Genomic DNA, 288,358 nt, shown 5'->3' on the forward strand with positions numbered 1-288,358 from the left:
GTATATAATTATAGTAGTACAGTACAATAGGCCATTGCTGTATCTTGCAGCTCCGTGTCAGACTCAGTTCTAGACAGTATCCTGATCATCAGTGCTCAATATCTGCTGCATTGTTGTGTGACCAGTATATACTATATATATATATACTATATATATTATATATAGTAGTACAGTGCAGCATTTTGGGGACCACCAGTATAGTAGTACAGTACAGTAGGCCATTGCTGTATCTTGCAGCTCCATGTCACTTCAAGTATCCATATCTGTGCTGCATTGTTTGTGAGCAGTATAGTAGTACAGTGCAGCATTTTGGGGACCACCAGTATATATATAGTAGTATAGTACAGTAGGCCATTGCTGTATCTTGCAGCTCCTTGTCACTTCAAGTATCCATATCTGTGCTGCATTGTTTGTGAGCAGTATAGTAGTACAGTGCAGCATTTTGGGGACCACCAGTATATATATATAGTAGTACAGTACAGTAGTCCATTGCTGTATCTTGCAGCTCCGTGTCCCTTCAAGTATCCATATCTGTGCTGCATTGTTTGTGAGCAGTATAGTAGTACAGTGCAGCATTTTGGGGACCATCAGCATATATATAGTAGTACAGTCCAGTAGGCCATTGCTGTATCTTGCAGCTCCATGTCACTTCAAGTATCCATATCTGTGCTGCATTGTTTGTAAGCAGTATAGTAGTACAGTGCAGCATTTTGGTGACCAACAGTATATAGTTGTACAGTACAGTAGTCCGTTGCTGTATCTTGCAGCTCCGTGTCATTGCAAGTATCCATATCTGTGCTGCATTGTTGTAAGCAGTATATAGTAGTACAGTACAGTAGGCCATTGCTATTGATATAATAATATTACTGGCATATAATTCTACACATTAAAAAATGGAGAAAAAAATGTGGAGGATAAACTAGGGAAAGATCAAGATCCTCTTCCACCTAGTGCTGAAGCTGCTGCCACTAGTCATGGCAGAGACGATTCAATGCGATCAACGTCGTCTGCCAAGTCCGATGCCCAATGTCACAGTAGAGAGCATGTAAAATCCAAAAAGCAAAAGTTCAGTAAAATGATGACCCAAAAATCTAAATTAAAAGTGTCTGAGGAGAAGCGTAAACTTGTGAATGTGCCATTTACGACACGGAGTGGCAAGGAACAGCTGAGGCCCTGGCCTGTGTTCATGGCAAGTGGTTCAGCTTCACATGAGGATGGAAGCACTCATCGTCCCACTAGAAAAATGAAAAGAGTTAAGCTGGCAAAAACCCAGCAAAGAACTGTGCGTTCTTCTAAATCACAAATCCCCAAGGAGAGCCCAATTGTGTCGGTTGCGATGCCTGACCTTCCCAACACTGGAAGGAGCACCCACAGTCCAGTTCCTGATAGTCAAATTGAAGATGTCACTGTTGAAGTACACCAGGATGAGGATGTGGGTTTTGCTGGCGCTGAGGAGGAAATTGACAAGGAGGATTCTGATGGTGAGGTGGTTTGTTTAAGTCAGGTACCCGGGGAGACACCTGTTGTCCGTGGGATGAATAAGGTCATTGACATGCCTTGTCAAAATGCCCCAAAAAATCACCTCTTTGGTGTGGAATTATTTCAACAGAAATGCAGACAACAGGTGTCAAGCCGTGTGTTGCCTTTGTCAAGCTGTAATAAGTAGGGGTAAGGACGTTAATCACCTAGGAACATCCTCCCTTATACGTCACCTGGAGCGCATTCATCAGAAGTCATTGACAAGTTCAAAAACTTTGGGTGACAGTGGAAGCAGTCCACCGACCACTAAATCCTTTCCTCTTGTACCCAAGCTCCTGCAAACCACACCACCAACTCCCTCAGTGTTAATTTCCTCCTTAGACAGGAAAGCCAATAGTCCTGCAGGCCATATCACTGACAAGTCTGACGAGTCCTCTCCTGAGTGGGATGTAGACAGACGTCAGAAAAAGAGTCGCCAGTGTCCTAAAAAATGCAGTTGTACCCAATGTCCACTTAACCACGGACATGAGGACAAGTGGAGCAGGGCAGACTTAGGACTATATGACTGTGACAGCACACTGGGTAGATTTATTGCCTCCCGCAGCAACAACAGCAGTGACGGCACCAGTAGCAGCATCTCGCAAACGCTAACTCGTTCCTAGGCATCCTTTGTATCACCGCTTTCCATAAGAGGCATACAGCTGACAACTTCTTACGGAAACTGAGGAACATCATCGCAGATTGGCTTACCCCAATTGGTTCTCCTGGGGATTTGTGACAACGGACAACGCCACCAATATTGTGCGTGCATTACATGTGGGCAAATTCTAGCACGTCCCATGTTTTGCACATACAATTAATTTGGTGGTGCAGAATTTTTTTTAAAAACAACAGGGGCGTGCAAGAGATGCTGTCGGTGGTCCGAAGAATTGCGGGCCACTTTCGGCATTCAGCCACCGCGTGCCGAAGACTGGAGCACCAGCAAACACTCCTGAACCTACCCCGCCATCAGCTGAAGCAAGAGGTGGTAACGTGGTGGAATTCAACCCTCTATATGCTTCAGAGAATGGAGGAGCAGCAAAAGGCCATTCAAGCCTATACCTCTGCCTACGATATAGGCAAAGGAGGGGGAATGCACCTGACACAAGCGCAGTGGAGAATGATTTCAACGTTGTGCAAGGTTCTGCAACCCTTTGAACTTGCCACACGTGAAGTCAGTTCAGACACTGCCAGCCTGAGTCAGGTCATTCCCCTCATCAGGCTTTTGCAGAAGCAGCTGGAGAGATTGAAGGAGGAGCTAAAACGGAGCGATTCCGCTAGGCATGTGGGACTTGTGGATGGAGCCCTTCATTCGCTTAACCAGGATTCATGGGTGGTCAATCTGTTGAAATCAGAGCACTACATTTTGGCCACCGTGCTCGATTCTAGGTTTAAAGCCTACATTGTATCTCTCTTTCTGGCTGACACAAGTCTGCACATGTTTAAAGACCTGCTGGTGAGATACTTGTCAAGTCAAGTGGAACTTGACCCGCCAACAGCTCCTCCTTAATTTTATCCCGCCACTGGAGCTGCCAGGAAAAGGATCAGATTTCCAAAACCACCCACTGGCGGTGATGCAGGGCAGTCTGGAGCGAAAACTGACATCTGGTCCGGACTGAAGGACCTGCCAACAATTACTGACATGTCGTCTACTGTCACTGCATATGATTCTGTCACCATTGAAAGAATGGTGGAGGATTATATGAGTGACAGCATCCAAGTAGGCACGTCAGACAGTCCGTACGTATACTTGCAGGAAAAAGAGGCAATTTGGAGGCCCTTGCACAAACTGGCTTTATTTTACCTAAGTTGCCCCCCCTCCAGTGTGTACTCCGAAAGAATGTTTAGTGCAGCCGGTCACCTTGTCAGTGATTGGCGTACGAGGTTTCTTCCAGAAAATGTGGAGAAGATGATGTTCATCAAAATTAATTATAATCAATTCCTCTGTGGAGACATTCACCAACAATTGCCTCCAGAAAGTACACAGGGACCTGAGATGGTGGATTCCAGTGGGGACGAATTAATACTCTGTGAGGAGGGGGATGTACACAGTGAAAGGGGTGAGGAATTGGAGGATGATGATGAGGTCGACATCTTGCCTCTGTAGAGCCAGATTGAGCAAGGAGAGATTGATTGCTTCTTTTTTTGGTGGGGGCCCAAACCAACCAGTCATTTCAGCCACAGTCGTGTGGCAGACCCTGTCGCTGAAATGATGGGTTTGTTAAAGTGTGCATGTCCTGTTTATACAACATAAGGGTGGGTGGGAAGGCCCAAGGACAATTCCATCTTGCACCTCTTTTTTATTTATTTTCTTTGCATCATGTGATGTTTGGGGTCAATTTTTATAAGTGCCATCCTGTCTGCCACTGCAGTGCCACTCCTAGATGGGCCAGGTGTTTGTGCCGCCCACTTGGGTCGCTTAGCTTAGTCATCCAGCTACCTCGGTGCAAATTTTAGGACTAAAAATAATATTGTGAGGTGTGAGGTGTTCAGAATAGACTGGAAATGAGTGGAAATTATGGTTATTGAGGTTAATAATACTATAGGATCAAAATTACCCCCAAATTCTATGATTTAAGCTGTTTTTGAGGGGTTTTTGAAAAAAAACACCTGAATCCAAAACACACCCGAATCCAACCAAAAATTTTCAGGGTGGTTTTGCCAAAACGCGTCCGTATCCAAAACATGGCTGCGGAACCGAATCCAAAACCAATAACACAAAACCCGAAAAATTTCCGGTGCACATCTCTAATATTAAGATTCAGCTTACGCAGGCTGGCCGGTGCCTGAAACCATTGAGAATTGCAACCAATGGTGCGCTGGTGGACCAAGACTGCATCCTCAGACTCAGCACTTGGATCTTGCAAATGCAAAATCTCCTACAGATGCCTCCTGTTGAATTTGAGTTTTAATGCTTGGAATTGCACAGCCACTTCCTTATGGCTGTGCAATTCAATACATTCATGAATAGGGCCCAATGTACTTTCCAATATGTAAAACCTAACATTTGCTAAGTGTGAGTAAACATTTTGATCTGCCAGATAATCATCCCTCTTATTTCCTATGTTTGTACGAGGGGTGTGCCAGTGACATGCGGTGTGGGGAGGCAGAGTCTTTCCTGTCATACTAACGTATAAGCCTATGTTTTGACTAATTAAAATATAACAAAAATACAAAAAATATATTAGAAATATCTTCTTTGCATTATTCTAATCATTTTTATAGTCATAACTCTGGAGTAAAAAGTCTATGACACGTGAGGCAGTGCCTCACCTGCCTGCCTTTTCCGCACATCCCTAATCAAAACTCAGCAAATTTCCAGCTGTATATACTGCTGTACCTGTGTATAATGCCCAGATGTACCCTTTGGCTCATATATTGTGTGGAAATTTGGCTCTGGTACTAGCCAGTGCCTCCTGAGCCATTTACCTCACTACATGTCCCTGGGGTGCGCAATATGTTTTTGAATGCACAAAAAGTACTATATTATGTTTACAAACAAAGTGAACGTTACATTTTTTCAAATTATTCACCAGAGGAGTCTATGAAACGTTGCATATGCTCAAACCACTTGGTGAAGCAATTGGATCAATCCGAGGTAGGTATGTCTACATGCCGGATGAAGGTCTCCACTCAGTTTCTGGTGATTTAAAATGAATCCCATGCATCTCGCACTTGATTTGTGGGAACACAAAGAAGTCGCAGGGGGCCAGGTCTGCACTGTACGGTGGATGACCAAGCTCCTGTACGTGTTTATGGGCTAGAAATTCCAACACTTTTCAGGACTTGTGGGCAGCTGCATTGTCGTTATGCAGAGGGGTACCACAAGTGCGAGTTTTTGAACAGTGCCTGGAAATGGCGGCAATCATTTACAAGGCAAAACTAGCTTGGTTTTGCCTTGTAAATGATTGCTGCTTTCAAAATATGGGCATTCTCGCCCAAAGTCCCGCATTTCCGGCAACTCGGAACCTATTACATTTACCCCATAGTCCCTGGTGAACCAAAGGTGACTTATCTGCTACCGATGGCTTCAGCACAGTCTTCTGGGTCCTGGTGGTCATGTGACCATCACTTCTAGATAAGACCTCTGATCCTTTGGCATTTCTATAAGTATTTCTCCCCTACCCCTAAACTCATATTCCTCAAGTACCTAACCCTAACCTCCCTTCTGTAGGATATTCATAACCATCCCCCACAGCCTAAAGCTAGGTACACACTATTCAATTATTGGGCTGATTTGCCAATAATTGGAAGAACAACCAAAGTTACTGTATAGTGTGTACAAACGATCATGTCAGCATTTTGCCAATAATTCGGGAAAATATTGCCCACACATACGAACGATCGACTTTATGATCTATGGGCCCAGACCAAAAATATCTGCCACAATCTTCCGATATCTAGCAGTGTGTGTGCATTCTCAATAATCTGCGTAAATTTCCTATGTTTTCCTCTCACTACATCATCCTACTTGTGGGCGGACATATGCGTAGGCAGTGTGATGTGGCAGAAAATTGGTAACTGGAAAAAAACAATCTTTAAGTGTGTAGCTCAGATGTTGATGCCTACAATTTCCTGAAAAATCGTCCGATTGTCGGGCAGACCAAAAAAAATCTGCCAGTGTGTACCTAGATTTACCCTAATGTCGATATTCTGCCAATGTTGACATTTTACCTCTCAGACCGACAGACATTTTGTCTTGCAGTCTGATATCAAGCAGATATTATTGGCATACACTGTGACATATATCACAGTGTATATGGCCATGATATCTGGTTCCCTTCACATGTGAAGGAATGGTGGAAAATGTCCGACAATCACAGCAGCACATTCATTGACTGTTACAGCAGACTTGAAACTTCAAAAGCATGTATCAGATGGATATACTGGAGGATACTGCATATCCTACTGATCAATATTTTGAGATTGGCAGCACTAATACACAGTACAATTATTTGGGCAATACACTGATATTTGGTAGATCGGCCAGATAATTGTATAGAATATGGGCAGCATTACATGCTAGCAAAGATCATGGCCTTGGCCCAAACCTATCTGTATCACAGTCACACAAAAATAGCTGCCTGAGGAGTTCCTTATCCTCATGGTACAATGGGGGTCATTCCGAGTTGTTCGCTCGTTATTTTTTTGTCGCAACGGAGTGAATAGTCGCAAATGCGCATGCGCAATGTCCGCAGTGCGACTGCGCCAAGTAAATTTGCTATGCAGTTAGGAATTTTACTCACGGCATTACGAGGTTTTTTCTTCGTTCTGGTGATCGTAATGTGATTGACAGGAAGTGGGTGTTTCTGGGCGGAAACAGGCCGTTTTATGGGTGTGTGCAAACAAACGCTACCGTTTCTGGGAAAAACGCGAGAGTGGCTGGAGAAACGGAGGAGTGTCTGGGCGAACGCTGGGTGTGTTTGTGACGTCAGACCAGGAACGACAAGCACTGAACTGATCGCAGATGCCGAGTAAGTCTGGAGCTACTCAGAAACTGCTAAGAAGTGTCTATTCGCAATTCTGCTAATATTTCGTTCGCAATTTTAATATGCTAAGATTCACTCCCAGTAGGCGGCGGCTTAGCGTGTGCAATGCTGCTAAAAGCAGCTTGCGAGCGAACAACTCGGAATGACCCCCAATGTTGCTTCTATATGCCCAGAACAAATAAATAAATTGAACAAAGTACCTTATCATTTTTTTATCATAGATTTCAAGGGATGGTGTTAGTCTAGAATGCTATAATCCTGACTGGCAGCAGTGACACTGAGATTCTAGTCATACAATTAATTCAACATTACAAATAAATAGTTAACTGAAGATGAGTTACCCCCTAATGATAATAAGAAATGTACCTCAACAGCACATCATTGTTAGCTTATTCCTTTTACCTTCTGCTGGAAATAGATGGAGCATATACTAAAGCTGTATTACTATACCTACCTGTACATTGGGCAATTCAGTCAACATGTGATATAGGGTGTAGTATGGTTTGCCGGCGGTCGGGGTCCCGGCGACCAGCATACCGGCGTCGGAATCCCAACCGCCGGCATACTGACAGCTGGGCGAGCGCAAATGAGCCCCTTGTGGGCTTCGCTGCGCTCGCCACACTGTGGGCACTGTGGCGTGCTACGCATGCCACGCTATCTATCCTCCCTCCAGGGGGGTCGTGGACACCCAAGAGGGAGAAAAGATGTCGGGATGCTGGCGGTCGGGATTCCGGCGCCGGTATGGTGGTCGCCGGGAGCCCGGCCGCCTGCAACCTGAAGACCACCCATCTGATGTTGGAACATTTAGTACTGGTTTTATCATCTTTGTTGCATGGTATATAATAACTTTGTGCTTTATTTCTTTTAATAACTTATTTAGGTATTTGTTACAATTTTCTTTGTGCCACAGTGGGGTGATAATGTGTCGTCATGCTTAGAGCGCTATGTGGTTGCACGGGAGTGCCAGCCACAACATAGAGATTCTTCTTTCTGTTAGTCATGTTGTGCTGTAGCTGTCTGTGTACAGGTCATAAGATTAACCGACAGACTGATTCAGTCATACAGTAGCTAGATTACACTTAATCATACTAGATCACTATGTTACACGTCAGCAATTACTGTACAAAATCTTCATTCACAAAAGTCCTTATAAGACATCTTGGAAAGTTCCTGGAAATTCCCCAACATATCAGTGTACATACATTAAGGCAGATATTGAGCATGTTGTTAATGGAAATTACTAGTTACAGTGCATCCGGAAAGTATTCACAGCACTTCACTTTTTCCACATTTTGTTATGTTACAGCCTTACTCCAAAATGGAATAAATTACTTTTTTCCCTCAAAATTCTACACACAACACCCCATAAAGACAATGTGAAAAAAGTTTTTTTTAGATTTTTGCAAATGTATTAAAAATAAAAAACTAACAAATGTACATACTGTAAGTATTCACAGCCTTTGCTCAATACGTTGTTGATACGCCTTTGGCAGCAATTACAGCCTCAAGTCTTTTCGAATATGATGCCGCAAGCTTGGCACACCTATCTTTGGGCAGTTTCGCCCATTCCTCTGCAGCACCTCTCAAGCTCCATCAGGTTGGATAGGAAGAGTCGGTGTACAGCCATTTTCAGATGTCTCCAGAGATGTTCAATCGGATTCAAGTCTGGGCTCTGGCTGGGCCACTCAAGGACATTCACAGATTTGTCCTGTAGTCACCCCTTTCATATATTGGCTGTGTGCTTATGGTCGTTGTCCTGCTGAAAGATGAACCGTCGTCCCAGTCTGAGGTCAAGAGCGCTCTGGAGAAGATTTTCATCCAGGATGTCTCTGTACATTGCTGCATTCATCTTTCCCTCTATCCTGACTAGTCTCCCAGTTCCTGCCGCTGAAAAACATCCCCACAGCATGATGCTGCCACCACCATGCTTCACTGCTGGGATGGTACTGGCCTGGTGATGAGCCACTGGCGTATTTATAATGGGTGCAGTGTGTGCTTAGCACACGGGCCCCCGGGGATCTAGGGGGGCCCACACCACATACCCTGCACCCATTAATTTAAATACTTACCCTCCGGAGTCCCGCAGTACAACAGCTCCACTGCTGAAATCACTGGGAAAATGGCACAGCGCCATTTTCCCCGTAATTCACGCATGCACAGTAGGAAAATCACTGGGAAAATGGCTGCAGTGCCATTTATCTCGGAGATCTGTGCATGCACTGTAGACTCTCGGACAGCGCTAGGGTCTCCTAGGGACCCTAGTGCCCAGAGTCTACACAACGCTGTTGGCTAGAGAGGAGGGGGCCCAGACGGAGCCTGCACATGGGCCTCCTCCTCTCTAGAAATGCCCCTGTGATGAGCGGTGCCTGTTTTCCTCCATACATGACTCCTGCCATTCACGCCAAAGAGTTAAATTTTTGTCTCAGCAGACCAGAGTATTTTGAGTCCTTCAGGTGCATTTTGGCAAACTCCAGGCGGGCTGCCATCGGCTTTTTACTAACGAGTGGCTTCCGTCTGGCCACTCTACCATACAGGTCTGATTGGTGGATTGCGACAGAGATGGTTGTCCTTCTGAAGGGTTCTCCTCTCGCCACAGAGGAATGCTGTAGCTCTGAAAGAGTGACCATCGGGTTCTTGGTCACCTCCCTGACTAGGGCCCTTCTCCCCCGATCTGTCAGTTTAGACGGCCGGCCAGCCCTAGGAAGAGTCCTGGTGGTTCCGAACCTCTTCCATTTACGGATGATGAAGGCCACTGTGCTCATTGGGACCTTCAAAGCAGCAGATATTTTTCTGTACCCTTCCTCAGATTTGTGCCTCAAGACAATCCTGTCTCGGAGGTCTACAAACAATTCCTCTGACTTCATGCTTGGTTTGTGCTCAGACATGCACTGTCAAGTGTGGGACCTTATATAGACAGGTGTGTGCCTTTCCAAATCATGTCCAATCAAATGAATTTACCACAGGTGGACTCCAATAAAGCTGCAGGAATATCTCAAGGATGATCAGTGGAAACAGGATTCACCTGAGCTCAATTTTGAGCTTCATGGCAAAGGCTGTGAATACTTATGTTCATGTGATTTCTTAGTTTTTTATTTTTAATAAATTTGCAAAAAAATCTCAAAATAACTTTTTTCACTTTGTCATTATGGGGTATTGTGTGTAGAATTTTGAGGGAAAACTGAATTTATTCCAATTTGGAATAAGGCTGTAACATAACAAAATGTTGAAAAAGTGAAGCTCTGTGAATACTTTCCAGATGCACGGCATTATAATCTGTTACTAATTGATTAATGTTTAAGGCAGATAATTGCTCTTTTTGCTTTCAGATACACAATTCATTATTGCAAGGAAGAGAGTTTGGAAAAGATCCAATATGTAGACAGCATTGTACAAAAACAAGGAATCTACACTGTCTATATTTAGATAGACAGTCAAAAGGTTGACAGTATCAAAAGGTTGATAGGTAAAAGGCTGACACACAAATAGTTGACACAAGTATTTTTTAATTGTTTTTATTTAATATCCACATGGACTGTGATTGTGAATAGTAGCCTGTGGTGAGCAACAGGACACATTACACTAATTGTGGTCACATGAGATGAAATATACAAAATGACACCACAAAACGTAAAAAACTTGTGTCAAGTTTTTTGTGTCAACCATTTCCATGTCGACCTTTTATCGCTCTCCTTTTGTACCTGTTGACATATTGCATGTTGACCATATGGGGTCAACTTATTGACTGTCTAGCCAATATGTGTAGATCTGTTGTACCACACCCCAATAACAGGGTATGACATTTGTACATAAGACATTACATGAGTTATTTTGACCTGTATGTAGGATTACATAAATAAAAGTGTTATGAGTCACCACTGTGGCTCATTCCTGTAAGTATTCTGGCTGTCTCCTAGCAACTAGGATGCTGGCTGCTATGTGCAGCAGCACACCTGTTTGGAATGCCTCGTTACCTGACTCTAGCCTGATGACTCCTGTAATTGGTCTGCCTCCTTTTTATTAGGGATTCTGGTCAGTTCCTCCCTGTCAGTGATATAATTTGGTTTGTCATGTGGTCACTGTATGCTGTGCATCTCCCTGTTCCTGTACCTTAGCCTCTGTCCTAGTCCTGCATCCTAATACCCTGCCTCAGTCCTCAGTGTGCTGTTCCTGCCAGTCCTGCTCCTGTACCCTGCTGTATTCTGCCTTGCACCTGTGTCCTGTCTTTATCCAAGCTCTGTGTCCTAGCTTTGCCCTCCAGCTTACCTCCTGTGTCACCTTCAGCCCGTGTCTTGTTCCAGCAAGTTCCTGTGGATTCACCCTGCCAGTCCAAGTTATACCTTGTCATGGTTCCATGCACATCCAGCCTGTGTGTCTGCGGTTATCTATTGCAGAAAAACATATCCAATGACGTTGTACCTTTAACAGCAAGTCTGCAGCTACCTGTTTCCAGTACATCCAGATCTGTTCTCGAGTCACAGCTTCACCACTCTGCTATATTATGTTATCTCAGGCTGTGGCCTTGACATTCTGTATATCCACAATGACGTAGTCAATCCTATATCCTTCTATGACCCTATTGCAGTACCTACTGGTGGGGAACTTTTTTTTTTCACAAAATGGGTGGGCCGTGATTGAGAATCTTGCATGTCGTGCAAGGTGTATGCGCACTTGGAGCAACTGTCCCAGTGTGAGTACATCTGCGCGAGGTGTGTGCGTACGGTTGCCCTGAAAGCCCAGTCAACTGATCTAGAGCAAACCGTTACATGACTTAGGGATATTCACAATCTCGAGCAAAGCTTAGATAGAACGGTGGAGGAGTTGCAGGGGAGGACACCAGTGGAGGAGGTCGAGGACAATCAGGCAGCTAGCAGGGTCACGGTTAGAAGGAAGAAGTAGAGGGGGAGACAGGACTTCTCCGACCTGCCATACCCCAATAAATTCACCTGATTGGATTAAGATTCTGGGGATGGCAGTGAGGAAATGATGGAGCTGGAGGATACTATTCCCTCTAGCAACTGGAGGAGTGGTTCCTCCGGCACAAAGGGGAAAAGAGAAAGTGAGGCAGCTAATCAGATTGTGGTGGTAGGGGATTCTATGATCAGGAAGACAGACAGGGCAATCTGCTACTGGGACCATGATCGCCGTACAGTCTGTTGTCTCCCGGGTGCTCGGGTATGGCACATTGCGGACCGGACAGAAAGTTTGTTTGGAGGGGCCGGGAAAGACCAGACAGTCTTGGTGTACGTTGGCACCAACGACAAAGTTAGTGGTAGGTGGGAAGTCTTTAAGAAAGATTATAGGGACCTAGGAAAGAAACTAAAGACAAGGACATCTAAGGTAATATTCTCCGAAAAATCTAGGGAGGCAGTGGGAGATATGGAGGTAAATGTGTGGCTTAGAAACTGGTGTAGGAAAGAGAGTTTTCTTGGAACACTGGGCGGACTTCTCAGTCAGGCGCCATATTTTTTGTCATGATGGTTTACAATGGTTTGCACGTGAATGAGGAGGGGGCAGCGGTGCTGGGGGGAAGGATGGTTAGGAGGTTGGAGGAGATTTTAAACTAGGTGACTGGGGGGGGGGAGGTATATGAAAGAATTAGTGGGACAACTAGAGAGCGAAGAAAAGAGGGATGTATGAAGTATAATGGAGATGCAGAGGGGGGAAGAAGAAAATAGTCAGCGATGGTTATTTAAAGAAAACTCAAGTTTCTAAGGAAACGTTATCTACAACAAAACTTGCGGATCAGGGAATTACTAAACTTAAGTGTATGATTGCAAATGCAAGAAGCCTAACAGGTAAAATGGGGGAATTAGGAATGATTGCACAAAATGACCAATATGATATAATAGGCATTACAGAGACATGGGGGTAAATTTACTAAGCTCCCGATTTTGACCGAGATGATATTTTTTCTTCAAAGTGTCATCTCTGGAATTTACTAAACTCAAATCACGGCAGTGATGAGGGCATTCGTATTTTTTTGGAAGTCCTAGAAAAAAATACGAATGAATACACCATCGGTCAAACGCGGCTGTTTAGGTATGGAACACGGTCATTTACTAAACATTCGTATTTGAAATCTCTACCGTGAAAATGCATGTGCGGCCGTGAAAAAATACTAATCGTACAATAAGCCTAAAAAAAAATAGACCTGCTTTTGAGAAGCGTGTTTACATGTGTTTACATGTTTACATTACTCACACCTGATTTTTTGGACCTTTAAAAGGGGCCCCAACACATTTTTCACCACTCTCAATCTGAAATGGCTGCTACTGTGTGTAGTACTGCTGTCTTGTTTGCTGGGGGATACCTGACACTGCTCCATGAGGCTACAATAAACCCAGGCCAGGAAAAACTACAGGGTAAGTAGGTTGTACATGTTCCGCGTAGGCTGGCCATGGCTTGTTGTTTTCGTGTGCGTTTAAACAATAACACATTTGCTGATGACCAGGTTATACAGATGCTCCGACTAAATGTAAATAACATTTTCCGTTGTATGACCTTGTCAAACTGAACCTAGACCCTGAGACAGCACGCTCTCGCTCTGTCTCAGGCCTGCTCAAACTCCTGGCTGTGTTGCACTTTATGGCTAATGGCAGCTTCCAGCCTGTGACTGGCAATGTAATTAGTATCTCACAGGCCACCTTTTATAAATATTTAATTCAGGTGAGTTAAAACATACATACACGTCTATGTCTAATTCGTGCTTCTGTAATGTAATAGAACACAGTATTGTATTGATTACAGGTCATGACACTCACCTTTAATTTTGGATTGTCTACTCAGGTTTTGGGTGTCTTGGATGACTACATACATGCCTCTACCTGCTTCCCTACCCAGGAGTCGCAGTGTCATGCAGTCAGGGTAGCTTTATCTGATCTTGCGGCCATGGCCAATGTTCTGGGTGTCATAGATTAGCCACACGTTGAGCTGAGGACACCTAGGGGCAGCCAATATATTTCTAACAATACACATCTGGTCCTAGACACTAATGTACAGGTTGTTTCTGTAGCTAATTAAACAAAACACATATTCCGTGTGAGCAATTTATTTCCTACAACAAAGGCATTTTTGCCACAACAACTCAACATAATATTATAATATTAAAAAAAATTAGCTGCAGGCCACATTATTTTTTTCTTTGTTGTGTGCTGGGTGCCGAGGATTGTGCTGGCTCGTTGCTCCTGGTTCTACTGGAGCGTCTAACTGGGGATTGAACTGGGGTCTGGTTTGGTGTTGTTGTCCCCGAGCTAGAGCTGACTTGGTGTGATGCCAAAACATTAAGGCTTTGGCTGAGTATATTGAGGCTGGCAGTGAGTTGCGTATTAGCTGCATTGTGGCTTGCTATTATTCGGGACATGTTTTCATTAATAATTTGGTTGTGTTGGATGACCTGAATTAGGAATTGTTGTTGGCGCTGTTGCTCATCCATGATGCGTACGAGATTTGCTTGCATTTGGCAGTTGTCTGCCCTCATCTGTTCCATTGAATTGGCTATTCTTCCCACTTGAACAATAAGTCTGCCAGAGTTTCGAGCCAGTCTAGGCAGATGATGGGGCAGACTTGCCAGGTATTGCATTTGTTTGTTAAGGCACGCATAGTTCAGTTCCTGTTGTTTGGCCCACCCGCTCCAAAACTCAGTGTCCATTTGTGTCTGGGCTGGTGTTGTGCTCAATTGTGGCCTGTGGGATGTTTGGGGTATGTCCTGCGGCGTGGTTGTCTGGGTATCATCTATGGGTTGCAGGTGAAGAGTGTATGTATCCTGCTGGTCACTTTCCTGCTGGACATCCTCGGCCATGATGGCTGGTTCTGTATGGGGTTGAAGACAGCCAGTATTTAGTAATGTTTTAGCATTGGTCTTACTCTAGCTTTACGTCAACATGCATTTCTTCTTAATATTCATGTTTTAATTGATCAATAGATTGTGGCATAAACTTGACTATGTTGTTCATCTGTTTGTATAAATATGTTGCTTCTAGCCTTCACGACTCAGTTGATGTTTTTTTTTTTAAATTGTTGGACTCTGAGCCACAATTAATGTGCAACCACGAAGAACTCGAACAAATACAAATTACTACATTTACATATTGGGAATGTACCTTCCTTTGGAACAACACACACAATACAATAAATGTGTTTACCAATACACTCATACATTGTTCAAGGCAGTCAGTGGTCTGGCAAAAACATAACCAAATATAGTGTCCTAAAATGTACACATTAACAATGGTAGAAAAAGTATTACGGTGCACTATGTTTAGAAGTGGTGTTGTTGGCCATGTAAAACAATTGGATGAGACTTAACATTTATGTTGTTTTTTTACTCCAAAAATGATGTGTCAAAAATGTGTTGATATGGCCAACATCACATCTGACAATTATCCATCTAAAAATACCTTAACATCATCTGATTGTTGTTGTTGATTATTGCAAGGATGACTGGTCATTAGTTTAATTATATTTTCTATGTACTAACAGTGGGGCAGATGTCTAAACATGGAGAAGGCATAAGGAAGTGAAAAAGCAGTGATATGTGCAAGGTGATAAAGGCACAAGGCAAACAGATCCAATATGTACATTAACAGTTGTGTTTATTTTGTACTGCTGCCTTTATCACCTTGCACATATCAGTTTTTTTTCAAATCCTTATGCCTTCTCGAGGTTAATAAATCGACAACACTGTTTGTTTACATATTTACATGTAATTGTTATGTTTACTCACCAGACAACTGAGGGGATTGTGGATCCTCACTTTGGGGGCTGGCCAATAGAACTAGTGGTGGCACGGCCGACACTGCGGAGATGCGCCGTTGGGGTGGTGATGCTGGTGCTGGAGCCTCAAGACGGTGTCTCTTGGGTGGCCTCGTTGCCACAGTAACCGAGCCCTGTGATGGGCGCCTTAGTGTAGGTGGATTTGCCGAAGAAGAACCTGTGTGATAAGATGATCATTAACATTTTGTGTTTCTATGTGTTTGCAGAATATGTGTATACAGTTAAATCTTACCGGCATTGCCACCATCTGCATCTCTTGGCAGTGTTGGCTGTGGCCTGGCTGTGCTGCTTCTCTGGCGTACTGTAGAAATATGAAGAATGTACTTATGAACATACTATTTTGGTGATATTTTTTTCCAAATTCCTTATTGTGATGTTAACATATGTGGTACCTGATGAGAATTAAACTAAACGATGCTTATGCTTTTCTGCCTGATGTCATTGGGTGCGTATTCTATAAATTTGCATAAATTATGCCAAAAATACAATACACAAAGGCGCATAATGCAAACAATTATACTAATTAAAAACAAAACGTCGTAGCTTGACACAACCACAATATTGCACGCTAAGGTCTCAATTTTGCTAAATAATAATAAAACACTAGACAAAAATATCTTGTAAAAATTGGAAACATCGCAACCAAATATGCATTCAAAAACACATCAAGCACACAAAGGGCAACCCATAACAACACACAATAATCATAAATGATATGAAATGTATTTACAAACAACCTTTGTTTCAAAAATAAAAATTTTAAAGTATGAAAACACACCTACAAACATTTACTTTTGACTTACAACACCAGAAAAACTCCAAGGCAACCAGTAAGATTTTTATTTAAAAAAAACAAAAACATCAGGCCTGGCAAACCTGTGGCTCTCCAGATGTAGTGAAACTACACATCCCAGCATGCCCTGCCACAGTTTTAGCATTCCCTAATAGCAAAACTGTGGCAAGGCATGATGGGACTTGTAGTTTCACAACAGCTGGAGAGCCACAGGTTGGCCAGGCCTGCACTACATCACCAACACATTAGAAGAATGAACAAACTGACAACCACAATTAGCTAGAAGACATTTCAGACAACTAAGGACAAAGCACACATGCTTAAATTGTTTATAAAAAAACAAAAATAACTCACCATCCTGCCATGGCCGATCCGAATCCCGGACATGAGTGGCACCAACCACTTCTTGCGGAATGAGTGCACGCACAGGCTCCTCCCAATCTCGGTAAGATGCACGGAAGGGGTGTCCACCCCCGGTTTGGCGGGCCGATTTAGCCTCCTTGGCCATCTTCGCCTTGACACGGCGCTTGATGTCGTAAAAACGCTTACGGCACGTGTCCTCGGTCCGCCTCACCACACCCTCACTATTCACAGCCGCAATGACCTTCCCCCACAGAACACTCTTCCTGCGTGACGACACTTTTGCAGCATCATGGCCAAACAACTGCCGATGATGCCTCATCAGCTCCCGCACCTAAGCCATATTTTCTGCATAGCTAAATTTGACATTGCGGCCAGTCTTTGTAGTGGTGCGTGGCTGCGGAGCCACAACACCATCACTATCACTGGAGGCCGCAGCAGCAGCCACCCCCTCCTCCTCACTTACCTCCTCCACTTCACTAACCTCCTCCCTCTCACTCACCTCCTCCACCTCACTCACCTCCTCTCTCTCACTCACCTCCCCCACCTCACTCACCTCTGACTGGGACATAATCAGGACAAACAACAAATAACACTGAAAAAAACCCAGTAAACACACTCCTCCACTACCACTACACACCAAACACACACACACACACACACACACACACACACACACACACACACACACACACACACTCACTCACAAACAATGACAATAGACGTTAAATAAAAAACAATGACAAAAGAGTAAACAAACTTTTAAATAACTACACAACAAGTATGACAAGACTACTTACACACACAGTACAGCACTCAACAATCGCAAATAACCTCCTCAAATCCTCCACAAACTCCAAACAACTCTCCAACTCCTAACACTCCTTCCTCTCACCTCTCCACTAGCTAAACCCATGAGGTGCTGACGGTTTGGGGCGTTTTTATAGTAATGTGCACAGACACTCCTCCATCACGAATCAAACCAATCACGGACGAGTGACAAAAACGAAACTTAGGAAAAAAACGCATCCGTGAACGGACAAACACTGCCGTAACCAAAATGTGACGCAGTCGTAAAAAAACCTCATAACACGGCCGCAAAACCACAAAAGCGGCCGCATTCTACCTTACAAAACTACGAATGACATCGACATCGGAAAACACGGAAAAAAAAATACGACAGCTTAGTAAATTAGTCGTAATAAATTCAAAAAGTTCCACAATTACACATTCGATGTCATTCGTGATGATTCTCCCTCCAAATTGGTACAAGTACGAATTTTAGTAAATATACCCCATGGTAGGATGATTCCTACGACTGGGCAGCAAACATGGTGGGGTACACCCTCTTCAGGAGAGATAGGACTAATAAAAAGGGAGGGGGTGTTTGTCTTTATATTAAGCCATTCTTAAAACTTTTTAAAGGAGGTAATTTACAAGGGGACTGGAGATAACGTGGAGTCATTATTGGTTGAGATTTCGAGTGGGGGTAAAGATACAAAAAAGCTTTTAATAGGGACATGCTATAAACCACCAGATATTAGTGTGTCTGATGAATTACAACTCTTGCAGCAAATCGAAAAAGCTGCAGGAAAGGGGGACGTCATTATCGTTGGGGACTTTAATTACCCGGACATAAACTGGAACACTGAAACAGTAAACACAGCTAGGGGTAACAGGTTCTTAAACATGCTGAAAGATCATCATTTGTCCCAGGTAATCGAGGAACCAACTAGGCATAGGACTATACTGGACTAATAATGATGAGATAATATCAAATACTAAAGTAGGGGAGACTTAAGGAAATAGCGATCATAATATAATCACATTCAATATCAGCTTCCAAAAACAACACTTTAAGGGTCTAGCTAAGACTTTTAACTTTAGAAAAGCTAATTTTAACTTGCTGAAACAAGCAATGAAGAACATAAATTGGGAAATTGTATTTCATGGTAAGAATACGGCTGAAATGTGGGATGTTTTTAAAACTGTGCTCAATAAGTACACTCATTTGTTTATTCCCATGGTCAACAAAAACAGGAGTAGTAAATTCAAACTGATGTAGCTTAATAAAAAGGTCATGGAAGAAATGGATAAAAAGAGGCATGCTTTCAAAGCATTTAAGTCTTATGGTGCCCATACACTTGTGAGATAATCAGTACAAGCCTTCAAATTCGACTGGATCTGTGAGAGAAATCATGGGATTGTATGCACATTTTAGGTACCTTTCGACGCGATGCACGGGCACGCCGGTCGAAACTCGTGTCTCAAGATAGTATGTGCTGCACTTAATATTTCTCGAATTGTGGCATGATTGCATGCTGTTTTTTACCACTTTCGATGTATCACACCGCGATGTACGATATGTGAAGACAGGAGCCGACTTCCTGGCCACTCCTCTTCCCCTCACTGTGCACATGACTGGAGAGGAGGCTGCAAGCATGCTGCTGAGCTCCCAAACACCAGACAAGGTAGGCAGGCTATACCACTGGCCACCAATGATTATTCCTTTATACCAACACTGCCCACGTTTATGCTGCTCTACCCACGTTTATATAGGCTAAGGAGTCCCTGGTGGTGATGGCCGAGTTCGAGGAGGGAAGTCTGGATGTGGAGGAGGCCAAAGGGGTAAGTTTCTTTTTAAATGGTTTTTACCTACTATATTCCTCCTGCCATGCCACAGCTCCTTCCCCATTGAAGAAGGCATTATATTTTTCCCTGACCTCTTTTGCCCTTGCAGTGCCGCGTACAGTTGCTGCAGGTGGTCCCACCGAGCAAATTGGTGCTGTCACCACTGACTGGTTGGGATCTTCCAGTCCTGCTGACAGCAAAGGCATTTGCCTTGTGGCCTTGCGACGGAGCATGTTGTGTAGTATACAGCATGCTGTTACTACGCAGTCAATTTTGTCCAGCCTCATGTTAATGGGTTTGTGGAAGATCCTGAACCGGTTGCTGAGAATGCCAAATGCATTCTCAACAACCCTGCGGGCCCTAGAGAGGCAGTAGTTAAAAATGCGCCTATCGTGGTTCAGGACTCTTTGCGGGTAGGGCTTCATTATGCGTTCATGCAGTGCGAAGGCCTCATCTGCCACGAACATAGATCCCAGGCCATTCTTTATTTGCTCCACAGGCGCCAGATGAATGGAGTTGGTGGTGAGCCTATAATAGAAGCGCATATTTTTCAATGATCCACCATCCGAGCAATGACCATTTTTCCCAACATCCAGGAAAATAAACTCATAGATTGCATTGATCACCGCCATGAGAACAATGCTAAAGTAGCCTTTATAATTGAAGTAGTCCAACCCGCTGTTGGTGGGTTTGGTGATGCACACATGTTTCCTGTCTATTGCACCACCACAGTTTGGGTAATTCCAGCGCCTGTCAAAGTCCTCTGCAATAGCTTGTGATTCTGCCATGCTTGTAGGGAACTGTAAAAGAAAAGAAAATAGTTTGACTATCCACTAAATAGGTTTCTCTTTACCCTACAGACACCTGAAGAAGACCTCAGCCGTACCCTTGCCCTCATCAACACCTCCCCAGAGGAACCAACCTGTCCACAGCGACCGACTGGCAAGAGGAAGCTATGGAAAACAAAATTTGTAGAAGACCCTCTACTAGTGGAGGCCCGTTCACAGCTGCTACGTAAACCGGATGAGTTTGATGACTTTGCATCATATGTGAGCAAAACTATGCAGAAGGTTTCTGCGCAGCAGCAAGTAGAGTGCCATCGCCTCGTGTCGCAGGTTTTGTACCAAACACTCAGAGGGCAACTGACACCAGAGTGGAACGTTCATGGGCCAGAACCTCAAGCACCTGCTCCTCATCTCCCATTGACCTTCAGTTCACCACCATCCACCTACCTTACATCTACTACTCCCCATCCCAGCTACCATTCCAGTTATCCGCAACCGTAGGCCTAATCCAACTACCCTTCCTCCACTTTCCATCCTCCTCAAACCCCTCCTCATCAAACCAGCCACTCTCCCTGTTTTCATCAACCCCCACCCCCATCCACCCACCCTTCACCCACTTTCCAATTTCCTCCTCAAACCAGCTACCCTTCCCAAGGCAGCCACACATCCACCGTCTCCTCCACAATTTTGACTTCCTTGATGTCACAGGGGGGACAAGAGGAGGAGGAGGAGGAGGAGGAGACAAGTCACTTTCAAATGTAGGGTGATTCTCAATTACTGGTGCCCTTGTTATACCTACCAACAGATGTGGTGCAGTCTGATACTACGGTGAGTGTCAACGCTTTCAGGCGGACAATGCACACATGCTGCTAGGGACAGGTTGATGGTATCGAGGCCCATCTTCCTGTCCCTAGCTGCATGTGTGCATTGTGCCCCTGGCTGCGGTGCCACTCAACACCGCAGTATCAGAATGCACCACATCTGTTGGTATATATAACATTCCTGCTGCCCTGGTATATACTGCGATAGATCTAGTGCACTATGATATACGGCGTTTTAGTGGCGCCACTTTCCGGTGGACAATGCACACATGCAGCTTGGGTCCGGTTCATGGTGCCGGGGAGCCTGAAGCCGGGCCTACCTGCATGTGTGCATTGTGCCCCTGAAAGCGCTGCCGCTCAAAAAACACTGTATATCATACTGTACCGTATATCATACTGCACTTATATATTGCAACAGATGTGGTGCATTTTGATACTACGGCATTGAGTGGTACCTGCAGCCAGGTGCACAATGCACACATGCAGCTAGGGACAGGAAGATGGGTGCATCATGAAAACTTCATACTATTTGCTGATGTTTAGTCATTTTGGCCACATATACAATTATGTCTTGTGGCCAAAAAAAAAGCACATATTTTTGGAAATATGGAAAAAAAAAGCACATATTTTTTCAAAGCAATTTCATGTGCTTCATCATGAAAACTTTATACTGTTTGAAAAAGTTCAGCCATGTTGGCTGCATATTTAAAAAAAGTTATAGGCATTTTTTTTTACGTTTCTCAAATGGAAATGCTGACCTTGATATATATAGCAACAGATGTGGTGCATTGTGATACTACGGCATTAAGTGGCACCGCTACCAGGGGCACAATGCACACATGCAACTTGGTTCAGGTTGATGGAACCGGGGTGCCATCTTCCTACCTCAAGCTGCATGTGTGCATTGTGCCCCTGGCTGCGGTGTCACTCAATGGTGTAGTATCAAAATGCACCACATTTGTTGCTATATATAGCATTTTTGTTACGTCATAAATGTAATGATGCAGCTGTGCTGCATCATGAAAAGTTTATACTGTTTGAAAAAGTTCAACCATGTTGGCTGCATATACAATTATGTCTTGAAATAAAAAGCACATATTTTTTTCTACGCAATTTGTTTGCAAAATAAAACATTTTGTTACACGACAAGCAATGTGTGGTGTAATTTTCTTACCTTGCAGTTCTTGTACTGAAGCACTTTGATAATAGCCTTGCAGGTTTCAGGTATGATGTGACCCAAAGCCTGCGAAGAAATACGGATCCCATACTTCAGGTCCTCAAACGACTGTCCAGTAGCAAGGAACCGCAGGGTAGCCACGAGCCTCTCCTTAGCAGGGATAGGAACCTGCCATTTGGTATCCTGCTTCTGTATGAGCCCCCCTGTCACCAGCAGAGGCGTAACTAGGGTAGGGAGAGTGGGGCACGTGCCCTGGGCGCCTTGGCAGGCCCAGCAGAGGGGGGCGGCGGCGGCGGCCAGGGCTTCATGCCCCACTCACCCCCGCCATGCTGCAATGTGAGGGGAGGAGAGCGCAGCGTCTCTCCTGCCCAGTGGCGTTTCTTGCGGCGGGCGCGCCGCGCAACCGCACGGGGCGCCCGCCGCGGCATTTCCTGAGCACTTTCAAACCCCCCTCCCCTCTCCTCCTGAGTGCCCAGCTCGGGGGGCGGGATTTCGCGGAATGATGCATTTGCGTCGTGACGTCACGACGCAATCGCATCATTCCGCGAAACCCCGCACCCGAGCTTGGCACTTGGGAGGAGGGAGAAGGGGGAGCCAAGACGGCCAGCGCTGCGCAGCCAAGGGAGAGGCGGCTGAAGAGCGGGAAGAACCGCTTCAAATGTAAGTCAGCCCCTCTCCCTCTCTCTCTCTCCCTCCCCCCCACCACCACCTGCCGTACTGTGTAAAATGGGGACACTTGTCTGCCGGAATGTGTAAAATAGGGACACTTGTCTGCCGGAATGTGTAAAATGGGGACACCTGTCTGCTGGAATGTGTAAAATGGGGACACTTGCCTGCCGGAATGTGTAAAATGTGAACACTTGCCTGCCGTACTGTGTAAAATGGGGGCACGTGCCTGCCGCAATGTGTAAAATGGGGACACTTTCCTGCCGCAATGTGTAAAATGGGGACACTTTCCTGCCGCAATGTGTAAAATGGGGACACTTTCCTGCCGCAATGTGTAAAATGTGAACACTTGCCTGCCGTACTGTGTAAAATGGGGGCACGTGCCTGCCGCAATGTGTAAAATGGGGACACTTTCCTGCCGCAATGTGTAAAAGGGGGACACTTTCCTGCCGCAATGTGTAAAATGGGGACACTTTCCTGCCGCAATGTGTAAAATGGGGACACTTTCCTGCCGTACTGTGTAAAATGGAGGCACGTGCCTGCCGCAATGTGTAAAATGGGGACACTTTCCTGCCGCAATGTGTAAAATGGGGGCACGTGCCTGCAGCAATGTGTAAAATGGGGACACTTTCCTACCGTGCTGTGTAAAATGGGGACACTTGCCTACCGTGCTGTGTAAAATGGGGACACTTGCGTGCCGTGCTGTGTAAAATGGGGTCGCGTGCCTGCTGTAATGTGTAAAATGAGGATTTTTTTTATCGTGTGGTGGCCGTGATGATGAGATCAGATGAGGCCACACCCATCTTAGCAAAGCCATGCCCATTTTAACGAGGTCACGCCCCCTTGCCATACTTTTCTTTATATCTATGGGGGGGGGGGGCGCATTTTTAAATCTCGCACTGGGAGCCAAATTGGCTAGAAACGGCCCTGCTCCTGCCCCTCAATGTCCTCACTGCCGCTGCCGCGCGGCGCTGCCAGCAGCACTGCATGTGTCCAGTCTCCGGTGGCGTTAGCCAATCAGAGCTTGCGGACCGGCTCCTGATTGGCTGCCAGTCCACGAGCTCTGATTGGCTAACGAACCGGCACCACATAGCCGCTGCCGGAGACCTAGAGCGCTGAGGGGCAGGAGAAGCGCTGCACTCTCCTCCCCTCACATAGAAGAGGGAAGGAAGCAGTGAATGACGGGGGGGAGTCTTATATCTGGCACTGTGGGGCATGTATCTGGCACTGTGAAGCATGTAACTGGCACTGTGGGGCATTATATCAGGCACTGTGTGCGGCATGTATGACACTGTGGGGCATGTAACTGGCACTGTGGGGCATGTAACTGGCACTGTGGGGCATGTAACTGGCACTGTGGGGGCATTTATGTATCTGGCACTGTGGGGGCATTTCTGGCACTGTGGGGTCATTTATCTATCTGGGACTGTGGGGGCATATCTGGCACTGTGGGGGGCATTAATGTATCTGGCGCTGTGGGGGGCATTTATGTATCTGGCACTGTGAGGGGCATTTATGTATCTGGCACTGCTGGGGGGCATGTCATGTGCATTTGGCACTGCTGGGGGGCATGTCATGTGCATCTGGCACGGCTGGGGGGCATATCATGTGTAGCTGGCTCGGCTGGGGGGCATATCATGTAGTGTTCCCGTGTCTCAGTGCAATGCCTGGCACAAAGTGTCTAACGTGCTCTGCCTGGCGCAAAGTATCTAACGTGCTCTGCCTGGCGCAAAGTGTCTAATGTGCTCTGCCTGGCGCAAAGTGTCTAACGTGCTCTGCCTGGCGCAAAGAGTCTAACGTGCTCTGCCTGGCGCAAAGTGTCTAACGTGCTCTGCCTGGCGCAAAGTGTCTAACGTGCTCTGCCTGGCGCAAAGTGTCTAACGTGATCTGGCTGGCGCAAAGTTCTAACGTGCTCTGCCTGGCGCAAAGTGTCTAACGTGCTCTGCCTGGCGCAAAGTGTCTAACGTGCTCTGCCTGGCGCAAAGTGTCTAATGTGCTCTACCTGTCGCAGTGTGTATAGGAGGTTCTACCAGGTGCGCTGTGGGGGGCATTTATGTATCTGGCACTGTGGGGGGCATTTATGTATCTGGCACTGCTGGGGGGCATGTCATGTGCATTTGGCACTGCTGGGGGGCATGTCATGTGCATCTGGCACGGCTGGGGGGCATATCATGTGTAGCTGGCTCGGCTGGGGGGCATATCATGTAGTGTTCCCATGTCTCAGTGCAATGCCTGGCACAAAGTGTCTAACGTGCTCTGCCTGGCGCAAAGTATCTAACGTGCTCTGCCTGGCGCAAAGTGTCTAACGTGCTCTGCCTGGCGCAAAGTGTCTAATGTGCTCTGCCTGGCGCAAAGTGTCTAACGTGCTATGCCTGGCGCAAAGAGTCTAACGTGCTCTGCCTGGCGCAAAGTGTCTAACGTGCTCTGCCTGGCGCAAAGTGTCTAACGTGCTCTGGCTGGCGCAAAGTTCTAACGTGCTCTGCCTGGCGCAAAGTGTCTAACGTGCTCTGCCTGGCGCAAAGTGTCTAACGTGCTCTGCCTGGCGCAAAGTGTCTAACGTGCTCTGCCTGGCGCAAAGTGTCTAACGTGCTCTGCCTGGCGCAAAGTGTCTAACGTGCTCTGCCTGGCGCAAAGTGTCTAATGTGCTCTGCCTGGCGCAAAGTGTCTAACGTGCTCTGCCTGGCGCAAAGAGTCTAACGTGATCTGCCTGGCGCAAAGTGTCTAACGTGCTCTGCCTGGCGCAAAGTGTCTAACGTGCTCTGGCTGGCGCAAAGTTCTAACGTGCTCTGCCTGGCGCAAAGTGTCTAACGTGCTCTGCCTGGCGCAAAGTGTCTAACGTGCTCTGCCTGGCGCAAAGTGTCTAACGTGCTCTGCCTGGCGCAAAGTGTCTAACGTGCTCTGCCTGGCGCAAAGTGTCTAACGTGCTCTGCCTGGCGCAAAGTGCCTAATGTGCTCTACCTGTCGCAGTGTGTATAGGAGGTTCTACCAGGTGCGCTCAGGGGGGCATTTATGTATCTGGCACTGTGGGGGGCATTTATGTATCTGGTACTGCTGGGGGGGCATGTCATGTGCATTTGGCACTGCTGGGGGGCATGTCATGTGCATCTGGCACGGCTGGGGGGCATATCATGTGTAGCTGGCTCGGCTGGGGGGCATATCATGTAGTGTTCCCATGTCTCAGTGCAATGCCTGGCGCAAAGTATCTAACGTGCTCTGCCTGGCGCAAAGTGTCTAATGTGCTCTACCTGTCGCAGTGTGTATAGGAGGTTCTACCTGGTGCAATGTGTATTAGCTGCACTACTGTGTGGTGTAATGCGAATTGCCACTATTATGTGACCATGCCCCTTCCCCACGAAGCAACACCCCTAAAATTTTGATGCGTGCCGAAGGCGCGCAAGGTCCATGTTTTAGAACGGAGCACCAAGCATTACGGTATGTACATAATTTTGCCCTTCTAACTTAAAAATGTGCCCTCCCCGTGATCAGCACCCTGCCCTAAAAAAATCCTAGAGTGAACACTATCATGTGTAGCTGGCACTGCTGGGGGGCATGTCATGTCTATCTGGCACTGCAGCGGGGCATGTCATGTCTATCTGGCACTGCTGGGGGGCATGTCATGTGCATGTGGCACTGCTGGGGGGCATGTCATGTGCATCTGGCACTGCTGGGGGGCATGTCATGTGCATTTGGCACTGCTGGGGGGCATGTCATGTGCATTTGGCACTGCTGGGGGGCATGTCATGTGCATCTGGCACTGCTGGGGGGCATGTCATGTGCATCTGGCACTGCTGGGGGGCATGTCATGTGCATCTGGCACTGCTGGGGGGCATGTCATGTGCATCTGGCACTGCACTACTGTAGACATTATGTGTAGCTGGCACTATACTGGAGACATTGTGTGTAAGGAACACTACTGTAGCTGTTATGTTTAATGCTGCTAATTGTGTGCGTAGAGGGGGTGTGAAAAAATATTTATTTATAGTTTGATAATATGAAGTTGCGCACTTTCCAGAGGCCACGCCCACTTTTTCAGGAGCGCGCGCGCCGAAGGCACGCACATAGGAGTATGGGAGGGGGCATTTTGAAATTTTCTCGCTCAGGGTGCTAGCAGGCCTGGAGCCAGCCCTGGTGCACAGACTATAAAATGGCTGCTTGTTAATATATCCCCCAGATAGACCAGCCCTCTATTTAAATTTTTCTTAATCTGGTAGATAAATCTGGTGTGCTTTTGGTCAGCATGCGATGCGCTCGAATTCGAACATCCGATACCACCCGATTTCCGGTCGTAAAGGGCATGAGATAAATCTCAGGATTGTATGTGCATCGAATGCACTATCGATGCGATTTGTCTGAAGGTGAGTGTCATGGGAAATCGGGGCCGATATCGCGTCGAAGGCAATCACACAAGTGTATGGGCACCATTACAGGAAGGCAGAAGCATTCCAGTTCTTCAAGGAATGTAACAGAAAATGCAAAAAAGAAATCAGAGCAGCTACAATAGAAAACGAAAAACAAATCGCAAAGGAGAGTAAAACAAACCCCAAGAAGTTCTTTAAGTATATAAATGGTAAAAGGATTAAAAAAAAAAAAAAAAAAAAAAGGGGGGAGAATATTGGGCCATTAAAGGGCGAGTTGAATGTCTTGATTAATGAAGGTAGGGAAAAAGCAGATTTATTGAATAAATTCTTTTCATCAGTATTCATGAGAGAGGACAGGTTGACGAGAGTAGAACACAACATAAGCTATAATAACGAACCCTTGCTAAGTACTTGGTTAAACAAGGAAGTAGTCCGGGAGAGACTAAGTAAAATTAAGATAAATCAATCTCCTTGGCCGGATAGACTTCACCCCAGGGTTCTTATGGAACTTAACGCAGAACTAATGAGACACCTATATTTGATTTTCAGCGAGTCAATTACATCAGGAATGATATAGAAGGACTGGCATATAGCAGAGGTAGTCCCAATATTTTAAAAGGGTATTAAAACTCACCCAGGTAACTATAGACCAGTAAGTTTGGCATCTATATTGGGGAAAATGCTGGAAGGTATAGTATACTAGAGTACTTGTATACCTCCAAGGTTATTACTAGGAATCAGCATGGTTTTGTGAAGGACAGGTTATGTCAAACTAACTTAATAAGCTTCTACAAAAAAGTGAGCGATAATATTGATCAGGGTATAGCGGTCAGGATTCTGTAACTTTGCCTGTCCCCGGAGGGGCACTAGTGGGTTAGTGTCGGAGTGATAGAGGAAACGGGGAGACTGACGAAAATTTCCACACATGTGCGCTTGATATTTATTATCACACAGGGATAACGGATGACAGGAACAATGAATAATAACTTAATCCAATAAATGAATATTTCAAAAGTCACTGGTAACAAATGAGCAATGAAGATGAACTTGTAACTTGATATAAATGATAAGGCAATAATGAAATCAGATGCAGCAAACGAAACTCCGATATATAACAAATAGCAATCAAAGCACACAGTCTCTGTAGAAGCACACGTCTTTAAGCCAAGCAAGGCCCTAGCAGGAGACAGTTCTAACACAGCAAGTTGTTAAGTGCTGAATGCAATGCACAATGCTAGATGCTAGTAATCAGGTGCACAGGCTGAGTAATGGAAGAACACCTGAAGAAAGTCTCTTACTGCAAGTTGTTGTGGCAAACTGTGGCTGGAGTTCATAGCAAACTGAAGACTGAAGAATGACAACAAGGAAACCACTGGAAACAGGAACACAGGAACCAGGAGAACTTGTACACTGAATGTGACTCGTAGGAAAGCTGGAATGGATGCTGGTACTTGTAGTTCCACAGGAACACTGGAACAGGGAAACAACTTGGAAATGCCAGAAATAGGAGATAGCTGGAAATAGGGGATTGCAGATTGGAACTGGAAACGGAACTGGAATGGAACTGCTGGAACCTGTAGTTCCACAGGTCCAATACACTGGCGAATCTCTGCAGACAGAGGACTGAAGACAGGAGACGCCTGTTCAAAGGATGTGACGCTTTGTCCACGGCGATGAGACTGAGCCAGGAACTGGAGTTTATACCCCTTGGTCTGTGATGATTGGATGTTGCATATCTGTGAGAACACACCCCGCTGGATTGGGTGTTCAGATCAGCTGTGAGTTAGCTGAAGCTAATGATTCATCAGAAGAGTAATTCTGCAATGCTCTGCTGATTGCTGGCTGGGCTCAGTAGTGCACCGGGGGTAAATGCTGTTAACTAGAAGCACTGTGTTCTCCAGGCTGCAGTAGACTGAAAACTGGAACTGGAACTGAACCATACCTACCTACTCTCCCGGAAGCTGCAGGAGGCTCCCGTTTTTTGGGGTAGCCCCCCGCACCCCTGGAAGAAAGGGCAGGTCTCCCGCATCCTGCTCGCACCCTAGTGATGCAAGCAGGATGGAGAGATAACCTTCGCGGGTCCGTCGGGTGGAGAAGGGGTTAAAATGACGCAAATCGCATCATTTTAGCCCCGCCCCCTTCCCGCGGACCCACGAATCGCGGCATTTCCCAATGCGGGTGGCAGGGCTTAGGGATGTCACATTCCGCCCCCGCCCCCCGAAGACACCTGCAGCGTCTCCTCTCCGGGCTTCTCCCGGAGAGGAGACTAACAATGTAGGTAAGTATGAACTGAACTGAACTGCTGGAACCTGTAGTTCCACAGTAAGTGATGCGATGGAGAATGCAGATTCCTGACAATAGCAGTGGATGTGATCTTTTTGGACTTTGCTAAGTACTTTGACAAAGTCCCACATAAGAGACTAATTTTCAAATTAAGAGAGCTTGGGGTAGGAAACACTGTACTTGGGTGAGTAATTGGCTGTACAACAGGGAACAGTGAGTGGGGATTAATGGAATGTTCTCTGAATGGGCCTCAGTGCTCAGTGGAATACCGCAGGGTTTAGTTCTCAGGCCATTGCTGTTTAACATATTCATTCATGACCTAGGAGTGGGCCTAGAAAGCACAGTGTCAATTTACGCAGATGATACTAAACTATGTAGAGTAGTTAATTCAGACAAGGATGTTGAGTCTCTAAAGAATGATTTATCTAGACTTGAGGTCTGGGCAGACAAATGGAGAATGAGGTTCAATATAGACAAATGTAAAGTTATGCACTTTGGGACTAAGAACAATCGGGCAGCCTATAAACTAAATGGGGAAAATGTAGGGATAACAGTAGTTGAAAAAGATTTGGGGGTGCTTATCAATAATAGACTTAGTAGTACGCAATGTCAAAATGCAGCAACAAAAAGCAAATAAGGTGTTAGCATGCATAAAACAGGGAATGGAGACAATGGATGAGAGTATAATCCTTCCACTGTATAAATCATTGGTGCGGCCACACCTGGAATATTGTGTACAGTTCTGGGCACCTCACTGTAAAAAAAATATCTTGGAACTCGAAAGGGTTTGCACTGTGCATACATCAGAGTCACACTGTGCATACAGTATATCAGAACCGCACTGTGAATGCATCAGAGACGCACTGTGCATGCATCAGAGTCGCACTGTGCATACATCAGAGACGCACTGTGCATATATCAAAACCGCACTGTGCATGCATCAGAGCCGCACTGTGAATGCATCAGAGTCGCACTGTGCATACATCAGAGACGCACTGTGCATGCATCAGAGTCGCACTGTGCATACATCAGAGACGCACTGTGCATATATCAGAACCGCACTGTGCATGCATCAGAGCCGCACTGTGCATGCATCAGAGCCGCACTGTGCATGCATCAGAGTTGCACTGTGCATGCATCAGAACCGCACTGTGCACGCATCAGAGCCGCACTGTACATGCATCAGAGCCGCACTGTGCATACATCAGAGGCGCACTGTGCATACATCAGAGTCGCACTGTGCATGCATCAGAGTCGCACTTTGCATGCATCAGAACCGCACTGTGCATACATCAGAACCGCACTGTGCATACATTAGAACCGCACTGTGCATGCATCAGAGTCGCACTGTGTATGCCTCAGAATTGCACTGTGCATGCATCAGAACTGCACTGTGCATGCATCAGAGTTGCATGTGCATGCATCAGCATTGCACTGTGCATTCATCAGAGTTGCATGTGCATGTATCAGACTCGCACTGTGCATACATCAGAACAGCACTGTGCATGCATCATAGTTGCACTGTGTATGCATCAGTCGCACTGTGCATTCATCAGATTCGTACTGTGCATGCATCAGAGTAGCACTGTGCATGCATCATAGTCGCACTGTGCATACATCAGAACCACACTGTGCATACTTAAGAACTGCACTGTGCATGCATCAGAGTCGCAATGTGCATGCATCAGAGTTGCACTGTGCATTCATCAGAGTCGCACTGTGCATGTATCAGACTCGCACTGTGCATACATCAGAACAGCACTATGCATGTATCAGAGTCGCACTGTGCATTCATCAGATTCGCACTGTGCATACATCAGAGTCACACTGTGCATGCATCAGAGTCACACTGTGCATGCATCAGAGTCACAACTGTTTACCAAGTTTCATTACCGTTAGGGTCCGCAGTGAGGATTTGGATGCACATTTATTGACAGTCAGTGAGTGTCTGTTGTGAGTTAAACACAAGTGGTTTGGGGGCGTGTTTTAGCTGGCGACTGTGACTACCAGGGCCGGCTCCAGGCACGTTCCACTGGAGCGGCCGAACAGGGCGCCAGCTATTTAAGGGCGGCTGCCCATTTCCAACATGGTGCCGGCCATCAGCCAATCAGGGCTCATGGCCCGGCAGCAGCGGCTCCTGATTGGCTGCCGGGCCGCGAGCTCTGATTGGCTCGAGGACCGGCGCCATATTTCAGATGACCGGCGCCGGAGAGCAGCCGCAGCTCCGCAGACATCGCGGTGGGTCACGCACGGGTGAGTCTGGTCCGGGGGTTGAGGGCGATATGGGTGTCCTTTGTCCCTGCTGCCGTAGCTCGATCCCCTGCTGCCTGCATGTAGCTGAGGTCCCGGGAGCAAAGCTCCCATACCTCAGCATTCTGAACACTGCGCACCGACCGTTCCTCTCCGCACTTGGATACAGTTATCTGGCACTGGGGGCATTTCTGTATCTGGCAGCACTGTACGGGCAATTTTGTATCTGGCAGCACTGTGGGGGCATTTTTGTATCTAGCAGCACTGTAGGGGCATTTTTGTATCTGGCAGCACTGTGGGGGCATTTTTGTATCTGGCAGCACTTTGGGGGCATAGCTGCACTGTGGGGGCATGTATGTATCTGGCACTGTGGGGGCATATCTGCACTGTGGGGACATGTGTGTATCTGGCACTGTGGGGGCATGTATGTATCTGGCACTGTGGGGGCATATCAGCACTGTGGGGGCATTTATGTATCTGCACTGTGGGGGCATGTATGTATCTGGCACTGTGGGGGCATATCTGCACTGTGTGGGCATGTATGTATATGGCACTGTGGGGGCATGTATGTATCTGGCACTGTGGGGGCATATCAGCACTGTGGGGGCATGTATCTGGCATTGTGGGGGCATTTATGTATCTGACACTGTGGGGGCATATCTGCACTGTGGGGGCATTTATGTATTTGGCACTGTGGGGGCATACCTGCACTGTGGGGGCATTTTTGTATCTGGCACTGTGGGGGTATTTATGTATCTGGCACTGTGGGGGCATATCTGCACTGTGGGGGCATTTATGTATTTGGCACTGTGGGGGCATACCTGCACTGTGGGGGCATTTTTGTATCTGGCACTGTGGGGGCATGTATGTATCTGGCACTGTGGGGGCATATCTGCACTGTGGGGACATGTGTGTATCTGGCATTGTGGGGGCATGTATGTATCTGGCACTGTGGGGGCATATCAGCACTGTGGGGGCATTTATGTATCTGCACTGTGGGGGCATGTATGTATCTGGCACTGTGGGGGCATATCTGCACTGTGTGGGCATGTATGTATATGGCACTGTGGGGGCATGTATGTATCTGGCACTGTGGGGGCATATCAGCACTGTGGGGGCATGTATCTGGCATTGTGGGGGCATTTATGTATCTGACACTGTGGGGGCATATCTGCACTGTGGGGGCATTTATGTATTTGGCACTGTGGGGGCATACCTGCACTGTGGGGGCATTTTTGTATCTGGCACTGTGGGGGTATTTATGTATCTGGCACTGTGGGGGCATATCTGCACTGTGGGGGCATTTATGTATCTGGAACTGTGGGGACATATCTGGCACTGTGTGGCCATTTAAGTATCTGGCACTGCTGGGGGGCATGTCATGTGTATCTGGCACTGCTGGGGGTCATGTCATGTGTAGCTGGCACTGCATATCATGTCTATCTGGCACTGCACATTATGTGTATCTGGCACTATACTGGAGACATTATGTGTAAGAAACACTACTGTGGCTGTTATGTGTAAGGCTGCTAATTGTGTGCGTAGAGGGGGTGTGAAAATATATTTATTTATAGTTTGGTGATATGAAGTTACGAGGCCACGCCCACTTTTCCAGAGACCACACCCACTTTTCCAGGAGTGCGCGCGCAAGGAGAGGGGGGGGGGGGGCGCTTTCACATTTTCTCGCTCAGGGTGCTAGTAGGCCTGGAGCCGGCCCTGGTGACTACATACGCAGATGTAAAGGTTCTGGTGGCTTACTTGTGATGAACATTCTGAACAACATTCTGAGCAACCATAGGGTTGCCCAGAAGATTGATGTTGTGATCGATGTGCATCCGATAGTGCCAGAGGCGGAACTTGCAGTGGTGCAGCTGGTGCATTGCACCGAGGCCCACTGCTATGATGGGGCCCACAGCCATTGGCACAGTAATGAGTTAGACTGAGTAATTGCTATGCTGCTGCAGCAGCGCCACTGCACAGTAGGCAGTGACAAAGAGCATGTGAGTCCGGTCTGGCTGGAGATAGAGTGGCAGGGGTGCCCTCCACTCATCTCTCCCTGCTTGTCCTCTCTGCCTGCAGTTACTGCTGCCGCTGAGGGGAATGCGCGCAGTCTGCTGTTGCCACTAGGGATGACAAGGGTCTCTGGCATTGAAACTTATCCATAATACCTGTCCCGCTCCCCTCATAATTCGGCCCACGGCCCTGTCCCCTTCCCCTCTACTCTGCTCAGTGCTCTATCCCTGCCAGAAAATCAGGCCTGTCCCATTCCCCTCAGCCCACCCCTTCCCCCTCTGCTGTCTCCCGGCCAGAGGACCAGGCGTGCCCCTCTTTCCACTGTATAGTGTCAATCTGTTGAGAGGACCTCATCATGGTACAGTGGGGGGAGGTAAAGGGATGTGTTAGAGTTATTGTAGGGAATGCAGTGCAGTGCAGTTATATAGTGCAGTGTACAGTATAAAGGGGATGTAGTGTGGCGTGTAGGGAGATGTAATGCAGGGATGTAGGGAGACATATAAGGGGGATGTAGTGTGGCTTACAGGGGGATGTAGGGTAGGTATGTAGTGCAGCATGTAGGAGGGATGTAGTATTGTGATGTAGTGCAGTGTATAGGGGGATGTAGTGTACTGATTTAGTGCAGCATATAGGGGATGTAGTGACTTAGTGCAGCGTATATGGGGATGTAGTGTATGATGTACTGTGGCGTGTTGGGGATGTACTATAGTGTAGAGATGTAGTGCTGCGTGTAGGGGGTGTAGTGTAGTGATACAGTGTGGCATATAGGGGGATGTAGTGATGTAGTGCAGGGTATAGGGGATGTAAGGTAGTACAGCAAATAATGGCAATTTAGTGGTGTGATGTGATGTTGTGTAGTGGGGAACATGCTGCGGTGGGGGGGGGGGCTATGTCAGGGAGACACTGGAGGCATTTGGGGTCACTCAAGGAAGCATGTGGGGAAAACACTGCTGTTGATTGGGCACAGGCACTGATAGCAATTTGCTACTTACTGCCTTGTATTCCTCTAGTGTGTGTGTGTGTGTGTGTGGGGGGAGGTGGGGGGGGGGGGGGGGGGGGTTGGCTACATATTTTTGCACCTGGGCCCACCATTCACTGCTCTAACCAATATGATGCCCTAGGCTAGATTTTGGCTGGTGCCCCCTAGCACCGCCGCTAGTTCTGCAGGGGATGCCTGGCATGAGTCAGCTGGCAGCTCTGCTAACGTCGGGCGCCTTTTGTTTATGAAAATGCATCTTATTTGCATTACTATGTGGCTAGGATGCACAAGCAGCTTCTGCTGATTAAAATGATATGCAGCATGCCTATATTCTGTGTGCGACTGTGGCTGTATCTGCATACAAAATGCTACATTACAGTGATTTCCAGGAATACATGCAACATAGAATTTTGTATGCAGATACAGCCGCAGTCACACACAGAATATAGGCATGCCGCATATCATTTTAATCAGCAGAAGCTGCTGGTGCCCCTAAGCATACCAAATGCCCTAGGCATTTGCCTAGTTTGCCTATGCCTAAGACCGACTCTGGCTGAGTGCATTTACCGGCAATGTAATGATGTGCTTAGGACGGTCTTAACAGCATAGTAGGCACTGAGCATGGCAATTACTGTGGCCCATACACACCCATTCACAGGAACCAATAAAATAAAAATCATAACATCCCCTCCTGCAATCCCACACGGGCCCTCATTCCGAGTTGTTCGCTCGCTAGCTGCTTTTAGCAGCATTGCACACGCTAGGCCGCCACCCTCTGGGAGTGTATCTTACCTTAGCAGAATAGTGAACGAAAGATTAGCAGAATTGCTACTAAATAATTATTTGCCGTTTCTGAGTAGCTCCAGACCTACTCCTAGATAGCGATCAGCTCAGTCCATTTAGTTCCTGGTTTGACGTCACAAACGCCCTGCGTTCGGCCAGCCACTCCCCCGTTTCTCCAGACACTCCCGCGTTTTTCCCTGACACGCCTGCATTTTTTAGCACACTCCCAGAAAACGCTCAGTCACCACCCAGAAACGCCCCTTTCCTGTCAATCATTCACCGATCAGCGGTGCGACTGAAAATCGTCGTTCGAACAAATAGTAGCAAATCTACTAAGTTTTGTGTTAAATAACTTAGCGCATGCGTTCTGCGTACTATGCGCATGCGCAGTTACCAACATATCGCAGCATAGTGAAAATAGGCAACGAGCGAACAACTCGGAATGACCACCACTGTCTCTCCACATGCTTCCATTCAGTGACTGGCTGATTGGTGGATATCTGCAGCCATTCACCAATCAGCATGCTGACAACCATTTACTGTCTGGATGCAGGCTGGGAGGTAGGTAGAGAGAGGAAAGTCAGATGATTTAGAAAGAAGGAATAATGTCACTGTATAGGTCATTGGTACGGCCCCATCTGGAATACTGTGTCCAGTTCTGGAGACCATATCTACAGAAGGCTATAAATACATTAGAGAGCGTACAAAAAAGGACAACTAAAATGGTGCATAGCCTACCTGAAATCACAAAACTTACCTGGAAAGACTAAAAGAGCTTAACAAATACACTGTAGTGTGGAGCAGAGAAGGGAAGGGGGATGGGGGGGAGGGGGAGGGAGGCGTGATAGAAAATTTCCGATATACTAAGGGTTTTCACTAAGTACAGCAGTGAAACATTCCTCAAAGGAGGTGAAGTATTAGTAACTAGAGATGTGTGTCAGCCCTGTTCTCTGAGAACCGGACCCGCAAATCTCTAATTAGAACTCGAAGACATACACTGAAAATGGAGGGAGGCAGGTGCAGGGGAAAATTAAGGAAAATTTACTTCACAGAAAGGGTAGTGGATAAGTGGAATAGCCTTCCATCAGGTGCATGTTTCTTTTGATTTGTTTCAACATTTTACCTAGTGTTATCTTGGCTGCTTTCAACCACGGCTATTAGGAGGGTACTCTATTAGGTTGGAGGACCATCAGGGCAGCCATGAGTGGATTTCATCGGTATACACTATGGAGAGGGACTGGGTGCTGCCCAGCAGTTTGGGAAGTGTTGGGCATGCCACCAGTGCATGAAGGGCCCACTGGGGGAATGCAGTGGTAAAGGCCCATGCTTAATGGGTGTTGCCAGTGTAACCCTTTCCTCCCCACTATTTCCTTGCAGTGAGGGGGTTAATATCAGTGACTACTAAGGCGTGCCTCCACCCAAGCACTTATGTAATTTAGGCTTGCTTGGGAAAGCCAATGAAGAGCATGTATTAATACCCTTCCCCTAGGTTGCACTTTGACCTGTACCTTCACAACTGTCTGTTCTTCCTTGTGTTTCAGATTCACTCCAACGGTCATCAACTGGATTCTCAATTAACCCTATTGGTAAGTATTTATGGCAAATAAAACACAACCACTTCTCTCACTTATAACTTTGCAATTATATTGTAATAAATCTTTATCTCAGCTTATCTCTTTATATCATAGAATATCCTTTATACTCTATACTATACATTTCCAACTGCATGCATTACAAAAAAAAATACTCTTTGAAATAACACCTATAGGTGTTTGAGTGACCCGGGTACTCTTAGGGTGATAGTGCACTATAGGGCCCATAAACCTATGAAAACATCAGCATTTAGTACAGACTATGTAACATCATTACTAAACCATAACCTTCAATTCTCCCTTTAGCTAGTGACAGGCCTCTTGGCTCAGTCTGGAAAATTATTGCAACAGTTACTATCCTATATAATGTTACAAATGTTTCTCTGTGGTCTGCTGAGTAGAAGGTACTTCTTAACTTATATGTATCAAACACTAACAATCGGCTTTTTCCCTTCACAGTAGATGTGTATTTTACATGGTACTCCTTGGGATGTTAGTATATCTGATCCCTGGCGGCTGTACCTCCTTAACCAACTGTATTCCTGTGTATTTGCGTAACACAGGGGTCCTCTATGTTCCTGCAGAGTTTAAGTGTTTAAGCTGTCCCTTAGGCGATATCCGGGTTAGAAGCAATATATGAAATATAATCACAGTCTTGGGGTACTTGAAGTAGTTTGGCTCATAGCAGTAGAGTCTTTTATATGCTGACTACCAGTCTCTTCACCTTGTACTTATGGAACAGGTGAATTGTTCAGCAACTATTTATAAAATGCAGACTAATTTGGACTATCCCTTTACTATTGACTCTGCTTTTATTTGCTGTCTTTATAAAAATGCTGCGCTTAATGTCTTGGTCTCCGCTCTTACTGTTTCCTAAGCAGAACGACACCCTTTGTATACCTAGCAGGTCCTATCCTTCAAAAATGAATCCTCAGGGCTGCTTAATGTTCAGATTCGCCTGCACCAGTGCTAATTTGATGCTGTGAAACACTGGTAACTGACACTGCTAGAAATATTTATGCAGCGCTACTATAGTCCTTGGGCACAGTTCCACAGGTACATATACATAGCCCTCTAGCACTTTCCAGCTTTCTTAATTTCTTATGATGGAGCAGGAACCGATACTGTACAATCCACACTGGACTAATGATGCAATAAAATTTGATTCCTCTGTACTATAGTCAGCTCCTCTATATCTGTTGTCTAGCGCTAGTATAATCAGTCCCAGTCCTGTCATAGACTAGAGCGATAGTACTGCTGGTGTACAGTGTACAATGAATATCTGCTTAAATACACTTACACCTCCGCCCATTGATGCTGCAGTAAGGGGCTCTACCTACTCCTCCTCTCCCATTTGCATAGGCTGCTTCTTCACTGCTTATAGGTGCCTCACTCTGTGGCTCGGCCTGGGGTTAGGGTGTGTGTGGCTGTTGCTAGGCTGCTACTGGCGTCTATGTTGTTATAGCGCTGGCCACCTCCGCTTCCCCTCCCGCTGCTTCTGCCGCTCAGAGGACTCTAAGATGGCTCTCCGCCGGGTCACACCACCTTCCCCTGCCTGCCTGGAAGACTCTGCGGGGGCAGCGTGCAGCGGCACAATACCTCAGTGTGATCTCCTCTCCTCCCAATGCCTGGAAGGATAGCTGGCAGGTACCGTGCAGACTCCGGGCTCCCGACCACATCTTCTCTGGGCTGCGTCACACTCTCACCGCGCTCCCCCTTGTAAAGTTCTGCCGGTTCTCCCTAGTGGCTGTCACTTGTCTCCTCTCACCGCTCCCGGGGCTGGCTGTGTTCAGCAGTTCCCAGCTGCATCCAGTCTCCTGCATCACCAGCACCAACTGACTTTTGTGCACCTGCTCTCCTCCTCGTGCGGTCTCTGCCATTTGACCGTTATAGCAGCGTGAGGGTCAGTTTCTGGAACAATCTCTCCAGCTGTCCCATAAGTAGTATCAGCCCTGTACACCATGTAATCATTACCAGCCACATACATAGTTAAATATATATATAATGGAAAATACATGAATTCATTTATATACACCATTACCTAGTATAATTCAATGGGTCATAGTAACTTGTCATACCGCTAAATAAACTCCCATGGTCTTCCTATGTTAGGGCGCTACACCAGTTTCCATGAGGTGAGATCAGTCCACACAGAGGCTTGGACATTAGACACTATGGGCGGTATTCAAATGATATATCATGCCCAATCTCCTTTCTAAAGTGATCCCCGTTATCGCGCATATTGTGCCCATAGTAATCAGGTTTTAGCTGCGGAAATGGTTGGGTGCCCTCGCTACCCCAGGAGTTGCAAGCTAAAATGATTATACCACTCCCATCAGCAGAAACAGAACGAGTGTGGAAGGGGGTGAAAAAAATTGAATACCGCCCTATGTATCTGACCCTCTAATAGAGTAACAATGTATAATTTCAGTGCACTGTTTGAAACTTGACATTAGAGGTAGAGGTAACACCAGGCACTGGGGCCCATTGGGGGTTTCCCCTGTACCCCGGTGGGCCCCAGTGCCTGAGGGCTCACCCCCTCCTCTAGGGATCAAGTTCTAGACTGTACAGTTGAGTAAAATTGTACATATATTACATTATACTGTACATGACTATGGTGCTTTTTCTACAGTGCATTAATCTGGAAAATACATCATGCATGGAATACTGTATATTTATAAGGAAGCCAGACCATACACTCTCTAATGGATAGCCAAGTTTCTGTGGTGGTTGACCATTCCTGTAAGCATGGGCCCGACCACTGCATTCCCCTGGTGTGTCCTTCATACCGCAGTCCGACACTAGATAAGGCCCTCAGACCGTAGGGCCCCACAGGGATTTCCCCTCTGTACCCCTGTGGGCCAATCCAACCATGCCCCAGCGTGACAAAAAATGGTGGTGTGATCACTGATACATGACAGTTCCCACAAGACACACCCTAGAACATGAGGGTATTTCCCTTATTGAGTCCTTATCTCATCCTCCCCAATGTTGGGAGACATGCCTTATGTATGCTACAATACCTGCTGTGTTTTCAGTTATTCATTGTGGTCTGCGAGTAATTAAGCTTTCAGCATTACTGTCCATTCAAATATACTTATATTCTGTAAAAGTCTCTACTTATATTTATTTAATTGCTTTTCCTATAACATACATAGGTGTTTAACTCTCGGTGTGTACTGCTATTTATTTTTATCTTTGTTGTATGTATCATATAAGGTTGTTTTAATGATATGTTTAGGTATTTCTATTTTCTTTGATGGTGTAATAGTGTGATGATGTGTGGTAATTTGTGTGGTAATTCTTAGAATGCTCACTGGTTGTTTACGGCAGTGCCAGGCACAAATAGAGATTTTTCTTTCTGAGTCATGTTACGATGTAGCTATGGCTTTGTCACAGAGTTAACTGATATATTGATCGCAAACGTGATATATTTCTTCTTCAAATCTCAGTCCTAACGAGATTACAACTACTGTACATTTACCTCACACTCTATTTACTGTACAAATTCTTGCCTCAAAAAGTCCCTATAAAATATTTGTAGAAAGCTTCTGGAAACTCCACATAATGTGAATAGATTAAGGTAGATATAGAACATGTTAGTAATGGAAATGGACTACTAGCTGATTAATATGTAAGAGATTATTTGCTTTAGGAATTTTAAAACAACCCATGACTGCAAGTAAGTGGGTCTTAGAGAGCTCATACTCATACAGTATGTAACCAGTATTATACCGTAAAAGAGACGTCCATTACATGGTTTTCAGCAGTTATGGAGAGCAATAATTAAATAAAATACTTAATAATACATATCCCATTAATATGAAATTTCAGCAAAGTACATTTATTTAATGTGAGAATTAATTATTGTTTTTAAATAATCACTGGAGAGGTGGACAGGTAGTGGGAAAGAAATAACCAAGATAATTTTCTGTTTCACATTCAGCTTTATTTGCACTATTTACATAGTAACATATTTTCTGAGGTTGAAAAAAGACAATTTGGCCATTGAGTTCAACCTGTTAGTGATCTCCTATACTGTAATATTTTAAGACTATAACTGTGGTGAATGTTTAGCCGTTATGTCAGTTCCTTTTTTTTATTGTTATTTTATTTTATTACTATAGGGCATGATTTCTCCACCATAACCCTGTATATCCTTATCTATTAGGAATATATCTAGCCCATTCTAAAAAGTAATGATCGAGTCCGCCATTACTGCTCTCTCAGGCAGGGAATTCCAAATACATATTGTCCTTACTGTGAAGAAACTTTTCCATCTCTGTGTGCAATATTTCCTCTCCTCTAACCTAAGCGGGTGTCCGCATGTCCTTTGTGTTGATCTTACCAAAAACAAATTCCCCGCTAGCTCTGTGTATTGACCCCTTATATATTTGTAAATGTTAATCATGTCCCCTATTAATCTCAATTTTTCCAGTGTAAACATGCCTAGCCTATCAAGCCTTTCCTCGTATTCTAGCATCTCCATCCTCTTAATCAATTTGGTCGCTCGTCTCTGAACCTTTTCTTGTTCCATGATATCCTTTTTGTAGTATGGTGCCCATAATTGTGCACAGTATTCGAGATGTGGCCTCACTAGTGATTTATATAATGGGAGTATAACACTCTCATCCCTTACATCAATTCCCTGCTTTATGCATGCTAATACATTGTTTGCCTTTTTTGCTGCATTCCTACTTTGGGTACTACTGCTAAGTTTGTTATCTACAGTATGTGAACAGCTAAATCTTTTTCCAGTGCAGAATCCCCTAGGTTCTCCACATTTAGTATGGTGGTAGTATTTTTGTTCTTGCTGCCAAAGTGCATTACCTTACATTTGTCTATATTGAACCGCATTCTCCATTTTGCTGCCCATGTTTCCAATCTAAATAAGTCGTTCTGTAGAGACTTAGCATCCCGTTCCGAATTTATTCATATAAATAAATTATTTTAAAGCAGATGAAAAACCAAAATTATAAGAACAACATATTTATTAATAAAATAATCCACTATTCTACTTATATAGAGCCATCACACATTTATATACTAATAAGAATATCTGTACAGATGGTGAATTAAGGAGCTTAATAGAATGAATTGGAAATCCAAAGCTAGGAAGGCTATAACTGTATATAAGATTATAATATGAATAAATAATATGAACGCAAACAGAACCGTTCAATTAGCCCAGAAAGCAGAAGATGATCATACAGCTATGCTAAAGCTAGCCGCCCACCTCTGTGTAGTAACAATTCACAGATTTACTAGCGGTCACACATGCTCTGGTAAGAAGGCGACAGGATAAAATCTCACCAAAATTTGTAGGAATGTAGTCTGCTTCCAGATGGCATTCAGACTGTAAACTCACAGTTTAGTTGCCGCTGACATTCTGAGCAACCGATGTTTCCGATGTGTGTCTGATGCTGCGCCTTTGGGTACATGCGTTCTGAGAAGATGGCGGTGTGCCTCTCATTACAAAAGATGGTTCCTGTATATTTTGGCGCTATCCCCGATTATCCCTCCCCCCGCCCTCTCCTGTGCAGAGTGTGCTTACCACGGGATCCCCGCGGAGACTTCTACTTTTGTGGTCAGGTGTACTATATCTTTACATTTAGTGAGGTGTAGCCGTGGTGTAAAGGACAGAATCTGATTTCTGAATAGTAAAAAAAAGACCAAACACTGAGCAACATCAACAAACAGGTAATTTCAACTTTCAACTTGACATTTGTTTTGTACTGTCTGGACATGGCTACTAATAACAGATGCACAGACAAAATTCTTAAAGCTAAGGGCCTAGGGGGTCATTCAGACCTGATCGCTCGCTAGCGTTTTTTGCAGTGCTGCGATCAGGTCAATGCACAGGTGCATCGCACGGGTACAATGCAGATCGTTGCTGGAAGAAGGCGTTTGTGGGTGGCAACTGACCGATTTCAGGGAGTGATTGGAAAAACGCAGGCGTGTCCAAACGTTTTCAGGGTGGGTGTCCGATGTCAATTCCGGCCCCGGACAGCTGAAGTGATCTCAGCGGCTGAGTAAGTCCTGGGCAACTCAGAAACTGCACAAAGTTATTTTGTACCGCTCGGCTGCACATGCGATTGCACACTTGCACAGCTAAAATACACTCCCCGGTGGGCGGCAACTATGTTAAGGAAGGACTGCAAAAACCAGCTAGCGAGCAATCAGGTCTGAATGACCCCCCTAGTTCAGAAAGGATTGCAAATTCTACTAATTAGCGGAATTTGCAATCCTTTTGTTAGCATGCTGGTTGCCGCTCATCGCAGGGCAAGGCCGCCCAGCATGTTGACCAACATCTCCCGCCCTTCAACAAGAAGAAATTGTGAATGCATTGCAATTTCTGCCTCTTAACATAAATTAATGATGCCTCCTGCCAGCGCAGCTTAGCTGCGCCCGCAGTAGGCCCGCCGCCATGTTTCCTATCGCGGCAGCTGCGTGTGCTGTCATGCAGCTGCTGCGATCATGCCCCCACCACGCCCCTATTCATGCCACACCTCCCCGTTTTCCGCCTTCTGTCCTCTAAACTCTCCGTCTCTGCACTGAAAATGGAGCGTTGCCGCCCCCCCTCCAACCGCCTCTGCTTAATTGACAGGCAAAGGCAATTGCATTTTCTGCGGCCCTCCCCCGCTGAAAATTCGGGCACATGCGCAAGACAGGTGCTGCGCAGGATGGGTGCTGGGCATGCACCTACATCTTTTTATAATTTCTTGCAGTTGGATCGCACACTGCGATCCACCCTGAATCAGCTTCATGTGTGCAAATGCTAGGAGCTTCGGAGACAAAATTCCAGAGCTAAATGTGATACTGACAAGGGATAACCTAGATATTGTGGCAATTACAGAGTCATGGGGCAATGAGAATCATGACTGGTACATAGCTATGTCAGGATACAATTTATTTAGGAAGGATAGAATGGGACGAATCGGAGGCAGCAATGTATGTGAAAAAAAGCATAAATGCTACTTTAATGCTAAATATTAAAGACAAAACTGAGGCCCTTTGGGTCACCATAGAAACCGGGGTGAAGGGCATTATTCGCTTTGGGGTGTTCTATAGACCACCAGGCCAGGGCCAGGATTTGGATAGGAACCTACTGTTGGACATCACTAAAATGGCTTTAAAAAGAGAAGTCATAATCATGGGGGAGTTTAATTTACTTGATGTAAATTGGGAGGGGTCTTTTGCAAGTTCAGCTGCAAGTGGCAAATTTCTAAATTCCTTACAGGGAGCATAACTCAAGCAATTGGTGAGGGAGACCACTCGCACTCCATTTAATTCACACAAATGGTGACAGGATATCAGACATACGGTATATGTGGGTGAGCACCTGGGATCCAGTGATCATCAAGCAGTATAGATTAGTATAAAGACAGGATCCAACTCCTGTCACACAAAAACAAAGGTGTTGGATTTTAGAAATGCTGACTTTGCGAAAATGGAGAGATGGCGGAAAAAAATGAAAATTGCAATACTAAGGGCATACTTATCTACTTTATGGCTGCTCCCGCCAGGAGGGAGCAGCCAGGTCACACAAGAGGGGGCGTGGAGGAGGCGGTACAGGGGTCTGGTGACATGTTTGCATCGTAGCCTCACCCCTGCTCTGTAATGTCCACATTATTGGCATTGCAGAGAGGGGGGTGGGGCTACGATGACGCGATCTTGCGCGATTGCGTCATCGCCCCGACCCTTTTTTCTATGCAACAGGATGAAAGTGGTGGGGGGCGTGGGGTGCAGCGGGAGGAGTGCAGGGTGCAGCGGGGGGGGGATTGGGGTGGGGGTGGTGAGCAGAATGTGGGAGACTTGCCCCCATCCCCAGGGGGCCGGAAGTGCAATGCCGCTGACTAAAGTCCCCTTGGAAAGGGGATGCGGCCAGTTACGCCCTCAGGGCAACTCCACTGTGTGTCAGGCACACCTCGCACACAGGTAGTTATGGCCCTGGGAAGGGGCCACAGTTAATTTGCAAGGATGTTCATAGATGCTGTCCAATCTATTGAGGAAAATTTTACCAATGCATTATCCCAAGTATCTTTGCTTGGACAAGTTCTCTTTAATATCTTTGTTGGTGACATTGCAAATGGTATTGAGGGGAAAGAATGCTTTTTTGCAGATGATACAAAGATATGCAACAGGGTAGACCAGCCAGGAGGGGTAAAATAAATGATTGATGACCTAGATAGGCTTGATAAATGTTCAAGAATGTGGCAACTACAGTTTAATGCTAAAAAACGCTAAATTATGCACTTGGTTCTCAAAAACCCGAAGGCTAAATATAGTACCAAGGGTACTACAATGGAAACTACTGAGGAGGAAAGAGATTTAGGAGTGGCTATTTTAAGTGACTTAAAGGCAGGTAAGCAATGTAACAAAGCAATGAGAAAGGCAAGTCAGATGCTTGAGAGCAATCATTAGCAGGAAAAAAGAAGCAATAATGCCACTGTATAGGTCATTGGTACGGCCTCATCTGAAAAACTGTGTCCAGTTCTGGAGACCATATCTCCAGAAGGAAATAAATACATTAGAGAGTGGGGGCATGGTCACGGCAGCAAGGGAGTAGGACATGAGTTCCTGGAGCTCCCCAGACCGTCATCCTCTGTGCACATCCTGCCTAGCTTCCAGAGCTGCAATTGGGCCACATACCTCTGGAGTATCCCTGTGGAGGTGGACAGAGTGTTGCGGTGCTGCTGTGCCCCCAATGTCTGGAGATATCACCGCCGCTGCTGGGATGTGGCCTGTACACGCCGGAGGCCTCCGGAGCACAGTGGCACTTCCGGTTGTGCTCTCGGCGGCAGCCTGACTCCACTCACAGCAGCAGGACCCAGCGATCTCTTCCCCGCCCTCACGCCTGCATTTCTCCAGCCCGAGGCTTCTGCTACATACAGAAGGTTTGCTTCTGGGGTGCGCCCGGACCTCATTGACCCTCCGGCGTTGCTGCGGTCAGCTGCCCGGCTCCCTCCTCTGCTGAGTTCCTGACTCCTCTCCTGTGTGCCATGTCTTTCAGTCCAGTGGGATCCTGTGTTCTCGGAGCACCCTTGTGACTGCTGGGAGTGATCTGGGGAAGAAGGGCCTGTGTGCCCGGCGGCCATCTTATTAACAGCCTGTGCCTATACAAGCTGGCTGTGTCTACACTGCGGGTACATACCCTAATCCTGAGCTGGGCTGTACAATGAGTAAAAGTCTACTCTCCTACTGTTTATGCTCTATGGCTAGTTTTTATTGCTGTTTATTGTTCCTGGTCTAACAGACTGTATCCTGATAACTACCCTGTAGTGCTGCACCTTCTATTTGGATTACTTGTATTGCTGGTTCTGGCCCTCCCTCTGGAATTCCTTATTGCGGGCAGTGAAAAGCGCCTCTCTGACAAAATAGAGAAAGTACAATGTGATCTCTCCCTGTTGCAGCAAGATATGCAGCGCATACATGAACGTGTTGGGGAGGTTGAAACCCGTGTCTCTACATTGGAGGATGCCAGTGGTCCCCTGAAATAAACCGTCTCTTCTCTGTCTCAGCAGGTTTCCTCCATCCAAACTAAGCTACTTGACATGGAGGGATTAGGGTTGTGGCAGTTCTTCAACTCTCCTCGAGAGTCAGCCGCCTGGCTTGATCGCTATGCACCGGGTGGCAGTCAAATGGCCCCGGACTGAATGTCTGAATGTTTGTATTGTTTTATCGATATTCTGCTCTGGATTTCTATAATTTGTTCTGGGGAGCCCCCATGCTTTGGTGGTATCTGTGTCCTTGTTTTATTGTTCTTTTTTGCTATACGCTGACTTTGCTGCTTATAGTGGTAACTTAGCATATATTTTGGGAAATTGGTTAGTTTAAGGAATTAAGTATGTCACTCTACGAGAAGGTAAACGGGTGGGGGGAAGTTGGGGGTTTGGGTTTTTTTTTTTGCTGCTGCTGTTTATAAGCTGACTCTCTGACCATTCGATTTCTGTGTTCATATGTTCTGAACTGTACTGAAATGTCTGTGCATATCTTCTGATGTTTCTCTCTCTATCTTTTAGATATGGTTATCCTTTGGATGTATTTATTAAGCCCTCTGTGATTTATGTCTGAGTTTAAACTTCTTCCGTGGAATGTCCGGGGTCTTAATGACAGAGTGAAGCGCTCCTTGGTTCTTAAAATGCTTAGGAAATATGACCTGGACATTGCATGCCTTAGTGAGACTCATTTGGAGGGTAACAGACTATTGTCGCTTCGTAGACCGTGGATTGGGTGAGCATATCATGCATCGTAATCCTTTTCCAGGAGAGTGTCTGTTTTGGTAAAAAAATCGGTACAATTTGAGTTGGTATATTTGCAGATGGATCCTCATGGTAGATTTGTATTTATTAACTGCAAACTGTACTCGCAACCAACTTTTCTCTTGGCTTTCTATGTCCCTCCCCCTTTTTCATATGACGTGTTACAAAAAGCTGCCAGCTTTGTGGCCTATTCCCCCTGTACACCTGTTCTTTGCTTGGGCAATTTCTCTATCGTCCTAAGTGGATGCTGGGGTTCCTGAAAGGACCATGGGGAATAGCGGCTCCGCAGGAGACAGGGCACAAAAAAGTAAAGCTTTACTAGGTCAGGTGGTGTGCACTGGCTCCTCCCCCTATGACCCTCCTCCAGACTCCAGTTAGATTTTGTGCCCGAACGAGAAGGGTGCAATCTAGGTGGCTCTCCTAAAGAGCTGCTTAGAGAAAGTTTAGTTTAGGTTTTTTTTTTCTTTACAGTGAGTCCTGCTGGCAACAGGATCACTGCAACGTGGGACTTAGGGGGAAAGTAGTAAACTCACCTGCATGCAGAGTGGATTTGCTGCTTGGCTACTGGACACCATTAGCTCCAGAGGGATCGAACACAGGCCCAGCCGTGGAGTCCGGTCCCGGAGCCGCGCCGCCGACCCCCTTGCAGATGCTGAAGCGTGAAGAGGTCCGGAAACCGGCGGCTGAAGACTCCTCAGTCTTCATAAGGTAGCGCACAGCACTGCAGCTGTGCGCCATTTTCCTCTCAGCACACTTCACTGGGCAGTCACTGAGGGTGCAGAGCGCTGGGGGGGGGCGCTCTGAGAGGCAAATATAAACCTTATACAAGGCTAAAAATACCTCACATATAGCCCATAGGGGCTATATGGAGATATTTAACCCCTGCCTGACTGGAAAAATAGCGGGAGAAGAACCCGCCGAAAAAGGGGCGGGGCCTATCTCCTCAGCACACGGCGCCATTTTCTGTCACAGCTCCGCTGGTCAGAACGGCTCCCAGGTCTCTCCCCTGCACTGCACTACAGAAACAGGGTAAAACAGAGAGGGGGGGCACATTAATGGCTATATATATATATATATTAAAGCAGCTATAAGGGAGCACTTAATATAAGGATATCCCTTGTATATATAGCGCTTTGTGGTGTGTGCTGGCAGACTCTCCCTCTGTCTCCCCAAAAGGGCTAGTGGGTCCTGTCTTCATTAGAGCATTCCCTGTGAGTTTGCGGTGTGTGTCGGTACGTGGTGTCAACATGTATGAGGACGATATTGGTGTGGAGGCGGAGCAATTGCCAAATATGCAGATGTCACCCCCCAGGGGGTCGACACCAGAATGGATGCCTTTATTTGTGGAATTACGTGATGGTTTATCTTCCCTTAAACAGTCAGTTGAGGACATGAGGCGGCCGGACAATCAATTAATGCCTGTCCAGGCGCCTCAAACACCGTCAGGGGCTGTAAAACGCCCTTTGCCTCAGTCGGTCGACACAGACCCAGACACGGGCACTGATTCCAGTGACGACGGTAGAAATTCAAACGTATTTTCCAGTAGGGCCACACGTTATATGATTTTGGCAATGAAGGAGACGTTACATTTAGCTGATACTACAGATACCGTAAAACAGGGTATTATGTATGGTGTGAAAAAACTACAAACAGTTTTTCCTGAATCAGAAGAATTAAATGACGTGTGTGATGAAGCGTGGGTTGCTCCTGATAAAAAGTTGATAATTTCAAAAAAGTTATTGGCATTATACCCTTTCCCGCCAGAGGTTAGGGCGCGCTGGGAAACACCCCCTAAGGTGGACAAGGCGATCACACGCTTATCCAAACAAGTGGCGTTACCCTCTCCTGAGACGGCCGCACTTAAGGATCCATCAGATAGAAAGATGGAAGTTATTCAAAAGAATATATACACACATGCAGGTGTTATACTACGACCAGCTATAGCAACTGCCTGGATGTGCAGTGCTGGAGTAGTTTGGTCAGAATCCCTGATTGAAAATATTGATACCCTAGATAGGGACAATGTTTTACTGTCGTTAGAACAAATAAAGGATGCATTTATCTATATGCGTGATGCACAGAGGGATATTTGCACACTGGCATCTCGGGTGAGTGCTATGTCCATTTCAGCCAGAAGAGCCTTATGGACACGACAGTGGACAGGCGATGCGGATTCAAAACGTCACATGGAGGTTTTGCCGTATAAAGGGGAGGAGTTATTTGGAGTTGGTCTATCAGACTTGGTGGCCACGGCTACTGCCGGGAAATCCACTTTTTTACCTCAAGTCACTCCCCAACAGAGAAAGGCACCGACCTTTCAACCGCAGCCTTTTCGCTCCTACAAAAATAAGAGAGCAAAGGGCTTGTCGTACCTGCCACGAGGCAGAGGAAGAGGGAAGAGACACCAACAGGCAGCTCCTTCCCAGGAACAGAAGCCCTCCCCGGCTCCTGCAAAAACCTCAGCATGACGCTGGGGCCTCTCAAGCGGACTCGGGGACAGTGGGGGGCCGTCTCAAAAATTACAGCGCGCAGTGGGCTCACTCGCAGGTAGACCCCTGGATCCTGCAGATAATATCTCAGGGGTACAGGTTGGAATTAGAGACGGATCCTCCTCATCGTTTCCTGAAGTCTGCCTTACCAACCGTCTCTTCCGAAAGGGAGAGGGTGTTGGAAGTCATTCACAAGCTGTACGCTCAGCAGGTGATAGTCAAAGTACCCCTATTACAACAAGGAAAGGGGTATTATTCCACTCTATTTGTGGTACCGAAGCCGGATGGCTCGGTAAGGCCTATTCTAAATCTGAAGTCCTTGAACCTCTACATAAAAAAGTTCAAGTTCAAGATGGAGTCACTCAGAGCAGTGATAGCGAACCTGGAAGAAGGGGACTTTATGGTATCCTTGGACATCAAGGATGCGTATCTACACGTTCCGATTTACCCCGCACACCAGGGGTACCTCAGGTTCATTGTTCAAAACTGTCACTATCAGTTTCAGACGCTGCCGTTCGGATTGTCCACGGCGCCTCGGGTCTTTACCAAGGTAATGGCCGAGATGATGATTCTTCTTCGAAGAAAAGGCGTATTAGTTATCCCATACTTGGACGATCTCCTAATAAGGGCAAGGTCCAGAGAACAGCTGGAGACAGCTTTAGCACTATCTCAAGAGGTGCTAAGACAACACGGGTGGATTCTGAATATTCCAAAATCCCATTTAATCCCGACAACTCGTCTGCTGTTCCTAGGAATGATTCTGGACACGGTTCAGAAAAAGGTTTTCCTTCCAGAGGAAAAAGCCAAGGAGTTATCCGATCTGGTCAGGAACCTCCTAAAACCAGGAAAAGTGTCAGTACATCAATGCACAAGAGTCCTGGGAAAAATGGTGGCTTCTTACGAAGCAATTCCATTCGGCAGATTCCATGCAAGAATATTCCAAAGGGATCTGTTGGACAAATGGTCAGGGTCGCATCTGCAGATGCACCTGCGAATAACCCTGTCACCAAAGACAAGGGTGTCACTTCTGTGGTGGTTGCAGAAGGCTCACCTATTAGAAGGCCGCAGATTCGGCATTCAGGATTGGATCCTGGTGACCACGGACGCCAGCCTGAGAGGCTGGGGAGCAGTCACACAAGGAAGAAACTTCCAGGGAGTATGGACGAGTCTGGAAAAGTCTCTTCACATAAACATTCTGGAACTAAGAGCAATCTACAATGCTCTAAGCCAGGCGGAACTTCTCCTGCAAGGAAAGCCGGTGTTGATTCAGTCGGACAACATCACGGCGGTCGCCCATGTAAACAGGCAGGGCGGCACAAGAAGCAGGAGTGCAATGGCAGAAGCTGCCAAGATTCTTCGCTGGGCGGAGAATCACGTGATAGCACTGTCAGCAGTGTTCATCCCGGGCGTGGACAACTGGGAAGCAGACTTCCTCAGCAGACACGATCTTCATCCGGGAGAGTGGGGTCTACATCCAGAAGTCTTCAACATGTTAATAGACCGTTGGGAAAGACCAATTGTAGACATGATGGCGTCTCGCCTCAACAAGAAACTGGACAAATATTGCGCCAGGTCAAGAGATCCACAGGCAATAGCTGTGGACGCACTGGTAACTCCTTGGGTGTACCAGTCAGTGTATGTGTTTCCTCCTCTGCCGCTCATACCAAAGGTATTGAAGATCATACGGCAAAGAAGAGTAAGAACAATACTAGTGGTTCCGGATTGGCCGAGAAGGACTTGGTATCCGGAACTTCAAGAGATGCTCACGGACGAACCGTGGCCTCTACCTCTGAGAAGGGACCTGCTACAGCAGGGTCCCTGTCTTTTTCAAGACTTACCGCGGCTGCGTTTGACGGCATGGCGGTTGAACGCCAGATCCTAAAAGGGAAAGGCATTCCAGAAGAAGTCATTCCTACCTTGATTAAGGCACGGAAGGAAGTCACCGTGAAACATTATCACCGCATTTGGCGAAAATATGTAGCGTGGTGCGAGGATCGGAGGGTTCCGACGGAGGAATTCCAACTGGGTCGTTTCCTACATTTCCTGCAATCAGGATTATCTATGGGTCTCAAATTGGGATCCATTAAGGTTCAAATTTCGGCCCTGTCAATATTCTTCCAAAAAGAATTGGCCTCTGTCCCTGAGGTCCAGACTTTTGTCAAGGGAGTACTGCATATACAGCCTCCTGTGGTGCCTCCGGTGGCACCGTGGGATCTAAATGTAGTTTTAGATTTCCTCAAATCCCATTGGTTTGAACCATTGAAAAAGGTGGATTTGAAATATCTCACATTGAAAGTGACTATGTTACTAGCCCTGGCCTCTGCCAGGAGAGTATCTGAATTGGCGGCTTTATCTTATAAAAGTCCTTATCTAATCTTCCATTCGGATAGGGCAGAACTGCGGACTCGTCCGCATTTTCTCCCTAAAGTGGTATCAGCATTTCATCTGAACCAACCTATTGTGGTGCCTGCGGCCACTAGCGACTTGGAGGACTCCAAGTTGTTGGACGTTGTCAGAGCCTTAAAAATATACATTGCAAGGACGGCTGGAGTCAGAAAATCTGACTCGCTGTTTATATTGTATGCACCCAACAAGTTGGGCGCACCTGCTTCTAAGCAGTCGATTGCTCGTTGGATTTGTAACACAATTCAACTTGCACATTCTGTGGCAGGCCTGCCACAGCCTAAAACTGTAAAAGCCCACTCCACAAGGAAGGTGGGCTCATCTTGGGCGGCTGCCCGAGGGGTCTCGGCATTACAACTCTGCCGAGCAGCTACGTGGTCGGGGGAGAACACGTTTGTAAAATTTTACAAATTTGATACCCTGGCAAAGGAGGACCTGGAGTTCTCTCATTCGGTGCTGCAGAGTCATCCGCACTCTCCCGCCCGTTTGGGAGCTTTGGTATAATCCCCATGGTCCTTTCAGGAACCCCAGCATCCACTTAGGACGATAGAGAAAATAAGAATTTACTTACCGATAATTCTATTTCTCGGAGTCCGTAGTGGATGCTGGGCGCCCATCCCAAGTGCGGATTATCTGCAATACTTGTACATAGTTATTGTTAACTAATTCGGGTTATTGTTAAGGAGCCATCTTTAAGAGGCCCTTTCTGTTGTCATACTGTTAACTGGGTTTAGATCACAAGTTGTACGGTGTGATTGGTGTGGCTGGTATGAGTCTTACCCGGGATTCAAAATGCCTCCCTTATTGTGTATGCTCGTCCGGGCACAGTACCTAACTGGAGTCTGGAGGAGGGTCATAGGGGGAGGAGCCAGTGCACACCACCTGACCTAGTAAAGCTTTACTTTTTTGTGCCCTGTCTCCTGCGGAGCCGCTATTCCCCATGGTCCTTTCAGGAACCCCAGCATCCACTACGGACTCCGAGAAATAGAATTATCGGTAAGTAAATTCTTATTTTTCATAACCTTCTAGATTTTTCACTGGATAAATGGAGATCGTCCACCACCCCAGTTGCTAATACTGGCCCCTCAAAGTTCGCTGGGTATATTGATAGTTTATAAAGATGTATTGTGGTTGCGCTATCAACGGCAACCTGTGCAGGGATGGTTAGTCCCTAATTAGGTAAGTATCCAGAAATAATAAAGGTGTACTGGCGCCGGTTGAATCTCAAAAAATGAGCAGAATATTTTAGTAGAAATTAATTTCATGCATTTATTACACATACAATAAAAAATAAAAATAAAAAATAAAAAGTGGACTAAAAAGGCCTTCAGACAAGATAATAAATATGGATTGAATTTAGTCTCTTAATAAATAAATTGTGACCACTTATTTACCAATGATACAAGTGGCACTTGCTTCTGACTAGGGCTTATTTCTCCATATAGTCCTCAGTAAATTTTTAATATAGATATTACCCGTTCACATAGGAGCAGTCCCCAAGGGTCTCAAGTTGCAATCAGAGATCCAATGGCATCAGGGGTAGGTCCTGGGTTTCCAAAGGAGCATGGCTTGTGAGGATCTTGTGGGAGCAAGTAAGTCCAATAATTGCCAGATTTGTTTGGAATAGGTCGTGAATGCAGTGCCGGTGGTCATAAGACAAAATTAAGGCTCAACGCGTTTCGCTGGTCTTATTGTCTGCCAGCTTCCTCAGGAGCATATGACACATGGTGCCCAAATCCACTTTATATACCCTCTCAATTAGGAATAAATGAAAACACCTGTCACAGGTAATTGCTATGTTTCAAAATTCTACATTAAATAATAAAACAATTGTATAGCAGGAGGCTGTCACACTGGTACACAAGGTGACTCATAGTAACCATTGTAACCATGCTAACCTATACGTGGGTGAACTTGAGGATTCGCTAGTGTGGGGGAGCGGCTGGGAGGCGAGCCTGGTCTTCTATGGCCGTTACATTGACGACCTGTTTATAATTTGGGATGGGGATGTATCCTCTATTTCTTCCTTTGTATCTTAACTCTAACACGTTTAATTTATCCTTCACACACACTCATAGCAGGGAACGGATAGACTTCCTGGATGTGACCCTCGAGATCATTGATAACCAGATTGTGACTTCAAATTATTTAAAACCTGTTAAAACACATTCCTACCTACATTATGAGAGTGCACATTATGCACCCTGGAAATATAATATACCCAAAGGGCAACTCATGCGCAATTGTTCTAATTTAGAAACATTTACCATTCAGGCTAATTATTCAATGAATGCCCTGAGACAACGTAAATATCCGGACAGACTCCTCAAGGAAGCCTTTGATGAAGTCTATCATATGGATAGAACCAGTTTACTAAAAGAGAAATCAACACGCAGAAACAACCAAAGAGAAAGGGAAACTAATGATAGACAATTAGCTTTTGTCTGTAAGTACAATAATTGTGCAAATGAGATAAAAGCTATAGGGGTATATGCAATTACCGGCGAATCGCGGCAATTTTTCACCCGTTTTTTAATTCGACACAATTCGACCGTCGAATTCCGGCAAGTGGGTGCCGAAATTCACCATATTCAATAAAAAATGGATTCGACAGTGCCGCTGTCAAAAAACGGCCGATTTGACGGATTTTGATATGATTTTTAAAAAACAGGAAAAAACGGTAAAAAACCCGGAAAATTTTTTTTGTGGGGTCTCCCCTCCCAAGCATAACCAGCCTCGGGCTCTTCGAGCTGGTCCTGGTTCTAAAAATCCGGGGGGGGGAAACGGACAGGGGATCCCCCGTATTTTTAATACCAGCACCGGGCTCTGCGCCTGGTGCTGGTGCAAAAAATTCAGGGGACAAAAAGAGTAGGGGTCCCCCGTATTTTTTACACCAGCATCGGGCTCCACTAGCTGGACAGATAATGCCACAGCCGGGGGTCACTTTTATACAGTGCCCTGCGGCCGTGGCATTAAATATCCAACTAGTCACCTCTGGCCGGGGTACCCTGGGGGAGTGGGGACCCCTTCAATCAAGGGGTCCCCCCCAGCCACCCAAGGGCCAGGGGTGAAGCCCGAGGCTGTCCCCCCCATCCAAGGGCTGCGGATGGGGGGCTGATAGCCTTGAGAAAATTGAAAGAATATTGTTTTTTCCAGTAGTACTACAAGTCCCATCAAGCCTCCTCCGCGAGCTGGTACTTGGAGAACCACAAGTACCAGCATGCGGGAGAAAAATGGGCCCGCTGGTACCTGTAGTTCTAGTGGAAAGAAATACCCAAATAAAAACAGGACACGCACACCGTGAGAGTAAAACTTTATTTCACACATGTCGACACACACATACTTACCTATGTTCACACGCCGCCATCTGTCCACTTGTCCAAGTAGAATCCACGTGTACCTGTGAATAAAATTATACTCACCTCAATCCAGAGTCCGGATCTTTAAAAATAATCCTCGTACTTGGCAAAACAACAAAACGAACACCCGGACCAAACGGACTGAAAGGGGTCCCATGTTTACACATGGGACCCCTTTCCCCGAATGCAGAGACCTCCGAGTGACAGCTTTGGAGCCCGATGCTGGTGTAAAAAATACGGGGGACCCCTACTCTTTTTGTCCCCCGTATTTTTTGCACCAGCACCAGGCGCAGAGCCCGGTGCTGGTTTTAAAAATACTGGAGATCGCCTGTCCATTTCCCCCCCGGATTTTTAGAACCAGGACCGGCTCGAAGAGCCCAACGCTGGTTATGCTTTGGAGGGGAGACCCCACGCAATTTTTGTTCACATTTTTACCATTCCATTTTAAAAAATTTTTTTTAAAAAAATATATAAATACTTGTGCCTCCAAAATAGACAAACCAAGTACCTAATCCCTTCTAATATAAATAGATATGCTATTACCAATAAAAAAAACACTAAAAAAAACATGTTTTTAAATTTTTTTATTAGATTCCGCCTTCAAAGTGTGGCGGATTGAAATTGATGAATTTACTGTCTAAAAGCACTGTCGAATTTCCAAACTTCAATTGAATATACTTTTGTCGAACTGCCGCATTTGTACCATTGCAGAAATGTCGAATTTGACAAATGTCGAATTTCAAAAAGTCGAATTTGGAAAGTCCATTTTTTTGGCGAAAAGTACTGAATTGCATTGTCGATTTTTTTTTTTGGGCGAAAAAGTCCAGTTTTTCGACAATTTCGGGTATTCGACCGCAATTGCATATGCCCCATAATCTCTAAAAACTATAGAGTATTGAAACAGGATAAAGTTATAAAGCAAAATACTACCCCCTAAACTATGTGTTGTTTATAAGAAGAATCGATCTTTGAAATCAATATTAGCTCCCAGCCACCTGGGTACAAAAGATACCAGAGAGACTAACAAAACCGATAGGCTGCCATCGATGTGGCAAATCCAGGTGTATAACATGTACTCACATGTCAAAAAAGACAACCACTCTGAATCTTCTGGGTAATGAAGACCCCTATGTACTGGGTTCTTTTATGAATTGTGACTCAAGATTTATCATATATTTATTGTCCTGTGGATGTGGTCTAAATTATGTGGGTAGAACCACTAGGGCCATCCACGTGCGTTTTATGGAACATCGTAGGAACATTTTAAAAAGGAACAATTTACATAGTGTCTCACGGCACTTTAATCAAGTCCATGATGGTGACCCCAAAAGTCTACCACTAGTATGTATTGAACACATTGTACCTACACCAAGATTCAACAAGTTGTGCTGCATAGAAATATACTGGATGTTTAAATTTAATTCTTTACACCCAGATGGACTGAATGAGAATTTAGAACTTAATACTATTCCTTAGGCTAAATATTAGACCTTAGGGTGTCCCTATCATAACGGCTATTTCTTTCCTATAAGTAATATCCTGCTACCCCCAACATTCTCTATAAATAATATCCTTTCTAAAATATGCTCTGATCTCTTCACACTACCTATGTTTGAGCTAAAAACAAAATATTTATGCAACAATGATTAGGGTTTATGTTATTTGCCTAAAAATCTATGCTAGTATTAAATTTAGAACTAACTCACTAAATGTATAGTTTAGTTTTTTCATACTAAATGCATGAGATTATAGGATTAGAAACATCTACTGATATTGTGATGCTATTTATCATTACTGCTGTTAGTATATATACCTCTTGTTTACTTGTGATTTTGTTTCCATATGCTATATTGGGGTTTTATGAACAAGGATCCATATTTTTATGATGATAGGTTTATAATAAGTATTTTATACAAAATCTGTCAGCTCAACGGCACTTTTGGTTGTCAATATATCTAAGTATTTTGTTTTTCTATGTGCATAACCCCCTCACTTTAAAGATTCCGATACTATGTATTTATGGTAATATGTGTAACATAGTCCTAGTCAGAGTATACAATGAGTAACATTCACGGCAGGTGTCTATTGATGTATTTGTACTATGTTTGCCCATGAGTATAACCCTTTCGTTCCAAACATCTTCATACTATGTATCACTGGCAACGTGTGGAACGCAACTCCAGTTACAGTGAAACGCATAGTCCGCTGTTGACATCCGTACTGTGTGAGTCATCGCCAGACTCCGATCACATGGGTCAACACAACCACGTGACCGGAACAATACCTAATATGGGTTCCTTCCGGTCTGAAACGGAGGACACTTCACATGTCAGTATTCCTATTGGGGGAAACCTGGTCACGTGGTTTGAATAGCTCACGTGACCAGGAAATAACTTACAGTATCCCCTAAGACTTTTATAAATTTATATTAAATAAATACTCATTTTTTTAAATGGTTACTATAAGTCACCTTGTGTACCAGTGTGATAGCCTCCTGCTATACAATTGTTTTATTATTTAAAGTAGAATTTTGAAACATAGCAATTACCTGTGACAGGTGTTTTCATTTATTCCTAATTGAGAGGGTATATAAAGTGGATTCGGGCACCATGTGTCATATGCTCCTGAGGAAGCTGGCAGACACTAAGACCAGCGAAACGCGTTGAGCCTTAATTTTGTCTTATGACCACCGGCACTGCATTCACGACCTATTCCCAACAAATCTGGCAATTATTGGACTTACTTGCTCCCACAAGATCCTCACAAGCCATGCTCTTTTGGAAACCCAGGACCTACCCTTGATGCCATTGGATCTCTGATTGCAACTTGAGACCCTTGGGGACTGCTCCTATGTGAACGGGTAATATCCATATTCAAAATTTACTGAGGACTATATGGAGAAATAAGCCCTACTCAGAAGCAAGTGCCACTTGTATCATTGGTAAATAAGTGGTCGCAATTTATTTATTGAGAGACTAAATTCAATCCATATTTATTATCTTGTCTGAAGGCCTTTTTAGTCCACTTTTTTATTTTTATTTTTTTATTGTATGTGTAATAAATGCATGAAATTAATTTCTACTAAAATATTCTGCTCATTTTTTGAGATTCAACCGGCGCCAGTACACCTTTATTATTTCTGGATATTGACAGTTTAGGCTGGGTAGATGCATGGAGACACCGTAACCCGCTATTACAACAGTTCTCTCTAGAACGCGTGGCTCTTTTTCCAGGATCGTCCTGGACTTAGTTTCCCCTTCCCTTCTTCCTAGGATTACTGATGTCCATTATGAGGCTAGATGAGTCTCTGATCATTCACCTCTATTGTTATCCCTCAGTGTTGAATGCCAAAGGGATCACTCCTATTGGAAACTAGATCCATCCTGGTTGGCTCAGATTGGGGTAAATACTGACTTAGTGGTGATGTGGGACGGGAGGGGTATTTTGCCAATAATGTTGCTTCTGCCCATGTGGCAGTTGTCTGGAACTCATTTAAGGCCTTCATGCGAGGTACGTTTATTAGAAGAATTGCAGCCATTAAATCTTCCAGGCGGCGTACTGAGAAAGATTTGGAGTCTGATTTTCGAGATCCGCTGGCTGTTGGCTCAGTCGGCTTGGTTAGCCCACTTAGCAGATAAAAACTGCCTTATGTTCCTCACAAATTCTATATATATATATGCAGGCCGACAGGTCTGATAGTTTGTTAGCCCGCCAAGTTCATTATGACCATCCTGGGACCACTGTTACACAAAAGATTGACCCTGCTGGTGCCATAGTTACTACAACACCTGCCATGCACAACTTTTTTTTATCTTTCTATAAAGAGGTGTATCGCTCTAGACTAATGTGCTCTGACACTGAGTTGACCCATTATCTGGCGACGATTCCTCTTCCCAGGTTGTCAGCTGAAGCGCATGCCCTTCTAGACGCCCCTATTACTATTGAGGAGGCTTCCGCAGCCATTGGAGCCTTTCCCAATGGTAAGGCACTGGGCAGTAACGGACTCCCCATTGACCGATACAAACAATATATAGATGTCTTTGCCCCAAGACTTCATGCTTTATACTTGGAGATGTTTGCAACCAACAGGCTTCCTGCTGCTACGGCTGAGGCCATTATTATTGTGCTCCCGAAGCCCTAACTACCCAGACTCTTACAGGCCTATTTCCCTCAATCCCACTGACGCCAAAATCCTGCCAAATGTTTTGGCTGTCAGACTTAATACTGTCATATCTACCATAGTACATCCAGCTCAATCTGACTTTATGCCAGGCATGTCTACCTCCATTAATTTAAGACTAATGTATACCCTACTTCAGTCCCCACATGTATACCCCTTTGATTTGGTACTGGTATCCTTAGATGCGGCCAAGGCCTTTGATAGTGTGGAGTGGTCATATCTTTGGGAGGTCATGAGAGGCATGGCTTTTGGCCCTAATTACATTCAATGGACCCAACAGCCTAGTGCCAGGGTCTCGGTGAATGGGTTTGTATCCCTTCCTCTTACGTTATCTCGAGGCACCAGACAGGGGTGTCCACTTTCCCTTACATTATTTGCGCTGGCTATTGAGCCGCTTGCCTGTATTCTTCGGTCTCATCAAGATATACAGGGTTTAAGCATTGGTGACAGATCTGACAAGGTTGTCCTTTATGCAGACAACCTCCTTTTGTTTTTGCATGACTATGCATGGTCTGTGCCTCTGGTTTTGCAAATTATTGATGGTTTTGGTAAGTATTCGGGTCTCTGCAGAAACTGGTCCAAGTCCTACATTATGCCCGTGGTGAGTCCTCCCCCCACTGTTCCAAAAGTTTTGTTACCATTGTGCTGGACTACTCAATTTAAGTACTTAGGTATCCAAGTCACGAATGACCCCTCCGAGTTTCTCCCATTGAATTTAGAACCACTGTTACAACATATTATTCATAGGTCTGAAATTTGGTGTAACGGTAACCGGCAGGGTCAATCTGGTTAAAATGATATTGCTACCTAAAATTTTGTACATTCTTTTACAGTCTCCAGTGTATATATTTCCCTCTTTTTTCAGGAAGCTGCTCTTTAGTCTGGGCTAATAAGAGGCCTAGGATTCAATTGAATATCCTTACTAGAACCAGGCTGGATGGGGGTTTGGCACTCCCCAATTTTCAGCTGTATTACTATGCTGCTCAAATATCGCATATGAGGTTGTTTGAGGAGATGGATAGCTCCTCTCTACATTCTGTGTTTATTCACTGCTATTACCCTCATTTCTCATTTCACTCTGCCGCAGGTTCTATTAAGTGGGAATGTGTCTTCTTACTCTCCCCCTATTGTCTTCCAATCTGCAAAAATTTGGCGGGCACTTAGAAAGTTGGCTGGGTTTGAGGACTTAAACCCGGATACCCCCGTTTGGCATTCACATTGGCTACCGGAATTATATTCTTTTGAAGGTGGGGTGACGTGGACCCCTAGCAATGTGGTGTCCCTGTCCCAGGTATACTGTAATAGGGTACTGAAATCATTCCAACAGCTTAAAGATGAATTTGCCTTGCCCAATTCTTATTTCTATAGATACCTCCAGCTTAGACATGCACTGCACTCACAGTTTGGAGACTCCCCGCCCTTGATAAATGTGTTTCCTACCAAAACCTTTATTCTTAGTCTTGGATGTCGTAAGACTGTCTCCCTAGCTTATTCCTACCTCCTTGATCAGTTTCACATTGATCCTCTCGCCCATCTCCGTGTGAACTGGGAGACTGATCTTGATAGTTTGGACGACGAAGACTGGGATCTTGCTAGGGAATACCCACGTATGGTTACGAAATCTCTTAGATTTCAGCAGATCTAGTTTTATATACTTCACCGTATCTATATGACCCCTGTGAGACTGAGCAGGATTGGAGATGGTCATTCTGCAAAGTGCCCTAAATGTGGTGCTGCCCAGGGTACCTTTCTGCATTTGCTGTGGGACTGCAGTACTTTGCAGATATTCTGGACGGGGGGTCAAGTTGATCCTGGAGGACACGGGTATTCCTTTAATATTATTAACTCCGAAATTATGTGTTCTTGGAGTGGATACTTCTAGTTCTCTCTCCAAATGGGAGGGTTTGTATGTTCATAATATGTGTGCATTAGCGAAAGTGTGTATTGCTAGGGATGGATGGCGCAAAAAGGTCCCACATTATCCGCCTTTATAGCACTTGTTAAAGACACTGTTTTTAAGGAACAATGGGGCAGATGTACTAAAGTGCGCTATATGCTTTTTGTACATAGCGCACGCTAACTCCCGCTGTAACCGCATCCCCAGGATGTATGATGCGGCTCCTTAAGGAAAGCAGGTAGCGCACATAGCAGTTTCGTCTGCGGCGCTGCGCCTATCTACAGGTGTTGTGTCCCCGATGTATTAAAGTTGGGGCAGTGTCTTACCGTTCGGTAAGCTCCCTCTGTCCTTTCGTGTGGTCGGGGCTGGCGATGCCGTTCTGCAAGGTGGTCGTTATGTGTTTTTTTTGTTCATCAAACTAACTTTATTGCTCGTCGCCACACACCTCAACAGCGGCATCTGACATCACCCCCACACATCTCCCCGCATCTCCTCAATGCCCGGCGCCGCACGGCATCCTCACAGCTTAACCACGCATGCGCCGGATCACTGCACAGGGCTCACTGGGTGCTGGGATGACGGCGCATGCGCACACACATTGCGAACGGTGCTGAAAAGCAAAACAGTGATTCGCCGAGGGACCTAGATAGCGCATCGCTAAGAGGGCAGGGGCTGGGGGATCATACATTCCGGTGATATGTGCTGACAGATCCCGGCGAAAAACAGGAGAAGAGAGACAGCGTCAATAAGGAACGTAAAGTAAATGATAATACATCTGCCCCAATATGTTTATATGCAAAACAATGCCAGTTCTAGATTTGGGAGAATATAGTCCTCTTGGCTTGAATCTCCTTACTCAGCACCAGATGTTTCTGCAGTATCTATGTGAAGATATGCTCAGTTCAGAATGTATAGTCTTGGTCTTTCTGTTTATACTTTATATAAATATTGATTATTAGGGTTTACGTCAGCAAGTTGGGATCTTCGGATCACCTTAGGGTAGTTACAAGTTTAAAAATGTACAAAAAATTACACTTTGTGGCACCACCAGACCTGTCTCATTGACAGGGGCTGCGCCTTTAGCTCACATCAAGGCACACCCCTGTCAAATCATTGGACAGCGGCAGGGGGTGGGCTGGGACGGATGGGCAGAGAGTCAGATGCCCCTATCCTGATTGGCCGCATGTCCCCGCTGCTCACAGCCGCTTCTACCGTTTCAAGATCCGACAAGTGGGAGCCTCTGTGTGCTGCGCTGTCTCCCCCCTTTACCCCCGCATACTCCGCTGCGCTCCCGCCCCCCCTCCTGCTCCCTTTGCTCCCGTGTTCCCCGCCTCGTCCCCCTCGCACTCTTAGTGTTCCCTGTGCTCAACGGCCTGCCTCCTCTCCTGGCCCCATGCTGACTGCTGAGCTCCCGCCCCACCTCCCCCCGCACCCGCGGCCTGCAGTGTACAGACTGAGGGAGCGCCGGATCAGGAACCTGCAGTGCAGTCACAGTGTACAAACTGAGGGAGCGCCGGGTCAGGAGCCTGCATACCGGAAGAAGAAATCATGTAAGTGGCTGCCTATGCACTACACTACATTACACTACACTACATTACATTACACTACAGTGCACTTTACTTCACTACAGTACACTAGATTACACTACAGTACACTATACTACACCACATTACACTACAGTACACTGCATTACACTACAGAACACTACAGTACACCGTAAGGGTAGAGGGGGGGATGTAAAGTGCTCTACCTGCCGTAATGTGTAAAAAAAGGGGACGCAGTCTGCCTTAACGTGTAAAAAGGGGACGCTGTCTGCCGTAACGTGTAAAAAAGGGGACGCTGTCTCTGCCGTAACATGTAAAAAAGGGTACGCTGTCTGCCGTAACGTGTAAAAAAAGGGGGCGCTGTCTGCTGTAATGTGTAAAAAGGGGATGCTGTCTGCCGTAATGTGTAAAAAGGGGGACGCTGTCTGCCGTAATGTGTAATAAGGGGACGCTGTCTGCTGTAATGTGTAAAAAAGGGGACGCTGTCTGCCGTAAAGTGTAAAAAGGGAACGCTGTCTGCCGTTATGTTTATAAAAGGGGACGCTGTCTGCCATAATATGAAAAAAGAGATCTCTACCTGCCGTAATGTGTAAAAGGGAGCTCTGCCTGGCGTAATTTGTGTAAGTGGTGCTACTGTGCTGCGTAATTTGACTAATGGAAGCCCTGGACAACAAAATTGCATTCATGTCCTCCTCCCACTCCCTTCCCAGTCCCAAACACTAATTTTTTTTATTTTTTTTATAAAAATGTACAATATATCACAAGTATGATGAGCAGGCAGGCAGCGTGCATTGGCGGCATCGGACTGAGATGCAAATTAGTGGCAGAGGGCTGGGTCAGTTGATGGTGGGCGAGTTTGTAAGCCATTGGCGGTGGCAGCAGGCATCGGCGCAGGGGCAGTAGCGGGCATTGGCTCAGCGGCGTTAGGCGTCATCAGCAGGATTCGGCAGACATTATGGCTGTAGTGCCTCACCAGCCACTGACTTCACCGCACGCCACTGCATTACGGGCTTATATATATTGTTAGGCAGTGATTTTTGCACTGCTGTGATCAGATTGTTTCCGCCTACAGTTGGAGTGTATTTTTGGTGTGCAAGTATGCGAACGCATGTGTAGCAGAGCTGCAGAAATTGATTTTGTACAGTCTCTGCGCTGCCCAGGACTTGCTCACCCTCTGCGATCACATCAGTCTGTCCGGGACCGGAATTGACGTCAGGAACCCTCCCTGCAAACGCTTGGACATGCCTGCATTTTTTCAAACACTCCCAGAAAACGGTTTTCCGGTCAATCTCCTTGCGATCACCGGTGCGTTCGAAGATTTTACACCAACCCGTCGCAGACTGGCGATCTTCATTGTTGCGGTCCGTCGCGCCTGTGCATTGCAGTGCATCTGCATGCGCAGTTCAGATCTGATTGCAGGCTGTGAGAAAACGCAGCCTAGCGATCAGGTCTGAATCATCCCCTATTTCTCCAGTTTCTCCAGGCATTTGTCCGATATGTGTGGCCCTAGCCTTAGGTTTAGGGTAGGTAAAAGGTTAGTGGGCTGAATGAGGGGCTGTTGGGATTATGATGGATGCGATGCCACTGTTGGTATACTGACAGCCGGCATCCCGTCCATCAGCCATTCATACTGAACCCTCTTCCACACCCTGGTAATATCGTACTGCTTTAAAAACTGCATTTTTAAAATAGATTTATGGAGAATTCGGGTCAGCACGGATGGTGTAATGGTTAGCATTACTGCCTCACTGCACTGAGGTCATGGGTTTGATTCCCACCATGGCCTGTGTGGAGTTTGTATATTCTCCCCGTACTTGCGTGGGTTTCCTCCGGACACTCCGGTTTTCTCCCACAATCCAAAAATATACTGGTAGGCTCTAAAAAAAAAAAAACCTAGCTTGAATGTGTATGTGTACATGTGGTAGGGAATATAGGGGTTCATTCCGACCCGAGCGCTCGCTGCAGTTTCTCACAGCTAAACGATCGGGTCGGAACTGCACATGCACCGATGCCGCTGGACGGCGGCGTTAAGCCGCAGTTTAGTGGGAGCGGTCCAGCCAACGCAGCCGCTGTGCGATGCTTTTGCACTTTTGTGGGGGGGGGGGGGGGGCGGCACTGACATGCGGGGCGTCCCTCCGCATGTCAGTGTGAAAGATCGTAGCTGTGCTAAATTTAGCACAGCTACGATCAACTCGGAATGACCCCCATGGATTGTAATCTCCACCGGGTCAGGGACTGATGTGAATGGTCAAATATTGTCTATAAAGCGCTGCGGAATATGTTTCCACTACAGTATATAAATAACTGGAAATAAATAAGAATTGAAAGCCTGTTTAATAATTCCATTTTTCCGGTGTTGTGACATATGTAGTGAGTCACTGTTGGTACAAATGAGTAATCATTTATTTTATTTCTGTATTTTTAAAATGCTAAAATGTACTGTATGTGTCATTTTTAACCTACTGTATACATCCTTATTACCTTCATTATTTAGATATATGTTTGCAACAGCGCTGGTATTTTCCTATTAACTGAGCTTACCAAAGTTATCATCAGGGGTGTAGCCAGAAATGTATGGGCCCCATAAGAACATTTTGAAGGGCCCCGTCCCAGTGCTTCTAGAGAGACACCTCTCTGCAGCAGTTGTTTATTTTATGCCTCATAATAGTTTCTTAGTTAATTTTCTGACCCATAGTAGTGCTTAGTAAATGTTATGACTCATAGTAGTGCCCTAGTTTATTTATGAACCATAGTAGGTCCCTTGTTCACATTATGTCACATTGTAGGGCTGACGGTACACATTATGTAACACAGTACCTCCATGTTACAATATGACATACAGGCCCTCATTCCGAGTTGTTCGCTCGGTAATTTTCTTCGCATTGCAGCGATTTTCCGCTAATTGCGCATGCGCAATGTTCGCACTGCGACTGCACCAAGTAAATTGGGTATTTTACTCACGGCATTACGAGGTTTTTTCTTCGTTCTGGTGATCGTAATGTGATTGACAGGAAGTGGGTGTTTCTGAGCGGAAACTGGCCGTTTTATGGGAGTGTGTGAAAAAACACTACCGTTTCTAGGAAAAATGCGGGAGTGGCTGGAGAAACGGGGGAGTGTCTGGGCGAACGCTGGGTGTGTTTGTGACGTCAAACCAGGAACGAAACTGACTGAACTGATCACAGTGGCAGAGTAAGTTCCAAGCTACTCAGAAACTGCTAAGAAATTTCTATTCGCAATTTAGAGAATCTTTCGTTTGCAATTTTGATAAGCTAAGATTCACTCCCAGAGGGCGGCGGTTTAGCGTGTGCAATGCTGCTAAAAGCAGCTAGCGAGCGAACAACTCGGAATGAGGGCCACAGTGTGTTCAGTTCATATTATGCCACACTATATTATTATTTAGTAACAGTTTCTTCTATAGCACAGCATATTCCGCTGCGCTTTACAATTGGAACAACAGTAATAGAACAAAACTGGGTAATAGCAGACAGGCTAGGGACGAAACTGTGATTTTCGTCACCCGGTGCAAGGCAGTAATTTAGCGCGCCACCCCCCACCAAAAATAAAGACTAAAATAATTACATTATCAATTTTTTTTTAAAAAAGGGGATAATATTCCCCTATGTGCCTCAAATGCCCTATGCATCACATGCACCTTCAGCAGCATGTTCAAATACATGCTCCTCTGTGTGTGTCCCCTTACATTGTACTATATCACTGCACTATATCATAACACTTCATCACTGTACTACATTCCCTATCCACTGCACTTCATCACTATTATTTATTGATATTTATTACCAGTTACTTAAATAGCGCACACATATTCCGCAACGCTTTTTAGAGAATATTTGCCCATTCACACCAGTCCCTGCCCTAGTGGATTTTACAATCTATATTCCCTATCACATGTACACGCAGACACATTCACACTAGGGACAATTTCTTTGTAGGAAGCCAATTAACCTACCAGTAGGGATGCCAATCCCGGGATCGAGATCGGCGGGATCCTGGGATTTGGGCCCAAAAATGCCGGGATTTGAATCCCGGGATTGGAGCCTCCAATCCCAGGATTCAAGGGATTACAGTGCGCGTGTGCGGGAGGGTTGGAAGCGGCGCGGGAGGGCGGGTGGGTGTAAGTAATAACACTTACTATCAGGCGGCCGCGGCAGCCACGGACACGCTGAACGTGGCGGCATTTCAAATGAAGCGCCGGCCGCCAGCCAATCAGAGCTGGCGGACCGCCAGCCAATCAGGGAAGCTACCGCAGCAGCGGCAGCCAATCAGGAGTGACTGCTGCGGCAGATTCCCTGATTAACTGCCGGTCCGCCAGCTCTGGTTGACTGGTGGCCGGCGCTTCATTTGAAATGCCGCCGTGTTCAGTGTGACCGTGGCTGCCGCGGCCGCCTAATCGTAAGTGTTATTAGTTACACCCACCCTCCCTCCCTCCCCGCTACCAACCCTCCCGCACCACTACCTATACCCACCCTCCCCCACCGCTACCTACCCCCATAGGTGTGCGCAGACACTGACAGGCGGGTGCCGCTCCGGACTCCCCCCTTCCTCCACGGCACGGCATTATAGTGTTCTCTCACCTCCCCTGTCCTGGACATAGACTGCTTACCTGGGTCGCCCAGGTGAGCAGTCTATATCCAGGACAGGAGAGGTGAGAGAACACTATAATGCCGTGGAGGAGGGGGGGGGGGAGTCCGGAGCGGCACCCGCCTGTCAGTGTCTGCGCACACCTATGCCTACCCCCTCCCTACCTCCCGCACCGCTACCTACACCCTCCCTCCAGCGCTGCTCCCTACATCTTTCTCTGGTCCCTACTGCAATCCCGGGATCGAAAAAACGGCCCGGGATTGACCTCCCTACCTACCAGTATATTTTTGGATTGTGGGAGGAAACCAGAGTACCCGGAGGAAACCCACGCAAGTATGGGGAGAATATACAAACTCCACACAGTTAAGGGCCATGGCGGGAATCGAACCCATGACCTTAGTGCTGTGGGGCAGTAATGCTAACCATTACACCATCCGTACTGCCCACTATACTACATGCCCTACACGCTGAACTACATCACTACACTACATGCCCTATATGCTACACTACATCACTATACTACATCCCCTTATATACACCACATCAGTGCACTACATGCCCCTATACACTGCACTACATACCCTATATGCTACACTACATCACTACACTACATCCCCTAGGGTGGAATGTAATAACGTGTGGCGGAGTATTCCGCCACACTTTGCCTTCATACTGATTGCATATGTGCTAACATATGCGATCAGTAAAGCACAGCTCTCCCCGATAAGGGCTGTCCTTTGCAATGCTGAATGCTGCTGTGCTGGTGGAGGAAGAAGGATGCCGGCTGTTTACCTGCACTCCGGGGGAAGGAGGGACAGAGATGCCGCTCCTCCCCCGCTGCTGTCAGCACAGGCTGCACAAATCAGCACAGCCTGGGGCCGGGAGAGGAGATCCGTGTACGGTGCTGCTGCGGCATTGACTGGATGCCGCTGCCGCCCTCATCCAGCCCCGTCGGGCAGGCTGCGGCTGGGACAGGACATCTCGGATGCCACTGCTGCCCTCCTCCTCCGGCCCTGTCAGGCAGGCACCGCATTTTCCCTTTAGTACATCCAGCACCTTATATGCTACACATCACTACACTACATGACCCTATACACTGTGTGACAACATAGCCTGCGCATTGTGTCGCACAGTGGTAAAATACACACGATTACTTTCCTAGACCTGGTCCTACCTATTGACTCCACCAATTGCCAATATGTTATTAGTTATATGCTAGGCAGTATTGTATTGTAATGTGTTGTGTTATTATATTGTATAGTTATATGTTTTATGTTATATTTGGAACATGTATTTTATTTGATTATACTGTGTTCAATGTGTGTCATTATTAACAGGAATAAGTCTATTCCAGAGTGTTATTTAACATGGTAAGCAATTCATTGTAATGTAAGTTTCCTAGCTGTACAATCAGATGTGATTAGGATGAGTAGGTTCAGTAGTAAACAGGTTATGTATGAGTCTGCAGGTAATCTGATCCTATACACCCCATTGTGTACTGTGTGTGTATATGTACAATAAAGGGCAGTTGCCACTTTACTAAACTGTTTTCCTGAGTGATCAGAGAATCCTTATTCTCACAAATGGTGGCAGCAGTGGAATGACTCAGTCCCGGCTTACCCTGGGTAAGGTTGCGAGAGGTGTCGGCGGAGTACACCTAAGAGCCTTGTAAACAGTTTGGCACACAGTATCCAGGTATCTTGCAAAAAAGTTGTTGCGAGAAATGTCATGGTACGTTTGGAAAGTCAGCAGTATGGAGGCAGTAACAGAGGTGTACAAAAACATCAACAAGAGATGGCTGCATATGGTCTGTTGAGCGCGCGGTATTAAGGTGACCGTAACGGATGTAAAGGAATCCTTAATTGCGAAATTGGTTCTATGGGATCGAGAACAACCAGATAATGAGGAGGAGGACTCTGAGGATTTGGACGACGAGGAACAAGTGATGGAGTGGTTGAGACCTTCAGCTGGGACATTTGATGCCAGTAACTGCAGTGAAAGCGGAGGATCAGAGGTGGGATCCCGAGGGTTAGCACAACCCCATCTGAAAGCCCTTGGAGAAGGGAAGGTTGGAGACAAGTTTGAAAGGACACCGGAGGTATTACAGGCCCATCTAGAAGCACTGGGAGATGCCGCAACACCCTATGATCGGATGCAGGTAATAAAGGAGATGTTGGGATTACCAGACAACAGTCCTACAGTTCGAATTATTGCACCAGTAGCCACCGTTCTACAGACTGCCCTGTCCCATCAGGATGTACCCCTTAGAAGCAGTCAGCGCCGCCACCTGGCGTCTGAAGTGTCATACAGAGGAGATTCACAAAGCCAGCAACTGGGTCAGAGGATGGAGAGCTCGAGCAGTCAGCTGATGGAATCCTCACTGAGATGGCATGAACAGACCAGGGAGCAGGTCGTGTTGGACCACGACAGGAGGCAGTTATCTCCAGACCGAAGACAGTGGTGTCTGGATCATACAGCGCAGGTAAGTGCAGTGAATGCTACCCTGCACTACCCTATACAAGAAATATCTGAGGAAGGGCTGAGTTGCAGCATTCCTTTGAAAATGACTAACCAGTCAGCTAAGGAGCCTATGGTGGGAGGGCTTGATAACCCACACACAGAGGACAAGACACAGAGTGAGGCTCTGCTTGATATAACTACAGACCAAGCAGAGATGCTGCTACCCAGCTTTCCCTTTTCAGAAGTGGAAAATGAAGAAATGGTGAAGGCATGCCAGTACCAAGAAGAGGTCAGTGTCAAGGGAACCAAGACGTCCGCAAGGTTTGAAGACTTACAGATGCAGGTGAGATCTAGTCTGCCAGTAACACTCAAACCAGCTGCTCAGTGTGATATGCTGGGGGAGGTTGTTGTCGACCAATTGGATGCCCAAAGACACTGCCTGAAACTGCTTCTCATCCCAGTGGGACAAGCAGCAGGGCCGGAACACAAACCGTTGGATTTCGACGAGTTGACCGAGGCTAAAAATGATAATGGAGACTCCGACATCCAGGTGGATGCCAGGAGGCACCGCCTGCTGCAGCTTCTCTCTGCCACAAGTGAAGCAGCCACCCAGGATAGGACCAACAATTTCCCCACAGGGATTGATAAAATGGAATTTCCTGCCATCTACAGTGAGGCTGTTGTCATGGAAGATGTGCCCATGTTCTCAAGAATTTCAGAATCCCCAGGTTTGGAGGCCACTTGGCAGTTGCCCACTTGGTGGGTGTGGGAGGAGGAGGCAAGACACTTTCCAGATGCACCAGAGGTGATGGAAGTGGGGTTCCCAGGGAATATATTGTTGGGGAGGGAGAGTAAGGACCCCAGAGATCAGATTTTGTTTATGGAGGAAAACTGTGACTATCTGAACTATGAGGTTACCCAGTTGGGTATAGGGGAATTATCAAGTCCACAGGTGCAGTTATAGGACTTACTGAATTATACTGTTGCACCAGCTGTTAGCCCAACCCAGCGGCTGTCTCCAAAGGGGACTTTGATTAATGTATTTGAATGGCACACCGGGGGAAAATACAAGGACCTTGGATTGCTGATTATGTTTCCACCGGACCCTGGTAAGACTTTATTGATTTATGTACTGTGGGTCACGCACCCGTCAGAATGGGGAAAGAAATCCCCACGCAAGTTTCTTGATAATTGCCAAAGACTGTGGACATGGGACACTGGTGGACTCCCTACAAACTGTAAAATGCTATTCACAAACCACCAGGCCCTAAGGAGAATCCAGACAGTTATTGTTATGACGGGGCCCAGACTGTCTGATGTAGGAGAGTGCCACTGCTCTCCACCAGCTTAAGCTACCCCAACACACAGGGCTAGAAAGTAGGGGGAGGTAATGTGACGACACAGCCTGCGCATTGTGTCGCACAGTGGTAAAATACACACGATTACTTTCCTAGCCCTGGTCCTACCTATTGACTCCACCAATTGCCAATATGTTATTAGTTATATGCTAGGCAGTATTGTATTGTGTTGTGCTATTATATTGTACAGTTATATTTTATATGTTATATTTGGAACATGTATTTTATTTGGTTATACTGTGTTCAATGTGTGTCATTAACAGGAATAAATCTATTCCAGAGTTTTATTTAACATAGTAAACAATTAATTGTAATGTAAGTTTCCTAGCTGTACAATCAGATGTGATTAGGATGAGTAGGTTCAGCAGTAAACAGGTTATGTATAAGCCTGCAGGTAATTTGATCCTATACACCCCATTGTGTACAGGAGACCAGGCACCTCGTCTCCACTCCTCTGTGACCTCCTGACTGACCAGCTTGTGTGATGAATAGACAGGGGAGGGAATAACAAGAGGAGTGAGCTCTTCTGGTGAGAGAGAGATCTACACAGAAGGTGAGAGAGTAGATGTACCTCTGGAGTGCAGACACTGACTAGGCATTGCGGTGCTGTCAGTGGCGAAAATCCGTGGCGCAGGATGCTCTGTGAGCTTGTATCCTAGACCAGGGGACACATAACCATGGCCAGTGTGTATCAGCAGGAGATCTCAGGCATCTGTAATCCTAAACTACTGTGGGGACTTTGTAAGTAAGATACCATCCTGGCTTGCAATTGTTAATGTTATTGTGTACTGTGTGTGTATATTTACAATAAAGAGCAGTTGCCACATTACTAAACTGTTTACCTGAGTGATCAGAGAATCCGTATCCTCACTGCATTACATACCTTATATGATACACTACATCACTACACTACATCCCCTTATATGCTACACCACATTAGTGCACTACATGCCTCTATATACTGTAATACATTACTACACTAAATACCCTATATGATACACTACATCACTACACTACATCCCCTTATATTCTACACCACATCAGTGCACTACATGCCCCTATTTACTGCAATACATCACTACACTACATACTCTATATGGTACACTACATCACTACACTACATTCCCTTATATGTTACACCACATCAATGCATGCCCCTATATACTGCAATACATTACTACAATACATACATCACTACACTACATCCCCCTATAAGCTTCTCCAAATCCCCCCATCTGGGAGGCAAAGCAGAGGTTGATACTGCTAACTGGGAGCACAGTGCCGATAATAAAGTCTGTCTTTAAACTCACCACAAAGCTGCTGTAGTGATACTCAGTGAAAATTGGAGGTTGTCCAGGCTCTAAGTTTCCACTGTCAAGTGGATAGCTAGCAAAGTCATTCTTTGATTTCTGTAACAACCCCCCTACCTAGTTATGGCCCTGGACAGGCATAGAGGTAGGAAAGCCCTGATCACAAGATTACAATCTACAAGGAACTACAGTTCCTCCACTTCATATTGTTCCACATTACAATACCCCAGCTACCCAACTACAGTGTTTCCCATTATGCAACATTATAATGCCCTACAGTTAATATTATACAACATTACAGTGAAGAGGTCAAGGGGCACAGGGCCTGTGATATGGCAGTTAGGAGCTGATTGATGCTTTTTATCTTTCCATTGTATCACTCTCCAAGCGATGATGCATCTAGCCCTGACTGAGTCTCATAGCAGCTGCACTCCCACCACCTATGGTAGCTATGCCCTTGTTTATCCCCCTCTCAGGGGATCCTCCTCTAAGTGATAAAAAATATTGGAATGTTTGGCATTAAAGTGGGCTTTTATTGTCAAGTTTCATGATTACTGAAGGGTAGAGATTCCTGCTTCAGTTATACAAGGCTTGTATCGAGAAGGAAAAGTGGTGTTAACTCAGTGCCGTAACTAGCCATTTTAGCGCTGTGTGCAAGAAACGACAGTGGCACCCCCCCCCCCATGTAAGACAGGGGCAGTGCGCGCCGCAGGCACGTGAAAAATTTATAGGGGCGTGGCTTCACAGGGAAGGGGCGTGGCCACAAAATAACAGCAATTCATACTACGGTGCACAGTAGTCTACATTATTCAAATTACGCTGCACAGTAGCGCCACTACACCAGGTAGAGCCCCTTTTATACATTACAGCAGACAGCGTCCCCCTTTTTACACATTACGGCAGCCAGTCCCCCTCTTTACACATTGCGGCAGCAAGGCCCCCTCTTTACACATTGCGGCAGCCAAGCCCCCTTTTTACACATTGCGGCAGCCAGACCCCCTTTTTATACATTGCGGCAGCCAGACCCCCTTTTTATACATTGCGGCAGCCAGGACCCCTTTTTACACATTGCGGCAGACGGTGTCCCCCTGAGAGAGAGAGAGAGAGAGAGAGAGAGAGAAAGAGAGAGAGAGAGAAAGAGAAAGAGAGAGAGAGAGAGAGAGAGAGACATACTTACCTTCTCCCCGCTGACAGGCTCCTCGTGCAGCTCCCTCTCGGTACAGGCTGTGTGAGGTGAGAAGGAGGAGGAGGGAGGGGGAGCAGGGAGCCGCAGCAGCGCTATTTCATTGGTAGTAAGCGCCGCTGCAGCATCCCCCTCTCCTTCTGTATTGGCTGCCTGGCGCTGCTATGGATGCTGGGATGGAGGAACCGCATCCCAGCATCCATAGCAGCGCCGGGTAGCCAATACAGAAGGAGAGGGGGATGCTGCAGTGGCGCTTACTACCAATCAAATAGCGCTGCTGCGGCTCCCTGCTCCCCCTCCCTCCTCCTCCTTCTCTCCGCTGCTCGGCGCTGGTCTCTTCCCCTCCACAGCGCGGCGCACACAGAGGCGGCATGTAATGAGTCAATTTGACTCATTACATGCCGCTGGCCGTTGCGCCCCCAGGGCAACTGCGCTGTGTGCCAAGCCCCCTTGGCACACACGTAGTTACGGCCCTGTGTTAACTGTTAACTCATATTGTGTAACGTGCTGTTGCTCTGGGGACTATGGGCATTGCCTTTCCATTAGCCTCCTGTTGGTTACTATAATTGCGTCGGAATGTACTAGGGACTGACAGGCGGCTGGCTGAGAAGCGCTGTTGGCGGGGAGAGGTGTAGAAAGTGCAGGTGTCATGGCCATTTTCAGAGGGGCTGAATGACTTTGCCTGCTTTTCCTGCGACGGGGAAAATGGCGCCGGACTACCTGCACATGCAGCACATGCAGGGGGTCTACCTTTATTTCATTATTCCTGCAGTGTGATCTCAATTGAATTGCGATTGCATCGCAGGGCAGTGCTTCACATGCTGGGCGTCCTTGCCCTGTGCTGTTGTAGTGCCCAGGGCGAGGGCTAATGACCTGGATGGGGTTTGGCAAATAGTCACTTGTGAAGTTACCTTTCTTGGATTGTTCACGTCACCGGTGGGTGAAAAGGAATGTAATTTCACTTCAGGGACAGGAGGACATAGAAGTTGGCTTCATGACTTTTATTTTCCGCACGCAAGAAATAGTTACAGTTAGGTAAAACATACATTACCATTTACACATAGTCAATATCACCGTTTGTGAAGCCATAAGAGAAATGAATTTCAAAGAGCATACATGTACATCAACAAATAAATTCAAACATACCAAAAAAAAAATATATTTTCAAATACTTGCATCTTTTCAAGTAAAGAACTGTACTCCTACACCTCTCAAGGTCTCTATCAATAGGTGCACTGCATCCTTCACATTCACAGTATAACACTAAGCGCTATTCAGACACACTTTACGTAATAACGTGCCCAAAGACCTTCCAATGCAACTATCGCATACCCGTGTAATTAAAAGTGTCCCAAAAGAAATCCTTCTCAAAGTACATTGACCTATGCACTGGGTTTTTGGTCCGTTTGAAAGGGCTGTAATTTATATGCACCTACATTAGAGGTGCTGTCGGGGCTTAAGTGGCTGCGTCACCAATGAGTCCGTGGAGTGAAGTGGCTTTGGCGGGAATGTCTCACTATTTTAGAAGTGTTGTATGTCTTCACTTGGACAGGTCAGACAGGTGTGAAGGTTATTGCCTGTTAACTTTGGGATTACAGGAAGTGTCTCCACCTTTGCATAGTCTTTTCCACTGTAAATTCGGCAGAATAACTGTGTTGTGAATGTGATAGCCTTCAATCACATTTGCAAGGAAATCCTGTATATTTCTAACAAGGAAACATTTCCAGACAGAATCACTAGATGGCGCTGCCCCCTAACTTTTCCCTCTGAACACTGCAACGACCAAAGTTTATACAGGTTGAGTATCCCATATCCAAATATTCCGAAATATGGAATACGGAATATTACGAAATACAGAATTTTTTGAGTGAGATAGTGAAACCTTTGTTTTCTGATGGTTCAATGTACACAAACTTTATTTAATACAAAAAAATATTAAACAACTTTCAGGCTGTGTGTATTACCCCTTTCAGACAGAAAATGAAATTACCGGGTGAAACAGTTCCATCTGGTAATTTCATGATACACACAGTTCCTTTTTCCGCGTGAAATGGTCAATCCGTATTGTAATTCTCAGGACTTCGACCCTGGAATTTACCAGGGTCGGAGACACGGGAATTATGACACGGGTTGACCCTTTCACACAGACAAAATACCCGTGTTGCCGGGACTTTTAGACTTTCCTGTCTGAAAAGGGTATTAAAGGTGTATATGAAACATAAATTAATTGTGTATATGTATACAAACTTTGTTTAATGCACAAAGTTTAAAAAAATATTGTATAAAATGACCTTCAGGCTGTGTGTATAAGATGTATATGAGACATAAATGCATTCTGTGCTCAGACTTGAGTCCTATCACCATGATATCTCATTATGGCAGAGGTTCCCAAACTGTGTGCCGTGGCTCCCTGGGGTGCCTCGGGACACTTGCAGGGGTGCCCTGAGTTGGTGGTCCCGGACCAATTCAAATTATTCATGGTCAATATAATAGGCAAAACCAGTGCTGGTGGCTGCCAGTCATAAAATATGTGGCCAAACAGAAGCAAATCTTGTCCCTCACCGCACAACTGACCCTAAGGATGACCTATAAACGCAATCTACTTAATGTAATATTTCTTTCTAAAATTCTCAATAAGAAATTTTTGGCCTAGGGGTGCCGTGAATTTTTTTTTTTATATTCTAGCGTGCCGTGACTCAAAAAAGTTTGGAAACCACTGCATTATGGTATGCACATATTCCAAAACAACGAAAAATCCGATATCCAAAATACTTCTGGTCCCAAGCATTTTGGATATAGGATACTCAACCTGTAATTGTAGCAGAATATAGTCACACTTCCCTGAGTACTGTTCACTTACCAAAGCCAACAAAGTTCTCAGTCTTGGGATAATACTTCTCGAGAGTGGCTAGAATATGTTCCGTGTCAGTCTAGCAGCAAGGACTTATATACAGTCTCTGTTCTGGTCCGGTCCGTTGAGCACCTGGCAACTTCTCAACTACCCCAAAAGTAAATGTAATACTTTATTAGGCAAAGCAGCAGAAGTGATATTCAGAGAGTGTCTGTGCCTCTTTACCATAAGGTTTGTTTCTGTGTTGAGCAGGTGTAAGGTGTGGTGCAGTAATAGAAGACCAGCTGGCTTACGTACAGAGAACCTCTCTGCAGGCTGGATACCCTGGGTCCCGGCATCCTTGATCCTACAGGGACCCTCCTCTGGTCAAGGGTGATAGTTGTCAGGCTTTTAGCCACTCCAGGATGCAGGTGTGGTGTGGACTCCGGTGCCTGTTGCCGCTGAGGGTAGGGAATCTAGTCCCACCTCTGGTCTGGTCTCTTCCTTGGTGCGCACTTTCCCCGCTGGCGGCCATCACTGGACCTCCACAAGTTCCAACCGCTGGTAGTGCAGCATTGTCGCGCAAGTCTCTCACTCTCCCCAGTAACTGCCCCGCCGCGCACACGCTCCTCACTCCACTACTCTCCTCTCTGATGTCAGACGCCACTACTCCACTGTCCAATCACAAGAGCCCTTGTAGGAGACATAACATCCCATTCCACCGTCCTCAAGCCCTTGCAGCACATATTAACACTTTGGGTGTGGGTTTTCAGAGGACAGTCTCCAGGATGCCACACTGGGCAGGCCCCTGCATGCGATTATGTGAGTCGCAGTTTTGTGTTTGTAGATAAGTGGTATGATTGTGTTGTGTGAATGAGATCAGGAAAGGGTCTAGGAAACTAAATACAATACATAGTTACATAAAGGTAATTACCAAAAATAATAATAATAATACGTTTATTTATATAGCGCTCTTTCTCCAACTGGACTGTCACTCAACAATGATGTGCGGTGAGGTGAGGCAAAGCCTTTCCTGTCATACTAATGTAAATGCCAGAGTTTTAACTATATAAAGTATATGAAAAATACAAAGAATTTATTATAAATATCTTCTTTGTATTATTCTAAGCATTTTTGTAGTCAAAACTCTGAAGTAAAAAGTCTATGGCAGGTGATACAGTGCCCCTCTGTCTATCTTTGCTGCACATCTCTGTTCAAATCGCATCAGATTTCCAGCAATATATACTGCTGTACCTGTGTATAATGCCCACATGTACCCTTGGGCTCATATATTGTGTGTCAACCTGGCTCTGGTACTAGCCAGTGCCTCCTGAGCCATTTACCTCACCGCACGTCCCTGGGACTCAAGGCACTTTACAGACATAAAAATCAATGCACATAGGGGCAAATTCAGTATGAATCGCAAGTAGCGATTCGTATGGAATTCTTGCTGAGGGTCTGCGGGCGCATGCGCAGCAGGCCCTACTGCGCATGCGCCCACAATTTCTGCGGGGGGCCGCAGAAAATACGATCGCCTCTGCCTGTCAATTAGGCAGAGCGGGGTGGGAGGGAGATGGCAACACTCCATTTTCTGGGTGGAAATGGAGCGCTGCAGGGGCATGCCAGCCCAAAGGGTGGGCTGGTACGTGCGGCCGCAGCAGCTGCATGGGGGTGCGGCCGCAGCAGCTGCATGACGTCACATGCAGCCGCTGCAACAACAAAAATGGCGCTGGGACTCCTGCGGCAGCAGTTAAGCTGCACCGGCAGGAGTCATCCTTAATTTCTGCTAACAAGCAGAAATTGCGTGCTGTTCACAATTTCTGCTTGAAGCGGGGGGAGGTGTCGGTCAGCATGCTGGGCGGCCCCCAGCAAGCGTGCTAATGGTTAGCAAATTCTGCTTATTAGCAGATTTTGCTAACCTTACTGAATTGTCCCCATAATACAGAAGATTTAAGTAATACAGAAATAGATAAGCCACACAGACATAAAAAAAGAAAACCTAGAGCACACAGTAAGCATAATGCAGGGTTGGTGTAGGCATATTGGGTAATAACTTCCATGGGTTGTGTATTCCACCCTCAGATAAAGCAGCCGTCTTGGACGCACTGTGTTGGATTACTTTGGGAGGAATCGTCTACCCCTAAAAGAGATGACCCAATTGGGGTTATTGCAGCATACTAATGCTAGGAGTAGGGTCCCAACAAAACTGTCAGGTCCATGTATTTTTCGGGTTCACTACGGTATTTCGGCGGTCGGGCTCCCGGCGACCCGCATACTGGCGCCGGGAGCCCGACCGCCGGCTTACCGACAGTGTGGCGAGCGCAAATGAGCCCCTTGCGGGCTCGCTGCTCTCGCCACACTATTTTATTCTCCCTCCAGGGGGGTCGTGGACCCCCACGAGGGAGAATAAGTATCTGTATGCCGGCTGTCGGGATCCCGGCGCCGGTATACTGTGCACCGGGATCCCAACAGCCGGCATACTGAAGACCACCCGTATTTTTCATCCCAGTCACAACCATACCAGATGCCGCAGCCATGATGAGCGCACTAAGAAGGTTACACTGTGGAAGGTGAACCATACAAGAGCCCAATCAGGGCCAGCTACAGGCCCTGAGCGAGAAAATGTCAAAGCGCCCCCCCCCCCCCCCCCCTTTACCTGGAAGAGTGGGTGTGGCTTCATAACTTTCATTGCAGGAAACCTGCTAATCAATGGTACTTCAATACACACCATGGTTTTGCCTTGTAAGTGATTGCTCCTTTAAAAAATGTCAGAGTTTGGTTGGCATCCCGCATGGCCACCGAATCAGGGGTCATTGCATCCTGACCCAAGTGGCAACAAAAATCAAATTTGCTTTTGTACTAGATAAACCCCAAATTAAATATGAATACACTGGAACCCTGGACTGTAGCTACGATGATCTGCATGTTAGACACAGGGGCGCAGAGAGGGGATGCCGAGGTGTTGCCGAGGTTTACATTGTTCCTTTTTGCAGCATTGCTGAGGGGGACAGCACCATGCATAGTATTTTTTCTAGGGTGTGTGGCCACACCTTCTGTATTTGGTCACAGCCCTGGTTAGTAGCAAGATCTTACTGAACATGAACTAATTATGTTACATCTAGTTACTGGAGCATAATTAGCTTTATTAATGTCACAGAATAGTCTGAAATGTTGATATTTCTGATTAACTAAACCTCAATTTTTACAGGTTGCTACAGTAAAGCTAAAAGTAGGAAGTGTTTGTGTAATATAAATAAGCTTGTAGCAAGGGGAAGTGTTGAAACCTGGAGAGAGCTACTGGGATATGCTGTTGTGTACTATTACTTTGCCATACCATCATCAATATTACACACATACAACAAAGTCAGACTGCCCTGCCAGAGAGCCAGATATTCCCCCCAGTGGGTACCCATGACTCCAAGCACCTCCATCTACAGAGGGAAGGCGGGGCTTATTGAGCTGCCATAGTCCACAATGGTAGCCCTAATAACAACAAGGATGCAAGATGGAGGTCCCCAAACAATGGGTAATTAATGTTTGGCTATTTTTTTAAACTCTCAATCACTCTACAGCACTTGGAGTGAAGAGGTGGAGCATTCAGTTTTGGGGGTACTGACAGACCACTGTGCACTTCTGCTTCTCTCTCTATCCATGTTTGCTGCAGCCCTTGTTAAGACAGGATGTCACAGAGAGGCAGAGGTATGCAGTGCCTTTTTAACCTGTAGCCGGCTCCTAGGCTTTCAGGCATTTCAGGCCGCCTCTGGCACTTTAATCTCTCCCCTACAGCTGATGTTTGGAAAGCAAAGCTTATGCAATGGTTTACACCTATTCTTTTCTCTTATGAAATAGAGCTAGTGCACTGCACCCCCCCCTCCCCCCGTCACACACACATACCTGTACACATTGGGGTATATTTACTAAGGTCCCGATTTTGACCGAGATGCCGTTTTTTCTTCAAAGTGTCATCTCGGTCATTTACTAAACTCAAATCACGGCAGTGATGAGGGCATTCGTATTTTTTTGGAAGTCCAAGAAAAAAAATACGAATGAATACACCATCGGTCAAATACGCCAGCAAATTAGTAGAACTCGGTCATTTACTAAAAAGTGCAAATCTCAAAATAGCCAAACACTGCTGTGAAAAATTACAAATCGCAAAAAAGTGCTAAAAAAAAACAGACCTGCTTTTTTGAGCCGTGATTGGATAGGCATGCACGGATCCATGAGATCCGTGCATGTATATCAGTGGGAAGGGGTGGGAAAGTGTTAATTTTTCAAAAAAAAATTGCGTGGGGTCCCCCCTCCTAAGCATAACCAGCCTCGGGCTCTTTGAGCCGACCCTGGTTGCAGAAATATGGGGAAAAAATGGACAGGGGTTCCCCCATATTTAAGCAACCAGCATCGGGCTCTGCGCCTGGTCCTGGTTCCAAAAATACGGGGGACAAAAAGTGTAGGGGTCCCCCGTATTTTTTAAACCAGCACCGGGCTCCACTAGCTGGCAGATAATGCCACAGCCGGGGGTCACTTTTATACAGTGCCCTGCGGCCGTGGCATCAAATATCCAACTAGTCACCCCTGGCCGGGGTACCCTGGGGGAGTGGGGACCCCTTCAATCAAGGGGTCCCCCCCCAGCCACCCAAGGGCCAGGGGTGAAGCCCGAGGCTGTGCCCCCCATCCAATGGGCTGCGGATGGGGGCTGATAGCCTTTGTTTGAAGTTATGAATATTGTTTTTAGTAGCAGTACTACAAGGCCCAGCAAGCCTCCCCCGCAAGCTGGTACTTGGAGAACCACAAGTACCAGCCTGCGGCGGAAAAACGGGCCCGCTGGTACCTGTAGTACTACTACTAAAAAAATACCCCAATAAAGACAGAAGACACACACTGTGAACGTATAACTTTAATACATACATACATACCAACATACATACATACTTACCTTATGTTCACACGAGGGTCGGTCCTCTTCTCCAGTAGAATCCATGGGGTACCTGTTGAAAAAATTATACTCACAAAATCCAGTGTAGATCGGTCCTCTTCTGCAAGCCATCCATTTGTAATCCACGTACTTGAGAAAAAAAAAAATGGAGTCCCGACCTCGAACTGAAAGGGGCCCCATGTTTTCACATGGGACCCCTTTCCCCGAATGCCTGGAACCCCCTCTGACTTAAGTCCAAGAGGGTTCCATCAGCCAATCAGGGAGCGCCACGTTGTGGCACCCTCCTGATCGGCTGTGTGCTCCTGTACTGACTGACAGGCGGCACACGGCAGTGTTACAATGTAGCGCCTATGCGCTACATTGTAACCAATGGTGGGAACTTTTTGATCAGCGGTTGACCGAAAGTGACCTCACCGCTGACCACAAAGTTTAAATGGATTGCTTGCAGAAGAGGACCGATCTACACTGGATTTTGTGAGTATAATTTTTTCAACAGGTACCCCATGGATTCTACTGGAGAAGAGGACCGACCCTCGTGTGAACATAAGGTAAGTATGTATGTATGTTGGTATGTATGTATGTATTAAAGTTATACGTTCACGGTGTGTGTCTTCTGTCTTTATTGGGGTATTTTTTTAGTAGTAGTACTACAGGTACCAGTGGGCCCGTTTTTCCGCCGCAGGCTGGTACTTGTGGTTCTCCAAGTACCAGCTTGCGGGGGAGGCTTGCTGGGCCTTGTAGTACTGCTACTAAAAACAATATTCATAACTTCAAACAAAGGCTATCAGCCCCCCATCCGCAGCCCATTGGATGGGGGGGACAGCCTCGGGCTTCACCCCTGGCCCTTGGGTGGCTGGGGGGGGACCCCTTGATTGAAGGGGACCCCACTCCCCCAGGGTACCCCAGCCAGGGGTGACTAGTTGGATATTTGATGCCACGGCCGCAGGGCACTGTATAAAAGTGACCCCCGGCTGTGGCATTATCTGTCCAGCTAGTGGAGCCCGGTGCTGGTTTCAAAAATACGGGGGACCCCTACGCTTTTTGTCCCCCGTATTTTTGGAACCAGGACCAGGCACAGAGCCCGATGCTGGTTGCTTAAATATGGGGGAACCCCTGTCCATTTTTTCCCCATATTTCTGCAACCAGGGTCGGCTCAAAGAGCCCGAGGCTGGTTATGCTTAGGAGGGGGGACCCCACGCAATTTTTTTTTGAAAAATTAACACTTTCCCACCCCTTCCCACTGATATACATGCACGGATCTCATGGATCCGTGCATGCCTATCCAATCACGGCTCAAAAAAGCAGGTCTGTTTTTTTTTAGCACTTTTTTGCAATTTGTAATTTTTCACGGCAGTGTTTGGCTATTTTGAGATTTGCACTTTTTAGTAAATGACCGAGTTCTACTAATTTGCTGGCGTATTTGACCGATGGTGTATTCATTCGTATTTTTTTTCTTGGACTTCCAAAAAAATACGAATGCCCTCATCACTGCCGTGATTTGAGTTTAGTAGATGACCGAGATGACACTTTGAAGAAAAAACGGCATCTCGGTCAAAATCGGGACCTTAGTAAATATACCCCTATGAGTGTGCCAGAGTGCAAAGTGCCTTTAACCAAATGAGCGCAGGTAGTAGTGCCTCAGCTAAAAAAAACTAATGGGCCCTAGTCCTTCCACATCCCCTAGGCTTCAGCCTAGTCAGCCTTATGAATGATATAGCCTTGGGGTGGGTGCTGGCTGTCAGTGTCCACCATGGGAGATTTCTACATTGAGAGCAGAAGCCACAGAATTAGCACTGTAGGGAGACTGGAGCAGGCTGTAAGAGCTGCTATCAGCTGGAGGAGAGGAGGACTTTAAACTTATAAAAACAGGTCAAAATAAGGGTAAAGGGAAAATAAAAAAAGTCTAATGCAACATAGTATAATAATTAAAAAGAGGGGCAAAACCAAACAGTCGTAAACAATTTAGAAAGTTCAACTAGGAGATGTAAAATGTAGTGGACCAGTGACCTATTTACCCAGCGTAGCGGTGAAGACCAATGAACCAAATCAAATGAAGAGCATTTGGGGTGCCTAGTATAGGAAGGGGAGTAGAGAGTGAAATTAAAGGAAAAGGGGAGAGAGGGATGAGGGTTAAGCGAGCCGGGGGATGGGGTGCCTGGTAAAGAACTGATGCATAGCTTGATGACATAGTAGAGTCACCTGATGAAAAGAATACCAGAGAGACCAAACAGAACGAAACTTGTCCACTGTATTGTTTTTGAGACTAGTCATATACTACATTTTTGCCACAAACCAAATCCTGTACAGAAGAGCCTGGAGAACTGGAGTCTGATAACTTCCAGTTATGGGCCAGTTGATATTTAGCAGCACGAGATATGAAGGATCAGTTTATTAATGTGTTCAGATACCTGGCTGACTGGGGCACATAACAGTACATTTTGATGAGATAAGGGAGAAGAGCTGTTATGGAAGATTTGAGGGAGTGGACCATGTTCCAGAATGGGATAATTTTTGGGCAAGGCCACCAAATGTAAAAAAACATACTCGTTTGGCTGCAATGTCTCCAACACAGGTCAGAAGTGGTAGAATAAATCTGGTGGAGATGCTCTGGGACCAGGTACAATCTAGTAAAGACTTTCAATAAGTTTTCATAAGGGACATAGGCCTGATTCAGAGAAGTGTGTTAATGCAGCTGCAAGTGCGATTTTCTGTGAATCGCGTAGAAATGAAAAAGATGCCCACTGGAGCTATCGCAACTCATTCACAATTAAATACACATACGCATCCTGTACGCAAGTCCAAGGAACATCGGGCTTAAGGGTAGACCTATGGTTACGCACACTGGACCGGCAGTAGTCATGCAGGTGCAATGTTTTTGTACGTTAGGGTTTGCAGCTAACATCAGATACACGCTCCAAAAATGGCCATGACACATCTGCGTTTTTACAACCACTTCCCGCTAATACATGTTAACAACCCCATATAGTCACTTCCTGTCAATCACTTTGCAAAGAAATCCTCATTGTGTGTGGGTTTGCAGTGGAAATTGATGCATGCACAATGCAAACGCAGCACATGTGCAGTCTGCCATCATCGCTCAGTTCCGTGAACATCGGCTTTTGTGCACTTCTCTTAATCAGACCCAGTATTTCACAACTTTCCTTGATTAGTGCTTGATGCCGGTTTGATGCAATACCTTCTCCACCTTACCATCAGTGCATGCTCAGCTGCAGGGGTGTATCTAGGGGTCTGAGCGCCCCTGGCAAAGTAAGGGGCAGGCGCCCCCACCCCACCCCCTACACACATTTGAAATAATGTGTGAGTACTGGAAATGCGGCATGGTCTTGTGGGGAAGGGCATGTACACAATAGTACTTCCAATCAGAGGTGTCACAAGGGAGGTGTGGGGGGTGTGGCCCGCACCCAGGTATCACCTCCAAGGGGGTGACACCAAAAACAGCCACACTCCCACCTGCACCTGCCCTAATAATCACTTATGCCTGCACCCCCGCACAGAATAGGCCCCTCCTCCCAATATAGAAGATTCCCCCATCCCTCTGAGACAGATCTTCCCCTATCAGCAAGTACAGCTCACACACAGAACCTTCTCCTGGTATACGGTGTCCGCTACATTGGTAGGTTAGGAATCACGGCGGACAGTGTCAATGGGAGCCGGGAAGAGATGGTAAACGCACATTGTGACTGCATAGTGTGTATTATGTGTAATTAGTCAGCAAGTGCTGGCCAGGGCAGGTTCTATATTAAATATCTGTGCAGTGTCTGACTAGGCATGTGGGGGTGCGCAACATCAGGGTGTGCTTGTGCACACATGCCACCCACCGTGTGCATACCTATGCCCCCTCCCCCATAGCAGAGCAATTAGCCCCCCCTCCCCATGTGTCTCTGCCTCATGCCCTACCCCCTAATAGCAGTGTTATCAGCTGCTCCTACACCCCCATGTCTCCCCCCAATAACAGTGTCATATTCCCCTGTGCCCCCACTTTCCATAGTTCTCCCCCTCATAGCAGGGTCATTACTCCCTTCCCCCTACTCCCCATAGGTCTCCCACATAGCAGTGTCATTACCCCTCTTCCCCCACTCCCCATAGGTCTCCCACTCCCACATAGCAGTGTCATTACCTCCCTTCCCCCACTCCCCATAGGTCTCCCACTCCCACATAGCAGTGTCATTACCTCCCTTCCCCCACTCCCCATAGGTCTCCCACTCCCACATAGCAGTGTCATTACCCCCTTCCCCATAGGTCTCCCACTCCCACATAGCAGTGTCATTACCCCCTTCCCCATAGGTCTCCCACTCCCACATAGCAGTGTCATTACCCCCTTCCCCATAGGTCTCCCACTCCCACATAGCAGTGTCATTACCCCCTTCCCCATAGGTCTCCCACTCCCACATAGCAGTGTCATTACCTCCCTTCCCCCACTCCCCATAGGTCTCCCACTCCCACATAGCAGTGTCATTACCCCCTTCCCCATAGGTCTCCCACTCCCACATAGCAGTGTCATTACCTCCCTTCCCCATAGGTCTCCCACTCCCACATAGCAGTGTCATTACCCCCTTCCCCATAGGTCTCCCACTCCCGCATAGCAGTGTCATTACCTCCCTTCCCCCACTCCCCATAGGTCTCCCACTCCCACATAGCAGTGTCATTACCCCCTTCCCCATAGGTCTCCCACTCCCACATAGCAGTGTCATTACCCCCTTCCCCATAGGTCTCCCACTCCCACATAGCAGTGTCATTACCCCACTCCCCATAGGTCTCCCACTCCCACATAGCAGTGTCATTACCTCCCTTCCCCCACTCCCCATAGGTCTCCCCCCACCCATAGCAGTGTCATTACCCCCTTCCCCATAGGTCTCCCACTCCCACATAGCAGTGTCATTACCCCCCTTCCCCCACTCCTCATAGGTCTCCCCCCATAGCAGTGTTATTAGCCACCTTCCTCTCCCCATAAGTCCCAGGTTACTCCATCCATATCTCACCTTTGTGAGTGCTGGGGCAGGGTTCTGGCTCCGCAGGCTCAGTGCCTGGCTTCCTCTGCAGCTGCCATCTGTGCTCAGCCACAGGGCATGCAGAAAGTGAAAGTAAAATCGCTTCCTACCTGTGTGAGCAGAGATCCGGCTCTGTGTGCTGCTGCTGCTGCTGCAGCAGCCTCCATTCTAAAGGGTCCCATACAGTAGAACGATAATGCCCTATTTCACCCCAATTCGGGCATTCGGGACGATATATTGGGTGAAATCAGGAATTTTCGTCGTGCTTTACACCTGATCCGATCTGATGCGCGTTCCCGTGAGCATCGGATTGGATCACCCTAGATCCGACATATCACGAGTGCTGCATTCGTGATTTGTCAGATCCCGCAGGAATGGCTGGGATAGTAAAAGATACATCGTATACAAAAGGACCGCATACAATGTATCTTTTACTATCCTGCCGCCTGGGAGGTTGAAGGGAAATCCTAGACGAAATTACGGACCGTCATGTCGTATAAGTGTATGGGGCCCTTAACTCTCCTCTCTCCTCCTGGCTGGCTGCAGAGCTGGCCATAGCCTTGGGAACTGATGCCCCTGGGCATTCCAGATGCCCTAGACATTTGCCTAAAATGCCTATTGGCTAGGGCCAGCTCTGGGTGAGAGTGTGTTACTGCCGGTGTCCGTCAGCACGGCACTGCACTAGTGATCAGACTAGCAGCCCTTGCTGCCGGGAGCTCCCAGCAACAAGGGCTGCTGGGAGTTGTAGTTTATTTTGAGTCTGATTACAAGTGCGGTACTGCCGGACACTAGTCTGATCACTAGTGCAGGGCGATGCTGACGGACACCGGCTCTGTGCCGGCAGTAACAGACTTTCACCAGGTACAGTCTGACAGTACTACTCTTCTACCCTTTGTCCGCGGGTGGCACCTCCAGGCGGCGCCCCCTCCTTGCCTGGTGCCCCTGGCGAGTGCCATAATGGCCAATGGGTAGATACACCCCTGCTCAGCTGCTCTCAGTAACCGTGGTCCATAGCCATTTATCCTCCTGAGAGAAGTTCCAATATGAAAACGTCTACTAACAGACAAGACTATGGAGTCCAAGGCTGCACACAAGGGAGGAACTTTAGTCAACGGACACCCACCACTGACAGCCTGGCCAGACAGTGAGATATCCTTAGATACTGTAGGAAGACTGCTGTTAAGTTATTGTCTAGATTTACTGACCAGTCAACCCACTCATTAGATCTATGATACAGAGGCTCTCTGGGTATGCATACTAATTCAGGCAGACTGTTATTACTGTGAGTACATTGTTTGGGATGCAGGAATTGTTGTTTGGGAATCACCCCATTCTAATTGTAATTCTAATCTCACAAATTGGATCATGTCGCAGAGTCTGAGTGCCTCTGTAGACGCGTAGTTGAGCTGATCTCCCGGGGATGCAGAGAGCACTCCAGTAGCAAGTAAGAACACAACTGCTAATTTATGCAATCCCAGCAAATACCGTCTGAACGGCCATGACACGCCTGCGTTTACCCGACCACTTCCCATTACCACCCTTCAAGCACTGTCGTCCTTTCATTCACTCTGGACTAATTCCTCGGTGTGAGCACAATCGCATTTGACTCACTGCGCATGCGTACTGTGGCTCAGATGCATGTGCAATAAGGAAACTTCACCCGATTTGCGTACAATGACCCTCATTCCGAGTTGTTCGCTTTCTGCTATTTTTAGCAGAATTGCTAATAGGCTAAAATCCGGCAGTTCTGAGCATGCGTATGCTATTTTACTCACGGGCGAACAAAGCTTTTCAATCGCTCTGCTGATTGTAGTGTGATTGACAGGAAGTGGGTGTTTCTGGGCGGAAACTGGCCATTTTCAGGGAGTGTGCTAAAAAACGCAGGCGTGCCAGGTAAAAACGCAGGAGTGGTTGGAGAAACGGGGGAGTGGCTGGCCAGACGCTGGGCGTGTTTGTGACGTCAAACCAGGAACTAAACGGACTGAGGTGAACGCAATCTAGAAGTAGGTCTGGAGCTACTCAGAAACTGCAAGGAAATACTTAATAGCAGAATTGCTAATCTTTCGTTAGCAATTCGGCTATGCTAAGATACACTCCCAGAGGGCGGCGGCTTTGCGTTTGCATTTCTGCTAAAAGTAGCTAGCGAGCGAACAACTCGGAATGAGGGCCTATAATGTGTGTAATAAATGTGATATTTTGTTTTTACCACATTTATTCATTTACCATTCTTTATTCATATCACACTTATTTGTTTGTTATTGCACTCCAATAGTACATTTATTTTTATGTACCTTAAGGTGTGTTCACACGGTGAGATTGTGATACTGGCTCAGTGAAATTTTGGCTGTCAATTTTGACTATACTTTTATACTAGATAGTCAAAATTGACTTGCCTGCACAGTCTGTCTAGGCTTGTGATACCGACCTTGCGGGACTGCGCATCGGTATCGCATCGGGATCGCAAGGCGACTTTCCCCTTGCGATCTGCACTAACTTTCCTTGCGATTTTGACTATAAAGTCACAACTGCAAGCAAATATCTCACCGTGTGAACACACCTTTAGTTCTCATGTTTTAAAATGTTTTATGATATTAATTAAATATATTAAAATATATAAATACATAATTAAATAAATGACAAATAAAAAAGCATAGGTGGGTCCTAACTAGCACTGTCTAGTATGGGGTCTTTCCAGATTTTTCATTAGCAGCACTAGCCATTACCAGCCGAAGCTGGTGGCACTATAGCAGGGATAACACGAGTCGTGGGGTCCCCCCACTAAGTTGGAGTAGGCTGAAATCCATAGGGAATGTTGGGCACACAAATACATATGTATCCCCTTTAGGGGCAACCAGCACTAGGCTAATTATTAATCCCACACCCACCGCTCCTTGGGCAGGTTATAACGTGGTAATAAATAGATTCATATTGTTTACTGGAGCACTACAGGTCCCACCAAACCCTGCCATGACCAATTTAAATGACTGTAAGGGCATGCAGGTGTTTGGAGAATCATACCCCCCAACATTGCTGCATTTGTAGTCATGACCTCTGCACGGCGTAGCCTCAGAGAAAGGGGGCATGACTTTGCAGGGATGCCGCGATCGCAAACCGTGCCCCCCGATTTCGTCATTGAGGGGGCATGCCCAGTTCTCTGTGAGCTGCTGGCATGCCCCCTGTCCCTCTGATTCACATTAACAGATGCTGTGCGCATGCCCTTTGTTCTGCATCTGGGTCACTTAATGCTGCCGTAGGCAGATTGTGATGTCACTCAGGTGCTAAAAGGGAGGGGTAATTCTGTGTAAGAAAAAAAACTATTTGTGTTCCCTAATGCACACTGAGTGAAAAATAATACTACATAAGAATCAGATAATACGGAGATCTTAGTTGCGTATATCTGCAGATATAGGGTTAAGCCCCCAGGCCGATCGGCAAGGCGTCTCCATCACTGGGGGTCCCTAATACTAGGTATGGGCCCAGGGTGCAGGACCCCATCACGTCGGCACAGGTCGGCTACCCCAGGTCAGCACAAAGGTGAAAATTAATAAGGGTTAATAAGAAGCACATAAGTGGTATGTAAGTGAAGTGTGATTAAAATACAAAAATATATACAAAGTGATAGGGAAAATCATGTGTTAATAAAGTGTTAGGGTGTGCCGTCCTGAAGCCGCCCAGTCATACTGACATAGGGGCCACCGCACCACACACCCACCCCATAAATAATTACAAATATGTCTGGGTCTGAATGCCCAGTGTAATATCCCCTTGAAGAAGTCCTACAGGATTAACAAAAGGACGAAAAGCATTGGACACTAATTGGACTCCTCCACAGACTTTCAGATAAGCTTCTGTTTTTCATTTTTATTGTACGAGTCCAAGCTATGTGTGTTTTGTATGTCAATTAAAATTTTATAAAAAGACAATATTACACTATTGGCTCTTTCCCGTATGGAAGTATCTATCCTTTAGTTTTAAGGTATGGAATCATCCTGCAGAACCTAAGATGCGGTCATAAAGACCCCGGCTATATACGAAGTACCCAGATTCAGAGGGTATTATTATATATATTTTCTCTCTCACAAGGATGTGGGCACATGAGTTTTATTAAATACTCACTATTGCACGTGGTGTTATAAGTATTGCAATATTGAACTATCAGGGATATTGTTCTTCTTTTATACTCCATACATCGGATGAGTCTGGAGCACGGTGAAAGGAGAGACAGGAGTAAGAAGCCCCTGCTACACATTTGAATTTATTTTCTATCTGGTACGCATATAAATGCTTATTGAGTTATTGGCACTGTTGGCACAAAAGGTGCTGGGTCCTACCACTTCTATATATACACTGCTCAAAAAAATAAAGGGAACACTAAAATAACACATCCTAGATCTGAATGAATGAAATATTCTTATTAAATACTTTGTTCTTTACATAGTTGAATGTGCTGACAACAAAATCACACAAAAATTATCAATGGAAATCAAATTTATTAACCCATGGAGGTCTGGATTTGGAGTCACCCTCAAAATTAAAGTGGAAAAACACACTACAGGCTGATCCAACTTTGATGTAATGTCCTTAAAACAAGTCAAAATGAGGCTCAGTAGTGTGTGTGGCCTCCAAGTGCCTGTATGACCTCCCTACAACCCACACAAGTGACTCAGGTAGTGCAGCTCATCCAGGATGGCACATCAATGCGAGCTGTGGCAAGAAGGTTTGCTATGTCTGTCAGCGTAGTGTCCAGAGCATGGAGGCACTACCAGGAGACAGGCCAGTACATCAGGAGACATAAAGGAGGCCGTAGGAGGGCAACAACCCAGCAGCACCTCCACCTTTGTGCAAGGAGGAACAGGAGGAGCACTGCCAGAACCCTGCAAAATGACCTCCAGCAAGCCACAAATGTGCATGTGTCTACTCAAACGATCAGAAACAGACTCCAGGAGGGTGGTTTGAGGGCTCGACGTCCACAGGTAGGGGTTGTGCTTACAGCCCAACACCGTGCAGGACGTTTGCTATTTGCCAGAGAACACCAAGATTGGCAAATTCGCCACTGGCACCCTGTGCTCTTCACAGATGAAAGCAGGTTCTCACTGAGCACATGTGACAGACATGACAGAGTCTGGAGACGCCAAGGAGAACGTTCTGCTGCCTGCAACATCCTTCAGCATGACCGGTTTGGCAGTGGGTCAGTAATGGTGTGGGGTGGCATTTCTTTAGGGGGCCGCACAGCCCTCCATGTGCTCTCCAGAGGTAGCCTGACTGCCATTAGGTACCGAGATGAGATCCTCAGACCCCTTGTGAGACCATATGCTGGTGCGGTTGGCCCTGGGTTCCTCCTAATGCAAGACAATGCTAGACCTAATGTGGCTGGAGTGTGTCAGCAGTTCCTGCAAGACGAAGGCATTGATGCTGTGGACTGGCCCGCCCGTTCCCCAGACCTGAATCCAATTGAGCACATCTGGGACATCATGTCTCGCTCCATCCACCAACGCCACGTTGCACCACTGACTGTCCAGGAGTTGGCGGATGCTTTAGTCCAGGTCTGGGAGGAGATCCCTCAGGAGACCATCCGCCACCTCATCAGGAGCATGCCCAGGCATTGTAGGGAGGTCATACAGGCACGTGGAGGCCACACACACTACTGAGCCTCATTTTGACTTGTTTTAAGGACATAACATCAAAGTTGGATCAGCCTGTAGTGTGTATTTCCACTTTAATTTTGAGGGTGACTCCAAATCCAGACCTCCATGGGTTAATAAATTTGATTTCCATTGATAATTTTTGTGTGATTTTGTTGTCAGTACATTCAACTATGTAAAGAACAAAGAATTTAATAAGAATATTTCATTCATTCAGATCTAGGATGTGTTATTTTAGTGTTCCCTTTATTTTTTTGAGCAGTGTATATATATATATATATATATATATATGTATATATATATATTTATAAAATCACTTGGTCCACACTCATGTTTTAAGTAGAGATGAGCGGGTTCGGTTCGTTGAGATCCGAACCCCCCGAACTTCACCTATTTTACACTGTTCCGAGGAAGTCTCGGATCTTCCCGCCTTGCTCGGTTAACCCGAGCGCGCCCGAATGTCATCATCCCGCTGTCGTATTCTCGCGAGATTCGTATTGCATATAAAGAGCCGCGCGTCGCCGCCATTTTCACTCGTGCATTGGAGATGATAGCAAGAGGACGTGGCTGCGTTCTCTCAGTTTCTGTGTGCAGTGTGCTGCAAATATCTGTGCTCAGTGTGCTGCAAATATCTGTGCTTAGTGTGCTGCAAATATCTACGTTCTCTGCCTGAAAATGCTCCATATCTGTGCTGCATTGTAGTCTATTGTAGTAGGACAGTGTACCACCAGTATATATATATATATATATATATATATATATAGCAGTACGGTACAGTAGTCCATTGCTCTACCTCTGTGTCGTCAAGTATACTATCCATCCATATCTGTGCTGCATTGTAGTTGTGCGCAGTATATAGTAGGAGTACAGTGCAGAATTTTGCTGACCACCAGTATATATATATATATATATATATATTTATCTCTGCATCATGTGCTGTTTGGGGACTATTTTTTTAAGTGCCATCCTGTCTGACACTGCAGTGCCACTCCTAGATGGGCCAGGTGTTTGTGTCGGCCACTTGGGTCACTTAGCTTAGCCATCCAGCGACCTTGGTGCACCTCTTTTTTTCTTTGCATCATGTGCTGTTTGGGGACTATTTTTTTGAAGTGCCATCCTGTCTGACACTGCAGTGCCACTCCTAGATGGGCCAGGTGTTTGTGTCGGCCACTTGGGTCACTTAGCTTAGCCATCCAGCGACCTTGGTGCACCTCTTTTTTTCTTTGCATCATGTGCTGTTTGGGGACTATTTTTTGAAGTTCCATCCTGTCTGACACTGCAGTGCCACTCCTAGATGGGCCAGGTGTTTGTGTCGGCCACTTGGGTGGCTTAGCTTAGCCATCCAGCGATCTTGGTGCACCTCTTTTTTTCTTTGCATCATGTGCTGTTTGGGGACTATTTTTTTAAGTGCCATCTTGTCTGACACTGCAGTGCCACTCCTAGATGGGCCAGGTGTTTGTGTCGGCCACTTGGGTCGCTTAGCTTAGTCATCCAGCGACCTCGGTGCAAATTTTATGACTAAAAATAATATTGTGAGGTGTTCAGAATAGACTGGAAATGAGTGGAAATTATGGTTATTGAGGTTAATAATACTATGGGAGCAAAATGACCCCCAAATTCTATGATTTAAGCTGTTTTTGAGGGGGTTTTGAAAAAAAAACACCCGAATCCAAAACACACCCGAATCCGACAACAAATTTTCAGGGAGGTTTTGCCAAAACACGTCCGAATCCAAAACTCTGCCGCGGAACCGAATCCAAAACCAAAACACAAAACCCGAAAAATGTCCGGTGCACGTCACTAGTTTTAAGATTCACTTGCTGGGGTACCATACGATGAGGAAAATCCAAATTAGTCACCATGCCGATGTAATTGTAACAAATGGGAGCACTCACCAGTCTTCACATCACATGCGAGTATTTCATCAGACCATCACAGAAAGAGAAATCACATCAACATTTCAGTCCTGGTGTGGACCTTTGTCAAGATTTTGGACACAAATACTATTTATACCACATTTGTGCTTAACTTGAGAGCTCGCTGTTATTCAGTTAGTTTAATAACACATGAAAAGAGGGTGGTTGCTATCCTTTCCACTCCTTCTTTATAGGAGGAATCTATTGCATTTACAGTAACTTGAATTTTTTTTTTATATGATTCAGGCCATTCTGGTAGAATACGCATACAGACTATTGCCATAGTAACTTAAAGTACTCATAATTAGTATACATTATTGAGATTTAATAAATATCCTTTTTCCTAAACACTGAGTGTTATTCAATTATTATTTCCTATAAGGAAGTGCACAGGGAGCAGCCAATGTAAAGTGGACTGTTGTAGTGCAGCCATGACCCCAGCAGCACATCCTCTCAAGGATATCCACTGTTACTTAGAGAGCACAGTATCACACCTTTCACTCTCAGTTAAATAACATATATCAATATACTGCCGAACCCAGGATTCAAATCCATAAACTGTTGCATTCCAGTCAAACACCTTACTCATTGAGCTATTTGATCCTGCATAAAAACTGAGACTTGTAACTATATGAAGCTACAATTGAGCATATCTGTGTAGTGTGCAGCCATACATCCAATCACTTTCAGTCACACACTACATAGATCTGCTCAGCTGCAATGCTGATCATTTTTTTCATAAAGTACCAGGTAAACTTCAAATAGTTAGAACTCTCTAGATTACAATTCTCTAGCTTTCGTTGCAAGGCCACAGGGCCGGATTGTCCATCTTGCACTTCTGGCTTATGTTAGAAGGTCCAATGGTCTGGTGGGCCGATCAGGTTCCACAGAGAGACAAAAATGCCACGTGCATCGCAGCTGCCAGTTCTCTGATTTGCCCCCCCTCCTGAAACGCGTGTTTCTAGAAAAATTACGAACCCCTGCGCACCCCCTGTGATGTGCGAACTCGCAATGTGCGGGCATGCGCCAAAATGCTAGGGCTTAATAGTAGTCCCAGTCCGTCCCTGCAAGGACAGATGGCTCAATGCAAAGAGTGTCTGACTACAATACCACAGGCTATGGGTTCGAATACTGGGTAGAGTGACCAAATTATCCCTTTTTTAATATTGGGTATATCAACATCTTCAAATGTAATAAAGGACAGTATGACTGAATAACAAAGAGCTCTTAAATTAAGTTCATGAATGTTGTACAGGTATTAGCGACAGAAGGGGTGGGGGTAGGAGACAGGGGCGGTCAGGAGGTGCTAGACTTAAAAATGAAAGGGGGGGAGCTGCAAGTGAAAGTAATTAAAACAGATAATTGACAAGTGCCACCAACAGCGCCACCTACCCTGCAGTGCTATGTGCAGTGGCACACTCCGCATACATCTAGTTATGGCCCTGCTAATAGATCATATCTCTTTGAGCAGGCTTCTTATATTTAGAGTTTTTCCCTTCTGCCAGTTATACCCCTTTTACACTCGCACTCCCGGGTCACTCCCGGGATGCTTCCCGGGATGCGTCCCAGGATGCCTTCCCGGGACTGACCCCTTTCACACTGCACTAAGACCTGGGATCGACCCGGGACAGCCCCATTTACACTGATCCCGGGATATCCCTGCAAATGCATATGCATGTCATTAGAAATGGCCTTTTCTGGCTCACATAGATGAGGTCACACTAGTCAACAAAGGGAGGGGTGGTGCCTGCTCACACCATTGCTGCAGTCATGGCCGACGGAGTACCAGTGTGTATGCCTGAGCTCATGATTCTTTCTGCTTTGCAGATGTTTCATACAGCCACTGACAGCATGATGCAGCTTGTCACACTGTGCAGTATACTGCACATATATTTTATGAGGAGGAGGAGGGCGCAATTTATGCTGGATAGGGCTGCTAGTCGCCGCCAATATTTGCGCAGGAGGAGAGCCCTCATATCATCAAGGATGAGTACCATCCTGAGCGTGAGTATGGGCCCTAACCGCTCATTTTGGTCCAGAGATCGCCGGCACGGAGAAGCCTTTATGAGGAACGTGGAAGCTTACCAGGATGAGGAGTGGATGGCTAACTTCCGTGTGTCTCGTGCAACCTTTAACTACATCCTGGAATTACTTACCCCAGCACTTGACATGCAGACCACCAGGCTTAGGAGACCCATTGAGGCACGCAGGAGATTAGCTATTGCATTGTGGTGGTATGCTACCCCAGGAGAGTACCGCTCAGTCTCATGCTTGTTCGGTGTTGCGATCTCCACCTGCTGTGTCATAGTCCACCAGGTGACTAAAGCAATTGTATCTACCTTATACAAGCGCTTCATATCTCTACCACAAGGACAGCGCTTACAGGATACCATCAAAGGATTTGTGAAGAGAGGCTATCCGCAGTGTGGAGGAGCGATTGATGGGACACACATCCCCATTATTGCCCCACGTGACAACCATGCTGACTATTTTAATAGGAAGGGCTGGCACTCCATCATATTACAGGCTGTCGTGGACCACAAATATTGGTAAGTGTTTATTTTTGGGGTGGTGGGATGAGTTGCATGTGTGAGTTTTACATTCTAACTTTTTTACATTTTACTGTTCTTTAGTTTCCTAGATGTGTTTATTGGCTGGCCAGGCCGATCTCATGACTCCCGAGTTCTTGCCAATTCTGACCTGTACAACATCGTAGAGGAGAACCAGGGAGGCTGGCTGTACCCCAAAGAGTGTCCAAAGATTGTGAATGGGGTGGAGATCCCTGTCCACATCATCGGGGATGCTGCATACCCTTTACGCCCCTGGATTATGAAAGGCTACACCCAACAGGTCCAGTTAACCCCAGAGCAACAAACCTATACTCACACCCTGAGTTCAGCAAGGATGGTGGTTGAGAACGCCTTTGGCAGGTTAAAAGGAAGATGGCGTTGTTTGATGAAGCGCAATGATGTGGACCTAAAGAATATGCCTAATGTAGTAGCTGTGTGCTGTATACTGCACAACATCTGTGAACTGAAAAATGAGCTATTCCTTCCTGAGTGGACTGTGCAGGACCCTGAGGTTATAAACCCACATGTGGAAGGTGCTTTGTTTGGGACTGCCTCAAACTCCGCTGCAGAACAAATACGCCACACTATTACGTCCAACCTTGCAGCACTGGTACAATAGTGTTTAAGAATCAGCACAACATGTTTGGTGAATTACGTTTTTTTTATTTTGTATTCCACCTTTGATCTTTGGTTTCAATATTTATGATTTTCCAAAAAAACCACATTGCCACAAACTTTGTATATATGCAGAAACAATGTAGAAAACACTGAAAACATGGTCTACTGTTACGCACAAATGGGAATGTTATGCATAGATTTGCAAACAAGTTTTGATTGGCATAAATAAAATAAAAAACACTGGTAGGCTTGTAGATACAACACCATAAACCACAGTGTCCCTGCAGTATATTATTACTGTGTAAAAAATAAATAAAAAGTGCTTTAATGTAGACACTATACAAAACAGAACATAGAAAAAAAATTAAAGAAGGCACAAACAGTTGTGCATAAACAATGACCACACTGTGGTTATTTAACAACAAATAACAACAATAAGAAATTCACTGTGTTTCACGGCAAATTGCGCAATACAGTAAACTCTGTGCTTTGCGCACTAGATGGTGCAGTATTTGGGGCATAGTATGGGCCAGGATTAAATGATGAAAAACCCTGCTCAGGGTATTGTGAGTTGTGGTGTTGGATTGGTGCTCTTGAGGTATTGGTCATACGCTCATAGACCGCCATGTTCATTTGGTGCAATTCCCTGTGGCGTTCATACTGCTCTCTACTCATGCGTTCCTGCATTGTCATGACTTGGGAAAGAAATGCATCATGCATTTGGCGTTCTGCCTCTAGAAACCTGTCGAGCCTTGCATCCTCCTGTGCGGACATTGTAGCGTCCATCTCTCGGAGTTGGTCGACAAGCACATTTGACATGGCTTTAGCCACTTGCTCCGCTCTGTTCAGTTTCTTCCTTCTAGGCGGTACGGTGTAAACTGTGAAGAGAAGAAATACAAAATGAGCGTATATAAAAATAGCAGCGTTAGCAAACATGTGTTTGTGGCATTAATCCACCTACACACTAGCTACTCTGCAACATTGAACTATTTATTAAAATGCAAAGCCCCCCTGGGTGGGGGCAGAAATTGCAAAGCGTGCCACTGTGCCAGCAGCGTGCTGAGCGCAGTGATCCTGCAAGGGGCTCATTTGCGCTCGCCAAGCTGCTGCCACACTGGCCACTCATACTACACACATAACCGGATGATTGACAATTGTGGATTTGTGCTATGAGTGTTATTTTCTAAACATGTACTTACTGTTTTTCTGTAAAGTTGGGGTGACGGTACTTTGTACAGTCCCACTGTCACTGGTCTGAGCTTCCACGACGTCTTCAATGGTTGCAGTTATGCTGTCATCATTTCTGGATGTGTTTATGGATGGCTGGGAGGATGTGTCGCTGTCCTCAGGTGTGTCGTCAATTAACAACGGGGATGACGGACAGACGTCACTGCTTGTCTGTGTCTCTTCTGGAGTGCCTTCTGTAGCAGTGTACTGTGAACTGGAAGACAGACTCACCGGACTGCATATAGCTGTGTTTCCAAAGATATTGGCACAGATGTCATAGTACTGCCAGTCGATACGGCCAACACCGCTCTTTTTCCTGTTGTTGTCATGCACCTTCAGAAACTGCTTTTTAAGAGTTTTCAATTTGTTTAACACTTGCTGCTGTGTGCGGATGATTCCCCTGGCTTCCAGCATCTTGGAGATGTTTTTATAAATGACTGCATCTTTAACTGTGCCTGTGATCTGCCTAACTATTTCCTCCTCTCCCCTAATGCTCAGCAACTCTCTAACCTCCTGGTCTGTCCAGGTCGCCATGCTGCCTTCCTCACACGCATCAAGGACGCTCCCCAGGGCTCTGAAAGATGACATCATCTTTTCTGAGCCCATGAAAGCTCCAATCGGAGGCCTTTTAACAGTCCCGGGTAGTGAATCCCCGGACGGGCCCTTTCACACTACCCAGCTTCCCGGGACGGTCCCGGGACCAACCCTGGTCGAGACCAGGGTTGAAATCCCGGGATGCTCGACCCGGGAAATTGTCCCTGTACCCTTTCACACTGACAAAAATCCCGGGATGATGCGCGTTCACGTGCAATATCCCGGGATTTTCATGCGAGTGTAAAAGGGGTATTATTGTGCTGGACTGCAGCATTCATTGCCCAGGAACACTGCTCTATGTATACTGGTTACCTCACTGGTTTTCCTAAAAGTCAGTGCAAACACCCCTCATATGGTGCTCACTGGTATTCATGCCTGTACCTATTGCTTAGAGGAGTCGGGGTCCCCCCAACAAACTTAATTTACTTTACACCATCATGTACCACACATATAGTCTACACTACCTGGAACAATTGAAGCTGCCACTAATACTGCATTACTTAGCTCTGGTAAATTACTCACAACGATTGACTTCTATAGCAGTACTGAGACTCTGGTACCACCTTCTGCCTGATGTGTACTACAGGTCTCTTTCTGTATTAACAAAACTCTCCTCCACAGTCGTCTTATTTATGCTACAATATTACATTATAGTTGTCGATTTCTTTGCTGCCCACTCCGTAGGGGAAGCCAGCTCGGCATGACACAGAGCTCACTTCATTACTACCCCATCCCTTGCTGTACAATGCCGTGATTTCCGGAAATGTAAAGCGGGGACGGGGCCATGATAATACATTAGCGGGACTGTCCTGCTGTATTCGGGACAGCTGGGAGGTATGCTATATTTACTAATGACTATGCCACTGGTTCCCAAACTGGGTGCCATGGCACCCTGAGGGATGCCTCGGATTGGTGGTCCAGGACGACCTCAAATTAATTATGGTCAATGTAATAAGCAAAACCAGTGCTTGTGGCTTCCAATCACAAAATATATTGACAAACAGAAACTAATCCCATCACCTCACGACTGAACTTAAGGGTGACATATAAACACAATTTATTTAATATTGTTTTCTTCATTACTCAATAAGAAACTTTAGACCTACTGTAGGGATGCATTGGAAAAATAAATAATATTCTGATGCTCTAGGGCGCTTTGAGTGAAAAAAGGTTTGGGAACCACTGTACTATGTTACAATACTCCCAACTACTGGTTCAAGTTCATAACACACTCTGAAGTCTCTAGGAATGGCTAATTTATTTTGTGTACATTCTTACAATCCCTTATTTTCACTATATTCTCTCGTAGACATTCAACTTGTGCATAACCAAATAGTACTCAAATCCCAAATCCATTTAATAAAGAGTTTTATTAACGGCATATATCGTTTAGTGTCGCAGTGATACATTACTTACCTCTCCAGTGAGGTCCAGTGCTACCCCCCTCCTTGGCTTCATCATCCGTTCTATTGCTGGCGGGAGGTAGTCAATAGACCGCCTGTCAGGATCCCGGCGGTCAGAATACCAATGCCAGAATCCCGACACCAGCTGAAATACCTGCGGTCAGAATTCTGACCACCGGCTGGTTACCCCTCTTGGGTGGTGGTCTACGCCACCACCCGGAGGGGAATAGAAACCTGTGGCGACCAAAGTTCGCCACTGGGCCCGAACCGTGGCGGGCATAGAGATCCCACGAGGGGACACACTGCGCTTGCTGCCGGAATCCCGGCTGTCAGGCTCCCGACGTCAGACTCCTGACCAATGGGATCTTGTACTGACCCCTTTCTGGCAGCCTACCATTGCCTGTGATGGCTACTGTTTCATGCGCATGCATGACAGCTAGAGATGAGCGGGTTCGGTTCTCCGAGAACCAAACCCCCCCGAACTCCACGTGTCAAACACGGGTCCGAGCGAGGCTCGGTTGTTCCCGCCTGACTTGGAAAACCCGAACGAGGCAAAACGTCATCATCCCGCTGTCGGATTCTCGCGAGATTTGTATTCCATATAATGAGCCGCGCGTCGCCGCCATTTGCACTCATGCATTCTAGAGGGTACAGAGAGAACGTGGCTACGTTCTCTCAGTGTCAATTCTCAGGATCAGTGCTTATTGCTGCTCAGTAATACTAGTACAGTGTCTCTCTTGTGCTGCATCTTGCTGCTGTAGGGTGCTTTGGTAGTAGTGTCCTGTGACTGCATCGGCCATCATCATTCCAGTCACAGTGGTATCTGGGGGGTGACAATTCCAGAGAGCTTTTGTGCTGCTCAGTAATACTAGTACAGTGTCTCTCTTGTGCTGCATCTTGCTGCTGTGGGGTACTCTGGTAGTAGTGTCCTATGATTGCATCGGTCATCATCATTCCAGTCACAGTGGTATCTGGGGGGTGGCAATTCCAGAGTGCTTTTGTGCTGCTCAGTAATACAAGTACAGTGTCTTGTGCTGCATCTTGCTGCTGTAAGGTGCTCTGGTAGTAGTGTCCTGTGACTGCATCGGTCATCATCATTCCAGTCACAGTGGTATCTGGGGGGTGACAATTCCAGAGTACTTTTGTGCTGCTCACTAATACTAGTACAGTGTCTTGTGCTGCATCGTGCTGCTCAAGTCAGTTCTCCGTAGTATCATCAGTGCTCAGTATCATCAGTGTCAGGTCATTCCCCTCATCAGGCTTTTGCAGAAGCAGCTGGAGAGATTGAAGGAGGGGCTACAACGGAGCGATTCCGCTAGGCATGTGGGACTTGTGGATGGAGCCCTTCATTCGCTTAACCAGGATTCATGGGTGGTCAATCTGTTGAAATCAGAGCACTACATTTTGGCCACCGTGCTCAATCCTAGGTTTAAAGCCTACGTTGTATCTCTCTTTCCGGCAGACACAAGTCTGCAGATGTTCAAAGACCTGCTGGTGAGACAATTGTCAAGTCAAGAGGAACGTGACCCACCAACAGCTCCTTCTTCATTTTCTACCGCCACTAGAGCTGCCAGGAAAAGGATAAAATTTCAGGGCAGTCAGGAGCAAGTACTGACATCTGGTCTGGACTGTAGGACCTGCCAACGATTACTGACATGTCGTCTACTGTCACTGCAAATGATTCTGTCACCATTGAAAGAATGGTGGAGGATTATATGAGTGACAGCATCCAAGTAGGCACGTCAGACAGTCCGTACGTATACTGGCAGGAAAGAGAGGCAATTTGGAGGCCCTTGCACAAACAAACTGGCTTTATTTTACCTAAGTTGCCCCCCCCCCCCTCCAGTGTGTTCTCTGAAAGAGTGTTTAGTTCAGCCGGTCACCTTCTCAGCGATCGGTGTAGGAGGTTACTTCCACTAAATGTGGAGAAGATGATGTTCATCAAAATAAATTATAAATTCCTCCGTGGAGACATTTACCAGCAATTGCCTCCAGAAAGTACACAGGGTGAGGTATCGGATGATGAGGAGGAGGTGGACATCTTGCCTCTGTAGAGCCAGTTTGTACAAGGAGAGATTGATTGCTTCTTTTTTGGTGGGGGCCCAAACCAACCAATCATTTCAGCCACAGTCGTGTGGCAGACCCTGTCACTGAAATGATGGGTTTGTTAAAGTGTGCATGTCCTGTTTATACAACATAAGGGAGGGTGGGAGGGCCCAAGGACAATTCCATCTTGCACCTCTATTTTTATTTATTATTTGCATCATGTGCTGTTTGGGGACTATTTTTTTAAGTGCCATCCTGTCTGACACTGCAGTGCCACTCCTAGATGGGCCAGGTGTTTATGCCGCCCACTTGGGTCGCTTAGCTTAGTCATCCAGCGACCTTGGTGCTAATTTTAGGACTAAAAATAATATTGTGAGATGTGAAGTGTTCAGAATAGACTGGAAATGAGTGGAAATTATTGTTATTGAGGTTAATAATACTATAGGATCCAAATTACCCCCAAATTCTATTTATTTTAGCTGTTTTTGAGTTTAAAAAAAAACCCACCTGAATCGAAAACTCATCCGAATCCGTAAAAAATCCGAAAGGGTGGTTTTGCCAAAACGCGTCCAAATCCAAAACATGACCGCGGACCCGAATCCAAAACCAAAAACACAAAACACGAAAAATGCCCGCTGCACATCTCTAGTGACAGGTAGTCTGCTCATGTGCAGCAGGGACCGGGAAATATTACCTGTAAGGCTTCACTGAAGCTGGAAAGGATCTCACTGGGTTTCGATTGCTAGCAATGGGGATTGTGTCACTCCTGCCATCTATAGATGGTATAAGCGGTAGAAGGGCAACAGCTAAGCTTACTGCTGTTTGTCTAAACTGAAAAAAGGACCTACTTTTTTGAATCATGGCACCCTAGAGCAAAAGATTTTTTTTATGGCACCCCTAGGCCAAAAGTTTCTTATTTAGAAATTTAAAAACAAATATCAAATTAAGTAAATTGTGTTCATATGTCATCCCTAGGGTCAGTTATGTGGTGAGGGACAAGATTTGCTTCTGTTTGTCCACATATTTTATCAGGGGCGGATCCAGTAGTAAATGAAAGGGGGGGGCACCATGATAGGGTAATAGTTTTATCACATGCACCTAAGGCACGCGTGCTCCCAGATAAGGGGTGTGGTATCACAGCAGGGCATGGCCTCACAGAATACGCCATCAGGTAATGATTGGCAGTAGGAACGCATCCTGGTTTATTGCCAATGTTTCACCCTGATGAAAAGGCTGATTGGGCCTTGAAATGTTGGTCACCTGTTACATTAGTTATGGGAGCTTGGAAGGCACCCCAGCACAATATAATTATTAAAGTTTTTAGTTGGTGGTGGCAGGTGCAGCATACCTTGTTTTGAGACTATGACTGCAGGACACGAACTGCCCTTCTTTGATTAGCAGAAGCAGGGCCATCTTAACATCAGTGTAGGCCCCTGGGCACAGCAATACACTGGTCCCCCTACCCATCCTCCAGCGGTAGGGGTGGGGGTGCTGTCAGCGGTAGCTTTGATGTCCCGTGGGCAGTAGGGGGTGTTCTATCTTCCGCTCAGCATGTAGGACCTGGAGCAATAATTTCTGCTAATTACTCCTTTACTACACAGATGGGGCTAAACTGTAGAAGGGTGCATTGGGCTGAATGAAGTGGCCCTGGTACATGAATTCCAGGGTGGTAGGGTTTTATTAATACGTAGGGGAGGAGAGGATAGTGGAGTGGGCTTAATATTTATAATTTTCCTTTGGGAGGGCAGCTTGCTTGACTGCAGATATCTCAAATTCTTGAAAATATATTTCTTAGCTTTGAATGAGATAACAAATTAGAGAGTCCCACCTTTCAGGAGGTTCTAGGGACTTGGGGATCAGAGTTCAGGAGCCAGAGCAATTCACCAACGAAAATCTAAAACTGCATATTAGATGTGTGGCGCTGGAGCAGGGACCAGCTGCTTGAAGGCTGATATCTATGGTTCTGGGCATAGTAGAGACAAGCTGCCAGTGTCTACCAAAAGGGGAGAGTCTCAGCTTTTGGGGTATATTCTCAGAGAAACTCTAAGTCAGACAGAACCTGAGATATCTGGCTGGGAAGAGCAATTAACAGGCTTGGATGGGGACCACTGGTTTCAAGTCGGATATCTCCGGTTCCCCAGGGCCAGTTTTAAAATATCTGGTACTCCTGGAAAGAGGGGACCCTCAGCTATCAGACTAGTGCCCTTATACTCCTATGGCCCTTGGACAAGAGCCCATTGAGCCCATATGAATAGACGGCCCTGAGCAGAAGCAGCCAGCTGGATCGCCAACAAGCAGCATAAGACATCTGCAGGACAGCCCTGTCACAATCACACAGGCGGCCTTCTCAAAGCTGAGGCTGAGTTTGATTGCATCTAGTATGGTGGTAAAGGAAGTGGAGGAGGAAGCGCTGGGAACTGTGTGGTGCATCTGCGACGTCATAAGTAACAGTCTTACTCGATGCTGGCATTTGAACCCCGCTCCTGGGCTGGACTCTGGCTGGCTGGCAGTGGGGGAGGTAGGTTGCGGTGTGAGCAGGGAGGAGGCTGGAGCTGCACGGACTTGCTGTTAGAGCTGCGGCGGGTCCTAGTGCCTGCCGGCTCTTTTATCAAATCTAACTCAAATAGGGCAGCGAGCTGTAGGTGGTGTGGGCGCAGCCTCAGAGTGACAGGAGCCTCTCACACACAGTGACTGGTACAGCTATGGTGCAGGTAGTTACGGTCCAGCTATGTTGCAGATAGCTACGGTCCAGCTATGTTGCAGGTAGTTACAGCCTGCTGGCCAGGATTCCTGTGCCCTGTGTCGGCCTTTTCTGGTGGGGTGCGAGGGCCACATGGTACCTGCTGTGCAGTGTCCAGTTCTGGATACTGGGGAGTGCAGTGCAGGTGAGTCTCTCTCCTGGGTAAGAGTGGATTGGTTTTATTATATATATATATATATATATATATATATATATATATATATATACCAATCGCAATGCAAAGAGGCACTCCTGGACTTCCAAATAGGTGAAACAAATGCAGTGATTTAATTAAATGTTTCGGGGAACTGCCCCCCGTCATCAGGACACACACATGATGACGGGAGGCAGTTCCCCCGAAACGTTGAATTAAATCACCGCATTTGTTTCACCTATTTGGAAGTCCAGGAGTGCCTCTTTGCATTGCGATTGGTATCTAGGGATCTGAATGACCCATAGGAGAGCACCTTGGCCAGGTATTCATAAGCTATCCAGGGAGTGCCGGCTGTTGGAATATGTTATATATATATATATATATATATATATATATACTCTCCAACAAGAGAGTCACTCCTGGACTACAATCTTAGTGAAAAATCAAGGTGCTTTATTCTTCAACGTTTCGGGGTACTGCCCCCCGTCATCAGGACACACATAACACTCAGTGCTAAACAAACAGTGCTTAAATACTAACATACATGTACTTACTGGTCCCCAGGTCGTTTTTGCCGCCTCCCATCGTGTGTCACGGCGTTTTCCGTCCCACTTCCGGTCCCGACTGTGACGTCACGCCGGAAGTGACGTTCGCCGGCCCACATCGACGGAGCTGTTTAGGTTTCCATAGCGATGCGGCTATGAGCGTCACATCGCTATGTAACCTGAGAAATAGATAAGTATCATTACCAACAAAATAATCATAAATAAACAATAAATAAATAATACATTTTGGTGAACATGCATATAAAAATAATTAATTATAGGGTGAAATAAAATAATGTGTGGCTCTTTGTCGCCATCTAGTGATCAAAAACATTATAACAAGATGGATAAATGCACTTATCCAAACAGGTGCACTGAGTCCAGTGTGTAAAGTGCTTAGTGCTAATTAAAAAAAACCCAATCAGGAATTTTTGTGCTGGTGTTAAATAAATTGATTAGTATGGAATGTCAAACTCTTCCTTTAACAAGTAAATGGTAAATAAATCCCTATTGGGTAAACGCAGAATACCATAATGTTGTAGGCCGTATCACTATGTCCCTAATATGGGGGGTAATTCCAAGTTGATCGTAGCAGGATTTTTGATAGCAACTGGGAAAAACCATGTGCACTGCAGGGGAGGCAGATATAACATGTGCAGAGAGAGATAGATTTGGGTGGGTTATTTTGTTTCTGTGCAAGGTAAATACTGGCTGCTTTATTTTTACACTGCAAATTAGATTGCAGATTGAACACACCCCACCCAAATCTAACTCTTTCTGCACATGTTATATCTGCCTCCCCTGCAGTGCACATGGTTTTGCTCAGTTGCTATCAAAAATCCTGCTGCGATCAACTTGGAATTACCCCCATGGTTTCTATCCCCCTAGTAAACTCATATTGACAATAATGTAAGCTATAAAAAACAACTAAAATTGATCGACTCATTTAAGCCATTTGGGCTAACAGTGTTTAAACGATATATCCATTTACATTCTAGCTGCAATAGTTGCCTGTCTCTGTCACCCCCTCTTGGATCTGGGGGGACCTGATCTATTATCCTATATCTCAACGTGGCCATTGAGTGTTTAGACACAAGAAAGTGTCGTGCCACCGCTTGGTCGCTTTTTCCTTCATTAATGGCAGCTCTTATGGCCCCTCTGTGTTGGGCCATCCTTTCTTTAAACTGTCTTTTTGTTTTTCCGACGTAATGCAAACCGCACGGACAGGTAAGTAAATAAATTACGTATCGCGATGAACATGATAGCGGATATCTAATATCCAACATCTTACCGGTATGGGGGTGTGCAAATTTGTGACCCGCTATCATATAGCTGCAGGTTACACAGCCTGAACATTTGTAACAACCTCCCTTTTTTGTTAAGAAATGTGTTTTAGGGAGTTGGATACCAGTAATATCTGTTTTGACAAGCAGATCTCTTAAATTTGGGCCCCTAGTATAACTCGCTATCATGGAGACTTTCACGCACCTTAAAGACACTTCGACACTTTTGCGCACTTTAGACACTTTTTCTACCATGCCTGATGAAATTGTACTCGCCAGCATTGATGTGGTAGGGCTTTATACCTGCATACCACACGGTGCAGGCATTGAGGCAGTATGCAAATTAATTACGGGTAATTGTCATTATACAGGTCCTAATGTAAGTTTTATGATCGAGCTTTTAAGATTCATTTTGACTCATAATTATTTTATGTATGATGGAAAATTTTATATATTTAAACATCAGGCTGCGCAATGGGATCATGCGCAGCCCCGGTATATGCTAACGCATACATGTATTTCGTTGAACAAGAGCTCTTCTTTGCAGAGTCCAACATAACACAACAGATTTTTCATTATAGTCGGTATGTAGACGATATTTTAGTGTTATGGATAGGCACAGAAGAGGCTCTTGATGAGTTGATTAGAGTACACAATGAATCTCAATGCCCAGCGAAGTTGACTCTCACTATGAGCAAAAATGAGATCAACTTTTTGGACGTTAATATAGCATGCATAGATCATAAGTTGCACACTAAACTGTTTTCCAAACCCACAGACCGCAACACATTGCTTAAATATGACAGTTTTCATCCCCGTTCAACGATTAGGGGATTACCATACTCCCAGTTCATCCGAGTATGTAGAATCAACAGTAACGTCATAGAGAGAGATAAACAACTTGACATCATGGTTAATAAATTTGTGGAAAGGGGGTACCCCATTCGTGATTAACTAATGGCAAGGCGCAAGGCGTGTGAAATAGAAAGATCTGTTTTATTACAAAATAAAGATGACACGATCAACCCTCAACAAAAAGATATGTTACCATGGGTAAACCAGTTTGATGCCAAAAGCAGTTATACCACCAAACGGGCTAAAACCTTATGGCCAATAATAACGAATGACCCACAGTTATCAGTCTTAAAAAACACCAAACTGGTCCCCAGTTATACTAGGGGCCCAAATTTAAGAGATCTGCTTGTCAAAACGGATATTACTGGTATCCAACTCCCTAAAACACATTTCTTAACAAAAAAGGGAGGTTGTTACAAATGTTCAGGCTGTGTAACCTGCAGCTATATGATAGCGGGTCACAAATTTGCACACCCCCATACCGGTAAGATGTTGGATATTGGATATCCGCTATCATGTTCATCGCGATACGTAATTAATTTACTTACCTGTCCGTGCGGTTTGCATTACGTCGGAAAAACAAAAAGACAGTTTAAAGAAAGGATGGCCCAACACAGAGGGGCCATAAGAGCTGCCATTAATGAAGGAAAAAGCGACCAAGCGGTGGCACGACACTTTCTTGTGTCTAAACACTCAATGGCCACGTTGAGATATAGGATAATAGATCAGGTCCCCCCAGATCCAAGAGGGGGTGACAGAGACAGGCAACTATTGCAGCTAGAATGTAAATGGATATATCGTTTAAACACTGTTAGCCCAAATGGCTTAAATGAGTCGATCAATTTAGTTGTTTTTTATAGCTTACGTTATTGTCAATATGAGTTTACTAGGGGGATAGAAACCATATTAGGGACATAGTGATACGGCCTACAACATTATGGTATTCTGCGTTTACCCAATAGGGATTTATTTACCATTTACTTGTTAAAGGAAGAGTTTGACATGCCATACTAATCAATTTATTTAACACCAGCACAAAAATTCCTGATTGGGTTTTTTTTAATTAGCACTAAGCACTTTACACACTGGACTCAGTGCACCTGTTTGGATAAGTGCATTTATCCATCTTGTTATAATGTTTTTGATCACTAGATGGCGACAAAGAGCCACACATTATTTTATTTCACCCTATAGTTAATTATTTTTATATGCATGTTCACCAAAATGTATTTGTTTATTTATGATTATTTTGTTGGTAATGATACTTATCTATTTCTCAGGTTACATAGCGATGTGACGCTCATAGCCGCATTGCTATGGAAACCTAAACAGCTCCGTCGATGTGGGCCGGCGAACGTCACTTCCGGCGTGACGTCACAGTCGGGACCGGAAGTGGGACGGAAAACGCCGTGACACACGATGGGAGGCGGCAAAAACGACCTGGGGACCAGTAAGTACATGTATGTTAGTATTTAAGCACTGTTTGTTTAGCACTGAGTGTTATGTGTGTCCTGATGACGGGGGGCAGTACCCCGAAACGTTGAAGAATAAAGCACCTTGATTTTTCACTAAGATTGTAGTCCAGGAGTGACTCTGTTGTTGGAGAGTATGTCTGAGGATGGCAAGCCTCTGGAGTGCACCCTGGCAAGTTATTGAAGTATCCTGTGGAGTGCCGGCTGTTCGAGTTGGGTATATATATATATATATATATATATATATATATATATATAACATACAGTATCTCCACTATGTGGAAAAGATAGCACTCTCCAGATTGGAATATCAAAAAAAAAATCAAAAAAGTTCACATTTATTGTAAAGTCTATCTCACAGTTTCCAGGAAGTGTCCAACGTTTCGGTCCACACCAGGACCTTTTTCAAGGTATACAGCAACAGAATCAACGGGTACAGCAGTGCAGCATGAGTCAAAGTAAGGTAGGAAACTGGAGCACCGGATAGAAGCCTCACAGGCCCCTATTATATACCTAAAAATGCGCCAATTCCGCTGGAGACGGAGTGGAACGCATGGTGGAACGCAAGCGTCACTTCCGGTAATACCGGAAGTGAGCCGCGCGGCACCAACGAGTAATGTGGGCATGAAGTAAACATCAAGTAGCACACATGAAAGTGACGTGGGGCACCATTGAAGAGCATAGTGTTCATACTAAAGTAGAACACAGGAGATTAAGCAATGCAGATGGCGCCATTTACGCCGGAGCCGGAGTGGAACGCATAATGGAACGCAGGCTTCACTTCCGGTAATGCCGGAAGTGAGCTGCGCAGCACTACTGAGCAATGTGTGCATAAAGTAAAACATCACGTAGCATACATAAGTGACGTGGGGCACCATTGAGAAGCATGGTGTACATACTAAATTTAGGACAAAGGGGCTTACACATTACCAGATGGCGCCATTTACGCCGGAGCCGGGGTGGAACGCATAATGGAACGCGGACGTCACTTCCGGTAATACCGGAAGTGGGCCACGCAGCGCTACTAGGCAATGGAGATGAGTTTCAGTGGCGCGCCTATATCATGTGGGGCAGCAGTGTGGCCGGTAACCATGGAGATCCATCTGCATTTGCCCCTTACTAGTGGGTGTCACAGGAGGATAAACATAAAAACAAATGGGAAAATATAAAATGGTATATAAACAGACCTGTGAGATCACTGTAAAGAAAACATACGTGTAAATCACCATAACAGAAAAGTACAGAAATAGTGATAAACTAATCACACTGGTAGAAAATATGTGTATCTAAAAGGGTAGGGGTACAAGGATTGGGGTCATCAACAATATACATATAGAGATTCAGAATTATTTCAAAAAAATTGACAACGGGTTGTTTTCATTCATGCCCCTTGGGGCAATAGTGTCCAGTCTGTAGATCCATGAACTTTCTCTTTTTCTGAGCAGCAGGGTGCGATCACCCCCTCGAGGTGGTGGGGGGATCCAGTCAATTAGCTTCGATCTGAGGTCCGACACCTGATGCCGGGATGTCATAAAGTGCCGGGCTACTGGCAGTGTAGCTGTCCCCGATGTGATTGCTTGGTGGATAGATGTTCTGTGGTTGGCCATCCTGTCACGGAATCGCCTGGAGGTCATCCCGACATAGTAAAGTCCACATGGGCAGGTTAAAATATAGATGAGATGGTCCATCATACAGTGCAGTCTATATTTGATCGCTATCGGTCGTCCAGAGTGGGGATGTGGAAAAAATGGTCCTGTCAGCATACCTCTGTGAGCAGGGGGAAAGCTGGAGCTGCACGGACTTGCTGTTAGAGCTGCGGCGGGTCCTAGTGCCTGCCGGCTCTTTTATCAAATCTAACTCAAATAGGGCAGCGAGCTGTAGGTGGTGTGGGCGCAGCCTCAGAGTGACAGGAGCCTCTCACACACAGTGACTGGTACAGCTATGGTGCAGGTAGTTACGTTCCAGCTATGTTGCAGGTAGTTACGGTCCAGCTATGTTGCAGGTAGTTACGGCCCGCTGGCCAGGATTCCTGTGCCCTGTGCCGGCCTTTTCTGGTGGGGTGCGAGGGCCACATGGTACCTGCTGTGCGGTGTCCAGTTCTGGATACTGGGGAGTGCAGGTGAGTCTCTCTCCTGGGTAAGAGTGGATTGGTTATATATATATATATATATATATATATATATAATAAAATACAAATTCCCAAGTGCGCTAGGATGGAATGTATTTACACACTTCTTCAGGCGATACATTCCATCCTAGCGCACTTGGGAATTTGTATTTTATTCTGTATGTTTTGAGGTCTTCCAACAAAGATCTCTCTCGAAGTGCTGCTCCCAGGTTGGCGCGAGATAAAGATACTATTGTGTTTTGTATATATATATATATATATATATATATATATAATTTATACGGCAGTACCACTGGACTGGATTTATATGGCAGTATCACTGGACTTATATGCCAGTACCACTGTAATTATACGGCAGTATCACTGGAATTATACGGCAGTACCACTGGACTGGATTTATACGGCAGTATTACTGGACTTATACGCCAGTACCACTGAAATTATACGGCCGTATCACTGGAATTATATGGCAGTACCACTGAACATTTACAGCAGTATCACTGGACTGGCTTTATATGCCAGTACCACTGGATTTATACGTCAGTACCACTGGACATATACAGCAGTATCATTGGATTTATATGGCAGTACCACTGGACATATACAGCAGTATCACTGGACAAATACGGCAGTATCACTGGAATTATACGGCAGTACAGCTGGACATATACGACAGTATCACTGGACATACACGGCAGTATCACTGGACTGGATTTATACACCAGTACCAGTGGACATATACGACAGTACCACTGGAAATATACGGCAGTATCACTGGAATTATATGACAGTACCACTGGACATATACGGCAGTATCACTGGAATTATATGGCAGTACCACTGGACATATACGGCAGTATCAGTGGACTGGATTTAGATGCCAGTACTGCTGGAATTATACGCCAGTACCACTGGAATTATACAGCACTATCACTGGAATTATACGTCAGTACCACTGGAATTATACGGCAGTACCACTGGTCATATATGGCAGTATCACTGGACTGGATTTATATGCCAGTACCGCTCGAATTATACGCCAGTACCACTGGAATTATACGGCAGTACCACTTGAATTATACGGCAGTACCACTGGACATATATGGTAGTATCACTGTACTGGATTTATATGGTAGTACCACTGGAATTATATGGCAGTACCACTGGACATATACGGCAGTATCACTGGACATATACGGCAGTATCGCTGAAATTATATGGCAGTATCGCTGGACTGGATTTATACGCCAGTACCACTGGACATATACGGCAGTATCACTGTACTGGATTTATACGCCAGTACCACTGGAATTATACGGCAGTATCACTGGAGTTATACGGCAGTACCACTGGACATATACGGCAGTGTCACTGGACTGGATTTATACGACAGTTCTACTGGATTTATACGGCAGTACCACTGGACATATACGGCAGTACCACTGGACATATACGGCAGTATCACTGGACTGGATTTATACGCCAGTACCACTGGAATTATACGCCAGTACCACTGGAATTATACGGCAGTACCACTGGAATTATACGGCAGTACCACTGGAATTATACGGCAGTAGCACTGGAATGGATTTATACGCCAGTACCACTGGAATTATACGGCAGTACCATTGGAATTATACGGCATTACCACTGGACTGGATTTATACGCCAGTACTGCTGGAATTATACACCAGTACCACTGGAATTATACGGCAGTATCACTGGAATTATACGGCAGTACCACTGGAATTATACGCCAGTACCACTGGAATTATACGGCAGTACCACTGGAATTATACGGCAGTATCACTGGACATATATGGCAGTATCACTGGATTGGATTTATATGGGCCCCAAGAATCAGAGGGACCTCAAGAATATGCCACTTAGTGCCTGGCAGGGATGTGAGCTGTCTTGTCCAAATAGGGCAGCGAGCTGTAGGTGGTGTGGGCGCAGCCTCAGAGTGACAGGAGCCTCTCACACACAGTGACTGGTACAGCTGTGGTGCAGGTAGTTACGGTCCAGCTATGTTGCAGGTAGTTACAGCCCACTGGCCAGGATTCCTGTGCCCTGTGCCGGCCTTTTCTGGTGGGGTGCGAGGGCCACATGGTACCTGCTGTGCGGTGTCCAGTTCTGGATACTGGGGAGTGCAGTGCAGGTGGTTTTATATATATATATATATATATATATATATATATATATACAGTCCAAGTCAGTCGGCACTCAAATAGATGGACGATGGCTCCAGGTGCACTTCCAGTAGTGATAAACAGCATTCCAAATAAAGGCACTCAGGAGACTTTGTAAATGGATAATTAACAGCTTGTATTGGCAAAGATCGTCAAACGTTTTTCGCGGTCTCAGCCCCTTCCTCAGGACCACACCAACATGTAACATAAAACACTAGCCCCACTTATATACCCCACAGGTAATCATACTCACCTGAACCAGATACAAACAGCATGCTCTCAACGCGCGCTGCGGCGTTCATCGCTACTTCCGGCGGGCGGAGTCGATCACCATAGGAACGACTATGTGTTCCACCTGGCTCCACTTCCGCGTTCCACCCGGACACGTCATCACTTCCGCACACACAGGGGAGACACCACAGTCCACTGTACACAGGTAGAACCTATTACTCAAACACCATCTAACACAATAATGAAATAAATCTCCAGCGTCGCCCAACCATAGACAGAGTCAACAGCAGCACACAGGGGTAACCCCGGACGCAATCAGAGGTTGCATTCCACACAGCCCCACTAATGTGCTACCTGATAAACACTGGCTAACACTGAGTCAGAGCTTGGTATCATCAACATGAAAACATTACATAAAAACATCTAATATTAACGAAAACATACCATCAAGAGATAGAAAGCGCATACAATAGTACATATTCTGGAAGAATAACAGTTTATAGCATATTATAACATATTCCAATTAATTTTTTCATTCAGACCATTCGGAAAAATAGTTCATAGTCTCATAATTCATCTGGACTCCTTAATAAGTAACATTTTGGCTCTATCCCCACTCCTCGTAGGTAGAGGGACATGATCAATCATAAAATGTCTGAACGATGACAGTGGATGATTACATTCTTTAAAGTGTTTTGCCACAGGTTGATTAATATCGCGACCTAATAAAGTCAAATGTATGGCAGATCTATGTGCTGCCATCCTCTCGCTAAATTTACGTGTGGTCTGACCTACATAGAATAATCCACAAGGGCAGACCACAACGTAAACTACAAAGTAGGAGTTACAAGATAATACAAAACGTATGTCATAGGACCTGTCAACATGAGGATGTCGGAAAGATTTACAAGGGATCATGGGACTGCATGTAGTGCACTGAGTGCACTTATAGCACCCCGGGTCCTTAAAATAGATATTACTCGGTTTAGGCATATTTCTACCTGTAATATCTGTCCTCACAAGCCTATCACATAAATTGCGCCCCCTACGGAAAGCAGTCACTGGTTTCACCTCACTGAAACAATGTAAATCTGAATCAGATTTCACTATAGGCCATAAGGCCCTAGTCGCTCTTTTGACTATAGGACTGGCAGTCGTGAAATCTGACACCCACGGCAGTATTTTATCATTCCTTCTCACAGATGGTTGTAGAAGTACATCTCTAGACAGATTTAAAACCTCCTCCTTTTGCTTTCTAAGAGTACTCAAGTCATAGCCTCTATCAACAAACTTTTCAATTAAACCATCTAAAAGTGGTGGTAATTTTACTGGATCACTGGTGATGCTAGCATACCGCATCATCTGTGATTGCAGAAGTCCTTCTTTAAGGCCTCCAGATGATGGCTAGAAGCCATAAGTAAGGTATTTCTGTCTGTTGATTTATGATGGACTGTCGTCTCAAATACGCCATTCAAAAAAGAGATATATTAACATCCAAAAAAACTGCATTAATCGGGTCACACTTGTAGGTGAACTTTATAGGGGAGTCCAAGGCATTGATCTCCTCCATGAGTTTCACAAATCTATCCTCGCCTCCTGTCCAAAGTAAAAAAATGTTGTCTATATATCTGGTATACCAGAATATATAGCCACTGGCATGTACATTATGCAAAAACATGCGCTCTTCCTGTTGAAACATAAATATATTTGCATACGAGGGGGCCACGGAAGAACCCATGGCACACCCTCGTAGCTGAAGAAAAAACTGACCATCGAACAGGAAATAATTCCTGTTCAAGGTAAGTTCCAATAGGTGAAGAAACAAGTCATGGTCAAAAGTTGAACACAAAAGAAATTGCAACAAGAAATCTCTCACAGCTGTCATACCTCCTGTGTGCGGTATAGACGTTTATAAGCTGGACACGTCCAAACAACACATCAAGGTGTCAGCCGGGACATTTTTCAGATCCTTCAATTGGTTCAAAAAAGAAGTCGTGTCTTTAAGAAACGACCTCTTATTAGATAACAAAGGCTGGACAATGCAATCAAGTAACTGTGATACAGGCTGAAAAAGTGAATTACGAGCCGAGATGATGGGGTGACACGGGGGACACAGGGGATTCTTATGCAATTTCGGCAAGGTATATAATACCGGTGTTACCGGATGTGTAACCATAAGTGCATCATACACTTTATTAGGAATCAGTCCATTATCCACGGCTGATTTCAAAATGCCTTGAAGTTCTCTCTGATATTTACCTGTAGGGTCACCATCTAATTTTTTATATACCACTGTATCTCCCAGTTGTGACACAATCTCAGCACGATATACATCTAAATCTTGAATCACAATTGCCCAGCCTTTATCGGCCGGGCGAATTATAATATCTTCGTACGAGGACAGGTTTTGTAATGCCTTTGTTTCTGCTCTAGATAAATTATATCTAATCTTTCCTGGAGCAGCAACAAATCTCTGGACAGAAGTATCCAATAACCTGTTAAATGTTTTAAGAGATGCATTACCCGATACTGGGTCAAACCTAGACCTCGAAGCAGATTTAATAAATGAATCAAACACAGAAGACATAACATTAGATTGTTGTCTATCTTGGAAATATTCTTTTTATCTAAGCTTTCTGGCAAAATTATAGATAGATAGATAGATAGATAGATAGATAGATAGATAGATAGATAGATAGATAGATAGATAGATAGATAGATAGATTAGATAGATAATATATATAAGGGGGCCGCAGAGATATCACTGTACCGGGCCCCAAGATTTCTGTTGGCGGCCCTGATGAAGAGGCATTGGATCCCACTGTCTAATGCTTGCTGACACAAACTGTTGAATTAAATTGCTGTTTCTCAATCATTTGTATTATATTGTGGGGACATACTGTAACCTGTTAATGTGTGTCACCAAAATATTATACAAAGGATTAAGAAAACAGCAATTTAATGTAATAGTTTGTGTCAGCAATCATTAGACAGTGTGATCTAATGCATCTTCATGTAAAGCGAGTATAAAGAAAGGGAATGATCTATAATAATAAATATATACCCTATTCAACTAAAGGCCTCAAATGCAAACTGCAGACTTTAGTTATTTGCCACAGAATATCTATATTCAGGGTAGGACTGGCGCAGCCGGGATTGCCCCCAGTGGGCCGCAGTATCTGAGGGACCCACCCCACTCCTTAGGGAGAGTGGGCCAACCACAACTGGATTAAAGGGGGCCCCCCTCTGAGTATGTTTCCCCTTGCTGATCGGATTGCTGGAGTTATCAGCACTGCAGCCATTGTGTCACACTTAGTATGTTGCTGTGGCGGGCTGGCTAGACAGCTGCTGAGCATAGACACCTGTGCAGGCTGCAGGGAAGGAGGAGATGGGGCTACAATTGTGACATGCTGCGGTATCCTTGGCAAAAGTGCCGGATTACCAGTGGGCAGCCAGGGTAATCACATAGCAGGTCCCTGTACATTGCCCAAATTGGATTGATGGCAAACCCCCTTTCCCCACCCCATAACCCATAGATGGATTGCCAATGCGCATTCCCTTTGCGGAAGTACATATAAGTGGAGAGCCTGCAGACTGGAGCTCATCCCTCTCTCATTTGGCAGCCTCCGGATTGTCCAATGTTGCTGCTTGCATTTGCAGCTGCCTGAGAGGAACTCTCCAGCGTCTGGGTGCAGCAGGTATTTTTAGTATAAAGCATGGTAACTGCTCCCTATGGTATCAGCACTACTGCCGCTGTGTGTTAGACTTGAAACTATGATGTATTGCAAGCTGCAGTATAATTTTGCTAAAAGAGCTATAAAAATTGTCTTTTAGGGGAGGGCTAAATTATAGCATAATGAGAGGTGAGAGTTAGTGGTCTGTGGTGCTGGAGAGTTGGAAAGTGGTTTTGGAGTGGTTAATCTATTGTTGAGTGCTGTATTGTGTCTGTAAGTAGTCTTGTGATTCTTGCGTAGTTTTTTTCTAGTTTGTCAACTTTTTTCTAAAGTCTATTGTCATTGCGTATGTGTGTGTGTGTGTGTGTGTGTGTGTGTGTGTGTGTGTGTGTGTGTGTGTGTGTGTTTGTTTGGCGTGTAGTGGTAGTGGAGGAGTGTGTTTTGTGTTTTTGTATTTCTCAGTGTTAATTGTTTTTGTCTGTTATATGTCCCAGTCAGAGGTGAGTGAGGTGGAGGGGGTGAGTGAGGTGGAGGGGGTGAGTGAGAGGGAGGAGGTTAGTGAGGAGGAGGAGGGTGTGGTTGCTGCTGCGGCCTCTTGTGATAGTGACAGTGGTGGTGCTGCAGCTCCGCAGCCACACACCACTACAAAGACGGGCCGCAATGTTAAATTCAGTTATGCTGAGAATGTGGCTTTGGTGCGTGAGCTGATGCGCCATCATCGCCAACTGTTTGGTCGTGATGCAGCCAAGGTCCCATCTCGTCGGAAAAGTGTACTGTGGGGGAAAGTGGTTGCGGCAGTAAACAGCGAGGGTGTGGTGAAGCGGACCGAAGACACGTGTCGCAAGAGGTTATACGACATCAAGCTCCGTGTCAAGGCAAAGATAGCCAATGAGGCAAAGTCAGCGAGACAAACCGGGGGAGGCCATTCCTTTATTGCAACCTATCGGGAGTGGGAGGAGCCTAATACCTCCAGAAGTGGTCGGGGTGACTTATGTCCATGATTCGGATCGTCCTAGGCAGGATGGTGAGTTTATATTTGTCTTTGTATTTTGCCTTACATATGTGCTTTTATCCTTTCAAAAACAACACATCTTCTATTTAGTGTTTTGCAGACTGGTTTTTACCTGATGGTTGTGTGGTTAGTAATTGATATTGTTGTACCTAGCCATATAGTTTAAAACATTTTTAGGTGTATTTTGGAAGTGTGAATAACATTACTGCCTTTGATTGTTTATGTACAATATTAAAGTGTAGTTAGTGTCTGCTTTTTGGTGTGTTTTATGGGGCCCAGGCCCTTTATCGTAGCATAGTAAATGTGTTTGTTACAGTGAAATCTATCTTTTGCATTTTGGTGTAATTTTTGGGGAGTACTTTTGTTTCTTTCGGCGATTTGTTGTTAAAATTTTTTTGTGGTGCTATGAATTTAGGTACACATGTGTTTTTTGAAAAGTGGAATTTGTTATAGCTTTTAAGGACAATGTGTTTATTATATTTACTAACTTTGGTCCAAAGATGTTGATTGTCCAGCTGCTTATGTTTTTTAGTTAGATTGTTTGTGTAGGCCATTCCATATTTGTGTAATGTATGTGGCATTTGTAATGTATTGTGTTAGTGTAAATTAATATTATGTGTTAATATTCCATGGTTATATATTGAGCTGTTTGGCAGTGACAACTAAGCACCTGGGCCTATGTTTCTGGCTTTTGTGTACTGTAATTTTATTGGACTATCCGCACACAATATAGACAGCATGAGATGTAGCAGAGTTACAGTGGGGCAAAAAAGTATTTGGACAGCCACCGATTGTGCAAGTTGACCCACTTAAAAAGATAAAGAGAGGTCTGTAATTTCCATCATAGGTACACTTACAGACCTCTCTCATCTTTTTAAGTGGGTCAACTTGCACAATTGGTGTCTGTCCAAATACTTTTTTGCCCCACTGTAGTTTTATAAATTGTTTTTTGGGTCTGGTGATTTAAAAAATGTAGGTGTGTTTTTAAATAATTATTGGAACAATATTACGTTAACAAACAAATGCAATATTTTTTCACAGTGCGCAAAAAAAACACCACGGGCAGGACTCCAACCACACAGTCACAAGATGCGGATGCTGGTGATGCAGGTACAGTATACTTTGTGTCACATATTATGAGTCCAAAAGTAAAAACAATACATTAATGTTGTATTTTATCCATAGGAACAGCCACATCGCGACACATTATGCAAAGGCGACATCCCCAGGGGTCTGCCACTTGAAAAGGCAGGCCTCACAAGAGTCAACGTCCTGATGTCCCTACTACACAATCCGTATCTCAGCCACAACGCCGCATCTCAAATGTGTCGTCACTGCCACCATACAACATTTTGGCCAGTCCGCCAGCACAGGACCCACAATCCCCTCAGCTGCCTGGTGAGTAGAAACATAATAACATTACAAAAAATATTTACACAGTGACTTTTACACCAAATTATCTTATATCAAGACTACACACTAATCCTTGTGCAGATCAACACCTGCAACCACATGGCTTGCAAATATTAGGGGTTAACACCTGCTCTAAAAAAAAAAAAAAAAAAAAATTATATATATATATATATATATATATATATATATATCAAGCAAATCAGGGCACTCGTGGTGTATATCTCCAAAAGAACAACTCTCTAAGCAGATAGATTTGCAACATTTCGGGCTTTAATTGCCCATCGTCAGGCAGAAGGCAGTTTGTCTCTTCTGCCTGACGACGGGCAATTAAAGCCCGAGATGTTGCAAATCTATCTGCTTACAGAGTTGTTCTTTTGGAGATATACACCACGAGTGCCCTGATTTGCTTGCTGTTTAAATCCCCTTCTGTGTGCACCGTGGGAGTTGGTGTCAGTTTAGAGTGCCAGCCAATCGCAATATATATATATATATAATTCCAAATTAGGGGAGCACTCACCAGTCTTCAAGTAGAAAAAAGTTTATTCAAACCATCAGCAGCAAATAGTTTATGTCATAAACTATTTGCTGCTGATGGTTTGAATAAACTTTTTTCTACTTGAAAACTGGTGAGTGCTCCCCTAATTTGGAATTGTATTGGAGTGGAAATTTTCTCCCTCATTGGATGTCACCCCAGCACTGTTTATATTCAAACGAGAGTGTGGACCCTCTATCTTTACATATATATATATATATATAGTTTGCAAAGTTCGGTGGCACCCCGTCGTCAGGGACAGTACATCACACACAGACAATTCAAATACAACACTTATATAACAAGACAATCCTAACTACAATTGATTGATCATACTCACCTGTCCCACGCCGCTGACCGCCCGCTGCCCACTACCAACATAGTGGGAGCTTCTGGATGACGTAATCAAACGGCGCCGGACAGGCTAACAAAACGATACAATAGAAATAGCTTGAGTATGTATATTAATACATTTCCTCAATATAATAACAAAAGAAAAAAGTGATCACCAACACCAGACTATAAACTTAGAGTTAAAAAACAAGGGGGGATCAGTAGTGGTCCAGGACTTGAGTGAATATGTCCTTGAATGTAATAGGCAATTAGCTGATGATCATACATATGAGTTATTGTCTAAGGATCCCACTTTGGGATATAAGCGTGAACTAGATGCAATTTTACAACAAGCGGTCAGCAAGGGGGATATTCCAGTGGAGGTATCTAAAGCACTTATGGTTGAATCTCCACGGGTACCACTATTTTACACAGTCCCGAAAATACATAAATCACTGAAACAACCACCCGGCCGACCTATAGTTTCCGCAATAGAATCATTATTGCATCCGGTGTCCGCTTACTTAGACGCATATTTGAATCCATGTGTACAGGGTATACCCTCTCATTTGAAGGATACCACTTCTTTATTATCACAATTGCAACAATTGGGCCCATTATCTGATACACTGGTTATGTGTAGTGCGGATGTCACCAGCCTCTACACCTGCATCCCTCACGAAGCAGGTGTAGAGGCAGTAAGATCACTAATAACCAATAATGCATTATATACAGGTCCACCAGTGGAATTTTTTATACAACTGTTGTATTTGATCTTGACTAGGAATTACTTTACATTCAATGGTAAATATTATCACCAAAAAATGGGCTGTGCGATGGGGTCCCCGGTGGCCCCGTCGAATGCTAATTCATTTATGTATCAGACCGAGAAATGTCTAATTTACGATAATGAGCAAGTGTTCCAACATGTGGCATACTACAGGAGATTTATAGATGACTTGTTGCTCTTTTGGGGTGATTCAATAGAGAGCCTTGAAACACTGTTTGATGTACACAATAGATCAGATAGTTGTGTAAAATTCACCTACCAACTCAGTCAAAACTCTATTCATTTTTTGGACGTCAATATTGAGCGTCAGAATCATATCATCAAAACTTCCCTTTATGTAAAGCCGACAGATAGGAACTCATTACTGGCACATGATAGTTTTCACCCCCTCCCACTAAGGAAGGGGTTACCTTATTCCCAGTTCCTTAGAGCCCGGAGGATCACTTCGGACCCAGAGGAAACTGAAGTAGCTATTGACACAATGATGAATAAATTTATGGATAGGGGTTACCCTAAAAAGGACTTACTCAAAGCCAAGAAGAAGGTGTTGGATATCCCTAGGGAAGTAGCGTTAAAAGGCAAATCCTTTAACACCAAGTCCCTACAGTCTAAATCTGCTGTCACCATTCCATGGGTTAATAAGTATACGGTTAACACTGACTTTACCAACAAAAAAGTTAAAAAAACTATGGCCGATAGTCTCTACGGACACAGATTTACCAGCCTTAAATAATAGCCGCATACTCCCTAGTTATACTAGGGGTAGCAACTTGGCAGACAGAATAGTTAAATTGGTTGTTTTTCCTTTAACTAAGGCAGAGCAGACGCACTTTTTGAGACCCAAATTGGGTTGCTATCGTTGCTTAGGTTGCTCCACGTGTAACACACTTATGACAGGACCTTCGTTCCATCATCCCTCCACGGGCAGACAATTCAGGATCAATCATCGCCTCACCTGCACTACTACACATGTCATATATATGCTAAAGTGTCCTTGCGGACTAGCATATATAGGCAAAACTCAAAGGCAATTCCGGGATCGGATGGCCGGACATCGCAGTGCGATTAAACAGGCATTGGAAAAGGGTATTAGTGACCAGCCGGTGGCTCGCCACTGGCTGACAGCTCGACATAGTCAGACAAGCATTAGAGCTATATTGATTGATCATGTCCCTACCTCTGATAGAGGGGGTAATAGGGGGAGAACCCTTTTACAGTTAGAGACCAAATGGATATTTAAGCTAAATACTATAGCACCAGGTGGGTTGAACGAAAATTTAGGCATACAATGTATGTTTTGATATTGGATATTCATTACTGAATATGTGCATTAAGATCCGTTTTTTCTGAATTTACATGTGACATGTTTTTTAACTCTAAGTTTATAGTCTGGTGTTGGTGATCACTTTTTTCTTTTGTTATTATATTGAGGAAATGTATTAATATACATACTCAAGCTATTTCTATTGTATTGTTTTGTTAGACTACATCACCATGACCACCAACGTCATGACGTCGGTCCGCCTGTCCGGCGCCGTTTGATTACGTCATCCAGAAGCTCCCACTATGTTGGTAGTGGGCAGAGGGCGGTCAGCGGCGTGCGACAGGTGAGTATGATCAATCAATTGTAGTTAGGATTGTCTTGTTATATAAGTGTTGTATTTGAATTGTCTGTGTGTGATGTACTGTCCCTGACGACGGGGTATGTCCCCGAAACGCCGTTGGAACAATAAAATTATGTCATTTTAAAACGCATTGAAAGTCTGCTGGAGTGCCGCCGAACTTTGCAAACTACATGGGGTTAGTGCAACTAACCTACGGAGGTCACCGCAGCAAGTAATCGTCATATCCCTTTAGTGGAGTGCCGGGTAACAGCTGCTTTCTCTCTCTCTCTATATCATATATATATATATATATATATATATATATGTGTGTGTGTGTGTACACCTGACCCATACAGTAGTATAGTTTGTTTAAAGTAAGCCTCCGAAGCATAATTTAAACCTTACCCAGATTAGCATCCTTTGCCAACGGTGAGTGTATACATCTTTACATGTAATGTGTAGATCTGGTATTCCATTCATATATGTATCCCAACCAAGGCAAATCTTGGTTTTTGCTTCTAATAGAAATATCCGTGTTCTGTGTTTGTACAGTTAGCGGTGTCTTTGTATTCCTGTTTGTTTTGTGTTTGCCAACTAAAACAAAATACTTTACAATCCAACACATCTGCGTGGCTTTTGAGTATTGTTGCACACGTTAAAATAACATTTGAAAGACATAATATCATGCATGTTCATGCCAAAACTATAAAGAAACCAAACTGCAAATATAAGTGTACCGTTAATAAAATGTAGTACCATTAAACCACATACAGATGCTGACAGCATGCCCCAGGATACCCAGCAGGACACAGACATGGAGGAAACATTTATCCTACAACTCCAGCCAATAGACCCAACCCAACCTACCACGCCACCTGTGAGTACGCCTCCACCACAAAGTTCACCTGCACCACAAATGAGCCCAACTACACCACAGGCTCAAACACAGGATCAGGCATTTTGGGACAGTTGGGCAACACAACAGGGACAAAATCTGGAGGGTCTGCACAGACAAAGCCAATTTCTTGCAAGTCTGCCCCATCACCTTCCAAGAATAAGTAGGAATAGCAGCCGACTAAATGTTCAAGTCAGCCGAATGGCTAATACTATGGAACAAATGCGTGCTGACAACATACTAATGATTAATCGTTTTCAACGAATCATGGATGAGCAACACCGTCAACAACAAAACTTCATACATATTATTCAAAATAACCAAATGATTACAGAAAGCCTAAGCCGCATAATAGAAAATAACACTGCAGCAACCACCCAACTGAACGCAACCCTGACTAACCTGAGTCAGAACATCACTTTGCTACAAACGTAACAACCAAGCACAAGCTCAGGAACCACAATGCCAAGCATGACCCCAGTTACCTCCCCAGTAAGGAGATCAAGCCGAACACGCACAAACGCGCCTTGCCAACCCTCTGCAGGCTCCAAAGTTCACCCAAAAAAATAATTTTCTCCTCTGCAGATGCTAAATGTTTATGTGTCCAAAACACTGTCAGTTGGAGTGTATGATGTACACTGAAATTGTGCTTTGTACCAAAGTTTTAACACGCTTTGCGTGAATTGGTTGAAGTCTGAATCACTGTCACTGTTACAGGAACATTCAGTCAGTTATTACACAAATGTAACAAAACACTTTTTTCATCATGAGTAACCTGATTTGTTAAAGACTCATATAGAGAATACATGTATAAATATTAGGTATGTTTCTATTTATACAATGTGGAACAGACATATGTCTGACATTAGTCTATTGCCATTATGTGGTGGACAGTATCACTCAAATATGCAGGCAAAATGATAATGAAAAACAAAATACAAAACACAATAATACCAAACAAATATCTTTGATATGTGAGGAAGGCTTAGTTTATATATATTATATATATATATATATATATATATATATATTATATACACACACACACACACACACACACTAGGTGATTCATCACACCCTACGGGCGCTCTTCCCACTGTCAAAAGGTGCTGCGCCCCGTTAACCCCTGCATGGTTTTCTGCCGTTTATACTCACAATGGCCACAGGTAGCAGGGCCGCTTATACACACAATACCCACAGGTGGCAGAGCCGCTTATACACACAATGGTCACAGGTAGCAGAGCCGCTTATACACACACAATGGCCACAGGTAGCAGAGCCGCTTATACACACACACACAATACCCACAGGTAGCAGAGCCGCTTATACACACACACACACAATACCCACAGGTAGCAGAGCCGCTTATAAACAATACCCACAGGTAGCAGAGCCACTTATACACACACACACACACACACACACACACACACACACACACACACACACACACATACCCACAGGTAGCAGAGCTTCTTATAAACACAATGGCCACAGGTAGCAGCGCCGCCTATACACACACAATGCCCACAGGTAGCAGCGCTACTTATACACACAATGGCCACAGGTAGCAGAGCCGCTTATCCACACAAATGGGCACAGGTAGCAGATCCGCTTATATACACAATGACCACAGGTAGCAGTGCCGCTTATACACACAATACCCACAGGCAGCAGAGCCGCTTATACACACAATACCCACAGGCAGCAGAGCCGCTTATACACACAATGGCCACAGGTAGCAGAGCCGCTTATACACACAATGACCACAGGTAGCAGTGCCGCTTATACACACACACACAATACCCACAGGTAGCAGAGCCGCTTATACACACACACACACAATACCCACAGATAGCAGAGTCGCTTATACACACACAATACCCACAGGTAGCAGAGCCGCTTATACACACACACACACACACACACACACACACACACAGGTAGCAGAGCCGCTTATACACGCACACACAATACCCACAGATAGCAGAGCCGCTTATACACACAATGGTCACAGGTAGCAGAGCCGCTTATACACACACACAATGGCCACAGGTAACAGAGCCGCTTATACACACAATGGCCACAGGTAGCAGAGCCGCTTATACACACACACACACACACAATACCCACAGGTAGCAGAGCCGCTTATACACAATACCCACAGGTAGCAGAGCCGCTTATACACACACAATACCCACAGGTAGCAGAGCCACTTATACACACACACACACACACACACACACACACGCACGCACACACACACACACAATACCCACAGGTAGCAGAGCTTCTTATAAACACAATGGCCACAGGTAGCAGCGCCGCCTATACACACAATGCCCACAGGTAGCAGCGCTACTTATACACACAATGACCACAGGTAGCAGTGCCACTTATACACACAATGGCCACAGGTAGCAGAGCCGCTAGGGTGCCGTGGTTGGGGGGGCGGTGCAGGGGTGCAGCTGGCGGGGGAGGGGCAGGTGCGGTGGCGTGGGAGGGGCGTGTGCTGGGGTGCCGTAGTTGGGGGGAGGTGGTGCCGTTGGTTGGGGAGGGTGCGGGTGTGCTGCGGACGGGGGAGGGGCAGGTGCGGGGGGTGCCACGGGTGGGGGTGGGGCAGATGCACGGTCAGGACAGAATTAGAGGCTGCTACACTACAGTGAGCTGATGGGATGGTGGTCACTGTGTAAGACAAACAATGATTCTGCAACTCTAATACTGCTGAGTATACAGTGCACTGACAGCTCTCCTATCTTGTAACCCCATCATCCGAGGTCACCCATTCCAGCACTCACTGAACTACTCCCAGTCCCAGCAGCACTTACACTCTGATCTCTCCCTGCTGCTGCTACACGGAGTCTCCTGTGTGTAACAAATCACCCATGGACGGCTGCAGCAGGTCTCCAGTACAGGCTCTCATCCCAGGCAGCAGGAACAGGGCTTCCAAGATGTCACTACTTGCTGCACACAGCATTCAGAATACTGAGCCGGCATGTACACAGGAGGAGGGGGGCTGTTACTGCTGTCGGGTGGGGGTGATAATGCTGCACTGTGTGAAGGAGGAGAGGGTAATCTGTCTCCGGGACTGCTGGCGCCCCCTCTGTCCCAGCGCCCAGAGCATGCACCCTGCTTCCCCCGCCTTTTTCTTACACCACTGAGCGAGAGTTATCCTGCTAGGGGAGGGGGAGAGATGGAGGCTGAGAGGCACATCTCATACAGAGAGTGATCCTGATAGGGGAGGGGGAGAGAGATGGAAGCTGAGACGCACATCCTGGACAGAGAAGCCATGCAGGTGGCTTGTCAGAGCGGGTGCTAGCTGCGGCCCTGCGGAGTCACTTTGCTGCCTATGGGAGAATGGGCAGCAGCCAATATCAGCAGCAGTGGGCGATATGAGTGGCCCGGTCCCTCACTCTCCCCTTTGATGGCGCCCTGCCCAGATCTGTGTCTCTGACTCTGCCCAGCGTTACATGCCAGGCACAGAGTCACAGATCTGGGCTATTATATATATATATATATATATATATATATATATATATATATATACACACACACACACACACACACATACGTATACACATATACATATACATACACACACATATACAGACACACACATATAGATATATAACTAACACAATAGATATTGAGATACACATATATAGTGCATGAACTATAATATATATATATATATATATATATATATATATATATATATATATAGAGAGAGAGAGAGAGAGAGAGAGAGAGAGAGAGAGAGAGAGAGAGAGAGAGATTTATATAGAAAAGGCATTTGTGAGGCGGAAGGAACAAATAACTACAAGAACAACACAAACACATATACTTACCGCTAAAATGGTGCAGGATCAGTTCTTGCCTTACCTGCCTCACTACATCTGTACTCAAAGTGTCGCCAGATGTTTCTAACTCCCCTATTTGCTTACTGTTTTCTTTATCATCCTCCTCATCCTCAACATGTGGCAGATGTTGACGCAAACAAGTTATGAAGAAAACAGCAGCAGAACACAATCCTAGTCACCTTTAAGGGACTATACAACAATAGCCCAGCAGACTTATCAAGACACCGAAACCTAGATTTCAGTACACCAAAACATCTTTCTATCACATTCCGCTTGGACTTATGTGCATGATTGTAATTGTGCTCAGCAGGGGACGGGACAATGGAGTCAGAAGCCAAGAAAAACAGCCATATCCCCCGTCACCTGAAAAACATATATAGGCTAGATTGTAAAGTATGTATTCGTTCACACATTGATGCCATAATGTTCATTTTGTTTAAAAAAAAATTACACACATATGTAGTTACATACTTAGCAGCCATCCATCGGGCATTTGTCGGCCTCAAATTTATCAAATAGGGATGACTTACTGAGGATGAAGGAGTTATGGCAGCTGCCAGGGTAACCCGCAACAACACTCATATTTTTAAGGCTTGCATCACAAACCACCTGGACAATAGTGGAGTGGTCCAGATGTCTATTAGTATAAATATACTGTCTGCCTCTAGGTGGTCTCAGCTCAACGTGTGTGCATCCTATGGCACTGAGCACATTGGGCATGCCAGCAAGCCCATAGAATGCTACCCTGACTGCATGCCACTGAGACTCCTGGGTAGGGAAGCAGATAGAGGCATCTATGTGGGGTTGCAATGCATCCAACACCTGGGTGTACATTTGAAAAAATAAGGTATGTGACATGAGCCCTAATAACAACCACACTGTATAACGTAACATTACAGATAAAATACTTTGACATAGAGGAGTATGTATGGTATACCTCACCTGATTTAAGTACTTTGAAAAGGTGGCCTGTGAGATTCCAGTGACATCACCACACACAGCCTGAAAAGCTACCAGTAGCCATAAAGTACAACACAGCCAGGATTTTGTGCAGGCCTGAGATAGAGCAAGAGCGTGCTGTCTCAGGGTCTAGGTCCAGTTTGACAAAGTCATACAGACAGAAAATGTTGTTTCTATGGAGCCGGAACATCTGTAGGACCTGGTCATCGGTCAATGCATTTAAGTTTAAACGCCCCCTAAAAAAACAAGGCCTGCACAGCCTCCACCGAACCTGCTCAACCTGCTGACCATGTTCAGTTTCCTGGCCCTGGTTTCTTCCAGACTGATGGAGCAGTCTCAGGAATCCCACAGCACACAAAAAATCACTGCTACACAGGCCAGCAGCCATTTCAGAGTGAGAGATTGGAATAATGTGCTTAGGCCCCTTTTAAAGGCTCAAAAATGCAGGTGTGATTAATGGTGAAGTTGAAACACATGTAAACACCCTTTTCAAAAGCAGGTCTATTTTCCCCCCACCATTTTTCATGATTCGCATTTATTCACAGTCGCAGTTGCCCTTTCACGGTGGAGATTGCAAATACGAATGTTTGGTAATTACCGTGTTGTATACCTAAACAGCTGTGTTTGACCGATGGTGTATTCAATCGTATTTGTGAACTCTGCCGTCAAAAAAAATACGATTCCTAGCATCTCTGCCGAGGTTTGTGTTTAGTATATTCCCGAGATGACTGTTTAAAAAAAAAAAAAACTTGGTCAAAATTGTGACCTTAGTAAATATACCCCCATGTATTTAGTCGCCAACGTATACTGTGGGGGCGTAGCTATGATGACTCGGGTGTACAATACCCCCAACTCCGCCCCTTTGCATCATCATGGCCCCACCTCCTCTACCCTTACCAAGCCATGCCCCCGCACTGCCCCCAGTAATGCTGGCAACCATGCCCTGCATGCACATTCTTGACTATACACAAAGGGCCTGATTCAGAGGTGGATGCAGTTGCATTACTGAGTTTTTACATGCAGCGGACGGACCTGCATTAATAAGGAAGTTTCTGCAGGGATTTGTAGAGACATTCACTGACGGTGTCTCTGAACCACCATTTGTCTACAGAGATGCAGCATTAGTTAAACATCGGTTGCACCATTGGACCTCTGAGCAACCCTTGTAAGCTGATGGAGCCTGTGTATAAATTCACAGGTGCAGGATCAGACATGCTCCTAAAGTGGTAACGAAGCGATTGCATTTTTTAAGCCACCCACATTACCCTTGTTACTGTCACTACCTATCACTCACTTTGCGAATACATCCTCTCTGTGTCTGCCATCACTAACCACTCGCAATATAAATCATTCAACTGCGCAAACATTGGCACGGCATACACATCTGAATCAGCATCCAATAATGTAAGTGAAGCACGTATCCATCCAAAGTACAGTATCATTATTACAAAAACATTTTTCTCTAACATCCTAGTGGATACTGGGGTTCTGTACTTTAGTAACATGGGTATAGATCGGGCCCACTGGAGCCTAGCACTTTAAAACCTTTAGTGTGTGCATGTGACTTAGGGGCAGATTTATTAAGCCTGGTGAAGTGATAAAGTGGAAGGTGATAAAGTACCAACCAATCAGCTCCTAACTTCCACGTTACAGGCTGGGTTTGAAAAATGACAGTTAGGAGGTGATTGGCTGGTGCTTTATCACCGTCCACTTTATCACTTCACCAGGCTTAATAAATCTGCCCCTGTGTTTAGAAAATGTTCCCAAGGAGCCAGGTGCATTTCTCTGGAGCTACAGAGAGTTTCCTTTATTTTTTTATTTTAGTTAGTTATTTTCAGGTAGCCCTGGTTGGCAACCAGGCTACCTGCTTCGTGGGACTTAGAAGGGGGACCGACCCAAACTCCTTAGGGTTAATGGTTCATAATCCCAGCTGACAGGACACTGAGCTCCTGAGGTGCTGATCACACATCGTTAGTTTGTGTGCCCACGCTGGCAGCTTGCCGCCACCCTCTAACAGATGCCGAAGTTCAAGGTGCGGTAAGTGTTACACTGGGGCTCCGGTTAGCAGGTCCCCAGTGCAGTTGGTGGCAGGTCGCACGGCGGTCATGGGCCACGAGCTGCGGTGCCCGCCGCGGACATAACTGTCTCTCCTCAGCAGTGCTCACTGTCAGGAAAGGCTTTGTGTGCACTGACAGATTTTTACTATGTATAACGGAGCCAGTATAAATAATTCATATCACATGGACCACGCACCATTGCAAAGGGCAGGGCTTCCCGGAGCCGGACCAGAGGCGGGAAGGCGCCATTTCCTGCTGCTGTGGATCAAGGCTGCATGTACGCGGTTACAGATTTCTGTCCTGGTACCAGGGGGTCATAGCAAGGGGGAGCTCTCCAGCGGCAGCACAGCTGCACTTATATTAGATATATACTTACATTCACACATTGGGGCTGTCTTTGTGTGCTGGTCTCCGTTTCCTCACCGTCACTCCAGGGGCTTTTTAGGGTCTGTGTGGATGTGTTTTCGGTGAGCTGCGCTGTACTTTCACTTGTGTCTGTGGACATGGTTATGTGTGCTGCTTGTAACTCTACCCCTTCATCAGCGGGATCCCTCATGTGTGAACAATGCTCCTTATCTCCACAGGGGCACAGATCACAGGCACCTGACTGGTTAGACAGGTTTAAATGCATGATTCAGAATGTCAATTCAGAATTAGCTGCAGCTAAAAAGGAGAGACAGGTGTTGAAGCAGTTTATTGATTCTATGGCCAAAGCAGCAGATACCAGAAAGGCTTCTCAGCCCCCTCTGTTGGTTTCACATAAATCCTCACTGCCACAGGTGCTGCAGTCTGATTCTGAGTCTGATCAGACTGATGTAGATGATGATGATATGGATGAGGACAGCTCTCTGTCCCCAGCGGTGGAGACCCTAATTTTTGTTGTTAGAGAGGTTCTTCACATCCCAGATCAGGAGTCAGAACCGGATGAGGAGTTGTACTTTAATGTTAGACCAAAGACCTCAGCAACTTTTCCTGTGTCTAAAGAATTAAACTCCCTGGCCAGGGAAGCATGGTTAAACCTGGATAAGACATTTAAAATTTCTCTGAGGTTTTTAACAACCTTTCTTCTCCCTGCTGAGGATAGGAAGGTCTGGGAAAAACCCCGTCAGTTGATACGTCTTTGTCCAGACTGTCTAAGAAAATGGTACTGCCATTACCAGGGACTATATCCCTAAAAGAACCAGCTGACCGTAAAATTGAGACCACTCTCAAGGCATTTTATATGGAGGCAGGTGTGGCACAGTGCCCCACAGTAGTTTGTGGGTGGATTTCCACGGCAATGGTAAAGTGGTCTGATTCTGTTATTGATGGTTTAGACTCTCTGCCCCGGGACGAGGTCATTACTCTGCTACAACACATATAGGATGCTGCTAATTTTATCAGAGAGGCTACAAATGAATTATGTAAGATAAATGGCCGCACTACTGCTATGGCTGTTTCGGCATGCAGAGCTTTATGGTTACATCAATGGTCAGCGGATGCTGATTCTAAAAAGGGTGTAGAAAGTCTTCCCTTTACAGGTGATGTCTTGTTTGAGGACAAATAAAATAAATGAATCTCACAGACAACGGCGGGTAAGTCTACCTATCTGCCATCGGCTGCGCCACCTGGTAGATGTTCTTACACAGGACCCTCCTTGCAGTCCTTTTGTGTGGCGAGGTTCAGAGGCAGGGGCCTCTGCAGCTGCTGCCTCCCTGGACCAGGCCACCGGATCCCATGCTGCTAAGCCTTCCACGTGATGGTTGACCCCAGCAGTAAGGCGATTTTCAGGTAGGTGCTCGCCTTCAACACTTTGCCCAGGTGTGGGCAAAGTCCTGCCGGGATCCTTGGGTGAGGTATCTCATTTCCCAAGGATACCAGCAGGAATTTCAAGCACTTCCTTCTCACAGATTTTTCAAATTGGGCTTACCAGTTTTGCCTGCAGCCAAAGTTACTTTGCAAGAGGCCATTCAAACACTTTTGCAGACGGGGTGGTGGTTCCTCTACCTCCTCCGTTACACAACAGGGACTTTAACTCCAGTCTTTTTGACATTCCAAAACCAGACGGTTCGGTGCGACCCATCTTAAACCTGAAGTCTCTAAACCCGTATCTGCGGGTGTTTAAATTCAAGATGGAATCCCTATGGGCAGTGGTGTCCGGTCTGGAAGAGAGGGAATTCCTGGTATCCCTAGATGTCAAGGATGCTTACCTACACATTCCAATGTGGCCCCCTCATCAGGCTTTCCTCAGGTTCGCCATCTTGGATGACCATTTCCAGTTTCAGATCTTGCCCTTTGGCCTGTGCACAGATCCGAGGGTCATCACCAAAGTCACGGTGGAGATCATGCTGCAACTGCGCAGGATGGGAGTCAACATAGTCCCCTACTTGGATGATATCCTGATAAAGGCTATGTCCAGGGAGCGTCTATTGCACAGCATCGATCTGACGACTCACTTGCTTACGGATCATGGGTGGATCCTAAACTTCCAGAAATCTCACCAGGAACCGACCCAACATCTTCAGTTCGTGGGAATAATACTGTATACAGTGTCTCAAAAGGTGTTTCTCCCGATGGACAAGGCCTTGGCTATCCAGGCTATGGTCCGCTCAGTGCTCCGTCCTCGCAAGGTTTCAATTCATCTTTGCATACGCTTGCTGGACAGGATGGTTGCGGCTTATGAGGCAATCCAATATGGCAGGCCATTTCAGCTGGATCTGCTGGACAAATGGTCGGGGTCTCACCTTCACATGCATCAGGAAGTGACCTTATCTCCGAAAGCCCAGATTTCTCTATTATGGCAGCTGCAAGTTCCTCACCTGATCGAAGACAGGAATTTCAATATCCACTCATGGATTCTTCTCACAACGGATGCCAGCCTCCGGGGTTAGGGGCCCAGTTCCAGGGGATATGGTCAGTTCAGGAATCGGCTCTACCGATAAACATCCTGGAACTCAGGGCAATTTACAATGCTCTTCTGCAAGCTTCCCATCTCCTAAGGGATCGGCCGATCCAGGTTCAATCGGACAACGCCACGGTGATGGCGTACATAAACCAACAAGGGGGAACAAGAAGCAGAGTGGTGATGCGAGAAGTGTCAAAAATCCTCCTCTGGGCGAAGGCCAACGCAAGGGCCATTTGAGCCATATTCATTTCAGGAGTGGACAACTTGGAAGCGGACTTCCTCAGTAGACACGACCTCCATCCGGGGGAATGGGGCCACATCCCCAGGTGTTTCAACTGCTAATTCACCAGTGGGGCTATCCGCAAATAGATCTGATGGCTTCTCGTGTCAGCAAGAAGCTATGCCGTTACTGTTCCAGAATGAGGGATCCGCAGGCTGTAGCAGTGGATGCGCTGACAACACCATGGACGTACCAGTTTGTGTACCTGTTCCCTCCTCTGCCGCTAATCCCAAGGGTTCTAAAAAGACTAAGAAGGGAAAGCATTCAAGCAATTCTAATTGCCCCGGATTGGCCTCAACAGGCGTGGTACTCGGACCTTCTAACCATGGCTTTGGAGGATCCCTCGCCTCTAACGCTCTAAAAGGATCTTCTTCAACAAGGTCCGTTCGTCTATCCAGACTTACAGCGGCTACGTTTCACAGCTTGTAATCAACCCATTGTGGTTCTGGTGTTGTCTGACGATTCCAGAGTCCTTAGATGTGGTGAGGGCTCTGAAGATTTATGTTAAAAGGATGGTTCGTCATCGAAAATCTGATTCGCCGTTTGTCCTTTATGATGCCATAAAGATTGGTCATCCGGCTTCCAAGCAATCCATTGCTCGTTAGCTCAGGTTGACCATTCAACAGGCCTATACTTCAAGGGCTCTGCCTTTGCTGATGTCTATTGAGGCCCACTTGACGAGGTCTGTGGGCTCTTCCTGGGCAGCTGCCCGGGGTGTCTCGGCCTTACAGTTGTGCCGAGCTGCTACTTGGTCTGGTTCTAACACTTTTGTGAAATTTTATCGGTTCAACACCTTGGCTAAGGAGGACCTTCAGTTTGGTCAGGTGGTGTTACAGGGGTCTCAGCACTCTCCCATCCATTTGGGAGCTTTGGGACTTCCTCATGGTACTAAAGTACAAGAGCCCAGTATACACTAGGACGTTAGCAAAAATAGGAATTTGATACCTACCAGTAACTCCTTTTCTCGTAGTCCATCAGTTCCACCTCCTCCAGCTCACCTAACCCGATGTTAGCCTAGCGGCGCTGGAAGATGCTGGGTGCCCGCTGAGTGTTACCGGCAGGCACCCGGCTCTCTCTCCACAGCGGGAAGCCGGTGGCAGGAGATCACTACTGAGCTCCGGCTTCCGGCTCGAAGGACTGCAGAGGTCAGACTCGGGAGTGGGGCTCGGTGAGTATTGTGGTTTTTTTTTATCCTGTGTGTAGTGACGCATCTACTGGGGGGCTTTACTACTGGGGGCTTTACTACTGTGGGCAAACTACTGGGGGCATTACTACTGGGAGGCTTTACTACTGGAGGCAAACTACAAGGGGGCAAGCTACTGGGGGCATTACTAATGGGGGCTAACTACTGGGTCAAACTACAGGAGGGCATTTCTACTGGGGGTATAATTACAGGGGCATTACTACTGGGGGCATAACTACAGGTGCATTGCTACTTGGGGGCAAACTACAGTGGGGCTAAACTACTGGGAGCATAACTACAGGGGTTAAACTACTGGGGGCATTACTACTTGGGGGCATTACTACTTGGGGCATTACTACAGGAGGGCATTATTACTGGGGGTATAACTACAGGGGTATTACTACTTGGGGTCAAACTACAGGAGGGCTAAACTACTGGGGGCATAACTACAGGGGTTAAACTACTGGGGGCATTACTACTGGGGGCTAAACTACAAGGGGGCATAACTACAGGGGCTACACTACTGGGGGCATAACTACAGGGGCTGAACTACAAGGGGGCAAACTACAGGCGGTCATTCCGACTGGGGGCATTACTACTGGGTACTAAACTACAAGTGGGCAAACTACTGGGGTCATTACTAACGGGCAAATTACATGGGGCTAAACTACAGGGGCTTAACAACTGGGGACTAAACTACTGTGGTCATAACTGTAGGGGCATTACCACTGGGGGCATCACTACTGGGGCTAAACTACATAGGGCTAAACGACTGGGGGCAAAACTACACAGGGGCATTACCATTAAGGGCATTACTGCTGGGGTCACTACTAATGAGGGCATTGTAAAGGGGGCACTTCATAAGGGGCATCACTCCTGGGGACATAAGGGGCACTACTATTGCGGGCATTGCATAAGGGGAACCACTACTAGGGGCTCTATATAAGGGGCACTACCACTGTGGGCACTACCAGTACAGTGGACATTGCATAAGGAGCACTACTACTGTGGGCATTGTATAAGGGGCGCTACTGCTCTGGGCATTATGTGTATTACGGGGTGCTACTACTGTGGGCATTATTACTATTGTGTGACCACGCCCCTTTCTTTTTGTGACCACACCTTTTTTTTTGCGATGTGCGCAATAACTTTATTACATGGGCGCCTTGAGGAGGGGGTGTGAGTTCCACCACCTCTCTAGAACCACTTTAAGCACTGCCGGTAGGTATCAAATTCCTATTATTACTGTCACATACATACTGTAAAACATTAATAATCCACTTGGCTGGGGAAAAATATATAAAGACCTGTACAGTATAATATATATTAAAAGACAAAAAAAATCATTGTCATTGATTAACCACTATGGAGTAAATAACATTGTATGCTTCATTAGTAGTCAAGCAAGCTTGTAAATTAGTGAAGACTGCAATACAACTTCTTCCTGCAAATAAAATTTAGAACATTAATAGCAGTTGTTAAATGTCAGTCTCCATCCTCTTAATGATGGTATAGTCACAGTCAGTGCAATAAACAGCTAGATCAATGAATCAGCAAGCAAATGTAACAATGTTGCTCAGTTCGGGATGTAGTTATGTGACAGGCTGGGCTGAGGGACGGTGCAATCTGCCCCCCAGACAGGTACATTTCTATAACTGTGGGGCTGCTGATACTCTGAGTCCCAGCATACATAGGCTTGATGCTTCAAGCTATTACAGTGGGATCCGGTCTCTAGGTCGACAGTAACTAGGTCGACACTATCTAGGTCGTCCACTATTTTTCTCTTTTTTTGAACCTTTTCATACTTAGCGATCCACGTGGACTTCAATTGGGAACGGTAACCTGTGCCAAGCACAGTGGTAGCGGAGCGAGGCACCTTGCCCGATGCATGGTGAGCGAAGTGAGCCATGTGAGGGGACACGGTGACTTACTGGGGTTCCCGGTGACTGTACGAAGAAAACAACACAATTTTTTAAAAAAAACCTCATGTCGAACTTTTGAACTGTTGACCTAGAACATGTCGACCTCGAGACACTGTCGAACTAGAATCCCTGTCGACCTAGTTACTATCTGCCTTCCATACCACACCCATTACAGTGATGGTGTCAAGGTCCCACCATATCGTAGGCTCTGCCTCCAGTTTCCTACAGTAGCTGTGCTCCCAGCAGCGTCATGATGTCCATTCACTGGGGAGGAGCCGGGAGCAGACAGCGGTGTGAGTAACACAAAGATGAAGAGGAGAAGAACAGATGAATGGAATCAGACAATTCATAGAAATAGTAATAAGAGGAAGAAAAGCTGAAGGAAGACGAAGTCCTGCAGTAAGTAGAAAAGGGGGGAGGAGAGAGCAGCAGGGTTGTAATTTAAGTTAAAGTCCAGCTGCACTAAATACAGTTCACATTTTTTCTCTTACATCCTAGAGGATGCTCGGGTCCACATTAGTACCATGGCGGTATAGACGGGTCCACTAGGAGCAATTGGCACTTTAAGAGTTTAATAGTGTGGGCTGGCTCCTCACTCTATGCCCCTCCTGCCAGACTCAGTTTAGAAAATGTGCCTCAGAGGAGCCGGTCACAGCTAGGGGAGCTCTACAGATCTTCTTTGGGTTTTTTTTTTCTAAGAGTGTTAGGCATAGGGAGGCTGCTGGCAACAGCCTCCCTGTTTCGTGGGACTTAGGGGGGGAGTAGTATCCAACCCAGAGAGGTTAATGGCCACTATCTCCGTTGACAGGACACTGAGCTCTTGAGAGTGATGATCTGTCGAAGTCGAAAATATTATACCCACATCCAACATGTGCAAACACCACACAGAGTGGCCTCTGCGTGTGTGCTTGTACTGCCATGCGTGCGCATACCCACACGCCGCGTACATTGGCTCGCGAAGCCCTGCGTATTAGCGCGTGGTATGAGTAAATACGGTAGCATACGCATTTGCATAGAAAGGCCACAAAGACATATCTGATATTTTATCCACATAGTGCATAATTTACACACAGTCTACACACACCACAATAATAAGAATTTACTTACCGATAATTCTATTTCTCGTAGTCCGTAGTGGATGCTGGGAACTCCGTAAGGACCATGGGGAATAGCGGCTCCGCAGGAGACTGGGCACAAAAAGAAAAGCTTTAGGACTACCTGGTGTGCACTGGCTCCTCCCCCTATGACCCTCCTCCAAGCCTCAGTTAGGATACTGTGCCCGGACGAGCGTACACAATAAGGAAGGATTTTGAATCCCGGGTAAGACTCATACCAGCCACACCAATCACACCGTACAACCTGTGATATGAACTCAGTTAACAGCATGATAACAGAGGAGCCTCTGGATAGATGGCTCACAACAACAATAACCCGATTTGTTAACAATAACTATGTACAAGTATTGCAGATAATCCGCACTTGGGATGGGCGCCCAGCATCCACTACGGACTACGAGAAATAGAATTATCGGTAAGTAAATTCTTATTTTCTCTGACGTCCTAGTGGATGCTGGGAACTCCGTAAGGACCATGGGGATTATACCAAAGCTCCCAAACGGGCGGGAGAGTGCGGATGACTCTGCAGCACTGAGTGAGAAAACTCCAGGTCCTCCTCAGCCAGAGTGTCAAATTTGTAAAATTTTACAAAAGTATTTGACCCTGACCAAGTAGCAGCTCGGCAGAGTTGTAAAGCCGAGACCCCTCGGGCAGCCGCCCAAGATGAGCCCACCTTCCTTGTGGAGTGGGCTTTTACAGATTTTGGCTGTGGCAGGCCTGCCACAGAATGCGCAAGCTGAATTGTACTACAAATCCAGCGAGCAATAGTCTGCTTAGAAGCAGGAGCACCCAGCTTGTTGGGTGCGTACAGGATAAATAGCGAGTCAGATTTTCTGACTCCAGCCGTCCTGGAAACATATATTTTCAGGGCCCTGACAACGTCCAGCAACTTGGAGTCCTCCAAGTCCTTAGTAGCCGCAGGTACCACAATAGGCTGGTTCAGATGAAACGCTGAAACCACCTTTGGGAGAAATTGAGGACGAGTCCTCAATTCTGCCCTGTCCGTATGAAAAATCAGGTAAGGGCTTTTACAGGATAAAGCCGCCAATTCGGACACACGCCTGGCTGAAGCCAGGGCCAACAACATGACCACTTTCCATGTGAGATATTTTAATTCCACAGTGTTGAGTGGTTCAAACCAATGTGATTTTAGGAAATCCAAAACAACATTCAGATCCCAGGGTGCCACTGGAGGCACAAAAGGAGGCTGTATATGTAGCACTCCATTAACAAACGTCTGGACTTCAGGCACTGAAGCCAGTTCTCTCTGAAAGAAAATCGACAGGGCCGAAATCTGGACCTTAATGGATCCTAATTTTAGGCCCATAGACACTCCTGCTTGCAGGAAATGCAGGAATCGACCCAGTTGAAATTCCTCCGTCGGGGCCTTTTTGGCCTCGCACCACGCAACATATTTCCGCCAGATGCGGTGATAATGCTTTGCGGTTACATCCTTTCTGGCTTTTATCAAAGTAGGGATGACTTCGTCTGGAATGCCTTTTTCCTTTAGGATCCGGCGTTCAACCGCCATGCCGTCAAACGCAGCCGCGGTAAGTCTTGGAACAGACAGGGTCCCTGCTGGAGCAGGTCCCTTCTCAGAGGTAGAAGCCACGGGTCCTCTGTGAGCATCTCTTGAAGTTCCGGGTACCAAGTCCTTCTTGGCCAATCCGGAGCCACGAGAATAGTTCTTACTCCTCCCCGCCGTATAATTCTCAGCACCTTGGGTATGAGAGGCAGAGGAGGGAACACATACACCGACTGGAACACCCACGGTGTTACCAGAGCGTCCACAGCTATTGCTTGAGGGTCCCTTGACCTGGCGCAATACCTGTCCAGTTTTTTGTTGAGGCGGGACGCCATCATGTCCACCTTTGGTTTTTCCCAACGGTTTATCATCATGTGGAAGACTTCTGGGTGAAGTCCCCACTCTCCCGGGTGGAGGTCGTGCCTGCTGAGGAAGTCTGCTTCCCAGTTGTCCACTCCCGGAATGAACACTGCCGACAGTGCTATCACATGGTTTTCCGCCCAGCGAAGAATCCTTGCAGCTTCTGCCATTGCCCTCCTGCTTCTTGTGCCGCCCTGTCTGTTTACGTGGGCGACTGCCGTGATGTTGTCCGACTGGATCAGCACCGGCTGACCTTGAAGCAGAGGTCTTGCTTGGCTTAGAGCATTGTAAATGGCTCTTAACTCCAGGATATTTATGTGAAGTGATGTCTCCAGGCTTGACCACAAGCCCTGGAAGTTTTTTCCCTGTGTGACTGCTCCCCAGCCTCGCAGGCTGGCATCCGTGGTCACCAGAACCCAGTCCTGAATGCCGAATCTGCGGCCCTCTAGAAGATGAGCACTCTGCAACCACCACAGGAGAGACACCCTTGTCCTTGGGGACAGGGTTATTCGCTGATGCATCTGAAGATGCGATCCGGACCATTTGTCCAGCAGGTCCCACTGGAATGTTCTTGCGTGGAATCTGCCGAATGGGATTGCTTCGTAGGAAGCTACCATTTTTCCCAGGACCCTTGTGCATTGGTGCACTGATACTTGGCCTGGTTTTAGGAGGTTTCTGACTAGCTCGGATAACTCTCTGGCTTTCTCTTCCGGGAGAAACACCTTTTTCTGGACTGTGTCCAGAATCATCCCTAGGAATAGAAGACGTGTCGTCGGGATCAGCTGCGATTTTGGGATATTGAGAATCCAACCGTGCTGCCGCAGCACTCCTTGAGATAGTGCTACTCCGACTACCAACTGTTCCTTGGATCTTGCCCTTATCAGGAGATCGTCCAAGTAAGGGATAATTAAAACTCCCTTCCTTCGAAGGAGTATCATCATTTCGGCCATTACTTTGGTAAAGACCCGGGGCACCGTGGACAATCCAAACGGCAGCGTCTGAAACTGATAGTGGCAGTTCTGTACCACAAACCTGAGGTACCCTTGGTGAGAAGGGTAAATTGGGACATGGAGGTAAGCATCCTTGATGTCCAGAGACACCATATAATCCCCTTCTTCCAGGTTCGCGATCACCGCTCTGAGTGACTCCATCTTGAATTTGAACCTCTGTATGTAAGTGTTCAAAGATTTTAGATTTAGAATAGGTCTCACCGAGCCATCCGGCTTCGGTACCACAAACAGCGTGGAATAATACCCCTTTCCCTGTTGCAGGAGGGGTACCTTGATTATCACCTGCTGTGAATACAGCTTGTGAATGGCTTCCAATACCGCCTCCCTGTCGGAGGGAGACGTCGGTAAGGCAGACTTTAGGAAACGGCGAGGGGGAGATGCCTTGAATTCCAATTTGTACCCCTGAGATACCACTTGAAGGATCCAGGGATCCACTTGTGAGTGAGCCCACTGCGCGCTGAAATTCTTGAGACGGGCCCCCACCATGCCTGAGTCCGCTTGTAGAGCCCCAGCGTCATGCTGAGGACTTGGCAGAAGCGGTAGAGGGCTTCTGTTCCTGGGAACTGGCTGTTTGCTGCAGCCTTTTTCCTCTCCCTCTGCCACGGGGCAGAAATGAGGAGCCTTTCGCCCGCTTGCCCTTATGGGGCCGAAAGGACTGCGCCTGATAATACGGCGTCTTTTTATGTTGAGAGGCTACCTGGGGTAAAAATGTGGATTTCCCAGCAGTTGCCGTGGATACCAGGTCCGATAGACCTACCCCAAATAACTCCTCCCCTTTATAAGGCAATACTTCCATATGCCTTTTGGAATCAGCATCACCTGACCACTGCCGCGTCCATAACCCTCTTCTGGCAGATATGGACAGCGCACTTACTCTTGATGCCAGTCGGCAAATATCCCTCTGTGCATCACGCATATATAAAAACGCATCTTTTAAATGCTCTATAGTCAGTAATATAGTGTCCCTATCCAGGGTATCAATATTTTCAGTCAGGGAATCCGACCAAGCCACCCCAGCACTGCACATCCAGGCTGAGGCGATTGCTGGTCGCAGTATAACACCCGTGTGAGTGTATATACATTTTAGGATATTCTCCTGCTTTCTGTCAGCAGGTTCCTTAAGGGCGGCCGTATCCGGAGACGGTAGTGCCACCTGTTTTGACAAGCGTGTGAGCGCTTTATCCACCCTAGGAGGTGTTTCCCAACGTGCCCTATCCTCTGGCGGGAAGGGGTATGATGCCAATAACTTTTTAGGAATTATCAGTCTTTTATCGGGAGAAACCCACGCTTCATCACACACTTCATTTAATTCCTCAGATGCAGGAAAAACTACAGGTAGTTTTTTCTCACCAAACATAATACCCTTTTTTAGTGGTACTTGTACTATCAGAAATGTGTAAAACATTTTTCATTGCCTCAATCATGTAACGTGTGGCCCTACTGGAAGTCACATTCGTCTCTTCATCGTCGACACTGGAGTCAGTATCTGTGTCGGCGTCTGTATCTACCATCTGAGGTAGCGGGCGTTATAGAGCCCCTGATGGTCTTTGAGACGCCTGGACAGGCACCAGCTGAGTAGCCGGCTGTCTCATGTCATCAACCGTCTTTTGTAAAGAGCTGACACTTTCACGTAAATCCTTCCATAAGCTCATCCACTCAGGTGTCGACTCCCTAGGGGGTGACATCACCAGTACAGGCAATTGCTCCGCCTCCACATCATTTTCCTCTTCATACATGTCGACACAGTCGTACCGACACACAGCACACACACAGGGAATGCTCTGATAGAGGACAGGACCCCACTAGCCCTTTGGGGAGACAGAGGGAGAGTATGCCAGCACACACCAGAGCGCTATATATATGTTGGGATAACACCAAACAGAGTGTTTTTCCCTTTATAGCTGCTGTGTATATTATACTGCGCCTAATTAGTGCCCCCCCCCTCTTGTTTTACCCTTTTCTGTAGTGCAGGACTGCAGGGGAGAGTCAGGGAGACGTCCTTCCAGCGGAGCTGTGAGGGAAAATGGCGCCAGTGTGCTGAGGAGATAGGCTCCGCCCCCTTCTCGGCGGACTTTTCTCCCGCTTTTTTTCGGAATCTGGCAGGGGTTAATATATACATCCATATAGCCCTGGGGGTTATATGTGATGTAATTTAGCCAGCCAAGGTGTTTATATTGCTGCTCAGGGCGCCCCCCCCCCAGCGCCCTGCACCCATCAGTGACCGGAGCGTGTGGTGCATGAGGAGCAATGGCGCACAGCTGCAGTGCTGTGCGCTACCTTGGTGAAGACTGATGTCTTCTGCCGCCGGTTTTCCGGACCTCTTCTTGCTTCTGGCTCTGTAAGGGGGCCGGCGGCGCGGCTCTGGGACCGGACTCCGAGGCTGGGCCTGTGTTCGGTCCCTCTGGAGCTAATGGTGTCCAGTAGCCTAAGAAGCCCAAGCTGGCTGCAAGCAGGCAGGTTCGCTTCTTCTCCCCTTAGTCCCTCGATGCAGTGAGCCTGTTGCCAGCAGGTCTCACTGAAAATAAAAAACCTAAAACTAACTTTTCCTAAGAAGCTCAGGAGAGCCTCCTAGATTGCACCCAGCTCGGTCGGGCACAAAAATCTAACTGAGGCTTGGAGGAGGGTCATAGGGGGAGGAGCCAGTGCACACCAGGTAGTCCTAAAGCTTTTCTTTTTGTGCCCAGTCTCCTGCGGAGCCGCTATTCCCCATGGTCCTTACGGAGTTCCCAGCATCCACTAGGACGTCAGAGAAAACAAGTTACATTTACTTCAGAAATAGAACAATAGAGATATTCAACTTTACAGGATGTGAGGGGACAGAATTAGGTTAGGACATAGTGTTTGGTATCCAGATGTACAGTATTTCAAGGGCTACATTCCGATCACAGTTTGTAGATTATAGCATGCTCCTGCGCATAGATATGCTCAGGAATACAATAATCATGTCTCACTGTAATTACCGTACTCCTGATATTCGGCGGGAACCCAGTGGAGGACATCTGCAAGTACACCTGGACCAAGCATCGCCCACCTATTCAAACCAACCTATGACCCCTCACGTACTGTAAATGACCAGCCCTTTGACCTATGAAAGAAGAGCTTACAGTTTCCTTTGTATTATGTTTTGGACTATTGTATAAAAGCAGGGCCTCCTGGCTAGTCTCAGTCTATTCTCTGAAGGTCATCTTGCTAAGACTGACTGAGGACCGGATCCGGGAGGCACAGGCGAACAAACGTATGTACTTTTGGTTGTAGCTCTTCTCTTGTAATATTGTTGTATTTCTATGTGTATCCCCTTTTTAGTAAATATTTGTTGCTGCATTGGACCACAACATAACATATTCAACTGGTGTCGCATTCCATTCTTGTTTGAGTATAGAAGTGTATTCAGCCACACGTGTCGCTGTACAGTGCGCATAGCGTGTCGGCATGCATACGCTACGTGCATTCACGTCGTAGGGGTATTGTCAGCATTCAGCGGCTGCAGCGGCCCGAATCATTGTATTATAAGGTATAGCATTTCCCTGTAAGTTAAACGGATTTAACAGTTGGCGGCTCATCCGGTTCACCACAAACTCATGACTAGCAGGGCCTAACAGACTTTGGTCTACCAACAAAGGGTGGAGATGCGTCTTAAGTAGTTTCGTATTGTGTTTAAAACTGTCCAATGTTGTTAGACCACGTCTGTCCTGTATAGTCTTAGAGGTGCTGGTGCGAACCGAGGGAAAACAGGGAAAAGCCATTTACTTTCTTTTGTGTGTAATTTTTTTTGCGCAAAAACGCACACAAAGCGTACTGATAGTTTGCATACATTCTCACATATTGTTGCCATAGGTTGTAATAGTCATTATAGATGTGTATAAAATCGGATACATTTATTTGTTATATATTTGATATATATTTTGTTAAGGGAGTAATTATAAAAACACAAAACGCAGTTCCAGCCTAAACGTTTAGGTAAGCACTGAAAGGAGGATTACCCTTGTGGGCGACTTCCGGCGGGTGTAAGGGACAAAAGTGTATTGTGTAAGTGAGCAGTAGGATTATTGCTTACATTGATAGTTATAAGTGTGGTATATTGAGATGCGAACGCACGGTGTACACGGGGTACAGTAGAAAAAGTATGTGAGGTAAATTTATGGGAACACATGGTGAAGGAACTCGCACGGTTGCGTAAGCACGCAAGGTTGCGTGAAGTAGCGAGCGCAAGTGAAACCACACAATAGAGATAAAATTTAAAGGTGGGATAGAAGAGACTTATACAATAGCAAGTAACTATCCGATTTTAAAGCAGATTACTGTAATATTTTGTTTAAAGTGTACTACCTCTGGGACAAGCTATCAATCAAAGGGAGTGATATTTTTCTGTACAGAAAACCTTGTGTATTAGTGTGAGTTGAAAGTAAGTGTGAATGCATTGAACTCCATGACCAATTCGGGTACCCATAGAAGACGCTGAGTTGGCAGACGCTTGGTGGCATGAAGGCTAGCGACCTTACGTTATAGAGAAATACGCAAGTAGTGAGGAAACTTGTGGATGAGTGTGATAGAGTATAGATTGTGAAGTACTGAAGTTAAGGTTTTGATGTTACGCTCCGGTTGTGGAGCGCAGCTAGTAGAATTTGACTCCTGTGATCGTAGGGCATATAGATAACAAGTATCTATAGGGCGTGCGGTTGGACCGCACGTCTGTGTGTGCAATACGTGGCACAACGTGATACCATTTGCGTTCTTTTGCACAAATTGCGTCATCATAAGCGCTTCGTAGAGCATATGCAAACGTGATTTGTGTAAGGTAGAAGGAATTTTTCGCTGACTCTCTCTCAGGAAAATATTCCAACAGACTTTTAACCTCCACTGAACAGGTGTTGTATTGATTCTGTTAATGCTTCTATAATTTCAGTGCTGATGGGTCTGGTAGGGATCCTCAACTGGGTACGCGGGGGTCACTATTGGAGTGAACCGTGGTACTGCCAGCGGGGAAGGAGTTGGTGAGAGAACTCAGAGGACTTTCACTGTTTGCTCGTATTGTGCATTTGGGGACTGTGTAAAGAAGGCCCACAATGGGAGCCAAGTGTACAAGCGAGAAACGTTCAACGGCCAGGGTTCAGGCTGACGAGCTGAGACCAAGGGGGTCCGCTCAGTTGATAATGTGTGGAAAGTATGGTCCACACGCAGAGGCTTTTTGTGATGAATGGGTGCGAATGACAGTGGATGATAAGAGATCATTTCCTAGGGTTGGTAGTTTTGATCCAGAGGTGCTACAGACTGTTAGGAATAGAATATGTCTGATCAAATCCAAGAAACAAAGGATCAGACATAACGACTGTTTAAACATATGGCAACAAGAGGGAGAGATGCAAAGGGAACTTGCTCGCACAGGGATTTCCAGACCAAACAGGAATGCGAATGCGATGGCACCACCACTGCCATATATCGATGGGAAGAAGATAGCTACAACCAATGGTATATCGGGAAATGATAGGAACACACAAACCAATTGTACTAATCATAACCCATGCAAGTTGTATCCTGTTCTAAATGTTCCCAAAGGTTGTAGTTGGGTGGAAGACGATGAGCCCAGTGTAATTTCAGCCCTCTCCCTGGCAGTCACCATACAGGAAACGCAGGTGGGCACGGCCCAACCAATAAGAGTCGTGGCAATGCCCTCCACTGGAGGAGCGGGTGAGATCGTATCCACAGGTAAGTACGGGACTGTTCATTATGCAGAGACAGTAGCCCCCCGCACAGACACAAACAAAGGTGAAGTGGTTGAGTTAAACCCAGTTCGGGTAATAGCAGTCCCCAATGGGAGAACTGATAACCAGGGAGTAACCACCATCAGAAACATTGCAATGCATTGTCCATGGTCCCGGTCTGAACTGAGGTCCATTATTGTCAGCGTCCGGAGTCTTACCGGTACGCTGGGGCCACAGGGCTGGCTTCCTTGGCGATGTGCGGGCAGCGGCGGAGGTGGGCTGCTGCGCCGGATCCATGGGCAGCAGTAGAGGCGGTGAGGGGGTCCGCTCGTGGCAGCGGGACGCCGCTACAGTGGGTCGCTCTTGCTGAACCGTTGCTAGGAGACCAGGGGCAGTGAGAAATGTGGCTTTGCAAAAAGGTCTGCATTACTGGGTGCCGCCATGTTGGAGACCAAGTTTTGAGCATAGTTCCTGTTTCCTGTTTCTTCCAGCCAATCCAGGGGAAGCTCTCCCTATAAAAGGGGGCTGGTTTAGGACAGGGATGCCAGTGCTTCAAGTTACAACCCTGTTGTAGGTGCTTGAGCCTGTGCTCCCAGGATTCCTGCTATATTCTGGTTCCTCCTGATCCTGCTTGGTCGGTTCTCTGTTGCTGCTGCAGCCCTGCCGTTTCTACCCTGCTACTGCCTGTGGAAGCGCCCCTGGAAAACCCGGTCCAGTAAGACTCTTTGGGCACAGTCGGCCCCGGGTCTTCTGCCTCGTCTTTCAAGCCACACTCCACAGATCTCCTTTACCAGCCACGCCTTTATACCACCGACCACCGCCTGCAGATTATTACCTTCAGCCTCGTTTTCCAAACCACAGTCCACAGTCCTTGTCTCCAGCCACGTCTTCAACCATCTTCCACAGATCCACAGTTCATCATCTACAGTCTCGTCTTTCAAATCACAGTCCACAGTTATTTGCCTCCAGCCACATCTTAACCATCGTGCTCCAGCCTCGGTTCTCTACCTCAGCCCTGTACATAATAAATACTTTCCATTGACTCACAAACCCTGCCTATGTTCTTCATTGCTCCGTGTCCCATGTGAAGGAACTATATCCAGCCCCCTCATCTGGTTCATTCACAGCCTGCTACCTCCTCGGGCAAATCTCAGCTGCCGGATCCTCAAATTCTGCTAGACGTGACAATTATGTCAGAATTCCCCGATACCAGGAAAGATCTAGTAGGATGCCAGATATTTATTAAAGAACTGGGCAATGCCCATGAGCCCATGAACAAGGATTGGCAGATAGTGTTACGAGTGAGTCTACCCTTAAATATTGACATCCCTAAATTTATAACAGACTGCAAGCTAGATGCAAATGTTAGGCAAATTAACATACAACTAGGAGTGTATTTCCCCACCGTTGTCAAGTGGAACAAAATTTTCTCCATAAGACAGAAAAAAAGTGAGGCGGCATCCGAATATTTCCATAGAGCATTACAGGAAATGGCTAGATACACTGGGATAGGAGATATAAATAAAAATGCCAACCACAGGGAGGTAGCTGTCTCTGTACTAATGGACGGGCTCAAAGAGGCTCTGAGAACCAGAGTACAAACCTCTTTGCCAAATTGGAGGGGGATTACGGTAGATGCCCTGAGAGAGTCCTCTATCGATCACGACCGTAATATCCTCAAGCACAAGGAGTCGTAAGGGGATAGGTTGATGCTGGTAAGTATACAGGCTCTTGAAGGGATGTCTGACCAACCAAAATCCCAGACCCCTGAAGACTGGAGAAGGTCAACATGTTTTAATTGTAAAAAGGAGGGACACATAGCCAGAGAATGTAGGAATGGAGATGAGCCACGTTACCAAACACATAGATGGGATTAAGGAACATATAGGAGAGATTACGAGCCACATAGAGGGGAAACACGGAAGTACCCACCAAGGAGGGACTGGCAGGCCTCCGAAAACTCACAGCTATCCCCCTCACATACAGTAGCTGCCAATGCTCTGCGGGAGGGCCCAAAACCACAATAGGGGTCAGGTCATACCTGTAGTCTGCAGCCAGTGAAATTGATAGCTGGTCTTGAAGGTGAACCTGAGGTCAAGGTCAATGTAGCTGGCATACCACAACCTGTTCTTGTAGATACAGGGGCGGCCAGATCAGTGCTAAACTTCACAACAGGTGTAATGACCACGGGTAAAACAATTTCGGCAATGGGAGTAACGGGAAAGGTGCAGCAGTATCCTTTGAGTAGACCTGCAGAGATTTCGATAGGGCCCTCGCATACCAAACATTCTTTCCTGTTGGCTGCATCGGCTCCGACTAATCTACTTGGCAGAGATTTGTTGTGTAAAATGCGGTGTGTCATATATTGTCCCCCTGAGGTTGTGTTCTTAGATATCCCTGAGAACCATGCACAGGAAGTACAAGATATATTAGACACCCCTCAAAGGCTAATGTTACACTCTACCGTTATAGACACATGTCCATCACAGGTAGAGGAAATGATCTCACAAATACCGGGTTCCCTTTGGACCAAAGATGGACAGGACACTGGATTGATGGCGAATGTAGCCTCAGTAGTAGTGCAAGTAAAAGATGGCAGGATAGCTCCAAAAATCCCCCAGTACCCTCTGAAACCAGAGGTGAAATTAGGAGTATACCCTGTCATAGAACGGCTGCTACAGCAGGGCATCCTAGTCAGGACGTCCAGCACAGCCAACAGTCCCATCTTCCCTGTGAAAGAGAGTGGGGGTGGGGTTACAGGCTAGTGCAGGATCTAAGGGGGATAAACAAGATAGTCGAGAGCCAATTCCCCGTAGTGCCCAATCCAGCAGTCATCCTCATGCAGATACCCTCCACCTCTAAATTCTTCACTGTCATTGACCTCTGTTCTGCTTTATTTTCTGTCCCTCTTCACCCTGACAGTCAGTACCTTTTCGCTTTCACCTACAGGGGAGTACAGTACACCTGGACCCGTCTCTCCCAAGGTTTCATTGACATCCCAAGTATTTTCTCCCAGGCCCTACATGACTGTTTGCAATCCTTTCAACCTGAGAATGGGTCGGTGCTGATACAATGTGTTGATGACTTGTTGTTATGCTCTGACTCATTCGAGTCGTCCCTGGCAGACACTAAACAACTTCTGTTTCATCTCTCCCAGACAGGACACAAGGTTTCTAAGGATAAGTTGCAGTTTTGCCGGACTAAGGTTAAATACTTAGGACACTGCTTGAAGCAAGGACTCAGACACCTGACCACAGACAGAATATAGGCCATCCGTGACATGACTCTGCCGCAAACTCAGCAACAAATTCACACTTTTCTAGGAGTGTGCGGGTATTGTCGGAACTGGATTCTGGGGGTTCTCTAATCTGGCACTACCACTGCATGAAATGGTCTCTTCGAACAAACCAGAATGGGTCTCTCATACAGAAGAGACCGAACTGGCGTTTGAGATACTAAAAGAGTGTTTGTCACAAGCACCAGCATTGGGGATGCCAGATTACGAGAAGCCCTTTGAGTTGTACGGTACCGAAAGCGCTGGGTGCACGGCAGGAGTCTTAACGCAGAAACATGGTGATGCCAGCAGACCGGTAGCCTACTACAGTACACAATTGGACACTGTAGCATGGTCTCTCACCACTTGCCTATGAAGTGTTGCAGCCATAGCTTTGCTGGTAAGTAAAAGTGAAGACGTAGTGTTAGGACACGACCTGACAATCCATACACCTCACGCAGTATCAGCCTTGCTAAACTCCGTCCAAACCAGACACGTCTCATCCGCTCGGTTTACAAAGTGGGAACTATCACTTATGGCCCCTGTAAACATCACCATAGAGAGGTGCAGCACATTAAATCCTGCAACTGGCCGAGTGTGCCTTGTCATGCACAAAGGGTGGAGGATGAGAATGATGGTGAAGGAGTATTTAGTGCAGACACTGATAAGCATGATTGTATGGAATACCTTAACCAGACTTTCACTGCGAGACCTGACATCAGTGACAACACACTGGAAGGTGTATGCTTTACCTTCTACACTGACGGTAGTTGCCACAGACAGACGGACTCGGGAGACCTGTGCACCGGATACGCAGTTGTAGATGACGAAGGTATCATAGAAGCTGAACACCTTGGTCCACCTCACTCAGCACAAGTTGCTGAGCTGGTAGCACTGACCAGAGCATGTGAGTTGGCAAAGGGTAAGTCAGCTAATATATACACGGTCTCTAGATACGCCTTTGGAGTGGTGCATGATTTCGGTGCCCTGTGGCACCTCAGAAATTTAATGACGGCAGCTGGCACACCTGTAGCGCATGCGTCACACATTAAGAGGCTTCTGACAGCCATACAGGACCCTGAAAGAGTGGCTGTTATGAAGTGTAAAGCACACACTTACAACCAAGACCCAATCTCACTTGGTAACAGCCAAGTGGACGAAGTTTCAAAATCAGCAGCAAGCACTACCACACAAATTAACACCACACAACTGATGACATTCAACACAGTAAACATGCAACAATTAATCGAAATGCAAAATTTCAGTCTAGAAGGCGAAAGGATATGGTCAGGAGTCTGGAGAGATGGACAAGGCAAGCCAGTGGCCCCAGGGCATATCTACCGAGCCTAGCTGAAGCGGCACATGGTCTGACTCATCTGGGCAAGGAGGGTATGTGCAAATTGGTAAGAGCCTACTGGAGTGCACCAGGGTTCTCTTCTCAGGCGAGCAAGAAAGCAATGATGTCTTTCTTGCTTGAGGAAGAATATTGGTAAGACAATACCGACAGAGCCATCCCATAATCCTCCTACAGACGGACCTTTCCAGGTAATACAAATCGACTTCATACAGCTACCACCCTGTCGGAATTTAAAGTATGTTTTGGTATGTACAGATGACTTTTCAAACTGGGTAGAGGCATTCCCTGCCGCCACAAATACTGCCGTATTCACTGCTAAGAAAATTGTACGAGAATTTGTGTGTAGATATGGTATCCCTAAAATTATTGATAGTGATAGGGGTACCCATTTTACAGGTGAAGTCTTTCAGGTCATATGCAAGCTTATGGGTATTAATAGTATGCTACATACTCCCTACCGGCCACAGGCCAGTGCGAAGGTGGAGAGAATGAATAGCACTATTAAGAACAAGCTGAGCAAAGTGATAGCTGAAACTGGACTGTTGTGGCCAGAAGCACTGCCACTAGTTTTGTACAGCATCAGAACCACTCCCAGGTCACCGCTTAACCTATAACCCTTTGCAATTCTTTTTGGACGACAGCCCCATGTAATGATAGACCCCCAGGATGATCTGAAGTGCAACAATGAAATGACTGTGCAATATTTGGTTAGGATGAGCCAGCAACTGAGAAACCAGCAAAGGAATCTGAAACTGGCGATTCCTGACCTACCAAACAGTAATTGTCATGACATTGAACCTGGGGACTATGTGATGATTAGAAATTTTCTAAGCTCAGGTTGCCTCACAGACAGGTGGGAAGGACGGTATCAAGTTTTGTTGACCAGCACGACAGCACTGAAGGTTGCCGAGAGAGAGACTTGGGTCCACTAATCCCACTGCAAGAAGGTCGCTGACCCGGAGAAAACTCGCGAGAAAGAGAAAGGTGAAGAGAACCTCATATCACTACAGAATCTATTTCGGGAAAGCTGAGAGTCAGGACTATTGAACGGCACCTGAGCGTGGTGAACAGCAAAATCAATGACGGTTGTCATAATTTTTTTTCTCCCCAATCACCCCCCCCCCCCCCCCCCCCCCCACTGCATTTTTCTTTTTTCTCCCTTCCTATTTTTCTCCTTACCGAAATGGATACACATCAAGAGACTGTGTTCCGGCTTTTTCTTGTGATTTTATTTTTGATCAGGTCAATTTGTTTTTGTGAGGACTCCCGAGAAGTCGAGCAGGTACCTGGAGTGAGTTCTGATGGAGAGGATGAATTCGTAGGACCCCAGGATCAGTCCATCACTTTGGTCAAAGCTGGTATAAGTAAGAGATCTGGTAGTCACGGAGCTCGGAGGCAATGTGAAGGGTTGTTGTCTGATGAATACTGCATATGTAAGTACTGCGATAACATAGTCGTGGATGGGTGCATCCAGATATGTCAGTCAAACAATAATATCAATATTGGCGGGCATCCTTTGAGTGATTACCACTCATTAGTGGGTACGATCTTAAACCAAATGGAATGCTGGGTGTGCTCACAAGTACCTCAAGGACAGAGTAAATTGGGATTAGTGCCATACCCCTTAACAGTGAATGAGGTACTTGAATTACATGGGGGGAGACCGGTGGACAAGAAATTCAATACATCTAGCCCCCTAGCTTCAAGCTCCACCAGTACCACGTAGATAGGTCACTGCTGTGTTTTAACGTATCCAATTTCCGGAAACCAGGAAATTGGGAAGTGACGTGGAACAATCAGACAATGACCTTCTCACATAGGGCTGATAAAGAACCCATCAACTCTGAACTTGTACGTAGGATAACCACAAGTGGGAAGTACTTCCAATACACGTGGGATCAAAACCATGTGGGCTGGAAAAGTGACAGACGGATATTGTGCTCACATCATCCAGCCAGATACTTGTATCAAACAGATGGAAGAGCTGGGGACCGGTTTCTTCGTGAGAATAATTTGTGATATGATCTTGATGCATTTTGTCCCCTATGTTCTTCCAGATGACGCCTATTTCATATGTGGAAGGAAAGTGTACAAGTGGCTTACTCCGAGCTCTGAAGGGTTGTGTTACATAGGCAGAGTACTACCAGAGGTCATGACCATCGCACATAATAAAATGAAAGATATTCACCACAGCGCTCCGCCTCCTTATACTCACACCCACTATGAACACATTTTCAAGAGACACCTCATAGATAGGCAAGAGCTCGCAGCCTCCAATTTGATCCATGAATCTACCGGGATTCAAATTCTTCTTGCATTAGATATCACCCATACTTCCAGAGGAATTATAAATTATAGGTACATCCATGCGCTAGTTAACTTGATAGATAATATCACTGAGATGTATGATGACACCTTCAGGTATACGGGTAGGGAACTACAGGCCTACAAGGAGGAACTGGTCCAGCACAGGATGGTCCTAAATTATGTCACGGCCGTGACAGGTGGGTATTGTGTTACTTTGGTGACCCAATATGGTGTGAAGTGCTGCACGTATATTACCAACAGTACTGAGTACCCAACGGAGATCATCGATCAAAAGATGGACAAGATCTTGCAGTTGAAGTGGGAGTTCAGAAGGAAACACAATCTCACTTTAGCGGCTGTGGGTAATGAATTGACCGGCTGGGCCTCATGGTTGAACCCACTCAAATGGTTTTCTGGGTTAGGAGAGTGGGCACAAAGTGTGATCGCAAGTGTGGGAAAGTTTCTCCTCTGTATCCTGGGTGTTGTCATAATTATCAGTCTGATATTTAGATGTGTTCGGATTTTGCCGCGGCGAAGAAGACATAACACAAATTTGATGAGTCTAAGGAGCGGGTGCTTTGTTAATGCGGCAGATTTGATATATGACCCAACCATAGAAACAGTGTTGTGATAAGGAAAGTAAATGAATTCCATGGCCTGTTTCTTTCACCATCTTTTTGTTTTCCCCTCTACCCAGAGATCTACAACCGGAAATGACATCAGTGTACCCTAATTTATTGAATGTATCTTTATATGTCTTACCCTCATCTCTGCAATCTTCAGTTAATAAAACACATAGCCAGTTAACGTTATCCACACATGATGGCATACACATACATCTCCCCACATGTATCATCAAATAAATGTGCTCCCCATTCATTATTATAAGAAGCCGAACAAGGTGAGGGCTAATGGTCCTTGCCTAGAAAGAGCTCGGTAATGTTTGCGTGCCCATGTACAGACCCTTAATACGGGATGAGAAGGATTAAATGTATACTTCGCAGTACCTTGAAGCTTACTTAGAACTTATACGGCACGATGATATATCCCCCTCAAACATTTACTCATACATACATGCTTTTTCCTATCCCAATAGGCTATATATATATTTCCCACCTACAACCCTTCCTCCTGTTACTCGAATTTTGTACATATTGTATATGAAATATTTTCAGTATTATTAATAATGTGTGGCAGTTATTGTTTACTGCCAAATGGTGGACTGTCGAAGTCGAAAATATTATACCCACGTCCAACACATGCAAACACCACACAGAGTGGCCTCTGTGCGTGTGCTTGTTCTGCCGTGCATGCGCATACCCGCACGCTGCGTACATTGGCTTGCGAAGCCCTGCGTATAAGAGCGTGGTATGCATAAATACGGTAGCATACTCATTCGCATAGAAAGGCCACAAAGACATATCTGGTATTTTATCCACATAGTGTATAATTTACACACAGTCTACACACACCACACCAGCAAGTTACATTTACTTCAGAAATAAAACAATAGAGATATTCAACTTTACAGGATGTGAGGGGACAGAATTAGGTTAGGACATAGTGTTTGGTATCCAGATGTACAGTATTTCAAGGGCTACATTCCGATCACAGTTTGCAGATTATAGCATGCTCCTGCACATAGATATGCACAGGAATACAATAGTCATATCTCACTGTAATTACAGTACACCTGCAAGTACACCTGTACCAAGCATTGCCCACCTATTCAAACCAACCTATGACCCCTCACGTACTGTAAATGACCAGCCCTTTGACCTATGAAAGAAGAGCTTACAGTTTCCTTTGTATTATGTTTTGGACTATTGTATAAAAGCAGGGCCTCCTGGCCAGTCTCAGTCTATTTTCTGAAGGTCATCTTGCTAAGACTGACTGAGGACCGGATCCTGGAGGTGTAGGCGAACAAACATATGTACTATTGGTTGTAGCTCTTCTCTTGTAATATTGTTGTATTTCTGTGTGTATCCCCATTTTAGTAAATATTTGTTGCTGCGTTGGACCACAACATAACATATTCAACTGGTGTTGCATTCCATTCTTCTTTGGGTATAGAAGTGTATTCAGCCACACGTGTCGCTGTACAGTGCGCATAGCATGTCGGCGTGCATACGCTACGTGGATTCACATCATAGGGGTATTGTCAGCATTCAGCGGCCGCATCGGCCCAAATCATTGTATTATAAGGTATTGCATTTCCCTGTAAGTTAAATGGATTTAACAGATCGTTAGCAGCCCAAGGCGACCGCTCACTCCCGCAGCATGCCGCCACCCCCTAACACAGCCAGAATATTCTGGTGGTGAGTGTGATGGCAGCAACAGGGTGGGAGCACAGTACTGACACTGTGCTCCAGAGGCTTAGCGGTACACAGTGCGGTGCTAGGAGGGGCGTTCTGGGCCAGCGCAAATACCCTAAACTGGTCACTCACGCTATCAGGGACCTCGGTAACGCTGCTAGCAGCATACCTCCGGCCAGTATAAAGATTTCAAAGTGTGGGAAGACCCGCCATGTTCGGGGGGGGGGGGGGGGCGGAGCTTCTCAGAGTGGACCCAGCAGCTCACTAGCACCATTTTCTCCCTGCAGATCCATAGACAGACGCTGACAGGGAGCGCTGTCCCTCCGCACAACTCCAACTATCCTGTGCGGTACCAGGGGGTTGTAGAAGGGGGGAGGTGGTAGTTTACTGTGTAGTCTATTAAGGGTGCAAAGTCAGCGCCAGGTATTTAATTTATAACTGCCTGTGTGTGTGCTGGCTCAAAACTCTGTGTTCCTTTGAAGGTGCTTGGGGAAACTGTGTCTGACATTTTCCTGTGTGTGTGTGTGGGTGTATGCGAGTTTCTCACAAAGCCATGTCCAGGGACTCTGTGTCTTATGCTGCAGAGAAAGTATCTTTTCCAGAGGAATCCATTCCATGTACTCAGGAATGTAATTCAATGTTTCAAGCTCCTGAATCTGAGCCCCAATGGCTGGCTTCCATTAAGGGAATGATATCTCAGATTTCTACTAGAGTAGCCCATACTGAGGATGAAACTCAGGTTTTAAAGAAATCTATGGATGTTTGGTCAGGTTCTGTCCCTATTACTTTGAAACCCCCTGGCATATACCCAAAAACACGTGCACTTTCCCAGATTATGCAAGCCGACACGGATACTGACTCTGACACGGCGGACGGTGATGGGGATGTGCTGAGGGAGGTGGAATCCCTTGCAAAGGGAGTGCAGCTCATTATTGAGGCCATTAGGGATGCGTTACACATTACTGACACACCACCTGAGCAGGTTGAGGAGGCTTACTTCACAGACAATTAGGAAAGCTTCGCTAACCTTCCCTGCGTCTAAGGAATTAAACGCATTATTTGAAAAGTCCTGGGAAACCCCGGAGAAAAAATTACAGATCCCAAAAAGGGTTCTGGTTGCTTTTCCCTTCCCTGAGGAGGATAGAAAAAAATGGGAAACCCACCCATAGTTGACGCATCTGTCTCCAGACTGTCAAAGAAGGTGGTTTTACCTGTCCCTGGATCTACCGCATTAAAAGAACAGGCTGATCGTAAGATTGACACTACGCTCAAATCCATATACACTGCTTCAGGAGTGGCTTTAAGGCCCACTATTGCCTGTGCATGGATTTCTAAAGCCATAGCAAATTGATCAGGCACATTACTAGAGGACTTAGATACGATGGATAGAAGTGACATTGAATTGTTTTTACGTAACATACAGGATTCGGCAGGTTTCATGGTGGAGTCCATGAAGGACCTGGGTACTCTGAATGCAAGGATATCTTCCATGGCTGTCTCAGCACGCAGGGGACTCTGGTTACGCCAATGGTCTGCAGATGCAGAATCCAGGAGAAGTGTGGAGAACCTGCCCTTCACAGGTCAGGCTCTATTTGGAGAAGCGTTTGATTCGTGGATTTCCATGGCAACCGCAGGTAAGTCGACCTTTCTTCCCTCAGATGCTCCTTCTACAAAGAAACCCTTTTCTTCATCACCATCGCAGTCCTTTTGGACCACAAAGACAAAGAAGTCCAATCCCCCTACTACCTTCTTTAGAGGTAGTCGGGCAAAATACAAAAAGCCTGCACCTACAGGTTCCCAGGACCAGAAGCCTGCTTCTGGCTCCTCAAAATCCTCAGCATGACGGTGGACCGCACAGCCTGGAGAACAGGCTGGTGGGTGCGAGACTCAGACGTTTCAGCCACGTCTGGGTGTCGCCCAGCCTGGATCCCTGGTTACAGGATATTGTGTCCCAGGGGTGCAGGCTGGAGTTTCAAGAACTCCCACCTCCCTGATTCTTCAAATCAGGCTTGCCAGCTTTACTGATGGAAAGGGCTATCCTACAGGAAGCCATCCAAAAATTGGAAAAGTCAGAGGTCATTGTTCAAGTTCCACCTCATCTGCAACACATGGGTTACTATTCAAACCTTTTCTTGGTACCAATACCGGATGGTTCGGTCAGACCGATTTTGAAATTGAAATCGTTAAACCCTTATCTAAAGGAGTTCAAATTCAAAATGGAGTCTCTGAGAGCAGTAATCTCAGGTCTGTAGGAGGGAGAGTTTCTGGTATCTCTGGATATCAAGGATGCGTACCTCCACATTCCGATTTGGCCATCGCATCAGGCTTATCTCAGATTTGCACTGTTAGACAGTCGCTGTCAGTTCCGGGCACTGCCATTCGGTCTCTCCACGGCACCACGGGTGTTCACCAAGGTCATGGCAGAGATGGTGGTTCTCCTCCGCAGACAGGGAGTGAACATAATTTCATATCTGGACGATCTGCTGATAAAGGCATCATCCAGGGAGACGTTGTTACAGTCCATTGCTGTCACGACTCATCTGCTCAGGGAACATGGTTGGATTCTGAACCTTCCAAAGTCACATTTGGAGCCAACAAGGAGATTGTCTTTCCTGGGGATGATCCTCGACATGGACATGCAGAGGGTGTTTCTGCCGGTGAAGAAAGCGTTGGTGATACAATCAATGGTCCGGGATGTCTTGAAGCTTACCCGGGTATTGGTTCATCAGTGCATTCGCCTTCTGGGGAAGATAGTTGCCTCCTACGAGGCTCTACAGTACGGAAGATTTCATGCTCGGTCATTCCAACTGGATCTCCTAGACAAGTGCTCGGGATCTCACCTACACATGCACCAGAGGATACATCTGCGGCCAAAAGCAAGGATTTCACTACTCTGGTGGCTGCAAATGCCTCACCTTCTGAAGGGCCGCAGGTTCAGGCTTCAGAACTGGATCCTTCTAACCATGGATGCAAGTCTCCGAGGTTGGGGTTCAGTCACCCAATGGGAAACCTTCCAAAGAAGGTGGTCAAGTCAGGAATCCCTACTTCCAATAAACATCCTGGAACTAAGAGCCGTGTACAATGGTCTTCTATAAGCAGCACACCTTCTGCAAGATCAGGCCATTCAAGTGCAATAGGACAATGTAACGACGGTGGCCTACCTAAACTGATAGGGCAGAATGAAGAGCAGAGCTGCAATGTCAGAGGTGACTAGAATCCTCCTCTGGGCAGAAAGGCATGCGGTGGCACTGTCAGCAATCTTCATTCCGGGAGTGGACAACTGGGAAGCGGACTTCCTCAGCAGGCACAATCTCCATCCAGGAGAGTGGGGCCTTCATCCGGAGGTGTTTGCACAGGTAACAAGTCTTAGGGGTGTAACTAAAATAGATATGATGGCCTCCCATCTCAACAAGAAGCTTCAAAGGTACTGTTCCAGGTTGAGATACCCACAACTAGTGGCAGTGGACGCCCTGGTAACTCCGTGGGTGATCAAGTCAGTGTACACATTCCCTCCACTTCCACTCATCCCAAGGATTCTCAAACTAATAAAAAGAACAAGAGTTCAGGCGATCCTCATTGCTCCGGACTGGCCAAGGAGACCTTGGTACGTGGATCTTCTAGAGTTATTGCTGGAAGATCCGAGGCCTCTTCTTCTTCGAGATGATCTTACGCAACAGGGGCCGTTCGCTTATCAAGACTTACCGCGACTACGTTTGACGGCATGGAGGTTGAACGCCAGATCTTAGCGCGGAAGAGAATTCCGAAAAAGGTAATTCCTACCCTTATTCAGGCTAGGAAGGGAGTAACGTCTAAACATTACCATCGAATTTGGAAAAAGTATGTGTCTTGGTGTTAATCCAAGAAGTTTCCTACAGTGGAGTTTCAGCTTGGACAGTTTCTCCTCTTCCTGCAAGCAGGTGTGGATATGGGCCTACGTTTAGGATCCCTAAAGGTCCAGATTTCGGCTTCATCCATTTTCTTCCAGAAACAATTGGCTGCCCTCCCTGAGGTTAAGACTTTTTTGAAAGGGGTTCTGCACATCCAGCCTCCCTTTGTGGCGCTGATGGCACCCTGGGATCTTAACGTGGTGTTGCATTTCCTGCAATCGGATTGGTTTGAGCCTTTACAGGAGGCTGAGGTCAAGTTTCTCACGTGGAAGGCTGTCACTTTGTTGGCCTTAGCTTCTGCTCAACGTGTGTCGGAATTGGGGGCTTTGTCCTGTAAAAGCCCCTACTTAATCTTCCATTAAGCAGCAGTTCCTTCCAAAGGTTGTGTTGGCTTTTTATATCAACCAACCTATTGTGGTGCCAGTAGCTACTGACTCCTCAATTACATACATGGATGTTGTGAGGGCTTTGCAGATCTATCTGAAGAGGACGGCTCGTCACAGAAAATCGGACTCTCCGTTTGTCCTGTATGATCCAGTAGGTAATTAAAATCCAACATAGTGTATTAGCATGATATAAGGATTTTAATTACCTACCGGTAAATCCTTTTCTCGTAGTCCATAGAGGATGCTGGGGTCCACATTAGTGCCATGGGGTAAAGACGAGTCCTTTCGGAGCCACTGGCACTTTAAGAGTTTCATAGTATGGGCTGGCTCCTCCCTCTATGCCCCTCCTACAAAACTCAGTCTAGAAACTGTGCAGGAGGAAACGGACATACTTCGAGAGAAGGAAATACACAGATAGTGGTGAGATTCACACCAGCTCAGAGATAACACAAAGGAAAGCCAAGCTAACCAAACTTGGAACAATGCAGCAACGGCTGAAACAACAATACTGAACCAAGTAACAATGCAGGAATACGAAGCACTGGGCGGGCACCTATGGACTATGAGAAAAGGATTTACCGGTAGGTAATTAAAATCCTATTTTCTCTTACGTCCTAGAGGATGCAGGGGTCCACATTACTACCATGGGGATGTACCAAAGCTCCCAGAATGGGAGGGAGAGTGCTGATGTTCTTGTTGAACATATTGACCAAACTTTAGGTCCTCAGAGGCCAAAGTATCAAACTTGTAGAACTTAGCAAACGTCTTCGACCCAGATCAAGTAGCTGCTTGGCAAAGCTGTAAAGCCGAGACACAATAGGTTGGTTGATAGGAAAAGCAGACACAACCTTAGGAAGAAACTGCTGACGCGTTCTGAGCTCAGCCCTATCTTCATGGAAAATCAAATAGGGGCTCTTGCAAGACAAACCCCCCAATTCAGACACACGTCTAGCAGATGCCAATGCCAACAGTGTGACCGCCTTCCAAGTAAGAAACTTGACGTCCACCTCCTGCAAAGGTTCAAACCAATCCAATTGCAGGAATTGCAGCACCACATTAAGATCCCAAGGTGCTGTAGGAGGCACAAAGGGCAGTTGGATGTGCAGAACCCCTTTCAAGAAAGTCTGGACCTCAGGGACGGCAGCAAATTGTCTCTGGAAGAAAATGGACAAGGCCATAATCTGTACTTTAATGGAGCCCAAACGTAGGCCCACATCCACACCAGCCTGCAGAAAGAGGAGAAACCGTCCTTGTTGAAACTCCACCTTTGGATACTTCTTGGATTCACACCAAGACACATACTTTTTCCAAATTCAATGGTAATGTTTAGATGTTACTCCCTTCCTAGCCTGAATTAGGGTAGGAATTACCTTTTTCGGAATTCCTTTCCGAGCTAAGATCTGGCGTTCAACCTCCATGCCATCAAACGTAGTCGCGGTAAGTCTTGATAAGCGAATGGCCCTTGTTGAAGAAGGTCCTCACGAAGAGGAAGAGGCCTTGGAGATTCCTCCAGAAGTAACTCCAGAAGATCTGCATACCAAGCCCTCCTTGGCCAGTCCGGAGCAATGAGGATCGCCTGAACTCTTGTTCTTTTTATAAGCTTGAGAATTCTTGGGATGAGTGGAAATGGACAGAACACATACCCTGACTTGAACACCCAAGGAGTTACCAGGGCGTTCACCGCTACTGCCTGTGGGTCTCTTGACCTGGAGCAGTACCTGCGAAGATTCTTGTTGAGGCGAGAGGACATCATGTCTATCTGAGGTACACCCCAATGGCTTGTCACCTCTGCAAACACCTCCGGATGGAGGCCCCATTCTCCTGGATGGAGATCGTGTCTGCTGAGGAAGTCCACTTCCCAGTTGTCCACTCTCGTAATGAAAATTGCTGATAGCGCCACTGAGTGCTTTTCTGCCCAGATGAGGATTCTTGTTACCTCTGTCATTGCCGCTCTGCTCTTCGTTTCGCCCTGTCGGTTTATGTAGGACACTGCCATCACATTGTCCGACTGAACCTGAATGGCCTGATCTTGCAGAAGATGTGCCGCTTGTAGGAGGCCGTTGTATATGGCCCTTAGCTCCATAATGTTTATCGGAAGGATGGATTCCAGACTTGACCACTTTCCTTGGAAAGTTTTCCCTTGGGTGACTGCTCCCCAACCTCTGAGGCTTGCATCCATGGTTAGAAGGATCCAATTCTGAATCCCGAACCTGCGGCCCTTGAGTAGGTGAGAAGTTTGCAGCTACCAGAGGAGTAAAATTCTGGCTTTCGTCGGCAGGCGTATCCGCTGGTGCATGTGAAGGTGTGATCCCGACCACATGTCTAGGAGATCCAGCTGGAAGAACCGCGCATGGAATCTTCCGTACTGAAGAGCCTCGTAGGAGGCTACCATCTTCCCCAGAAGGCAAATGCACTGATGAACCAATATCCGGGTTGGCTTCAGGACATTCCGTACCATTGATTGGATCACCAACGCTTTCTCCACCGGTAGAAATACTCTCTGCACTTCCGTGTCGAGTATCATCCCCAGGAAGGGCAGTCTCCTTGTCAGTTCCAAATGTGACTTTAGGAGGTTCAGGATCCACCCATGATTCTGGAGTCGTCAAGTTGAGAGAGCAATACTCTGCAACAACCTCTCCCTGGAAGACGCTTTTATCAGGAGATCGTCCAGATATGGATTATGTTCACTCCTTGCTTGCGGAGGAGTAACATCATCTCTGCCATGACCTTGGTGAACACCCTCGGTGCTGTGGAGAGGCCAAACGGCAGCGTTTGGAACTGATAGTGACAATCCAGCAACGCAAATCTGAGATAAGCCTGGTGAGGTGGCCAGATTGGAAAGTGAAGGTACGCATCCTTGATATCCAGGGATACTATAGTATCTCCCCTTTCTCCAGACCTGAAATCACCGCTATCAGAGATTCCATCTTGAATTTGAATTCCCTTAAGTAGGGGGTTCAATGACTTAAGGTTTAATATCTGCCTTTTCAAACCATCTGGTTTCGGCACCACAAACAGGTTGGAATAATAACCCCTGTGGTGTAGGTGAGGTGGAACTGGGACAATAACATCTGTTTTGACCAATTTTTGAATGGCTTCCTGTAGGATAGCACTTTCTGTCAGCGAAATGGGTAAGCCTGATTTGAAGAATCTGTGAGGTGGGAGTTCCTGAAACTCAAGTTTGTAGCCCTGGGTAACAATGTCTGTCACCCAGGGGCCTAGGCCTGATGATGCCCAGATGTGACTGAAATTTTTTAATCTCGCCCCCACCTGCCCGATCTCCAGGCTGGGAGGTCCACCGTCATGCTGAAGATTTTGAGGAAACAGAACCTAGGTTTTGTTCCTGAGAACCTGTTGGTGCAGGTTTTTGGGATTTTCCCCGACCACCCCTAAAGAAGGTGAAAGGGGATTTGGATTTTTTAAATTTTTGCGCTCTGAAAGGACTGCAGCGTAGAAGTAGGATAAGATTTCCTAGTCGGTGGAGCTGCTGAGGGGAGAAAGGTTGACTTACCCGCAGTTGCCGTGGAAATCCACGCATCCAATGCATCCCCAAACAGAGCCTGACTTGTGAAGGGTAGGTTCTCCACGCTTTTCTTGGCTTCTGCGTCTGCAGTCCATTGGCGTAGCCAGAGTCCTCTGCGTGCTGATACCGCCATGGAAGTAGTTCTGGCATTCAGCATTCCAAGGTCTTTCATGGCCTCAACCATGAATACAGCAGAATCCTGTATGTGATGCAAAAAAAAATCTATGTCATAGCTATCCATAGCATCTAAGTCCTCTATTAATGTGCCTGACCAGTTTACTATGGCTTTAGAAATCCACGCACAAGAAATAGTGGGCTTTAAAGCCACGCCTGTGGCAGTGTGTATAGATTTGAGCTTAGTCTCAATCTTGCGGTCAGCCGGCTCCTTGAGGGCGATTGAACCAGGGACAGGTAAAACCACCTTTTTAGACAACCTAGATACAGAAGCGTCTACTATAGGTGGAGTTTCCCTTTTCTTTCTATCCTCCTCAGGGAAAGGGAAGGCAATGACAATCCTTTTAGGGATCTGGAATTTTTTCTCTGGGTTTTTTCAGGATTTTTCAAATAAAGAGTTCAGCTCTTTAGAAGCAGGGAAGGTGAGAGAGGGTTTTTTTTTATTTTCTGTAAAATAAGATTCCTCTTCCGGCTCAGGTACCTTCTCAGTAATATGCAAAACATCCCTAATGGCTTCAATCATCATCTGCACCCCCCCCCCCCCCCCTCCCCCCCTCTGCATATCTCCCTCACCATCCCCTGTGTCAGAGTCGGTATCAGTGTCAACTTGCATTATTTGGGCAAGTGTACATTTTTTAGGGCATGTAGGTGTGGTGTGGGAGGGAGTAGGAGCTGAATGCTGTAATCCCTCTAACGACTTTCTCAAAAACTGTCTCTTTCTCGTTATGTGACATGCTTGATGAAATCTGTGATATCATTCCTCTTAAAGAGTCCACCCATGGGGGTTCGGATTCAACAGGTTGGGAAAGCACATTGCAGTCCTGAATAGACTCTTCAGGAGAAGATACACACTCTGCAGCACATGATACAGAGCCCTTAGACATGGTATTGTGAATAAATACACACACACACACACAGGAAAATGTCAGCCACACAGCGCCCCAGTAGGCAGTTAATACAGTAAAAGCCCAGCGCTGACTGAGTAACCTTAATAGGTTAATCATCTCTAATTTCACTCTACTCCCTGTCTATAACACCCTGGTACAGAAGAGGTATGCTGGAGTTATGTGGAGGGCAACGCTCCCTGTCAGTGTTTCTTTCTGATGATCTGCAGGGAGAAAATGGCGCTGGTTAGTGCTGGATCCGCTCTGAGGAGAAGCCCCATCCCCTGTAATGGCGCGTCTTCCCGCACTTAGTTGTTTATACTGGCCTGAGGTAATTTGCTGTTAACAGTGGGATTAGCCCCTGTTAACATTATGTGACCAGTGTAGGGTGATTGCGCTGGTCCAGGGCGCCCCTCACAGCGCCGTACACGTGCCGCTGAACCTTCCGGAGCACAGCCTGCCAGAGCTGCGCTCCCACCCTTGTGCCGCTGTTCACGCCAGCGACCTGCTTCCTGGGCCGACGGCACTGTACTCACCACTTTTCTTTCTTCTGGCTCTGTTAGGGGGTGGCGGCCATGCTGCGGGAGTGAGCAGTCACCTCGTGGGCTTGCGATCAGCACCCTCAGGAGCTCAGTGTCCTGTCAGCAGAGATAGAGAACCATTAACTTCTAGAGTTGGTTCCTACTCCTCCGTAAGTCCCACGAAGCAGGGAGGCTGTTGCCAGCAGCCTGCCTGTACCTAACTAACTCAGAAAAATAATAAAAACAGAGAAACTCCTAAGAGCTCCCCTAGCTGTGACCAGTTCCTCCGGGCACATTTTCTAAACTGAGTCTAGTAGGAGGGGTATAGAGGGAGGAGCCAGCCCACACTATTAAACTCTTAAAGTGCCAGTGGTTCCCAAGGGACCCGTCTATACCCCATGGTACTAATGTGGACCCCAGCATCCTCTAGGACGTAAGAGAAAATACAAGTTTTAATATTTATCAGACTAGTACAGTGTAAAATGTGCCCATGGTGATATTCTGGATTGTGTTTTAATCATTACATGGGCCAGTATTTACTAAAAATCCGAGTTTGTCCGATTTGTGTTTTTTTTTCTAAGTCCCAATCCGGGAATTCACTAAGCACCAATCTCGGCAGTGTTTGGACTATTCGTAATGGTTTGAATGACATCGTTCAGAAATACGAATGAATAGACCATCGGTCAAACGCGGCTGTTATTTCATAGAATACGGGAATTCTATTCATTCGTATTTGGGTGTTAGTTTCTGAGTGCTCAAGTGCGGGTCTGTTTTTTTTCGATTCGTTAAAAAAAGCAGCAAAAAATTAGACTTGCTTTTTCCAGTCGAGTTTGGATAACCATGCACGGATCAGTGAGATCTGTGCATGGTTATCTATGGGAAAGGGTCTGTTTAGTGTAAAATCTGAAAAAAAAATGCGTGGGGTCCCCTCTCCTAAGCATAACCAGCCTCGGGCTCTTTGAGCCGGTCCTGGTTGAAAAAATATGGGGGGGAAAAATGACAGGGGTTCCCCCATATTTAATCAACCAGCACCGGGCTCTTCGCCTGGTCCTGGTTCCAAAAATACGGGGGACAAAAAGCGTAGGGGTCCCCCGTATTTTTGAAACCAGCACCGGGCTCCACTAGCCAGGTACATAATGCCACAGCCGGGGGACACTTTTATACTGGTCCCTGCGGCCCTGGCATTACATACCCAACTAGTCACCCCTGGCTGGGGTACCCTGGAGGAGTGGGAACCCCTTAAATCCCCCCCCCTCCAGCCATCCAAGGGCCACGGGTGAAGCCCGAGGCTGTCCTCCCCATCCAAGGGCGGCAGGTGGGGGGCTGATAGCCTTGTGAAAAAATGTGAATATTGTTTTTAGTAGCAGTACTACAAGTCAATGGTGGGAACTTTGCGGTCAGCGGTTGATCGAAAGTAACCTCACCGCTGACCGCAAAGTTCCCACCATTGGCTACAATAGAGCGCATTGGCGCTACATTGTATCACTGCCGTGTGTTGCCTGACAGACACTACAGGAGCACACAGCCAATCAGGAGGGTGCCACGACGTGGCGCTCCCTGATTGGCAGAAGGGACCCTCTTTGACAGGAGCCAGGGGGGGTCCTGGCAGTCGGAGAAAGGGGTCCCATGTGTAAACATGGGATCCCTTTCAGTGCGTGGTCGGGTTTCCGTTTTATTATTTTGCCAAGTACGTGGATTATACAAAGGTCTGATTCTACACTGGATTATGTGAGTATAATTTTTTTCACAGGTACCCCGAGGATTCTACATGGAGAAGAGGACCGAGCCTCGTGGGAACATAGGTAAGTATGTGTGTATGGAGGTGTGCATGTATGTAATAAACTTATACTGTCACGGTGTGTGTGTCCTGTTTTTTTGGGGGTATTTTTTTAGTAGTAGTACTACAGGTACCAGCGGGCCCGGTTTTCCACTGTATGCTGGTACTTGTGGTTCTCCAAGTACCAGCTTGCAGGGAGGCTTGCTGGGACTTGTAGTACTGCTACTAAAAACAATATTCAAATTTTTTCACAAGGCTATCAGCCCCCCATCCGCCGCCCTTGGATGGGGGGGACAGCCTCGGGCTTTACCCCTGGCCCTTGGGTGGCTGGAGGGGGGGGACCCCTTGATTTATGGGGTTCCCACTCCTCCAGGGTACCCCGGCCAGGGGTGACTAGTTGGGTATGTAATGCCAGGGCCGCAGGTACACAATGAAGCCCTGCACGGATCTCACAGATCCGGCCGGGATTCCTTGTGTTTTGTCAGGCAGTGTTTTACTCATCACTCCCGTAAAACACTGCCTGATATTACGAATCACATCGACATCGGAAAAAACAATTGTGCAAAACTCGGCAGCTTAGTGAATGATCGTATCAGGATTCAAAAAGTTGCAGTAAAATGCACCCGATAACATTCGAGTTCAAACACCCTTCAAAACGGCCAAAACACGAATCTTTGTAAATATACCCCATGGTATCTTTTGCCTTTAAGGACATTTAACTAGTGAGCAGAGGAGGAACCACTGTCAGTGGTCAGATGCATAGAGTGATTGCTTCTAAGGGGTCTGTTACAGAGTAATTTCCTTATATCCATTTTAGAGACATATATTATATTTGACTATTATACAAAGAATTAAACTGGTAACATTGGTTTCTTCAGCCAGGCCTAATTAACATATCTATACAAGTGGCCTTGGCCTAGTTAGCATTTGAACAGGCAAGCCCAGCCACATGGCTTACTACTAGACAATAGTTTCCATACTTCCTGTAGAAGACACACCCACAGGTTGAATGTATTACATGAACAGCTGAGAAAACATAGCTCAGTCTCTCAGAATCAACCTAGCCTCCCAGAAGCATGGATTGCTCGTCACCAGGACCGATCTCCTTACTATTGTACACACACGGCTTAATAGCATAGAATAGTTAGCTTGGAAATACATATGACTTTAAGGTTAATGGTGCTTGTGCAATTATGTGATATTGTTATGTGTTTGTAATAATACTCTGTGAAATCTGTAATGATAATTGGAACATTAGACAACCTGTAGTATAGCATTTCTGGTATACATTTGTGGATGGTGATTTATAACAGATTGTAGTGGTTTTATATAGTGTATCTTGCTGAAATATAGAAGTCGACACATACTTCCTTTTGTTACTGTGGTCATGTGCTTGTAGCAATGGCATGCTGGTATTTGTGGTTACTTGCTGATCTGGTCTTGTGATGATTCCTATAACATGGACAGCATGCAATGTTGGTCTTGGAAGGCTGGAATACGTTAGCATAAAGGAGGATGTGTTTGTCTCAAAGGTACTGACCGGAATTGGTATATAATTACTGGCTACATTATATAGCATAGCCAGCATACAATATGTTCTGGTTATGGAGATACTGTGTTGGCTTGGAATTGTGAAATGCAATTAGATGGCTTGGAATTGTGAAATCAGTACATAAGTATTATGTTGTAGTTTATACATTCTGGAACAGTGGCGGAACTAGCGAGCGGTGGGCCCATGTTCGTCCAGATGTCCCCCCCCCCATCCAAGTCCACCCCCTCACCCCTGGAGAGGATCTGCTGAGTGGGACCTGCTCAGGGCCAGGGAAATGGATACCTAGCAACAGTGCCGTAATTAGACATTTTAGCACTGTGTGCAAGAAATAGCATTGGAGCCCCCCTCTATGTAAAACAGGGGCAGTGCGCGCCGTAGGCGCGCGTGGAAAATAGGGGCATGGCTTCATGGGGAAGGGGTGTGGCCACAAAATAATACCAATTCATATAGAGGTGCACAGTAGTCTCCATTATTCAAATTACGCCACACGGTAGCACCACTACTGTCACTTCTAGCAAAGTTTGAGGATCCGGCAGCTGAGACTTGCCCGAGGAGGTAGATGGCTGTAGATAACAATCTGCAGGTTGTGGTCGGTGGTACAAAGACGTGGCTGGTGAAATAGATCTGTGGAGTGTGGCTTGAAAGACGAGGCAGAAGACCCGGGGCCGACTGTGCCCAAAGAGTCTTACTGGACCGGGTTTTTCAGGAGCGCTTCCACAGGCAGTAGCAGGTTAGGAACAGCAGGACTGCAGCAGCAATAGGGAACCGACCAAGCAGGAGCAGGAGTAACCAGAATACGACTAGAATCCTGGGAGCACAGGCTAAAGCACCTACAACAGGGTTGTAACTTGAAGCACTGGCGTCCCTGTCCTAAACCAGCCCCCTTTTATAGGGAGAGCTTCCCCTGGATTGGCTGGAAGAAACAGGAACTCTGCTTAAAACTTGGTCTCCAACATGGCGGCGCCCAGTAATGCAGATCTTTCTGCAAAGCCACATTGCTCACTGCCTCTGGTCTCCTAGCAACGGCTCAGCAAGAGCGACCCGCTGTAGCGGCGTCCCGCCGCCACAAGCGGACCCCCTCACCGCCACCACTGCTGCCCACGGACCCGGCGCAGCAGTACACCTCTGTCGCTGTCCGCACACCACCAGAGAAGCCAGCCCCGCGGCCCCAGCGTACCGGTATGTATCCGGACGCTGACAACTACACCAGGTAGAGCCTCTTTTACACCTTACGGCAGACAGATTCCCCTTTTTACACATTACGGCAGACAGCGTCAACCTTTTACACATTACGGCAAACAGCGTCCCCTTTTTGCACATAACGGCAGACAGCGTCCCCTTTTTGCACATTACGGCAGACAGCGTCCCCTTTATACACATTATGGCAGACAGTGTCCCCTTTTTACACATTACGGCAGACAGCGTCCCCCTTTTTACACATAACGGCAAACAGCGTCCACTTTTTTACACATTACGGCAAACAGCGTCCCCTTTTTTACACATTACGGCAGACAGCGTCCATTTTTTACACATTACGGCAAACCGCGTCCCCTTTTTTACACATTACGGCAAACAGCATCCCCCTTTTTACACATTAAGGCAGACAGAACAGATAGATAGATAGATAGATAGATAGATAGATAGAATAGATATACTTACTGTTTCCGCTGGCTCAGGCTCCTCGTGCAGCTTCTGGCAGATCCCGGGCTGGGGAAAAGAAGGAGGAGGGAGGGGACTCGGGAGCCACAGCAGCGCTATGTAATTGGTGGAGGCGCTGCTGCTTTCCCTCTCCTTCACCATAGGCTGCCCTCCGCCGCTGTGAATGCTGGGAAGCGCATCCCAGCATTCACAGCAGCAGGGGGCAACCTATGGTGAAGGAGAGGGAAAGCAGTAGCGCCTCCACCAATTACATAGCGCTGCTGCGGCTCCCTTCTTCTCCCCCCCCCCCACCCTGTAGCATGTGCGCTCCTCTCCTTGGCGGTGGCGGCAGGAGGCATGTAATGAGTCAAACTGCCGCTCTGGCTTTGGACCTCTTGACAGTGGTGGGCCCCAGTGCAAGGCACTGCTTGTACTGGTGGTAGTTCCACCACTGTTCTGGTAGTGGAGTCTTTCGGAGATATGTAGTTTATAAAACGGCTTCTGCTATTTGACTTTATGGCCTAGCAAAGAATGCCATGTGTTTGAACCTGCAAACCTAAAATGGCTGCTGGCGCGCGCACACACACACACCAATCCCCATAGATGTTTCTTCCAGAGATTTTTCTAATATCTATCAATAACTCTAGGGTTTCATTTTATGGAATCTGTGATTTAGCCGAGTGCTTTGAGTAATATCTCCCCAGTAATAAATATAAATGTGTTTGTGTGTGTGTGTATATATATATATATATATATATATATATATAATTTCATTCATTTCTCACACTTCTTTCATACTATTTCTTTCTTATATAGTTTGAACTTGTGAAAATATTCTATGATGACTTGCATTGTATTTGACCAATACTGTTTACTGTTTACTGATAAAAGTGAATTCTATGAGTAGCAATTGTTTGTTGAAAATTGAAATACATCCTTCTGGTTTACATTCTGTATGACTGGCGTGCATTATTCCGTGAAAAGAATATTCCTAATGATTTAAAGATATTTGTGTCTAGATGCAGCCTAGACATGTTATTAAAAAGTACACAATTAGTGATTAATGATTATTATAAATCACTAAAAGGTTAAAATTATACATTTGTTTCAAAGAAATGAAATATAGTAATATAATACAAACAATAGGGACAGACATAGAAAAGGAGGGGGGGGGATAGAAGAGAATAAATACACCGCTTATTAGGGTCTATTTAAAAAAAAAATGTCTGTAGTAGGGATGAGTGGTTCGGATTCCTTGGAATCTGAGACCACCTGAACTTCCAGTATCTAACTCAATCCAAGCTGCGGCTCAGTTTTCCCGCCAGACTCTGATTCCAAATCAAGGCAAAAGGTCATCATCACATCATTGGACTCTCGCAGATTTTGGATTCTATATAAGGAACCTGTGGTGGTGACTCTGCGCCATTTCACTCTGTTCTTAGGCATGCCTCTGTTTGTTGCACTGTACTCTTCTGATTCAAGTGGCTGTGCTGTGTCCAGACTGTGTCAAGACTCCATGCAAGTGGCTGGGTGTAGTATGTTATGCCGGCGCTTCGGATCCCGATGTTCAGTATACCGGTGCCGGGATCCCGACCACCGGCATGCAGGCAGTGGGGTGAGCGCAAAAGAGCCCCTTGCAGGTGGTGCGCTACACACGCCCCGTCATTTATTTTCCCTCCAGGGGTGTCGTGGACTGAATAGGGGGTGTATGTCACATAGTACACAGACCATCATACACAGCTTCCCCCTCTGGTTAATCCTTTGCACATGCTCTGCATAATGCAGGAGCGTCCGCAGACTTAGTGCCCTTTCTGTTAGACATTGTACACAAATGTAACACAGAGCGGTTTAGTGCAATGAAGCCAGACGGAGTATAATACCTGCGATAATAAATCCGATAATATGTGACTGAGTCCCAAGTACACAACACCTGCGAATAAATCCGGTATTATGTGACTGAATACACAGTAGAATACACTGAATAGGTAAGTACTGTGACGCTCAATATAAACGACCCTGACGCAACTAGGCCCTCATTCTGAGTTGATCGCTTTCTAGCTACATTTTGCAGCCATGCAAAAGTATAGTTACCGCCCACGGGGGAGTGTATTTTCACTTTGCAAGTGTGCGATCGCATGTGCAGCCGAGCGGGACGAAAAAGATTTTTGCAGTTTCTGAGTAGGTCTGAACTTACTCAGCCCTTGCGATCACTTCAGCCTGTCCAGTCCCGGAATTGACGTCAGACACCCGCCATGCAAACGCCTAGACACGCCTGCATTTTCCCTACCACTCCCAGAAAATGGTCAGTTGACACCCATAAACGCCCTCTTTCTGTCAATCTCCTTGTGAACGGCTGTGTGAATGGAATCGTCGCTAGAAGCATTGCACAGCAACAATGCTGTTTGTACCCGTACGACGTGCGTGCGCATTGCGGTGCATACGCATGCGCAGTAGTAACCTGATCGCTGCGCTGTGAAAATCGTCAGCGTGCGATCAACTCGGAATGAGGCCCCTAGTCCCTTAGGGTACAGAATATAGTGATAGATCTCTGGGAAACACTGAAAGTGAAACCTCACAGTAGATACAGGCACACAGTCACATTAGTAGTGCAGATAATTATTATATTAAAATAAAACTGCACTGAACTAATTAATATATAACACAGCACAATCCTAGACCGGAGGTATATATCAGAATACCCATACAATATATTCTGTAATTGGTACACTTTTTCTTAACTAACGCTGTCTGTATAAAGACATGTAGAATACTCAAGTGTTTGTAAAGTCACAGCACTGTATACAGGCAGCTTTACAAGGGAGAACTTGCCCTGCAGTCCCGGAGACCAGCTGCAGCTATACCTAAGATGGCGCCCAGCGTCTCAGTCAGGGAGTGAGGGAGAGTGTGAGGAAGTTCCATGGCAGGAAAATCTGCAGTAGATGTAACCCTGGCCCGGGAAGTGTCACCATGACATACAACACTGACAGCCCAGAAATTTTCTGTCAGAGAAAGCTTTTTCACGGCTGCCCAGTGCAGCCGTCCTGTTATGGTGACCTGCTACTGCAGCACAAACTGAAAAACTGAGCTCACAGTGCCCAGAGGCGGGGTTATAGAGGAGGCCCCAATGCATCCTGGGACAGCCTAAAGCTTTAGCCTGTTGGTGCCTATGGATCAAGATCCACTCTACACCCGATGTTTTCCCTGTGGAACACAGTGTACCCTGCTGCAGAAATTATAATTATGAAGAAAAAAAAATATTTTTTGCTTGTGCTGTACCCCAGTGCACTATACAATTTTATTTTTTTCATAATACTGTGACAGTGGCGGTCAGATGGCAGTATATTATTTCTTACTCATACACGTATTGTGAGACGCTGTTGGTGAAGCTAAACTGCAGTGTTTACTAATATATATTTCTGACTTATTTGTGCAACACTGTAACTGCCGATGCGTGATATAAAAAATAATACATATTTTTGACTCATTTGTGCGACACTGTAACCGCAATGTGTGATATAAAAAATAATATATGTATTTTTATTTAAATTTATATTTTGTGCTGTGTTATCCCAGTATACATCGAGGGACTGCAGCTGCTCTGTCCATCTAGGGGTGTTCTGTCAGTCCACACAAAATAAAAGAAATTTTTTTTTAAAGATATTTTTTGCTGTATCCTCCCAGTATACATCCAGGCGTGCTCCATCCATTTCGGGGTGCTGTGTCCATAGCTCATATTCTTATGTTATAACGTATTGTCCTATTTTCATAATTCTTCTTATCATCACAATGTGATTCATTCAAATTAATATTATTAATAATTATAAATGAACTAAATTTTAATTAAATTAATATAACTAATCTCTCCACACTTGAATAGTGAACCTTCTGCATGTTGAATATATCTTTGAGGAACAGAAGAACTGAATACTAATTTGAAAATAATTCTTAATGGATGACTAGCGAACTTTCTCCATGTCAAAGATATTTTTGAGGAACAGAAGAACTTGATCCTAATTTTAACATATAAGAGCATTTAAAAATGTATTGTTAACTAACAAGTATTTGCTGCCCAATGCTGTCTCTTAGCTTAGTCATCCAGCTACCTCGGTGCAACCTTTTGGCCTAAACTGGATAAAAACAATATTGTCTACAGCTGTGAGGTGTTCAGACTAGACTGGAAATGAGTGGAAATGAAGCTTATTGAAGTTAATAATACTGTAGGAACAAAAACACTCCCAGATTCTGTTATTTTACCTGTTTTTTGTGGTTGTTGTTTTAAAAAAAATCCAGGTCCAAAACCAAAACCTGCAAGGGCAAAACAATACAGATCCAAAACACGAAGGAGATTCAGATCCAAAATCAAAACACAAAACCCAAAAAATGTCCTGGCGCACACACCTAGTTTGTATACAAGGGAAATACTGGCTGCTTTTGCATGTAGCCCACAAATACTGGGCAGCATTATACTTACACTTTAATTTAGATTTGAATTTGACATTGACATTTCAAATCTAAATCTTTCTGCACATTTTACATCTGACCCACCCAGGAGCATCAGACCATTTATGTGCTGGGGGGGCAAGATAGAGCCTCATTTGGTGCCCCCTGGGGGCGGAGCCATCGGGGAGGAGGAGGCAGTACTATGGGGACAAAATGGAGGCAGCACCATGGTGGGGAGGAGGTGGGAAGAGAGAGGGAGAGTGTCAGAGATAGAAGGAGGGAGAAAGAGAGAGAGAGGGAGACTAAAAGCCTAACTCAGACCTGATCGTAGATGTGCTAAATGTAGCACATCTACGATCAGCTTCCCTGACTTGCAGGGGGAAGCCCAGCACAAGGTTAGTCCGCCCCGCATGTCAGGCCCAACCCCCCCCCCCCCCCGCGCAGCAGCGATGCTTTTGTACTTTAGGAGTAGCTCCCTGCCAGTGGCAGCTCTTGCAACGGGCAAGTAGGCTTTTTGCCCTGGGAGCTGTTGTCCTAAGGGCACCGCTGTCATGGCAAGAGCTGCTACTGCCAGTGCGGTGCATCTGACGTCATCGCGCACCACGCGGCATTATGGGAGCAGACGCTAGCTGTCATAATTGACCTCTGTCACAACTGAGGGCCTGAGCTGACGGGAGGCAGCCTCAGTTGTAGGGGCTGAGATGTACCGGAACCTGGGAGGTTGTATCAGACCCCTGGACATGTAAGTAACATGAATAATAACTGCCCGAAGGCGTGACCACGACAACTTGGATAAAAGTCAATGATGTTTATTATGACAACTCCGCAACACAGCAGCAGTAAAAGAAAACGTAAAAAGTCAGCAAAGAATAAATACAGTTCCTGGGTACTACAGGATGGCAGGAGCCACAGGGCACTGGTAGTGTGAGATAGTTCTTATGATCTTCTAGATGGAAAGTCCTTACCAGGCCCGACTGTAGCAATGGAGATAACCCAGGATTGTGCCAGCTGGTGTTCCAGGAAAAGCTGGGTTGCTGAAGATAAAACAGCTGCTGTGGATACTGGCTGGAACCAGACTGTTGTTAGCACGGAGTGGATACTGGCTGGAACCAGTTAAATAATAAATGAACTTGGGAGCGATGAAATATGAACTGAAATGTAGAACTTGAGAGCGGAGAAATAATAATACCGGTGGAGAGTGGTAAAGTGTAGAAAGGACACCGGCCCTTTAAGGGAAGCTGTACTCTGCTGGAAGCTGAGCTGGAAGCAGGTAATGTTGTAGCTGGAAACAGATGAATCCACAATGGATTGGAGAGTCAGGCTACACCGCAGGTGGAATGCTGGTGCGGGTCTCTATGGTGGAAGTCTTGAGACAGGAGCTGGAACCTGGAAGACAATCACAGGAGAGAGACAAACAGGAACTAGGTTTGACAACCAAAGCACTGACGCCTTCCTTGCTCAGGCACAGTGTATTTATACCTGCAGCAAGGAAGGGATTGGCTAGGCAATTATGCAGATTATCAATACTGAGAACAGATTGGTGGAAATGATCAGCTGACAGAATCCAAGATGGCTGCGCCCATGCAGACACTTGGAGGGAAGTTTGGTTTGTAATCCATGTGGTAATGAAAACAGTAATGGCGGCGCCGGCCACCGGAGACAGGAGGCGCCAGGCTGACAGATGCACATCCAACCACGCGGACACAGCGGAGGCCGCGGCTGACGTAATCGCCACTCAGACACTCTGCATGCAGAAGTTCAGGGACGGCGGCGGAGGCCGCGGGAGACGCCATGCCAGGTGTAATATGGCGTTTACTGTGACAGCGTCCCAGAGTGACAGGAGAGGATACAGGAATGTACACATCAGGATAACAGATGGGATCCGGTCCTGGAGCGCTGAGCCAGCCTTAGGAGGCATCTGATGGGTAAGAAATGGCGTCCAGATACCCGGATCGTGACAGCACCCCCCCCTTTAGGAGTGGCCCCAGGACACTTCTTTGGCTTTTGAGGAAACTTGGAATGGAATCTCCGGACCAAGGCAGGAGCATGGACATCAGAAGCATTTGTCCATGAACGTTCCTCAGGACCATAACCCTTCCAGTCAATAAGATATTGTAGTTGACCGTAACGGTGACGTGAGTCCAGGATCTTGGCCACTTCATACTCAACGCCTCGTTGAGTTTGGACTTTCGGAGTTGTAGGAAGTGAGGAATGAAACCGATTCAAGATCAGCGGTTTCTACAGGGAAACATGGAATGTCCTGGGTATTTTTAAGAAGGGAGGCAACTGGAGTCTGTAAGCAACAGGATTGATGACTTGTTCAATCTTGAAAGGACCGATATAGCGAGGTGCAAACTTCATACTGGGAACTCTTAACCTCAAATTCTTCGTGGATAACCATACCCGATCACCCACCTTGAGAGCAGGAACTGCTCGACGCTTCTTATCCGCAAACTTCTTGTACCTGAACGATGCCTTGAGCAGAGCTGATCGTACGCTCTTCCAGATATTGGCAAACTGATGCAAGGTGATATCCACTGCGGGAACAGAAGTTGCTGGAAGCGGTTGGAACTCAGGGACTTTAGGGTGGAATCCAAAGTTAGTGAAGAATGGTGTTGAAGCAGATGAAGAATGATACTGGTTGTTATGACAGAACTCGGCCCAGGGAAGTAATTGAACCCAGTCATCTTGAGAGGAGGACACATAGATGCGGAGGAAGGCCTCCAAGTCCTGATTCACCCTCTCGGTTTGACCATTGGTCTGAGGATGGTAAGCCGTGGAAAACTTTAGCTTGACTTGGAGGACTTGACATAAACTTCGCCAGAATTTGGCTGTGAATTGAACTCCTCGATCTGAGATAATTTCTTCAGGAAGACCGTGGAGTCGGAAGATCTCTTGTATGAATACTTGAGCCAACTTGGAAGCTGACGGAAGACCGGTGAGAGGAATGAAGTGTGCCATCTTGGTGAACCGGTCAACTACCACCCAGATGGTATTGAACTTGTTGCACATGGGTAAGTCTGTAATGAAATCCATCGACAAGTGGGTCCATGGTCGACGGGGAACGGATAGTGGAACCAGTTGCCCCGCAGGCGACTGGCGGGATACTTTATGTTGGGCACACTTTGGGCAAGATGCAATAAACTCCAAGACGTCCTTTTTCAGAGTTGGCCACCAATAGGACCTAGAGATAAACTTCAGGGTTTTTTGGATACCTGTATGTCCGGCAAAACGGGAAGCATGGGCCCAATGCATGAGCTTCTTCCTTAGCATCGGCTTCACAAAACTCTTCCCTGATGGGGGCGTAGAGTCCATCCCTACCGTGGAGAATGCCAACGGATTTATAATAGGATGCTTGTCTGAAGACTCTGACTCATTTTCTTGCTCCCATGAGCGGGAAAGGGCATCGGCCTTGCGATTCTGAGAGCCCGGACAGAACTGGAGTTTAAAGTCGAACCTGGAAAAGAAAAGTGCCCATCTGGCCTGACGAGGGTTGAGACATTGTGCGCCCTTCAGGTATAAAAGGTTCTTGTGGTCTGTAAGTATGGTGATTGAATGAGAAGCTCCCTCCAACAGATACCTCCACTCTTCTAGAGCGAGCTTGATGGCTAGCAACTCCTGGTCGCCAATGGCATAGTTGCGCTCAGCTGGGGAGAACTTCCGGGAGAAGAAACTGCAAGGGTGTAAATGGCCATCTTTAGCCCTCTGAGATAACACCGCTCCTACTCCAACGGAGGAGGCATCCACCTCTAAGATGAAAGGAGAGTCGATGTCAGGCTGTTTCAGAACAGGCGCAGAGATGAACCTTTGTTTTAAAAGATGAAATGCTTGCATGGCTTCTTCAGACCACTTGGACGGGTTAGCACCCTTCTTAGTGAAAGCAGTAATAGGCGCCACAATGGTGGAAAAGTCTCGTATAAACTTTCGGTAATAGTTGGCGAACCCTAAGAACCTCTGGACCCCTTTGAGGGTTAAGGGTACCGGCCAATTTTGGATTGCTTGTAGTTTCTCAGGATCCATCTCTAGTCCGGAACCGGACACAATGTACCCTAGAAACGGAATGGACTTGACTTCAAAGACGCATTTTTCTAATTTGCAATAGAGATGATTGACACGGAGACGGGACAGAACCTCTTTAACCCAAAAACGATGTTCCTCTAAATCGTTGGCAAAAATGAGGATATCGTCTAGATAGACCACGACATGACGGTATAGAATGTCTCTGAAGATCTCATTGACAAAATGCTGGAAGACAGCTGGAGCATTGCTCAATCCGAAGGGCATGACGAGGTACTCATAATGTCCGTCACGGGTGTTAAAGGCGGTCTTCCACTCGTCACCCTCACGGATCCGGATGAGATTGTATGCACCTCGCAAGTCCAGCTTTGTAAAGATGGTAGCTCCGCTAACTCTGTCAAAGAGCTCAGTAATCAGGGGTAAAGGATAACGGTTCTTGATGGTAATGTCGTTCAAACCTCTGTAGTCGATGCACGGCCGCAGACCACCATCTTTCTTTTTTACAAAAAAGAAGCCTGCGCCGGCTGGAGAAGAAGAAGGTCGAATGAACCCCTTTGCTAGGTTCTCTTTAATATATTCCTCCATAGAATGCGTCTCAGGCAGAGACAACGGATAAGTTCGGCCTCGAGGTGGAACCTTCCCTGGAACGAGATCAATCAGACAGTCCCATTCTCTATGAGGAGGAAGGATATCAGCAGAAGCTTTACTGAACACATCCGTGAAATCTTGATATGGAGGAGGTGGAACATCAGACGACCTGGGGGAGGAAGAACAGACAGGCAATACTTTAAACAAACATGTCTCAGCACAGGAGGTACCCCATGCCAGGATTTGCGTAGTCGTCCAATCAATTGTAGGATTGTGAAGACGGAGCCATGGAAGGCCCAGGACCACAGGATGTGTGGCTCTTGGAATCACTAAAAAAGAAATAAGTTCGGAATGAAGAACTCCCACTCTCAGACGAACTGGTAGAGTCCTTAAAGAAATAACTGCATCAAAAATTTTGCTGCCATCCACGGCAGTTAAAGAAATGGACGAAGGAAGTCTCTCGGTGGGTAGGGACCACCGTTTAACATAGGCTTCGGTAATAAAGTTCCCAGCTGCTCCGGAATCAAGGAGGGCAATGACGTTCCGATAACATTGAGCAACTTGAAGCGAGACTGGGAGATTACAATCTTGAGGAGATGGAGAGGAGATCATTACTCCTAGCCGGCCCTCTCCTTGGCGAGCTAGGATTTGGAGTTTCCCGGACGTTTGGGACAGGCATTAATGGTGTGAGACGGAGCTGCACAATAGAGACAGAGAAACTCGGAGAGACGTCTTCGGCGCTCAGCAGGAGTTAAACGGGAACGGCCAAGTTGCATGGGCTCATCTTTAGATGGTGACAGTTGACGAGGAGGAGGAGCAGAAGATTTTGGAGCAGATGATCTTCCACGCTCAGTTGCTCTCTCTCTGAAACGTAAATCAACTTTCGTGCAGAGTGAGATTAGCTCATCTAACTTAGAAGGTAAGTCTCTGGTAGCTAACTCATCTTTAATACGCTCAGATAAGCCATGCCAGAATGCAGCATACAGGGCCTCGTCGTTCCATGCCAGTTCGGATGCCAGGACCTGGAACTGTATCAGATATTGTCCTACAGTACGTGACCCCTGGCGTAAACGGAGAATCTCGGATGAAGCTGAGGTTACCCGGCCTGGCTCGTCGAAGATGCGCCTGAATGTTGACACGAAGGCAGTGTAGGAAGATAGCAGGGTGTCGGACCTCTCCCATAACGGTGATGCCCAATCAAGGGCTGAGCCACTGAGAAGAGAAATAATGTAGGCAATTTTTGTACGGTCACTGGGAAAATTGCCAGGTTGTAGCTCAAACTGAATCTCACACTGGTTGAGAAATCCCCTGCAGAATCTTGGAGATCCGTCAAATTTTGCTGGCGTTGGAAGATGAAGACGTGGAGCAGAAATGGGTAAGGTGGGTGGAGTTATAGCTGGAGTCACTGTGGTTGACGCACCAGACGCGCCTGATCCACGGAGAGTTGTCTGAATCCCATCCAGCCGAGTAGAGAGATCCTGGAGACAGCGGATGATGTGGCCCTGTGCAGCCTCCTGATGTTCTAGTCGGGCTGCCAGTTCTTGCATCGGCCTGGCCGCTTGATCCTGGTCTCCGGCTGGATTCATTAGGTCAGTGCTTACTGTCACAACTGAGGGCCTGAGCTGACGGGAGGCAGCCTCAGTTGTAGGGGCTGAGATGTACCGGAACCTGGGAGGTTGTATCAGACCCCTGGACATGTAAGTAACATGAATAATAACTGCCCGAAGGCGTGACCACGACAACTTGGATAAAAGTCAATGATGTTTATTATGACAACTCCGCAACACAGCAGCAGTAAAAGAAAACGTAAAAAGTCAGCAAAGAATAAATACAGTTCCTGGGTACTACAGGATGGCAGGAGCCACAGGGCACTGGTAGTGTGAGATAGTTCTTATGATCTTCTAGATGGAAAGTCCTTACCAGGCCCGACTGTAGCAATGGAGATAACCCAGGATTGTGCCAGCTGGTGTTCCAGGAAAAGCTGGGTTGCTGAAGATAAAACAGCTGCTGTGGATACTGGCTGGAACCAGACTGTTGTTAGCACGGAGTGGATACTGGCTGGAACCAGTTAAATAATAAATGAACTTGGGAGCGATGAAATATGAACTGAAATGTAGAACTTGAGAGCGGAGAAATAATAATACCGGTGGAGAGTGGTAAAGTGTAGAAAGGACACCGGCCCTTTAAGGGAAGCTGTACTCTGCTGGAAGCTGAGCTGGAAGCAGGTAATGTTGTAGCTGGAAACAGATGAATCCACAATGGATTGGAGAGTCAGGCTACACCGCAGGTGGAATGCTGGTGCGGGTCTCTATGGTGGAAGTCTTGAGACAGGAGCTGGAACCTGGAAGACAATCACAGGAGAGAGACAAACAGGAACTAGGTTTGACAACCAAAGCACTGACGCCTTCCTTGCTCAGGCACAGTGTATTTATACCTGCTGGAACCTGTGATTGTCTTCCAGGTTCCAGCTCCTGTCTCAAGACTTCCACCATAGAGACCCGCACCAGCATTCCACCTGCGGTGTAGCCTGACTCTCCAATCCATTGTGGATTCATCTGTTTCCAGCTACAACATTACCTGCTTCCAGCTCAGCTTCCAGCAGAGTACAGCTTCCCTTAAAGGGCCGGTGTCCTTTCTACACTTTACCACTCTCCACCGGTATTATTATTTCTCCGCTCTCAAGTTCTACATTTCAGTTCATATTTCATCGCTCCCATAATTATGCAGATTATCAATACTGAGAACAGATTGGTGGAAATGATCAGCTGACAGAATCCAAGATGGCTGCGCCCATGCAGACACTTGGAGGGAAGTTTGGTTTGTAATCCATGTGGTAATGAAAACAGTAATGGCGGCGCCGGCCACCGGAGACAGGAGGCGCCAGGCTGACAGATGCACATCCAACCACGCGGACACAGCGGAGGCCGCGGCTGACGTAATCGCCACTCAGACACTCTGCATGCAGAAGTTCAGGGACGGCGGCGGAGGCCGCGGGAGACGCCATGCCAGGTGTAATATGGCGTTTACTGTGACAGCGTCCCAGAGTGACAGGAGAGGATACAGGAATGTACACATCAGGATAACAGATGGGGTCCGGTCCTGGAGCGCTGAGCCAGCCTTAGGAGGCATCTGATGGGTAAGAAATGGCGTCCAGATACCCGGATCGTGACAACCTCTAGTGTCTGTGCAGTGTGTGGCACTATGGGAGAAATGTCATGACATCTCCCCCATAGATCCGAGGAGCGGCGGCCGGAGATGGAGGACAGCAGCAGTGGTCGGTAAGCAGGAGCGGGGCTGGTGAGTTTTTTTTTTTCTTCAAGCGCCGCTACTAGGTGCACAGCAACAGGGGGCACAACTACTGAGGGCACAGCAACAGTGGTCAAAACTACAGGGGCACAACTACTGAGGGCACAGCAACAGGGGGCAAAACTACAGGGGCACAACTACTGAGGGCACAGCAACAGGGGGCAAAACTACAGGGGCACAACTACTGAGGGCAAAGCTAAGGGGGCACAGCTACAGGGGGCAAAACTACAGGGGGCACAACTACAGGGGGCAAATCTACAGGGGGCACAACTACAGGTGGCATAACTGACCACGCCCCTTTCCTATAAAGCCACACCACTACTTTTTGCTGCACGCCCGTGGCGCGCACTAACCCTTTTTTGCCTATTTTTGTGTGTGTGTGTGGGGGGGGGGGTGTGCCAAAGGAAACTTTTGTCCTGGGTGCCACAAGGTCTATAACCGTCCCTGCACCCTGCCAGTGCAGCTCCTGCGTGCTGGCAGGAACTATCCATCACTGTGAGGGTCGCAGCATCTGCGTGTGATATCACACAGCTGCCACGGCTCACCTTCCCCCAGTGGTCCAGGCATGCCTGCGTTGCCTGGGCCGTGCCCCCCCTAAACAGCAGCCAAACGCCTCCGGCCTGCCCCCTCCCACCTCGCGACCGCCTCTGCCTATCTGCATGCGCAGTTCAGACCTGATCGGCTTCTGTGCGAAAACGCACAGCAGCGATCTGGTCTGAATTAGGCCCTAAGTGTCAGGAAGAGTGAGAGAAAGGGACAGTGTCAGGTTGAGAGAGAAACAGTGTCAAGGAGAGAGAGGAGCAAGAGGAGAGAGAGTGTTAGGGGGAGAAAGAGAGGAGAGAGTGTTAGAGGGAGAGAAAGAGAGAGGAGAGAGTGTGTTAGAGAGAGTGTGTAATAGAGAGTGTGTTAGAGAGAGTGTGTTAGAGAGAGAGAGAGAGTGTTAGGGAGGAAGAGAGTGTTAGGGAGGAAGAGAGAGGAGAGAGAATGTTAGGGAGAGATAGAGAGAGAGTGTTATAGAGAGAGAGAGAGAGAGAGCTTTAGGGAGATAGAGTGGAACAGGGAGAGAGATGAAGTGAGAGACACTATTGTACCTGTTCTGATTACACAGCAGCATAGCCACAGGTCTCTGGGTCTGGGCACTCTAAGGTATTAAGCCATGCCTCCAAAACACCCGCGATCCGTGGCATTGCTCTGCTGGGAGTTAGGGGTGGGGTAGCACCATTACCTGGTCCCTGCGCTGCACGGAGGTTGTGATGTGCGGTCTTTAAACAGACCGCACATCACTCCTCATGTGTACATTGGCCGGCGCCTCTCATGTTTGGGGGGGGGGAGCGAACTGAATCCTTGCCACACCCATTCCGACGCCTCTGGCCGCACCTGCAATACAATTCTGAATCAGGCACTATATTCCCATTCACCTGACTGTTATTGTTTATCATTGTCTATTAGTGATGAGCGGGTTCGGATCCTCGGAATCCGACCCGCCCGAACTTCACCTTTTTTTTACACGGGTCCGAGCGACTCGGATCCTCCCGCCTTGCTCGGTTAACCCGAGCGCGCCCGAACGTCATCATCCCGCTGTCGGATTCTCGCGAGACTCGGATTCTATATAAGGAGCCGCACGTCGCCGCCATTTTCACACGTGCATTGAGATTGATAGGGAGAAGACGTGGCTGGCGTTCTCTCCGTAATAGAAAAGACTAAGTCTAAGAGTGACATTGTTAGAATTGTAGGGAGGATTGGGGACGGGGAGCAGCTGTTAGGGAGTACAGTGCAGGGTTTTGATTATACCACCAGTGATTTTAATCCTTTGTTTCTCTGCCTGAAAAAAACGATCCACCATATCTGTGGCTGTGCTCACTCAGTGTGCTGCACTGCTGCATGATATATCTGTGCTGAGTGCACTGCTCTGCTCACACTGCCTAATTATGGGGACTGGGGAGCAGTTATAGCAGGAGTACAGTGCACAGTTTTGCTGACAGTGACCACCAGTCCAGTATACGTTTGTCTGCCTGAAAAACACTGTGGTGTTTTTTTTTTCTTCATGCTAGTTTGTTTAGCAGTCTGCTGACAGTGTCCACCAGGTCCGTTATACAGTATATTATATATATATAAGCAGCAGTACGGTAGGCCACGGCTGTACCTACCTCTGTGTCGTCAGTGCACTCGTCGTCCATAAGTATAAGTAATACTATACTATCCATCAATCTACATTGTATACCTGTGGTGTTTTTTTTTTCTTTCTTCATACTAGTTTAGCAGTCTGCTGACAGTGTCCACCAGGTCCGTTATACAGTATATTATATATATATAAGCAGCAGTACGGTAGGCCACGGCTGTACCTACCTCTGTGTCGTCAGTGCACTCGTCGTCCATAAGTATAAGTAATACTATACTATCCATCCATCTACATTGTATACCTGTGGTGGCTTTTAGTTGTGCGCAAAATATGGAGAACAAAAATGTGGAGGTTAAAAAAATAGGGAAAGATCAAGATCCACTTCCACCTCGTGCTGAAGCTGCTGCCACTAGTCATGGCCGAGACGATGAAATGCCATCAACGTCGTCTGCCAAGGCCGATGCCCAATGTCATAGTACAGAGCATGTAAAATCCAAAACACAAAAGATCAGTAAAAAAATTACCCAAAAATCAAAATTAAAAGCGTCTGAGGAGAAGCATAAACTTGCCAATATGCCATTTACGACACGGAGTGGCAAGGAACGGCTGAGGCCCAGGCCTATGTTCATGGCTAGTGGTTCAGCTTCACATGAGGATGGAAGCACTCATCCTCTCGCTAGAAAAAAGAAAAGACTTGCGGCAAAAGCACAGCAAAGAACTGTGCGTTCTTCGAAATCACAAATCCCAAAGGAGAGTCCAATTGTGTCGGTTGCGATGCCTGACCTTCCCAACACTGGACGGGAAGAGCTTGCGCCTTCCACCATTTGCACGCCCCCTGCAAGTGCGCCTCTTTTTTTCTTTGCGTCATGTGCTGTTTGGGGAGTATTTTTTGGAAGGGCCATCCTGCGTGACACTGCAGTGCCACTCCTAGATGGGCCAGGTGTTTGTGTCGGCCACTAGGGTCGCTTAGCTTACTCACACAGCTACCTCATTGCGCCTCTTTTTTTTCTTCTTTGCGTCATGTACTGTTTGGGGAGTATTTTTTGGAAGGGCCATCCTGCATGACACTGCAGTGCCACTCCTAGATGGGCCAGGTGTTTGTGTCGGCCACTAGGGTCGCTTAGCTTACTCACACAGCTACCTCATTGCGCCTCTTTTTTTCTTTGCGTCATGTGCTGTTTGGGGAGTATTTTTTGGAAGGGCCATCCTGCCTGACACTGCAGTGCCACTCCTAGATGGGCCAGGTGTTTGTGTTGGCCACTTGTGTCGCTTAGCTTAGCCATCCAGCGACCTCGGTGCAAATTTTAGGACTAAAAATAATATTGTGAGGTGTGAGGTGTTCAGAATAGACTGGAAATGAGTGGAAATTATGGTAATTGAGGTGAATAATACTATGGGATCAAAATGACCCCCAAATTAAATGATTTAAGCTGTTTTTTAGGGTTTTTTGAAAAAAACACCCGAATCCAAAACACACCCGAATCCGACAAAAAAATTCGGTGAGGTTTTGCCAAAATGCGTTCGACCCCAAAACACGGCCGCGGAACCGAACCCAAAACCAAAACACAAAACCCGAAAAATTTCCGGTGCACATCACTATTGTCTATTATGATAAACCATCTTGCATGTTCATTGCATGTTGTCTTGTACACTTCCTTACTTTGGGTTTCTTTTTGTTTGTACACTTTCTTTTTTTTTTTACCTTGAAAAACCCACTAAAAATCACAAATTTTTTGCACCTTAGTATTTTGCTATATGTAAAACATTTATTTTGTGATGGAATTGGTCTGATATCCTGTTTAATATGTATCCCCTACTAGTAACTCTCTCTCTCGCAGTGTGGGTGTTACAGTATGTCATAAATGTTTGTTATCACTATTTCAGTAGTATCTACCAGATATGAGCTTTAATCATTATTTTTTCTCAGTATATAAAAGTTCACCCAATATTCCATTCATGCACTCATTTGCTTTTGTTCCTAGAAAGTTTTTTTTAAATATAGTTTCCTTTCGAATAGACAGATCAGATATTTTCACGTCAGATATTATCCACTTAAGTCAAGTCAGCAAATCTCTATGTCACTTCCCTTTGAGGTTAGTAACTTGTATAAAACTTGGTTCAAAATGAATTTACCTTCAGAACAACACAGACACCCAAAGAGAGCATCTGTCACTATTGAGCCATGACTAACTTGCTGAAGACCACCTGCATTGTGCTCTGCCTCATTTATATCAGTGTTGAAAACCCTTTAAAGCCTATAAGAATCTCAGAACGAGCACTTAATGAGATCATCCATGAACTGTCTAATCTGACATCAGTGTACAGCAAACGGCCGGTAAGAATATTTACACTTGCTATAGTCATGGGTGGATATACTAAAGCAGTAATGTCCATTAGTAGAACATCTCAGACAGCTATGAGAAATCCTATAATGTCTATAAGTTAGTGATTCCCAACCTAGGTCCTCAAGGCACACTTACAGTCCAGGTTTTAAGGCCATCAATGCTTGAATATAGTTGGTTCAATCAAAATAACAGATTCTAATTAAGTCACCTGAGTTCAAGTATGGCTATCCTTAAAACCTGGTCTGCTAGCATGCCATGAGGACTGACATTGGGAAACACTTCTGTAAGTGATATGGGTTAGTATGTTTGTGGGTGGGTTTATTTGTAAAACCTTATATCAATAAGGTTGGCACATATGTCGGTGACAGTATGTATGCATATGTGTGTGACTGTATGTGGGTGACTGTATATTTGTATGTGTATATGTGTGTGACTATATGTATATCTGTATCCCACCAAGCATCATGATTTTGGTAGGACAGTCCTATTTCTTGGATACTGTCCCACCTGTGGGCTGGAGGTAAGAAATGGAGGGAACTATGACCCAATCCCCAAGTCCCAAATTTTGGGTATTTATGGGCCCCCAATCTTAAATGCTCTAGGCCCCTCAAAGCCTTAATCCGGCTCTGCCTATATATGAAATTGTAATTGATATACAGTATTCATTAATATCCCCACATTCTCAAACAATACATAGCTATATATGCCCACAGCACATTTCGCAATAATTAAAAATTTAACTTTTATATTTTGTTTATCTCTTTAAAGCAATGACTTTATCACTTCTTACAGATCCAGTGTAACTCATCATGGGTACTGAATATTGGGAATGGAAAGGTAACAGCTCTACAATTATTAACAAAGCTTTAAGAAATTATGTTTGACTGTAGTTTTATTCTGTAGATGATCACTGACGAGAAAAGATGAAGAAGCATGTTTGTACTCTTGTATAAAACAAAATCATTATTATGTACCATTTAATAGTATTATTGTATTCTGTGTTCTAAAATACAATACAAATAATTTAAATATATTTTCCTCTGATTGAAAATGATTTCTGCAATCAGTGATTTATTTTCACTTATTTTGTCTAGAAACTATTTTTTTTAGCTGTATATTCAAAATTGGCAGAATTCTACATATGCACAGTAAATAATATACAATGTCGTATATACTGTTTGTACTGTTACAAATACAGAAGAGATGAAGTTGGTACATTCTCAGTACACTTCAAGATTTCTCTGAGAAAATAGTCCTGTTATTAAGGCACGTGAATTTGTTCTTGCCAATTACTGAAATCTCCTATATTACAAGATGAACTTATCCATCTTCTATAGACCTTTTCTATAAAATCACTTATCAAATTAAGCACAATACCTTACAGTACATCATGTCTTGCAGAACCAAGTACCAATGTTTTCCTCACACTTGCAAATTCCTTTTTTTTTCAAAGCTAGAAATGTGCATACAGTATCAAATAAAAATGAAAGATCTCGCACAACTGCTGGTATATAGAATATCAAAAGCTGCTGCACATTACTTTAGTTGCTCCACTAAAGAGAACAAAGGTTATCTTAAGATAGCAAAATGTTAAGGGTCCTTCATCACCAGGTATCCTTTGGCAGAAAAATATATCTGTTGACAGAAGAAATGTTTCTTTATTGAAGAAGCAGATCAGCTATGAACAGGAATATGGCACATGAATGATCTGGAACTGATTTACCCATTCAAGCGCCATATCAAATATAGCCCATGTTTGTTCCAGATTCATACCAGATAACCATTATCCACATATCTAAATGCTTCGGCAGGTAAACACTTATTTTTCCCAAACTTACAAACAGCACCATTCAGTATGATGCCAATGCAGCTAAGAATATTGTATATACTGTGTGTGCTAGTTAAGAAAGATCACGTTGCCAAAATCAAAAGTCCCTTTAAGTGTGTGCTCTATTCAATAATTGCTAAATGTATATATATATATATATATATATATATATATTTATTTACATAGTACAATATATCTATATCTATATACACACACACACACACACACACACACACTATATACAGTATATATTTAATAATGAATTTCTTCTAGCAAAGTGAACATTAATTAATGCAGATACAGTATCACTATTTAAAATGTTTGCTCTACTTAGCAATTATTTTCTCTTATTTAGAAATATGTTGAGCATGTGAGTTTAATGGGTTAACTCAATGGAGTTCTTTCTTTCAGAACGTGTCAATTGCAGAAATGTCATGCAGGGCAGTAAAATCTCTGAAGACAGTCTGTGAAGGCGAAAGTAAAAATTTTCAAAGACTGATAATTGCCCTTTCTCATCATGGAAAGAACGTAAGTATTATTTATCTACAAATAACAACAGGAGCAACCATAAATGTATTCATTGTTCCTAGTACAATAGTGACACCTCCTATCAAGAGTTATTACATTTTACAAGTACAGTAAATGTATTTATTTTACTTTTATTTTATGCTAAAAACATCCAGTTGGGTATATATGAAGAGTACCTGATTTATAATATGTTGAAGTGAGTTCTATTCACTAACGTTTCTAATTTAGTGTTTTGTTTTTAAATTAAAAGTCATATAGAATTCACTTTTACTTTTCTATTTATTTTTCTATTAGGTCTACTAACCTTATGTTTTAAGAGTGACTGGTCTATCAGTATACACTCTTCCCATAGACTTTTCCTCTACCAACACCCCCTTCTTCCTACTCCCAGCATAGACCTCTCTGACATAGGGGGTAATTCAGAACTGATAGCAGCATCAAATTTGTTAGCACATGGGCAAAACCATGTGCACTGCAGGGGGGCAGATATAACATTTGCAGAGAGAGTTACATTTGGGTGGGTTATTTTGTTTCTGTGCTGGGTAAATACTGGTTGCTTTATTTTTACACTGCAATTTAGATTTAAGTTTGAAGTTGAACACACCCCACCCAAATCTAACTCTCTCTGCACATGTTATATCTGCCCCTCCTGCAGTGCACATAGGAGGTCATTCCGAGTTGTTCGCTCGCAAGGCGATTGTAGCAGAGTTGCTCACGCTAAGCCACCGCCTACTGGGAGTGAATCTTAGCACCTTAAAATTGCGAACGACGTATTCGCAATTTTGCGATTACAAACTTCTTAGCAGTTTCAGAGTAGCTTCAGACTTGCTCGGCATCTGCGATCAGTTCAGTGCTTGTCGTTCCTGGTTTGACGTCACAAACACACCCAGCGTTCACCCAGACACTCCCCCGTTTCTCCAGCCACTCCTGCGTTTTTTCCGGAAACGGTAGCGTTTTTTCCCACACGCCCATAAAACGGCCTGTTTCCGCCCAGAAACACCCATTTCCTGTCAATCACACTACGATCGCCTGAGCGAAGAAAAAGCCGTGAGTAAAAATCCTAACTTCATAGCAAATTTACTTGGCGCAGTCGCAGTGCGGACATTGCGCATGCGCACTAAGCGGAAAATCGCTGCGATGCGATGAAATTTACCGAGCGAACAACTCGGAATGAGGGCCATGGTTTTGCCCAACTGCTAACAAATTTGCAGCTAAGATCAGGTCTAAATTACCCCCATAATTATTTAAATACAACAACCAGTTTTGTCATTGACAGAAGATATAGTCATCAGAGGAACACCTGATAAATAGCAGCATGGTTCCACATTTACTGCTTTACCTAAAATGCTCTCAAACAGCCTTTCAGTTGATGATCAATGTTTATAAAAATAAAACAAAAGTATTTAAAATGACAAGCATTTTTATATATGCTGGGTAATAGCATGTACATTACCAAAATTATACAGGCATTTATTCATTATAGAACTGTGAGCAGACTTTGAAATCACTTGTGAAACAATTTGAATAGTTGATTAACCTAGTGGTGGTGATTTGTTCAGGTGACCTAGTAGTTTAAAAATAAAATATTCTATGGAAATTAGTTTAATGACTCTGAAAAATCTTTGCAAATATGATATTGATGTATTTTTTTTAAACTTATTTTGCAGATGACATGCAGCATAAGTGTTGATGAACAGCAAGATTTACCTTCGGTTCTCGACTCTCTCAAAATTTACTTCAGATCCAAACTGTTTAGAAAATATTCAATTAATTGATAGCCAAGTCAGCAGAATAATTCAATAAAACAAAAGACTCATACTTCATAAATGTAGATAAAGTACTATAAAACTTAATATCATAAAGAAGTATTTATACTGTAAATATGTTTTTATAAAATATAATACTATAATGTTATGCTGCAATGTACTGTATGTAGAAAATATTTATTGTATTTAAAAAAACTTCATATACTGTAGTACATTTCTAGTCTTTTTTACTGTTGCTAATAATCTACAAAAGATTTAGTTTTCAAGTAAACTGACTACAGATAGGAAATACCCGACACAAAACTGCAACTACATTAATGGGAAAAATGTATTATTAAATCATCTTTCAATTTAGAAAGGATAGAAACTGTTTTCTTACTTATTACTTTAAATATATTTAATTTTATTTATTAGTTATTTAACTCTGTCCCTGAATTTGGAAATTAAAATAACTATTTAATGTATTTACTTTTACAATTCTTATTTGCTTATTTAAATGACGGGTTAAAAATAATAAAATTCAGTATGCCATAAGAAAATCTTTGAGAATTTTAATATCATGTAATGCTATAATGTTGTATTTATAGAAATAAGAAAATGTTACTTTGGTAAACATATACAGATTGGAGAACATTTCCAATTAAAAAGGTTCTCTTACTGTATTGCCATTAAGCAGTATCTTTTTGTCAAATACATAATAGTACATATTATTTTATTTATTTATTTAAAAATAAAGATCTTCAAATTAAAAGTGTCATCTATGCTTTATTAATATCAAATATGTAAACTTTATTTGTAATTTACAGTTGGTGTCTGAAGGTGTTTTTTGTGATTATTCCGCAGGCTAGTATGCAAAATGGAATTAGTACAGAACCCTTTGTAATGCAAACTATTTGCAAATAACTATATATTGCAGACTATAAATAATATGTAATAACTCTAAAGGTGGGTACACATCAGGCCCTTATCGGCATGATTTGCTGTATCGTGATGACAAATCTTGCATATTGTCTGATGTGTGCACTCAATTGCGCACTCCTGTGGGTCTCATGCGACATCTTCTGGTCAGCCGTGTTGCACGACCAATCGGATGATATTGCATGTGGCGCTGTGCATATTAATGAAGGATGGACCGACATATCGTTCCATCGTTCATTAAATCGTCTAATGTGTACGGCCAATCGAGGATGGCCTAGGACAAAGGGAAACTGTCGTGACCATCAGCCCGACTGACTATTGTTCTGATGTATACCCACTCTTATGTTATACATAAAGGATGCTCTATATATTTTCATATGATATGCATATTATTCCTGATTACATGTGCTATGACAATACTGCTACATGTGGTCTAAATATATGAAAATTTTAGTCATGGTTGAGGTATTATTGCTTAGATTTGACATCATAAAGGCCTCTGCAAATCACTTCTGTACATACCCTCTTAACATTCTTTACTGTCTAGCTAGCAATATCATTGGGGTCTCCCACACCAGAAAATGATTCTAACCGAATATATATTATGGACAGAGGAAATTATGCTATTACAGTACGTCTTACAGTACCTACTGTATACCCTTTTTAATGTGCATTACAGCCTTTTGTAAACTGAGGTTTCAAATCATACTGTAAACTCAGCCTTGTTTTTAAACATCTATTTTCTTATTTCATAATCTACATTTTAATCCATTTATGTAACGTTTGTTGTTTAATAGTCCTTATCTTGGAATTATTGATATGAAAAATTTGTGATAAGATACCTATATTTTGGAATCTAATTAAATAAAATTTGTCAGTTTATATTAACTAATATTACATTTGCTAAAAACCAATTATAGTGATTATCTTTTATAGCAGATATTTAATGCATAGCAATAAAATGAGCATGTTTTATTCTTTACTAACCTAAGTGTACCATAATAAGTAGTGCACCTTGCTCTCTTTGCTGTCTTCTTGTATAGCTAAGGAGTAAGTAAAGTGAATTAATTAATGAAACAGCATCAGAATGTGTAAAGGGATCATGTGACCATTAATTGAAGAAAAATGTACAAAAAATTCTAAGTTTATTGAAGAATGTTTCACAGAGAATAGAAAGTAAAGTAAACAATAACTGACAGTCAGGAATTATAAACCAATGTATTTATTATAAGGAAAGAAATAGACATTCATAGTATGAGCATAATGCAATATTAAGTAATCTAGTCAGAGAATACGCGGGTTTATACATCACACAGGATCTCATTGCTGCTAGCATTGTGAAGGAAATAAATCCGATAACAACAGTAACTGCACATAAAGTATATTCTGTGTGATGAAACTAAGCTACCTATGTATGGCAGCAGTGAAATAATTTACTTGCATTTTCTTATAATAGCCGTTCTAGCAACTGTGGGAATGCAATTAAAATGCCCCTGGGCACACATTTTGGCCATATATGGAACTTCATATAAATCTGAAATAAAATTCCCAGTGCAGCATTACCAGTAATATGGTATTTTTACAATACCATCAGTAAAACATCAAGTAGCCAGCATCCCAGGTCACTACACTAGATCTGTTCTGTATAGTCTCTTGCACTTAGGGGCACAGAGAGCCAGGACGGGCCCCAATAATGAATGGGGGGCATGGCCTAATGCACACTCCACAGGGGGTGGCATTCTAATGCAGGTAGGGGCAGGAGGGGACGCGGAGGAGGGCACCCACTTCCTAACTTGCTTGCAGGAAGTGGGTCCCTCATCCTCGGCCGGCACCATCTTACCAGTGATATTTGAAAAGATAGCGCATGTGCACTAGAGAACAAAGACTCTGACACAGTGCCAGAGTCTTTACTTTCAATGTGCGGATGACATCTTGCTGAAGATATCACTGGGAAGAGGGCAGTGGCCTTGCCCTTAAGTATAGGTATACTCAGTGGGGGAGATGGGGGGTGGAATAAAATCGGGACCCCACCGGGCCCCTCCAGCAGCTAGGTGTTAGGCGCCGGGGTCCGCTCGTCGCTGCGGCCCGGCGCCTAGCAACCAGGGACGCCGTGCGCGTACAGCCGCCGGCTCCCTGGCAACGCTAGACGCCGGGCGCACGGAGCCGCACGGACCCTAGCAACGGGGACGCCACTTACGGACTGCGTTCCCCGTTGCTGGGTTCAATTTAAATAATGAGATGTCTGTTTTCCTGGCCATGCAGCTTGGCAGCTGTATGGCATTTAATCCAATCAGCCTCCAAACAGCTGATTGGAGGACTCCCTGTTAAATACACTTCCTGGGCTTCTCACAGACGCCGGTAATAGCTTCCTGAATGCTGAATCTGTTTGCTGAAAGTGTTTCCAGTCCTGCTGTATCCTGTACTCGGAAGTCGTCATCTGTTCCTGGAGTCCTGACTGAGCACCTTTGAACATCCAGTGGTGTTCGTGAGTCACGGCGTAGCCGTGTGTTGCGGCTTTGGCCGCTTAATTATTTATCATTTATTATTTGTGTTCCGGAGCTTTTGCGGAGGATTCCGCTCCCACAGATCCACTCTGGTATCCAGCGGTGCTGGGTAGGAGTACGGACTAGTGGATTTTGGTTGTCCTTTTCCCTGGCGGGTTACCGCACATACCTCAGGTTTAGTCAGTTAGCTTGTAGCCCCTGGCCTGGTTGTTTAGTCAGAGGGCCCCTTGTTATCACCCTGTCTCGGATTTCCCTTTGTCTCCCATTAAGACCTGAGGGGGCATCGGAGTTGGGCAGACATAATCCGCCCTTCAAACGCGGCTGCCATGGGCTCAAGCAACCATAGTCTCGCAGGGGATTTCTGACCACACGGGCGAGACAACGGAGTTAGGGCGCCAGGGGCTACTTTCTATTCCCGCTCCCTTCCCCAGCATTCCGCTCCAGTGCTCCGGTCCTTGCAATAGGACCACCTCAGACCAGAGTGCTGGAATCATAACATTATTACCGGCCTCACCAAAACTTAAAATTAAACAGGGTTTGATTTTTTCCCTTATTCAGTTTTGTAAGGTTTGTCGGCCTCATGAATCCCACTGGTTTAGGGCCAAATCCTGGCCAGCTTCTAGTTAGCCAGATTCAAGAACTTACTCAAATGGTTCAGGATCTTTCCCTTCGGGTGAAGTCGCAGGAAGATCTTTTACGAACTTCCCCGAGGGTAGTTCCTGAACCGAAAATGCACTTGCCTGACCGTTTTTCTGGTGATAGGAAGCAGTTTTTTAATTTTAAAGAGTCCTGTAAACTTTATTTTCGTTTAAGACCAATCTCCTCAGGTACTGAATCTCAGCGGGTCGGAATTATTATTTCTTTGCTCCAGGGGGATCCCCAGACCTGGGCTTTTGGTTTAAAAGCAGAGGATCCGGCATTGTTGTCTGTGGACGCCTTTCTGGGGTCTTTAGGGCTTTTGTATGATGACCCTGATAGAGAGGCATCCGCCGAGAGTCAGTTACGCGCTCTCAGACAAGGTAGAAATCCTGCAGAGGTTTATTGTACAGAGTTTCGCCGTTGGTCGAACGACTGTGGCTGGAATGACCCAGCCCTGCGCAGTCAGTTTCGCCTCGGCTTATCTGAGTCTATAAAAGACAGTCTCCTTCAGTATCCCGCTCCTGAGACTCTCGATAAACTCATGGAGCTTTCTATTAAGATTGATCGTCGTCTCAGAGAGCGGAGGGCTGAAAAAGGAGCACCTGTCAGATCTACTCCGTGTGTATTTTCCATTCCTGAGGACATAGAGGAGCCCATGCAGATGGGTCTCTCCAGGCTGTCTCCAGAAGAAAGAGCCAGAAGGCAAAACTCTGGTCTTTGTTTGTACTGTGGGGGTAAGGGACATTTTGCCCGTAATTGTCTGAACAAGTCGGGAAACGCCTCGACCAAGTGAATTGTGAGGGGGTTCACTTTGGTCTGCAGCTTATCTCCTCGAATAACTCCCTGTTAGTCCCAGCTAAAGTTTCCTTTGGCAGCCTCAGTTCTTCGGTGTCGGCTTTTGTTGACAGTGGAGCTGCAGGGAACTTTATGGACTTAACGTGGGCCAAGACCTTAGGTATTCCTCAGTTAAACTTGGGTAGGTGTGTCACCATGCATGGTTTAGATGGGAGTCCCTTGTCCAATGGGGTTATTTCCCTCTGTACACCCCCTGTACTACTTACGGTAGGAGCTCTTCATTCCGAAAAGATTGAGTTTTTCCTTACCCATTGCCCAGCAGTTCCAGTGGTTCTGGGTCACCCTTGGCTGGCCTTTCATAATCCCATCATTGATTGGCAGTCGGGGGAGATCTCACAATGGGGTACCATCTGTAATAAGGAATGTATTACGTTTCCCGTCAGAATAGCTGCTGCCATTCCCGAACCCATTCCCGTGGAATACCAGGACTTTGTTGATGTATTTTCCAAGGGCAATGCGGACATTCTGCCTCCCCATCGGCCTTATGATTGTGCTATTGAGCTAATTCCTGGTGCCACATTGCCAAAGGGAAGGTTATATGCATTGTCCGGACCAGAAACTGCGGCCATGAATGAGTATGTTAAGGAGAGCCTAGGGAAAGGATTTATTAGGCCATCTAAATCCCCTTTAAGTGCAGGCTTCTTCTTTGTGGAGAAGAAAGATGGATCACTCAGACCTTGCATCGACTTTAGAGCCCTGAATAAGATCTCAGTTAAAAATACTTACCCTCTGCCGCTGATTTCTGTCCTCTTTGATCAGCTGCGTTCGGCTGTGATTTTTTCTAAGATTGACCTGAGGGGAGCGTATAACCTCATCCGAATCAAGTCGGGAGATGAGTGGAAAACGGCGTTCAGTACTCAGTCGGGTCACTACGAGTATCTGGTGATGCCGTTCGGCTTGTCTAACGCTCCGGCAGTTTTCCAGGATCTCATTAACGATGTGCTCCGTGATTTTCTTGGAAGATTCGTGGTCGTTTACTTAGACGATATCCTGATCTATTCTGACTCTATTGAACAACATGTTACCCAGGTGCGTCAGGTTCTTCAAAAATTACGTGAAAATCACCTATATGCCAAGCTGGAGAAGTGTGAGTTTCATGTCACGGAGGTATCCTTTTTAGGGTACATTATTTCCCCTCGGGGATTCTGTATGGAACCAAAGAAGCTCCAAGCCATCCTTAGTTGGGCGCAACCCACCAACTTAAAAGCAATTCAGCGCTTTTTAGGGTTTGCGAATTATTATAGAAGATTTATTCATTCTTTTTCCGACCTGGTTGCTCCCATTGTGGCACTGACTAAGAAGGGAGCGGATCCTACCAACTGGTCACATGAAGCTGAGTTATCCTTTCAGGCCTTGAAACAAGCTTTCGTCTCAGCCCCAGTCCTCAGACATCCCAACCCAGAATTGCCCTTCATTGTTGAGGTTGATGCCTCGGAGGTTGGAGTGGGGGCTATCCTATCCCAGAAGGATCCGGACTCTCTAGAATTACATCCTTGTGCCTTTATGTCCAGGAAATTCTCATCCGCTGAATCCAACTACGATGTTGGTAACCGGGAGTTACTGGCTATTAAATGGGCTTTCGAGGAGTGGAGGCATTGGCTTGAGGGAGCAACACATACCATTTCAGTATTGACTGACCACAAAAATCTTCAGTACATCGAATCAGCTAAGCGGCTGAATGCCCGGCAGGCTCGTTGGGCTTTATTTTTTACTCGTTTCAAGTTTATTATCACCTTCAGGCCAGGTTCCAAGAATACCAAGGCGGATGCCCTGTCACGCAGTTTTCTTCCAGTTCATAATAACAGTCCTGTTACTCCCATACTTCCGTCTTCAGCCATTTGGGCAGGCCTCACACAAGATTTATTTACCCAGTTAAAGCAGCTTCAACATCAAGCTCCTGGGGATACTCCTGCTGGTCATCTTTATGTCCCTGAGTTTTTGAGAGCTACTGTTTTGACTGAGTTTCACGATAGCAAAGTTGCCGGGCATCCGGGGATCTCTAAGACTTTGGAATTAGTCTCCCGCTCAGTATGGTGGCCTGGCCTTTCTAAAGACATTAAGGAGTTTGTTTTTTCTTGTCAGGTCTGTGCACAGCATAAAGTTCCCCGTTCCTTGCCTATCGGGCAACTTATGCCCTTAAATGTTCCTCTCAGGCCATGGTCTCATATTTCCATGGATTTTGTGGTAGACCTCCCTCTGTCAGCCGGATTCCGAGTCATATGGGTGGTAGTGGACCGTTTTAGCAAGATGGCCCATTTCATTGCTCTTCCCCGACTGCCATCTGCCCAGGGATTGGCAGTTTTGTTTCTCCGCCATGTTTTCAGACTTCATGGGTTACCCACTGATATTGTTTCTGATCGGGGTCCACAATTCATTGCACAATTTTGGAAGTCTTTTTGTGCCTCATTAAAGATGAAATTGTCTTTAACGTCCGGCTACCATCCCCAATCCAACGGGCAGACCGAGCGAGTTAATCAATCATTAAAACAGTATTTGCGTTTGTACTCAGCCAAACTCCAGAATGATTGGTCCGAGTTTCTTCCTTTGGCGGAGTTTGCGTACAACAATTCTTGTCATTCCTCCACTAATGTGTCTCCATTCTTTTCAGTTTTTGGTTTTCACCCCAGAGCTAATTCTTTTTTTCAACATTCCTCTGTCTCCTCGCTAACCTTAACCTCTCATCTCAGACTCATTTGGAGAAAAGTGCACCTTGCTCTCAGAAAAGCGGCATTTCGAGAGAAAAAAATTTCTGACAGGCTCCGGCGGCCTTGCACTTTTAAGGTGGGAGATAGGGTATGGTTGTCGACTCGTAACATTAAACTTCGACAAACCTCAGCTAGATTGGGCCCCAAATTTATTGGACCATTTCATATTATTAAAAAAATCAATCCAGTTGCTTTCCGGTTACGTTTACCAAGAGCTCTCCGGATTGGAAATACGTTCCATTGCTCCTTGTTGAAACCATACGTTTCTTCCAGTAGATTTCTTCGGAAGATCTCTCAGGGGAAATCACCAGTAGATGTACAGGGTCATCAGGAGTTCTTGGTAGAGAAGGTTCTCGATTCCAAATTGTCCCGGGGTCGGCTTTATTTTCTGGTGCACTGGAGAGGCTATGGTCCAGAAGAAAGGTCTTGGGTCCTGGATAAGGATCTCCATGCCCCGAGGCTCAAGAGGGCATTTTTTCGGGAATTTCCTCGGAAACCTGGCTTTAGGGGTTCCTTGACCCCTCCTCAAGGGGGGGGTACTGTTAGGCGCCGGGGTCCGCTCGTCGCTGCGGCCCGGCGCCTAGCAACCAGGGACGCCGTGCGCGTACAGCCGCCGGCTCCCTGGCAACGCTAGACGCCGGGCGCACGGAGCCGCACGGACCCTAGCAACGGGGACGCCACTTACGGACTGCGTTCCCCGTTGCTGGGTTCAATTTAAATAATGAGATGTCTGTTTTCCTGGCCATGCAGCTTGGCAGCTGTATGGCATTTAATCCAATCAGCCTCCAAACAGCTGATTGGAGGACTCCCTGTTAAATACACTTCCTGGGCTTCTCACAGACGCCGGTAATAGCTTCCTGAATGCTGAATCTGTTTGCTGAAAGTGTTTCCAGTCCTGCTGTATCCGGTCGTTCCTGTTCTCAGTTGTCCTGTACTCGGAAGTCGTCATCTGTTCCTGGAGTCCTGACTGAGCACCTTTGAACATCCAGTGGTGTTCGTGAGTCACGGCGTAGCCGTGTGTTGCGGCTTTGGCCGCTTAATTATTTATCATTTATTATTTGTGTTCCGGAGCTTTTGCGGAGGATTCCGCTCCCACAGATCCACTCTGGTATCCAGCGGTGCTGGGTAGGAGTACGGACTAGTGGATTTTGGTTGTCCTTTTCCCTGGCGGGTTACCGCACATACCTCAGGTTTAGTCAGTTAGCTTGTAGCCCCTGGCCTGGTTGTTTAGTCAGAGGGCCCCTTGTTATCACCCTGTCTCGGATTTCCCTTTGTCTCCCATTAAGACCTGAGGGGGCATCGGAGTTGGGCAGACATAATCCGCCCTTCAAACGCGGCTGCCATGGGCTCAAGCAACCATAGTCTCGCAGGGGATTTCTGACCACACGGGCGAGACAACGGAGTTAGGGCGCCAGGGGCTACTTTCTATTCCCGCTCCCTTCCCCAGCATTCCGCTCCAGTGCTCCGGTCCTTGCAATAGGACCACCTCAGACCAGAGTGCTGGAATCATAACATTATTACCGGCCTCACCAAAACTTAAAATTAAACAGGGTTTGATTTTTTCCCTTATTCAGTTTTGTAAGGTTTGTCGGCCTCATGAATCCCACTGGTTTAGGGCCAAATCCTGGCCAGCTTCTAGTTAGCCAGATTCAAGAACTTACTCAAATGGTTCAGGATCTTTCCCTTCGGGTGAAGTCGCAGGAAGATCTTTTACGAACTTCCCCGAGGGTAGTTCCTGAACCGAAAATGCACTTGCCTGACCGTTTTTCTGGTGATAGGAAGCAGTTTTTTAATTTTAAAGAGTCCTGTAAACTTTATTTTCGTTTAAGACCAATCTCCTCAGGTACTGAATCTCAGCGGGTCGGAATTATTATTTCTTTGCTCCAGGGGGATCCCCAGACCTGGGCTTTTGGTTTAAAAGCAGAGGATCCGGCATTGTTGTCTGTGGACGCCTTTCTGGGGTCTTTAGGGCTTTTGTATGATGACCCTGATAGAGAGGCATCCGCCGAGAGTCAGTTACGCGCTCTCAGACAAGGTAGAAATCCTGCAGAGGTTTATTGTACAGAGTTTCGCCGTTGGTCGAACGACTGTGGCTGGAATGACCCAGCCCTGCGCAGTCAGTTTCGCCTCGGCTTATCTGAGTCTATAAAAGACAGTCTCCTTCAGTATCCCGCTCCTGAGACTCTCGATAAACTCATGGAGCTTTCTATTAAGATTGATCGTCGTCTCAGAGAGCGGAGGGCTGAAAAAGGAGCACCTGTCAGATCTACTCCGTGTGTATTTTCCATTCCTGAGGACATAGAGGAGCCCATGCAGATGGGTCTCTCCAGGCTGTCTCCAGAAGAAAGAGCCAGAAGGCAAAACTCTGGTCTTTGTTTGTACTGTGGGGGTAAGGGACATTTTGCCCGTAATTGTCCGAACAAGTCGGGAAACGCCTCGACCAAGTGAATTGTGAGGGGGTTCACTTTGGTCTGCAGCTTATCTCCTCGAATAACTCCCTGTTAGTCCCAGCTAAAGTTTCCTTTGGCAGCCTCAGTTCTTCGGTGTCGGCTTTTGTTGACAGTGGAGCTGCAGGGAACTTTATGGACTTAACGTGGGCCAAGACCTTAGGTATTCCTCAGTTAAACTTGGGTAGGTGTGTCACCATGCATGGTTTAGATGGGAGTCCCTTGTCCAATGGGGTTATTTCCCTCTGTACACCCCCTGTACTACTTACGGTAGGAGCTCTTCATTCCGAAAAGATTGAGTTTTTCCTTACCCATTGCCCAGCAGTTCCAGTGGTTCTGGGTCACCCTTGGCTGGCCTTTCATAATCCCATCATTGATTGGCAGTCGGGGGAGATCTCACAATGGGGTACCATCTGTAATAAGGAATGTATTACGTTTCCCGTCAGAATAGCTGCTGCCATTCCCGAACCCATTCCCGTGGAATACCAGGACTTTGTTGATGTATTTTCCAAGGGCAATGCGGACATTCTGCCTCCCCATCGGCCTTATGATTGTGCTATTGAGCTAATTCCTGGTGCCACATTGCCAAAGGGAAGGTTATATGCATTGTCCGGACCAGAAACTGCGGCCATGAATGAGTATGTTAAGGAGAGCCTAGGGAAAGGATTTATTAGGCCATCTAAATCCCCTTTAAGTGCAGGCTTCTTCTTTGTGGAGAAGAAAGATGGATCACTCAGACCTTGCATCGACTTTAGAGCCCTGAATAAGATCTCAGTTAAAAATACTTACCCTCTGCCGCTGATTTCTGTCCTCTTTGATCAGCTGCGTTCGGCTGTGATTTTTTCTAAGATTGACCTGAGGGGAGCGTATAACCTCATCCGAATCAAGTCGGGAGATGAGTGGAAAACGGCGTTCAGTACTCAGTCGGGTCACTACGAGTATCTGGTGATGCCGTTCGGCTTGTCTAACGCTCCGGCAGTTTTCCAGGATCTCATTAACGATGTGCTCCGTGATTTTCTTGGAAGATTCGTGGTCGTTTACTTAGACGATATCCTGATCTATTCTGACTCTATTGAACAACATGTTACCCAGGTGCGTCAGGTTCTTCAAAAATTACGTGAAAATCACCTATATGCCAAGCTGGAGAAGTGTGAGTTTCATGTCACGGAGGTATCCTTTTTAGGGTACATTATTTCCCCTCGGGGATTCTGTATGGAACCAAAGAAGCTCCAAGCCATCCTTAGTTGGGCGCAACCCACCAACTTAAAAGCAATTCAGCGCTTTTTAGGGTTTGCGAATTATTATAGAAGATTTATTCATTCTTTTTCCGACCTGGTTGCTCCCATTGTGGCACTGACTAAGAAGGGAGCGGATCCTACCAACTGGTCACATGAAGCTGAGTTATCCTTTCAGGCCTTGAAACAAGCTTTCGTCTCAGCCCCAGTCCTCAGACATCCCAACCCAGAATTGCCCTTCATTGTTGAGGTTGATGCCTCGGAGGTTGGAGTGGGGGCTATCCTATCCCAGAAGGATCCGGACTCTCTAGAATTACATCCTTGTGCCTTTATGTCCAGGAAATTCTCATCCGCTGAATCCAACTACGATGTTGGTAACCGGGAGTTACTGGCTATTAAATGGGCTTTCGAGGAGTGGAGGCATTGGCTTGAGGGAGCAACACATACCATTTCAGTATTGACTGACCACAAAAATCTTCAGTACATCGAATCAGCTAAGCGGCTGAATGCCCGGCAGGCTCGTTGGGCTTTATTTTTTACTCGTTTCAAGTTTATTATCACCTTCAGGCCAGGTTCCAAGAATACCAAGGCGGATGCCCTGTCACGCAGTTTTCTTCCAGTTCATAATAACAGTCCTGTTACTCCCATACTTCCGTCTTCAGCCATTTGGGCAGGCCTCACACAAGATTTATTTACCCAGTTAAAGCAGCTTCAACATCAAGCTCCTGGGGATACTCCTGCTGGTCATCTTTATGTCCCTGAGTTTTTGAGAGCTACTGTTTTGACTGAGTTTCACGATAGCAAAGTTGCCGGGCATCCGGGGATCTCTAAGACTTTGGAATTAGTCTCCCGCTCAGTATGGTGGCCTGGCCTTTCTAAAGACATTAAGGAGTTTGTTTTTTCTTGTCAGGTCTGTGCACAGCATAAAGTTCCCCGTTCCTTGCCTATCGGGCAACTTATGCCCTTAAATGTTCCTCTCAGGCCATGGTCTCATATTTCCATGGATTTTGTGGTAGACCTCCCTCTGTCAGCCGGATTCTGAGTCATATGGGTGGTAGTGGACCGTTTTAGCAAGATGGCCCATTTCATTGCTCTTCCCCGACTGCCATCTGCCCAGGGATTGGCAGTTTTGTTTCTCCGCCATGTTTTCAGACTTCATGGGTTACCCACTGATATTGTTTCTGATCGGGGTCCACAATTCATTGCACAATTTTGGAAGTCTTTTTGTGCCTCATTAAAGATGAAATTGTCTTTAACGTCCGGCTACCATCCCCAATCCAACGGGCAGACCGAGCGAGTTAATCAATCATTAAAACAGTATTTGCGTTTGTACTCAGCCAAACTCCAGAATGATTGGTCCGAGTTTCTTCCTTTGGCGGAGTTTGCGTACAACAATTCTTGTCATTCCTCCACTAATGTGTCTCCATTCTTTTCAGTTTTTGGTTTTCACCCCAGAGCTAATTCTTTTTTTCAACATTCCTCTGTCTCCTCGCTAACCTTAACCTCTCATCTCAGACTCATTTGGAGAAAAGTGCACCTTGCTCTCAGAAAAGCGGCATTTCGAGAGAAAAAAATTTCTGACAGGCTCCGGCGGCCTTGCACTTTTAAGGTGGGAGATAGGGTATGGTTGTCGACTCGTAACATTAAACTTCGACAAACCTCAGCTAGATTGGGCCCCAAATTTATTGGACCATTTCATATTATTAAAAAAATCAATCCAGTTGCTTTCCGGTTACGTTTACCAAGAGCTCTCCGGATTGGAAATACGTTCCATTGCTCCTTGTTGAAACCATACGTTTCTTCCAGTAGATTTCTTCGGAAGATCTCTCAGGGGAAATCACCAGTAGATGTACAGGGTCATCAGGAGTTCTTGGTAGAGAAGGTTCTCGATTCCAAATTGTCCCGGGGTCGGCTTTATTTTCTGGTGCACTGGAGAGGCTATGGTCCAGAAGAAAGGTCTTGGGTCCTGGATAAGGATCTCCATGCCCCGAGGCTCAAGAGGGCATTTTTTCGGGAATTTCCTCGGAAACCTGGCTTTAGGGGTTCCTTGACCCCTCCTCAAGGGGGGGGTACTGTTAGGCGCCGGGGTCCGCTCGTCGCTGCGGCCCGGCGCCTAGCAACCAGGGACGCCGTGCGCGTACAGCCGCCGGCTCCCTGGCAACGCTAGACGCCGGGCGCACGGAGCCGCACGGACCCTAGCAACGGGGACGCCACTTACGGACTGCGTTCCCCGTTGCTGGGTTCAATTTAAATAATGAGATGTCTGTTTTCCTGGCCATGCAGCTTGGCAGCTGTATGGCATTTAATCCAATCAGCCTCCAAACAGCTGATTGGAGGACTCCCTGTTAAATACACTTCCTGGGCTTCTCACAGACGCCGGTAATAGCTTCCTGAATGCTGAATCTGTTTGCTGAAAGTGTTTCCAGTCCTGCTGTATCCGGTCGTTCCTGTTCTCAGTTGTCCTGTACTCGGAAGTCGTCATCTGTTCCTGGAGTCCTGACTGAGCACCTTTGAACATCCAGTGGTGTTCGTGAGTCACGGCGTAGCCGTGTGTTGCGGCTTTGGCCGCTTAATTATTTATCATTTATTATTTGTGTTCCGGAGCTTTTGCGGAGGATTCCGCTCCCACAGATCCACTCTGGTATCCAGCGGTGCTGGGTAGGAGTACGGACTAGTGGATTTTGGTTGTCCTTTTCCCTGGCGGGTTACCGCACATACCTCAGGTTTAGTCAGTTAGCTTGTAGCCCCTGGCCTGGTTGTTTAGTCAGAGGGCCCCTTGTTATCACCCTGTCTCGGATTTCCCTTTGTCTCCCATTAAGACCTGAGGGGGCATCGGAGTTGGGCAGACATAATCCGCCCTTCAAACGCGGCTGCCATGGGCTCAAGCAACCATAGTCTCGCAGGGGATTTCTGACCACACGGGTGAGACAACGGAGTTAGGGCGCCAGGGGCTACTTTCTATTCCCGCTCCCTTCCCCAGCATTCCGTTCCAGTGCTCCGGTCCTTGCAATAGGACCACCTCAGACCAGAGTGCTGGTAACACTAGGGTTGCCACCTCTCCCTGATTTCCTGGATTCTCCAGGATTTGGTGACAACCCTCCAGGAGGCTTTTCCTCTTTCCCGGATTCCGGGATTCTCCCAGAATAAGGGGACTCCACCTCCACCAGCCCACAAATCAGTGGAACTGCTGGGGGTTTGCGCCGGCGGCAGTGCATGCAGCGCGCAAATAGGGGACGCAGACGGCCGTGACATGTCACATGAGTGAAGGGAAGCATGGGAGGGCCGAGGGAGACATTGAGATGAGTATCAGCAGGACAGACTGGCGGCGGACGGTGACTCAGACAGCTGTGAGCTGGAATTAGCTTCCGGCTGCTGGGGCTGGTAGTGTGGGGGAGAGTGAGAGCAGAGTAGCAGCCAGCCAGCAGTGACTGAAGGGCAAGGGAGCTGGATCCTCCTGGACTGGCCAGTACACTCTGGTGTCGGATTGTCTGGTCCCAGTGGGGCTGTGGATTGCAGCAGCAGTTGCAGTGGGGACTCTGGGTAAGCACAGTACACTGAATTACTGGTATTATGTTACCTTGCTAGGATGTCACACCATTATGTCATGTGTTCCCTGGTGACATTATTATTATTATTATTATTATTATTATTATTATGTTGATCTGAAACGTCAATGCATTATATCTAGTTCTTTTTATTGCAGCTTTTAGTGTATGTCAGTGGTTGCATAGGGCTGTTCTATGGTATTGAGCTGTATCTATAGTCATATTGTTACTGTTATTTGTGGCATGATGCACGACATTGTATGTGTCCAGTACCATAGCAGGGACCGGTCACCTGCAGTGTCTCTGGTGGGCATGCGGATGGTTTATTCATTGATATTAAAATCCAATATCTGCTGTTCAGTGGGAGTCATTTAATTATCACAGGGATCACCTAAATTATTTACATGAACTGTGCTTGGTTGTCGGGGGCGGGTGGGGGTGGATTCTCAGGAATCGATGATGCATGAGGTGGCAACCCTACCAGCAGCCCATGCCTGGGTAATTAGTACCCACCCCACCTTTTTGGGTGCCAGTGTTTGCACTGCAGAAAAGTACAATTTGTACATACTGTATTTTTTAGGTCAGGTGAATTAATTGCATTGGAAATGTGAAATGTATACAATAACTGCATACAGATATTCTTAAACTTTTGGTAAAAGGCACAATACCCCATTCTCTTTCCATTATTGCCATCACTATGTTTAGCTTGTGTGCTTTTTATCTTGTCAACTTACAAGGTAACTGTTTACAATGCTCTGGATATGTAAGTAGGTAATATATGTTTACATTATTCGCTACCTAAAGAGAATAATGGGAAAATAATGGCAGAGTATGTAGACAATTAATAACTCATCCTGTATGTATGATAAAATAAATGTATTACTCTAAACCAAGAAAGAAAAAAGAAAACACGCACACACATGTATATACTGTCAGTAGCGGATCTTGCCACGGGCAAGCAGGACTTTTGCCCGGGGCGCCGCCTTCCGGAGGGTGCTGGCGCCATCCGGAGGGCGCCGCACCGTGGCAAGATCCACCACTGCTGCCCGCTGTGTCCCCCGTCCGCCTCCGCTGCCCAGCCCGCTGTGTCCCCGCCTCCTGTGAAGGGAACTAGACGCTATGCGTCTAGTTTCCCTTCGTGGAGAGTACCTTTGCTGAGCGGTGCGCGATGACGTCATCGCGCACCGCACAGCAAAGGTACTCTCCACGAAGGGAACTAGACGCTACGCGTGTAGTTTCCCTTCGTGGAGAGGACCTTTTGCTGTGCGGTGCGCGATGACGTCATCGCGCACCGCTCAGCATTCAAGCAGCGCTAGTAATGTACAGGGGGCGTAACTGACCATGCCCCCTGTATTAGGCCACGCCCCGTTTCCTGCCCGGGGCGCAGAGCGGCCTTGAACCAGCCCTGTATACTGTACATCTCATAAAAAACACGTATTAATAAAACAGTCCTGCCCAGGGTTAGTTTTAAAGAAATAGACACCTTCAACGTTTCATATAGTCCAAAGTATTATTGAAATAGTTAAAATACTTACATGTATATATATATATATATATATATATATATATACTATATGTCTGTAAGTCTCTGACTACAAATGTTACAAATGTTCTATGTGTGAGCCTTTTGTCATATGACAGATATCAGTACGATAATCCAATTCATTCCAAACACACTGTGCATATCCTCGTCAACACTCACAACAGCTGCTGTGATGTCTTCGGAAAATTCTTGTTCCAGTCGTAGATGGACTGCCTTGTACAGTAGGTGGAGTTTTCCCAAATTGTGTTGTAAAATGCCACGTCGCAACAGAAACAGATTTTTTTTCCATTAATTCTTAAAGCTTTTTCTACTGGCGTAGCAGCCATTTTGCTTACATGATGCAATAGCCGCTCATGTAATGCTGACATAAAGCTGCAGTCGTAAAAACTTTCATCCCAGCTGTGATTTTTTTTCTTGTTCCTCCACTTCCTGTAAGTGTAAATGATCTGAAGCAATACATCACAGCAGCTGACGAGGACATGCTCCAGTGTGTTTGGAACAAACTGAATTTTCATATTGATATGTTGTGTGACAAAAGGCTCACACATAGAACATTTATAACTTAGTCATATAAACTTGTGACATATATCACTAATCCATGTAAGTTTTTTGACTATATCAATAATACTTTGGTTTATATAAAACATTTAAAGTGTCTTTCTTTTATAGTAACCCTGTATATTACATTATTTAATAGTACACAATGTGTGACTATTAAATAATGATACTGATGCTATAATTTATCTTTAGTTATCTGAAGTACATTTCAACTCCATTCCCCTTCTACCTACTTCCCTTCTGCCCCCACACACCGCTGCATTCTTATTTTTCCATTGGTTAAAGCCGTGCTGTAGTTCATTATCATATATACCAACAGCTCTGTCGTTTTATTCTTTACCTCAGTAACTGATGCAGAACGGGTTCCCTTGAGTAAAGATTTGGCTTTAAGAAAAAGAAAACAGTCACACAAAGCTAGATCTGGCAAGTGTGAAGGGTGTTCTTGCGTTGCAATGTGTTTTTTTTTTGCCCAAAACCTGCTTCAAAGAGAGAGCTGTGTGGGCTGGTACATTGGCCCTCATTCCGAGTTGATTGCTCGCTGCCAATTTTCGCAGGGCAGCGATCAGGTGGAAAATCGGCAATTCTGCGCATGGTACGCAGCGCGCATGCGCTAAGTACTTTCACACAAAACTTTGTAGTTTTACACCAGCTTGAGCGACGCTTTTCAGTCGCTCGAGTGTTCGATGTTTGATGGACAGGAAGTGGGTGTTTCTGGGCGGCAACTCAGCGTTTTCAGGGAGTGTGCTAAAAAAACGCAGGCGTGCCAGGTAAAAACGCAGGAGTGGCTGGAGAAACGGTGGAGTGGCTGGCCGAACGCAGGGCGTGTTTATGACGTCAAACCAGGAACTAAAAAGACTGCAGCCATCGCAAGCTAGGAGTAAGTCTTGAGCTACTCTGAAACTGCATGAAATTTTTAAGTAGCAGAACTGCAGGGCGTGTTTATGACGTCAAACCAGGAACTAAAAAGACTGCAGCCATCGCAAGCTAGGAGTAAGTCTTGAGCTATTCTGATACTGCATGAAATTTTTAAGTAGCAGAACTGCTAACCTTCATTCTTGGTGAGGATGGTGTTTCCTGTGCATAGACTGGCATTTTGTCTCAGGAAGATCCATGTTTCATCACAGGTAATAATCTAAAAAATACGAATCTGCTTGAATTTTTTCCAAAATGTCTGTGCAAATTCACTTCTGATTTTCTTTCTGCTCGGCAGTGAGAAGCCTTGAAACAATCTTATCACAAACTTTTGTCATGTTAAGATCTTGATGCAAAACTTGCCTAACAGTTTCTTTGTCAGTGTTTACCAGTTATGCTATCATTTGGATGGTGAGTCTGTCAAATCGATCAATTTTCGATTTTTTTCTCCATATTATCATTTTTTTTTGATGTGCAAGGCATTCCAGGACGTTCAACATCTTCGATATCCTCACGACCATCACTAAATCTACTATGCCACTCAAACACACGTGCACGTGACATACAATCTGCCCCATAAGCCTCAGTTAGCACAGAGAAGGATTTGGTACATTTTATACAATTTAACAAAAAGGTTCAAGTTAACAGGTTGCTCTTATTTTTTAACTAAGCATTTTTACTACGCACAGGAAAAACACAACTTCTTTGTATGCTGTATGACAGACGTGTGCAAGAGGGGTGAAACTTGCAAAACCATTTTGGAATAGTCTAAGGTGAATGTTCCCCCACTTCCTTTTATCTCACGCAGTATGGATTATTTTATACAAGTACAGTCTCATTATTTAATAGCAGCGGTGCAAGTGTGTGGGTACGGGTGGGTACGGCATACCCACACCAACGGGTGGCACTGGGAGCATATCTGGCACTGGGGGGACATGTGTATCTGGCACTGGGGGATACCTGGCACTGGGGGCAAATCTGGCTCTGGGGGCAATGTGTATCTGACACTGTGGCCATATCTGGCACTGCGGGGACATGTGTATCTGGCACTGGGGGCATTTCTGTATCTGGCACTGGGGGCATATCTGACACTGGGGGCATATCTGACACTGAGGGCATATCTGGCACTGGGGGACATGTGTATCTGGCACTGGGGGCATTTCTGTATCTGGCACTGGGGGCATATCTGACACTGTGGAACATTTCTGTATCTGGCACTGGGGGACAATGTATATCTGACACAGTGGGGGCATTTGTGTATCTGGCACTGTGGGGCAATGTGTATCTGGCACTGTGAGGCAATGTGTATCTGGCACTGTGGGGCAATGTATATCTGGCACTGTGGGGCAATGTTTATCTGGCACTGTGGAGCAACGTGTATCTGGAACTATTGGGGTCATATGTGTATCTGCCCCTCCCCCATATGTGTATCACGCCCCGTTTTCATTGGCCACGCCCCACATGGCATTTGGCCACACCCATTTTTGGCGCGTGCACACAGTACCTGTAAGACATTTTGTCTACTTGCACCACTGTTTAATAGCCACACCTCGTAATCTGGTACTGAAGCAACTATTTATCCTTGTTAGAAAACTGGAGTAGAAGCTTCTTTTATAATAAACTACTGTTATTTGGGTTATAAAATATTCCCTTTACCAAATATACTGGATATGTATATAGGGATACAGTAGGAAACTGTAAATAAACAGTATACAGTATAATTTGTAGCAGAGTTAGTAACATATTATTCACTGATATGTAACAGGGGCAGCATTGAGAATACGGTGTTACCAAGAATCCTGGCTTAAAGTCCTTGCTTCAGTCAGCTGTCCACAAGGCCTAGACGTCAACCATGGCACTCTAAATGAACAAGAAACCTAAAAAAACCCTCTCACTTAAAGTTGAACTTCAGGGGCATAAATCTTGTGCTCCAAGTGACTTCCTCACATATAAGACTATCTATCACGCCTATGATAATGCCTTAGATACTGCCAAATAGACATATTTCCAAATTCTCTTCTCAAGCCTCTAACCCCAAGTGACTTTTTAATACATTTATATACCTTCTTTACCCTCCCTCACCCAACCCAATAGCCACTATCAACGTGCAAGACCTTGCTTCCTACTTCAAGAAAAAAGTGGGGAGCTGGACGGCACACCCTATTAGTAAAGATATTAGGGGTAATTCAGAGTTGGTCACAGCAGCAAATTTGTTAGCACTTGGGCAAAACCATGTACACCGCAGGTGTGGCAGATATAACATTTGCAGAGAAAGTTAGATTTGGGTGGGTTATTTTGTTTCTGTGCAGGGTAAATACTGACTGCTTTATTTTTACACTGCAATTTAGATATCAGTTTGAACACACCCCACCCAAATCTAACTCTCTCTGCACATGTTATATCTGCCCCTCCTGCAGTGCACATGGTTTTGCCCAACTGCTAACAAATTTGCTGCTGCGATCAACTCTGAATTAGGCCCATTAAGAGGTGCTATCATGCTGAGGCTTCTAATACTATGCTGGAGGAAGAGAAAAGCTGATGCACACTACTAGAACTAACAACACTGACAGTATAAATAATTTAAATAAACCCTGACAAATAAAATGGAGTATACAGTAAGTGAAGTTCTTAGCACTTCAAGGACAAAATTGATAAGATCTGAGAGGAGATGAAATAGTATGCTCTTCCTCTTCCAGTGACTTGCTCATTTACTGAAACCCCCCCCCCCCCAACACCCCCCCCCCCAGCATCATCCCTTTATTTGATCCCACAAGTGGAGATGAAGTATCAAAATGCATTTAATCCTCCTACTCTAATACCTCTCCCATTGATCCTATACGTTTACAAATAAGACATCTCAACCTTAACTAACATCTGTATTCTTTCTCTCTCTCTCTCTTTCTCTCTCTATTGGTATATTCTCTTCACTATTCACGCATGTAGTGATTATACCTATTCTGAAAAACCAAAATTCTGACCCAAACTCTCTCAAACTACCGTCCTATCTCTCAGCCCCCATGCCGCTCCAGTCTACTTGAGAGACTCACCTACACTCGCCTCACAGACTTTCTTAAATTGCACAATTTATTGGACCCACTTCAGTCAGGCTTTCATTCCCAACACTCCCCTGAGACAGCACTGACTAAAGTATTGAATGATCTGGTCACTGCGAAGTCTAAAGGTCAGTACTCGCTTATTCTTCTTGATCTTTCTGCTGCTTTTGACACAGTTGACCACTCTCTTCTCATACAAACACTAGAATCCCTATGTCTTCAGGACACAGCCCTTTCTTGGCTATTATCCTACCTATCTAATTGCTCTTTCAGTGTCTGCTTCTCTGAAACCACCTCCTCGTCACTACCTCTGTCACTTGGAGTACTGCAAGGCTCTGTCTGAGAACCTCTGCTTTTCTCTATACCACATCTCTTGGCAAACAAATTAACTGTTTTGTATTTTAGTATAATTTGTATGCAGATGATACCCATATCTACCTATCCTCCCCAGATTTGTCACCATCTGTATTGGTCCATGTTACTGAATGCCTTTCTGCCGTTTCATTTTGGATATCATTGCCCCACCTCAAATTTATTATTTCCAAAACAGAATTAACCATATTTCCAATGACCAATAGTTGTTACCAACCTGATCTCTCTCTCACTGTTGAAAACTCAACAATTAATCCTACCCCAAAAACTTGCTACCTAGGTGTTATTCTTGACTCTGAACTGTACTTTCAGTCTGTCTCAAAATCATGTTACATGTATGTATAAAATATATCCAAAATATGACCATATCTTACAGAAGGCACTGCAAAACTGTAATCCATGTTCTCATTATCTCCAGCATTGATTATTGTCTTCTAACTGGTCTTAACAAAAAGAGACACTCACTTCTGCAATCTATTCTGAATGAAGCTGCAAGGCTAGTCTTTCTAGCTAACTGTTCATCATCTGTGGATCCGCTCTGTCAGCCCCTCCATTGGTTACCTGTATTCTACCGTACTCAATATAAAAAGGAGATTTATGGTAGACTTACCATAGTTAACTCTCTTTCTGCGAGGTACACTGGGTTCCACAGGGAATAACATCAGGGTGTAGAGTTGGATCTTGATCCAGAGGCACCAACAGGCTAAAGCTTTGACTGTTCCCAGGATGCATTGCATGGCCTTCTCTATAACCCCGCCTCCGGACACTGGAGCTCAGTTTCGTTAACCAGTCCAATGCAGTAGCAGGCAAAAGAGATGGTAGATGTTAGTCACATAGATCTACATTCTCACGACAGGAGAAGGGACTAGCGGCTAATGCCATACAAACCCAAAGAAGCTAAGTGCGTCAGGGTGGGCGCCCTGTGGAACCCAGTGTACCTCACAGAAAGAGATTTCACTATAGTAAGTCTACCATAAATCTCTATTTCTGCAGCAGGGTACACTGTGTTCCACAGGGAATACATCGGGGATGTCCTAAAGCAATTCCTCATGGGAGGGGATGCACCATAGCGGGCACAAGAACCCGGCGTCCAAAGGAAGCATCCTGGGAGGCGGAAGTATCAAAGGCATCGAACCTAATGAACATGTTCACTGAGGACAACGTAGCTGCCTTACACAATTGTTCAGTGGACGCGCCTTGGTGGGCCGCTCAAGAAGGTCCAACAGACCGAGTAGCATGGGCTTTGATAGCAGCAGAAGCTGGAAAACCAGTCTGTGCATAAGCTTGTGCAATCACCATTCCAATCCATCTGGCCAAGGTTTGCTTATTCGCAGGCCAGCCACATTTATGAAAACGAAAAAGTACAAAAAGGGTATCGGACCTCCTGAGAGAGGCAGTCCTCTCCACGTAAATACAGAGAGCCCATAGCACATCTAAAGACTGCTCTTTGGAGGACAAACCAGAAGAGATAAAAGCCGGAACCACGATCTCTTGGTTAAGGTGAAAAGATGACACCACCTTAGGCAAATAACCAGGGTGAGTTCGAAAAACTGCCCGGTCATGGTGAAAAATCAGAAAGGGTGGACGACAGGACAAAGCTCCTAAGTCTGACACCCTCCTATCAGAGGCAATAGCCAGCAGAAACACCACCTTAAGCATAAGATATTTAAGGTCAACAGACTCAAGAGGTTGAAATGGAGACTCTGTAGGGCATTCAAGACAACAGACAGATCCCATGGAGCCACAGGTGGGACATAGGGAGGCTGAATCCGTAAAACGCCTTGAGTGAAAGTATGAACGTCAGGAATAGACGCAATTTTCCTCTGAAAGCACACTGACAAGGCAGAAATATGAACCTTGTGAGAGGCCAGATGAAGGCCTAAGTCTAGGCCTTGTTGCAGAAAAGTCAAAAGTCTGGAAGTACTGAAATTGTATGCATCGTAATTCTTAGCAGCACACAAGGTGAAGTAAGAATTCCAGACTGTAATAAATCTGTACAGAATCCAGTTTGCGGGCCTTCAACATAGTTTGGATAACTGCCTCGGAGAATCCTTTGGCCCTCAGGAGTGAAGCTTCAAGAGCCACTCCATCAAATCCAGTCTGGCCAGGTCCAGTAGACACAAGGGCCCTGAATGAGGAGGTCTGGGTGTTGAGGAAGTAGAAGAGGATGCTCAGTTGATAAACCCTGCAGGTCTGAAAACCAATGCCGTCTGGGCCATGCTAGAGCGACTAGAAGTAGTATTCCTCCTTCATGAGTGAACTTCCGTAGTACCCTGGGCAGTAGTGACAGCTGAAAGTTCCATGGAATTGCTAGTGCGTCCACGAATGCTGCTTGAGGATCCCTTGTCCTTGATCCGAAGACCGGAACCTTGTGATTGTGTTGACACGCCATCAGGTCTACATCTGATAGGCCCCACTTGTCCACTAGAAGTTGAAAGACTTCCGGATGAAGACTCCACTCTCCGGCGGGCACGTCCTGACGACTGAGGAAATCCGCTTCCCAGTTGAGGACTCTGGGAATGAACACCGCTGATATTGCTGGCAGATGGCGTTCCGCCCATCGAAGGATTTTTGATAGTTCCGTCATTGCCATGTGGCTTTGAGTGACGCCTTTATGATTTATGTATGCCACCGTGGTGGCGTTGTCTGATTGTACTTGAACATGCTTGTTTTGAATCATAGGCAGGGCAAGTGTCAACGCATTGAACACTGCCTGCAATTCTAGAATGTTTATCGGTAGGAGAGACTCCTCATTGGTCCATCGACCCTGGAGAGAGTGTTGTTCCAACACCGTGCCCCAACTCTGCAGACTGGCATCCGTCATCAGTAGGACCCAGCTGGAGATCCAGAAGGGACGGCCCCTGCTCAACTGTTGCCAACAGCTCAGTGACAGACGAACCTTCGGACTCAAGGAGATCATTTGAGACCTGATCCGATGGTGCAGTTCGTCCCACTTGGCAAGGATTAACCTCTGCACGGGACGGGAATGAAATTGAGCGTACTCTACCATGTCGAAAGTCAACACCATTAGGCCTAGTACTTGCATCACCGAGTGTATCAACACTTTTGAGCGAGAAAGGAAGTATCTGATCCTGTCCTGAAGTTGCATGATTCTCTCTGGGGACAGAAACAGTCTTTGGCTGTGTATATCCAGCAGTGCCCCCAAGTGCACCATGCTCCGAGCAGGGACCAGCGAGGACTTCTTCCAGTTGATGAGCCACCCATGAGCTTGTAGGACTTGGACCGTCAGGTCCAGATGATTGAGGAGAACATCTCAGGAGTGCACCAGGATCAGCAAGTCATCCAGATACTGCAGGATCCTCATTCACTGATGGAGGAGAAGGGCCGTCATCTCGGCCATGACCTTGGTGAAGATCCGATGGGCCGCGGCCAGTCCAAATATCAGAGCCTGGAATTGATAATGTAGGTTGCCAATAGCAAACCTCAGATATTGCTGATGCGATATGGAAATAGGTATATTCAGGTAAGTATCCTGTATGTCCAGGGATACAATATAGTCTTTGGGTCCCATGGCCAGTACAAAAGAGAGCAGCATTTCCATACAGAATTTGGACACTCTCACAAATCTGTTCAATGATTTGAGGTTGAGTATAGGCCGGAAGGACCCATTGGGTTTTGGGACTAGAAACAGGGTTGAATAATATCCCCTGCCTCTCACTACCAGTCCTGTGTCCAGGAGGGATCGCACAACCAGGTGTAGAGCTTGCGCTTTCAACAGATCCGAAGGAATAACCATTGTGCAGAACTGGCGAGGGGGACGTTTCTTGAAAGAGACAGTGTACCCGTGAGAGACAACTTCCCACACACAGGCATCTGAAGTGGTCCTTAACCAGACCTGGGCGAATTGCAGAAGTCAGCCTCCCACCCTGGGATCCCCAGGGGGAGGCCCGGCCCGTCACGCAGCAGGCTTGTCTTGTTTGGAAGCAGGCTGATGGGCAGCCCAGGATTGTTTAGGTTTGGGCTTCGGGGTATTGGATGCACGAGCCTGTCTCTGGTATGCCTGACCCTTTGCTTTCACTGGAGGTTGAAATGAACAAAAAGTGGTACTCTTAGCCTTTGGTGCAGAAGGATTAGTACTTGGTAGAAACGCAGTCCTAGCAGTCGCCAAGTCAGTCACAATCTTGTTCAGATCCTCCCCAAATAGGATGTCTCCCTTAAAAGGGAGCACCTCCAAGCTCTTTTTGGAGTCCAGGTCCACTTTCCAGGACCTTAACCACAGAATTTGGCGAGCCAGTATAGACGTAGTAGATGCCTTAGCCGCCATTACACCTGCCTCAGAGGACGCCTCCTGAATATACTGGGAGGTGGTGGTAATATGAGACAGATATTGTCTGGTAGTGTCAGAAATATTCTGAGGTAGCTCTTCCTCTAATTCCTGAACCCATGCTTGAATTCCTTTTGCAGCCCTGGAGGCTGCTATAGTGGGTCTATGTACAGCACTGGTAAGGGAGTAAATAGACTTCAGTCATCCCTCCACACGCTTACCTGTCGGTTCCTTTAGTGAGGTGACAGTGGTGACAGGCAGAGTAGATGACACCACAAGACGGGCGACATGAGAGTCCACTGGCGGTGGATTTTCCCACTTGTTAATCAACTCTGCAGGGATAGGATAACGAGCTAGCATCTTTTTAGACAGGGAGAATTTCTTTCCTGGAGAAGACCAGGATTCCTGACGTATGTCGTTTAAATGGTCAGAATGTGGTAAGACTACTTTAGTAACCTTCTGACATTTGAACTTATCAGGTTTCTTAGACACAGTAGTGGGATCTACCTCATCATCAATTTGTAGAATCATCTTAATAGCCTCTACTAGGTCAGGAACATCAACCTGAGTTGTAGGTTCCTCGTCAGAAGCAACTGTATCAGTGTCTGACGGATCAATTCCCCATCCTCATCAGAAGAATTATCTGAAATATTAGTGGATTGTGAGGAGGACGCAGCCCGCTTAGATGACCCCTTGACCCCAGAGGGACGTTGGGTAGACTTTTGTCTCACCAACGATTGATTTAATTGTTGTATCTGGGTAGACAGAGTTTCCGGATTAACTACAGGGACAATATGTGGCTGCAATGGCACAGGAGAACCCACAGGGGGCATAAGATGTGTCACAAGCATATTCAGCATACTTGAGAACGCTGCCCAAGGTGGTTCCTGATTGGCCACAGGGGCTGTGGGCTGACTGGGAGATGTATTGCACCCAGCACGTGAACTATCAGTTAAAACTTCCCCCTCAGGTAAATCCTTGGTGCAAGCACTGCATGATGCAGAAGCATCGGCGGATTTCCTGCCCTGTGTGGCAGATATTATAATGAATGTAGCCGTAGAGCGTAAGAGTACAATATAGCCAGACAAATACAATACCTGCAAATAACCCCCTGATTTATGTGACCGTAAATACAGGACACAAAGAATTAAAGCGGTATGAGGTGACTGAAATACACAGTAAAACACACTAAACAGTATATACTGTGTAGTTCTATATATGAGACCCTGACGCACCTAACCCCGCAGGGTACAGAATACAGTGATAGCAATAAGTGTGATACATGAGAATGAAATCCACACAGCAGCTACAGGCACATACAGTCACAGAAATGATTTCAGATAAACAATAAAACTGCACTGGACTAGTAAAATTACATATGTATATAGATATACAGATATAACAATGCACAGTAGAAACTGGATGTATATTTCAGAATACTTGTACCAAATATTCAGGCAGAAGTACACTTGTTCTTAACTAACGCAGTCTAAAATGACATGTAGAATACTTAAGTGACTGTAAATGCACAGTGCTGATGAGGCAGGCGGATTTACAGAGGAGACATAGCCCTGCAGTCCCGGAGATCAGCCGCAGCTACTTGTGTGAAGATGACACCCAAATCTCTATCAGAGAGTGAGGGAGAGTGAGAAGCAGCTCCAGGGTGGGAACACCAGCAGTAGATGGCACAATCAGAGCTGGGGGAGGGGCTACAGGTCACGTGCCTTATCCCCTATGCTGTTCCTTTTTTTTGTGAAATCCGACCTGTGCTCCCTGCCCTGGTGGATATAGTGGGGTCCCTGTACGGCCACAGTGTCCATGTCAGCATCGCAGTCTGTCTCCTAAGACCGCGACCGGAAGGCGATTTCAGCGGGTCCCACCTGGGGGGCCCTCTTACCTCCTTCCAAAGAAGCAGCCACGTGATCCTGGAGAGCGCCAGTGGCGTGTGCCGCTGAAACCTGGCTAACATTGCTGTGTGACCATATAATACAGCCCACCAAGAACCTTTTCAAAATGGTGGACCAATATGCAATAAATAACACCTATCCTTGTTTATCAATTTCTGTTTCAGTATAGATTGTAAGCTTGCAAGCAGGGCCTTCCTACATATATGACTGTTTGTTATTACTCAGGTTTTTTTTAATCCCTGTTGTTTCCATTTGTAAAACGCAACGGGATTTGCTGCACTATATAAGAAACTGTTAATTAATAAATAAATAAATTAATTAATTAATAAATAATGTTTTTGGGTTTTCCAACTGGGACACACCATGCTATATGAATGCATGAATAGTGTGTTATGCCACTTACAGCTATTCCCGCTTGTTTCCAATTAAGAACACCACACTCAAATCGTGTAGCATTGGTTAGTAGTAGTGATGAGCGGGTTCGGTTCCTCGGAATCCGAACCCCCCCGAACTTCACCCATTTTACACGGTTCCGAGTAGTGATGAGCGGGTTTGGTTCCTCGGAATCCGAACCCCCCCGAACTTCACCCATTTTACACGGTTCCGAGGCAGACTCGGATCCTCCCGCCTTGCTCTGTTAACCCGAGCGCGCCCGAACGTCATCATCCCGCTGTCGGATTCTCGCGAGATTCGTATTCTATATAAGGAGCCGCGCGTCGCCGCCATTTTCACTCGTGCATTGGAGATGATAGGGAGAGGACGTGCAGCGTTCTCTCAGTTTCTGTGTTCCGTGTACTGCAAATATCTGTGCTCAGTGTGCTGCAAATATCTGTGCTCAGTGTGCTTGCAAATATCTGTGCTCAGTGTGCTGAAAATATCTACGTTCTCTGCCTGTAAAATGCTCTATATCTGTGCTGCATTGTAGTATATACTATAGGAGGACAGTGCAGAATTTTGCTGACCAGTGACCACCAGTATATATATAGCAGTACGGTACAGTAGTCCACTGCTCTACCTACCTCTGTTTTGTCAAGTATACTATCCATCCATACCTGTGGTGCATTTTAGTTGTGCACAGTATATATAGTAGGAGGACAGTGCAGAATTTTGCTGACCACCAGTATATAATATATAGCAGTATGGTACAGTAGTCTACTGCTCTACCTACCTCTGTGTCGTCAAGTATACTATCCATCCATACCTGTGGTGCATTTTAGTTGTGCGCAGTATATATAGTAGGAGGACAATGCATAATTTTGCTGACCACCAGTATATAATATATAGCAGTACGGTACAGTAGTCCACTGCTCTACCTACCTCTGTGTCGTCAATTATACTATCCATCCATACCTGTGGTGCATTTTAGTTGTGCGCAGTATATAGTAGGAGGGGACAGTGCAGAATGTTGCTGTGACCACCAGTATATATATAACAGTACAGTACAGTAGTCCACTGCTCTACCTCTGTGTCGTCAAGTATACTATGCATCCATACCTGTGCTGCATTTTAGTTGTGCGCAGTATATAGTAGGAGGGGACAGTGCAGAATGTTGCTGTGACCACCAGTATATATATAGCAGTACGGTACAGTAGTCCACTGCTCTACCTCTGTGTCGTCAAGTATACTACAAAAGTTCAGTAAAATGACCCAAAAATCAAAATTAAAAGCATCTGATGAGAAGCGTAAACTTGCCAATATGCCATTTACGACACGGAGTGGCAAGGAACGGCTGAGGCCCTGGCCTATGTTCATGGCTAGTGGTTCAGATTCACATGAGGATGGAAGCACTCATCCTCTCGCTAGAAAACTGCAGTGCCAATCCTAGATGGGCCAGGTGTTTGTGTCGGCCACTTGGGTCGCTTAGCTTAGCTACATAGCTACCTCATTGCACCTCTTTTTTTCTTTGCATCATGTGCTGTTTGGGGACTATTTTTTAAATCTGCCATCCTGTCTGACACTGCAGTGCCACTCCTAGATGGGCCAGGTGTTTGTGTTGGCCACTTGGGTTGCTTAGCTTAGTCACACAGCTACCTCATTGCACCTCTTTTTTTCTTTGCATCATGTGCTGTTTGGGGACTATTTTTTAAATCTGCCATTCTGTCTGACACTGCAGTACCACTCCTAGATGGGCCAGGTGTTTGTGTCGGCCACTTAGGTCGCTTAGCTTAGTCACACAGCTACCTCATTGCACCTCTTTTTTTCTTTGCATCATGTGCTGTTTGGGGACTATTTTTTAAATCTGCCATCCTGTCTGACACTGCAGTGCCACTCCTAGATGGGCCAGGTGTTTGTGTCGGCCACTTGGCTCGCTTAGCTTAGTCACACAGCTACCTCATTGCACCTCTTTTTTTCTTTGCATCATGTGCTGTTTGGGGACTATTTTTTAAATCTGCCATCCTGTCTGACACTGCAGTGCCACTCCTAGATGGGCCAGGTGTTTGTGTTGGCCACTTGGGTCGCTTAGCTTAGTCACACAGCTACCTCATTGCACCTCTTTTTTTCTTTGCATCATGTGCTGTTTGGGAACTATTTTTTAAATCTGCCATCCTGTCTGACACTGCAGTGCCACTCCTAGATGGGCCAGGTGTTTGTGTCGGCCACTTGGGTCGCTTAGCTTAGCCATCTAGCGACCTTGGTGCAAATTTTAGGACTGAAAATAATATTGTGAGGTGTTCAGAATAGACTTGAATTGAGTGGAAATTATGGTTATTGAGGTTAATAATACTATAGGATCAAAATTACCCCCAAATTCTATGATTTAAGCTGTTTTTGAGGGGTTTTTGAAAAAAAACACCCGAATCCAAAACACACCCGAATCCGACAAAAAAAATTTCAGGGAGGTTTTGCCAAAACGCATCCGAATCCAAAACACGGCCGTGGAACCGAATCCAAAACCAAAACCCGAAAAATTTCCGATACACATCACTAGTTAGTAGTAGTGTGTGCCACTTTCAGCTGTCCCTCTCTTTTCTGCTCCAGACCAAGTTCCGATCTCCAACAAGGGGGACATGCATCAATCCGTAAAGTGGAGAGAGATAAAGTACCAGCCAATCAGCTCCTGTCATTTTTCAAACACAGCTTGTAAAATGACAGGAGCTGATAGGTTAGTACTTTATCTGTCTTCCCTTTATTTCCACCAACCAGGTTGGTTTTGCTTTGTAAATTATTGCGGCTTTAAAAATGTGGCCATTCTCAGACAAAATCCTGGACCTCCGGCAGCTCGAACCCTATTACATTCACCCCCTGCTATAATTTCTCTTTCGCATTCTTGAAAATGATAGTCAGAATATGATTGGTTGCTATGAACACCACCACTTATCTGTTTTAGATGCTTTAATAAATCTACCCCTGTGCCTCTGTTAGGGACTGTAGTCAAAAGATCGACAACAATAGTGTCAACACTCATAATGTCGACATCACAATGTCGACAGTTATGAAGTTGACATTGTTTTAACAATTAGGGTTAGGAACTAGAAAGAGGGTATGTGATAGGGGAAGGGGTAAAATACTCACCTGAATGCTGGAGGATCACACCTCTGACCCGGAAGTGATAGCCAGTTGACCACCATGGGCCTGACAGTATGGTGTACCCAACTCCTCTCTTAGTGGCAGTACAAATATGTGCTGATAGTAGAATCCATAATTTAGCTATGGTATATCAGTTTTCCATTAGAGATTTGGCTATAAAAAGCCTTGATTTTGGTTTTCTGAAAGGGAGCATTTACTTCAGCCATGTGGTTCACTTAACAAGTGTTAGTAAACTGTTGAGGGCCACAAACAAAGTATTTACTATTTATCTATTATATAATATAATGCCTATCAATAAAATTGTCATGGTATTTACAGCAACTAATCAGCTGTGCTGTAAAGAATGTTTTAATCAATGAAAGGATTGTTTTTGAAATGTACTAGATCAAGTGTGGCCAACCAGTGATAGAAAAAAGTAGAGATGAGCGGGATCGGTTTTACTCGGATTTACTCGGGTATTTCGGGTTTTGCTTATTGGCTATCCAAAACGCCTGACATCCGTGATCCAATAAGATGCCGTTTCGAGCCCCGAGTAAATCCGAGTAAAACCGAACCCGCACATCTCTAGAAAAAAGGCCCAAAACTCTATCGAAACTGCAATGCCATGACTCTCAGATCTCTCCACATGCTATTAGTCCTCACTACATACAATCAAACCTCCCCATGAGCCATCAGACACTCCCACATGCCTGAGTTATCTGTTGTTATGTTCTCGTTATGCTGGTTCTCTTTTTGTACTCTGGTGTCTTCCCACAGTCTGAAAACAAATGTTAATTGGCTTTTGACAAAAAACAAAACAAATGAACCCTAGTGTGTTTGGGAGGGGATATAGGGCCAATTTCAGCACGATATGAATGCATTCACATGCTGGGGCCTTTTGAAGTGTGTGCATGCGCACATAGTGAGATGTGACTGCATCTCACATGTGTGAACGCCTATGCCTGATTGCAGAGGCATTCGCGGGGTGGAAGGGGGCGTTGCGTCTGCGTTTTGTGATGGCATTGTGATGTTGGGGGGGGGTGCGGTCTGGACAATGCAGGCATGGCTGGACCATTTGTGGGACGGGCTGCAGCGGCTGCGTGATGTAACACGCAGCTGCTACTACCCAAAAGATGGAGGGTTGCAGTCTGCCTTAGCTGCTAGGCTGCATAATTAGAGGGCAACCCTAAACATGCGAGCATGGGGGGGGGGGGGCAGGACCCGGCAAGCGGGGCGGACTTGCCCTGTGTTAGGCTTACCCCCGCATGTCAGTGTAAAGGGTTGTAGATGTGTGATTTTTCACACATCTATGACCCATAATGAATTAGGCCCATAGTTCGTCTGTGGAAGGGACTTAAGTGAATGACTAAAAATTCTCTATAAAGCACTATGTAATATTCTCTATAAAGCACTATGTATTGTGTGTGCACTGTAAATAACTGTTAAGAAAAAAATAGAATATTGTATTTTTGTATATGCAATAAAACCCCAAAACATGAAAACTGTATGTAAAGACTGGCAACATCAAATGACAGAAGATGGCTGTAGAAATGAGTTTCTCCTGGTTTTCACACACTTTTCACATTATTTTAGCATCACCTGAATGTACTAATGGGCTGTTGGATATGAATTCACAGAATTCTCCTCCAAGACCTTAAATTTTTATTTTTTTTAGTAACCAGATCACATTTCCCATATTTAAAATGGCAAGTGCGATCTGCCCGAATTTACTAAAATTTGTAAAAAAAATTCCAGAGGGAGCCCTGTGATAGTAACAGTATCCTGAGATAGCATTATACAGGCTTCTCACCAGTTTCTCTTGATAGACACACAGACTGATTACTGTGTAAAAAAAAGTAAAAAGAAATAATACTTACCAGCACCCAGGCAACAGTGATTGGTGATGTGGTGATGGCAGCTGGTCATCTGATCACTGTACTCCTGCTTTGACCCCCGCTGGAGTAAAGTGACACTGTGAAGCCTGCATCTCACTTTACAGCACTGGAGGTCAGAGTGGAGCACATTATCAGATGGCTGGCTGCTCTCCTGGAACAACGGTCCTGGCTGCAGGATTTGCGGGGTTAGCTGGCGGTGGCACAAGTGCGGTCACAATCTCAGGATATTTTTCACAAAAATTGCAGTAAGAACATTCTTATTAAAAAAAAAATTATATTTGTGATTATTCAGAAAATGCAAATGAGGAAGTAGAATAAGAAGCCACAAAACCCACTATGATAAAACAATAGAAAAAAATGTATTCCGAGTTCTCTGGGGCAAGTGCCAAAACACATAATTATGTAATATACCAATAAACAAGTACTATAAAAAGTGTTTTGATTTCTTGGAATAATATTCTAAAATAAAAGGTGGTAGATTTTTTTATTTATAGCTGCATGCTTTATTGCAGATTCTAGCAAAGGCAGGGCAGTCATGGAATGACTATGAGTTATCCTCCTATGCCTAATCAAGTAATTACATAAATAATTGTGGGTAAATAATTACTTGAAGAACTCAAAACCAGAGTGCCATCTAAAATATTATCTTAATTTCCTTTACCCATTAACTTCCTAAGTGAGTGTATGTAACTCTGTACTCAGTGGTGGTGCTGAGCCAGGGTGACAGAATTTCCCTGAGCCGCTCCCATTTTCAGCACCTTGGGCTGGCCGCTGGTACCAGTAACATAGCAGCAATGAGCATATCTATTCTATTATGTTTCCACAGGAAATGCCCGGTCCTTGCCAGTAAGTGCATTGCAGATGTAAGAATCTGGCAGCCAGCCAGCCAGCCCCTCTCTGTATTCATAAAATTCAAAGATGAAATATAGGGCCTGATTCTGAGAGGAAAGCAAAAAAAAAAAAGCAAGTACCTGTGTACCTGGACAAACCATGTTGCACTGCTAGGGGTGAGATATCATTTATTTGTGAGTATTTTAGACATGCCCCTCTCAAAACTAGAGATGAGCGGGTTCGATTCGTCGAGATCCGAACCCCCACGAACTTCACGTGGTTTACACGGGTCCAAGGCAGCCTTGGTTCTTCCCGCCTTGCTCGGTTAACCCGAACGAGGCAAAACGTCATCATCCCGCTGTCGGATTCTCGCGAGATTCGTATTCCATATAAAGAGCCGCGCGTCACCGCCATTTTCACTCGTGCATTGTAGATTGAGCGGAGAGGACGTGGCTACGTTCTCTGCCTGAAAAGCTGAATATCTGTGCTCAGTGTCAGTGCTGCATTGTGGTCACCACCAGTATATAGTACTACAGTACAGTAGCCCATTGCTGTATCTTGCTGCTCCGTGTCACTTCTAGTATCCTGAACAGTGCTCGGTGTCACTGGTCAGTGTCAGTGCTGCATTGTGGTGACCAGTATATAGCAGTACAGTACAGTAGTCCAGTGCTGCTCTTGCTGCCCAGTGTCAGTTCTAGTATCCTCATCAGTGCTCAGTATCACTGGTCAGTGTCAGTGCTGCATTGTGGTGACCAGTATATAGTAGTACAGTATAGTAGTCCAGTGCTGTTCTCGCTGCCCAGTGTCAGTTCTAGTATCCTGAACAGTGCTCAATATCTGTGCTCAGTGTCAGTGCTGCATTGTGGTGACCAGTATATAGTAGTACAGTACAGTAGCCCATTGCTGTATCTTGCTGCTCTGTGTCACTTCTAGTATCCTGAACAGTGCTCAGTATCACTGGTCAGTGTCATGTCAGAACAAAATGTTTTGGATGTTGTGGAGGTGTCTTCCTCAGAGGAGTCTGTACCAGGTACTCAGGATTGCCTTGAGTGGTTTCATCCCATTAGGATGGAGACAGAATGGCTGGATAGCCTAGGAAATAAGATTCCTCAGAGTTCATTAGGGCATACTCTATAAAGTTGCTGGAAAAAAGCTATGAAGAATGCTCTAGATATGGATCAGTCCATTTCATCTAGGACCCCCTCAGCTCCTGATACACAGGTCTTGCAGGCCAATGCGGACATCAATGCCGACACAGGGATCGACACAGAAGTTAGAGGGGAGCACTATGATAGATTGGAATATAAAATTCAGCAATTTATCAATGCCATTAGGGATGTGGTAGAAATACCTATACAAATAGAGGAAAATTCTTGTATGCTAACTGCAAAATCATTAGTGACATTCCCGGTTTCGGAAGAGTTGAATACCCTATTTGGAAGATCCTGGTTAAACCCAGAAGAGGTTTTTCACATCCCCAATAAAGTACTTAAGACATATCCCTTTCCTGAGGAGGATAGAAGTAGATGGGAGATTCCTCCCATAATGGACATTTCGGTGTCCAGGCCATCAGGAGTAATTACATTACCTGTACCAGGCTCTGCCTCATTAACGGAGCTGACTGACCGCAAGATAGAGACAACTCTAAAATCCATTTACACGGCTACTGGAGCCGCCCTTAGGCCCACTATTGCATGCACTTGGGTAGCTAGGGCTATGTTAAAATGGTCAGACAATTTAATAGAACACCTTGATACAATCAATAGGGATGATGTTGTCTTGATTCTAGGTCACATAAAGGATTCGGCTAAATTCATGGTGAAAGCCATGAGGGACATTGGGCTGATGAATTCTAGAGCATCCTCCATGGCAGTAGCGGCTCACAGAGGTCTCTGGATCCGCCAATGGAACGCAGACGGTGAATCCAAGAGGTACCTCCCCTTCGCAGGTGAGACACTGCTTGGGGACACTCTGAATACAAATCCTTCCGCAGCACCACCTGTGAGAAGACGTAACTCTGCTTCTCTGATGCAGTCCCCTTGGGCTGCCAGATCGAGATAATTCGGGAGGGCCAACTTCTACACGAGGCTAGGCAATAGAAAGAGCAGAAAGTCTGCACCCTCTACAGGTGCATGGGTTCAGAGGTTGGATTCTACTCCCTTAGCGTCCTCAGCGTGACGCAGAAGGACTCCCATGTGGGGATCCACTGGGGGGGGGATCTCATCTACATCACTACAGGGGAGCCTTATTGATTATTATTATTATATCCCGGGTAATAAAAATTATTACCCGGGGTTAGAAACTGGATTCAGGAGTTTCCCCCTGGCTGTTTGTTTAATCAGCCCTGCCAATTGTTAGGACAGTGGGTTTGTCCCTATCATATAAAAAAAAGTTTTTTTTTAAAGTGCCATCATGTCTGACACTTCCGTATATGTCCAGTAGTACTGCCATTTGATATAATTCCCGACATTACTGCCATTTAATTCCAGTGATTTTGTCATTTTCTTCCAGTGATTTGGACCAATAAATAATACCATTGATTAGAACAAATAATTCCTGTGATACTGGCTTTTAATTCCAGTGATTTTGTCATTTTCTTCCAGTGATTTGGACCAATAGTACCATTGATTAGAATGAATAATTCCTGTGATAATGGCTTTTAATGACAGTGATTTTGTCATTTGCTTCCAGTGATTTGGACCAATAATGCCATTGATTAGAACGAATAATTCCTGTTATACTGGCTTTAAATACTAGTGATTTTGTCATTTTATTCCAGTGATTTGGACCAATAAATAATACCATTGATTAGAACGAATAATTCCTGTGATATTGAGGTGTTTGTGTCGCTTAGTTTAGCCATCCAGCGACCTTGGTGCAACACTTTTTTTCTTTGCATCATGTGCTGTTTGGGGACTATTTTTTTAAGTGCCATCCTGTCTGGCACTGCAGTGCCACTCCTAGATGGGCCAGGTGTTTGTGCCGCCCACTTGGGTCGCTTAGCTTAGTCATCCAGCGACCTCGGTGCAAATTTTAGGACTAAAAATAATATTGTGAGGTGTTCAGTATAGACTGGAAATGAGTGGAAATTATGGTTATTGAGGTTAATAATACCATAGAATCAAAATTACCCCCAAATTCTATGATTTAAGCTGTTTTTGAGAGTTTTTTTTTTTTTTAACACCCGAATCCGACAAAAAATCTTAGGGGAGGTTTTGCCAAAACACATCCGTATCCAAAACACGACCGCGGAACCGAATCCAAGACCATAACACAAAACCCGAAACATGTCCGGTGCACATCTCTACTCAAAACTAAATCTCTCTGTACATTATATATCTGCCCCATTTGCATTGCTACATGGTTTTGTCATGGTGCAGTTAAGTCCCCTATACATCTGCAACTAATTGTTGCAATTTCCTGATCACTCAACACCTGAGTCAGAGAATCAGGAATATTCAAAAAGTTTAAAAATCTCGATTCTCGAAATCTCGCATCTGGGATTATTAACATGAAGAATTTCCCTGATTCCCAGATGGATTGCCGATCATCTATCGCATCTGCTAGCAGTGTCGAACTTGGGCATGAAGGAACCACCGGGGTAATGCAGTGATAGAGGCCCATGCTTAGGGGTGTGGCCAACCTCCACAGGGGCTGTGGCCAGCTGCCACAGAGTTGGCAAACCATTAGATAGTGCATGTCTGGGCCCCTTGATAAATATACAGGGATGGATTATAGGCGGGCGGATGGGGCCCACACATTAGGGGCCCCACACTGTGTTAAACATTACAACGATCCAGGCCACTTTCTAGTGGCCGTCCGTTCCGAGCCAACTTTGAAGCCCTGCCCCCCCTCACGTGCATAATGCCGCGATTTGGGATGCATTGGAAAGGGGGCGAGTTCTATTACACTGAGGTACCTGGCTGCCTGCTCTCAGCAGAGATTTCCGTACCATCAGGATATCACATTGGCGGCACTCCTGAGAATACAGAAGAAGGCGGGGTAATGCAGAACCAGCTGAATAAATGGGATGCCGAACAGCCACAGCCAGGAGGTGTGTTAGAAGTAGTGATGTGCACCGGAAATTTTGGTTTTGGAATCGGTTCAACGGCCGTGTTTTGGATTCGGACGCGTTTTGGCAAAACCTCCCTGAAAATTTTTTGTAGGATTCGGATGTGTTTTGGATTTGGGTGTTTTTTTTTACAAAAACCCCCCTCAAAAACAGCTTAAATCATAGAATTTGGGGGTCATTTTGATCCCATAGTATTATTAACCTCAATAACCATAATTTCCACTCAATTCCAGTCTATTCTGAACACCTCACACCTCACAATATTATTTTCAGTCCTAAAATTTGTACCGAGGTCGCTAGATGGCTAAGCTAAGCGACCCAAGTGGCCGGCACAAACACCTGGCCCATCTAGGAGTGGCAATGCAGTGTCAGACAGGATGGCAGATTTAAACAATAGTCCCCAAACAGCACATGATGCAAAGAAAAAAAGAGGTGCAATGAGGTAGCTGTGTGACTAAGCTAAGCGACCCAAGTGGCCGACACAAACACCTGGCCAATCTAGGAGTGGCACTGCAGTGTCAGACAGGATGACAGATTTAAAAAATAGTCCACAAACAGCACATGATGCAAAGAAAAAAAGAGGTGCACCAAGGTCGCTGGATGGCTAAGCTAAGCGACTCAAGTGGCCGACACAAACACCTGGCCCATCTAGGAGTGGCACTGCAGTGTCAGACAGGATGGCAGATTTAAAAAATAGTCCCCAAACAGCACATGATGCAAATAAAAAAAGGTGCAATGAGGTAGCAGTGTTACTAAGCTAAGCGACCCAAGTGGCCGACACAAACACCTGGCCCATCTAGGAGTGGCACTGCAGTGTCAGACAGGATGGCAGATTTAAAAAATAGTCCCCAAACAGCACATGATGCAAAGAAAAAAAGAGGTGCACCAAGGTCGCTGGATGGCTAAGCTAAGCGACCCAAGTGGCCGACACAAACACCTGGCCCATCTAGGAGTGGCACTGCAGTGTCAGACAGGATGGCAGATTTAAAAAATAGTCCCCAAACAGCATATGATGCAAAGAAAAAAAGAGGTGCAATGAGGTAGCTGTGTGACTAAGCTAAGCGACCCAAGTGGCCGACATAAACACCTGGCCCATCTAGGAGTGGCACTGCAGTGTCAGACAGGATGGCAGATTTAAAAAATAGTCCCCAAACAGCACATGATGCAAAGAAAAAAAGAGGTGCACCAAGGTCGCTGGATGGCTAAGCTAAGCGAACCAAGTGGCCGACACAAACACCTGGCCCATCTAAGAGTGGCACTGCAGTGTCAGACAGGATGGTAGATTTAAAAAATAGTCCACAAACAGCACTTGATGCAAAGAAAAAAAGAGGTGCACCAAGGTCGCTGGATGGCTAAGCTAAACAACCCAAGTGGCCGACACAAACACCTGGCCCATCTAGGAGTGGCACTGTAGTGTCAGACAGGATGGCAGATTTAAAAAATAGTCCCTAAACAGCACATGATGCAAAGAAAAAAAGAGGTGCAATGAGGTAGCTGTGTGACTAAGCTAAGCGACCCAAGTGGCCGACACAAACACCTGGCCCATCTAGGAGTGGCACTGCAGTGTCAGACAGGATGGCAGATTTAAAAAATAATCCCAAACAGCACATGATGCAAAGAAAAAAAGAGGTGCAAAGAGGTAGCTGTGTGACTAAGCTAAGTGACCCAAGTGGCCGACACAAACACCTGGCCCATCTAGGAGTGGCACTGCAGTGTCAGACAGGATGGCAGATTTAAAAAATAGTCCCCAAACAGCACATGATGCAAAGAAAAAAAGAGGTGCACCAAGGTCGCTGGATGGCTAAGCTAAGCGACTCAAGTGGCCGACACAAACACCTGGCCCATCTAGTAGTGGCACTGCAGTGTCAGACAGGATGGCAGATTTAAAAAATAGTCCCCAAACAGCACATGATGCAAATAAAAAAAGAGGTGCACCAAGGTCGCTGGATGGCTAAGCTAAGTGACCCAAGTGGCCGACACAAACACCTGGCCTATCTAGGAGTGGCACTGCAGTGTCAGACAGGATGGCAGATTTAAAAAATAGTCCCCAAACAGCACATGATGCAAAGAAAAAAAGGTGCAATGAGGTAGCTGTGTGACTAAGCTAAGCGACCCAAGTGGCCGACACAAACACCTGGCCAATCTAGGAGTGGCACTGCAGTTTTCTAGCGAGAGGATGAGTGCTTCCATCCTCATGTGAATCTGAACCACTAGCCATGAACATAGGCCAGGGCCTCAGCCGTTCCTTGCCACTCCGTGTCGTAAATGGCATATTGGCAACTTTACGCTTCTCATCAGATGCTTTTAATTTTGATTTTTGGGTCATTTTACTGAACTTTTGTAGTATACTTGATGACACAGAGGTAGAGCAGTGGACTACTGTACCGTACTGCTATATATATACTGGTGGTCAGCAACATTCTGCCCTGTTCTCCTACTATATACTGCGCACAACTAAAATGCAGCACAGGTATGGATGCATAGTATACTTGATGACACAGAGGTAGAGAAGTGGACTACTGTACCGTACTGCTATATATATACTGGTGGTCAGCAAAATTCTGCACTGTCCTCCTACTATATACTGCGCACAACTAAAATGCAGCACAGGTATGGATGCTTAGTGTACTTGACGACACAGAGGTAGAGCCGTGGATTACTGTACCGTACTGCTATATATATACTGGTGGTCAGCAAAATTCTGCACTGTCCTCCTACTATATACTGCGTACAACTAAAATGCAGCACAGGTATGGATGCATAGTATACTTGACAACACAGAGGTAGAGCAGTGGACTACTGTACCATACTGCTATATATATACTGGTGGTCAGCAAAATCTGCACTGTCCTCCTACTATATACTGCGCACAACTAAAATGCAGCACAGGTATGGATGCATAGTATACTTGATGACACAGAGGTAGAGCAGTGGACTACTGTACCGTACTGCTATATATATACTGGTGGTCAGCAAAATTCTGCACTGTCTTCCTACTATATACTGCGCACAACTAAAATGCAGCACAGGTATGGATGCATAGTATACTTGACTACACAGAGGTAGAGCAGTGGACTGCTGTACCGTACTGCTATAAATTATATACTGGTGGTCAGCAAAATGATGCACTGTCCTCCTACTATATACTGCGCACAACTAAAATGCAGCACAGGTATGGATGCATAGTATACCTGATGACACAGAGGTAGAGAAGTGGACTACTGTTCCGTACTGCTATATATATATATACTGGTGGTCAGCAAAATTCTGCACTGTCCTCCTACTATATATTGCGCACAACTAAAATGCAGCACAGGTATGGATGCATAGTATACTTGACGACACAGAGGTAGAGCAGTGGACTACTGTACCGTACTGCTATATATATACTGGTGGTCAGCAAAATTCTGCACTGTCCTCCTACTATATACTGCGCACAACTAAAATGCAGAACAGGTATGGATGCATAGTGTACTTGACTACACAGAGGTAGAGCAGTGGACTACTGTACCATACTGCTATATATTATATACTGGTGGTCAGCAAAATTCTGCACTGTCCTCCTACTATATACCGCGCACAACTAAAATGCAGCACAGGTATGGATGCATAGTATACTTTACTACACAGAGGTAGAGCAGTGGACTACTGTACCATACTGCTATATATTATATAATGGTGGTCAGCAAAATTCTGCACTGTCCTCCTACTATATACTGCGCACAACTAAAATGCAGCACAGGTATGGATGCATAGTATACTTGACGACACAGAGGTAGAGCAGTGGACTACTGTACCGTACTGCTATATATATACTGGTGGTCAGCAAAATTCTGCACTGTCCTCCTACTATATACTGCGCACAACTAAAATGCAGCACAGGTATGGATGCATAGTATACTTGACTACACAGAGGTAGAGCAGTGGACTAATGTACCGTACTGCTATAAATTATATAATGGTGGTCAGCAAAATTATGCACTGTCCTCCTACTATATACTGCGCACAACTAAAATGCAGCACAGGTATGGATGCATAGTATACCTGATGACACAGAGGTAGAGAAGTGGACTACTGTTCCGTACTGCTATATATATATACTGGTGGTCAGCAAAATTCTGCACTGTCCTCCTACTATATATTGCGCACAACTAAAATGCAGCACAGGTATGGATGCATAGTATACTTGACGACACAGAGGTAGAGCAGTGGACTACTGTACCGTACTGCTATATATATACTGGTGGTCAGCAAAATTCTGCACTGTCCTCCTACTATATACTGCGCACAACTAAAATGCAGCACAGGTATGGATGCATAGTGTACTTGACTACACAGAGGTAGAGCAGTGGACTACTGTACCATACTGCTATATATTATATACTGGTGGTCAGCAAAATTCTGCACTGTCCTCCTACTATATACCGCGCACAACTAAAATGCAGCACAGGTATGGATGCAAAGTATACTTGACTACACAGAGGTGGAGCAGTGGACTACTGTACCATACTGCTATATATTATATAATGGTGGTCAGCAAAATTCTGCACTGTCCTCCTACTATATACTGCGCACAACTAAAATGCAGCACAGGTATGGATGCATAGTATACTTGACTACACAGAGGTAGAGCAGTGGACTAATGTACCGTACTGCTATAAATTATATAATGGTGGTCAGCAAAATTCTGCACTGTCCTCCTACTATATACTGCGCACAACTAAAATGCAGCACAGGTATGGATGCATAGTATACCTGATGACACAGAGGTAGAGAAGTGGACTACTGTTCCGTACTGCTATATATATATATACTGGTGGTCAGCAAAATTCTGCACTGTCCTCCTACTATATATTGCACACAACTAAAATGCAGCACAGGTATGGATGCATAGTATACTTGACGACACAGAGGTAGAGCAGTGGACTACTGTACCGTACTGCTATATATATACTGGTGGTCAGCAAAATTCTGCACTGTCCTCCTACTATATACTGCGTACAACTAAAATGCAGCACAGGTATGGATGCATAGTATACTTGACAACACAGAGGTAGAGCAGTGGACTACTGTACCACCATACTGCTATATATATACTGGTGGTCAGCAAAATCTGCACTGTCCTCCTACTATATACTGCGCACAACTAAAATGCAGCACAGGTATGGATGCATAGTATACTTGACAACACAGAGGTAGAGTAGTGGACTACTGTACCGTACTGCTATATATATACTGGTGGTCAGCAAAATTCTGCACTGTCTTCCTACTATATACTGCGCACAACTAAAATGCAGCACAGGTATGGATGCATAGTATACTTGACTACACAGAGGTAGAGCAGTGGACTGCTGTACCGTACTGCTATAAATTATATACTGGTGGTCAGCAAAATGATGCACTGTCCTCCTACTATATACTGCGCACAACTAAAATGCAGCACAGGTATGGATGCATAGTATACCTGACGACACAGAGGTAGAGAAGTGGACTACTGTTCCGTACTGCTATATATATATATATATATATACTGGTCGTCAGCAAAATTCTGCACTGTCCTCCTACTATATATTGCGCACAACTAAAATTCAGCACAGGTATGGATGCATAGTATACTTGATGACACAGAGGTAGAGCAGTGGACTACTGTACCGTACTGCTATATATATACTGGTGGTCAGCAAAATTCTGCACTGTCCTCCTACTATATACTGCGCACAACTAAAATGCAGCACAGGTATGGATGCATAGTGTACTTGACTACACAGAGGTAGAGCTGTGGACTACTGTACCATACTGCTATATATTATATACTGGTGGTCAGCAAAATTCTGCACTGTCCTCCTACTATATACCGCGCACAACTAAAATGCAGCACAGGTATGGATGCATAGTATACTTGACTACACAGAGGTAGAGCAGTGGACTACTGTACCATACTGCTATATATTATATAATGGTGGTCAGCAAAATTCTGCACTGTCCTCCTACTATATACTGCGCACAACTAAAATGCAGCACAGGTATGGATGCATAGTATACTTGACGACACAGAGGTAGAGCAGTGGACTACTGTACCGTACTGCTATATATATACTGGTGGTCAGCAAAATTCTGCACTGTCCTCCTACTATATACTGCGCACAACTAAAATGCAGCACAGGTATGGATGCATAGTATACTTGACTACACAGAGGTAGAGCAGTGGACTAATGTACCGTACTGCTATAAATTATATAATGGTGGTCAGCAAAATTATGCACTGTCCTCCTACTATATACTGCGCACAACTAAAATGCAGCACAGGTATGGATGCATAGTATACCTGACGACACAGAGGTAAAGAAGTGGACTACTCTTCCGTACTGCTATATATATATACTGGTGGTCAGCAAAATTCTGCACTGTCCTCCTACTATATATTGCGCACAACTAAAATGCAGCACAGGTATGGATGCATAGTATACTTGACGACACAGAGGTAGAGCAGTGGACTACTGTACCGTACTGCTATATATATACTGGTGGTCAGTAAAATTTTGCACTGTCCTCCTACTATATACTGCGCACAACTAAAATGCAGCACAGGTATGGATGCATAGTATACTTGACTACACAGAGGTAGAGCAGTGGACTACTGTACCATACTGCTATATATTATATACTGGTGGTCAGCAAAATTCTGCACTGTCCTCCTAGTATATACTAAGCACAACTAAAATGCAGCACAGGTATGTATGCATAGTATACTTGACTACACAGAGGTAGAGCAGTGGACTACTGTACCATACTGCTATATATTATATAATGGTGGTCAGCAAAATTCTGCACTGTCCTCCTACTATATACTGCGCACAACTAAAATGCAGCACAGGTATGGATGCATAGTATACCTGACGACACAGAGGTAGAGAAGTGGACTACTGTTCCGCACTGCTATATATATATATACTGGTGGTCAGCAAAATTCTGCACTGTCTTCCTACTATATATTGCGCACAACTAAAATGCAGCACAGGTATGGATGCATAGTATAGTTGACGACACAGAGGTAGAGCAGTGGACTACTGTACCGTACTGCTATATATATATACTGGTGGTCAGCAAAATTCTGCACTGTCCTCCTACTATATACTGCGCACAACTAAAATGCCGCACAGGTATGGATGCATAGTATACTTGACGACACAGAGATAGAGCAGTGGACTACTGTACCATACTGCTATATATATATACTGGTGGTCAGCAAAATTCTACGCTCTCCTCCTACTATATACTGCGCACAACTAAAATGCAGCACAGGTATGGATGAATAGTATACTTGATGACACAGAGGTAGAGCAGTGGACTACTGTACCGTACTGCTATATATATACTGGTGGTCAGCAAAATTCTGCACTGTCCTCCTACTATATACTGCGCACAACTAAAATGCAGCACAGGTATGGATGCATAGTATACTTGACGACACAGAGGTAGAGCAGTGGACTAATGTACCGTACTGCTATATATATATATACTGGTGGTCAGCAAAATTCTGCACTGTCCTCCTACTATATACTGCGCACAACTAAAATGCAGCACAGGTATGGATGCATAGTATACTTGACGACACAGAGGTAGAGCAGTGGACTACTGTACCGTACTGCTATATATATACTGGTGGTCAGCAAAATACTGCACTGTCCTCCTACTATATACTGCGCACAACTAAAATGCAGCACAGGTATGGATGCATAGTATACTTGACGACACAGAGGTAGAGCAGTGGACTACTGTACCGTACTGCTATATATATACTGGTGGTCAGCAAAATTCTGCACTGTCCTCCTACTATATACTGCGCACAACTAACATGCAGCACAGGTATGGATGCATAGTATACTTGACTACACAGAGGTAGAGCAGTGGACTACTGTACCATACTGCTATATATTATATAATGGTGGTCAGCAAAATTCTGCACTGTCCTCCTACTATATACTGCGCACAACTAAAATGCAGCACAGGTATGGATGCATAGTATACTTGACGACACAGAGGTAGAGCAGTGGACTACTGTACCGTACTGCTATATATATATACTGGTGGTCAGCAAAATTCTGCACTGTCCTCCTACTATATACTGCGCACAACTAAAATGCAGCACAGGTATGGATGCATAGTATACTTGACGACACAGAGGTAGAGCAGTGGACTACTGTACCATACTGCTATATATATATACTGGTGGTCAGCAAAATTCTGCACTGTCCTCCTACTATATACTGCGCACAACTAAAATGCAGCACAGGTATGGATGCATAGTATACCTGACGACACAGAGGTAGAGCAGTGGACTACTGTACCGTACTGCTATATATATACTGGTGGTCAGCAAAATTCTGCACTGTCCTCCTACTATATACTGCGCACAACTAAAATGCAGCACAGGTATGGATGCATAGTATATTTGACGACACAGAGGTAGAGCAGTGGACTAATGTATCGTGCTGCTATATATATACTGGTGGTCAGCAAAATTCTGCACTGTCCTCCTACTATATACTGCGCACAACTAAAATGCAGCACAGGTATGGATGCATAGTATACTTGAAGACACAGAGGTAGAGCAGTGGACTACTGTACCGTACTGCTATATATATACTGGTGGTCAGCAAAATTCTGCACTGTCCTCCTACTATATATTGCGCACAACTAAAATGCAGCACAGGTATGGATGCATAGTATACTTGACTACACAGAGGTAGAGCAGTGGACTACTGTACCATACTGATATATATTATATAATGGTGGTCAGCAAAATTCTGCACTGTCTTCCTACTATATACTGCGCACAACTAAAATGCAGCACAGGTATGGATGCATAGTATACCTGACGACACAGAGGTAGAGCAGTGGACTACTGTTCCGTACTGCTATATATATACTGGTGGTCAGCAAAATTCTGCACTATCCTCCTACTATATATTGCGCACAACTTAAATGCAGCACAGGTATGGATGCATAGTATACCTGACGACACAGAGGTAGAGCAGTGGACTACTGTACCGTACTGCTATATATATACTGGTGGTCAGCAAAATTCTGCACTGTCCTCCTAATATATACTGCGCACAACTAAAATGCAGCACAGGTATGGATGCATAGTATACTTGACGACACAGAGGTAGAGCAGTGGACTACTGTACCGTACTGCTATATATATACTGGTGGTCAGCAAAATTCTGCACTGTCCTCCTACTATATACTGCGCACAACTAACATGCAGCACAGGTATGGATGCATAGTATACTTGACTACACAGAGGTAGAGCAGTGGACTACTGTACAATACTGCTATATATTATATAATGGTGGTCAGCAAAATTCTGCACTGTCCTCCTACTATATACTGCGCACAACTAAAATGCAGCACAGGTATGGATGCATAGTATACTTGACGACACAGAGGTAGAGCAGTGGACTACTGTACCGTACTGCTATATATATACTGGTGGTCAGCAAAATTCTGCACTGTCCTCCTACTATATACTGCGCACAACTAAAATGCAGCACAGGTATGGATGCATAGTATACTTGACGACACAGAGGTAGAGCAGTGGACTACTGTACCGTACTGCTATATATATACTGGTGGTTTGCAAAATTCTGCACTGTCCTCCTACTATATACTGCGCACAACTAAAATGCAGCACAGGTATGGATGCATAGTATACTTGACGACACAGAGGTAGAGCAGTGGACTACTGTACCGTACTGCTATATATATACTGGTGGTCAGCAAAATTCTGCACTGTCCTCCTACTATATACTGCGCACAACTAAAATGCAGCACAGGTATGTATGCATAGTATACTTGACTACACAGAGGTAGAGCAGTGGACTACTGTACCATACTGCTATATATATACTGGTGGTCAGCAAAATTCTGCACTGTCCTCCTACTATATATTGCGCACAACTTAAATGTAGCACAGGTATGGATGCATAGTATACTTGACGACACAGAGGTAGAGCAGTGGACTACTGTACCATACTGCTATATATATACTGGTGGTCAGCAAAATTCTGCACTGTCCTCCTACTATATACTGCGCACAACTAAAATGCAGCACAGGTATGGATGCATAGTATACTTGACGACACAGAGGTGGACTACTGTACCGTACTGCTATATATATACTGGTGGTCAGCAAAATTCTGCACTGTCCTCCTACTATATACTGCGCACAACTAAAATGCAGCACAGGTATGGATGCATAGTATACTTGATGACACAGAGGTAGAGCAGTGGACTACTGTACCATACTGCTATATATTATATAATGGTGGTCAGCAAAATTCTGCACTGTCCTCCTACTATATACTGCGCACAAATAAATGCAGCACAGGTATGGATGCATAGTATACTTGACTACACAGAGGTAGAGCAGTGGACTAATGTACCGTACTGCTATAAATTATATAATGGTGGTCAGCAAAATTCTGCACTGTCCTCCTACTATATACTGCGCACAACTAAAATGCAGCACAGGTATGGATGCATAGTATACCTGATGACACAGAGGTAGAGAAGTGGACTACTGTTCCGTACTGCTATATATATATATATATATATACTGGTGGTCAGCAAAATTCTGCACTGTCCTCCTACTATATATTGCGCACAACTAAAATGCAGCACAGGTATGGATGCATAGTATACTTGACGACACAGAGGTAGAGCAGTGGACTACTGTACCGTACTGCTATATATATACTGGTGGTCAGCAAAATTTTGCACTGTCCTCCTACTATATACTGCGCACAACTAAAATGCAGCACAGGTATGGATGCATAGTATACTTGACGACACAGAGGTAGAGCAGTGGACTACTGTACCATACTGCTATATATTATATACTGGTGGTCAGCAAAATTCTGCACTGTCCTCCTAGTATATACTAAGCACAACTAAAATGCAGCACAGGTATGTATGCATAGTATACTTGACTACACAGAGGTAGAGCAGTGGACTACTGTACCATACTGCTATATATTATATAATGGTGGTCAGCAAAATTCTGCACTGTCCTCCTACTATATACTGCGCACAACTAAAATGCAGCACAGGTATGAATGCATAGTATTCTTGACGACACAGAGGTAGAGCAGTGGACTACTGTACCGTACTGCTATATATATACTGGTGGTCAGCAAAATTCTGCACTGTCCTCCTACTATATACTGCGTACAACTAAAATGCAGCACAGGTATGGATGCATAGTATACTTGACAACACAGAGGTAGAGCAGTGGACTACTGTACCATACTGCTATATATATACTGGTGGTCAGCAAAATCTGCACTGTCCTCCTACTATATACTGCGCACAACTAAAATGCAGCACAGGTATGGATGCATAGTATACTTGACAACACAGAGGTAGAGCAGTGGACTACTGTACCGTACTGCTATATATATACTGGTGGTCAGCAAAATTCTGCACTGTCTTCCTACTATATACTGCGCACAGCTAAAATGCAGCACAGGTATGGATGCATAGTATACTTGACTACACAGAGGTAGAGCAGTGGACTGCTGTACCGTACTGCTATAAATTATATACTGGTGGTCAGCAAAATGATGCACTGTCCTCCTACTATATACTGCGCACAACTAAAATGCAGCACAGGTATGGATGCATAGTATACCTGACGACACAGAGGTAGAGAAGTGGACTACTGTTCCGTACTGCTATATATATATATATACTGGTCGTCAGCAAAATTCTGCACTGTCCTCCAACTATATATTGCGCACAACTAAAATGCAGCACAGGTATGGATGCATAGTATACTTGATGACACAGAGGTAGAGCAGTGGACTACTGTACCGTACTGCTATATATATACTGGTGGTCAGCAAAATTCTGCACTGTCCTCCTACTATATACTGCGCACAACTAAAATGCAGCACAGGTATGGATGCATAGTGTACTTGACTACACAGAGGTAGAGCAGTGGACTACTGTACCATACTGCTATATATTATATACTGGTGGTCAGCAAAATTCTGCACTGTCCTCCTACTATATACCGCGCACAACTAAAATGCAGCACAGGTATGGATGCATAGTATACTTGACTACACAGAGGTAGAGCAGTGGACTACTGTACCATACTGCTATATATTATATAATGGTGGTCAGCAAAATTCTGCACTGTCCTCCTACTATATACTGCGCACAACTAAAATGCAGCACAGGTATGGATGCATAGTATACTTGACGACACAGAGGTAGAGCAGTGGACTACTGTACCGTACTGCTATATATATACTGGTGGTCAGCAAAATTCTGCACTGTCCTCCTACTATATACTGCGCACAACTAAAATGCAGCACAGGTATGGATGCATAGTATACTTGACTACACAGAGGTAGAGCAGTGGACTAATGTACCGTACTGCTATAAATTATATAATGGTGGTCAGCAAAATTATGCACTGTCCTCCTACTATATACTGCGCACAACTAAAATGCAGCACAGGTATGGATGCATAGTATACCTGACGACACAGAGGTAAAGAAGTGGACTACTGTTCCGTACTGCTATATATATATACTGGTGGTCAGCAAAATTCTGCACTGTCCTCCTACTATATATTGCGCACAACTAAAATGCAGCACAGGTATGGATGCATAGTATACTTGACGACACAGAGGTAGAGCAGTGGACTACTGTACCGTACTGCTATATATATACTGGTGGTCAGCAAAATTGTGCACTGTCCTCCTACTATAAACTGCGCACAACTAAAATGCAGCACAGGTATGGATGCATAGTATACTTGACTACACAGAGGTAGAGCAGTGGACTACTGTACCATACTGCTATATATTATATAATGGTGGTCAGCAAAATTCTGCACTGTCCTCCTACTATATACTGCGCACAACTAAAATGCAGCACAGGTATGGATGCATAGTATACCTGACGACACAGAGGTAGAGAAGTGGACTACTGTTCCGCACTGCTATATATATATATACTGGTGGTCAGCAAAATTCTGCACTGTCTTCCTACTATATATTGCGCACAACTAAAATGCAGCACAGGTATGGATGCATAGTATAGTTGACGACACAGAGGTAGAGCAGTGGACTACTGTACCGTACTGCTATATATATATACTGGTGGTCAGCAAAATTCTGCACTGTCCTCCTACTATATACTGCGCACAACTAAAATGCAGCACAGGTATGGATGCATAGTATACTTGACGACACAGAGATAGAGCAGTGGACTACTGTACCATACTGCTATATATATATACTGGTGGTCAGCAAAATTCTACGCTCTCCTCCTACTATATACTGCGCACAACTAAAATGCAGCACAGGTATGGATGAATAGTATACTTGATGACACAGAGGTAGAGCAGTGGACTACTGTACCGTACTGCTAAATATATACTGGTGGTCAGCAAAATTCTGCACTGTCCTCCTACTATATACTGCGCACAACTAAAATGCAGCACAGGTATGGATGCATAGTATACTTGACGACACAGAGGTAGAGCAGTGGACTAATGTAACGTACTGCTATATATATATACTGGTGGTCAGCAAAATTCTGCACTGTCCTCCTACTATATACTGCGCACAACTAAAATGCAGCACAGGTATGGATGCATAGTATACTTGACGACACAGAGGTAGAGCAGTGGACTACTGTACCGTACTGCTATATATATACTGGTGGTCAGCAAAATACTGCACTGTCCTCCTACTATATACTGTGCACAACTAAAATGCAGCACAGGTATGGATGCATAGTATACTTGACGACACAGAGGTAGAGCAGTGGACTACTGTACCGTACTGCTATATATATACTGGTGGTCAGCAAAATTCTGCACTGTCCTCCTACTATATACTGCGCACAACTAACATGCAGCACAGGTATGGATGCATAGTATACTTGACTACACAGAGGTAGAGCAGTGGACTACTGTACCATACTGCTATATATTATATAATGGTGGTCAGCAAAATTCTGCACTTTCCTCCTACTATATACTGCGCACAACTAAAATGCAGCACAGGTATGGATGCATAGTAAACTTGACGACACAGAGGTAGAGCAGTGGACTACTGTACCGTACTGCTATATATATATACTGGTGGTCAGTAAAATTCTGCACTATCCTCCTACTATATACTGCGCACAACTAAAATGCAGCACAGGTATGGATGCATAGTATACTTGACGACACAGAGGTAGAGCAGTGGACTACTGTACCGTACTGCTATATATATACTGGTGGTCAGCAAAATTCTGCACTGTCCTCCTACTATATACTGCGCACAACTAAAATGCAGCACAGGTATGGATGCATAGTATACCTGACGACACAGAGGTAGAGCAGTGGACTACTGTACCGTACTGCTATATATATACTGGTGGTCAGCAAAATTCTGCACTGTCCTCCTACTATATACTGCGCACAACTAAAATGCAGCACAGGTATGGATGCATAGTATATTTGACGACACAGAGGTAGAGCAGTGGACTAATGTATCGTGCTGCTATATATATATACTGGTGGTCAGCAAAATTCTGCACTGTCCTCCTACTATATACTGCGCACAACTAAAATGCAGCACAGGTATGGATGCATAGTATACTTGACGACACAGAGGTGGACTACTGTACCGTACTGCTATATATATACTGGTGGTCAGCAAAATTCTGCACTGTCCTCCTACTATATACTGCGCACAACTAAAATGCAGCACAGGTATGGATGCATAGTATACTTGAAGACACAGAGGTAGAGCAGTGGACTACTGTACCGTACTGCTATATATATACTGGTGGTCAGCAAAATTCTGCACTGTCCTCCTACTATATATTGCGCACAACTAAAATGCAGCACAGGTATGGATGCATAGTATACTTGACTACACAGAGGTAGAGCAGTGGACTACTGTACCATACTGCTATATATTATATAATGGTGGTCAGCAAAATTCAGCACTGTCTTCCTACTATATACTGCGCACAACTAAAATGCAGCACAGGTATGGATGCATAGTATACCTGACGACACAGAGGTAGAGCAGTGGACTACTGTTCCGTACTGCTATATATATACTGGTGGTCAGCAAAATTCTGCACTGTCCTCCTACTATATATTGCGCACAACTTAAATGCAGCACAGGTATGGATGCATAGTATACTTGACGACACAGAGGTAGAGCAGTGGACTACTGTTCCGTACTGCTATATATATACTGGTGGTCAGCAAAATTCTGCACTGTCCTCCTAATATATACCGCGCACAACTAAAATGCAGCACAGGTATGGATGCATAGTATACTTGACGACACAGAGGTAGAGCAGTGGACTACTGTACCGTACTGCTATATATATACTGGTGGTCAGCAAAATACTGCACTGTCCTCCTACTATATACTGCGCACAACTAAAATGCAGCACAGGTATGGATGCATAGTATACTTGACGACACAGAGGTAGAGCAGTGGACTACTGTACCGTACTGCTATATATATACTGGTGGTCAGCAAAATTCTGCACTGTCCTCCTACTATATACTGCGCACAACTAACATGCAGCACAGGTATGGATGCATAGTATACTTGACTACACAGAGGTAGAGCAGTGGACTACTGTACCATACTGCTATATATTATATAATGGTGGTCAGCAAAATTCTGCACTGTCCTCCTACTATATACTGCGCACAACTAAAATGCAGCACAGGTATGGATGCATAGTATACTTGACGACACAGAGGTAGAGCAGTGGACTACTGTACCGTACTGCTATATATATAAACTGGTGGTCAGCAAAATTCTGCACTGTCCTCCTACTATATACTGCGCACAACTAAAATGCAGCACAGGTATGGATGCATAGTATACTTGACGACACAGAGGTAGAGCAGTGGACTACTGTACCGTACTGCTATATATATACTGGTGGTCAGCAAAATTCTGCACTGTCCTCCTACTATATACTGCGCACAACTAAAATGCAGCACAGGTATGGATGCATAGTATACCTGACGACACAGAGGTAGAGCAGTGGACTACTGTACCGTACTGCTATATATATACTGGTGGTCAGCAAAATTCTGCACTGTCCTCCTACTATATACTGTGCACAACTAAAATGCAGCACAGGTATGGATGCATAGTATATTTGATGACACAGAGGTAGAGCAGTGGACTAATGTATCGTGCTGCTATATATATACTGGTGGTCAGCAAAATTCTGCACTGTCCTCCTACTATATACTGCGCACAACTAAAATGCAGCACAGGTATGGATGCATAGTATACTTGACGACACAGAGGTGGACTACTGTACCGTACTGCTATATATATACTGGTGGTCAGCAAAATTCTGCACTGTCCTCCTACTATATACTGCGCACAACTAAAATGCAGCACAGGTATGGATGCATAGTATACTTGAAGACACAGAGGTAGAGCAGTGGACTACTGTACCGTACTGCTATATATATACTGGTGGTCAGCAAAATTCTGCACTGTCCTCCTACTATATATTGCGCACAACTAAAATGCAGCACAGGTATGGATGCATAGTATACTTGACTACACAGAGGTAGAGCAGTGGACTACTGTACTATACTGCTATATATTATATAATGGTGGTCAGCAAAATTCTGCACTGTCTTCCTACTATATACTGCGCACAACTAAAAATGCAGCACAGGTATGGATGCATAGTATACTTGACGACACAGAGGTGGACTACTGTATCGTACTGCTATATATATACTGGTGGTCAGCAAAATTCTGCACTGTCCTCCTACTATATATTGCGCACAACTTAAATGCAGCACAGGTATGGATGCATAGTATACTTGACGACACAGAGGTAGAGCAGTGGACTACTGTTCCGTACTGCTATATATATACTGGTGGTCAGCAAAATTCTGCACTGTCCTCCTAATATATACTGCGCACAACTAAAATGCAGCACAGGTATGGATGCATAGTATACTTGACGACACAGAGGTAGAGCAGTGGACTACTGTACCGTACTGCTATGTATATACTGGTGGTCAGCAAAATACTGCACTGTCCTCCTACTATATACTGCGCACAACTAAAATGCAGCACAGGTATGGATGCATAGTATACTTGACGACACAGAGGTAGAGCAGTGGACTACTGTACCGTACTGCTATATATATACTGGTGGTCAGCAAAATTCTGCACTGTCCTCCTACTATATACTGCGCACAACTAACATGCAGCACAGGTATGGATGCATAGTATACTTGACTACACAGAGGTAGAGCAGTGGACTACTGTACCATACTGCTATATATTATATAATGGTGGTCAGCAAAATTCTGCACTGTCCTCCTACTATATACTGCGCACAACTAAAATGCAGCACAGGTATGGATGCATAGTATACTTGACGACACAGAGGTAGAGCAGTGGACTACTGTACCGTACTGCTATATATATAAACTGGTGGTCAGCAAAATTCTGCACTGTCCTCCTACTATATACTGCGCACAACTAAAATGCAGCACAGGTATGGATGCATAGTATACTTGACGACACAGAGGTAGAGCAGTGGACTACTGTACCGTACTGCTATATATATACTGGTGGTCAGCAAAATTCTGCACTGTCCTCCTACTATATACTGCGCACAACTAAAATGCAGCACAGGTATGGATGCATAGTATACCTGACGACACAGAGGTAGAGCAGTGGACTACTGTACCGTACTGCTATATATATACTGGTGGTCAGCAAAATTCTGCACTGTCCTCCTACTATATACTGCGCACAACTAAAATGCAGCACAGGTATGGATGCATAGTATATTTGATGACACAGAGGTAGAGCAGTGGACTAATGTATCGTGCTGCTATATATATACTGGTGGTCAGCAAAATTCTGCACTGTCCTCCTACTATATACTGCGCACAACTAAAATGCAGCACAGGTATGGATGCATAGTATACTTGACGACACAGAGGTGGACTACTGTACCGTACTGCTATATATATACTGGTGGTCAGCAAAATTCTGCACTGTCCTCCTACTATATACTGCGCACAACTAAAATGCAGCACAGGTATGGATGCATAGTATACTTGAAGACACAGAGGTAGAGCAGTGGACTACTGTACCGTACTGCTATATATATACTGGTGGTCAGCAAAATTCTGCACTGTCCTCCTACTATATATTGCGCACAACTAAAATGCAGCACAGGTATGGATGCATAGTATACTTGACTACACAGAGGTAGAGCAGTGGACTACTGTACTATACTGCTATATATTATATAATGGTGGTCAGCAAAATTCTGCACTGTCTTCCTACTATATACTGCGCACAACTAAAAATGCAGCACAGGTATGGATGCATAGTATACCTGACGACACAGAGGTAGAGCAGTGGACTACTGTTCCGTACTGCTATATATATACTGGTGGTCAGCAAAATTCTGCACTGTCCTCCTACTATATATTGCGCACAACTTAAATGCAGCACAGGTATGGTTGCATAGTATACTTGACGACACAGAGGTAGAGCAGTGGACTACTGTACCGTACTGCTATATATATACTGGTGGTCAGCAAAATTCTGCACTGTCCTCCTAATATATACTGCGCACAACTAAAATGCAGCACAGGTATGGATGCATAGTATACTTGACGACACAGAGGTAGAGCAGTGGACTACTGTACCGTACTGCTATATATATACTGGTGGTCAGCAAAATTCTGCACTGTCCTCCTACTATATACTGCGCACAACTAACATGCAGCACAGGTATGGATGCATAGTATACTTGACTACACAGAGGTAGAGCAGTGGACTACTGTACAATACTGCTATATATTATATAATGGTGGTCAGCAAAATTCTGCACTGTCCTCCTACTATATACTGCGCACAACTAAAATGCAGCACAGGTATGGATGCATAGTATACTTGACGACACAGAGGTAGAGCAGTGGACTACTGTACCGTACTGCTATATATATACTGGTGGTCAGCAAAATTCTGCACTGTCCTCCTACTATATACTGCGCACAACTAAAATGCAGCACAGGTATGGATGCATAGTATACTTGACGACACAGAGGTAGAGCAGTGGACTACTGTACCGTACTGCTATATATATATACTGGTGGTCAGCAAAATTCTGCACTGTCCTCCTACTATATACTGCGCACAACTAAAATGCAGCACAGGTATGGATGCATAGTATACTTGACGACACAGAGGTAGAGCAGTGGACTACTGTAACGTACTGCTATATATATACTGGTGGTCAGCAAAACTCTGCACTGTCCTCCTACTATATACTGCGCACAACTAAAATGCAGCACAGGTATGTATGCATAGTATACTTGACTACACAGAGGTAGAGCAGTGGACTACTGTACCATACTGCTATATATTATATAATGGTGGTCAGCAAAATTCTGCACTGTCCTCCTACTCTATACTGCGCACAACTAAAATGCAGCACAGGTATGGATGCATAGTATACCTGACGACACAGAGGTAGAGCAGTGGACTACTGTTCCGTACTGCTATATATATACTGGTGGTCAGCAAAATTCTGCACTGTCCTCCTACTATATATTGCGCACAACTTAAATGCAGCACAGGTATGGATGCATAGTATACTTGACGACACAGAGGTAGAGCAGTGGACTACTGTACCATACTGCTATATATATACTGGTGGTCAGCAAAATTCTGCACTGTCCTCCTACTATATACTGCGCACAACTAAAATGCAGCACAGGTATGGATGCATAGTATACTTGACGACACAGAGGTGTACTACTGTACCGTACTGCTATATATATACTGGTGGTCAGCAAAATTCTGCACTGTCCTCCTACTATATACTGCGCACAACTAACATGCAGCACAGGTATGGATGCATAGTATACTTGACTACACAGAGGTAGAGCAGTGGACTACTGTACCATACTGCTATATATTATATAATGGTGGTCAGCAAAATTCTGCACTGTCCTCCTACTATATACTGCGCACAACTAAAATGCCGCACAGGTATGGATGCATAGTATACTTGACGACACAGAGGTAGAGCAGTGGACTACTGTACCGTACTGCTATATATATATACTGGTGGTCAGCAAAATTCTGCACTGTCCTCCTACTATATACTGCGCACAACTAAAATGCAGCACAGGTATGGATGCATAGTATACTTGACGACACAGAGGTAGAGCAGTGGACTACTGTACCGTACTGCTATATATATACTGGTGGTCAGCAAAATTCTGCACTGTCCTCCTACTATATATTGCGCACAACTTAAATGCAGCACAGGTATGGATGCATAGTATACTTGACGACACAGAGGTAGAGCAGTGGACTACTGTACCGTACTGCTATATATATACTGGTGGTCAGCAAAATTCTGCACTGTCCTCCTAATATATACTGCGCACAACTAAAATGCAGCACAGGTATGGATGCATAGTATTCCTGACGACACAGAGGTAGAGCAGTGGACTACTGTACCATACTGCTATATATTATATAATGGTGGTCAGCAAAATTCTGCACTGTCCTCCTACTATATACTGCGCACAACTAAAATGCAGCACAGGTATGGATGCATAGTATACTTGACGACACAGAGGTAGAGCAGTGGACTAATGTACCGTACTGCTATATATATATACTGGTGGTCAGCAAAATTCTGCACTGTCATCCTACTATATACTGCGCACAACTAAAATGCAGCACAGGTATGGATGCATAGTATACTTGACGACACAGAGGTAGAGCAGTGGACTACTGTACCGTACTGCTATATATATACTGGTGGTCAGCAAAATTCTGCACTGTCCTCCTACTATATACTGCGCACAACTAAAATGCAGCACAGGTATGGATGCATAGTATACTTGACGACACAGAGGTAGAGCAGTGGACTACTGTACCGTACTGCTATATATATACTGGTGGTCAGCAAAATTCTGCACTGTCCTCCTACTATATACTGCGCACAACTAACATGCAGCACAGGTATGGATGCATAGTATACTTGACTACACAGAGGTAGAGCAGTGGACTACTGTACCATACTGCTATATATTATATAATGGTGGTCAGCAAAATTCTGCACAGTCCTCCTACTATATACTGCGCACAACTAAAATGCAGCACAGGTATGGATGCATAGCATACTTGACGACACAGAGGTAGAGCAGTGGACTACTGTACCGTACTGCTATATATATATACTGGTGGTCAGCAAAATTCTGCACTGTCCTCCTACTATATACTGCGCACAACTAAAATGCAGCACAGGTATGGATGCATAGTATACTTGACGACACAGAGGTAGAGCAGTGGACTACTGTACCGTACTGCTATATATATACTGGTGGTCAGCAAAATTCTGCACTGTCCTCCTACTATATACTGCGCACAACTAAAATGCAGCACAGGTATGGATGCATAGTATACTTGACGACACAGAGGTGGACTACTGTATCGTACTGCTATATATATACTGGTGGTCAGCAAAATTCTGCACTGTCCTCCTACTATATACTGCGCACAACTAAAATGCAGCACAGGTATGGATGCATAGTATACTTGAAGACACAGAGGTAGAGCAGTGGACTAATGTATCGTACTGCTATATATATACTGGTGGTCAGCAAAATTCTGCACTGTCCTCCTACTATATACTGCGCACAACTAAAATGCAGCACAGGTATGGATGCATAGTATACTTGACGACACAGAGGTGGACTACTGTATCGTACTGCTATATATATACTGGTGGTCAGCAAAATTCTGCACTGTCCTCCTACTATATACTGCGCACAACTAAAATGCAGCACAGGTATGGATGCATAGTATATTTGACGACACAGAGGTAGAGCAGTGGACTAATGTATCGTACTGCTATATATATACTGGTGGTCAGCAAAATTCTGCACTGTCCTCCTACTATATACTGCGCACAACTAAAATGCAGCACAGGTATGGATGCATAGTATACTTGACGACACAGAGGTGGACTACTGTATCGTACTGCTATATATATACTGGTGGTCAGCAAAATTCTGCACTGTCCTCCTACTATATACTGCGCACAACTAAAATGCAGCACAGGTATGGATGCATAGTATACTTGAAGACACAGAGGTAGAGCAGTGGACTACTGTACCGTACTGCTATATATATACTGGTGGTCAGCAAAATTCTGCACTGTCCTCCTACTATATATTGCGCACAACTAAAATGCAGCACAGGTATGGATGCATAGTATACTTGACTACACAGAGGTAGAGCAGTGGACTACTGTACCATACTGCTATATATTATATAATGGTGGTCAGCAAAATTCTGCACTGTCTTCCTACTATATACTGCGCACAACTAAAATGCAGCACAGGTATGGATGCATAGTATACCTGACGACACAGAGGTAGAGCAGTGGACTACTGTTCCGTACTGCTATATATATACTGGTGGTCAGCAAAATTCTGCACTGTACTCCTAATATATACTGCGCACAACTAAAATGCAGCACAGGTATGGATGCATAGTATACTTGACGACACAGAGGTAGAGCAGTGGACTACTGTACCGTACTGCTATATATATACTGGTGGTCAGCAAAATTCTGCACTGCCCTCCTACTATATAATGCGCACAACTAACATGCAGCACAGGTATGGATGCATAGTATACTTGACTACACAGAGGTAGAGCAGTGGACTACTGTACCATACTGCTATATATTATATAATGGTGGTCAGCAAAATTCTGCACTGTCCTCCTACTATATACTGCGCACAACTAAAATGCAGCACAGGTATGGATGCATAGTATACTTGACGACACAGAGGTAGAGCAGTGGACTACTGTACCGTACTGCTATATATATATACTGGTGGTCAGCAAAATTCTGCACTGTCCTCCTACTATATACTGCGCACAACTAAAATGCAGCACAGGTATGGATGCATAGTATACTTGACGACACAGAGGTAGAGCAGTGGACTACTGTACCGTACTGCTATATATATACTGGTGGTCAGCAAAATTCTGCACTGTCCTCCTACTATATACTGCGCACAACTAAAATGCAGCACAGGTATGGATGCATAGTATACCTGACGACACAGAGGTAGAGCAGTGGACTACTGTTCCGCACTGCTATATATATACTGGTGGTCAGCAAAATTCTGCACTGTCCTCCTACTATATATTGCGCACAACTTAAATGCAGCACAGGTATGGATGCATAGTATACTTGACGATACAGAGGTAGAGCAGTGGACTAATGTACCGTACTGCTATATATATACTGGTGGTCAGCAAAATTCTGCACTGTCCTCCTAATATATACTGCGCACAACTAAAATGCAGCACAGGTATGGATGCATAGTATACTTGACGACACAGAGGTAGAGCAGTGGACTACTGTACCGTACTGCTATATATATACTGGTGGTCAGCAAAATTCTGCACTGTCCTCCTACTATATACTGCGCACAACTAACATGCAGCACAGGTATGGATGCATAGTATACTTGACTACACAGTGGTAGAGCAGTGGACTACTGTACCATACTGCTATATATTATATAATGGTGGTCATCAAAATTCTGCACTGTCCTTCTACTATATACTGCGCACAACTAAAATGCAGCACAGGTATGGATGCATAGTATACTTGACGACACAGAGGTAGAGCAGTGGACTACTGTACCGTACTGCTATATATATATATACTGGTGGTCAGCAAAATTCTGCACTGTCATCCTACTATATACTGCGCACAACTAAAATGCAGCACAGGTATGGATGCATAGTATACTTGACGACACAGAGGTAGAGCAGTGGACTACTGTACCGTACTGCTATATATATACTGGTGGTCAGCAAAATTCTGCACTGTCCTCCTACTATATACTGCGCACAACTAAAATGCAGCACAGGTATGGATGCATAGTATACTTGACGACACAGAGGTAGAGCAGTGGACTACTGTACCGTACTGCTATATATATACTGGTGGTCAGCAAAATTCTGCACTGTCCTCCTACTATATACTGCGCACAACTAACATGCAGCACAGGTATGGATGCATAGTATACTTGACTACACAGAGGTAGAGCAGTGGACTACTGTACCATACTGCTATATATATACTGGTGGTCAGCAAAATTCTGCACTGTCCTCCTACTATATACTGCGCACAACTAAAATGCAGCACAGGTATGGATGCATAGTATACCTGACGACACAGAGGTAGAGCAGTGGACTACTGTACCGTACTGCTATATATATACTGGTGGTCAGCAAAATTCTGCACTGTCCTCCTACTATATACTGTGCACAACTAAAATGCAGCACAGGTATGGATGCATAGTATATTTGACGACACAGAGGTAGAGCAGTGGACTAATGTATCGTACTGCTATATATATACTGGTGGTCAGCAAAATTCTGCACTGTCCTCCTACTATATACTGCACACAACTAAAATGCAGCACAGGTATGGATGCATAGTATACTTGACGACACAGAGGTGGACTACTGTACCGTACTGCTATATATATACTGGTGGTCAGTAAAATTCTGCACTGTCCTCCTACTATATACTGCGCACAACTAAAATGCAGCACAGGTATGGATGCATAGTATACTTGAAGACACAGAGGTAGAGCAGTGGACTACTGTACCGTACTGCTATATATATACTGGTGGTCAGCAAAATTCTGCACTGTCCTACTATATATTGCGCACAACTAAAATGCAGCACAGGTATGGATGCATAGTATACTTGACGACACAGAGGTAGAGCAGTGGACTACTGTTCCATACTGCTATATATATACTGGTGGTCAGCAAAATTCTGCACTGTCCTCCTACTATATATTGCGCACTACTTAAATGCAGCACAGGTATGGATGCATAGTATACTTGACGACACAGAGGTAGAGCAGTGGACTACTGTACCGTACTGCTATATATATACTGGTGGTCAGCAAAATTCTGCACTGTCCTCCTAATATATACTGCGCACAACTAAAATGCAGCACAGGTATGGATGCATAGTATACTTGGCGACAGAGAGGTAGAGCAGTGGACTACTGTACCGTACTGCTATATATATACTGGTGGTCAGCAAAATTCTGCACTGTCCTCCTACTATATAATGCGCACAACTAACATGCAGCACAGGTATGGATGCATAGTATTCTTGACTACACAGAGGTAGAGCAGTGGACTACTGTACCATACTGCTATATATTATATAATGGTGGTCAGCAAAATTCTGCACTGTCCTCCTACTATATACTGCGCACAACTAAAATGCAGCACAGGTATGGATGCATAGTATACTTGACGACACAGAGGTAGAGCAGTGGACTACTGTACCGTACTGCTATATATATACTGGTGGTCAGCAAAATTCTGCACTGTCCTCCTACTATATACTGCGCACAACTAAAATGCAGCACAGGTATGGATGCATAGTATACTTGACGACACAGAGGTAGAGCAGTGGACTACTGTACCATACTGCTATATATATACTGGTGGTCAGCAAAATTCTGCACTGTCCTCCTACTATATACTGCGCAAAACTAAAATGCAGCACAGGTATGGATGCATAGTATACTTGACGACACAGAGGTAGAGCAGTGGACTACTGTACCGTACTGCTATATATATATACTGGTGGTCAGCAAAATTATGCACTGTCCTCCTACTATATACTGCGCACAACTAAAATGCAGCACAGGTATGGATGCATAGTATACTTGACGACACATAGGTAGAGCAGTGGACTACTGTACCGTACTGCTATATATATACTGGTGGTCAGCAAAATTCTGCACTGTCCTCCTACTATATACTGCGCACAACTAAAATGCAGCACAGGTATGTATGCATAGTATACTTGACTACACAGAGGTAGAGCAGTGGACTACTGTACCATACTGCTATATATTATATCATGGTGGTCAGCAAAATTCTGCACTGTCCTCCTACTCTATACTGCGCACAACTAAAATGCAGCACAGGTATGGATGCATAGTATACCTGACGACACAGAGGTAGAGCAGTGGACTACTGTTCCGTACTGCTATATATATACTGGTGGTCAGCAAAATTCTGCACTGTCCTCCTACTATATATTGCGCACAACTTAAATGCAGCACAGGTATGGATGCATAGTATACTTGATGACACAGAGGTAGAGCAGTGGACTACTGTACCATACTGCTATATATATACTGGTGGTCAGCAAAATTCTGCACTGTCCTCCTACTATATACTGCGCACAACTAAAATGCAGCACAGGTATGGATGCATAGTATACTTGACGACACAGAGGTGGACTACTGTACCGTACTGCTATATATATACTGGTGGTCAGCAAAATTCTGCACTGTTCTCCTACTATATACTGCGCACAACTAAAATGCAGCACAGGTATGGATGCATAGTATACTTGACGACACAGAGGTAGAGCAGTGGACTAATGTACCGTACTGCTATATATATACTGGTGGTCAGCAAAATTCTGCACTGTCCTCCTACTATATACTGCGCACAACTAACATGCAGCACAGGTATGGATGCATAGTATACTTGACTACACAGAGGTAGAGCAGTGGACTACTGTACCGTACTGCTATATATTATATAATGGTGGTCAGCAAAATTCTGCACTGTCCTCCTACTATATACTGCGCACAACTAAAATGCAGCACAGGTATGGATGCATAGTATACTTGACGACACAGAGCTAGAGCAGTGGACTACTGTACCGTACTGCTATATATATATACTGGTGGTCAGCAAAATTCTGCACTGTCCTCCTACTATATACTGCGCACAACTAAAATGCAGCACAGGTATGGATGCATAGTATACTTGACGACACAGAGGTAGAGCAGTGGACTACTGTACCATACTGCTATATATATACTGGTGGTCAGCAAAATTCTGCACTTTCCTCCTACTATATACTGCGCACAACTAAAATGCAGCACAGGTATGGATGCATAGTATACCTGACGACACAGAGGTAGAGCAGTGGACTACTATTCTGCACTGCTATATATATACTGGTGGTCAGCAAAATTCTGCACTGTCCTCCTACTATATATTTGCGCACAACTTAAATGCAGCACAGGTATGGATGCATAGTATACTTGACGACACAGAGGTAGAGCAGTGGACTACTGTACCATACTGCTATATATATACTGGTGGTCAGCAAAATTCTGCACTGTCCTCCTACTATATACTGCGCACAACTAAAATGCAGCACAGGTATGGATGCATAGTATACTTGACGACACAGAGGTGGACTACTGTACCGTACTGCTATATATATACTGGTGGTCAGCAAAATTCTGCACTGTCCTCCTACTATATACTGCGCACAACTAAAATGCAGCACAGGTATGGATGCATAGTATTCTTGAAGACACAGAGGTAGAGCAGTGGACTACTGTACCGTACTGCTATATATTATATAATGGTGGTCAGCAAAATTCTGCACTGTCTTTCTACTATATACTGCGCACAACTAAAATGCAGCACAGGTATGGATGCATAGTATACCTGACGACACAGAGGTAGAGCAGTGGACTACTGTTCCGTACTGCTATATATATACTGGTGGTCAGCAAAATTCTGCACTGTCCTCCTACTATATATTGCGCACAACTTAAATACAGCACAGGTATGGATGCATAGTATACTTGACGACACAGAGGTAGAGCAGTGGACTACTGTACCGTACTGCTATATATATACTGGTGGTCAGCAAAATTCTGCACTGTCCTCCTAATATATACTGCGCACAACTAAAATGCAGCACAGGTATGGATGCATAGTATACTTGACGACACAGAGGTAGAGCAGTGGACTACTGTACCGTACTGCTATATATATACTGGTGGTCAGCAAAATTCTGCACTGTCCTCCTACTATATACTGCGCACAACTAAAATGCAGCACAGGTATGGATGCATAGTATACTTGACGACACAGAGGTAGAGCAGTGGACTACTGTACCATACTGCTATATATATACTGGTGGTCAGCAAAATTCTGCACTGTCCTCCTACTATATACTGCGCACAACTAAAATGCAGCACAGGTATGGATGCATAGTATACTTGACGACACAGAGGTAGAGCAGTGGACTACTGTACCGTACTGCTATATATATACTGGTGGTCAGCAAAATTCTGCACTGTCCTCCTACTATATACTGCGCACAACTAAAATGCAGCACAGGTATGGATGCATAGTATACTTGTTGACACAGAGGTAGAGCAGTGGACTAATGTACCGTACTGCTATATATATACTGGTGGTCAGCAAAATTCTGCACTGTCCTCCTACTATATACTGCGCACAACTAAAATGCAGCACAGGTATGTATGCATAGTATACTTGACTACACAGAGGTAGAGCAGTGGACTACTGTACCGTACTGCTATATATATACTGGTGGTCAGCAAAATTCAGCACTGTCCTCCTACTATATATTGCGCACAACTTAAATGCAGCACAGGTATGGATGCATAGTATACTTGACGACACAGAGGTAGAGCAGTGGACTACTGTACCATACTGCTATATATATACTGGTGGTAAGCAAAATTCTGCACTGTCCTATTACTATATACTGCGCACAACTAAAATGCAGCACAGGTATGGATGCATAGTATACTTGACGACACAGAGGTAGAGCAGTGGACTACTGTGCCGTACTGCTATATATATACTGGTGGTCAGCAAAATTCTGCACTGTCCTCCTACTATATACTGCGCACAACTAAAATGCAGCACAGGTATGGATGCATAGTATACTTGACGACACAGAGGTAGAGCAGTGGACTAATGTACCGTACTGCTATATATATACTGGTGGTCAGCAAAATTCTGCACTGTCCTCCTACTATATACTGCGCACAACTAAAATGCAGCACAGGTATGGATGCATAGTATACTTGACGACACAGAGGTGGACTACTGTACCGTACTGCTATATATATACTGGTGGTCAGCAAAATTCTGCACTGTCCTCCTACTATATACTGCGCACAACTAAAATGTAGCACAGGTATGGATGCATAGTATACTTGAAGACACAGAGGTAGAGCAGTGGACTACTGTACTGTACTGCTATATATATACTGGTGGTCAGCAAAATTTTGCACTGTCCTCCTACTATATATTGCACACAACTAAAATGCAGCACAGGTATGGATGCATAGTATACTTGACTACACAGAGGTAGAGCAGTGGACTACTGTACCATACTGCTATATATTATATAATGGTGGTCAGCAAAATTCTGCACTGTCTTCCTACTATATACTGCGCACAACTAAAATGCAGCACAGGTATGGATGCATAGTATACCTGACGACACAGAGGTAGAGCAGTGGACTACTGTTCCGTACTGCTATATATATACTGGTGGTCAGCAAAATTCTGCACTGTCCTCCTACTATATATTGCGCACTACTTAAATGCAGCACAGGTATGGATGCATAGTATACTTGACGACACAGAGGTAGAGCAGTGGACTACTGTACCGTACTGCTATATATATACTGGTGGTCAGCAAAATTCTGCACTGTCCTCCTAATATATACTGCGCACAACTAAAATGCAGCACAGGTATGGATGCATAGTATACTTGACGACACAGAGGTAGAGCAGTGGACTACTGTAACGTACTGCTATATATATACTGGTGGTCAGCAAAATTCTGCACTGTCCTCCTACTATATAATGCGCACAACTAACATGCAGCACAGGTATGGATGCATAGTATACTTGACTACACAGAGGTAGAGCAGTGGACTACTGTACCATACTGCTATATATTATATAATGGTGGTCAGCAAAATTCTGCACTGTCCTACTAATATATACTGCGCACAACTAAAATGCAGCACAGGTATGGATGCATAGTATACTTGACGACACAGAGGTAGAGCAGTGGACTACTGTACCGTACTGCTATATATATACTGGTGGTCAGCAAAATTCTGCACTGTCCTCCTACTATATACTGCGCACAACTAAAATGCAGCACAGGTATGTATGCATAGTATACTTGACTACACAGAGGTAGAGCAGTGGACTACTGTACCATACTGCTATATATTATATAATGGTGGTCAGCAAAATTCTGCACTGTCCTCCTACTCTATACTGCGCACAACTAAAATGCAGCACAGGTATGGATGCATAGTATACCTGACGACACAGAGGTAGAGCAGTGGACTACTGTTCCGTACTGCTATATATATACTGGTGGTCAGCAAAATTCTGCACTGTCCTCCTACTATATATTGCGCACAACTTAAATGCAGCACAGGTATGGATGCATAGTATACTTGATGACACAGAGGTAGAGCAGTGGACTACTGTACCATACTGCTATATATATAATGGTGGTCAGCAAAATTCTGCACTGTCCTCCTACTATATACTGCGCACAACTAAAATGCAGCACAGGTATGGATGCATAGTATACTTGACGACACAGAGGTGGACTACTGTACCGTACTGCTATACATATACTGGTGGTCAGCAAAATTCTGCACTGTCCTCCTACTATATACTGCGCACAACTAAAATGCAGCACAGGTATGGATGCATAGTATACTTGACGACACAGAGGTAGAGCAGTGGACTAATGTACCGTACTGCTATATATATACTGGTGGTCAGCAAAATTCTGCACTGTCCTCCTACTATATACTGCGCACAACTAACATGCAGCACAGGTATGGATGCATAGTATACTTGACTACACAGAGGTAGAGCAGTGGACTACTGTACCATACTGCTATATATTATATAATGGTGGTCAGCAAAATTCTGCACTGTCCTCCTACTATATACTGCGCACAACTAAAATGCAGCACAGGTATGGATGCATAGTATACTTGACGACACAGAGGTAGAGCAGTGGACTACTGTACCGTACTGCTATATATATACTGGTGGTCAGCAAAATTCTGCACTGTCCTCCTACTATATACTGCGCACAACTAAAATGCAGCACAGGTATGGATGCATAGTATACCTGACGACACAGAGCTAGAGCGGGTGGACTACTGTACCGTACTGCTATATATATATACTGGTGGTCAGCAAAATTCTGCACTGTCCTCCTACTATATACTGCGCACAACTAAAATGCAGCACAGGTATGGATGCATAGTATACTTGACGACACAGAGGTAGAGCAGTGGACTACTGTACCATACTGCTATATATATACTGGTGGTCAGCAAAATTCTGCACTGTCCTCCTACTATATACTGCGCACAACTAAAATGCAGCACAGGTATGGATGCATAGTATACCTGACGACACAGAGGTAGAGCAGTGGACTACTGTTCCGCACTGCTATATATATACTGGTGGTCAGCAAAATTCTGCACTGTCCTCCTACTATATATTGCGCACAACTTAAATGCAGCACAGGTATGGATGCATAGTATACTTGACGACACAGAGGTAGAGCAGTGGACTACTGTACCATACTGCTATATATATACTGGTGGTCAGCAAAATTCTGCACTGTCCTCCTACTATATACTGCGCACAACTAAAATGCAGCACAGGTATGGATGCATAGTATACTTGACGACACAGAGGTGGACTACTGTACCGTACTGCTATATATATACTGGTGGTCAGCAAAATTCTGCACTGTCCTCCTACTATATACTGCGCACAACTAAAATGCAGCACAGGTATGGATGCATAGTATACTTGAAGACACAGAGGTAGAGCAGTGGACTACTGTACCGTACTGCTATATATATACTGGTGGTCAGCAAAATTCTGCACTGTCCTCCTACTATATATTGCGCACAACTTAAATGCAGCACAGGTATGGATGCATAGTATACTTGACTACACAGAGGTAGAGCAGTGGACTACTGTACCATACTGCTATATATTATATAATGGTGGTCAGCAAAATTCTGCACTGTCTTTCTACTATATACTGCGCACAACTAAAATGCAGCACAGGTATGGATGCATAGTATACCTGACGACACAGAGGTAGAGCAGTGGACTACTGTTCCGTACTGCTATATATATACTGGTGGTCAGCAAAATTCTGCACTGTCCTCCTACTATATATTGCGCACAACTTAAATACAGCACAGGTATGGATGCATAGTATACTTGACGACACAGAGGTAGAGCAGTGGACTACTGTACCGTACTGCTATATATATACTGGTGGTCAGCAAAATTCTGCACTGTCCTCCTAATATATACTGCGCACAACTAAAATGCAGCACAGGTATGGATGCATAGTATACTTGACGACACAGAGGTAGAGCAGTGGACTACTGTACCGTACTGCTATATATATACTGGTGGTCAGCAAAATTCTGCACTGTCCTCCTACTATATACTGCGCACAACTAAAATGCAGCACAGGTATGGATGCATAGTATACTTGACGACACAGAGGTAGAGCAGTGGACTACTGTACCGTACTGCTATATATATACTGGTGGTCAGCAAAATTCTGCACTGTCCTCCTACTATATACTGCGCACAACTAAAATGCAGCACAGGTATGGATGCATAGTATACCTGACGACACAGAGGTAGAGCAGTGGACTACTGTACCGTACTGCTATATATATACTGGTGGTCAGCAAAATTCTGCACTGTCCTCCTACTATATACTGCGCACAACTAAAATGCAGCACAGGTATGGATGCATAGTATACTTGACGACACAGAGGTAGAGCAGTGGACTAATGTACCGTACTGCTATATATATACTGGAGGTCAGCAAAATTCTGCACTGTCCTCCTACTATATACTGCGCACAACTAAAATGCAGCACAGGTATGTATGCATAGTATACTTGACTACACAGAGGTAGAGCAGTGGACTACTGTACCGTACTGCTATATATATATACTGGTGGTCAGCAAAATTCTGCACTGTCCTCCTACTATATATTGCGCACAACTTAAATGCAGCACAGGTATGGATGCATAGTATACTTGACGACACAGAGGTAGAGCAGTGGACTACTGTACCATACTGCTATATATATACTGGTGGTCAGCAAAATTCTGCACTGTCCTCCTACTATATACTGCGCACAACTAAAATGCAGCACAGGTATGGATGCATAGTATACTTGACGACACAGAGGTAGAGCAGTGGACTAATGTACCGTACTGCTATATATATACTGGTGGTCAGCAAAATTCTGCACTGTCCTCCTACTATATACTGCGCACAACTAAAATGCAGCACAGGTATGGATGCATAGTATACTTGACGACACAGAGGTAGAGCAGTGGACTAATGTACCGTACTGCTATATATATACTGGTGGTCAGCAAAATTCTGCACTGTCCTCCTACTATATACTGCGCACAACTAAAATGCAGCACAGGTATGGATGCATAGTATACTTGACGACACAGAGGTGGACTACTGTACCGTACTGCTATATATATACTGGTGGTCAGCAAAATTCTGCACTGTCCTCCTACTATATACTGCGCACAACTAAAATGCAGCACAGGTATGGATGCATAGTATACTTGAAGACACAGAGGTAGAGCAGTGGACTACTGTACCGTACTGCTATATATATACTGGTGGTCAGCAAAATTCTGCACTGTCCTCCTACTATATATTGCACACAACTAAAATGCAGCACAGGTATGGATGCATAGTATACTTGACTACACAGAGGTAGAGCAGTGGACTACTGTACCATACTGCTATATATTATATAATGGTGGTCAGCAAAATTCTGCACTGTCTTCCTACTATATACTGCGCACAACTAAAATGCAGCACAGGTATGGATGCATAGTATACTTGACGACACAGAGGTAGAGCAGTGGACTACTGTACCGTACTGCTTAATATATACTGGTGGTCAGCAAAATTCTGCACTGTCCTCCTACTATATACTGCGCACAACTAAAATGCAGCACAGGTATGGATGCATAGTATACTTGACGACACATAGGTAGAGCAGTGGACTACTGTACCGTACTGCTATATATATACTGGTGGTCAGCAAAATTCTGCACTGTCCTCCTACTATATACTGCGCACAACTAAAATGCAGCACAGGTATGTATGCATAGTATACTTGACTACACAGAGGTAGAGCAGTGGACTACTGTACCATACTGCTATATATTATATAATGGTGGTCAGCAAAATTCTGCACTGTCCTCCTACTCTATACTGCGCACAACTAAAATGCAGCACAGGTATGGATGCATAGTATACCTGACGACACAGAGGTAGAGCAGTGGACTACTGTTCCGTACTGCTATATATATACTGGTGGTCAGCAAAATTCTGCACTGTCCTCCTACTATATATTGCGCACAACTTAAATGCAGCACAGGTATGGATGCATAGTATACTTGATGACACAGAGGTAGAGCAGTGGACTACTGTACCATACTGCTATATATATACTGGTGGTCAGCAAAATTCTGCACTGTCCTCCTACAATATACTGCGCACAACTAAAATGCAGCACAGGTATGGATGCATAGTATTCTTGACGACACAGAGGTGGACTACTGTACCGTACTGCTATATATATACTGGTGGTCAGCAAAATTCTGCACTGTCCTCCTACTATATACTGCGCACAACTAAAATGCAGCACAGGTATGGATGCATAGTATACTTGACGACACAGAGGTAGAGCAGTGGACTAATGTACCGTACTGCTATATATATACTGGTGGTCAGCAAAATTCTGCACTGTCCTCCTACTATATACTGCGCACAACTAACATGCAGCACAGGTATGGATGCATAGTATACTTGACTACACAGAGGTAGAGCAGTGGACTACTGTACCATACTGCTATATATTATATAATGGTGGTCAGCAAAATTCTGCACTGTCCTCCTACTATATACTGCGCACAACTAAAATGCAGCACAGGTATGGATGCATAGTATACTTGACGACACAGAGGTAAAGCAGTGGACTACTGTACCGTACTGCTATATATATATACTGGTGGTCAGCAAAATTCTGCACTGTCCTCCTACTATATACTGCGCACAACTAAAATGCAGCACAGGTATGGATGCATAGTATACTTGACGACACAGAGGTAGAGCAGTGGACTACTGTACCGTACTGCTATATATATACTGGTGGTAAGCTAAATTCTGCACTGTCCTCCTACTATATACTGCGCACAACTAAAATGCAGCACAGGTATGGATGCATAGTATACCTGACGACACAGAGGTAGAGCAGTGGACTACTGTTCCGCACTGCTATATATATACTGGTGGTCAGCAAAATTCTGCACTGTCCTCCTACTATATATTGCGCACAACTTAAATGCAGCACAGGTATGGATGCATAGTATACTTGACGACACAGAGGTAGAGCAGTGGACTACTGTACCATACTGCTATATATATATACTGGTGGTCAGCAAAATTCTGCACTGTCCTCCTACTATATACTGCGCACAACTAAAATGCAGCACAGGTATGGATGCATAGTATACTTGACGACACAGAGGTGGACTACTGTACCGTACTGCTATATATATACTGGTGGTCAGCAAAATTCTGCACTGTCCTCCTACTATATACTGCGCACAACTAAAAAGCAGCACAGGTATGGATGCATAGTATACCTGACGACACAGAGGTAGAGCAGTGGACTACTGTTCCGTACTGCTATATATATACTGGTGGTCAGCAAAATTCTGCACTGTCCTCCTACTATATATTGCGCACAACTTAAATGCAGCACAGGTATGGATGCATAGTATACTTGACGACACAGAGGTAGAGCAGTGGACTACTGTACCGTACTGCTATATATATACTGGTGGTCAGCAAAATTCTGCACTGTCCTCCTAATATATACTGCGCACAACTAAAATGCAGCACAGGTATGGATGCATAGTATACTTGACGACACAGAGGTAGAGCAGTGGACTACTGTACCGTACTGCTATATATATATACTGGTGGTCAGCAAAATTCTGCACTGTCCTCCTACTATATACTGCGCACAACTAAAATGCAGCACAGGTATGGATGCATAGTATACTTGACGACACAGAGGTAGAGCAGTGGACTAATGTACCGTACTGCTATATATATACTGGTGGTCAGCAAAATTCTGCACTGTCCTCCTAATATATACTGCGCACAACTAAAATGCAGCACAGGTATGGATGCATAGTATACTTGACGACACAGAGGTAGAGCAGTGGACTACTGTACCATACTGCTATATATATACTGGTGGTCAGCAAAATTCTGCACTGTCCTCCTACTATATACTGCGCACAACTAAAATGCAGCACAGGTATGGATGCATAGTATACTTGACGACACAGAGGTAGAGCAGTGGACTACTGTACCATACTGCTATATATATACTGGTGGTCAGCAAAATTCTGCACTGTCCTCCTACTATATACTGCGCACAACTAAAATGCAGCACAGGTATGGATGCATAGTATACTTGACGACACAGAGGTAGAGCAGTGGACTACTGTACCATACTGCTATATATATACTGGTGGTCAGCAAAATTCAGCACTGTCCTCCTAATATATACTGCGCACAACTAAAATGCAGCACAGGTATGGATGCATAGTATACTTGACGACACAGAGGTAGAGCAGTGGACTACTGTACCGTACTGCTATATATATACTGGTGGTCAGCAAAATTCTGCACTGTCCTCCTACTATATACTGCGCACAACAAAAATGCAGCACAGGTATGGATGCATAGTATACTTGACGACACAGAGGTAGAGCAGTGGACTACTGTACCGTACTTCTATATATATACTGGTGGTCAGCAAAATTCTGCACTGTCCTCCTACTATATACTGCGCACAACTAAAATGCAGCACAGGTATGGATGCATAGTATACTTGACGACACAGAGGTAGAGCAGTGGACTACTGTACCGTACTGCTATATATATACTAGTGGTCAGCAAAATTCTGCACTGTCCTCCTACTATATACTGCGCACAACTAAAATGCAGCACAGGTATGGATGCATAGTATACTTGACGACACAGAGGTAGAGCAGTGGACTAATGTACCGTACTGCTATATATATACTGGTGGTCAGCAAAATTCTGCACTGTCCTCCTACTATATACTGCGCACAACTAAAATGCAGCACAGGTATGTATGCATAGTATACTTGACTACACAGAGGTAGAGCAGTGGACTACTGTACCGTACTGCTATATATATACTGGTGGTCAGCAAAATTCTGCACTGTCCTCCTACTATATATTGCGCACAACTTAAATGCAGCACAGGTATGGATGCATAGTATACTTGACGACACAGAGGTAGAGCAGTGGACTACTGTACCATACTGCTATATATATACTGGTGGTAAGCAAAATTCTGCACTGTCCTCCTACTATATACTGCGCACAACTAAAATGCAGCACAGGTATGGATGCATAGTATACTTGACGACACAGAGGTAGAGCAGTGGACTACTGTACCGTACTGCTATATATATACTGGTGGTCAGCAAAATTCTGCACTGTCCTCCTACTATATACTGCGCACAACTAAAATGCAGCACAGGTATGGATGCATAGTATACTTGACGACACAGAGGTAGAGCAGTGGACTAATGTACCGTACTGCTATATATATACTGGTGGTCAGCAAAATTCTGCACTGTCCTCCTACTATGTACTGCGCACAACTAAAATGCAGCACATGTATGGATGCATAGTATACTTGACGACACAGAGGTGGACTACTGTACCGTACTGCTATATATATACTGGTGGTCAGCAAAATTCTGCACTGTCCTCCTACTATATACTGCGCACAACTAAAATGCAGCACAGGTATGGATGCATAGTATACTTGACGACACAGAGGTAGAGCAGTGGACTAATGTACCGTACTGCTATATATATACTGGTGGTCAGCAAAATTCTGCACTGTCCTCCTACTATATACTGCGCACAACTAACATGCAGCACAGGTATGGATGCATAGTATACTTGACTACACAGAGGTATAGCAGTGGACTACTGTACCATACTGCTATATATTATATAATGGTGGTCAGCAAAATTCTGCACTGTCCTCCTACTATATACTGCGCACAACTAAAATGCAGCACAGGTATGGATGCATAGTATACTTGACGACACAGAGGTAGAGCAGTGGACTACTGTACCGTACTGCTATATATATATACTGGTGGTCAGCAAAATTCTGCACTGTCCTCCTACTATATACTGCGCACAACTAAAATGCAGCACAGGTATGGATGCATAGTATACTTGACGACACAGAGGTAGAGCAGTGGACTACTGTACCGTACTGCTATATATATACTGGTGGTCAGCAAAATTCTGCACTGTCCTCCTACTATATACTGCGCACAACTAAAATGCAGCACAGGTATGGATGCATAGTATATTTGACGACACAGAGGTAGAGCAGTGGACTAATGTATCGTACTGCTATATATATACTGGTGGTCAGCAAAATTCTGCACTGTCCTCCTACTATATACTGCGCACAACTAAAATGCAGCACAGGTATGGATGCATAGTATACTTGACGACACAGAGGTGGACTACTGTACCGTACTGCTATATATATACTGGTGGTCAGCAAAATTCTGCACTGTCCTTCTACTATATACTGCGCACAACTAAAATGCAGCACAGGTATGGATGCATAGTATACTTGAAGACACAGAGGTAGAGCAGTGGACTACTGTACCGTACTGCTATATATATACTGGTGGTCAGCAAAATTCTGCACTGTCCTCCTACTATATATTGCGCACAACTAAAATGCAGCACAGGTATGGATGCATAGTATACTTGACTACACAGAGGTAGAGCAGTGGACTACTGTACCATACTGCTATATATTATATAATGGTGGTCAGCAAAATTCTGCACTGTCTTCCTACTATATACTGCGCACACCTAAAATGCAGCACAGGTATGGATGCATAGTATACCTGACGACACAGAGGTAGAGCAGTGGACTACTGTTCCGTACTGCTATATATATACTGGTGGTCAGCAAAATTCTGCACTGTCCTCCTACTATATATTGCGCACAACTAAAATGCAGCACAGGTATGGATGCATAGTATACTTGACTACACAGAGGTAGAGCAGTGGACTACTGTACCATACTGCTATATATTATATAATGGTGGTCAGCAAAATTCTGCACTGTCCTCCTACTATATACTGCGCACAACTAAAATGCAGCACAGGTATGGATGCATAGTATACTTGACGACACAGAGGTGGACTACTGTACCGTACTGCTATATATATACTGGTGGTCAGCAAAATTCTGCACTGTCTTCCTACTATATATTGCGCACAACTTAAATGCAGCACAGGTATAGATGCATAGTATACTTGACGACACAGAGGTAGAGCAGTGGACTACTGTACCGTACTGCTATATATATACTGGTGCTCAGCAAAATTCTGCACTGTCCTCCTAATATATAATGCGCACAACTAAAATGCAGCACAGGTATGGATGCATAGTATACTTGACGACACAGAGGTAGAGCAGTGGACTACTGTACCGTACTGCTATATATATACTGGTGGTCAGCAAAATTCTGCACTGTCCTCCTACTATATACTGCGCACAACTAAAATGCAGCACAGGTATGGATGCATAGTATACTTGACGACACAGAGGTAGAGCAGTGGATTACTGTACCGTACTGCTATATATATACTGGTGGTCAGCAAAATTCTGCACTGTCCTCCTACTATATACTGCGCACAACTAAAATGCAGCACAGGTATGGATGCATAGTATACTTGACGACACAGAGGTAGAGCAGTGGACTACTGTACCGTACTGCTATATATATACTGGTGGTCAGCAAAATTCTGCACTGTCCTCCTACTATATACTGCGCACAACTAAAATGCAGCACAGGTATGGATGCATAGTATACTTGACGACACAGAGGTAGAGCAGTGGACTACTGTACCGTACTGCTATATATATACTGGTGGTCAGCAAAATTCTGCACTGTCCTCCTACTATATACTGCGCACAACTAAAATGCAGCACAGGTATGGATGCATAGTATAGTTGACGACACAGAGGTAGAGCAGTGGACTACTGTACCGTACTGCTATATATATACTGGTGGTCAGCAAAATTCTGCACTGTCCTCCTAATATATACTGCGCACAACTAAAATGCAGCACAGGTATGGATGCATAGTATACTTAACGACACAGAGGTAGAGCAGTGGACTACTGTACCATACTGCTATATATATACTGGTGGTCAGCAAAATTCTGCACTGTCCTCCTACTATATACTGCGCACAACTAAAATGCAGCACAGGTATGGATGCATAGTATACTTGACGACACAGAGGTAGAGCAGTGGACTACTGTACCATACTGCTATATATATACTGGTGGTCAGCAAAATTCTGCACTGTCCTCCTACTATATACTGCGCACAACTAAAATGCAGCACAGGTATGGATGCATAGTATACTTGACGACACAGAGGTAGAGCAGTGGACTACTGTACCATACTGCTATATATATACTGGTGGTCAGCAAAATTCAGCACTGTCCTCCTAATATATACTGCGCACAACTAAAATGCAGCACAGGTATGGATGCATAGTATACTTGACGACACAGAGGTAGAGCAGTGGACTACTGTACCGTACTGCTATATATATACTGGTGGTCAGCAAAATTCTGCACTGTCCTCCTACTATATACTGCGCACAACAAAAATGCAGCACAGGTATGGATGCATAGTATACTTGACGACACAGAGGTAGAGCAGTGGACTACTGTACCGTACTTCTATATATATACTGGTGGTCAGCAAAATTCTGCACTGTCCTCCTACTATATACTGCGCACAACTAAAATGCAGCACAGGTATGGATGCATAGTATACTTGACGACACAGAGGTAGAGCAGTGGACTACTGTACCGTACTGCTATATATATACTAGTGGTCAGCAAAATTCTGCACTGTCCTCCTACTATATACTGCGCACAACTAAAATGCAGCACAGGTATGGATGCATAGTATACTTGACGACACAGAGGTAGAGCAGTGGACTAATGTACCGTACTGCTATATATATACTGGTGGTCAGCAAAATTCTGCACTGTCCTCCTACTATATACTGCGCACAACTAAAATGCAGCACAGGTATGTATGCATAGTATACTTGACTACACAGAGGTAGAGCAGTGGACTACTGTACCGTACTGCTATATATATACTGGTGGTCAGCAAAATTCTGCACTGTCCTCCTACTATATATTGCGCACAACTTAAATGCAGCACAGGTATGGATGCATAGTATACTTGACGACACAGAGGTAGAGCAGTGGACTACTGTACCATACTGCTATATATATACTGGTGGTAAGCAAAATTCTGCACTGTCCTCCTACTATATACTGCGCACAACTAAAATGCAGCACAGGTATGGATGCATAGTATACTTGACGACACAGAGGTAGAGCAGTGGACTACTGTACCGTACTGCTATATATATACTGGTGGTCAGCAAAATTCTGCACTGTCCTCCTACTATATACTGCGCACAACTAAAATGCAGCACAGGTATGGATGCATAGTATACTTGACGACACAGAGGTAGAGCAGTGGACTAATGTACCGTACTGCTATATATATACTGGTGGTCAGCAAAATTCTGCACTGTCCTCCTACTATGTACTGCGCACAACTAAAATGCAGCACATGTATGGATGCATAGTATACTTGACGACACAGAGGTGGACTACTGTACCGTACTGCTATATATATACTGGTGGTCAGCAAAATTCTGCACTGTCCTCCTACTATATACTGCGCACAACTAAAATGCAGCACAGGTATGGATGCATAGTATACTTGACTACACAGAGGTATAGCAGTGGACTACTGTACCATACTGCTATATATTATATAATGGTGGTCAGCAAAATTCTGCACTGTCCTCCTACTATATACTGCGCACAACTAAAATGCAGCACAGGTATGGATGCATAGTATACTTGACGACACAGAGGTAGAGCAGTGGACTACTGTACCGTACTGCTATATATATATACTGGTGGTCAGCAAAATTCTGCACTGTCCTCCTACTATATACTGCGCACAACTAAAATGCAGCACAGGTATGGATGCATAGTATACTTGACGACACAGAGGTAGAGCAGTGGACTACTGTACCGTACTGCTATATATATACTGGTGGTCAGCAAAATTCTGCACTGTCCTTCTACTATATACTGCGCACAACTAAAATGCAGCACAGGTATGGATGCATAGTATACTTGAAGACACAGAGGTAGAGCAGTGGACTACTGTACCGTACTGCTATATATATACTGGTGGTCAGCAAAATTCTGCACTGTCCTCCTACTATATATTGCGCACAACTAAAATGCAGCACAGGTATGGATGCATAGTATACTTGACTACACAGAGGTAGAGCAGTGGACTACTGTACCATACTGCTATATATTATATAATGGTGGTCAGCAAAATTCTGCACTGTCTTCCTACTATATACTGCGCACACCTAAAATGCAGCACAGGTATGGATGCATAGTATACCTGACGACACAGAGGTAGAGCAGTGGACTACTGTTCCGTACTGCTATATATATACTGGTGGTCAGCAAAATTCTGCACTGTCCTCCTACTATATATTGCGCACAACTAAAATGCAGCACAGGTATGGATGCATAGTATACTTGACTACACAGAGGTAGAGCAGTGGACTACTGTACCATACTGCTATATATTATATAATGGTGGTCAGCAAAATTCTGCACTGTCCTCCTACTATATACTGCGCACAACTAAAATGCAGCACAGGTATGGATGCATAGTATACTTGACGACACAGAGGTGGACTACTGTACCGTACTGCTATATATATACTGGTGGTCAGCAAAATTCTGCACTGTCTTCCTACTATATATTGCGCACAACTTAAATGCAGCACAGGTATAGATGCATAGTATACTTGACGACACAGAGGTAGAGCAGTGGACTACTGTACCGTACTGCTATATATATACTGGTGCTCAGCAAAATTCTGCACTGTCCTCCTAATATATAATGCGCACAACTAAAATGCAGCACAGGTATGGATGCATAGTATACTTGACGACACAGAGGTAGAGCAGTGGACTACTGTACCGTACTGCTATATATATACTGGTGGTCAGCAAAATTCTGCACTGTCCTCCTACTATATACTGCGCACAACTAAAATGCAGCACAGGTATGGATGCATAGTATACTTGACGACACAGAGGTAGAGCAGTGGATTACTGTACCGTACTGCTATATATATACTGGTGGTCAGCAAAATTCTGCACTGTCCTCCTACTATATACTGCGCACAACTAAAATGCAGCACAGGTATGGATGCATAGTATACTTGACGACACAGAGGTAGAGCAGTGGACTACTGTACCGTACTGCTATATATATACTGGTGGTCAGCAAAATTCTGCACTGTCCTCCTACTATATACTGCGCACAACTAAAATGCAGCACAGGTATGGATGCATAGTATACTTGACGACACAGAGGTAGAGCAGTGGACTACTGTACCGTACTGCTATATATATACTGGTGGTCAGCAAAATTCTGCACTGTCCTCCTACTATATACTGCGCACAACTAAAATGCAGCACAGGTATGGATGCATAGTATAGTTGACGACACAGAGGTAGAGCAGTGGACTACTGTACCGTACTGCTATATATATACTGGTGGTCAGCAAAATTCTGCACTGTCCTCCTACTATATACTGCGCACAACTAAAATGCAGCACAGGTATGTATGCATAGTATACTTGACTACACAGAGGTAGAGCAGTGGACTACTGTACCATACTGCTATATATTATATAATGGTGGTCAGCAAAATTCTGCACTGTCCTCCTACTCTATACTGCGCACAACTAAAATGCAGCACAGGTATGGATGCATAGTATACCTGACGACACAGAGGTGGAGCAGTGGACTACTGTTCCGTACTGCTATATATATACTGGTGGTCAGCAAAATTCTGCACTGTCCTCCTACTATATATTGCGCACAACTTAAATGCAGCACAGGTATGGATGCATAGTATACTTGACGACACAGAGGTAGAGCAGTGGACTACTGTACCATACTGCTATATATATATATACTGGTGGTAAGCAAAATTCTGCACTGTCCTCCTACTATATACTGCGCACAACTAAAATGCAGCACAGGTATGGATGCATAGTATACTTGACGACACAGAGGTAGAGCAGTGGACTACTGTACCGTACTGCTATATATATACTGGTGGTCAGCAAAATTCTGCACTGTCCTCCTACTATATACTGCGCACAACTAAAATGCAGCACAGGTATGGATGCATAGTATACTTGACGACACAGAGGTGGACTACTGTACCGTACTGCTATATATATACTGGTGGTCAGCAAAATTCTGCACTGTCCTCCTACTATATACTGCGCACAACTAAAATGCAGCACAGGTATGGATGCATAGTATACTTGAAGACACAGAGGTAGAGCAGTGGACTACTGTACCGTACTGCTATATATATACTGGTGGTCAGCAAAATTCTGCACTGTCCTCCTACTATATACTGCGCACAACTTAAATGCAGCACAGGTATGGATGCATAGTATACTTGACTACACAGAGGTAGAGCAGTGGACTACTGTACCATACTGCTATATATTATATAATGGTGGTCAGCAAAATTCTGCACTGTCTTTCTACTATATACTGCGCACAACTAAAATGCAGCACAGGTATGGATGCATAGTATACCTGACGACACAGAGGTAGAGCAGTGGACTACTGTTCCGTACTGCTATATATATACTGGTGGTCAGCAAAATTCTGCACTGTCCTCCTACTATATATTGCGCACAACTTAAATACAGCACAGGTATGGATGCATAGTATACTTGACGACACAGAGGTAGAGCAGTGGACTACTGTACCGTACTGCTATATATATACTGGTGGTCAGCAAAATTCTGCACTGTCCTCCTAATATATACTGCGCACAACTAAAATGCAGCACAGGTATGGATGCATAGTATACTTGACGACACAGAGGTAGAGCAGTGGACTACTGTACCGTACTGCTATATATATACTGGTGGTCAGCAAAATTCTGCACTGTCCTCCTACTATATACTGCGCACAACTAAAATGCAGCACAGGTATGGATGCATAGTATACTTGACGACACAGAGGTAGAGCAGTGGACTACTGTACCGTACTGCTATATATATACTGGTGGTCAGCAAAATTCTGCACTGTCCTCCTACTATATACTGCGCACAACTAAAATGCAGCACAGGTATGGATGCATAGTATACTTGACGACACAGAGGTAGAGCAGTGGACTACTGTACCGTACTGCTATATATATACTGGTGGTCAGCAAAATTCTGCACTGTCCTCCTACTATATACTGCGCACAACTAAAATGCAGCACAGGTATGGATGCATAGTATACTTGTTGACACAGAGGTAGAGCAGTGGACTAATGTACCGTACTGCTATATATATACTGGTGGTCAGCAAAATTCTGCACTGTCCTCCTACTATATACTGCGCACAACTAAAATGCAGCACAGGTATGTATGCATAGTATACTTGACTACACAGAGGTAGAGCAGTGGACTACTGTACCGTACTGCTATATATATACTGGTGGTCAGCAAAATTCTGCACTGTCCTCCTACTATATATTGCGCACAACTTAAATGCAGCACAGGTATGGATGCATAGTATACTTGACGACACAGAGGTAGAGCAGTGGACTACTGTACCATACTGCTATATATATACTGGTGGTAAGCAAAATTCTGCACTGTCCTCCTACTATATACTGCGCACAACTAAAATGCAGCACAGGTATGGATGCATAGTATACTTGACGACACAGAGGTAGAGCAGTGGACTACTGTACCGTACTGCTATATATATACTGGTGGTCAGCAAAATTCTGCACTGTCCTCCTACTATATACTGCGCACAACTAAAATGCAGCACAGGTATGGATGCATAGTATACTTGACGACACAGAGGTAGAGCAGTGGACTAATGTACCGTACTGCTATATATATACTGGTGGTCAGCAAAATTCTGCACTGTCCTCCTACTATATACTGCGCACAACTAAAATGCAGCACAGGTATGGATGCATAGTATACTTGACGACACAGAGGTGGACTACTGTACCGTACTGCTATATATATACTGGTGGTCAGCAAAATTCTGCACTGTCCTCCTACTATATACTGCGCACAACTAAAATGTAGCACAGGTATGGATGCATAGTATACTTGAAGACACAGAGGTAGAGCAGTGGACTACTGTACTGTACTGCTATATATATACTGGTGGTCAGCAAAATTCTGCACTGTCCTCCTACTATATATTGCACACAACTAAAATGCAGCACAGGTATGGATGCATAGTATACTTGACTACACAGAGGTAGAGCAGTGGACTACTGTACCATACTGCTATATATTATATAATGGTGGTCAGCAAAATTCTGCACTGTCTTCCTACTATATACTGCGCACAACTAAAATGCAGCACAGGTATGGATGCATAGTATACCTGACGACACAGAGGTAGAGCAGTGGACTACTGTTCCGTACTGCTATATATATATACTGGTGGTCAGCAAAATTCTGCACTGTCCTCCTACTATATATTGCGCACTACTTAAATGCAGCACAGGTATGGATGCATAGTATACTTGACGACACAGAGGTAGAGCAGTGGACTACTGTACCGTACTGCTATATATATATACTGGTGGTCAGCAAAATTCTGCACTGTCCTCCTAATATATACTGCGCACAACTAAAATGCAGCACAGGTATGGATGCATAGTATACTTGACGACACAGAGGTAGAGCAGTGGACTACTGTACCGTACTGCTATATATATACTGGTGGTCAGCAAAATTCTGCACTGTCCTCCTACTATATACTGCGCACAACTAACATGCAGCACAGGTATGGATGCATAGTATACTTGACTACACAGAGGTAGAGCAGTGGACTACTGTACCATACTGCTATATATTATATAATGGTGGTCAGCAAAAGTCTGCACTGTCCTACTAATATATACTGCGCACAACTAAAATGCAGCACAGGTATGGATGCATAGTATACTTGACGACACAGAGGTAGAGCAGTGGACTACTGTACCGTACTGCTATATATATACTGGTGGTCAGCAAAATTCTGCAAAGTCCTCCTACTATATACTGCGCACAACTAAAATGCAGCACAGGTATGTATGCATAGTATACTTGACTACACAGAGGTAGAGCAGTGGACTACTGTACCATACTGCTATATATTATATAATGGTGGTCAGCAAAATTCTGCACTGTCCTCCTACTCTATACTGCGCACAACTAAAATGCAGCACAGGTATGGATGCATAGTATACCTGACGACACAGAGGTAGAGCAGTGGACTACTGTTCCGTACTGCTATATATATACTGGTGGTCAGCAAAATTCTGCACTGTCCTCCTACTATATATTGCGCACAACTTAAATGCAGCACAGGTATGGATGCATAGTATACTTGATGACACAGAGGTAGAGCAGTGGACTACTGTACCATACTGCTATATATATACTGGTGGTCAGCAAAATTCTGCACTGTCCTCCTACTATATACTGCGCACAACTAAAATGCAGCACAGGTATGGATGCATAGTATACTTGACGACACAGAGGTGGACTACTGTACCGTACTGCTATATATATACTGGTGGTCAGCAAAATTCTGCACTGTCCTCCTACTATATACTGCGCACAACTAAAATGCAGCACAGGTATGGATGCATAGTATACTTGACGACACAGAGGTAGAGCAGTGGACTAATGTACCGTACTGCTATATATATACTGGTGGTCAGCAAAATTCTGCACTGTCCTCCTACTATATACTGCGCACAACTAACATGCAGCACAGGTATGGATGCATAGTATACTTGACTACACAGAGGTAGAGCAGTGGACTACTGTACCATACTGCTATATATTATATAATGGTGGTCAGCAAAATTCTGCACTGTCCTCCTACTATATACTGCGCACAACTAAAATGCAGCACAGGTATGGATGCATAGTATACTTGACGACACAGAGGTAGAGCAGTGGACTACTGTACCGTACTGCTATATATATATACTGGTGGTCAGCAAAATTCTGCACTGTCCTCCTACTATATACTGCGCACAACTAAAATGCAGCACAGGTATGGATGCATAGTATACTTGACGACACAGAGGTAGAGCAGTGGACTACTGTACCGTACTGCTATATATATACTGGTGGTCAGCAAAATTCTGCACTGTCCTCCTACTATATACTGCGCACAACTAAAATGCAGCACAGGTATGGATGCATAGTATACCTGACGACACAGAGCTAGAGCGGGTGGACTACTGTACCGTACTGCTATATATATATACTGGTGGTCAGCAAAATTCTGCACTGTCCTCCTACTATATACTGCGCACAACTAAAATGCAGCACAGGTATGGATGCATAGTATACTTGACGACACAGAGGTAGAGCAGTGGACTACTGTACCATACTGCTATATATATACTGGTGGTCAGCAAAATTCTGCACTGTCCTCCTACTATATACTGCGCACAACTAAAATGCAGCACAGGTATGGATGCATAGTATACCTGACGACACAGAGGTAGAGCAGTGGACTACTGTTCCGCACTGCTATATATATACTGGTGGTCAGCAAAATTCTGCACTGTCCTCCTACTATATATTGCGCACAACTTAAATGCAGCACAGGTATGGATGCATAGTATACTTGACGACACAGAGGTAGAGCAGTGGACTACTGTACCATACTGCTATATATATACTGGTGGTCAGCAAAATTCTGCACTGTCCTCCTACTATATACTGCGCACAACTAAAATGCAGCACAGGTATGGATGCATAGTATACTTGACGACACAGAGGTGGACTACTGTACCGTACTGCTATATATATACTGGTGGTCAGCAAAATTCTGCACTGTCCTCCTACTATATACTGCGCACAACTAAAATGCAGCACAGGTATGGATGCATAGTATACTTGAAGACACAGAGGTAGAGCAGTGGACTACTGTACCGTACTGCTATATATATACTGGTGGTCAGCAAAATTCTGCACTGTCCTCCTACTATATATTGCGCACAACTTAAATGCAGCACAGGTATGGATGCATAGTATACTTGACTACACAGAGGTAGAGCAGTGGACTACTGTACCATACTGCTATATATTATATAATGGTGGTCAGCAAAATTCTGCACTGTCTTTCTACTATATACTGCGCACAACTAAAATGCAGCACAGGTATGGATGCATAGTATACCTGACGACACAGAGGTAGAGCAGTGGACTACTGTTCCGTACTGCTATATATATACTGGTGGTCAGCAAAATTCTGCACTGTCCTCCTACTATATATTGCGCACAACTTAAATACAGCACAGGTATGGATGCATAGTATACTTGACGACACAGAGGTAGAGCAGTGGACTACTGTACCGTACTGCTATATATATACTGGTGGTCAGCAAAATTCTGCACTGTCCTCCTAATATATACTGCGCACAACTAAAATGCAGCACAGGTATGGATGCATAGTATACTTGACGACACAGAGGTAGAGCAGTGGACTACTGTACCGTACTGCTATATATATACTGGTGGTCAGCAAAATTCTGCACTGTCCTCCTACTATATACTGCGCACAACTAAAATGCAGCACAGGTATGGATGCATAGTATACCTGACGACACAGAGGTAGAGCAGTGGACTACTGTACCGTACTGCTATATATATACTGGTGGTCAGCAAAATTCTGCACTGTCCTCCTACTATATACTGCGCACAACTAAAATGCAGCACAGGTATGGATGCATAGTATACTTGACGACACAGAGGTAGAGCAGTGGACTAATGTACCGTACTGCTATATATATACTGGAGGTCAGCAAAATTCTGCACTGTCCTCCTACTATATACTGCGCACAACTAAAATGCAGCACAGGTATGTATGCATAGTATACTTGACTACACAGAGGTAGAGCAGTGGACTACTGTACCGTACTGCTATATATATACTGGTGGTCAGCAAAATTCTGCACTGTCCTCCTACTATATATTGCGCACAACTTAAATGCAGCACAGGTATGGATGCATAGTATACTTGACGACACAGAGGTAGAGCAGTGGACTACTGTACCATACTGCTATATACATACTGGTGGTAAGCAAAATTCTGCACTGTCCTCCTACTATATACTGCGCACAACTAAAATGCAGCACAGGTATGGATGCATAATATACTTGACGACACAGAGGTAGAGCAGTGGACTACTGTACCGTACTGCTATATATATACTGGTGGTCAGCAAAATTCTGCACTGTCCTCCTACTATATATTGCGCACAACTAAAATGCAGCACAGGTATGGATGCATAGTATACTTGACGACACAGAGGTAGAGCAGTGGACTAATGTACCGTACTGCTATATATATACTGGTGGTCAGCAAAATTCTGCACTGTCCTCCTACTATATACTGCGCACAACTAAAATGCAGCACAGGTATGGATGCATAGTATACTTGACGACACAGAGGTGGACTACTGTACCGTACTGCTATATATATACTGGTGGTCAGCAAAATTCTGCACTGTCCTCCTACTATATACTGCGCACAACTAAAATGCAGCACAGGTATGGATGCATAGTATACTTGAAGACACAGAGGTAGAGCAGTGGACTACTGTACCGTACTGCTATATATATACTGGTGGTCAGCAAAATTCTGCACTGTCCTCCTACTATATATTGCACACAACTAAAATGCAGCACAGGTATGGATGCATAGTATACTTGACTACACAGAGGTAGAGCAGTGGACTACTGTACCATACTGCTATATATTATATAATGGTGGTCAGCAAAATTCTGCACTGTCTTCCTACTATATACTGCGCACAACTAAAATGCAGCACAGGTATGGATGCATAGTATACCTGACGACACAGAGGTAGAGCAGTGGACTACTGTTCCGTACTGCTATATATATACTGGTGGTCAGCAAAATTCTGCACTGTCCTCCTACTATATATTGCGCACTACTTAAATGCAGCACAGGTATGGATGCATAGTATACTTGACGACACAGAGGTAGAGCAGTGGACTACTGTACCGTACTGCTATATATATACTGGTGGTCAGCAAAATTCTGCACTGTCCTCCTAATATATACTGCGCACAACTAAAATGCAGCACAGGTATGGATGCATAGTATACTTGACGACACAGAGGTAGAGCAGTGGACTACTGTACCGTACTGCTATATATATACTGGTGGTCAGCAAAATTCTGCACTGTCCTCCTACTATATAATGCGCACAACTAACATGCAGCACAGGTATGGATGCATAGTATACTTGACTACACAGAGGTAGAGCAGTGGACTACTGTACCATACTGCTATATATTATATAATGGTGGTCAGCAAAATTCTGCACTGTCCTCCTACTATATACTGCGCACAACTAAAATGCAGCACAGGTATGGATGCATAGTATACTTGACGACACAGAGGTAGAGCAGTGGACTACTGTACCGTACTGCTATATATATACTGGTGGTCAGCAAAATTCTGCACTGTCCTCCTACTATATACTGCGCACAACTAAAATGCAGCACAGGTATGGATGCATAGTATACTTGACGACACAGAGGTAGAGCAGTGGACTACTGTACCGTACTGCTATATATATATACTGGTGGTCAGCAAAATTCTGCACTGTCCTCCTACTATATACTGCGCACAACTAAAATGCAGCACAGGTATGGATGCATAGTATACTTGACGACACAGAGGTAGAGCAGTGGACTACTGTACCGTACTGCTATATATATACTGGTGGTCAGCAAAATTCTGCACTGTCCTCCTACTATATACTGCGCACAACTAAAATGCAGCACAGGTATGGATGCATAGTATACTTGACGACACATAGGTAGAGCAGTGGACTACTGTACCGTACTGCTATATATATACTGGTGGTCAGCAAAATTCTGCACTGTCCTCCTACTATATACTGCGCACAACTAAAATGCAGCACAGGTATGTATGCATAGTATACTTGACTACACAGAGGTAGAGCAGTGGACTACTGTACCATACTGCTATATATTATATAATGGTGGTCAGCAAAATTCTGCACTGTCCTCCTACTCTATACTGCGCACAACTAAAATGCAGCACAGGTATGGATGCATAGTATACCTGACGACACAGAGGTAGAGCGGTGGACTACTGTTCCGTACTGCTATATATATACTGGTGGTCAGCAAAATTCTGCACTGTCCTCCTACTATATATTGCGCACAACTTAAATGCAGCACAGGTATGGATGCATAGTATACTTGATGACACAGAGGTAGAGCAGTGGACTACTGTACCATACTGCTATATATATACTGGTGGTCAGCAAAATTCTGCACTGTCCTCCTACTATATACTGCGCACAACTAAAATGCAGCACAGGTATGGATGCATAGTATACTTGACGACACAGAGGTGGACTACTGTACCGTACTGCTATATATATACTGGTGGTCAGCAAAATTCTGCACTGTCCTCCTACTATATACTGCGCACAACTAAAATGCAGCACAGGTATGGATGCATAGTATACTTGACGACACAGAGGTAGAGCAGTGGACTAATGTACCGTACTGCTATATATATACTGGTGGTCAGCAAAATTCTGCACTGTCCTCCTACTATATACTGCGCACAACTAACATGCAGCACAGGTATGGATGCATAGTATACTTGACTACACAGAGGTAGAGCAGTGGACTACTGTACCATACTGCTATATATTATATAATGGTGGTCAGCAAAATTCTGCACTGTCCTCCTACTATATACTGCGCACAACTAAAATGCAGCACAGGTATGGATGCATAGTATACTTGACGACACAGAGGTAGAGCAGTGGACTACTGTACCGTACTGCTATATATATATACTGGTGGTCAGCAAAATTCTGCACTGTCCTCCTACTATATACTGCGCACAACTAAAATGCTGCACAGGTATGGATGCATAGTATACTTGACGACACAGAGGTAGAGCAGTGGACTACTGTACCGTACTGCTATATATATACTGGTGGTAAGCTAAATTCTGCACTGTCCTCCTACTATATACTGCGCACAACTAAAATGCAGCACAGGTATGGATGCATAGTATACTTGACGACACAGAGGTAGAGCAGTGGACTAATGTACCGTACTGCTATATATATACTGGTGGTCAGCAAAATTCTGCACTGTCCTCCTACTATATACTGCGCACAACTAACATGCAGCACAGGTATGGATGCATAGTATACTTGACTACACAGAGGTAGAGCAGTGGACTACTGTACCATACTGCTATATATTATATAATGGTGGTCAGCAAAATTCTGCACTGTCCTCCTACTATATACTGCGCACAACTAAAATGCAGCACAGGTATGGATGCATAGTATACTTGACGACACAGAGGTAGAGCAGTGGACTACTGTACCGTACTGCTATATATATATACTGGTGGTCAGCAAAATTCTGCACTGTCCTCCTACTATATACTGCGCACAACTAAAATGCTGCACAGGTATGGATGCATAGTATACTTGACGACACAGAGGTAGAGCAGTGGACTACTGTACCGTACTGCTATATATATACTGGTGGTAAGCTAAATTCTGCACTGTCCTCCTACTATATACTGCGCACAACTAAAATGCAGCACAGGTATGGATGCATAGTATACCTGACGACACAGAGGTAGAGCAGTGGACTACTGTTCCGCACTGCTATATATATACTGGTGGTCAGCAAAATTCTGCACTGTCCTCCTACTATATATTGCGCACAACTTAAATGCAGCACAGGTATGGATGCATAGTATACTTGACGACACAGAGGTAGAGCAGTGGACTACTGTACCATACTGCTATATATATATACTGGTGGTCAGCAAAATTCTGCACTGTCCTCCTACTATATACTGCGCACAACTAAAATGCAGCACAGGTATGGATGCATAGTATACTTGACGACACAGAGGTGGACTACTGTACCGTACTGCTATATATATACTGGTGGTCAGCAAAATTCTGCACTGTCCTCCTACTATATACTGCGCACAACTAAAATGCAGCACAGGTATGGATGCATAGTATACTTGAAGACACAGAGGTAGAGCAGTGGACTACTGTACCGTACTGCTATATATATACTGGTGGTCAGCAAAATTCTGCACTGTCCTCCTACTATATATTGCGCACAACTTAAATGCAGCATAGGTATGGATGCATAGTATACTTGACTACACAGAGGTAGAGCAGTGGACTACTGTACCATACTGCTATATATTATATAATGGTGGTCAGCAAAATTCTGCACTGTCTTTTTACTATATACTGCGCACAACTAAAAAGCAGCACAGGTATGGATGCATAGTATACCTGACGACACAGAGGTAGAGCAGTGGACTACTGTTCCGTACTGCTATATATATACTGGTGGTCAGCAAAATTCTGCACTGTCCTCCTACTATATATTGCGCACAACTTAAATGCAGCACAGGTATGGATGCATAGTATACTTGACGACACAGAGGTAGAGCAGTGGACTACTGTACCGTACTGCTATATATATACTGGTGGTCAGCAAAATTCTGCACTGTCCTCCTAATATATACTGCGCACAACTAAAATGCAGCACAGGTATGGATGCATAGTATACTTGACGACACAGAGGTAGAGCAGTGGACTACTGTACCGTACTGCTATATATATATACTGGTGGTCAGCAAAATTCTGCACTGTCCTCCTACTATATACTGCGCACAACTAAAATGCAGCACAGGTATGGATGCATAGTATACTTGACGACACAGAGGTAGAGCAGTGGACTACTGTACCGTACTGCTATATATATATACTGGTGGTCAGCAAAATTCTGCACTGTCCTCCTACTATATACTGCGCACAACTAAAATGCAGCACAGGTATGGATGCATAGTATACTTGACGACACAGAGGTAGAGCAGTGGACTACTGTACCATACTGCTATATATATACTGGTGGTCAGCAAAATTCTGCACTGTCCTCCTAATATATACTGCGCACAACTAAAATGCAGCACAGGTATGGATGCATAGTATACTTGACGACACAGAGGTAGAGCAGTGGACTACTGTACCGTACTGCTATATATATACTGGTGGTCAGCAAAATTCTGCACTGTCCTCCTACTATATACTGCGCACAACAAAAATGCAGCACAGGTATGGATGCATAGTATACTTGACGACACAGAGGTAGAGCAGTGGACTACTGTACCGTACTTCTATATATATACTGGTGGTCAGCAAAATTCTGCACTGTCCTCCTACTATATACTGCGCACAACTAAAATGCAGCACAGGTATGGATGCATAGTATACTTGACGACACAGAGGTAGAGCAGTGGACTACTGTACCGTACTGCTATATATATACTAGTGGTCAGCAAAATTCTGCACTGTCCTCCTACTATATACTGCGCACAACTAAAATGCAGCACAGGTATGGATGCATAGTATACTTGACGACACAGAGGTAGAGCAGTGGACTAATGTACCGTACTGCTATATATATACTGGTGGTCAGCAAAATTCTGCACTGTCCTCCTACTATATACTGCGCACAACTAAAATGCAGCACAGGTATGTATGCATAGTATACTTGACTACACAGAGGTAGAGCAGTGGACTACTGTACCGTACTGCTATATATATACTGGTGGTCAGCAAAATTCTGCACTGTCCTCCTACTATATATTGCGCACAACTTAAATGCAGCACAGGTATGGATGCATAGTATACTTGACGACACAGAGGTAGAGCAGTGGACTACTGTACCATACTGCTATATATATATACTGGTGGTAAGCAAAATTCTGCACTGTCCTCCTACTATATACTGCGCACAACTAAAATGCAGCACAGGTATGGATGCATAGTATACTTGACGACACAGAGGTAGAGCAGTGGACTACTGTACCGTACTGCTATATATATACTGGTGGTCAGCAAAATTCTGCACTGTCCTCCTACTATATACTGCGCACAACTAAAATGCAGCACAGGTATGGATGCATAGTATACTTGACGACACAGAGGTAGAGCAGTGGACTAATGTACCGTACTGCTATATATATACTGGTGGTCAGCAAAATTCTGCACTGTCCTCCTACTATATACTGCGCACAACTAAAATGCAGCACATGTATGGATGCATAGTATACTTGACGACACAGAGGTGGACTACTGTACCGTACTGCTATATGTATACTGGTGGTCAGCAAAATTCTGCACTGTCCTCCTACTATATACTGCGCACAACTAAAATGCAGCACAGGTATGGATGCATAGTATACTTGACGACACAGAGGTAGAGCAGTGGACTAATGTACCGTACTGCTATATATATACTGGTGGTCAGCAAAATTCTGCACTGTCCTCCTACTATATACTGCGCACAACTAACATGCAGCACAGGTATGGATGCATAGTATACTTGACTACACAGAGGTATAGCAGTGGACTACTGTACCATACTGCTATATATTATATAATGGTGGTCAGCAAAATTCTGCACTGTCCTCCTACTATATACTGCGCACAACTAAAATGCAGCACAGGTATGGATGCATAGTATACTTGACGACACAGAGGTAGAGCAGTGGACTACTGTACCGTACTGCTATATATATATACTGGTGGTCAGCAAAATTCTGCACTGTCCTCCTACTATATACTGCGCACAACTAAAATGCAGCACAGGTATGGATGCATAGTATACTTGACGACACAGAGGTAGAGCAGTGGACTACTGTACCGTACTGCTATATATATACTGGTGGTCAGCAAAATTCTGCACTGTCCTCCTACTATATACTGCGCACAACTAAAATGCAGCACAGGTATGGATGTATAGTATATTTGACGACACAGAGGTAGAGCAGTGGACTAATGTATCGTACTGCTATATATATACTGGTGGTCAGCAAAATTCTGCACTGTCCTCCTACTATATACTGCGCACAACTAAAATGCAGCACAGGTATGGATGCATAGTATACTTGACGACACAGAGGTGGACTACTGTACCGTACTGCTATATATATACTGGTGGTCAGCAAAATTCTGCACTGTCCTTCTACTATATACTGCGCACAACTAAAATGCAGCACAGGTATGGATGCATAGTATACTTGAAGACACAGAGGTAGAGCAGTGGACTACTGTACCGTACTGCTATATATATACTGGTGGTCAGCAAAATTCTGCACTGTCCTCCTACTATATATTGCGCACAACTAAAATGCAGCACAGGTATGGATGCATAGTATACTTGACTACACAGAGGTAGAGCAGTGGACTACTGTACCATACTGCTATATATTATATAATGGTGGTCAGCAAAATTCTGCACTGTCTTCCTACTATATACTGCGCACACCTAAAATGCAGCACAGGTATGGATGCATAGTATACCTGACGACACAGAGGTAGAGCAGTGGACTACTGTTCCGTACTGCTATATATATACTGGTGGTCAGCAAAATTCTGCACTGTCCTCCTACTATATATTGCGCACAACTAAAATGCAGCACAGGTATGGATGCATAGTATACTTGACTACACAGAGGTAGAGCAGTGGACTACTGTACCATACTGCTATATATTATATAATGGTGGTCAGCAAAATTCTGCACTGTCCTCCTACTATATACTGCGCACAACTAAAATGCAGCACAGGTATGGATGCATAGTATACTTGACGACACAGAGGTGGACTACTGTACCGTACTGCTATATATATACTGGTGGTCAGCAAAA

The sequence above is a fragment of the Pseudophryne corroboree genome, chromosome 6 (assembly GCF_028390025.1).
Source record: "Pseudophryne corroboree isolate aPseCor3 chromosome 6, aPseCor3.hap2, whole genome shotgun sequence".
NCBI lineage: Eukaryota > Metazoa > Chordata > Amphibia > Anura > Myobatrachidae > Pseudophryne > Pseudophryne corroboree.